Genomic DNA, 211664 nt, shown 5'->3' with positions numbered 1-211664 from the left:
ATAAATTCAAAATGTAGAGAAAACAAGGGAAAAATTATAGAACAATAAAAAAAGGGGGAAAAATAATAATAAAAATAGCAAAAAGAAAGACAAAAAATTTTAAAAAATCCGGAAATAAAATATATAATCTTTTCATCAGTTCACACGATTATATCCGCAAGAAAGAGTGCTTTCTAATATTGCATCAATGTAGCCAAATATAGCTCTTTTCACGAGAAAATTAAAAAATAATAATAATAAGTTCTATTTACTGTGCATAAGCAAGTACATTGAACTCATGAAACAAGTTAAAAATATAGAAACAGATACAGAGATTTTTCAAAGGAGTATAAAAAAATTAATGAAAAAAATATTCACAAATTTAAAAAATTTTTAAAATTAAAAAAAAAAATTTTTTTTGGTGCTCCTTATACTATTTGTATTGATACGTTTTGTTTTGGCTATATTAATACAATATTAGAAAGTACTATTTTTTCGAATATAATCGTGTGAGCTGATGACGTGATTAAATCTTTTCCTTATTTTATTTTACTTCTCAATTTTGTTTAAAATTTTTTAAACTTGAGAATATTTTTTAAAAACTTTTTTTGATTTAAATACATGTATAAATAACTGCAAATACAAAATTGTACTTTTTGTACATAAAACGCTTATAACTTCTAAGCTGTTAGTCTAATCGTTTTGGAATTGGTCTCATTTAGTAGGAACACTTCTAGAGCTACAAAGCGATGAGTTCCTGTGGATGATGAACAATATGAAACCGTAGATTGGCATCTTTGTGCAGACAGACCAGCTGGTCACCGAAGGCGGCCAGTTTTGCGTAAAGATTATCTAATGAGTATTAAAAAAAGTTCATCCTGATCATACAAATGCAGTTTGTATATTGCCATTTCCACATTTTCAGATAACAACACATTTAATCGAAGCATGATCCTCAAAATGAAAAACTTATAATAGAAATGAAAATATACTATCGGCACAAATAGTGAAACTAGTCAAAGTCGAAGAAAGCAAATTATGGCGCTTTTTTCTTTCTTTCCGCGTTCACTAATTTCTAATGCTGCTGCAACGAAAAATTATCTTTTCTTTATCTCTACCAAGCGTCTCCGTTCTTCATGATGAAAATATTGTCGTATTTTTAAGAATTTTACTACGTGGATAATATTTTGATGAAAAAAGTACGTGTTACAGAAATTTCAAAATTCCGTCTCTGCAACCGCATGAGTAGGACAATCGTTTATCTTCGTGGAGGACTATTTGACGTAACTAACCCACATTTGCGTTACATGGAGAAGAAAAACATGAAAACCTTAAACCGAGATTGACGGCAAGGAGACTCTAACCCATGATCCGTTTACCACTGAGGATATTTTAATTCAGCACTGTCGTCGGTACCAGCCGGGTGCGAAATTCGTATCGAGCAGCCATTGCTGGGATTCGAACCCACGTCACCTCAATGAGAGGTGAGCGCTTTATCCCTTGAGTCACCACAGCTCTGAGCGATTCGAACAAAGTCTAGAAAGGAAAATAACCGAAGCTCACTACTTCTTTGGACGAGGAAACACTTTCAATGCAACGCTGAATAACTCAGACTCACTAAAACTGTCACTTAGACCATTTATCCACTCACTAACCCTCACTTAAAGTTTATTTTTATTTATTTATTTTATTTTTTTTTTTGTTAACTTTCGCATTTTTACCCCTTTTCCTCACGTATTTTACACATTAGATATAATTTGAAAAATCTCAGTAAAAAAATTACTAATGAGAGAAACTTTCATTACTTACAAAGTTTGCAAATCTCATTAATTAATCAGTTCGTGATTTATCTGAATAATTGTCCAAATTGTTTTTATGGAAACTCTGACTCAATTGCATATACACTCTTCACACAACCCTACTTTCAGCTGTATCGATCTTATATACAGACAGCTGTAATCAGAGTTCTTCCCTCCAATAAATTTTACGCTTAATTAACCGCTAATTAGGTATAACTAAAGTATCTTAATAAAATAAAACTTAATTAAATCGCAGAAGTAGATTAAATTTACTTTTTTTAATAGAGTTTTCTGAAAACGTGAATGGTATAAATTAAATTAGATACTCAGAACTAAATAACACAATTCATATTTTGTTTTAGAGGATCATTTCTATATTGTGATGTATCAAGGATAAATAAATTGGATGTTTATAGGGCTTGTACAATAATAGTTAAAATATTTATCTGACTTTAGTAAAAGGTAAAAAAGATTAATAAAAATAACTACGTAATATGTTCTTTTTAACATTTAAACTACCATCCACGAGAATTCCCTTTTTTTCCACACAAAATATTTTAAGCCTAAATTCTGAGCTTACTTGCAATCAGAGGTATAGTTGGTTCTGAACTCAGCAGAACAACTTACAACTTTCCGGAGTGGTTGTTGTAATCCGTAGCTTGTTCACACTAATCTCATGACATGGGGCTAGTATATAACTGCATATACTAGCCCCGTGTTATAAAGCTAGTATAGACATCATTTTTTCCTTAAGAAAAAGAGAAGACAATGAAAAAAATATACATGAATGCATCAAAATTAGCTAATATATTATTCAAAATGAAAACAATCGTTCAACCAAAAAATAAATGCTCAAAAATAATCATGCTTAATTAATTAGTGAACTTTCTTTGGTTAATATGTAAAAATTATTCACACGAGCCACCTACTCCTGTACAAATTATTCAGTGTACTTTCTTTTCAAAGAATCGTTTTAACTTCTAGACTATTAGTATTAGTAACCTTGTCTCGAGATTGGTTTCATTCGATCGGCGTGAAACAAATACATCAGAAACAATACCTCATTTGTCTAGATAGCAATATTTAAGTTTATTTCTCAGTTGCCCCCTTTCTATCAAAATATAACAAGTGAGGTGGTGCAACTTTTTACAATTAAATGGAGAAAGTGAAACAGCTTGCTATAGGGTAAAACTTTTTTTTCCTTTTGGATACCAGAGTTTGGACTATTTTTTATCTATCTTTAACGTACTATTATCCTTTATTATTCTCCCTTTTAACCAAGTTAGCAACCTTTTGTAGATTAGGCCTTTGCTTTTCAACCCATATTATGATGAGGAAGTTGTTTGTTTTGACAAGTTATTCCATATTTTATCCGATGAATCTTTTTTTTTTTTTTTTTTTTGTGATCTAAATGCCGTTAATTAATTTAAGAAATTAGGAAACTTTATTTAAGCTAAGATTTTATTAAAGAATCATTATCATTTACCTAAATTCAGTAATATTGCAACTTTCCGTTGACTAATAATGATTAGAAATTACCATATAACACCACATAATAGCTGGCAGCAGAAAAGTGCGCTATTACGTATGTATGATGAAGCTGATTGCCATTACTAATACTATAGTGGTGGTTGAAATATCATCATTTGACTATTGGCCTTTACATGAACATCTTAATTTGGATGTAATAAAATGATAATTATCTCAAAGAAAATGAATATAATCGTTTAAGTAAAAGTTTGATTTATTAAGCAAACATTAGTATATTAAAAAAATGGCCATGCTTAAAAAACAAAATAATAAAGAAAACAAATCCCTTAAAGGGATCAAGATAACATTCGAGAAGTTAAGATTGCGAATAATATTCAACGGTTGGGACTGGGAGGCCCAAAAGGACACCCCCAGTTGCCGCAAATTGAAATTGAAAGTGAATGAATTTGTTCCCAACGGACACAGGAGCATGGAGAAGAGATCCAAGGTTAGCGAATTATCGAAAAGTAACACAGCCAAAATAAAGCCAACCCCCCATAATCAATACTATTAGCTTTGACTGTATTATAAAATGATAATTGTCTCAAAAGAAATAAATAAAATTGTTTAAGAAAAATTTATTTATTAAATATTGCAAATAGCCATAATTCAAAAAATAATAAAGAAAAGAAATCCCTTAAAAGGATCAAGATAAAACATTCTCTTACATCGAGATTTTAGTTAGCATAAATTTCAGTTGAGATTGATATTCAATGGTTGGGACTGGGAGACCCAAAAGTGAATGAATTTGATCCCAACGAACAACGAGGAGCATGGGGAAGAGATCCAAGGTTGGCGAATGATCGAAAGATAACATAGCTAAAATAAAGCCAACCCCCCATAATCAATACAAGCTTTGAAACTACTTTGGCGATCGTGAATAGCCAACAAGACTGTGATATGTAACATGTAACAAGATGTAACCATGTAACTCAAGCATATTTTGTGGTAAGAAATTTAAGAATAAAGAGTTATAAATGGATTTTTGTTTTCGATTAGGCGGAACAGTGAATTAATGAATCTGCATTATAATTTAAATAAAAGTTAGCCGTTACATTGATCAATAAGAAAAGAATAAAATATTTATATTCGCTTTAAATAGAAACTAATTAATTGATTTAATTTAAATATAATTAGATTAAGAATGATTAAAAAAATAACTTCAAGTAATTTAAAGAAATTTTAAAAGCTAGGAAATATGTAATGCCAATTGCGGCTTCACGGTATGAAATAATACAAATATGTACATATGTTTTATCAGCATCGCTTTAATTTATCATTCGAATAATGTGGAAACCCCTCAAGGGATAAAATAATTTATTACTCTAAGAAAAGTTTTGAGATTCTCCTATTCCGCCTTGATTTTCCAAGGAGATGCAGAATTAAAATAATGGATAGGTAAGATTAAATAATAGATAGACGGATTGCTTTAAAATAATGAATAGGTAAAATGTCTTATTATTTTATTTTATATTATTGCATATTTTATCCTACAATCCCTTATTTTTGTGGTCTAAATTACAGTCTTGAATTAAATTAAGAGAGTAGAAGACTTATGCTTACATTTTATGATTAAATCACTCAACTATCATTTACTTAAATTTAAAGTTGCGACTTTCAGTTGTCAAATACTAATTAAAAAATACCATAAAATCCAACAACAGAAAAGTGTGTTAGTGTGAACGAAACAATACAAATACATATGTTTCACGCCCAGATGATTCCGCTTCAATTTATCATTCGAATAACGCAGAAAACCCCTCAAGGGATGAAATAAGTGATTACTTAAAGAAAGGCTTAGCGATTCTCATATTCCATCTCGAGATTTTCTCAATAAAAATACAGAATTGAAACTAAGAACAATTTCTGAACCTCTTGGGGGATGGTTTCTTGAAATCTTGTTACTTAAAAATAATGAATGGTTGAAATTTCTAATTTTTTCTGAGTATATTTACCATTGGATAAAGCCTTTTAATTCTATCTGCTTAATCCACTGTGTTTATGTAAAATAGAACGAAATGGATAAGAATAAATGTTTTAAAAATCATTTATTTTGAAACTTAAATTAGCTGCGTTTATTTTGGAACTATCTATTTAGAAGAAACTAATTATCTATCATTTACTTTGAAACTTAAATTAGCTTTTATAAAAGTATGTGTATAAAAATCAATCTGGTTGATAACAGGATTATAATACCACGATACATCGTTAAAAAAAGTCGATATTTTAAGATAAATTGCAGTATTATTCTAGTATGTATAATTAACATTATTTCTTTATTTTTCAATATTTTCGCCTAACAGATGAAATTTATTAACACAATAACTATCGATATCAATAATACTCGTGAATTACTGAGGGAATTCACCACTAATCGATTGATTTAATTTATCTATTAGAAACTAATTATCTGTCATGTATTTTGAAACCTAAATTAGCTTTTAATAAAAGTATGTGTATAAAACTCGAGGAGCTGGCTGGTATCGGGATTATAATTTCACATCGTCGAAAAATGTCGATACATCGCAATATTTTTTCTAATATGTATAATTAACATTATTTTTATATTTGTCTATATTTTTGCCACTCAAATGAAATTTATTAACATTCAATAACTATAGATATCCATAATACTCGTGAATTACCATTATTACTGAGACTGAGGGAATTTATCATTGATCGATTGATTCAATTCCATCTATCTAATAGAAACTAATTATCTATCATTTATTAACTTAAATTAGCTTTTATAAAAATATGTGTAGAAAACTCGATGTACTGGTTGATATCGGGATTATAATATCACGATACATTATCGAAAAATGTCGATATTTTATGATAAATCTTAATGCCTCAGTAATCTCTCTATTCTCTTTCCCCCTCCGCTCAAGTCTCTATCCTACATTATCTCCGCATAAATAGCACACTTTACGTCCTAAATAATTCAGTGACAGCCAATTGTCGATATTTTATGATAAATCGCAATATTTTCCTAGTATGTATAATTAACATTATTACTATATTTTTCAATATTTTGCCCAAACAAATGAAATTTATTAACACACAATAACTATCGACAACGATAATACTCGTGAATTACCATTATTTCTTAGGGAATATACCATTGATTCAATCTATCTATCCAGTAGAAACTAATTATCTATCATTCATTTTTAAAAAAATTTCTTTTAATAAAAGTAGACGTATAAAACTCGATGAACTGGTTGATATCGGAATTATAATATCACGATACATCGTCGAAAAATTTCGATATTTTATGATACATCGCAATATTTTCCTATTATCTAGTTGGAGTCAATCCTATTATCTAGTCCTATTATCAATATTTTCCTATTATCTAGCACAAGGGGTGCGATTGTTCTTGTTTTCCAGTGGCGCCATCTGTGGCCAAGAATTCGGCTTCTGCCACACCGTACGTCACACCCGTTTATAGGGCGGACTCATTCATTCATCCACGGATCGTAATTTTTACCTGAATCACAGAAAGATCGATCTCCAAGCCAGTACCCCCAGAGGTATGGATTTGTTACGGGAATATGGAGGACTGTTGCGATACGACAGATTTAACGTGCATCAGTCACTTTACTACACGGGGAGTCTTCGGCCGGCTGGGCTCGAACCCACGAACTCTCGGACGTGGGCCCAGCGCCCTACCGACCAGGCTATTTTCATCAAAAGTTACCCAGGGTGATCACTTTATTTTACGCATTTGCCAACAATTGCAAGTAGTTTTCAAAGAATTTTTTTTTAAATACCCTGCAATGTATTATCGTAACTTTCGTAGATAGTTCTATTTTACAGCAGTTGCAACACACTATAAGAACTAATAAATGTCCTCTTCCAAGGAAGCTCCGTCGGTCAATTCAATGAGTAGCAAGAATCTCATATAATGGTTCTTTCATACTAGATTATGTGACTTTAAATACTCCATTCACAGAGCTGTTTCGGTACAAATTTAAGAGGCATGTTTTAAACACGAGATAAATTACAGATTGATTTTAACAAAAATGCTCATTTGTTTCAGAATCTTACAGTTTCTAAAAAGTGGCATCAGCATACCCATTGACAACTATAAAACTTCCGTAATGTTTAAGAAAAAAAAAATTTTTTTTAGTTGCAACAAAAATAGTGTAATATTTTGATAAATCAGGATTAAAAAAAATTCCCAAAGTGTGGTACGCGTACCCCCAGGGGTACGAGATTTAGTGGGGGTACCTGTTGTTATGCAAAATATCTTGCAACAAACGAAAATTTCAACAAAAAAAAATTTTGAAAACAAAGCTAGCTATAAAAATTTACGATTACATATTTTTCTATTGGCTATTTTTTGCGGTAACAGTTAATAATTAGTGGTGTAAACAGCCAGTTGTGATTTTTAACTTTAGTGCAATTTTTTTATAGTAAAAAATACATTCATTTTTTTATTAGTGGTACACAGCATTACGAAAAATTTAAAAAAGTTACAGAAAAGTCATAAGCTTGGGAAACGCTGCATTAGGCTAAATTACTTTTTCTTTATTATTTGTTTAAAAATACATTATTTGGTAACATTCATTTATTTCTTGAAATTCGATAATTACAAAATGGCACTTCCATTACCATCACAATGTTAGTTGCAGATAAGTGCACAGTTTGCTTTTAAGTGCTATTTATGCTAGAGAATGAACCAGGTAAGGGATATTTTCAGAGCGGCTATAATCAGGGAAAGAAGGAGAAAAAGTGGCTTCCAAACTACTTTACTACAGATTTATTAGAAGGCAGGGCTATAGACTTTGTCTAATTTTTATTTACCGCTACTTAATTTGAAATAAAAGTCGTAAAGTATATTAAAAACTAATATGGATTAGTTATGACAAAATTAAAATGGAAGGAAAATCTCTTCTGCTACAACAAACATACTCATGTTGATGCAACCACTTTACGTTACTTTCCCATATTAAGACCTAATTTAAATGGCACTCCTGAAAATGCCATTTGCTTGATTTATTCACTAGGCTGTACGTTTGCTTAGGTATTCTAAAAAAGTGCCAATAAGGTAAATAATATTTCTTATGTTTAAAATGTTCCAACAAGTAGTATTGAAAAATCATTTTTCCCCCATCATTGTAAAAGACGTGAAAGCGCAAACTTGCAAAAGATGAGTTGAAAACTGATACTTAAAAAGCTGATTCTTGGCATGGGTTTTGGCAAAATTGGCTCGATTTTTAGCTTAACTATATTTAATTTTGAAATACTAAAAATTCTATAAATTTAAAAAACCAGATCAGTTGAGAAGAAACCAGAAAAGTAAAAACCTTTTTCTTTAATTTTTTGGCAAAATTGATTTGAAAACAAAAAAATAAGCAAAGTATCATTACAAAATAATGAAACAATGAATAACAAATAATATATATTTATTTATTCCAACATTGCTCCACCCTCTACACCAGTAGCATCTTCAAGCGTTAGATCATCAAGCATGTCTTGAAGAGTTATTTTTGGACAATCATCATCAACTTCATCAGTATCGATTGCCAACTTCTCATGATCTGCAGACAATAAAACAAAATTAATAATTTTAACAAAATTATTCAAGAATTTATATTTTATATTACTGCACAAATTAAATCGACGTAAACTTTAGTGAAGAAATAAACTTTTTAAATACCATAATAATCAAAATTAAATAAAATTAAGACCTAGCTACACAAATCAAAATCTTGGCTTAACCTTTATTTGATTGATGTGTAATATTTTCCGTCAGCTACAGGTTGAAATGCTTAAATTTATCTTTTCTTTTTTTTCATATTCTAAGACTAGATTATAAGAAGTTAGATGGTAATTTGTTATGCCCTTAATGGAAACATATTTGAAAAAATTTTCTTTACGAAATTTTTACCCAGATTAATATAGCGGTTTTAAATTACACGTAAATTTTCTAAGAAAAAGCATATCAAAGTTTATATGCAAATGAAATAAAGCTTGGAAATACAAAATATTTTCAAATAAATAAATAAACTTTAAAACAAGTTACATTTTAATTAATATTTTTACCTTTATAGATATTAACATTTTGGCGATATTCAACATCTTCTTCAAGGTCTTCCAAAAAGTCATCATAATCCCTAAAATGATAAAAATGAAGTACAATCTATAAGGAGAGTTTCAATGCTATCAGATATATAATAATCACAAGATGAAAACTTTCAACAAAGACAACAATATTCATATGAGATAAGATTATTTTAATTAGGAAAATAATTAAGTAAGCAAAAAAAGCTTATTAACTGGCAACATTTTTGAGCTATACATGACAAAAATGCCAAAATTGTCTGATATACAATGTATATTGTCTGATATGTGTCCAACTATTTTCTCACAACATTATTTTCATTTACAATGTTTTTTTTTTTTTTTTTTTACTAGGAAAATGCAAGAAACATGTTAATTTTTATAACAAATGGAAAAAAAATCATAATAGAAAAAAATAACTTTAAAAAAAAGGTACACATTATTACAAAAAAAAAGTCTGATATACAACGTTTATTGTCTGATACACTTGTCTGACATGTGTCGAACTATTTTCTCACCACACTATTCTTTTCACTTGCAACGTTTGTTTGTTTTTTGTACTAGGAAGAGGAAGATGCAAGAAACATGTTAATTTTTATAAAAAATGAAAAAAAAATCATAACAGAAAAAAATAACTTCAAAAAAAGGTACACCTTATCACAAAAAAAAAAAAACAAAAAAAAACTTTTTAAAGTTATTCAAGTAAACTTTTAAGCTTATAAGTTAGGATAGAAAGAAATGACTGTGCCATGAATTTTGCCATTTCAATTAAATCAAATATAATTAAACAATAATAAAATTACGATTTCTAAATGCTTCATAATTATATTTAGCACGGTAATTCAGGGAGAGCCATTTTTACACTGCAATATTTTTACCTTAATAACTTCATAGTCTGATTTCGCATAATCGAGCTGTTGTTTTACCTCACTTTTTCCTAACCAATGAATGGCTTTGACAAAAAAAAAATATTAAAGTTTTTTTCATCCATTCTAGCAATATAAGCAGCCTAGTTAATTCTTTTAATTTTATTAATTTTAATGATAACAAGCTCTTTAAAAGAAATTTCTAAATTAAAACGTCTTTAAAAAAAGGTTAGTAAATGAAATTATTAACAGAGATAAAATATTAAAAACTCTGAAATGAGTATTGAAAACATATTATGAATTCTGAAGAGTCTATATATTTAAAAACAAAAAAAAAGACCAAAGTACAAAAGAAAACAAATAGTAATTTATAAAGTCTATATAAGAAAAGGCAATTAAAGAATAAATACAATTAAAAAAATATTTAAAGTGAATACATGTCAAGGCACTGAAAATATAAATTATATTATGGTAAAAAAGGTGTGCATTTTTTATATCAAACCACACTTTTCATCCATACAATTTTCGTTTTAAAAATATTATTGGTAAATATCATTGTGAGAAAAGGGTGTAAAAAGAAAGTGATATTCAAAGACTGGTTCAATAAAAAATTTTCAAAGATATTGTGAAGTTAAAATGTGTAACTTACAGGTCTCAAAGCTTAGAGATACATTAGATTTAAAAAAAAAAAAAAAATTCAATCATTAGCATAATGCAATTAAATTTTAAGTTTTGATAAAAATACTGCGCTTAATAATATTGACTTCAAGAAATATTGATATTTAAGCTAGCAATGATAAAAGTTAAACTGATATGCAAAATGAAAAGGATGGGTAAAACATTACCTTTGAATGCTGCTAGTATCAGTATCTGCTTCAATTTCTAAATGTTTCAATTTCCATTTTCTTCTACGATGGCGAGAAGCTTTGTCTTCATAAATTTTCTTCACTAAGACCTAAAAAATAAACAAAAACAGATAAATAAGAAATTTTTTCAAACAACAAAATTATAAAATGCAATTTGATTTTTTCTTTTAAATCTCAGTAAAAGTACAGTCAAACCCCATGGCATCTAAATCAATCCCATAATTTCATTATAAACTAAAAAATAAATAAAAAATAGATATAAAAGAAATTTTCTTAACAAATAAATTATAAATGCAATTCGAATTTTTTTTTAAAAAAAATCTCATCAGAAGTACAGTCAAACCCCAGTATCTCAAACTTGAAAGTGGAGAAAAAAATCTAAACAATGAAAACTTCAGTTAGTTGAATTTTATAAATAAATACAATTACATGAAAGAAACTTTTCCATTTCATACTTGACAGTAAAATGCATAAAAATTAACATGTTTCAGAAAGTTACTATCGTATTTTTTGGTCTATACAAGGACTTTTTAAAACCTTTCAATTGTAATGAAATTTAGTGATAACAAATTTGGACACAAAGATGTACTGAAGTGCATAGACTATAATAAAAGTTAAGGCTAAACAATTGCATAAATTATTGAAAAAAAATTTTTTTAATTTAATTTATACCTTTGGTGAGATATGTGTCTTAAAAAGTGAGAATTTAAGGTTTGACTTATGCACCATATGTGGACAAAATCCATTTATTTGCATTTAAAAATAAAGGGCCAACGTTGATGAGACACACAAATTCAAAATGGGCATAAAAATAAGGCAATTATTTAGTCCTTTCAGTTACAAGCCAATTACTTATTAAATTAATTAAATTTTATTCTAAACATGTTTAAGTTATGTTCCCTATAATAATCTATAAAGATTCAATAATTTTAAAACACTAATTACTAAAAAACCATTCAATAAATAAATTTAGAAAAGAATTCGACTTTTGAAAGAAAAGAAACTGATTCTTTTTTAAGAAAAAAAACTGATTTTGTTTCTTTTTGATACCCTAGTTGAGTTTATTTACATTCTTGGCTCATCCTACATTTTCAATTATTTTAAATATTTTATACAACAAGAAGTTTATTATAGACATAAATAAAATTAAGTGTTTAGGTAGAAAAAAAAGCCCTGTGATACTGATATGCCATGACCCCTACATTTTAAGGATTTAAGACTCTTGTAAAAGGAGAAACAAACATTCCTATATTACTTTTTTTACTCACAATTATTTTTATTAAATAATAGAGAGCATTCATAAAAATAAAAAACAGTTACCACATCTGGAATATTTTCTTTCTTTAGTTTATTAAAGTCAACATTGTTAACATTGATCGTAGATAAATCCAACCTACAAGTAAGAAAATACTGTTTAAAAAAATAAACGAAAATATATTACAATTTTTTAAAGACACAGTTTTTATATAAGTGATTGCAAGATAAATATTAAACAGAATAAACAATTTAATTTTACTTTTAATGATGAAAAAAATTATGACCATACTGATCATACTATTAGTCTACAAATAGTGGAGCCTTGGCTTCCATGACCCCTTCAATCCGTTAGGCATTATGGACTGTTTTACTTAGGGGGGGGGGGAAGCTGCGATAAAAAACTGTATGCACTAGGAAATTTTCCAAAGGCCACAAAAGAAGGCTTAATTATGAATCAGAATCACCACGGGTAGCAAATTTTTGTAAACAATTAAAAAACATGTAACCTGTTTTCAATGAAAAGCATTTTGTACTGAGAAAAAACCAAAAGAAAAAACTCACCTGTTTTAATAATGTTTTAATGCAGTCAATGCCATTTTTTGTATAAAATAAATGCAAATGAAAGAACTGACACTAATATATCAATGAAATATCAATTTTAAAACCTTAAAAGTAATAAATTAGTTTTGTTATGAACAGTAATTTTTTCAAACAGAAGTGTTTCTTACAAGACTGTAAAATATGTAACATACTTAGTTGAGTAACATTATTATTAAACTGCTGAACAGTAGTTAGGAGAATGGAATTGGCTGTTTAATTATATGTACGAGGGTTGCTATATTTCTGGCCTAATAATGAAAAAACAAATACAGGGTGCGTAGCCAAATCTTTGAATCAAAAGTAAGCACTTTTTAAAAACCTTTCAAGTACTTTACAAAAATTTTCAAGCACTCAAATGCATATTCAATCAATGATATTATTGAAAAATAACAACTTTTTATAAACAGTTTTAGCGTTAAAAAAAAAACCAAAAAGAAAAGGACGTAAATCGAAACAATCAGTACTTTCCCACATCACCGAGTGAATTCAACTTGACCCTGAACTCAGAACAAAAGTACCCTTTCCCCCCTACGTCAAAAAAGTGTTAGAAGTAAAATAAAATAAATAAGAATAAAATTAAAACGAAAAACATTTCACGAGGATCTGATATTCTCCATCCGAATTGGAGCACTCGGGCTTCGGTTTCAAATGTGCGCGCGTGCGCAAGTCATAACATAGGTACGACAGGAAGTCCGCGTGAATGATTGCGTAGCAAACACCCCATTTTTTTTGTGAAATGCATGGGATCCACCAGATATCACTGAAGGAAGAAAAAAAATTTCGTAAAAAAAGCACTTTTTAAAAACGCTAGATGAAAAAAGCACCTTCAAAAGCTTTTATATACGAAATCCCAAAAAAAGCACTTTTAAGTACTTTTTACAAACACTACGCACCCTGAAATATGTAGGATCGAAATTGGTTTTATTGTTTTTCAAAATATTCTCCATGATGATCAATACACTTTTGCATGCGTTTGAACCAATTTTCAAAGCACTTTTTCCAGTCCGATTGAGGTAACTCCAAAACATGCGTTTTGAATGCATCAACCACTTCTTCGGGGGTCAAAAATCGTTGTCCACGTAATTTATTTTTGATGTGTGGGAATAAGAAGAAGTCATTGGGTGCCAAATCAGGGCTGTACGGTGGATGGCCCATCAGTTCGATCTTTCGCTCCGTCAGAAATGCCTTTGTTTGAGTCTATGTGTGAGAGCTCGCATTGTCATGATGAAGAATGATTCGCCTGTTCTTCTGCTTTTTTCGAATTTCTTCGATGACTTCTGGCAAACAAATGGTCGCGTACCATTCAGAATTGACCGTCCTGCATTGCTCTAACGCCACTGTGGCCACATGACCGTTAATGCCGAAACAGGCAATCATTTGTTTCGATGTGCTTCCTCCTCAAACAACTTTTGTTGGTTTTGCCTCGTCTTGGAAGACCCATACAGTTGATTTCTGTTTTGTTTCCGGCTCATATGCATAGATCCATGATTTGTCACCTGTGTAGATGTTATAAACAGCCTTTGATGTACCTTGAACGTATTTTTCCAACATTTCCTTGCACCAATCGACATGAGCCTTTTTTTGAGCGTTTGTCAGATTATGCGGGATCCAACACGAACAACTTTTTTTTACGCTCAAATGTTCATGCAATATTTTATTGATGCTAGACATACTAATGTCCAAAGACGCCTCTATCTCACGGTATGTCACATGACGATCTTGCTTTATCAGTTCACGCACAGCATCGATCTTTTCTTGCACAACAACGGATTTTGGACGACCTGCACGGGATTCATCCTGGATCGAACATCGACCACGATCAGGGTTGCAAAAAACCCACCTGCCCAATAAAACCCGCCCAGCTTTTACTGGGTATAACCCACTCTGAAAAACCCGGTAAAACCCACCCTAAAGTGGGTTTTTCTAAGATTGATTTCTTTTTTCATCCCCGGTTATATTAAAGTGCTATTCTATTGAAATATATATGTAATCTGGTCTTAAAAAAAATTAACCTACAGTGAAGAAACAAATTGTGTTGGAGACTGGAGAGTCACTTTGCTGGCTAGATTTGACTGTATGGCCATTGATTCGCTTTCTATGCAAATAAAAAAATTTCCCCTAACATTTTTTAAGATTAAAATATAAATAAAAAGTAATCCTGTGTTAAAATAAGTTTCAAATGTGTGACGTATGTGAGTACATATAACATTTTGTATCATGATATATGAAGAAACTTTTTTCAGACTTTCACATCAATTTATTTGTATTAATTATCTATATGAAGCCAATTTATAAATTAAACTTAATTATTAATATTAAAATAAGTTTTTTTAAATTAAGGTACCTATCCCTGCCCTCTCTTTTGAAAACCCTCCCATAAAAACATGAAAAACCAAGGAAAGCCCAATAGAACCCAGAAAAGCCCAATAAAACCCAGAAAAACCCACCCGGGTTGGGTTTTTCTACAAAAACCCGGGTTTTTTGCAACCCTGACCACGATTAAATTCATTATACCAATTTTTTACAGTGCTGTAGGATGGCGCTTTATCGCTGAATAAAGAATTAAGTTCAACGAAGCACTCTTGTCTTGACAATCCACGTCGAAAGTTATGAAAAATAATGGCACGAAAATGTTCACGATTCAATTCCATTTTTTGAAAGAGAAGAACTTTTCAATTTACTGTCAACAACACAAATGAAGCTATAATGGCAAATCGTCTGCTGAATTTATGTTTAAAAATATCAAACTTTCGATTAAAATCGTCTGCGGTTGCCTAGCAACACTTACTGTTGCCAGGGCCAGAGATATAAATAGCAACCCTCGTATATAAAAAAAGCAAAGCACTCCAGCAACACCCAATTATAAGCAAAAGTGTCGTAGGTTAAGGTTTTGCAATTTTGTGGCAGCAGCATGATGGAGGCAGTGTGATTATCATTTTGAACTGACTGCTACACTTCCCAGATAATAAGATATTAGCTCTGAAACTGGGTAATGTCCATACCATTTCTGGGGACCGAACTCCAGTTCTTTACAATGACAATTAAGTGCCTTGACCACTGCATCATTACGACTCTCATTATATGTACATAGATTATCCTATCTTCAAATAGCTTCACATCATGTAAACTATTTGTTCTGAATTATATCATTGTTAATTAAAAACATACAAAAAAAATCTTATTTAGAATAATGCTACATTATCAAATTTCAGATTTTCTTATTTAAATTTCACCAATAAATACTCAACATAAAAATGTAGATAATCATTTGAAATTTTCTTTAATAGAATATTAACAAGAAATACATAAATGTTTCTAAAAAATGTATAGACTCTATGACAGAATTTGAAACATATTTCATAACAGAAAAGCTAAATTGTTTGATTTTTCAAGTCATGAAAGTTCTTTTTTAAAATTTGGAAAAGAAGTATTTTTTTCCCCAAAAAAATATCTCAAGTTTAACAACAAATTGCAATATAAAAGGAAGGAATAAAAGATTTAAAATACAATATTTTATTTAAAAAAATAAATACAATTTCATTATAATATAAATAAATTTTTTAAACATATAATCAGCAAATATTTATTTTATTTAAAACATTGAAAAATGTGAAATTTTGTAACTGCAACTATTAAGTAGACAATAGATTAGAAATACATACAGTACATTACTTTAGAGAAACAATCATTGTAATAAAAAAATATATACATATATTTTTAAATCAAAGTAATGTTAAAAGTTTTTTAATTTAATTCAATTCATAGAATAATTGAAATAAACTTTAATTATATATAGTTTATATTGACCATATTTAATTCTTCAACAATTGAAAATACTATGTATCTTTAATTCTTTGATAAAGTGATTTTTAAGACAAGTATCCAATATTTATTAAATGCTATTTCTTTCAATACATACCCAAGAACATAATCACCAGGTTTTAATATGTGCCCAAGATGAGTACGGGTGTGAATAAGAGTATCATTAACACCAAGTTCGCTAGAACGGACGACCCATGCATCTGATAGAACATGCTAAAAAAGTGAATATTATGCATATTTAACTTTAATAATTTAAAAAATTTATTTTTACATAAATAAAACTTATCAAATTAGCATTTCTTTCTTTCATTTTTTTCTTTTATTTAATACTTTCTTTTTTAAAAACAAGTTTTTAAAAGCAAACAAAATTTTAAAATACATACAAAGGAAGTTATTATTTTACCATTCTTCAATAATAAGATTCATTGAATTAAAAAAAATTTTTAAAAGGAAAATTTAATGAATTCAACTGTATTAACACAACTTATTCATTATAGATGTCACTTATTTGCAATTTTTGAATTAATAAATTAAAAAAGACATTGAAAATCTTGCACAGAACAGATTAAGTATTACTGGTTATGCATAATATTATTTTAGTAAAGAATTACTTTTAGTTGAAATCCCTTTTGATAGAGCAAGGTAGTACAAATAAATATAGAATCTTGGAAACTTGTACAGCTTAGAATCAGAATTTTCAATAATATATCATTTATCAATTTTATATCATTTCTTTTCTTACAATGCATTTTTTTTTTCTAAAATCGCATTGGAAATTTTTTTTAAATATAATTTGCCAGCTATTAGTTTATATTCTAAAAATGCTTAACTAATATACAAACAAACTCACACAATGTTTAATTACCTATCATTAATCCTTAATAATTATGTATTGCAATAAGCAGTAAGAAACTCAATAGCATTCTCCAATAAATATACAAAATTTTAGCTAAAAAGTGTAAAACAGAAAGTTGTATAACTTAAAGTAACATAACTTTGAACAAATAGAAAGACAACCAACAAAGAAACACAGCATTAAGAAACATTTAAACATTACAAAAACAAAGACTACCTTATGTGATATGGGTCCTTGTCCCGTAAATGTTCTTCTTTCTGAATCTAAAATCAAAGAAATATCCATAACAACATATTCTGTCAATTGTTTCATAGAACCTATGGGATGAAATGGAGAACGCCAGAACTGTTGATTTGTGATATCCGCAACTAAAAACAAAGCATTAACATTTAATTAAATTTTTATAAGTACTGTAAAATGCAATGTAATTTCTGCTTTTTACTAAATAAACAATAAGAAATATAGATTGACAATTTTTAAAACGAATACTACAGTTATATCAATACTATTCAGAATACAAGCTAGAAAATAATGAATATTGTTTATTATTAATTGGTTGATCATGAACTCGTGGCATTTAACCTTTTGCTTACGGCTGGTATAACCGTTGAACCAGAATGGCGGGCTTCATCACAAGCGCTGTAAACTAAGGGTTAAAGCTAAATTCCTAATTCTTGTAATTTTTTATAAGCCGGTAATATTTATAGATAAATAAAAGTTGTATTGTAAATAATAGTATAAATAAAAGTTCCGCTCTTTCTCTTATTTTTCTAAAAAATTTAAATAAATAAAATGTAGTGTTAATTTGACAAAAATATGATTTTAAATCAATGAAATTTATGAAAAGTAAAAAAAAAAATCAATATAAGCATCTATAATTTTAATACTGATGACCAATATTTATATAGTGGTAAAAACAAAATTATATTAATAAATGATAAATATAAATTATTCAGTAGAAATTAAAATTCAACACAAATTAATACACTAATACATGCATTTAAAGTAATTTACCATATACAGAACGTCAATTTACTTTTAACTTATAATGGTATTATAATTGTAAAAATGTTATAAAGAATAGACAATTTTAATATTTTATAATAGCTTTAATCAATCTAAAATTTAATATAATAAAAATATTTTTCATTAAACATTTTATTAAAATATGTAGTGTTGCTTAATAACATAATTCTATATACCTTACATAAGCCTTCAAGAGCAAAAAGTGATAAACAACATTTTTGTACTTCAAAGGTAAAGAGATTTTTATATCACAGATACTGCAGGAGTATGGCTTCTTATGAAAGTGAACCAGTATTGTGAACTCATCTCTCTTACTACTTGAGCAGCATGAAAGCACATGTTAGATATAATTATTTATAGCATGGAAGTGGAATTTTTACATGAAAAAGGTTATCACCTTTTATCCCTCATATAAATCGTTAATAATTATTATTTAAAGAAAAAATAAAATAAGAAGTAAGAAAGAATATTGAAATATATTACTACAATATAACAATTTTAAATTTACAATACATACTTTGCAATGTACAAAAGTCAATTTAAAAAAAAAAAACAGAATTTTTAACTCATTAATGAGCATAATTTGTAATTCTAAATTTTAAATAATAATTATTTAAAGAAATAAACAGGGTATCTGTTACATTTTATATTTTCAAATTCATGACTTTCCATGACTAATTCCTAGAATTTTTCATGACTTAACGAAGTTACTACTTTCTTCAACAAAAACACAACAAGAAATTTAAAAAACCATTCTAATAACAGAAATGGAAATAATAGGTATAACCTAAACTGTTATACTCTCAATCTTCATATTTAAAGATTTTAAATTTTAAAAAAAAGAAAACAGAATAAAGAAAGAGTTGAAGCAATAAAATAGCTACCAATACAAAAGCAAATAATTTTTTTCCTGCAGAATTATATTCTACAGATACTTTTCTTGTTCATCCGAAAGGAAAGAAATGCTCCTGATTTTTTTGTTATCATTTCGGAATAAAAAAATTCGCCAATTACTGGCTTGCATCAGGTAGAATTTTAAATTGAAAAAAAAATAAATAAATAAATAAATAATAACTAAAAATTCTAAAATCACAGAAGTTCAAAAGATAATTTGCTCTAGAAATGATGTTTTTTCTTTCAGAATACCAGAATTTTTAAAGAACATGATAAAAACTTTTTATATTTTTATAAAATATGACTGCGAGTGGAGATTTTATTACAAATTCAGATATTCGGAGCACCATGAAATAGGGGGAGTATTTTTAAATTCCATTTTAAAAATTAAATTTTTCAGCAACCTAAATCCATAACTTTCCACGATTTTCTTTAAAAAATAGATAAAATCATGACATTTCATGACAAATTTTGTTCAATATCGAAATTCATGACTTTCGAGGTGTGCGGATAACCTGATATTGAGATATAATACAACAATATTACAAATTTAAATTTACAGTACTTACTTTGCAATGTACAAGGGTCAATTAAATAAACAGAATTTGTAACTCGGTGGCAAATGCTAATTTGGCCAATATTTCCAAAAGAGCGAGCTAATGACAGTGGCAAACAAACAACATCATTCTGAAAAGTAAGAAATATATTAGAACTAATGTTTTCTCAATCCATTAAAATTTAAACTGTCACAAAAATAAAGGAAATACCTTACAAACAGGCACTATCTCTACCGAGAATGTATATTTATAATCAAATGTGTTACTATGAACATCATGAGATATCAACTGCTGAGATGTAGAATACCTTAAAAAAATAAGTAAAATAAGATTAATAAGATTGAGGGATAAAATAATTAACTAATAATAATTTTAAAAAAATGTTTTTAAAAAACAAGAAAATCCTCAATTTTACTCAACTTATTTTTAAAAGTTTTGGCAAACTCTTACACTCTATAGTTTGATTCTAAATTTTATAAGCGCTCTCATAAGAAATAAACTGACATAAAGCAATCATGAAATTACACACTTTTATGGAACCTTTTAACTTCTGATAGATCAGATCATTTAAAAAAAAATTTTCTTCCCAACATATCGCTCATGGGCTGCAATAGTGGCACAACTAAAAAAACACGCGTTTTGGACTAAGAACAGTTGTAAATACGAAAATATGCATTCTTTCAGCAGCAATACTAGCACAACTCATAATTCAATTTGAAGGTAATCTTCGTTTACACAAACTAAAGCATTTCTTATGCATTTTCTTAGCAATGAAAACTTTAAACCCACTTATCTCAAAACTTGATTTTTTTTTTAGTTATGCCGCTATTGCAGCACATGATTGATATATCTGTTATAGTGAAACGTTGTAAAAATAACAAATTGTTATTTTTTATTGAAATAATTTTATTACTGGGTTGCCACTAAATTTCAAGAATGAAAATATTTTTTAAAGGGAATGTAGGCGAACATTCCAGACCACACAGCAATATTACACCAGAATATATTTTTTTAATCAATCAGCAACGAAACTTATTTTTTAATGAAGAAAAGTCAAAAAGTACATTTCACAAGCAATTAAAATATAACTAGACAAAAGTTGAATATTTAGATTTTATAATACAAGAAGTGTAGAACTTCGATTTATCATTTTTCATGGGACCATTTATTGCAAACAATAGATCCAGGAAAACAATATAAAATATCAAATAATGAATAAAAATTTAAGAAAAGTATTAAAGAAGTGAAAGACCAAAAAAAATAATAAACTTACAATAAGTATAAAGAAAGTTTCGTTGAAAAAATTAGATATTTGCTGCAAAAATACTTACCTTACAAAAAAAAGAGAAATGGGTATTTTAATTTATTAGGAACTAAAATTTATACAGAAAACTTAAATATTAAAAACAACTATTACAAGCCTAGTGATTAAGATCTTTAAGCTGTAAATATGGTTGTAATAAAAAACAATTGTAGCAAAACAATTTAAAACAAATGTATTTTTTAAAAACTAGCATTAAAATTTTAAGAAATCTAGGAAGATGAATCCAGGAAGATAATAGAATCTAGGAATTGTCTTTCCTGAAAGACAACCTGGAGAAATGTTGTAGAGAAGGCCAAAGCCTACCTGGAATTAAGACCACTATGAAGCTCATTGATTTACCTTCTTACTGTTATTGTTAATTTAATTTGTCACTTCATAGATTTGGGGTAACCAAAAAAAAGTATTACATTCTGATTTGTTGTTCAAAAATTGATTAAAGGCTACCTTGAGCCCATGGGATACCCCTATAATTAAATGTAAATTTCCCATGCCACACAGCAATTCAAAAATCTTCTTAAAACGAAATTAATCATAGATTTACTTCTGAGTCACTTTTCTATACTAAAGCAAAAAAAAAAGCGAGTATAGCACAGTTAAAAGTACAGAAATGGAATACTATAGTTTTGGTTCAATAAACGAGAACTACAAATATCTACTTGGTGTTTACACACTGAGAAAGGTTCTTGTTTATAGTACTGAAACTCTAGTATGTCCATTTCTGTTTTTTTTTATGTTTGCTTAATTCACATTGCTTTTTCTTTAATCAACGTGGGCCGAAGTATCATCTATCCTCCTATGTTGGGCTTAACTAATACATCATAGGATAACAATTTTAAAATTTGCAAGCCTCTTATTTATTTACATATTTTTTAAAGATTTAATTTACTGGAATTTTGAAAGTACTACAGTCACATCATTATTCTAATGAATGAATCAGATTATTAATTTCACAAATGCAACTTTTTTTTTAAATTGTTAACTTTTCTTGGTTATGACAAAAAAAATCAAATAATTTAATTTTAATACATAATCAGAGAAGATATATGCAAAAAGAATTTGTTTCTTCAAAAATCTTAAATAGAAAATAATAACCATGAACTGTAAAAATAGACCATAGTCATGATTTTAACATACTTGCACGGCACAACAGCAGAAAAGAAATCTACCATTTTTCGAGCATCATCTTTCTTTCCAAAGAAAAAATCTAAACCATCTGAAAAGTCAAAGGTAAAAATAAAAATAGGTTATTAAAATAAGTATGCAAAATGGAAGAAAAAAAACTACTGAAAAACTAATCAGTACCATTGCAAGTTTTAATATTCAGACAATTCGAATGCATTTGATATTTCAAAATCAATTGTTCCAAGTAAAAGAATGTTCTCTTATGTTGTACCTGCAAAAAAAAAAAAAAAAAATGCAATCAGCTTTGAATAAAAATTAATAAAGGGGCATTCTAGTAAAATCTTAAGCTGAAGAAAATAAGTAATTAAATAAAACTACAATGCCTAGTCATTGTATAGGCTATCTAGGCCCAGCGGTTCCCAAACATTTCAGATGTGCAGATTACCAATTTTGTGGGGAAAAAAGGTAGGTACTTTATTTACGTCACATTAGAGCTGCACAATGGGCAATTTTTATCCTTTGCAGAGGGGATAAAAAAGAAGAAGAAAAAAAAAACTTTTAGACCCACTAAATACAAATAAAGGTCATTTTCAGGCCCACTAAATTTAAAAACAAAATATACAACCAAAAACATAATACCAAAGAAACACCTATTACATATGCATTACTACGCCAATTATATAAAATAGCCACATGTCAGTAGTTAGTAAAAGATACTGTACAAGGAAGTTAAAAAATATTTTTTCCAGAAACTTAATTGTATTCACAAAGCTGTTAAAACTGTAAGAAAATTCAAAGACAAATGATCAATTTAAAAAATTACGCACACTGTCTAGGCAAAGTATGAAATATTATATTCATATTATACTTTGCCAAATGTCTCTATGGAATGCCTGTAATGTTTTCATAAAACACTTTACAGAATACTTTGACAAAGTATGAAATATTAATCATTTTATACTTTGCCAATTTGTTCATTCAATAGTTCATGGTCTGTTTGTACTTCGTCAATCAATTTTGAGCATTCTATACAATGCCTTCTGATTCTTTAGAATGCTGGATTTTATATACGAGGGCGTTTCGAAAAGTAAAGATACAATGGATCGAAATCCTTAAAAAAAAAACATTTATTTAGAAAACGTCAGTTACATCTTATTAACTCGATTATTTATTATTTTTCGACATAATCACCCCCGTTATCCAAACATTTGTTAAGTCAGTGCACAAGCTTTTGTATCCCACAGTCATAGAAGGTTGCCGCCTGTTGTCGGAACCACATTTCAACTTCATCTTTGATCTCATCATCGTCGTGGATCGATTTTCCACCAAGATGTGACTTTAGGTAAAGGAATAAATGAAAGTCGCTTGGCGCAAGGTCCGGGCTGTATGGTGGATGGTCCAATACTTGCCATTTGAATTGTTTGAGTAGTACTTTGGTTACGAGCGCTGTGTGAGGCTGAGCGTTGTCATGAAGCAAGCAGACTCCATTTGTCAGCATTCCCCTGCGTTTGTTTTGAGTTGCCCTTCGAAGACGTTTCAAAGTCTGGCAATATGCAGCAGCATTAATTGTCGTTCCTGGAGGCATAAATTCCAACATAAGAATGCCTTGTCTGTCCCAAAAAACAGAAGCCATGATTTTTTCGCTGAAATCGAAGTTTTGAATTTCTTGGCTTTGGGTGAATTCGAATGGCGCCATTACATTGATTGTTGCTTGGATTCAGGTGTATGGTGATAAACCCACGTCTCGTCACCTGTCACAATGTGATCAAGGAACTCATCACCTGCTTCTGCATAGCGTGTGAGGAAGTCGAGTGCAAAGCCCATCCTTTTCTTTTTGTGTTCTACTGTTAACATTTTTGGAACCCAGCGCGCACACAATTTCCTGTACCGTAACTTGACAGTCACAACTTCATAAAGAGTTGTCATTGACACTTCCGGTATGATCTGACGCAATTCTTTCAATTTGAGACGTCTATTGGCACGAATTGCTTCCTCTGTTCTCTGAAGAAGGACATCACAGATGGCCGACCTGTTCTTTGTTCGTCATGAATATCGGTCCTACCTTCAGAGAAATGACGAGACCACTTCGTTACATTTTGTCTATTCATAACGTTCCCATAAACAGAAATAATTTCTTTGTGAATATCCGCTGGTCTCTGACCTTTAGCATGAAGAAAACGTATGACGGAGCGCACTTCGCATTTGGCGGGATTCTGAATCACCGCAGCCATTTTAAACATGACCTACTTCAACCAGAATCAACGTTGAAATGCCGAACCACCGTGAGGAGAAAGCTAACGGTTCAAGGTTAAAACCTGTGTTGCCAACTTGCTCGACAAAACTTTTCTTTTCCTCTATCGTACGGTATATCTTTACTTTTCGAAACACCCTCATATTTACAGCATATTGCCATATTATATATACTATATTGTTGAAAAGAACTGTCATGATTTTAAAATGGAGAATTTTTCACTTCATTTTAAAAATTATCAAACGTTTTATAAAACTGTTAACTTAGCAAAAGAAACTTTTCAGTGATTAAAATCAATTAAAAATTCTCAATTTCAAAGGTTTTTATGAGCCAAAACAATGTAGCATTGGAATAATTTTTTAAATATTAAACAAATTAGAACATAACTGTCTTTAATTTTCTCATAACTGTGGCTTTCCTTCATTATTTCCATTTTTTAATTAGCATATAGTTGATTCAAGATAGAAAAAAAAATCCACAAATAACTGCTAAACAATTTCAAAACAGCACATTATTCACTAAAAAGAATTGTTTCATGTCTCATAAAAACAGTCATAAGCAATGAAATTTAAAATAAATAGTTAAATTATCTTACCCTTTGCCTCAATTGCACGACTGCTCTCCAAACATTATGGGTTTCACTTTTATGACAGTCACTGCACATATTAGTACTCACAACGTATTCTACAACAAAAACTTGTTGCAAAATGGCTCCTCCAAACACTTCCTTTTGTATAGTTAGCTTTACTTTGATTCTTCTGGAATGTGGTTCCGTCCAAATAAACGTAGCATCTACTAAATGAACCTAAAGAAATAAAAGAATACTTATTTAAAAGTGGCTACTTCACAATAGTTTGACAATTATCCATATATTTAAGATTCATAATGTGTAACACAACTAGAGATTAATTGGTAATGTCTACAGTATACCCTTTAACCACTATAGAATTTCTGTAGTTTTAAAAAAATATCTTTTCTGGTGTCAGAAAAGGTAAAGTATTAATTTTTTGATAAATTAGAATTAAAAGAACTTTATTCATCAATGCATACAAATAATTAAACAGATATATAAAAAGTTAGATAAACAAGAGGTCATGTTTTTAAGTTCTGACAAAACTTCAATAAAAAATATATTTGTTTTAAAAATGTCTGCTTTAGTTCATGAACACTAGAAAAATCTATATCAAATAATTTCTCCAAAAATAACTTCTAGCATTAACTTTGCATACTTATAACTACAACATGAAAAAGTTTGAAATAAAATAATTTTCTAATCTTAAACTTAGCAAAATAAAATTCTAAACGAATTCACATCCCAATGGAGGGAACTACATCTGAATTTGTAACAATCAGATAAAAGCAAGAACAACCAACTTAAAGCTAATTAGAATCCTTTACAACTGATTAGCACTAGTTTTTTATTCTGTTTGCAAAATATTTGCTTTATTATTTCTTTAAAAAAAACAATAAAAACTGTAATTAGACAAAAAAAGAGTAAATTATATGTAGTTAATTAAATGATTTTTCTTTAATTTTCATCCATAATAATGCATAAGGTAGAAAAAAATGTCTTGGTCTAAATGAAGACAATACATTGACTTTACTAACACAAACTTTTCTGGCAAGACATTTTTCCCATTCTTTTTTTATACTTATAAATACATATTTCATAAATATAAATGCATGTAGATTTATAAACATATGTAAGTATATAAAAGAGTATTTCATACATACTTCAGTATTTTTATTTATTTAGTTGGCATTTATCTCAAAGTTATAGTCAAAATAAATTAATTCAAATGTATGGGATTTGTTTTTAAAAGCATATACTACTCCAAACAAAATTCAATTTCTAAAATTTACCTTAGGGAAATATTTTAAATTCAAGGTAATATAAAGAGTAGTTACATTTGAATTGAACAAAAAATATAATTAAATATATAAATATACTGCGAGGAATATAAAAAATATTTAATCAAAAGGACCATTTCAATTCCTAATCAAAGTTATGGTATAAAATTTAACATTGTTCTATGTTCCATAAAAATATTCCATGTACCAACCTGATTTAATCCTTTCAACTTCTTCAAACAAAAGGCAAGGAGTTCTCTTGATTCTAAAGCACAAGAAACCCATTGAGCAGGAGGTTGCAAATATCTAAAAGGAATTATATCAAATTATAAGTTAAAATAATTAATGATAATCCAATATTATGATAAAAGTTACTCCTATATATTAAAAGAATATTAAAATAAATTTATATCATGCATGTGAGACCTTCAGGTTCCCAAATGTATCTCCGAAATAAAATTAGCCCGGACAAATAACAAATTTGTAAGCTTTTTTTTAATAAATTATATTTATGATAAATAAATCACGCAATTAGATAAATTTATCATCTGCCATCAGACTCAAGTTTAAAATTTATGCCATAAAAAAACAATTTTAGTTTTATAGCAAATTTAAAATTTATAGCGTATGCTAATTTTATAGCATATTTTATGAATTAGCTTTACACACTTGTCAATAGATTATTATTTTTAACTGCATCCCTATTTTTTTTATTAAGCTATTTTTAAATGCAAAACTAATGTTGAATTCAGACCACTTTTAATAGTTCTGAAACTTTTCCACCATATTTGGATGGTTCAAACTTTTTTTATCCAGTGTATTGAATAAAATCAATCTTGATCAATCAAAATTATAACACTATATAGAGAAAATTAGGTTTAATCTTTTTGTACTGTGTCACTGTACAAAACTGTTCTGTGTCACATAATCAGCTCTGGTTAACAAAGCTATTTGTGTGAAAGTGAAATTCTAACCGTTGAAACTCTATAGTGGAAAGCAAAAAGTTGATAATCTAAATAGACAGCAGAGAAAATATTGAAGAAGCCAAACTTATGTAATAACATATTTAATAACTTGAACTAATGTATCTATAAACTGATATTGAAAAGACTTTATAAAAATCAGAACTTTATTAAACTTACAACTTTTTAAATATTAGGGTGTTTAATTGCATGAATGACTCTGGATAATTTCATACACATGGGTCGGTATGCAAATATCACCATTTAACCCCTTGCCGTTAAATAGAAATAAGGAGAACTGATAAAATAATATTTAACATTTAGGATCAAGGCCGAATTACCCATTAGGCCAGACTAGGCTATGGCCCGGGGCCCCCTTAAAAAAAATTTTTTTAAATAAATTTTACAAAATTAAGAAAAACAATATATATTAATAAAATACGATAATTTTTTCAGTTCCGATTTAAAAAAATAAAGTAAAATTTAATTTATCATTATTTATTTTTATTTTAAATTTGCTTTCTTAAATGAAAAGATATATAAATACTTTTATATTTGAATAAATAAAAAATACACGAGAAAAAAAATTTCATCTAAGTACCCCAAAAATTAGAATGGCCTAGGGCCCTGCGTGCATTTAATCCGGCCCTGCTTAGGATTTCATTTTTTCAAATGCATACGCAAGCTTGAATGTTCTAGTGCACAAAGAATGGCTTATGAAACCTTGTCATGTTGAAAATTAGATAATACAAAATAAAGAAGGATAGCACAAAAATATATATACATCCATAGTTACTCTAAATTCTATCAAACCTCAACATTTAGGAACAAACTTGTATATATGAATACAGAAATATTTTTTTATTGTAAACAAGAAAACAGACAATGCAATTATAGATGAATAGTCTACCTGCCGCAACCTTTGCAAAAGTAAATTATCACTTGTTTTGGGATGCCTTCAGATATATCAACTTGAGTTTTGATGCATGGTATGCACATGTTGGCTGGATTTGGATCAATAAGGGTACCACACTGGCAACATAATCTAAAATAGAATAATTGAAAGTATAGTAGAAAAAAATATTTCATTAGAAAACAGCTCTTTAGTGTGTTTAAAATTTTATATAACATCTAAAACATAGAATTCAATCTTACAGTATGTGTTCCTCAATGTTTTTTTTTTTTAAACCAACTAAACAAAATAGATTGATTAAAAAATTTATTTTCTGATGAATTTCCAGATGGATATTACATGCTTTCAATATCTGAACTAATTGGTTTCTTTAGAAAATTAATTGGTGTTTTAATTTTAGTTTCTTTTTCTACATTAAAGACCAAGTCATGGTTTTAAGGATGAAGTTTTGCCCAGAGACATTTACTTAATTTCTGACACCCAAAGAAAAGTTCAATTTTTACACTTACATTTTACCAAGTGTTTGCCCAACAGCTTCATCTGGTAATGGTTCCATTTTCTGAAAGATAACATTTTAAGTTGTATTTATAATAATGATAAAGATGGGGATATTTCCATATCAATATCTATTCATGCCAACTATAATTACCAAAGCAACAAAGAGATTTGAACTAGCGAAACTTGTATAAAAAAAATTTCAAGCTTTTCCCAAAGGCTGGCTACTTCAATTTGGAAACCTTCTGAGATGTATTTTTTAATTTCTGGTGGGCCACTGCCAAGAAGTCATCAAAATTTAGCAATTAGTTTGGTGTAGATACTGATGCGAAAATCTTCATAAGATTATTATTAGACAACCCTATTATTATAAGGATAAAAATCAAATGAATGTAAAATATTTAAAGCCTCAGAGATATTTAGCAAATTTGGACACATATGGTTCGCACAATGTTTAATGTAAATTTGTATACATTAAAGGAAGTATCAATTAAGCGTTTCAGAACTTTTAAGAGGGAACTTTTTTTTTCAAATTTCCCCCTCCCCTTAAAAGTTCTGAAATTGAGTACTATGCATAAGAGAGAGCGAGAATTCCAAGTCAAGTGAACTTATGCGAATAACAATTTTAATTCGCGATAGAATGATCAATACGTTTAATTGATGAACCAATTCCTTTAATTCAGTTCTAGAATGAATTTTAGACACGAATATAAACAAATTAATAAATTACAAAATGCATCAGTGTCCTATATTTAAAATTTTAAAGCGAATAGTTTCTGCTTAGTTTTAAAACAATCAAATTCATTATTCATCAAATTAATCAATTTTATTGAATTCAAGGAATGAATTGCAAGTAATAGTCTATACCAAAAAAATCTATACTTTTTAACCTTAAATGCAAATGATTTCAGATGAAAATTTTATTTCTATCACATGAGGAAACCCTTTCTGTGAGGAAAATAAACAAAACAACGTGCGTGTTTACATTTTTTCTTTCAGTTACAGTTACATAAAATTAGTTTATAATTAAAAAACACAGAGAATGCAAGCGAGCAGATCACAGCCACTTTCACTCCAACTTTAGAAAATAATATTGAAAATTGGCAACCAGTTTTTATTGTGTGTAAACAACACTGAAAATTTTATTTTGACGTTTGAAGAACTCTCCTTTAGAAAAAAAAATAATAAAATGGCAGAAGCCGGTGATGCAGATGATATTGATGATGGATTTGATCCTGATCCACCCATTCAAGACTTTTCTGATGAAGAACTGCAAATACCTGAAGTTAAATATGAATGTAGGTTTCAATCCACCATTATTTTCTTGAGTACCCAGAATTAAGATTCTTTCTTTTTTTCAGTAACTTTCATTAAATCTATTGAGTTACCTCAATTAGATTCATTGAAGATTGCTGATAATTAAGTTATATTGATTACTAGTTGTTTAGATGAAAAGAAAGGAACCAACGGCTTTCATTTTGATTTTCAATAAAGTTAATTAATACCGTGTAACCATGTGTCATAAAAGAAATGTAGTTTTAGAGACCAATAGAAATTTTAGGGCAGTTATGTATGCACACGTACTATTGCCAAAAAACTTTTTATTAAATTTTAAAAGTGCTCTTCTCCCAATATACATGGTTTCATTTTCATATTATACAGTATTTATTTTATTAAAAATCTATGTATGGTATATGACATATATCTTATGCATATATCCTCTGTATATCTTATATACATTTATATTTATTATATACTTATATGTAAATCAACACTGTATACAAGGGTTGAAATCAAGTAAATTTAGTTTTTGATCCCGAGGACCGATAATCAAAAGATTTCACTCTGTATATATTTTAACTATGGTTTTTTTAAAACGGGGATATTTCAGTATCATGATCTGACACGTCAACTACAATTACCAAGGTGCCAAATAGATTTTAAACTTGCAATTTTTAAAAAAAACATACATGTAGATATTTGCCAATGGGTGGCTACGAGTTGTACCTTTCGAGTTGGTCCCTTTCTGTGATGATTTTTTCTTTCATTTATCATGGGAAGTTTTCAAGACTTGGCGATTATTCTGCCACAGATCACAATACGGAAATCTCCCCTTAAAAACAAGTACTTAAAAATTTCTAAAACCAGGTAATTTAGCAAATTGAGTATTTAAATTTTTGTAATTGAAAAATTTAACCATTATATAAATTAAAATTTAATCATTGTCTATGAGTAAAGAGGTTTAAAATTAAATATTTACCATAAAAGGAGCAATATATTTTATTGAGAAAACTTTCAAAACTTAAATCCTAGATTCTGTGACAGAAACAATGAGGCCATAATTGCTTTTTCTTTTGATATTGTGGATTTTAAAGTTACTGATCTCCTTTGACCCAGTATTTTGTATATTTATTAATTGTGCTTTTAATCTAGACAAAAGCTTTAAATTATCACATCTAAGACCTCTGCTGTTTAATACTAACCTCTGTCAAAAATTATTCCATAAATTAAATTTTTATTATTTTTAAATTATTGATATCTTCAAACATTGAATAATTTGTCTTTCAATGTCTGTGTATAAATATATAAATTATTTGACTTGTGTTTAATTGCATCTTAACTAAATTAATTTTAATTTTAGATTTGGATCATCCTGCTGATGTTCAGTAAGTAGATTTTGTTAAGTTTATTAGTATTTTTTCTTGCATATTTAACATATGTAAAAGTCTGTTCTGAATTAAATGTTTTTTTTTTTTTACATGAATTTAAAAATAAAAGTAATAAATGTTTTATTTTGTTAATAATCATATATTGTTTTTATTTTCAGGTTACATTCCTGTATCCTTCATAATGTTATTTTATTTATTTGTTTTCTTATGCTGTGATACATTTTACTTTAATGAATATTGTTTGTCTTGTTGCTATTGTGAATTCTTTAACTTATTTTATCTAAGGGGGCTCAACTATTGAAGAAGCCTTTGAACAAGTATGAATATGATAGTTAAATTGTTTTGTTATTATAATCTGATAATATTGAACCTTGTGACTAAAAATATTTATATTCAGCTGTTTCTATAATGTCTAGCATTCATTCTTAGATTTTTATATTAAAAAATAGAAAAATAAGTAGCTTTAAAAAAAGTTCATTTTATTATAATGTTTGCAAAAATATTTTAATTTGCTGCTTTTCTTACTGGTTTATTCCGTAAAGTAAATAATCAATGCAGTGCTCCCTACTTATTAAAACCACTTTCTTTCTACAGTCATTTGATTTCAAAAAGTGGTAGATTTTATTAAACAGCATACCCTTACTTAGTAAAAAAAAAATGCAGAGTTAAACTTTATAAATAAACAAAAAACTAATTTATTATAGTTATATTTTAAATATTTTAATTACTTTTGGTGGCCATTTTGATTAAATATGAGCAGCATTTTAATTTAATAAAATGAAAGGAAAATAATAGATTCAAATACCTTTGGCAAAATATTGTCTTTTATGCATTTTGCTATTTAGAAAACTCAACTCAAAATGAATGTAAAAATATATTCATTCTCAACCTTTATTCATAGTTAATAGTTTAATCTTAATTGTGCAGGAATTAGGTTTAAAATTGTTCATTGATATTCTAGTTCCATTTCTTTTGGATAAAATAATTTATGGATGAATATTTGTAATTTAATATGGTTTACTTCATTGAATATGTAAGATATTCAATTTATTCTTTAGTTTATTTGCATTTTTTTAACCCTCCATTGGCTGATTTCGCCATGCTTATCTGTAAAAATGAATGATGAATAGTGCCATTGAATAACTTTTTATTGTTTAACCCAATCACAGTTCTGCTCATAAAAGGTTATAATTTAACCTGCAGTCTTTTCATCATAGCAAAATCAGTTTTCCCATGTTACGAGATAGGATATCACTGTATTGGAGAAAAATATTCTCCCAATTTTGACTATTTGCTAAATCACCAGTGGGTTAAAATAACTTTTTATTTATATTCTTTTACGCTCTCTCTTCTTATTTCATTATTTTTCAACTCTTGACTTTTTGATTTTCCTTCAACCAGTAGTTTTATTTTATTTGTTTGTGGGTGGCAGATTCTATTTCATTCAATTTTTTTAAAACTTAGAATATTAAGTAAGAGTTCATACAAGAAAAATGTTCTTTTTTTCCTTCTTTTGTTTCCTGTTCAAAACTTATGCCCGCCAAACGCTTGATTTTGATAAAATGGAAATCATGAGTTTAGCATGCCTTTATATTGTGACTCTATTTTTGCAGATTTGATTTTAAAAAGTGGTTCATTATTTAAGTAACACCAATGTGTATTGTTTCTAATTTAATGCAGTAAAGGTCTCTGTTTGCCCATTTTATTGAGTTAATGAAATTCTTGTTGCCTTTTTATTTTAAAGTTTCTTAGGTCATATCTAATTACTGTATTTTTGATTATTTCTCTGCAATAACTGCATTTTTTTTTTATTGTTTAGATTGCTGTTTCTATGTTTGGATACATGACTGAAATAGAAACAGTTGATATTACTATGAGTCAAGACATTGAAGCTGAAGGTAATTTTTCTTAAAAGTCTGTAAAAAACTTGCAAAAAAAAAGGACCTTTTAAAATGTAATTTTAATTTTTTAATTCAAATAAAATGAAACAAAATTTTATACAAATGCACAATAGCATTACTAACAAATATTTGTTTTTCAAATAATAATTATTACTTTAAATTGTCCCGATACGATTTAAAAAGAAGTTTTTACTCCATTAAACTTGCATATCTAAATTGTAACTAAAAAAATAATTAATAATGATAAACATTCGTAGCAAAAATACATAATCTGCAAATAAATTATAAAAATATTTTGTCTGTATAATTTTTATTGAAATTGTTTTCATATTGTATAATTTATAGCAAGAAATTTTATGCCAGATATATACATTCTGAATTTTGTAACAAATGTAGAAAATTGAAAAGTAATTTATGATTTTTAAAAACAAAATTCCTTTATTAATTTGTTTATGTTTATATGTTCACAAAAACTTTTTGTAGTTTTCTTGCATAACAGATAGTTTTTATTAATTTTATTAAAAGCTTATACTTTTGCATTTCAGGTCATGATATGCTGTCATTACTATTCCATTTTCTTGATGAATTCCTGTACATATTCAGTGCTGAACCTTACTTTATTGCTAGAGTATGACAGAGTTTTTTTTACCCACTTAATACTATCATGCATTGCATGCACTGTTGAAAACAATTTCGGGAATTACTTTTTAACATAAACAGCATAGAATTAAATGTTTTGGTGACTGATAAAAAGTGTACATATGTTGTAAAATATTACATTGTTAAAATTACTTCTAAGATTATAGTCTAATTGTAAATATAACAGTGCTATGACAACTAGGTTGTACAATTTCAGTCATAAGTGGGGTATAATTTATTAATTCTATATTTTTACATAATTAATCTATTTTCTTTGCTTACACAGAAAAAAAAGGAAGAAAAAAATTTTTTAACAGAATTTTATGGTTAATCAATGGTTACATTTATTTTATTTTATAAATCTGTTGAACATTTTTAAATATTTTTTTAAAATAATATATTTATTTTGATACATTTTCATTCACTTAAATGATCCCATTAAAATAGTTATTTGAAATTGTGAAGTTGAATTAATTATTTTAATTAAAAAATCATATCAAATACATTGCTAAAAGCACATATCTTAAGCATAAAAAATCTAAAAAAATTTTATTTTATGTAACCTAAACTTATATTTTTTTTTAATATTTTGCATAAATATAGTATTGTTAAAGATGTGTTGAGTACTTTTAAAATATTTCATAATATTTAAAAAAATATTCATAATATTTTGAAAATCTTTATTTCAAAGATTTCTTAAATTTTGACTCTTTCCTACACTTCTCTTGTAAATAACAATTCCCATGTAATTTATGACATCCATAACCCAAACCAAGTCTTTTTCTTCTTTTCTTTTTCTAAATTTAATAATCATGGAATAAAAAGGAGATTTTTCTATTTTTCAGAAAGTGAAAATTCTGAGTTTTGATCGTGCAAACTTTAAAGTGAGAGCTAGAGGGTAAGATTTTTTTTTATTTACGTAAAATTATTTTTTGTACTTTTATTAAAAACTTAACATAAAATTTTTTAAACATATGCTTGCTGTTTTTTTAATGAGTGTATTTTTTATTAATTAGTCATTTTACTAATTTCATTTAATATTGTGAAAAATTGTTGAAGGTCTGAGGGACTTGTTTTTGAAATATTAAGAATTTTTAATCAAAAAAGTTTATTTTACTATTGCAGTTATTTATTTCTTGATTATAAAAATGTTTGTTATAGAAATATTTGTTACTCATTAAAATATTCATCTAATTAATGATGTTACATTTGTAGTGTTATATTTATTCTATTAAAAATGTTAAACTGTGTATGGCTTGTTTATTGATAATGAGAGCTAATATTTATAGTAAATGTATAAAGATATCTTATTGCTGTGAGTAATTTATTTTATGTAAGATTTATGGGGAAAGTTTACATTAGTTTAACTTTTTGAAGCCTATTTTACTTTAGCATTCATTTTTTTTTTCTTAATTTTTCTAAGAAAGAGAGTAAACTGCATATTTTGTTTAATGAAATAAAATTTATCTTCTGAAAGATTGCTGTATTTCTCAGGAAAAAAAATATTTTTTAAACTGAAGTAGTTATTGAATTTTAGTAAAAACTTATTGATGAATCTTTTATTTATTTTTCCTCTTCCAGGTATGGAGAAATATTTGATTTAGATAAACATCCACAAGTAAGTTAGTTTCATTTTGAAATTTTTTTTATCATTAAATTGTAACTTTGTTCTGAATATGTGGATAATTCTCTGTAAACAGTTAAAATGATGTAAATAAAGGATATTTCAGTTTTTTTTTTTTTTTTTTTCTATAGAAAAATGAACAAGCTGTTTGTTCAATAGATATTTAGAAGACATCTTTATTACATTATCTTATGAGTTTGAAATATTATTTAAAATAAGTATTCTTTATTGATTTTTATACTTATGAAATCTCATTGCTTCACTTGCAACTCTTACCACCTACAAACACAAAAAACATTGTTCTATCTAAAATACCTTTAGTTTTCTTGTTCAGCCCCTAAAATCAATACTTGTAGTGTTGTTTCGATGTATTAGGTAAAATGCTCGGTCTTGTAATGGCTTTATTTGTTTTTTTATTTTATAAAAAGTTTGAAAATTATAATTCATATCATTCTCTTACTCATAGCGATTCAGATTGATAGCATTATTATTTGGGTAGAAACAGTGCACATGTTCTAAAAACATGTATTGATAAAACTGCAAAACAAATTTCAGCTAATTGGGCGATCCTCTTAAGCATTTAAAAGAAACAATGGAGTATTTAGGTGACACTCGTATTCCCTCATTTAAATTAATGAAGTTAATTTATTTCCTAAAAATATATTAATAAGTGTTTTAATTTCCTCTAATGGGATAGTTAAAGAATGTATAATGATATTTTTATTTTGTTCATGGGAATAAACTTTCGAAGCAAATAATTATTATTTTCTCATTCCCTCACTTCTCATTGTGAAAGAATGGCACTTTTGTAATTTATGAAGTTAATTTATTTTCTAAATATATATCAATAGATGCTCTAATTTCCCCTTATGAGATAGTTTATGGCCATATATTGTTACTTGGGTATAAACTTCCAAAGCAAATAACGTTATTTTCTCATTTCGTCACTTTTATTATTTTCTCACTGAAAAAATGACACTTTTGGGAAAGATAGATTCTGATTTTAAAGATTAGCTAAAAAAGATATTTTTATTTCACTTCGATATTTTTTAAAGCAGTAAAGGACCGATAAATACTTCATTAAAATTATTATTTTAAACATGTTTATAACTAATACTATTATTCCTGAGCCAAGTTATCATTCCCTCATTTTAATAAAAAGTACTTAAGTATTTTTTAAATATGATCTGTTACTGTTATGTTTTCTTGTCTAATACTTTCTCTTATATTTTCTAACAAAAAAATTCGAAATTTCTTACATAATTTTATTTTTTGTTGTCTCTACCTGAAAATAACTTTTGTATAATATAACCCATATACTTTTTTTTTGTAGGGTACTGAAGTGAAAGCTATTACTTACTCAAATATGCAGGTGCATGAAAATGAAGGGAAAACTGAATTATTTGTAATTATTGATATTTGAGCATTATATTTTTTGTCATTAAATATTTATTTCTGTTTGCCCTGTTTTATTTGTGTTTAAAAAATTTCTTTTATTACAAAAACAATATTTCTTTGTTTGAAACAATTTTAGAGTTGAGAGGCCATTTCAGGATGAAAGCTGACTCAGTCCTAACTTTAGATGTTTGAACCATTTACAAGAAAAAATTATTAAAACGTTTTTATTCTCACTTTTATTTTATAGCACATTACTGGAGAAATTTTTTATGTAATTATAATTTATTAAACATTCATATTATTTTTTACATGTTTTTCAAAATAGTTAAAACTGGTACAAACCTTATTCTCCTCCATAGAAGTTTGACTTACATTAAGGGCGATATGACCAACTGCCCACCTCTTAAAAATAAATGAAAATGTTCTTCGTAAGGGCAGGAAATGTCTTTCTTACCTGCGGGAAAAAAATAGTATACAATGTTTTACAAGCATAAGAAATTTTCAAGAAATATTACCATTACTAATTGCTATAATAATATAACTATACTAATTGCTCTCTCATTAAATCGATCAGAATTGTTTCCGTTAAAATATTACGGACTTAAATTTATTCAAAATATAATTAAATAATTACCAGTCATTTAACAAAATTATATTTTTACTTTTTCCAATTAGAGTTAAGTATAAATCAGACAAAAGGGGATAATTTAAATAAAACTAAGAAGTAAAAAAATACCTTAACTCTTATGTGTTTATCTTTTAATTGTGCAAAAAGGCCACATTTTTAACTTCATGTGTGTGAATCACTGAAAACTATATGACAAAAATTTATAATTTATCGTAATTTTCGCAGCAGTATGTTTACTGCTGTTTTCGCAACCACAGTAAATTTTTCGAAAATTTCTTATTCATTTAGGGCCTTATCAGGAAAAAAAATATTTTCTTACAAAAAACTTCTAGTCTTGCTTTAAATGAGATTTTTACCTTTTTTATTTTAAATAATTACATATTTCTTCAACTTTTATTTTAATAATAAACAGTTCCAATATTTTCCTGCAGTAATGTGATTTGTGTAATAATAACCATCCAAAGTATTTTAAATGGAAAACTTATAAAAATGGTAAATCCTGACAAAAGTGTTGCTACCCAGTTTTTTAATTCAACAAAGAAGAGCAAGCTTATATCGTTTTCAAGCAAAGAAGAGCAAAATGAAAATCTTTAAGAAATAAATATTCTCATTTGTATCACTTCTTTACGACATTGAATATTTGACATTCCTTATTTCAGAAAATGAACTAAAAGTATTCCAGAGATACTAACGCTTTTGAACATCGCCTTTTCTTCTTTATAGACTATGAATGGACAATTCGTAATTTTTTCGGTTTTCTTCTTCAACAGTGGTGCGACAGCTCTGGATGGGCCCTGGCTTTCTCTAGGAGTTTCTTTCAACTGTCCCTCTGTTTGGCGACTGTCCTCCAATTTTTGGTTACTTTCGTTCTTTGATTAGTTTACAGGTGAAGAGATTCCCTGTCGTGGCACTTTTGTGCAGAATTATGTATTAGTTAAAGTAAAAAATAAGAAAAATTAACTTTTGAATATATTTGAAATTAACTTATTGTTTATTTCAGAAACAAAACTGGCCATTTCATCACCTTAAGTTTCAACTCAATCAATAGCTTATTTTTCTGGACTGCGACTTTTTCTTATAAGTTTAATAGTAAATATTATTTATTTATTTTTTCACCGTATTATTACAATTTTCTATAGTCCTTCATAATTTAACGTTATTTCTAACCACGCAAAAAGTCTACAAGTTGAACACCAAAAACGTCACATGGAATATTTGTGTCGTCACAAAGGGTATTTTTAATACAGAAAGAAATATTGTGGGAAATGGCTTTTTTTTTCCTTGGCATTAAGTGTTCCCTGAGCCTTCATGCTACTGAATTTCCATTCAGAAGTTTGAGTTATCACATGACCTTCATATGCCTAAAGTTACAGAGTTTCTTAAGGAATTAGAAAAAATATCAACATTTGAGATTCTAGTGACTTTTGTCAGCATGGTGTATAGGTGTACAATAATCGTGGCCTGTAATATGATTTAATGAATCTGAATTGTCTGGAATAAACATACCTTAAAAAACACAAATCGTTTATTAAAATGAAGAATAATTGAAAATATCATCTTCACCTGGCTAATCACTATTGAGGATGGCAGATTGAATACATGCATTGGACAATCGCACATTTTTCTTTAAATAAGGAATAAAAAGCTACGAAATTTGACGAATTACTGCTGAGTAAGGCAGGATTAAAAACATGAATCGAATACAATTATTTAACATGTTTTTCCCCTTCTAATTTTCTCGAAAAATCGGACAAGTTTTATCTTTAATTTCATCCTCTATCTATAATTCTTCTAATCTATAATTCTTCAAATTATAATCACAATTTAATTTTTCGAGACAAAATATTCTTTTGATAATCCTAGTGGTATATATTTTAGTATGGATTATAATGATTGATAATAGTAGTCCTTAATGTAATTTAAATTAGCGAACATTAGTTGACATATTTTATATTGAATGCGAAATTTTATGTGACTGCTTAATTTGGGTTAGCGAAAAGTATTAGTATGATTTTCTTTTTCTTTAGCAGTTACAACGTCTGTTGATGAACAATACATAAGTTCATTAACGCTTCAGTTCACTGCTAGCAGTATAAAAGTTATAAGTGGGTAAGTGTAGATTTGTTTAACTAAAGTTTTCTTATTGATGTATTAAAAAATATTTTAGGATCAATTGCCTGGATAGCAAAGTCAGACATATATAATGTATAAGTCAAAATTTGCTCTCTCTCTCTCTCTATTTAAAGCTTAAATAACTTCCGGACTATTTGGCACATCGATTATGGCACGTACGGTTCAATCTAGAAGTCTGAAGTAATGAACATAAACTGCGCAGTGGGGAATAATAACAAAGATGTCACAACGTTACTGCGCAGTGGGGAATAATAAGAAAGATGTCACAACGTTACTGCGCAGTAGGAATATTTACGAATGTCATAACGTTCGGACTATCAAAGGATCGGATTTCTCGTTTATGGTGTGCGGAGGTCGAAAAGCCTATTTGTCATAAAGCTCCCATTTTCGAATATAAACTCATTTTATAAAAAAAGAAGAATTCAAATAATGTTACATGTTCCACATCCGGCTTGCACCGATCACAGTGTTGACGGGAAATATCCTCAGTGATAGACGAATCATGAATTTAGAGTCCCCTTGCCGTCAGGCTAACCGTGGGAGGTTCTCGTGGTCTTCCTCTCCGTGTAACGCAAATGCGGATTAGCTCCATCAAAAAGTTCTCCACGAAGACAAATTTCTCCCAATACTCGATCCAGGAGTTCCCTTGTCTTCTGGATTGGGTTCAAAATTACAAGCCTACGGAGTTGAACATTAGCAGTCGTAAACCCATAAGATTGGGTCGGCTGTTCATCGACGGTTATGAAATAAAATAATGTTACAGGGCCGAGATAGCATGGTCCCTTGTCCAAGAGGTCGTTGGTTCGATCCCCGTCGGCCGAAGACTCCGTGTAGTAAATGATGACTGATGCACGTTAAATCTGTCGAGTCCCAAAGTCCACCATGTTCTCATAATAAATCTGATCCAGTAATTTCCTTGTCTCCTGGATTGGTTCAAAATTAAAAGGCTACGGAGTTGAACATTAATCGTAAACCCAAATTTGGGTCGGCTGCTCAACGACGGTTATAAAATAAAATAATGTAACAGAGCCGCAATGGCTCAGGGAATATAGAGCCTTTGCCTTACAATGAGGTGAACCCGGTTCGCATCCCAGCAATGGCTGGTCGATACGAATCCGCATCCGGCTTGCACCGACCACAGTGCTGACGTGAAATATCCTCAGTGGTAAACGGATCATGAGTTGGAGTTCCTTTGCCGACAGGCTAACCGTGGGAGGTTCTCATAGTCTTCTTTTCTGTATAATGCAAATGCGGGTTAGTCTCATCAAGAAGCCCTCTATGAAGGCAAATTGCACCCCAATACTTGATACGGAAACGGAGTTCCCTTACCCTCTGTATTGGGTTCTAAATTTCAAGGCTACGGAGTTTAAAATAAGTAGTCGTAAACCCAAAATTTTGTCATCTGCTCAACAACGGTTACAAAATAGTTAGAATCACCTTTTCAAGGTGTAGAGGCCTGGTGGCTGAGGGGTAGCACTGCGCTCTCCTGTGCCACAGGTCCTGGGTTCGATCCTCGGGCCGGGCATTGACTCTGCCTTTCATCCCTTCAGTGGGAAGATAAATGAGTTAATGAGTATCAATCATGCTTGAGAACTAAACACTGAGGTTTCCGCGTTCGGCTGACCTCCTGACCGGTACATCTGCACCCAGCCCAAGGTCAAGAAAACTGAGATGACAGTAGGCCTTGGCCCTCTATAGGCTGTCGTCCCACTGAGTTTAGTTTTTCAAGGTGTAAAAAATTATCAAGGTATTAAAAAAAGTATTAAAATGTTTGGGAAAAAAAGAGCGAGTGAGGCAAAGCCCCGACTGCTGAAGCGATTTTGAAAGGAACTGCGTTATCTGATTTGAAAGTTAAAGAGCAGAGAGTGGAGTTCACTAATAATTACATTAGTGTACAAAAATTAAGGACGAAATTGAAAAACTAACATAACGACAAAAAAAGGCATTTGCAACGGAGGGAAAGGTCGTTGAGAAGACCAATCACGGTAAGGTAAAGTGTAAAATTTGCATACAGACGTACCGAGGGGCGTGGCGTAGGGAAATAAAAGGAGCTGGCGATGGAAGCTTAGTATTTATGTGAATGGTATTGCACGGTCGGTATATATTAATTTAAACAAAGTTAATTTGTTTTCACTGTGAGATATACCCAACCGACAACACAGAAGACGACATCTGGAAGGCGGAAAACTGTCGAAGTGTGGCGGTCGAGTTCGGGATCGCACACAGCATCGTTTCACGAGCTTGAAACGCATTTCAGAGGACAGGAACAGCTGTCTAGAGGTTTAGTAGAATTCGTCCTAGCACAAACCACGGCAGCGGACGACCGGTATATAGTCCTACAAACTAGACGGCTCACAGCAACAGCAAAGTACTGAACTCCCGAAATCGCGTTTTATCGTTGCCAGAAGACTGAACAAGGGTGGTCTATTTGCACGATTACCAGTATGTCGCATTCTATTAACGCCAGTTCACCGTAGACGTTGTTTAATGTGGTACTGGGAATACAGCAACTGGACAGATGCGCAATGGGTGACCAGATATTCTTGACGCAAACACATTTGGAGGAAGGGAAGAGCATACCATTACCCCTCTAACACAGAGCCGGATTATACCTTTCGTAGGCCCTAGGCATAGCCGTTTTTGGGCCCTTCCCTCCTTCCCCCACTACTCCCCTCTTTTCAAAATATCACGTCAACAATACAACAACAAACCAGCAAAGAAAACAGTGAAATTGATAGTGAGATTAATTACAAGAAATATTTATACAGTAGAGAACCAGTTATCTGGGATGCTCGGGACCATCGCTATCCCGGATGTCTGAATTTCCCAGTTTTCTGGATCGACCAAAAAGTGTCATTAATCGATGTTTTATCGAACCCGAATTACAAGGAAATTAAACAAAAAGTTGTCAGAATCTGAGATTAAACTAAAAGAGCAAAATTTGGTGAAAATTTACTCATCCGATTTAGAGAAAAACTTTTTAGATGAATTTTTACTATTTTCAAATTTATATGAACATAAATCTGCACAAGAAATGTTGAAGGCTCAAATTAAAGATAAACTTGTGAATACTTTTCCTAACGTTCACATTGCATTAAGAATATATTTGTCGATTCTTGGATCAAATGCAGAAGGAGAAAGATCTTTCTCCAGATTAAAATTGATAAAAAATTATTTGCGTTCAACAATGAATCAAGATCGTTTGTCATCGTTCGCACTTATGTCTATTGAATACGACATTTTGCGTAGTTTGGAATTCGACAGCATAATACAAGATTTCGTTGAATCCAAATATCGCAAAAAAGTAATATATTAGATCATAAGATTCTGCAAAATAATTTATTACTGAAAAATATTATATTTTTATTTGTATCTTCATAATTTTGTGCAAAATACACTTGTTGTTTTTAAAGCTAAATTATTTATGTCAAAAAAAATTTTTCTCCCAAGTTTTTCGTAGGCCCTAGGCACGTGCCTAGTGTGCCTATAGGTTAATCCGGCCCTGCTCTAACATCATCAAAAGTGGCCGATTTGGAGGAAGTGGAGTTCTTGTTTGGGGCGGTATCATTCTTGGTACCTGTACTGACCTAAACATCTTCCAAGGTGGTTCAGTCACTGCTGCCCGCGATTGTACAGAGATTCTCCTTTCTCATGTGTTTTTAAAAGGTGCTGAGGGTTCTGAGTCAATCTTCGTGTATGATAATGCCACGCCTCATCGTACAGTGGCTGTCATAGAACTCTTGAAGCGTGAAGGTATTGCACACATGGAATGGCTGATGAAATCTTCGGATTTTAATCCGATTGAATACTTGTGAGACATTCTAGTTAGACGCTTGACAGCACGTCTCCACGCACAATTCCGCAGCTGTTATTAGCACTACAACAGAAATGGGCAGCCATTCCTAAAAAACTTCTTATGAAAACCTGGTCCTCAGCTTGGGCAGATGATGTCTATTCCGCATAGCTGTCAGATGTGATCATATCCCATACTAAAGTTTGGATTTCCTTGCCAATCCCGTGTAATATCGATGTTTTAGTCATTTGTACAATTGTGTTTTAAGCCTATATTTCAATAAAATAATTCTCCTTTAATATAATAAAGAGAAATAATTCTCTTTTTATGTGTACAAAATATATTGAATATCTAAAATAAAATGAATAAAAAAAAAACATAACATTAACCATTGAAACAATTCTGTCATCTCTAAAGCATGATTCATAAGATATTTCATTTCCATTCGGCATTCGACGAATTTTATCGATTACCTAATTATTTGTTATTCGATTTAAGGGATAGTGAAAAATTGTACCTTCATTTTAGCCTCGAATCAATTTCTTTTTTATATTTAATTATCAAATGGTTCATCACTTATTGGCTAGAATAAAACTAAAAACATTCCCGCCACAGCCTGGTCTGTTCTGCACTAGGGGGTTCATGGAGGTTAAGGTTCCACAATTTCGTGACCAACGTTCTGGTTAGGGTAATGTGTTCAATGTTGCCCATACTTCCCAGATAAGCTGATACCCGTCCATAGGTATGTTTCAAGCAGTGACTGGAGATCGAACCCCAGTTCTTCATAATGACAGTGTTGTACCTTAACTGCACAGCCATCGCGGCTCACTGACTAATGTAATTAATTGATTGATTTGTTAATTTAAGTCGCAATAGAGCTGCACAATGGGCTATTGGAGACGGTCTGGGAAACATCCCTGAGGATTATCTGAAGACATGCCATCACAATTTTGATCCTCCGCAGAGGGGATGGCACCCCCGCTTCGGTAGCCCGACGACCTACACGCGAAGTCGAACACTTTACAGAAGAACAGTTTAACGAGGACCAATACGGCACACTCTCGATCCCTACGCAGACTGATCCAAGTGGTCACCCACCCGTACACTGACCGTAGCCAGTGATCTGCTGGGAAACGTGTCTTATCGATCAGTTCACTGCGGGATAATTAATAAAGTATTAAATCAGTAACAGGGTTCCCACTCTATGATGAGATTGAAATTCAAGGACTTTCCAAGGACCTCAACAAAATTTTCAAGGACCTCAATCTAAGACCAATTTTAAAAATTATTCTCTTCTATTTTACTAGAAGCAACAATGCTTGTTGTGGCAATAATTAATTTCAAATATAATACCTAAATGCTTTGCCTATATAGAGAGAAGAGAGTATATGTATTCTGGACTAAAATTTATATTTTTTTAAAAACAACCCTACTGGTTTTACATATTAATTCACAAAATCATTTTCAGCACAATCTATAACTAATGGTAATGAGGTGTTAATGGTGAAATCCTTTAATCCTGTGTATTTCCATGTGAAGGCTGCATGAAAGACAGAGCTAAATCTTAGGTATTCCATATTCCATAACTATTCCATAACCCCCTCCTCTCCTCTATTAAACATCGTTTCTGAAACTATACATCCATAATTTACACAACCTTCTCTAAATGTCATGCAGCAACAATTCTTTCTGAAAATAAAAATTAGAAGGAACATATCCCATTTTCCTCATGTTTAAAAGCATTATTCGTTATGTGTAATCCACAATTGCTAATGAATATGACCTGGTGGGAATATTTCTCTTTTAATTCACACTGAAGCTTCTAATATAATTTCCAATTGACATAGGGTCCATCCATGGATAATTGAAGTATTTTAGAGAGCTTTTAACCACCATCCATGCATTTGTAAAAAGAGGACAAAATATTTTCTGCAGTTCCATGACCCATAAATTGGGAGATAAGATACTTAGTACAAACTTTATTATCAATTCCTTACCATAATGTCCATCTGCTTAGATTTTAGAGACTGATTTAACGTCTCATCAAAGAGTACAGTGTAGCAATCAACATTCTTCAGCTCATTTATAAGAATCCCTTTGAAGTATAGTGCCAATCCAAAGGAGCCCAAATAGGCTCACTTTGTGGCATTACAAAAAAATTGTCTCGCTATTCAGCTATCAGCAAACATTTTGGAGAACAATTTACTAATCCCTTCACAGGAGTTACATGAATAATTACTAGTGATGCACTTCAGACTCCAGAGAATTTCAGCATCAAGCACATTCCTTTTGACCAGATAAGAAGACAATGTTACCTCGGCCACTAAAGTTTCTGTTTCACATGGGGCACACGATGTTGAAGGAGTATTTACACCTGATGAATTAGATGTTGATGTCTTTGGAAAAAGAGAACTCAGGGCATGAGACTGCTTTTTTGCTTTACGTTTCTTTCATGTGTGATTTCAGAGCAGATTCTTTCATTTTCGCGATATCGATCTCCTTCATGTATAATCGGCACTTGGCTCTGAACTTCTTTTCGGGCATCGATAAAATCCATTCTTTATAAGCTTGATTATCTATCCATTGGGGATTAAAATAGCACTTCCCAGGCATAACTAGTCTAAACTACTTAACACAAATACGAAATCGTGCCTTTGCGAATACGCTTTACAATAAAGTTTTAAAATGACGCAAACGTAAGGACAAGTGCGGATGGTAAAACGGCAAATTTATTGAAAACTACAAGGTACATAATGTTACGAAATTCGAGAGTATTCCAGTTTCGATAAGAAAAAAGAAGATCTAAGCATATGCGACAGAAGATGAAGTGGAGTCTCGCCCCGAACGCATTGATTGTCTGCTGTGCTCCGCGCGCTTGGCAGACAGACACCAAGACGCTAGGCCCGGTAAGAAACGGTGGCGTTAAAAACCACGTGAGAGAGCTCGGGAACAAAACAGAAAGGACGAGAAAGATCCGCGGTTGTTTTATAAAAAGGGCCGCCGGCAGTATTGGATAAATTCAAGGACCTATCAAGTTTTTCAAGGACCTAAGACGTTTTTCAAGCACTTTCAAGGACCTAAATTTAGCAAAAAAAAATTCAAGGACTTTCAAGGACCGTGGGAACCCTGAGTAATATATTGGAAGAAAAAAATTTACCTATTGTGAAAAATATTAGAAACAAAGAAATAAGTTTGCGGCACCCCTGTTTCTGCTCTAATTAAACCTTCATTTCCAGCAAATTTCTCCCCTCCGCAGAGGATCAAAATTGTGATGGCATTTCTTCGGATCATCCTCCGGGATGTTTCCCAGACCGTCGCCAATAGCCCATTGTGCAGCTCCAGTGCGACAATAATTAACAACAACTATTCAGCAAATTTCATACTTGCATTGTTTTGGCAAATCCTGTAAATTACCTTGAAAACTGTGCAAAATTTCAGTTTCTTGCTATTTTAAGGTCACTCCAGATAAATAGTGCGGAAAAAAAAATCTAATTTCCTTGAATAATTTTCGATCTAAAGATCGGATCCTCCTCGGAATATCAACAGCTCCAGTTCTTGAAACGACGTGCACGGCATTCTTTTCACTTATAAAAAATTGCACGAATTAAATTTCTGTCGTCAACTTTTAAAAGCTTTTATATTGCATAGCATAATTATACTTGTACAATTTGATAGCTGAAAAAAACTATATGCGTCATGGATAATTTCTTAAATTCTATACCGCAACCTTTATAAATTTATGAGTGAAGTTACTCTTTCCAATTTTTAAAATCTATGTACTATTTTTTCTTCACTGTTTATTTTCAACGTCTCTAGCTTATTTCCCATTTAATGCAATCTGTTGGCTTAGTTTCACCAAGTTTTAATTTCTTTTTTGATCAAGGTTTTTACGTAATGACTCTCTTTAGAGGCCCAAACCTTTATACATAAAAACAAACTCATAGTTGAAAAAAAAAAACTGAAAGGACTTATAAAATTTCGAAACTTTAAATATAAAAAAAAAACTTGTAGGTCATAAAAATCCTAGGTCTTTAAAAAATAAATTGCGTGAAATTTTCATTTGCCATGTTTTGATATTAATTTAATAATGATTAAACAAAAATATTCTAGAAATTTATAAAATACCTTTAATTTCATTGTTTGAAAAATATAATACATTCCATGAAGTTCATGAAAAATCATCAGCTTAAATTATAAATTTTTTTTTAGATAGAAACTAATCACCATACTTCATCATGTTTCGAACAATGCTTAGTTTTATTTGTATCTGCGGTGAAATGATGCTTTTCTTGATTACTGTTAGGTCAAATTCAGTCAATCTTAAGCCAGTGCCCTCTGCGATTATTCTAAAAATGGCACAAGCCACAAATTTCAAAAATGAAAAGTGCTTGTGGTCTAATTTCTTAATCTTTGAAAACTTACTCCAATGCTGCGTTAGCTGGACTAATAAAAATTTGCAAAAATTGAGAATAAAACATTGATTTTTGTTAATTTTATTCTAGATGGAAAAATATCGAAAAATTGGGCGATTTAAAAAGAAAGTTTAATAATTTTTAGAATATATAAGTTGCTTGTTCTAAAATCCAGATAATTCTTTATGGTAAGATGGTAGATATAATTTAAATTATAGCTTTGTTTCAAGAGTAAAGCACTGAAACTCTGGCATTTTATTTTCCTAGGCAAAAGCGTTTGGAAAAACCATGTTAGTGAAAGACAATTTCTATTTATAAAAAAGTTGTCTTATTGGCAAAAGAAGAATAGTTCATACTTTATAGCAATGAACTTCCATAACAACTAAATTAAGAATATCAACTAATAAGGAGAGATTTTAAGACTAATTTAAGGAATTGATATGGATTTTTTTAAAAATCTATTTCTTTTGATTGATTGAAATTTTTACAAAAAAGAATGACAAAATTTAATGCGATATTACCAAATAAGTGATAAAAATTTTCTCAATAAATTTAGTTTTAAGATATTTGAAGACCCCAATAATCAACAGCAATTATCTATTTCAATGGAGCAAGCAGTTTTCAATGTTTAAATACTGAATACATAAAACAAAAATCATTTATAACTACTTCTAAGCAAAATCAAAATTTGACTTCAAAAAAGTCTGCAAAATGGTTTAAATTTTAATTCGTAACATTTTTATTAGTCATCTGTATTTCAATAAATTTTTATTAGTTATTACTAGATATTTAATTTGTTAGTTATCTAAAATAAAATTCCAAGACACGTTTATTGGATAAGAACTGTTTAATAGCAAAATAATGTCAGTTAAAAAAAATTAAGAAGCAAAAAAAAAAAAAAAAAAATTTATGGAAACCACCTGAATTAAAAATGAACTTGAGATAAAATACACATTTTACAGCAATAACAGTGCTCTTTTTTCTTACCAGTAGCTACAGACATTTTTGGGATAAAAACTAGATTTTAAAACCTATAACTTTGTAACTATTTTAAAGCAGAAAAAAACTTACCAAGTTTATTGTAGCCTTAACATTTATATGTATACAAAAATTTTGCATGAGTATTGAGTGAAAAATTTAAATATGAAACAAATTTTTTAGAGTTCATAAATAATGTGAAAGGCAATATAGTGGTTATTTCCACTTTTCCCAAAGAAAAATTTTTTTTACATCAAATTGTTTCTTAGTTTTGTTACCAAACACGTACTAAAGTATCCTAAATTTCTACCATGTAGGGTTGATCGTGTAAAGCTACACAGAAATCGCGCTAGGAATTAAAATTCGTCGTAAGACTTCTAGGTTACTGCATCCGATCGATTTTTTTGCCTAAAAGAGCTTGGAAAAGCGTGCCACCCAATATTATTATACTTGTAGTGTTTTCAATACAACACATTCTTCCGATTTAACTTTCAACGAAACAAACAACAAATAAATATGGAAGACACACAAGCTTGCTATGTTACCCAAAAAATAACAAAAGGCACTATTTTAAACAGACCCAAAAAAGGGATAGCACTCAAAACATGGTAAACCTTACATTGTGATATAAATCTTCTTAAATTTGTTTTAAGCCTGAAACCTATTAGAATTTATAAATTACAGAAAACTGTTATGAATGGTAAAATTTCATTTAAATTAAATCACAATGAAACTTTCTAGAATACTAAGCCTGTTCACACAACACCTCATAAGCGGAGGGATACACCGGAAGTTTTCTGAATTTCTTCCAGTCACAGGAAGCTTGTTATTGTTTACATTCAGTGATCCACCCATACTTGTAGCAAATCTACTCTTTTTAAGTATTGTCTATACAATCTTCTGTTTCTACACAATAGTTTACATTTATATTGTTAATTATCTCATAAAAAAAGGAGACTACAAACAAACAAGTCCAGTGATAAAAATAGCAATTCTTCTTCCTCTTTGTCAGCGCAACAGCCCCATGCAGGCCTTGACTGAGTCAACAGCTGACAAACGCCAGCGCCTCCTATCCGTGGCAACTCCATTCTAATTTAATTATATAATAGCAATTAAGAAAAAATAAATCGAAAATATGAAAATAAAAAGAAAAACCAATTTGGCTCACACTTATAGGCATATGTTACATCTGGACATTTTTGTAGTAAACCTATGCAATTTCTCCTTCCCAATTCACAGTTCTAACTTTTTATTGATTAAAGGAAGACAAAAAGTTGTAAATATTTTAAAATTAGAGAAGATTTCTCATCTGTTAGACACCTTACTCATAAATATCCCATACTTATTTTCATGAATTTAATAATTTAACTTTTTTTCCCCTCTGCAAATGTCTAGCAGCAAATGCTGAACAAATAATGTTGCTCATTATTATGGCTTCGTGCATAGTTTATACTGTCGCAGAATTTAAGTGATTCTCAGTGTATGTTGAGTTGAGTGAAACGTTTCCTTCTTGTGATTTACAACTTTATCACAAACAATTTTAAGCTTTTTTCAGTCTTAGTACTTTTCTACTAAATCAAATTAATTGATACACTTTTTATTACAGATTGTGCTTGTCGCCAATGTTTTCGAACATAAATTTACTCATTTATCTGAAATACTTATAAAAAGTGCAGCTTTTAGTGCATTGGAATAAATGTTAGTTAATAATTTTGATTATCACATAATAAAAGTGCTATATTCTAATTAAGTATACTCAGCATAAATTTTTAATTTCAAAATGATGCCAAATTATAATTTTGATAGTGCTTAAAAACTTTAACGGTTAGTTTAGCAATGTGTTTAGATAATAAGAGCAAAATACACAGAAATATTTTATTAATTTACATGCAAATCATGATGTTTCTTACAAAAAATGTTTTAAAAGGACATTTTGGATAATTTGGAAATGTGGTTCATCAATATATTGCCCCAAACCAATCATATTTATAAAGTATTTGAAGAAAATAAGTATCTACTTATATTTCTACAACACCTTATTATACTGCAACTCTATAAATAAAAAAATGTTTTATTTTGTTCCAGTAGTTACAAATAACAACCACTCAAAATAAGTATTTAGTCCTACAGACATTGGACACTTGAAATATATACAATGAATAAACTTGATGAGGTGAAACAATTCCAAGTGCAAATGACTGTTTCGGAATGCCTGGAATAAAAATAAATTTATTGTTAAAGGAAATGTTCATACTGAAAAAGAACGCAAAAATACGATTTTTAAAAAACAGCAATATGAACTAATAAAAAATGTTATTTCAAAACATAAAGGTCTTGCGACAAATGATGACAAATCATAAAAAGTTACCGTCAATTTTGAATTGGCGTTCATTTATTATTCATGATTTTTTTATCCCTTGCAATTAATAAAATCATCATGATTATTATCAATACAAGTATAGCCAAAACAACAGTTGTTTTCATTTCTATACTCTTATAATGTGGAATAATAGCATTTTTAAGGTTAAATAAATAAATAAAAACGTCTTCCTTAAAGAAACTAGATTTAATAAAGTATATAATCTGAAATAAAATCTGTTAAATTAGTCATAGAAATTTACCAACTTTTAGACTAAAAAATAAAATATTTTATATTTTATAAACAGAAAATATATGTTCTTTATACATTTTAATCAAACACTTAATATTTGAAGACACATAGGCAATTTTTGTTTTTCTTGAGTAATTAGAAATTGAAATAAAGTGTTCCACCTTTATGTTAAGTATTTTGAAAATCACTAAATAAATACTTGAAAAATGCATAGAATAATATGTCTATTGTAAGAATATTTGTACAAAATATAAAAATCAATTACTTACAATTTACTTTGAACAAAATAACTTAATATAATTGTCAAATAAAAAAATAACTAATTTAGTACCTTTATTTTTCTGCTGCCAATTTACTTAGCAATTTATGACCAGACACAAAGGTAAAAAGCCCAATTCCTAATAAATATTTCAATGTACAGAACATATTTAGATGCATCCAGAAGCAAGCAAAAAGGCAAAATATAGCTGAAAACAAAAAATACAATAAAATTAAAATATGTTACATAATTGTTAAATAGTTTTAAATAATAATTAGCGTTATAAACCTAATTTTTACTAGCAAAATGCTATACTAGTCACTATATATTAGCAAGTTTCTCATAGAAGAATTTACTGATATTAATACTAAAATGGAAAAAGGAATAAAATCGTAATTTTTCTACTTCATTACTCAATAATGATACACACAGTCATTCTGCACACTTCCGTATCTATTATGTACTGGTTATTACTATTCTGTAGTTTTTATTTTATAGCTAGTGTTGAACAGCCGACTTGATTCCGAGTCTACAGCTATTAATGTTAAACTCATTTCTCTTGTAATTTAGAGGCCAATCCATAAGACAAGGGAACTCCTGGATTAAGCATTGGGACATACTAATTTCGAAGGATTGATGGAACTAACCTGCATTCACTTTACATGGAAAGGAAAACTGCGAAAATTATTCACAGCCAGTCAGATGGCAAGGGGATTCTACTTCATTATCCATCTACCATTGCATTTATTTTACTTCAGTACTGTGATCAACATGAGACGGGAGTAGAATCTCAGACACCACTCAGATTTGAACCTGGGTCACCTCACTGGGAGATGAATGTTCAATTACTTGAGCAGCAGCAGCAGCTCAGTACAATATAATTGCTAATATGCACAATGTCAGTTCAAAAACTTAAGTCTTAAGTTCATCACAGCAATAGCAACTTTAGTGATAGTAAAAACAGCCGTATCATAACAAGCTAATTAAAATAACACAAAAATATTTGTGAAAATGCTTTTGGGCAGTAATAATCACAGATGCAAACAAAAGCAATTTTATGTGAACTACAACCATTCTGGTCCATGTAAGGGAAAAACTACCTGACATGTCGCAGTTTATTTTGATTATATTTTTAAATTTATAGCACGAGTAAATCTTACAATCAGAAGATACACAAACAACCAGTACACATGATAAAATTAAACACTGTAATTGTAGTTAGTGGTATATCACTATAAATAGTACTACCAAAATTATTTTTGTCCTAAAAACTTATAATAAGCAACACTTTCACATCATAGGGGAGTACTGAACAAAACCAAGTAATGGATAAAACTGAGACCTAACTCAATTGACTGGATTGATGTTGCCATTTACATGACATAGCATACAACTAGTAGCAGACAGTTGCCATTTTATTTGGAAATAAATGAAAAATAGTGTTAGCTATTTATTTGATAACAAGGTTTTGAATAATTTAATTATAAATGTTATGATTTTTACACCACCAAATTTACTCTGAAGTTTTTGATTGCTTGAGGATATTTTATAACACACCTTAAGCAAATTTTTATTTTTTGTCAAATGGCATTGTTGAATAAAATCAAAACGTTGTCAGTCAGATATATTGGGTAATAGAAAAACCTGTTAACTACAGGCTAGGCAAAATCAAAAAGGTTGAATGTACTGTCTTAAATCTGAGGATGAGCACATGAAACCTGTAACAATGCACAGATAAAAGTTTTATTAGTGATTTCTATTCTTAAACCCAATCAAATTACTTAATTTATTAAAAGTTACTTATAATGTTCCTCGATTTTTAATACTCTGTATGTTTCTCAGAGTGCAACAATCATTGTTAATTTAATGCTATAAATAAATATTTCAGCAATTTTAACCAACTTGGTTAAATAAAACGTGCACCAGCATAGTCCCAAGAAACAATCTACATTCCAAAATAAATCGAGCAGACCCTGTAGTGGTCAGGGAGCTGACCTCACATCGGAAAGGTCCAGTGTTCAAATCCAGGACAAGGCATGTTTTTTTATTCTCTGTACTATTTGTCTTTACTGTGGGAGCAATGTTGGTCCACTTAATATGGTGCCCCTAAAAGAGTGGCCAACAAATCTGTTCTGTTATCTGAATAACGAATGTCAATAAGGTGGGCATTGGGGGAAAAAAAACTTCTAAAACAAGGATTTTTTCACATTAAATATTTTTTTAGAAGGGCTAATTTATTTTTTAACTAGGCAGTTTTATTTAGGTAGCTGCTAAAGAAAAAAGAAAAAGCTTGAGGACGCCATTTTGTCAAATTTTCTCTGCTCGCTATCTATCTGCTACTACTAAAATGATAAAAACGCCTATATGCTTTAAACAGTCTCAAAACAGTGAGAGAAAAAAATGATAGTTGAAAGGTTAATGATCCCTTTCTTTCTTAAATACTGCCTTTTCTGGCTACAACTTGAGTTTTAGAGGAGAAATCAGTGTGGCCACAAGTTAAAAAAAATTAAAAAAAACCTCATCTAATTAAAACATTTTAATCAAATGTAAAATTTGTTTAAAGAAATAAAACAAAATATCACTTATGGGAAACATGATAAATTTACTAAAATTTAAAAAATAAGTCTTACCCAATAATCCTGTGTGAAATCCTGCAGCATATATTGAACATGGAAAATTCGAAAGATTTGCGCCTAGTTTGATCCACTAAGAAGATAGAAACATTAACAAAATAAAATTAGATTATACAAAATAAACATATAATTCATAAATAAAAGTTCATAATTTAATTATTAAAATAATAAATTATAATATAAACATTAATTCGAATATAGACAGATAGTTGCAGAGTCAGGGTATAAAATTGTTTTTAACTTGCAATGAGCCTAGATGACATTGAGAGACAAAAAGTCCAATATTTCAGCATCTAAGTCTCTACTACACAATCTTTGAGGTTTATGAAAGGAAAAAGGTTTGCATACCATGTCATCCATAAACACAAGCTAATTAACATATATTAGATGTATGTTTGAGGTATGAAAACAAACTCTGTACATGACAGTTCAATTATAGGATAATGTAATTTTGTGTGTCTTTTTTTTACGAAAAAATATTGAAGTCTTCAAAAATAAGTATTCTCAACTACAATAAGTTAGTTCAAAGATAAGGGAACAAGAGGCAGTCATGATTTCATAGCATTTAATGCATAGAGTATGAATAATGAATACCAGATTGTTTGATATTTTGGGTTAAAAGCAAAAATAAATTACTTATCGTTTTCTGAAAAACAAAAATTCAGTATCTGTGCATAAAAAACAGGAGTTTGCTTAAACATTTTTACTGAATAATAAAAAAAATAATAATATTACTTTAAAAATAACTCAAATAAATAAACAATTTAGCCTAATATGGCAGTACTTTTATTTACAAAAAGAAAATTCTTTAAAGTTAATTTCCCTAAAGCAATTTCTTTCTTTCGTTTTTAACAAAAAAAAAAAAAAAATTATAAAGCAAGAAAAAAAATATTGCATACAAAGTCTTTTAAATAAACAAAACCAGCAACTTCACAAGGTAAGTGTGATCTTAAAATGAAATACTAAGCAAAAACAAAATGATTCAGCATACCAGTATAAGTAGCAGTAACAGAGGCGCTACACACAAAACAGAGAAGGTATTTGAAACTAATGAAGAAGGTATCTTTTCTTTTTCTCTAAACATATGCTGAAAAAATAAAAAAAATATTAGTCAATTAGATTATGCAGGAAATTTAATTGAAACATCAATTTGGATGTGGAGTTTTAATGAATTAAATTTCAAATTGTTATAAAAAACTTCACGAGTACTTTTTGATTTAAAAAAAATATTTATTCAGCCTTGTCTTTCATGGGACTGGGGAAATATTTATATCTACAGAAAAAAAAACCTAACAAGCACATTATCTTAAATAATTAGATATTTTATTTATAGACAAAACCTTTTTTTCATATAAAAATAACAATTAAATGAATATAAATAGAAAGACCGTACCATTCATTAAAAGTGATAAATGAAAATATTATAATCAAAATATTTTGCATTAAGAAAGGCAACGTTTAACTTATGGCTTTAACTAGTAAAGCTATACTTATGATATGTTTCATTCAACTTTGCAAAATTTAAAGCCTGAATATTATAATAAATGTTCAGAAAGATTTAGAAAATTATTCTGACTAGCAGCTCTACATTTTCTAAGAGTGATTAAATAATTATTCTTTTAGAAATGTCTATTAAAGACAATCAATACTAAAATATCCTTTTTAAGAATTTCATTGCAATAATTATTAACTTACTCTGATTTCTGGCTTTGGTTGATAAGGATTTTCAGGAGATTTCATGGGAGGTGTTCCTGGGAAACTAAATGTTACTTCTCCCTAAAGAAAAAGTTAATTTATTAATTTGATTTTAACACTTAAAAAATAACATTATGTTTCATCATAATAAACAATAAAAATTTGTTATAGCATTTTACTTTTTGTAGCTAAAATGGCAATTGTTTTACAATAATTTTGGTTGTAATGCAATTAATATCAATGACATTAACTAATTTTGCTTTGGAAAAAAAGGGATATTTTAAATATCGTAGAAGGTTCTTATTGTTTTTTAATACAGGAATACACAATAAAAAGTTAAATTACTTTAGATTTTATCTTCTACTTTCCAATGGGAGACAGTCTAGCTTCTTAAAGTGTTATATTAGGAACCAAATATAGAGAAAAAAAAAAGAAAAAAAACTGGCAAAAATTAGACACTTTTGTTGGATAGAATGACAAAATTAACTATCTATCCTTTACTCACCTAAGAGCAGAATCTGGTTGCTTTCCTGCACAATAAACTATTTCCTATATCATGTTCTTTTATAATCCTTGATAGGCAAATTTTTACACAAACTAGTCTGAACAGCTAAATATATTTCTGATGGATAAAATTCAAATTAGAGTTAAGTCTAAAGACGTAAAAAAAAAAGACTTTACACATTAACATTTAAGTGATCTGGTTTCATTATGAATTCTTATAATTTAAAATAAAACCATAATAAAAAAATTAATTTCCATGATTATATATTAGACAAACGTTTCTGATAAAAATATTATTCTAAGACTGGGTATAATGGAGGATAATAAGCCGTTATTTATAAGCAAAAATTAAAAATATATATAAATATTAATATATCACAAGGAAAAAAAATCAAAAGTACTAACATTTGCATGAATTAATATAAATTAATACTTGCCATTTTCCACACAAATGGATTCTTCAAAACAGCATCACCGACAATTAGATTGATGTCATAAACTCCAGATGAATACAAGAAATCTTTACCCTTTACAGAAACATCCTAGAAAGCAAAAGTGAAATTGCAAAATATACAATACGTTTGAATCAGAACTAAAGGTTAACAATTTGTACATATTAACTACACTCACTAAGTCAAATCTGTATATGCTTGAAGAATCTGGCTCGGTCACAAAAACCACTTCTTGACCAGTCTCTTGATTTGTGAATTGGACAAATGCTTGATGAGCGACCAATGCGGTTTTGGCATTCTTGTCTTTCAATGCAAATTTCATGAAAATCTTTTGGTGATTATCTACATCCAACTTAACACTTTTTTGAGGATAAGTGATACTACAAGTAATAAATTTCATAATTAATATCCAAGTTACCACTATTTCCAGCTTAAAAAAATTATGAATTAAACAGTACTTGTTTGCAAAGCATAGAGGCATTTCTATAATATAAAATGCTCAAGTTGCCAACAATTACATCAAAACATGATAAATATAATAAAGCAATAATAACATCATATATATAAAAAAAATGCTTAAAAAACAATTAAAATACATATTCAATGGTTAAGAGTTAAAAATGCATACTGCACACACAGGAAAGGCATGAAATTTTTATAACTACAGGAAAGAATTAACTACTCTAGATTCTAAGGGTCGAAACGATAGTATGATAGGGTACATTTGTCGCATTAAATTGATTCTAAATGTAAACATGTTGTAGCTATAGGTCTAGGCATTAAATTTCAGTCCAGGAGTACTAGCCAGACTCAAATATTTGCTTGTCACTATTTTTATAAAAAATGTGAAAATTTTTCGAACTGTTAACATAAGTAGTATAAAGAGCTTTTTGGTGATCAAAATCGTAAAAGAATATAGAAACTGAAAAATTTAATCATTATTTCAAAAAAATGACATTAACTTAAAATAAGGTTGCCATAAAGTTTTGATATTATCAACACATCATTAAGATAACAGAATAATAAAAGAATTAATAACAGAAATGCTTTCCATTTCATGTTTGTACACTTTTAGTTCTTTTCACACCAAAATACCAATTGTCAATTTAAGTCCTAGGGTCAAACTCTGTTTGGGGTATCCATTTATAAAAAAGTCTAAGACAAGTGCCTCAGTCTTCAAAGAGTTTCTACATGTTACCTGCAAACTATTCTGACGTACCAATCTGTAGCGTGTAAAATTAATCACTGAGATTGGGAAAAAATATGATAGATCAAAAACACAAAATTTCATAAGGCAAAACATACTGGCCAAACCTAACAGCTCGTCATCAATAACGAGCAGAAATTTCATGCTTTATTATGGGTGATAAAAAACTGGCAAAATAAATCAATTCAGTTAAACTACCCCTATTTAATTTAATTAATAAATATTTATTGATTATCATGTTACAATTTATATCTTTTCGAAAATGAATAGTTAAACTACTGAATACAAACATTTAAAGGTATTCAACTTGTTTTGATTCATAAAAAAATAATAATAAAAAAACATGTAATCAAAATTTTAATTTTATGTTTAGTAAGCAGGTGACCTAAAATTATAAATTTAAAGTAAAGTTTAAAAACTTAGAAAATATTTTTCAAAATAAGGGCAAATTTGAGCTTAAACAATAACAAGCGTCAAAAACAATAACAAGTGTCTACAAATTTTTCATGCCAAGCTAACAGGTCTACGACAAATTGTAAAGGATAAATTTTAAAATAATTTATTTTTCCTGTCAATAATGTAATCATCCGTGTTTTGAACTAAAATCTGCAAAAAAAAAAAAAAAAAAAAAAAAAAAAAAAAAAAAAAAAAAAAAACAATAATTTAGAACTAAATACATTACATATAATTTCAAATTTTTAAAGAAAAATTCTAATATTCTTAGTTAAAGCTTGATAAAAAAATAACAAATTCAAACTTAGACCTCAGCTTTTAGTTCAAAACATTGTTAATATTATACAAAATTTACATTCGAAATTTCAAAGGATTCTGCAAAAAACTTTTTTTTGCAATGTGTATTAGTGTAAAGAAACTTCTCAACACCATCGCTCTATGGAAAATGCATTTAAAATGTAAGAAAATTCTGACAACAAAAGAACTAACATTTCAAAAATTGATTACTGAAAATAAAGTTTGCTTTAAATATATAATTTATTCAAATTAATCAAGGTTCAAATAGTCAAAGCAAAACATTTCAGTTTCGTTTTTGTACGTTTACTTTCAGTTCCGTTGGTCAACATAAAGAAAAAACTAATGTGACTTCATTTCTATAAATTAGAAATAAAATTTTTAAAGGGTCTTGGGAAGCTAATGAGCTTAAGTTTGTTTAAATATAAATAATAATAATAAAAACATAATTTTCATCAAAATTACCAATTTTTATCTAGTTGGATACCTTAAAAGGTGCAGCCCTCCTCTAAATCATAGATGATATACAGCCATGAACTAATATTTAGATATATAGAATAAAAAGACTTATGCTATTTTTTAAACTACCTTGTAGTCTTAGTAGCTGATACTTGATCTCGATAAGCAGTTCCAATTTCTGCTCCTTCAACTGTAACTTCAGTCATGACTTTAACGCTAATCTAAAAAAGCAATTAATCAATATATATAATATAGTTGTAGATAATAGCAGAATGTAGGAAAAAGAGATACAGTAAAGGTTTAAATAAGTATTATTACTTGAGCTCCGGCATTTCCAATTAATTTAGGGTCAGCTTTACTTGGAACAGCACTGATAGTCACAGTGTAGAAACCTCGCAGAGGCTTGTTTTCCAGGAAATTCAAAGTATAAAGGATACTAAAAATGAAAAACACCCATAAATGATACTAAACATTCAATAAAAAATAAATTTATATGTAAGTACAAAATATTTTATGTATTATAATTTACGGTATAGTTGTTAGCATTAACTGAAAATGTAAACAAATAAATTTTTTAAAAAAAATCCCTTTTTTTAAAGCTATTGAATTCAAAAATGGTAGCATTTAAATAAATTCCATTCAAACTTTCTATGATCAGCGAAGATATTACCTTCAATCGAAAGTGATAATTTAAAATGAAAAAGCTTAAATTTTTGAAATTCATTTCAAGAAAATGCTTTAAACTGGCTTTCAAATTTTACTAAACTCTGAAATTATTGTAGCACAACTTTTTTCCTGAAAAAAAAAAAAATAAAGTTTCTTTTGTTTTGTATAAATAATCACTGATGACTACCACTAGGTTTTTATCAGTAATTATTATATTAAATCATAATAATGTTCTACAAATGGCCAAAAAGAGTTAAATTTTGATAAAGACATTTTAATATTATACCTTTATTTGAAAAAAAAAAATGATGAAAACTTTACACTGTAAAATATTATTAGTACTATGTGAAAGGTTTTGTTGTATGGTTAAATCACACAGTAATGGAAATTTATTAACCAAAAATTTGAAAACCAAAAATAATTTTAAATACAGATTTAAAATTTTACTAGATGTAGGACATAAACTACTAAAATAATCAAATAAAAATAAACTTACTAAATTTTATTTTTCAAAAATATAAATAAATTTCATTTAATTAACTTTAAATAATAGTTTTTTTTGTATGCTTTTAATTTTAATAAGTACTAATTAATAGTAAAAAAAAAATTAAGCTGATTTTTGTACAATTTTATCCTTGTCTTCTATACTCAGGATTGAAAAAACACAAAAAATATTTAATCCTATTGGAAGTGACAATGAAAATTTTCATAAATCAAGCATTATGCAACATTTGCACACAATAACAAAAAATATTAAATTTGCATGCAATAAGATAAACATTTTTGTTATTAATTTATAAAACTATTTTATCTACTTAAAGGCTCCATTAAGCAAATTTTTTAAGATAAAAAAAAATGTATAGTTCCTTGATGTTATCACATGAAAATTAAAACTTTGATGAGCATAAGCATTTAATAAATTTTAATGCCTAGAATTCAAAGGATAAAAGTAAATTAGAAATGGAATGGAAAAAAAAAAGGAATAATGATTGGATGAAAAGTTCCAAGGATGGTTAGTTCATTGCCAAAGAATTTTAATTAAATTTTTTTGGATTGATCAGATTGATTTTAATACAAACCATGTTTTTTTTCTTTCTCTTTTTCTAAATTTGACAGAAAAATTTTAAAATATCTGCTTCAATTAGTGATAAAGCTAAATTATTTAATTTAAAGAAATATATTTTATTTATATATATTATTTATATTTTATTTATAAATATATTTTATTTTTATTATAAAGAAATTATTTTATTCATAAAGCTCTTACTTGCTGCCCTTTACTGGTTGGAATGCTTTTTTACTCATAACTACTACATCATCTCCATTTCGTTTAGCATTATCTACAGTCACAGTTAAAGGTCCCAAGGATGAGCCTAATACATTTGTTATACGAACTTGAATATTAGGATTTTCATCAGATAAGGCACTGTTACTAGCAAGTGTAAGAGCAACAGGGATATGAAACTGAAACGGAAACAAAATTTTAACATTTTAGTATTAAAACACAGGTCAAGAGTATTAAATTTAATACTTTTATAGACCAACTATAAAAAAAAAAACATAAATTGAAAAATATATATATATAGCTTATCAAAAATATAAAAAAACTATTAAAATTTGTAATATAAATATTAAAATAATTCAACTTAATTGATTAAAAAAAGCATAACGATTTAGCAATATGAAATGTTACCATCATATTGAATAAAAGCGCTGACCTACTTTTTTTTTTTTTTCTTCTTGCTTTAAAATATTTTTTTCAATCTTAGCTTTTTCTCTACAACTCTTATAGTAAATAAAAATTAGCACAAACAGCATAAAAGTGGTTAACAATTAAAAATCTGTAATTATGGAATACATAAACTTTAAAATTAATATTTTCCAAATACATATCACAACTTTCTACAGTTCCATCAAATAACCATATGGAAATTATATTAAAGATAATATTTAATGGAAATTTTAAAGAAGAGTTTTACTAAGGTAAGTTAATTGATTCTATTTTGTACAATTAAAACTAGTAACTTAGAACCTCATTTTCTAATAAACAACATACTAAAAGAAGTAATTTGAAAATATTTATTTATACTAATATACAACGCAGTTCTTACAGAGTTTATAGTTTTAAAGTTCATGGTAGTTCCTTTAGATATAGTAAGAAAAAAAATTCAAAATTAAATTTATAATTTTAAGAAATACAGAAGAAAATATTTTAGCTGAAGATTCAAAGATTTTTAATAAAGTTTAACAGGTGAAACTAAATTACCCAGGCCATGTAAATTTCAGAAATTAATTTCAATGTTTAAAAAAGATTTTGTACGCAATAACTCACCTTATTTGTAGTGAAAATCTTGAGCACTTCTAAGAGCTGGGCAGCACCTTTAACACTCTGAACAAATTTCCTACTCAAGAAATAGTTTGTGAACTTGATAGCTTGTTCCTATAAAATAATGATTTTAATGAAATAATGGAGAGAGTTTACAATTAAAAAAGTAATGGCAGGAATAATTGAATTTCTTACAGGAGTAAGAGCAGGAGCTTTTTTAGAAACTGTGGCCAGTCTGTAGACACCACTTATTGTTGTAGCTGTAATTCCTAATCCACCCTCAAACTGTAAAACAAAAAATCAATACACTGAATCATAAGATGGCCAAAAAGAAAAAGAGGAAACACACACAAAGAATGCTCTTGAAAAAATTAAGATTTGTTTGCAACAAATTTGCCAACAATATGTTTCTTTCGAAAAGGGACTTAGTATCAAAATTAATGTTAAACATTACTTATAGTTTTTTTTAAACTCTTGATAAGAGAACTGATATAATACAAGCATATCAACAGCTCAGATAATAGAGCATTTAAAAATATAAATATTATCTTTGAATAACAGAATATTAGCAGCAAAGTTTTATTTATATTAAAATATTACATAAAAATAAAACCATTCAATAAAATATCAAGAACTCGAGAAGCAAAATATGCCAAAATGAACAAATTTTCTACTGTTGTTGCAGCCAAGTATGGAATTTGTTAATTAATTTTGGCTTATTTTGCTTCCTGAGCAACAGTAGGTTATAGCAACAACATGGAAAATAAATATGTGAATTAATTTGCAGTAAGCTGCATTGAAAAATCCAGTTCATCAGCATTTGATCCTCAAACTATAACTAATAAATTTACTGCTTTCAAAAAATAAAAATAAGCATGAATATTTATGTCAGCATTATTTTTAGTCAACTAATTTTACAAACAGGGAGAAAATAAGGTAAAACTATTCCTTAATTCAATTACTATTAATGACAGGAAAATTAATCTATAAATTATTGATTAGTTGATTTATTCTACTACAATTAGTTTGTAATAAATGCAATGATGCATAATATTTGAAGGGAAAAAAAATATTGCAATATTTGTGGACATTGTAACATTTTCCAAAAATAAATAAGAAAATGAAAAACCTTTAATATGTATATTTTATTCAAAATTAGGGATGTAACGAATAGTTAATTGGCCAAATATTCAGAAAAAAAAATCAGTCAAATACTAAATATTTGGCTTCAAAACAGCAAAAAATAAATTTTTTTTTCATATAGAAATAAGTTTAGTTATTGAGAAATAATTATAACTTAGCTGTATTATTGGTATGGGATAAAGGGAAAAAAATTTGAATTGAAATGTTGAAGATAATAAATATAATTAAATATTCAGAAAATTAGAAATATTTAAGATAAAAAAAACTGATTTAACAGCTGTTAAAAAAAAAGACTAAAGTTGCAACAAAAAAAAAAGAAATAGAAAAAAAAATCTTAATTCTTGAAACAAAACATTAAGCTAAAAATAATATTTTCCGGAAAAAATTTCTTTTAGTGCATCATAATACACTAAAAGAGATGTCTATCAGAAACCCTTTTAAAAATGCAGCACTATCATAATAATGCCTATAAAAAACAAAGATTATAAACAAAAGCAAAACAGAAAAAATAAAAATCGATCTTAATTTTGGAAAGAAAATTTCAAAGATAAACTTTTCAGTTTTCCAATTACCGTATTTTCAAAAAAAGTAAAGATTAAAGTCTAATAGAAAGTAGAAATCCTCTTATTTTCTGGGTCATAATAAAAACATAAGTTTTTTAAAAAAGAAAAAGCTAGATAGAAACCAAAACAAAAATTGTTCTTAATTTTTAAATGAAAGTTTTAACGCCAAAAATAATTTTACTTTTTTACCTTGCGTATTTTCAGAAAAAAGTAACCATAAAAGAATAAAGTTCATTAAAAACACTCTTTAAAAAATGATGTCATAATAAAAATGCTGATAGAAAGAAATGTTTATGTAAAAAAACAAAACAGAAATTTTTTTTTCTTTACTAAATTTATTAAAATCTCCCCCCCCTCAAAAAAAAAAAACCTAGTTGAAAAATAATTTTCCAAATAATACTTTGCCGAATGGTGGGCCAACAGAATATTCAGCAAAATGGCCGAATATTCATTACATATCTATTCAAAATAAGTATTTTTACAAAGATTTTTAAAATTCCTCCATTTAAGATTAGTTAAAATGTATGCTTTCATGATCGGAAATCAATTACAATCGAAAATTGGAAATTATGCAGAATTAATAACTTGCATTCCTAACTACTTGGAATTGTACTTCTGATGGAAATAGAACTTAATATACACAAAAACAAACTTGCATTAAAAAGATCCTGAAAATTTACTTTGTTTTGATCAAACAAATAAATCAAGCTTAGTTAAACAACTATTACACAAAATTTTAAAATGAAATTTCAAATTTCAAAAAGTTCATTGCCTACAAAGCAAATATCAATTTATCATTGACACTTTATTTCATCATTAACTTTCTTAGCAATATTTAATGAAAATAAATTCCCATAGATTACAATATTGTAAGTGAACAAGAAGTATTGTAAATGAACAAATATAGTAGAATTGGTCCAACTAACCTGTAAGTATTTACCATCAACTTCATCAGCCTGCACAATAACATCCTCAATTCTTTCAAAAAATTGAGTTACATCACCAGGCAGAACAGAAGCAACATGGAATGCATATGCAAGGCTAAAAAAATAGGCACATTTATAACCTTAAATACAAGTTAATACATAAATGTCAAAAAGAAAACATATAAAACAGAAGGAATATGATTTCTAAATAAGTTTTTGTGTCAGTAATTTCAATCTATCATCAAATGGTGCAATGTTTTTTATTTTAATAATTTTTTTAAAAAATTTATATATTAATTTAATATAGTTAAAATTTTAAACAATCTAGATTTAACAAATATTTTTTTGTTTCAAAATGAAAATTGTGGTAAATTTCCAGAACATACTGAGAATAGCAAAATAATAGATCCTGAATAACATCTGATCTAACAACTAAATTATTTAAAAATGAAATGCAATCTTAATTGTAAAGTGCAAACAATCCGATCAAAAAATGTACATTAAAAAAAATTAACTTTCAATTTGTGTCTAAGTTTAAGAAATCAGTCACAACGTAAGAAAGGTAAAAATATCATTAAGAGGTCACATTTTTTATACCTCTCTCCTATAGATATAAAATACGCAGATTTTTAAAACTTGAAATAAATATCCCGGGTAAAAAAATTTACAATTTTATTATTTAACACAACTACATTAATTAATTAGTGTATTTAGGATCTGCTCATTAAACTATCAAGATAGCACCTTAGTATATAAAAATATAAAGAGTAATACAAAAATATATTCAAGATACTAAATGTGTACATTAAATTGAACAATTCCACAGAAAGTAAGACATAGTGGATGCAGTACTTTCTTAAAATTATATTGACTTCAGAATTTTTTTTTGAATTCAAATGGAAAGTAAGACATAGGGGATGCATTATTTTCTTCAAACTAAAATTATTATTTAATAACCCTATTTTAAGCTAAAAATATAAAGAAAACTAAACTGCAAGAATTTTTAATGCTGCTCGGTAATTTTCTTTTTCTTTGTTAAAGCATTACTTTTTAAACTGTTAGTAAGTATGCCATGTTTTGTTAATAATAAAAAAAATGATAAAATAATATGTATTACTGAGGTAAAAAGGTTCTATTTAATTGTCCTTTGAAATGTAACAAGAGTGACTGAAAATTTATAAAGGCTTATTTTAAATTAAAACTTTTTTAAAACTAAAAATATCGATATGACCTGCAGTTATACAATGGCTTTTAAAACTGATGGATACAATTTATCTGCTGTTATTTTAAATTTGATTTTGGGTCAAGAGTAACGACTAACTTTTCTGTTTATTGAATTATTTTTGTCACTTTAACTGTAATAGCAATAAGATTGAAGTTTTAATAAAGTAGCTAAACTCAAACTTAGCATATCTTCAACACATTAACTTAACATAAGATATAGATCAGAACAACAAATGTTTGTTGCAAATAATAATTTTATAGAAATTCTATATGCTAATAACTAATTTAGAGAACAAATTTATAATTCTTTCATAAGCACATAATTTTGAAAACTGGTGCACCGATAGAAATGATCCCTAAAGTTTGAAAAAATGCTTGAGAGTATCAATTATTATTCCTTATGAAAATACAATACAAAAGAAATTTGATAATAAACCAACCTAGAAAACAAAACAGTGTGACTCAGTAAATTTTTTTTTTTTACTGACTAACAATAACACAAAAAAAAATTATTGTCTAATAATAACTTAATCATATTCATAGTTAAATGAAGATTAAAGGAAAACAACATAATCACTTAATATAAAAATTTATAGTAAATTACTTACTTTATGACACTATCATCCCGTTTCAAAGCGGCAGTTAAAACTTTAGACACCTTCGCAGAATCAGCTGTAAAATATGAGTTAAACATGAGAAAGAATAGTCAATTTGAATATTTTAGAATTTAACTATATTTATCAAGCGTTTTCTAATTTAAAACAAGAATCATTATTACAAGTGTCAGACTCGGGTTTTCTAACTTGCCTAATATTTTTAGGCTTATTACAATCAGATTATATGTCTTTAGACTAATTAGGAAATGTGCAAAGACTTACTAAGACTGAATTTACTCAAGCTTATAGCAATATACTTTGAATAAGACTATTTCATCATTATTCTATTCCTATTCCAATCATTATTCCAATTCCAATTATTCCAATCACTATTTCCAATCATTATTCTGGACATATTGGAAACAGTATTGGAACATATTGGAAACCTGGGCACATTGAATTGTTTATTTCCTTAACATATGAGGATTCACTGCAATAAGCCTAAAAAGTTTCAGGTAGATTAGTAAATAGTACACATTTTTTTTACAAGGCCAGTGTATTGCTAACTAATTCTGGCTCTTTGTAAAAGGCTGGAATTAATTAATTAGTCTAGCACAAATGTATGTGAGAAAAAAAATACTTTGAATAAAAGTAATTGAGAATTCAGTGGACAAAGTTAGAAGAATAAATAAGAATATAAAAAAAATAATCAATAAATCTTTCATAAAATAAACAAACACCTTTTGGTGTTTCTAATTTATATCTAATGTTATTAATATTATATCTAATTTAAAATTGATTTTAAATTAGATCCAAATTAAAAAAAAAAAAGACAGTATATTACCTTTTTCAAAAAAATTTTCGAACAATATGAACCATAACAATATTTATACAAGAAAAGAAACTTAAAAAAAATTACTTTTCAAATTCAAGTTTTTTAATGATAATACAGCATGATAAATATCTTGCATTGGTGAATCTTCAGCTATTGCAGAATCCAAAGCTTGTTGTAATCCAGTAGTTGTCAGCTAAAATAAATAAATAAAAATAAAGTATTATTAGAAAAATAATTTAAAATGAGGAAATAATGATAAAAGTTTAATTAAATTTACTTTGCAATTTGCAAGCTTTCCACCACTAGTTGCATGAAAAAGTGTTTCCAAACGTTTTTTGTCAATCTTGGAGTCAAAAAACCTGCATGGATCCTATGATTAAAAAAATTATGAAATTAATTAAAACAGGTTAGAAAATTATCAATTTTTGTACATTAAGCATTTTTTATTTAATTTAAAAAAAAAAAAATGGGGATACTTCTCTTAACCACAGAGCGATAATCAAATGGCCTGTTTGATTATTTGCCCTAGACGACATATTTTAAAGGTCATGTAATCTCAAGGTTTGAGCATGTATTTTACTTAACCAGCTTTAATTATTCATAACTACTGCATTTCGATCGAGTGTATAAGTCTACTCTCCGAAGTTTTTAGCAATTTAAAGAGATAATGAAAAACTCCCCCCCCCCACTTTTTACATAAAATATATTTAATAGATAAAATAGTATGACTTTTCAGAATGAGTCAACTTTTGCTCTTCCACACTTCAAATAATATTGTTTGGTTTTTGATTTTGATTAATTCTTGTTATTTGGTTAGTATTGTATTTCCAATTTGTTGGATGGTACCAAAAATGAAATGAAATTTTATAGAACTTGAAAGAGAAAGATTAAATCAAATCCCCTGTCGAATAGAACCTTTATAATAAGTAAAAGATTTTTTTATTGTAATAGCATTGTTCTTATTATGTTTGTATTTATTATCTTGAATATCACAATAATCCCTAAGGTTAATCAGATTTTGGAGAAAAAAACTTATTCTAAATATGTTAGTGGTCTATAAGTGGAACTCCAACTTCATGAACTTCATTGCAATTTAAGTTTTTAAAAGTCTACTTAAATATTGGTTTGTCAAACATATATATGAAGTACAAGATTTTTCAAACATAGTACATTTTTAAAATTTATTTAATAAAAAATTAAGCATCTTACATAAAAAATAGGCAAGGTTTATAAAATAAAACTTTAATATAAGCAAGCCAAAAAATTTCATTATTTTCACTTACTTCAGGCAACTTTTCATTAAGTAATGTATAACCTAGAACAGCATAGTGAGCAGTTGTAAGATCATTCAGAGGAAAAGCGGATGATAATATTTTCTTAAGTCTTTGCTGGTCAGCGTTAGTGAGAAACGTGGAAGGTGTAAGTGCATTACAAGCGAAAAGTAAGGAGATAAAAATGCAAAGTATGCCTAGGAATTGTTCTGAAAAGAAAACACATTTGTTACAAATATTTTTAAGATAAAAACCACAATACGCAAGGTGGCCCCTAACACACTGAAAAAACATTTTTTCACTTTTCTCTGATTTTAATTGATGCTTAAAAAGAATTTATTAATTAATTTTTCAAGATTACTATATTGGTACCAACCTCAAAATAATTCCTAAGTTTTGGCGAGATAAAAATAAGGAGCACATCAAAGAAAGGAACTCATAGTCACTCCAGAGCAAACATCTCCATGCTTTTTTAAATTTTTCCCCCCGCCAGTTAGCATAAATATCAATAATGCTAATATTTTATTAATATTGAAGCAAAAATTTTTGATATAGATAGTAGTAAAATATTTTTTAATAAATGTTAGATCAACTTCTACATAAATTTGATGTAAAAATTCATGGATCAATGGGCCGGGATAGCCTGGTCGATAGGGAGCTAGGCCCACCTCCGAGAGTTCGAACACCCTTGGCCGAAGACTCGTCGTGTAGTAAAGTGACTGATGCATGTTAAATCTGTCAAGTCGAAAAAGTCCTCCATGTTCCCATAACAAATCAATACCTCTGGGGGTACTGGATGGGAGAGCGATCATTCTCTGGTCAAAATTACGATCTGTGGATGAATAAATGGGTCCACCCTATAAACCGATGAGACGTTTGGCGTGGCAGAAGTCGAATTCTCGGCCATAGATGGCGCCACTGGAAAACAATAACACCCCCTCTGCTTAAGCAGGCATGCATCAACAAATGGATCAATAATATAGAACTTTTAGTAGATGTAGATTTATATAAAAATAAATCAAAATCTTAAGTAAATATCACTCAGAATCGTATCAGTGTTTTTAGAAAGAATATTGCACTTTAAGGTATCTCAAAGGCTAAATCAGGGCTAAGGATCAATCAAAGGCTGAACACAGGTTTTGGAAGCCCCCAGACTAAATTCATTACAGGCCACAGCTTAAAAGCATGTGTCACATTTTCATATTCTGTAAACTTGCGGATATTTTCTTACATCATGATCTGTCGTGACAACTATTATCAATAAGGTGCTGAATAGATTTTAAACTTAAAACTCTACTTTAATAAAAGAAAAAACATGTAGAGGTTTGCCAAGGGTGACAATGATTTATACTTTACGAGTTGCTACCTTTCTGTGTTGTTGTTATTCTTTAGTTTCCCGCAGGCCCCTGCTCAGAATTAGTCAAGACTTTGCGTTTATTCAGTCACAGACCATAATAATAAAATCTTTCTGTAAACAATCCGATTTTTCTTTTAATTTAAAAAAACAGTAGTTCATACACGTAGGATCTCAATATATCAATGTTATGTATGACTTTATGTCTTATCATAATGCAAGCTTTGTATCATTAAAATAGTAAAACAATACAAATAAAAAAATTTTGAAAGAAATTCCACATATTCTCTGAAAAAAATTAGATTTTTCTTGAGGAATTCCATCTGGGCCCTATTGTTCCTATTTCACCCCATTTGTACGGCCTTGCCTCTAACTTAATTTACTGTTTTCTTTTCTCTAAGTTAAATAAAAAAAATCACAATAGAGTTATGAAAATCTGTACTAGTCTTTATAAATTTAATTATTTGCATTGCTGTAGAGAGATGTTTACACTTACTTTAATATTGCGGTATAGTACTAGAGATAGTGATTCAGAGTAAGAAATACAACCTACTATTCTATAAACAGGAATACTTATGAGGATTATTTTAAGAACAGTAAAAATTCATAGATTTACATTCAGTATTTAATAAGAATTTGCTGTCAAAACCCACAAAAAATTTGCAAGACCAGAAAACTATTAAAATAACAAATACCCTTTGATAATTGTCTTACTGAGAAAAAATCCCATTGAAGTCTTAGTTACATAAAATTTCATTCAAGAAGATAACAATATGAAAATTAGATGCTTTATACAGAATATCAATTATCAAACGAGATAACGATAACAATTTAAGAAAACATGTACATTTTCAAAATTAAACGTCGATTTAAAAATTAGTGAAATGTGTCCTCGTAAATTTAAAAAAACATAGCAAATCATTATAATGTTAGTTTCAAATACTTACTGTAAAAAGTCATGTTTACATTCAACAAATTTACAGACCGACCGGTCTTCTCAAGAAACGCAAACCGACGTGTCGATTAACTGATGCCATTTTTTAAAAGCCATGAGAAAAGTAAAATAAATTTAAAATTATTTAAGAAGCAATACTGTCTATTTTATTTTTAAGCAAATCAGAAATAAACTAGAGATTTATAAAACTCTTTTTAGCGAACTGAGATTCAAAATTAATCGTCCTTCTAATTGTAATAAGCTATGAATTTCAGATGGCATCATCACATTTCTTTAAGCAGACCGATCTTCTAGATCGGTTGCTTGAATGAATTAGGTTATGAGGAAAACGAAACTAATTAAGATGAAAATAAAAGTTTCAGTTAGTAAAAATTTTTTCCAAAAACACACAAATACTTATTATATACCATAAATCTATTCTTCCTTAATCACATCCATCTAAAAAAGAGTTACTTATTTCTTAATCCGTCTTGATTGTCACCAAGTGTAAGTTTCCTTATTTATTTGATTCCTTACGTAGTAAACAATCTAATTATAGCTACTATTTGGCTACATTTACTATTTAATTTCTTTTCTGTCTCCCATTGAAATTGTATGTTTTTATAGAGTTCATTGTCAATGTCAATTAAGCCGAAAGAATTATCGACATGCTGTGTAAGTAATGTCTTTTTTTAAACATCACGCATCACGAGAAACAGTACTGAAAATTTTATTTTTGCGAAGATTGAGTAGTATTATTTGCGGTTTATGTAACTGGTATTTCAAACCTGTAGACCCTTTTTTCTTGGCTGTCATAATATCGTAAGTATAAATTAATAGGCAGCATTATTGCGGTGAATCATAACTAAATGGTCTCTGACTAAAAGATAGAAGTAAACAAATGTAAATTTGTACTAAGAGTAGTGAATAATAATGTGAGTTTCTGAGGAATTTTTTTTTATTGTGTTGCTCTTTTGAGAATAGTTTTTATTTACTTGATTGCTAAACAGTTTCTTATAGTTTTCAAATCGTATCTAGCGTTGAAATTTCTATTTCCTTACGAAATTTGTAATTTTTAATATGTTAGTTATTTGGTAATTTTATTTAATAAAAGAATTAAAACAATAGCAACACTTTCGATGTAATAAAAAATACAATAAAATGAAAATTATTAACATGTTTATTAACATTGTAACATTTACTAAAATTATTAACATTGTTTTTTAGATCAAAGAAAATTTTGTTGTCATAATTATTCTACACTTATTAAGTACTTATGTTGATTAAATTTCGACATTTGCTTAAAAAATTAAACCTTTTGAACAAAACTAAAGCGTACCTTTCTTAATTTACTACCTTTAATCAATTTGCAATTTTAAATACTATTTTGTAATCTAAATGGGTATTTTTTATTATTGCTCAATGAATTTAAATTGCATGGATTTTTTTTATTTTATATCTTTGTTAAAAATTATGAACTTGCAGTTTGTTTTCTTTTGAATGGTTTCTAGTTATTTGATGAAGACTTTCTAAAATTTGATTGCAGTTTGAAAACTTTGATTTCCATGGATCACATATTTTCCAATCTGGTTGATTTGAACATAATTCTGAGGAAGTAATAATTAAATTAAAAAATCATGATTGATTAACCCTTCATCATACACTTTACTGATCCAATTTATAATTATTAATTCTATTAGAAATTACTATTAATGTTTTTATTGCACTTTTTTTAATGTTTAATTTTCTTTTAAATTTTTATGTGTCATTTCAAAACGTTGTAAACACATAAAAATTTAGATATATTTAGTTCAAAATAATTTTAAAATTGTTGAACAAAAAGCATTTTTTGACCTTCTACTAGTGGATTTCCTTGGTTTCATATGAATCCTAAGATTAATTATTAGTTTCTTATTAAGTACCATATATAGTTATAGTTATCTCAGTTTAAATAAATTGATACTTTTCAGTAAGCTAATGTAAAAAGTACTGATATATTAAGTAAAGTTATAAAGTTAATTAAGTATTATTTTAAAGAGTTCACTTATTTTATGTTTCAAGTAGTAAAACTTTCCATCAAAATTATCATGTTTGTGAAATGTCATATGAAATGGATTTTGCTTCTTGAATTAAATCTAGAAATAACATTTTTAAACTAGAGGTCAACCCATAGTAGCAAAAACATATCATTTCAATAGCTTTAGTTTTATTTATTTTTTTACACTCTGGTGTATGTTTCTTACTAACTTTATTTTTCTACTATTTTCAAAGGTTCTGAAGACATCTATAAAAATTAGTAATTCAATTGGAGCAAACACCTGTTGAGAAATTTTGAAACTGCTCTTGTTTAACTTGAGACGGTTATTGATGAATTCGGCTCTTTGAAAATGTATAATTATTCCATTTGAGATTAATCATACATTTTTATTTTGGACTAAAGATGCAAGTTCTGTAAATTAAATAAAACAAATATTAAAACTGAATATAAACTAAATTTTGTCCATTGATTTAGTGAAATATTATTTTTCATGCACAATTTTTTTTTTGTGTCTTATAATTAATGTAATTTAAGCATATTTCAAGGAATATAATACTGAATTTTATAAATTTTCAATGTTTGACCTAAAATAAACTAACTTTTTAGTGTAAAAATTATTTTTATTATTTCTGACTAGTAACATTAATATAACATTAAGCACAGTGCATTGGTTTTTTCTACTATTTACTTAGCAGATAGTTAAGATTAGTAGATTAAAATTTTTGAATAAAAAATTCATTAAGTTTTAGATACCTAATATTTAACTAATTAATCTCTGTATTAGAAAACCTGAATAAAAGAAATTTTTGGAGAGTTTTTTTAATAGTGTTGAAATTTGGTGTTTTAATTGATGGTTTTTTGCATGAAATAATTTGATTTTCGTTTTGAATAGACCAAATGGACACAGTTTTTGTAAGCCAGTTTTTCAAAGAAACATTTATGCACATTTTTTAATTATATAATTTTATTTGCTTGTCTCTGATAATCTAAAATATCAATTATATATAATTATATCTTAAAATATATAACTATAATCAGTTATATATAAATATATCTTACAGTTTCTAGGAATAAGGTTTTAAAAATTTGAATTTATTTGTGTACTGACTCTAAAATTAGTTTATATACCAAGAGTGATATTTTGTTTTCTGACAAGAACTTATTGCACCCTCTTAAGGAACTTTAATTTGCAAATTGTTAATTTTTTATGAAATTATAATGCATTTTTTTCAAAAGTTTTCAAATTTCTTCTTATTCATCCTTTTTACATTCAAAATTCAATTTTTCAAGAATAATTTTAAAAAAAAATTGTGATCTTTCTAATTATTTTACTATAATTTTATATGTATTATCTCTAAATAATTATTTTATATCTAAATCCTTGTTTTATATAAGACTCTTTTGTTCAGGTGAATTTCACTCATATTTGCTTAAAGCTTATCTAGATTTTGTGTGTTATTTAATTTCTTTATAATTTACCTGCTTGTCATTCTGCCTATTATTATCTTTGTAGAGATAAGATATTTTGCTTTCGTTCTCTGAACTCAACTCTCTTGTTTGAATTCTTTCTTATCAGAGGGCAATCTTTGGAAAACATAAAATGTAAAATGCTCTGGCTCATTATTTTGAAATATGAATACTTGATAAAGTTATTCTTTTCATTATATATAAATAAAATTAATAGTTAGATGATTAAATTTAAGAAAATATTTATTTTAACTATTGAAGTTTCAAGTATTAATAGTGTAAATAAAATTTAAATTCATTTTCACATGAATTAAATGTGATAATTTTTATTTTCTAGCTGTGCTAAATTTCCTCATAATGAAGCAACCTAATTCAGAAAAGGAAGCAGCAAATGAAGAAAGTGATGAACAGGATAAAATATCTTCCAGTAATTTGGAAAGTCCAATGTATGAAAATTTTCATCATTCGGATGAACAAAGGCTTATCAATGATGATGAGAAATCTTTTGAAAATCAAGTGCATTCATCTCTTCCAAAGAACTTCAATGGTTACCACGAATCTCCAAGAAGTCAACTTGCTAAATATGTTCCGAAATCACCTCTCAAACTTGATGCGTTGTACGATGGCTTAGTTGACAGCAGGGTATTTATAGCACCTCAAAATGGGAACAGAAGCTTCCATGTCTCGCTTTCAGTTGATGATGATGATGATAGTGACGATGATGAGCAGATATATTCAAAAAGTGCTGATTATAGTGAAGAAACCATTAATTCCCTGCATCAAAACTGCTCAATGATACGCAGTGTCTCCGAAGATATATTACGTCGTCGGCCTGACATGGAGAGAAGGTTATCGATGGTATCATCCAGTAAAGGTAGACTTGCTGCAATACCAAGGCTCCACCCTAAGGAAAAACATTTAGCTCCTTCAACTGGAGCTTTAAACAAATCTAGTATTCCTCCAGCTCCAAGCACAGATGAAGAAGAACTTATAGAAAAAGCACCGTTCCCCAGAGACAAAATCCTTGTAGTTATGTGTTTATGTTTAGTGGATTTTACTGCTTATTTGAGTATGTCAATTATAGCTCCATTTTTTCCTCGTGAGGTAAGTACTTTTGTGATAGTTTTTCTCACACAAAGAATTTTTATAACTGATTTTTTAAAATCAATCTATGTTTAATTTTTTTAATGCTATTAAAAACTAATTAAATTCTATTACTAATAGTTTATAATTATTAGTGTGTATCAGGCATCATTATCTATAATTACCTTCAAGACTTAATTTGTATAGGAACACAGCTCCTTTGTATTTTTTTTTCAATTAATTTTTATGTTTTAGGATAGAATACGGGGGAGTTTATCAATATTGCGAAATAAAGATCAATATAAAGACCCACCAATATAAAGATCTGAAAAACTAAACTCAGTGGCGCGACAGCTCATAAAGGGCCAAGGCCTACTGTGCCCATCTCAGTTTTCTTGACCTTGGGCTCTGGGGTGCAGGAGCAGATGTTCCGGTCAAGTGGTCAGCCGAACGCAGAACCCCCAGTGTTTAGTTCCCAAGCATGCTTGGTACTCATTTATCGATCCACTGAAGGGATGAAAGGCTGAGTCAACCTTGCCCGGCCCGAGGATTGAACCAGAGACCTGTGGCACGATAGCGCGAAGCACTACCGCTCAGCCACTGGGCGTCATAATTTCTTATCATTATTATCTATAATTACCTTCAAGGCTTAATTTGTATAGGAACACAGCTCCTTTGTATATTTTTTTCAATGAATTTTTATGTATTGGGATAGAACACGGAGGAGCTTATCAATATTGCTAAATAAAGATCAATGTAAAGACCCACCAATATAAAAATCTGAAAGCAGTGCTTTTATTTCTTGTTTCTGGGGTTCCAATTGATGAACTAAATTTAGTTATTGCTTAACTATTTCTAAGTTATTGTTAATGTAAGGTTTAAATTTTTTAAAATTCAACTTCGACCTATAAAATAATTATAACTATAAAATGAAATGTTTAAACAAAAGCTAATCTTATTGTGTTTAGAAACATAAACAGAAAAAGATAACCATTCATTGTCATGGTTATGGCAAATCATATCAAACTGCTTCTTCGTTTGCCAAGGAAATAAGCATGCATGATAGTTAGCATTTCAGAAATAGAATTTTCTTGATTTTTGGTTTTATTTATAATAATTTCTTTGCCTAAAATGCTCCCACTTTTTAAAATTAAAATTTTTTTTTATTTATTATTATTTATAAATTGAGTTATTTAAAAAAAAAATACTGATATATTATAAGTCTGAAGCCTAAGACATTAATTATCTATCAGAATGAGCAAACTTGTTCAAAACTTTCCCCGATGATGTTATCTAGTGACTTGGTGATGTAGTTTTGTAAATTATTGGATTATTTTAAAAGTGGCAAGTTTTAAGAATAAATGGGTTGGCAAAATTTCATTTGCATTATTATAAAAATTTGTAAAAATGTCACTCAAAGCATTTCTGTAGCTGAATATGTAATAAGATATAATATTTATCAATAGCTTGCAATTTCATGTAATTTGAATATCCTTTTCATGATCAAAATGTGTCTCTTATTACTGTAAAATTTTTTATTTTTTCTTATATTTCTCAGGCATCAAACAAAGGAATGCGAGAGGCTGTATCTGGGTTCGTCTTTAGCATTTATGCCCTATTAATAATGTTAACGTCTCCATTTTTCGGTAAAATGGTAAGCATATATATTTATTTTATTTAATTTCATGAATGTATCGTAATATTAGTGTAATAATAATTAATTAACTGAGCAACTTTTAATAAAAATAGCATTAGTAATTTTATTTTTTTGCTCCCTGTATTATCATTAGCAGGGAAGGTATGGGGTTACCTTTAATATACAGTTGGACAGAAGAAAATTTATTATTAAAATATTTCCGCCAAGGTTACATGATTTTGTACTAGACTGACTTAAATAGATTAAACTTTTAAATGTTCTCTCTGTTACTGTGTTTTTTTTCCACCTTTTTTTTTCCATTTTTTGTTGGTAACTTTACATTTGAAATCGCTTTTGTTTCTTCTCATTTAGGTCTGGCAAATCATGAAAATAGATGTCAGTTTATGAGAGCTTGAAACATGCTGACTGTTATTTTCAATTTGTATATTTTTGAAGCGAATCAAGTTTTTAATCAAATAATAGATGAAACTCTGTTTTTTCAGTTGATTTTAGTATGAGGCATTTTTACAAAGAAAATCCTACCTTTCCTAATTAATGTCGTTACCTAATTATAGTTAGAAAAGATGACGAAATTTTGAGCTTTTAAAATCAATCGATATGGAGTTATGGTTTTATTATTTGTTTAATTATTACTGAATCAGTTACTAATTGTCTCCTTATTTTTTTTTAATAGTGAAACACATAATTTTTATATATCTTTAAAAAAAAAGATTTACATTAATCTTAATAATAAAACTCAGTGGCGCGCCAGCCCATGGAAAGCCAAGGCCTACTGTGTCCGCCTCAATTTTCTTGACCTTTTGGGCTCTGAGGTGCAAGAGCAGATGTTCCGATTGAGTGGTCAGCCCAACGCGGAACCCCCAGTGTTTAGCTTCCAAGCATGCTTAGTGCTCATTTTATCGATCCACTGAAGGGATGAAAAGCTGAGTCAACCTTGCCCGACCCAAGGATCGAACCAGGGACCTGTGGCACGACAGCGTGAAGCGCTACAGCCCAGCCACTGGGCATCAATCTTAATCATGGCCCACATAATTGAAAATTCTCCTGTTACCCCAGAAATTAAGAAGCTCTAAGTCCCAATGGCTTGTAACTTTCAAAAGTCTAGCGTTGATAATTACTGGTTCAGCTAGAAACACCTATAAAACCATTTTCCTCTGCTCAATTAAATACTCAGAAGGTGATTTTTTTATATTATCATCACATGCCTCTTTCTAGTTTTTTTAAAATTTTATTTATTTTATTTTTGCTGATGAGTGAAAAACCATTGTCTTCCAGGGAAGTGCCAGGCAATGGCTTTTATCTAATTAATTATCTAACAACTTAGCTTACTTGAAGGTCGCATGTGTTAAATTTCTTCCTATTTTCATTCCATTAATTTTAAACTATAATTGTGTATCATGACAGTTGATTATAATAATATATCATGTTTATCTTAAATCACATCAATTAATTCTATATTTTTAATAAAATTAGTTATATTGCATAACAAAATTATCCAATTTTATTGTGCCTTAATAATAATTAACATCCTACTGAAGCTTTTTCCCCTTTTTCCAAGATAGACGTTTATATAATGGCATACATTTTAAAGCAACACAAATTTAGATATTTTATATTGTAGTACATAATATAAAAAATTTGTTTTTTGTTAATAAACATGTTTATGTTAGTTTATCGACCTTTGGTATAAGATTTCCTCTCTCTATGTAATTATCTTTAGCCAGTTCATGAAGTACTGTAGTAAAGATGTTTTACTGTATATTTTGAATATTTAGGATAATTTATTGACGCTTTATTACACTTTCATACTTTTTCCAGCTTCCCTATGTTGGTGCAAAATTTATGCTCTTTTCCGGTGTTGCCTTTTGTGGTACAACTAACATATTATTTGGGTAAGTAATTCTTCGTACAATAGAAATTTAAATTTTTATATATATATATATATATATATATATATATATATATATATATATATATATATATATATATATATATATATATATATATATATATATATATATGTATATATATATATATATATATATATATATATATATATATATATATATATATAGTGGTAACAAGAGTACAAAGGATAAAAAGAAGAATTAAAGTGTCATTTCATCCTATGTTTATAGTTTTTGCATGAATGTATATTTCACTGTGTTATGTAGGACCCAATCATTTTTATGGGTTTTGTTAGAGCATCAAAATGATCCAGCATTAAATGATCGTTAAAATGGTCACGCTAACAAGGAATACGGTAAATGCCCCAGAAATTATTCTATTATACAACATTTAGCGTCAGTGAGACCTTGGCTACATTGGACAAACTAGATGTACACTATAAAATTTAGGCTAGACTTTAGAAAACTATGATATTTCACTTATCAAGAGTATGAGAAATTATCAATTACAGCACTTTGTTAGAATCTTGGGCATAAATTCAATTTTGACAATACTAAAATTAGTAATTTCAGCATAATTGATTTAGATATCGGTAGAGTATATTGATTTCAAAAATCCTTGTTTTATAAATATAGTTTTATTCTTATATGATCTTTTGCATAAATGAATGTTAACTACTAATGGATATCTGGCTAACTTAGCTGTTACCACCAAATAATAGGAATTGTTAACCAGATATTGAAATTTGTTACTAAATAATGAAAATATGAGCATGTTTTAGACGCATCCCTAGGCTAAACTTATCTAATTGTCATCAAAGTGGAACAATTTTAAATTTAATAAATATGTTTTGTACTTCTTATAAAAGTTACTTTTTAAATAATTTTTTTTAATTAAAACAATAATACAAACAATTTTTATACATTTTAAAAGTTTTTTGTATGAAGTTTCAAATTAAAACGATTCTTCTTAAAAAGATGTGTATATATAAGCATGTGTATAAGCTGTATATGTTTTTTTAAAGAATTTTTTTTTAAAAACCTGCTTTCTTTTTTTTTTAGTTTATTAGATCTGGTTGATGGAACTGTGGAATTCACAGCATTATGTTTTATTGTACGCGCATTTGAAGCGATTGGAGCTGCTGCATTTTGTACTGCCTCAATGACAATATTAATTGACCAATTTCCTGACCATATCAGCACTATTTTCGTAAATATTTATTAAATAAATTTTCAAAAAATAATTTTTTTCATTTTTCAATTACATCATTTTAAGTTTATTCATTGCTATGTAATGCTTAAACAATTATACCTAAACACAGTGATGTATGAGAGAAGTTTTTGTAAATTCTATCTTTTTTTATTATTATTTTCGTAGTTTTTTATAAAGATAATTTATTTGAATTTAAATTAATTTGCTTCATTTGTTAGAAACATGAAATGAATAGCATTAGTAAAAAATTTCTATTAAAAAAGGAATATAGAAATATATAAATTAATTGAATTTTCTGTAAAAATATTTTTCATAATTTATTGATGATGATAACTTGAAACCATTATTTATTCATTTTTTGTTTTTGTTTAATAAGAAAAATGACTTGTTTATTCTCAACTATAGTTCATTTTTCTTGTTTTGTGAGCTGCAAAGATTAAAAGAACTTTTTCTACACTCACATGTTTGTCTTACATCTCATTATAATTTTTCTCATGTGAATCTAATACAATATTCAAGTAAGAATGTTTTATTCTTACAACAATATTTGTTTTAAATTTTTTTTAAATTAAATAATTTATTAACTTCAATGTTTCATTTTATTTATTTTTACTTAGATTATTAGGTTTGGTAATTTCTGATTTATTGACAGCTAAGCAAAATCTTGGTGGATAGTGCAAATCTAAGTATAACAATTAACTAAGGGGGAAAAGAGAAAAGTTAGAGATTTTTCCAATTTATTTCCACCTAGTCAACATTATGTCTGTCTACCAGCAGCTTATTCACTTGTCTGTTTCTACTTTTAAACTAGATGTTTACCTTTCCATGTAAGCCTTAGGTTTATGCTCTTTAAGTAGCTGCAATTTCCACAATTAATAATGAAAATTAAGCTTCTTTTCCTTTTAGAAGTTGAATTTAGTTGAATAAACCAAAATTCAAATATTTAATTATGAAAAGAACTCATATAACTACTGTATTTACTTATGTGAGAAATGCATTGATTTGTGGTAATATTTATAATTTACTAATGTTATAAGAGAAAACTTTTATTATAATTTTATATTTAATAAAAGTTGTATAGCAGCTTAAAAGCTAGTAAATTATTATATTTTAAATTATTCTTGTATTTTATTCCAATAATAAAGATCATAATATCAGATTTCTGATCCTTAGATTAACCACCAGAAGGAAATAGATGTCTTATGCCAATCTTGACAAATTTACAATTTTACTTAGAGATGTTTAGCTTTAAAAGTAAAATTGACTTTTTAAGTTATTTAAACTTTGCTTTTTTTCTTTCCTTAGGGTCTTGTTGAAACAAGCATGGGAATTGGTATGAGTGTAGGACCTGCAATCGGAGGGGCACTTTATGCTGTAAGTTTATTTTCATAAACAGATTTTTATTTGCTTATATGTAACTCTCTTAGTAAATAGAAAAAAAAATATTTTTGAAAGTTTAGAAGGGTTAAAAGGGTTAACTGATTTCTGTAAAATTCTGAACTTTGGATTTCCTGAAATTTCCGTATTGCGGTTAGTGAAAAATTCAGATTTTTTTCTGGAGCACAATCATCTCTGCATACAGCCCCAAGATAATAAATTGCTTCAAGTAACTAATTCTATTTTATATTTATTAAAAAACAAATATAAAATAGAATTAGTTACTTGAAGCAATTTATTATCTTGGGGCTGTATACAGAGATGATTGTGGTCTGGAAAAAATCTGAATTTTTCTCTAACCGCAATCCGGAAATTTCAGGAAATTCAAAGCTCAGAATTTTACAGAAATCATCGATAACATTTATGTATAAAAATTCTTGTATATGTTATTTAAAAATATTAGAACTAGAATTTATGCTTGGCATCTCTTTCATTTGTAAATATTTTTTCTGGTAGAATAATAAATGTGATTAGAGATAAAAGTAAACTAAATACGTAATTATTAATTTAAATTACGCTGCATATAATTAATATAGAATTTCACGTTGTGAAAATATCAATGATTTAAATTTATAAAGATATTAATTTTTTTAAATGCGTCATTAATGATTTTACTGAGGAAATTTTCAGGATTTTTTAATTGGGCTCACAATCACCCATGTGTATGTTTTTGCCCCTGTATTTTGTGTGAACGATTACTTGTGGTTATTTATATATTGTTGCAGTAACCTTTTAAACTATTTATTATAATCACTTATGCTATAAGTTTAACTTCTTAAACAGATTTGCACTTGCTTATAAATAACTGTCATAGTAAAATGTATGCACCATTTAGAAAAGTTTGGTTTTTAAAATTTATAAGGGTTAAACATTTAAACAAAATTAAATTAATTACTAGAGGCAATTTATTGTCTTAGTAGAATAGGTTTTTTGGCCTGTATTCTGTGTGAGTGATTACTTGTACAGTGTTTTCACTACAGCGCGAGAATCTCGCATATTTTTTTCTTTTCTCGCATTAAAAAATTATTTCCGCGAGAAATTCGCGCATTCTATAAATCAATTTCAAAATTCGCGAATTTCTCACATTTTGGAAAAAGCTTCGAATTACGTCATTTAGAATAAAATCCGTTTCACTTTTCTTCCTGGATCTTCATTATTTTCAACACTTGCCCCGTTATCTAGCTTTCCTATTTACCAGTAGGTATTGTTCAGAACCTTTTCGAACAACAGAACACAACCCCTCCGAACCACGGAACCCCTTTTAGAATACATTTCTCTGCAGCCACGTGCTTACTGTAGGTATGGTTTTTCATGTAAGACGTTCAAATTTTTTTATGCACTTATGTAAGATGGACAAATACCTTGTAAAGGCAAAATCTTCTATGATGATGCAGCAAAAATATTCAATGCTTTAAAAAATAGAAGACGTTAAAAATGTATTATAATAAAAGAAATTTTTTTTCCAAGTCTATTTGTATTTTTTTCAGTTTTTAGAAATCTCACTTAACTTTCTGAAATCTCACCCTGTTTTTGAGAAAGGGTGAGAAATTCTCACCCATTTTTTTTCTATGATGAAAACACTGTTATTGATTAGAGTTACCCATTAAATTTAAGGCACTAAACTGTCGTCGTTAAGAACTGGGATTTGATCCCTAGTGGTTTCTTAAAGCCCACCCAGCTTCAGATCGATAGGTACCAGCTTTTCTAAGAGTAAACACAGGCTGTGTATAATGCTGACTATATTGCTACAATCCTACCACAAAATTGTGGAGCCTTAACATCCGTGACCCCTCTGCCTCACAACGGGCTGTTGCGGACATGCTTTACTTTACTTTTACCTTTTAAATTATTTATTATAATCATTTATGTTACTTATTAACTTAGATTTTTTTTTTGCAATTAATGCTCTTCAAAGTAAGGTCTTGCATGAAACCTTACATTTTGAGAAAAAATCAAAAATTTCATCAAGCACTTTGTTTTTTCCTTTTTCAAAATTATTGAATCATCTCTTCAAATTGATAGATAACAAGATGTCTTGCTTATGAAGTTAGAAATTTTTCACATTGAAGGTTATACAGCTTGTAAAAAATGTTGCGATAGAGATTTAATGTATGTTTGGCACATCATAGAAATGAAATCATTATCAAAAATGTCTGTGTGTGCACTTCTAAAATTGATTTGGCACCCAATCCATTGAGCTTTGATATTTTTTCTACGGAATCTCAAAGCTATTCAGTATCATTACCAGTGTATGTGGTGGTATCATTAGCTAGATTATGCAGTGTTATATGGTGGCAAGATTTGTCTGCTTTTCTGCTACTGCAAAAAAATAAAATAAAAAATTGTTGGTTTTGACTGTATTTTGTTATCAGCTATCGTACATCTGCTACTATTTTTTGGCTACTTTTCAGGTCATGGAATGCTATGTTATTCTCAGTTCTTTACATTAGAATTTTTTTTATCGCCTAAAAGTTTGTTTATCTGCACATATGACTCGTCTAAAAAAATTTTTAAATATTTTTGAAACATCTTGTATTTTAGCAAACAATGTTTGAAAATGTTAAAGAAAAATAGCTATGTTAAAAAAAATAGCTATAAAAATTTGGATCACTTAATAAACTAGACTGTATTTTGAAAATAGTTTTTTTTCTCTTTTGTGTCCTTGTTTTTTGTCAAAAAATCAATAAATTTTTTTAAAAAAAAAGACTAAATTGATGATAATTTCACAAATTGATTTATAATAAATAAATTTTTTTAATGCTCAAGCTAAAGCATTGTATGATAGCATTGCATAGTTAATTTATTTAATCCTAGATAACTAAACATTCGTCTAATAAACTACCTATTTTCATTAAATTTAGGATTTAAACTGTTATAACGCTGAACATCTTCAAAAATTGAAAGAAATGTTCAATTTTATCACTTAACTGTGTTTTAATAAAAATTTAAGAGTGCTTCCCTTGACATTAATAAAGGAAAAATATAAATCAGATTTTTAATTTGTAGTCTGTGAGTCAAATGATTATTGAAGAATGACACTGATTTAAATTAAGTAATTTAGGTTTAATCTTACTACATGTTTCCATAATTCAAAAAAAAAAAAATTTTTTTTAAGAACTCGATTAGTATTTTTTGTGTTTAGTTTATAATTGCAATAACTTTAAATCTTTTTAATGCTTTTTAACTTAACAATTTCTTTCATTAATTTGAGTTTTATTTTTGCAATGTAGGCTGGTGGATTTACCCTGCCATTTTATGCCCTTGGTGGTTTTGTCTTATTCACTGTACCAATCATGTATTTGTTATTGCTCAAAACACCAGGTATTGAAATAGAAAATGTGTACCTATATTGTATTGAAAAAATTATTAATATATTGTATTGTGTGTTTTATGATGCCTTCAAAAATTATGCATTTTGTGCTGCAACTAACGAAACATTTATCATAGACCAATGAAATTGAAAATTCAACTGATTTGTTTCGATCTTATTTATGGATTTAACTACTTCCTTCTATGGAGTGGTTTTTCTTTGCTGGTTCATACAGCTAACTGTAAACATCACAAAATAAATAAAAATAATTAAATAAGTAAAAATAAATAAATGTAAATAAATAAATATAAATAGTAAAAATAAGTAAATATAAATAAATAAATAAATAAAAATAAATAAATAAATAAATAAAAGTAAATAAAAATAATTAAATAAATTAAATTAAAAAATGAAATAAATCATAACTTTAAAATGGTAAAAAACAATTTTAACCAATTAGTAATGACTTTTAATCGTTAAAATTGATAATTTATAATCTGTTTGCAACCAATAATATTCATCTGGATGGTAAGCTATCTCAAACCCTAAATTTTAATTTTTATATCTTTTTTTTTAGAATATCTCTTTTGTGCAATAAAAAGTTTTGTTTACGCGCAACTACAGTATAATGTCTGGATATTTTAGTAAAATGCTCAATTATTTAGTAAAATTTAACCTGTTACTTTTTGAAAATGCAAAACTGAAATTTTTTTTTCTGATTAATGGTTCCTAGAAAATTCAAATTAATAGAATATTTTTTTAAAAAACAAATGTATCTATAATTGTGCATGAAGCACGAAGGGCAACTTTCAATATTTGTCATCAAGATTTCCTAAGATAAAAGATTTTTGCACAAATCCAATCTTGTGTTAAATTTACTGATAAATTACTAACTAATCTAATACAGCCTTTTCTTTTCTTTGATCAAACAGACTACTCATAATTTATAATTAATGAATCTATTTGTTCTTTCATGGGAGTTTATGAACAAGATATTTTTCTTTAGCAGATGCAATTAATTTTTCTTCAAATGTTGCACCCATCTTGTGTACAGTTTGATTATATAAATATTATCTTTCAAGTTCAGCTTATGCACTCAGCTAACTTTACAGCTACACTTATATTGTTTTCTTAACCATTTTGTGATATTTTTCATAAGGCTTTATTTTTGTCATTTTTTATATTAGGCCGCTCAAGAATGCTGTTTTTTCTGCCTGTTTAAAAATGTAATTAAAGCTGCATTTAACAATGCTGCTTTATATAAATATATATATATATATATATATATATATATATATATATATATATATATATATATATATATATATATATATATATATATATCCCAACTGTGCAAATATCACTTTTAACTAGTAAAAAAATAACTAATTATCTAAAAGAAAATGAATTCTGAAATGAAGATACAGTTAAAGCTTTAAAGCATTATTGGTATACTGACTTATACCATTTTTATGCTGTTTATTTTACTTTTTTATCGTGTTAATAAGCATTAATATATTTAAAACAGTACTTTGTTTTCTACCGGATGTAGATTTTTAGTGTTAATATCAATTCAAGTGCTATTTGAACTTTTTTTTTTGCTGACAATATGGTTTGTTGTATGATGATGTAAATTATTTTGATGACGATTATTATTATTAAATATCATTTTAGATCCAAAATCTGTTATTGCATCCACTAATGAAGTTTCTTACTTAAAAATATTGTCTATGCCACACATACTTGTTATTTGCGTTTTGCTTGCAATGACATCTCAAATATTAGGATTTATAGATCCTACTTTAGAGCCTCACATGCGACAGGTAATATTTTATTCTTGTAATGTTGACGACTTTTCAAAGTCAAAAAAATTTAATAATTTTCATTAATTTAATATAGTTTTGTTTTTTACTTACATACATTTCTTTAAATATCTAACTGCTTATGAATTTCTTTAATAGTTTACACTCTTTTTTATTGTTGATGAAATTAATAAATATATATTCATGAACATATATTCATGAACGTAAGTATATATATATTCATGATCAGAAAAAGATGAATTGAAAAATCACTTTTAAATCTAATAGTTGTGTATTTCTTTAAATATTCTCTCAATGAAAATTAATCAGGTTTAGGTTATCGAAAGATAATTTTAGATAGATTTATTATTTATTTCTTTAAAGGATTTTTTTATAATGATGTCATAAAACTAAGAAGTGTATCGGAAATCTTGCAATTTGCCATTACCCAAATTAATGAAACTTTATTGCCAATTTTACTTGGATTACTGGGAATGTTTAATATTATAAAAAATTTAAAATTAAAATAAATAATGAGAATTTTAATATTATTTGTTTAAGGAAACTAAGACAAAATATCTTTATTGTTGACAATTAAGGAAAGAAAAAAAGTTTAGATTGTAAATTTAATTTTTATCAAGTACTTAATATTAAAATTATTTAACATTGATTAATTTTCTTAAGTATGCCATTTTATAAGTAAGAGAATTGTCAACCTATTCTAGGATACTGAAGAATGCAACATTAATAAAATCAAACATAAAAAAGGGAACTTTTTTTAAAACTCAATTATGGTTGAAGATTATTATAAATATTAACTTTTTATTTCGTAAATTATTTGTAAATGATGTGATTTGTATGATGCTTGAACATTCTCATACACCTTTGATCTAATATTAAAGAAAAAAATAAAATGTTTCAAATCTTTCTAATTTATAATTTTTTCCCCTAGTATGGTCTTGATGCAGGCTTAGTTGGTCTTCTCTTTCTTTTATTATCTGCTACCTATGGTATAGCTGCTCCTATTGTTGGCTGGCTTAGCAATAAATTTGTAAGTATAAATAAACTAAAATAGTTGTAGTATATTTATTTGAAATGTTTCTGTAAGTTTACTTCTGGGTGCATTTAAACTTATTTCTGACATTTGATTAGTAGTTTACTCCTTAGCTAAAAATTGCTATAATAATCATAATTTATCTTCAAGATATCTTGAGTATAAATTACCACTATTATACATAATAAAATAACTTCCTGATCTATGCTAGATAGGATTTGTTGGCTATAATACATAAGTCTTGTTTTTTCAGTATGTTTCTGTTGAGGATTTATAATAACAGATGGCGCTGAGCGCAAACAATTTCTTATTATTTTTTTCTTCACTTCTTAAGTTTCAGTTTGGATTTAACCACTGAACCACAATGAAATAAAATCCTTTTTATTATTACAATTAGTGTAATTATTGTTGAATTCAAATCATGGTGCTACACCGGCCGAAAATAGGCCACCTGCATGAAATGTAAGTTAACATTTGTTTTGTTTGGTCTCCCTTAAGTCGGTAATTTATTTTGATATTTTATTGTATTAATTGTATTGTATTTGTTATAGTAACGTGCGAGCTGTTTATAATGGATGATTTTGAAAAATTAAAGTCCAAAAGAGCAGTAATCAGACAGCTGATTACAAAATTAATAAATAAAATTGATAAATCGTTATTAGAAACACTTCCTGATTATCCTGATTTGTATGATTCACTAAATCAGTTAATTGATAAAAACGAAACTTTAAAGGCTCTTGATTTGAAAATTGAAAATTATTTTGATAAGAGCGAGGAATTAGAGAGTGAAATCATACAAAGTCAAGAGTATCAAGATCGAGTAGTGGCTTATAAAGGCAAAATTGAAAGATATTTACTGAAATGCCAGACTACAAGACAGGAAGTAACGATTAATAGTGGTAACAATAATTTACAAGAAAATATAACTTATGGAAATATCTCGCACGTTGCTAACGTTAAATTACCTAAATTGGAGATAAACAAATTTTTTGGTGATGCTTGTGAGTGGCACAGTTTCTGGAATAGCTATAACATAGCTATACATAGTAATGAGAGTCTTAAAAAAATTGATAAATTTAATTATCTTAAGATGTATTTAGGGGGAGTTGCTTTGAGTGCAATTTCTGGATTCTCATTAACTGAAAGTAATTACGATTCTTCTATTAAGTTGCTAACAGAAAGATTTGGTAGGCAAGATTTAATTATTAGTAGTCATATGAATAAACTTTTATCAATTAATTCTGTAAGAAATTCATATGATATTAAAGCTCTACGTAAATTCTATGACGAATGTGAAATCCACATTCGCAGTTTGCAATCAATGAATGTAACAAAAGGTAGTTATGGTAATTTACTCTGTCCTGTTATTTTACAAAAGCTACCAGAGGATTTAAATTTAGATTATAATAAAAATAGAAAATCAAGTGTAGATTTTGACATTGATGAACTAATTTCATTTATTAGAAAAGAGGTAGAATGTAGAGAAGCCTCACATGTGTTGTCTAATAGTTCTAAAAAACAAAGTGTTCATTTTGAAACACAGCAACGGTCGGAGAGCCATAGTAAACATAATTATAATCGAAAGTTCTCATCTTCCTCAGCATTAGTTTCGGCATCTAACAACATATTTTGTTTGTTTTGTAATTCCAAAAATCACGAATCGAAAGATTGTTCTCTGACCATCGAAGAAAAAAAACAAACGCTGAAAGATCAATTTCGCTGTTTCCGGTGCTTAAAGAAATATCACACATCCAAAAAATGTTGGAATAAATGTATTTGCACATTATGTAAGAAACCGCATAGCGAATTAATTTGTGATAAATCAGCAATAAATAATGAGTCGAAAGAGAAAAACGATACTTTGGCATCCGTTACCGCTTCATGTGTTTCGAAACGAAAACAAAATGAAATGATCTATTTACAGACTTCTTTAGCGTATTTGATTTATGGTAATGTAAAGAAGTTGGTTAGAATTTTATTTGACTCTGGTAGCCATCGCAGTTTTTTGAAACGGGATATTTGTAATGAGTTGAACCTCAGGACCATTAAAACTGAACGGTTGCATGTTTTCGGTTTTGGAGAAAAAAATTCCAAGGGGTGTTCTTATGATTTAGTGAAAGTGAATCTTCAGAACAAAAACGATAAAAAATTAAATGTGTGCATTGAAGCATTTGTAGTAGAAAAAATAACGTGTGGGAAAATAGCCGCACCCCCTGAGAGAATTAAACAATTAGCAAGGAAAAATAATATTTTTCTTTCGGATACCGGAGAAATTGCTGATATAGACATTTTGATCAGCGCCGATTTCCTACATGACGTAATCTTTGATACGTCTTTGAGGCTCGGAAAAGGGCTCGTTGCAACCGATAGTTTATTTGGTTTTGTGGTTCAAGGGAGATTCATGAATAATTGCCAATTAAGTAGGATTGTAAACAATACTATAATATCTGATGTTGATTATTCTTTGTTTTGGAACCTTGAAGGATTAGGAATAAATACTATGAACGAAGAAAATGTTGATAATAAAAGTGAATTGTTAAAAGGTTTTAATTCTGATTTGCATTTTGAAAATAATAGGTATAGTGTACGACTTCTTTGGAGACCTAATACAAAACATTTGTTAAATGATAACTTTGAGCTGGCTTCAGAGAGGTTTGACAAATTAAAAAGGAGATTTAAAAATGATAAATCCTTGTTTGAAGAATATAAACAAGTTATAAAAACTTACGAAAATGAAGGGATAATTGAGAAAGTTAAAAACACTGATCCCCAAAATTATAAACAATGTTATTTACCTCATAGGGCGGTTATAAGAAACGATAAACTAACTAGCAAATTAAGGATTGTATTTGACGGTTCCGCGCATAAGAAAAATGAATTGTCTCTTAACGATTGTTTGTATATTGGGCCAAATTTATACCCAGATATATATGAACTTATGCTAGCGTTTCGGGAAAACAAGATTGCTTTTATAGGGGACGTTCAACAAGCTTTCTTACAAATAGGGATTAATGCAGAAGACCGAGATGTCACAAGATTTCTTTGGTCAGATGACCCCGATAATGATTCGTCTACAGTAATTTATAGATTTTGCCGCGTACTATTTGGTATCAACTGTAGCCCTTTTCTCTTAGTGGCTACTATTAAAGAGCATATTAAAAAGTTTGCAAAATCAAAGCCTCTTGCGTATGAATTACTAAATAATAGGGTATATGTCGATGACGTCATAGGGGGAAGTGACAGTACAGATACAGCATTTCAAATAAGTTCTGATTGTGTTGAAATATTTCGGGATGCGGGCATGGTATTGAGAAAGTTTCAAACAAATGATAAAAAATTACGTGAATTATGGAAGAATGCAGGTATAGATGTTCAGAATGAAAAGGAATCGTTAGGTCAATCAGGCTTTCCATTAAAAGTTTTGGGAGTTTGTTGGGATCCTAAAAAAGATGTATTTTACTTTGAGTCCAAATATCTGTTAAAATTAATAGACACAAGGCAAATAACAAAACGATTTATTTTGAAAATCATTGGGCGTATTTTTGACCCAGTAGGATTTTTGGGACCCTTTACAATGCTTCTAAAATCTCTAGTTCAAAGCATTTGGAAAAGCGGATTGGAGTGGGATCAAGAGCTACCCTTAGATATGGAAAATCAGTGGCGCGAAATATGTAAACAATTCGGTGAACTTAATGAATTGAAAATACCGCGTTATTATTTTCTCGAAGCAGGTAACAAAGAAATTATAAGTTCACAGTTACATATCTTCTCTGACGCCAGCTTAAAGGGTTATGGTACAGTTGCCTATATCAGATCAGAAACTAGTGATGGGCATATTTCTACATGTTTTGTTTCAGCTAAAAGTAGAATTGCGCCCCTCAAAATGATTACATTACCACGACTTGAGCTACTAGGTGCCCTCCTCTCTGCTAGATTATTTCGAACTATTACTAGAGCCATAAAAATTCCGTGTGACAGTTTCTTTTGGTGCGATTCCTCTATTGTGTGTTGTTGGATAAAAACTCCTGCCATTCGTTTTAAACAATTTGTGCGTAACCGATTGGAAGAAATTCAAGAAATTACTCAACCTAAGGACTGGTTCCACTGCCCCGGAATTGACAATCCTGCCGATCTTATTAGCAGAGGTGCTTCCATGAGTATATTGAAGAATTCCGACATTTGGTGGAAGGGGCCACCTTGGTTGTCGCTTCCGACCGAAATGTGGCCAAAATTGAAACTCTTCAAAGAAAATGATGAATAAATTGAGTATCGTAAAAATGAAATCACCGTTATGAAATGTGTAGATGGTGAAGAACTTGAGTTGATAGATATCGCTAACTTTAGCAACCTCGAAAAAGTTGTTAGAATCATAGCGTGGGGAGTGCGATATTTGAACTGTTTAAAGAAAGTTAAGCCGAATATGGACACTTTGACTGCAGAAGAGCTCCGAAATTCTGAAGATATACTAGTAAAGCTTACTCAAGCAAAATTCTTTGAAAGTGAAATACGAACTCTCCAATCTAGTTTGCCTATTCCAGCTTCTTCTACTATTTTCAATTTAGCTCCTTCTCTTGATGAAAAAGGTATCCTGAGAATCACAGGAAGATTGGACGAAGGAGATTATTCTTTCGAGGAGAAAAAGCCTATAATCATACCAAGACAGTCTAAATTTACAGAGTTGCTTGTCAAGCGAGAACACGAAAATGTATTTCATTCTGGAGTAGAGAGCACTTTAGTACAAATTCGAAGAAGATTTTGGGTGCCTAAAGGAAGACAATTAGTAAAAAAGGTTGTCTCGAAATGTTTGATTTGTCGCAGATACGCAGCCAAGCCTTCTACCCAAATGACTGGACAGCTTCCAAAAGATCGAATTAGTGAAACTCCTGCTTTTACCGTATGCGGAATTGATTTTGCCGGACCAATCTACATCAAGGGTGAAAATGGAATAAAGAAATCATATATAGCCTTGTTCACATGCGCAGTCACGAGAGCAATACATCTTGAATTAGTCTCAGACATGTCTACTTCAAATTTTCTGCTCGCATTCAGAAGATTTCTCTCTGGAAGAGGTGGTTGTCATACAATCTACTCCGACAACGCCAAGACTTTTAAATGTACTGATAAAGAGCTTCAGAGATTATTTGATATTTTGGAAAATTCCGAATTCAAAAACTTTCTTGCTGCTAAAAGAATATCCTGGAAATTCATCGTCCAACTTGCCCCTTGGTGGGGAGGATTTTATGAAAGATTGGTAAAAAGTGTCAAAGAGCCTCTAAAGAAAATACTTCGAAAAGCTCTCTTAAATTTTGAAGAGATGAACACTATATTGACTGAAATCGAAACCATCGTTAATCTTCGACCCTTGTTCTACGTCACTAACGAAATTGGTGAACCGGAAATTCTTACCCCATCACAATTTTTAACCCCTGGTAAAGAAAAGGCAGAGTATCCAGCCCATTTCATAGAAACCATCCATAGAGAATCCACCAGAAAGATTCTTATAAAAAGAAAAGAATACCAAGCTACATTATTGGCTAATTTATGGAAGCGCTGGAAGGAGCGAAATTTGTTTAATTTGAGATCTGCACACAACTTCACTTCTCCTAACCAAACAAAATGTTTGAAAGTGGGAGATGTGGTTATGATGGAGGGCACCACAAAATCAAAACTATTATGGGACATAGGTATCAAAACAAAAGTATTTCAAGGGCGTGATGGACTTGTAAGATCTTGCCTTATTCGCAAATCCAACGGCGAGTATAAACGTCCTGTACAACTTATTTATCCTTTAGAACTCAATGACTGAAATGAACAATGATAATGTTTTTATTTTAATTTTCTTATTAGATTATGTTTTTTTTTAATTTTCTTTCAAGTGAATATTTGCATCTCATTTCAAATTTATTTGCATTTAAATGTTATTTTTTTTAATATGTTTATGTTATTTTTGTCTAATTTTTATGTTTAAAATTTTAGTGAACTCGGAGGAGTTCAAGTGGGGAGTGTTGAGGATTTATAATAACAGATGGCGCTGAGCGCAAACAATTTCTTATTATTTTTTTTCTTCACTTCTTAAGTTTCAGTTTGGATTTAACCATTGAACCACAATGAAATAAAATCCTTTTTATTATTACAATTAGTGTAATTATTGTTGAATTTGAATCAGTTTCTGAAGTGAAATAACATGCACAATTAATAATAAATTTAAAAAATTCACAATTATTATCACATAACTGACTAAGTAAGACTTGTAAGACTGATTATTATATATTTATTATTATATATTTATTATTATATTTTTATTATTTTATTTATTTGGTTTGTTTATCTACTTTATGAATTCTAAATATTTTAAAATTATTTGTTTTTCTAAGTTTTCAAAGGTTTTATTTAAAAAATCGTTTTTAAAAAAAACTTATTTCTTAGGCATATTAGAAAAAGTGAATGGTATTTTTGAGGAATTTGGTCATACCGTGATGTTGCCAGAATTTAAACATAAGTACATACCAACGTTATATTCATATGAGAACAATATTTCCTACTTTTATAATTTATTAGAATTTTATGTTTCAAAATTGTAAACCTATTTTTGAAAAAATCAATTTTTTTAGAAATGCTGCTTTTTGTATGAAGAATAATAAAATACTTGTTTCCTTTTTGAATAACCAATTTTGAATAACCAATTTTTTGTTTACTAATAAGCATGTATTTGATACTGCAAGAATTTTGCTTACTCTTTTGTATAAATACAATTATATTTAAGTACATTATAATTTGCACAAATAAATGTTTTTAAAATTACTGTTATTCAAAAGGTACTTTTACTTCTACCAACAAAAAACTGCACAAATTTTGCATTGCAAATAAAGTAATTTCTGAGAACTTTAATCATGAAAAAATAAAATGACTTTTAATTAAAAAAGTAAAATATCCTAACGATATTTAAAATGTTTTAATAGTTTTGAAATGCCTACTGTTCTCTTAGGCAGGAAATGCAAATTAAACTTCAATTTTGTGATTGATTGTACATATATTTTTTTTCTAGGAAAATAAATATCCTCTCATGCTTTCTGGTCTCCTTTTTATTACTGTGTCAATGCTCTTGTTGGGTCCCTCAGAAATCTTACCTATTCAAGGGTCTGTATTGATATTGTAGTTCAATATTGTTTATAATATAATATATTAAATATATATAATAATTTATCTTAACTTTCGAATCCTGTTCATATTTAATTCAGGTTATATAGTGGTTTTTAATATTTGCTTGTTAAAAAAGTTCTGCAAGCCTTGCAAAAATTTCAACTTTAATGAATTTTCATTTTGTGTTGTTGTTTTTTGATGTTCTTAGTTTAAACTTTCATCAGTTAAACTTTAGTTTGAATTCAAGTTTACATAATTATCTCATGAAATGCTAAAGAAAGAAAATCAAGATTCCGAACTTTGAAATGCTAAAATATTAAATTTGCTTTTTGTTTCCTAATTTAATAAAAAAAAAACCAAAACCTTCTTATCAAGATTTTAAGCATAATTAATTACAAATTTTTTGATCTTTGATTTTAATTATTCATTCACACATTTGTGGTGAAAATTTCTACATGAAAATTTCTACAGATAAGACTAGAAAATATCAAAACTGTGGCAACTGTCTTAATGTGGAACTGACACCATATCATGTTTTTAACTGCCCTGCAGTCGCTGCAGGCCTTCACCTTTTGAACTACCCCACAGAAGAGGATTTGTATTCTTTTAATGCCATAGAAATAACAAAAACTATTCAAGCACACCATGAAATATGATTCTATAGAGGATACGACACCAACCAACCAACCAACACATTTGTGGTGATAATTTGGGTGATGTGGAGTGGAATATTAAATTGTGAAATGTGTTGTGAATTTTTCAAAGGTAGGGTTGCGAGTTTAAATTGGCTACAAATATGTTTTCAAATAGTTAACATACAGCAGAAATATAAACATAAAGTTTGTCTAGAAATAAGAATCATAAGAAGTTCATTAATTTTACATAATTTTAATGTTGATTATTTTGTTGACTATTAAGCACTATTTTTTGCATGAATTTGACCACGTGGCAGAACATTAATAACAAATTAAGCAAGGAAATACAAATATTAATTTAGATAATTTAGAGTGATCACTATAACTGGACTGCTGTATGCTCACTATAACTGGATAACTGAACTGGTGTAGGGATACTAAAAAAAACGGAAAACTCTTAGAACTTATATTTTATTAAACTTATATTACTGAAAAAAGGGAAAAATCTTAAAACTTATATTTTATTATGGGCTCACTTCAATTTCCAAAAAAAAAAAGAATCCTTCCTACTCAGAAAGCAGAAGAGTGCAGTCAGGACAAATAAATATAAAATTCGTAGTAAAATTTGAATAAAAGAACGGGTTGTAGTGAGTGAGTTGTAGCAACACTTCACATTTGTAAGCTCTTAAATCGCAGACAGTGGTCTGATATACAGTCAGTGGTCTAATGTACAGACAGTAGTCTAATGTAATACACTTAAAAACATAAGAATTAAATTTTGATTAATTGGAATGAACCAGTTGAATAATTTTTAGGCTATACACAGGTCAAAGATACATTAGTAAAATATTCAAACATATTTACTTGAGAAAATAAAATATTTTTTATGATATGAAAAAAATAATTTTTTTTTGTTCTTAAAAACATCTTACTTGTCTCATGTTAGTTTTTTTTATAATTTTGCAATTAATATGTATGAAAAAATTAAATAATTTTTTGATTTGAATTATGCATAAAACTAAACATGTTAGTTACTAAGAAATATTATAGTTAAAAATAAAGTTATAAAAAAATAAAGTTATGAAAAATAACTGAATTTTTGAATAATGTTTTCTATGTTCTGCTATTTGTCATTTAGGAGTCTTTGGTTGAGTATAGCTTCTTTAGGATTTTTAGGAATCTTCATTGCTGTTGCCCTGATTCCCACTTTTGAGAGCATGTTTATTGTATGCATGTAAGTTCAAATTTATACGCTTAGAAAATGAATTTTAGCATTTTTCTAAGCATTTTTAAATGTATTATTTTTTTTAACCAGGAATAATGGTTTCGAAGATGATATCAATACATACAGTGTTGTATCCGGTCTCTGGAATTCTGTGTATTCTTTAGGGTAAGCATAATGTATATTAAAACTGAGCAATGTCAATGTATCATAAAGTATCAATATTTTTCTGTGTCATAACTATATTTTATATATTACAATTTGTTTCCATAATATATTCCAGATACAGGGTCTTTTTATAAATAACGAGCATACAATAATATTGCAATCCATAGCGAATATGATAATGTAGCAATCATTATATAAACGTAATATGATAACATAGCAATAATAATCTGATACAATAATGTTGTGATACTTATTGGGTACTTTTTTTATTGTAATATTTATTAAATCTAATAATATTGTGGTGTTTATTGAATACTGTTATGTTGCAATAATTATCTAATACAACAATATCATAAGTGTGTTAATTTGACAGTTTACTATGAAAATTATTTGAGGCACTTATTAAGAAAATAATTAAAATTATCCAGTTTTAATTATCCAGTACTATTTTTGAATTATCCATGGTCAAATTAAGAGGAGCCCACTCTTTAATTTTCATATGCTTTTTCTTTAGTTTTTCAAATTTTATTTCCTTATTACCCTTATTTTCTTATTACCTCGAATTTTATTTTCTTTAAACCCCTAAAATTTCATACTATTCAATAGATTTTATTTTATAACAATAATGGTTGAAATCAAATGCAATTCTAGTTTATCATTATGACTCTCTGTTTAGAAGCAATATAATGATAACTTTTAATTAAAATAAGATACATTTGCTAAATATATATAAATTTTTAATTATTGTAAGCTTACAAAAAATTAGGATAACATAAAAAAATTTATATTGGTTTATGTATTCACATTAAGTCTAAAGATTTCAATTTGCTTGACAAACACTTAATATATCTAGCTAGGCAATGATTTCTTAGTATTTTAATATTTTTAAGTACAGAACCCGTTATCCGGAAATCAGAAAACCGGAAAACCAAAAAACCGGAACGAAATTCAATAAATTTTCCCGCCATTTAAAAAAAAAAATTTTTTTTTTCCTCATAAGATTTTAGGATTTTTCGTTCTTTTTTGAAAGATGTTTACCTTACCATCATTTTGGAAATAATTATTAGTGTATTACTTCATCGTTTTTTCTTCCTTTTAAGATTATTTCCAAATATTTATTTTTTTAAGTTGGGTTTAACAATAAAAAAACGGCTTTTTGTAGCGATTCAGAAAACCGGAAAAATTAGTTATCCGGAATAGCGAAGGTCCCGATCATTCCGGATAATCGGTTCCCTACTACTGTTATTCATGTTTAAATTTAGATCCTCTAAAAATTCTCTTTTAACTACTCTGATAGATTGGAAATTAATGCATCTACTAATTCTGATGATAACTAACTATTTTAATGATTGTTTTTAAACTTTCAATAAATGTAGAAGTTTTCTGAAACTGAAAGCTTTTATAATAAATGGTTGTGACTCTTGTATAGCACTTAAATTGGTTCACATACAAAGATGCATGTTTTTGAATACTACATCGTTGTTAATATATATTTTTTATGCATATGTGGGCAGTAAGTAACATCTTTGAAACACTTTCTATTTTAAACATGTATACTGTTTTTAAAATAAAAAGCCTATATTTTAAAAAGAGTCAATGCTATTGATCGTTATTATGTTTTAATTGTCATTATTATGTTTTTTTTTTGTTATTTGAATGTTAATGTTTTTTTTTTAGTAATATGTTTAAGATATTTTCTTCTCTTGCAGGGAGGTCACAGGACCTTCTCTTGGAGGTGTGTTATGTGACTTTTACTCTTTTCCACAAGCAGCTTCACTCATGGCTCTTTGCACATTACTCGCTGTAAGTATAAATGTTTATTTAGTTATTAGATTTTCTGTCTTTAAGTTTTCTTATTTTCAAATTATTGCTTTTTTTTACTCAAAGTGTTTGGATGTAACATGGAATCTAGAACATTTTGAAACTTTAATAGTTGTGCAAGTTTAAGACATAAAAAATCATGTTTTAAATTAAACTTATTTTTATATATCACATCTTAGTATAAAGTAATATTTATTAAAGTGTGTTTTACTTATATCTTTACTTCTCTTAGAAAATTGTTATCTCTTTTAGTAATATCTTCAATAATTTTGCAAGGAAAATTATTTATGTTCTTATTAACAGTGTCCAATTGTCGGCATTTTTACACCTTAAATACTCTCTTTTTACTCTAAAAAAATGTGTTTAATATATATATTTTTTAATTCATGAAATATTAGAATTGATTTTAAAACGTTTTAAATTTAAAATTAATAAATAGAAACTGTCTACTTATTGTTTCATAATTTAATTTCTAATTTGAATATTTTGTTTTGAAGCGAGAAACTCTATTTTCAAAACATGAATCAGATAATGCAATATATGCATTATATAGTGTTTTCATATAAATTAGCTGAAAAATATATATATGGAATGCAGATATTCAGTTTTTAAAAATATTCAAACATACAAAAAATTCTTTATGTATATTTGTATTATTTTGTTAAAAAATGAGCATATTAGAAATTAGCCTTAGAAATTAGTGTATTGATAAGTTAGTAATGTGAATATATTTGGATTTCCATATGATTGAGCAATAAACAGTTTTGTTTATCAATGTATAGTAATCCATATTCCATAATTTTTTTGACTTAAGCACATCTAGGACAAGAATCTAGGGTCCTTTCCTCTTCTATCATTCAAAGGAATATTATAATGTAAGGAAATTTTAAGGAGTTGGCTACTAGGTTGGTCATTTAAGGAGTTGGTCACATCAAAAGAAATAATAGTTTAAATAATTTCTGTAAGACTTATACTAAATCAATGACTAATTGTCAATTAAAGCTTCCAATTTTAAAAGAGCAAAATCATTTGATACTTGTTTTTGAGGTAATTTTTATTGAAAAAAATGAAACTATATGTATTTTGCTATACTGGAATGAACGTTTTAGTGTAGGCATAGTACTTAATATTAAAATTAATACTGTATGTATGGAATAGTAAACAAAATTTATTAGGGTTATTATAATAGAGAGTCCTACTAATGAGTGTAGACTGTACTTAACTTTTAATCACATTTTTTTATTAATATTTAATTTCTATTAAAATTTGATGTGATATGTGTGTTTAATATTTTAAAAACTGTTATTATTTGCTGTGATTTCAATATTATCATTAAATATTTTTAAATTCTGTAGTAAGCACTTCGCAATTATTATCTGCTATTGAATATTGTATATTTTTTTATTGTTTTCCTTTGCTATTTTTTTAACAGTTTACAGTTCTGAGTAGTTATTTAAAAATTTCACTACTTTTAGTTTGCTCTTGGTTTAGTGGCCTGGTTAAATCCAAGGCATATATTTGGCTTATACAATGTTGTTGAAGATGCACCAAGAAAAATGAACTTAGCCCTCGCCTCTCATGCTCAAGAAGTTTCACGAGTACCTTCTCGTGAAGCATCACCTTTGCAAAATGCATATGTTCACACTTACGGCAGCCTTTCTGAAGATAAGAAAGATCCAATTGCTTAGGTAAGGAAATATTTTCCAAATAACATTTGATATTTTTTTTAATGAAAATCTATTTATGTTTTACTTTTTGTAAAGATGAAAATATACTAGCAGATTTTGAAAATAAACTTCCATCCACTGTATATGATGTAACGCGATTTTTTTAATGAATTTAAACTAATAAACTTAAATTATTAAATTACTAATAAACTTAAACTGAGCTAATGTTAAAAAAAAATTTGAAACATGCAAAGAAATTTGGGTGCCCATGTGGCTCCATCTAAAAAATTTTTATATACATTCTATTTACTCTAAAACTAATTGGACTTTAAATTAATTTTTTATGTAGCCATGATATTTTTATATTTAACTTCACGTTAATTATTCTTGAGTGCTTGATTTTTACACTCCTTTTAACTCTAAGTTTACGGCGTTTCTTATATACCTATCTCTATGAACAGGGATCAATTTGACGCATGAACGAATACATATAACAGCACTCAGAAAGCAATGTAATTATATATTATAAGAAAAAAATTAAAATATGAGATATATATTTATGGAAAGTTTTTATTATTCAATAATTTTATCATACAAATCTCTCTGATGAATTGACTTCACTTTGACATCATTGACATTCTGCGTTTGTTCTTTCTATTATTCCTTATCAGCAACAGTTGTTTATTCCTTGTTTCATTTCAGATAGCGATATCGGATAACGGATCGAAGTATTGTCGGTACACTTCCTATTTATTATTGATGTGACGTTTGCATGTTTACTCAAAATTTTGTCTAAATTACGATCGCGTCAAATTGGCGCATATCCATAGAGATAGGTATACCACAAAGAGAATTTCAATATTTCAACGGTTTTGAAGAAAATAGATTTCAATATATATTTACCTCGATCAATGAATAAAAGTTATTACAAGATATAAACTAAAAATACAAACTGGTTTTGTAATTTTCCTTATAAAATTCGCAATGCGTCAAAATGACACGTCCCGTAAACCTAGTGTTAAAATAATTTTTTTTAAAAAGTGAAAAAGGTGACCTAATCTGTTATAGTTGTAAATAAACAATTAACCATGGTCAAAAAGGTAACTATTTTTTGCTCTTCCGCTCTATGCACAATAGACTTAACCAGTTAGAAAAAATCGAATCAGATTGAAAGAAAAAATACCTGTCTGAAATGAGTATGCATTCAAATTTATCTCTTTCATTTCAAACCTTGTAAAGGTCTGGCTGAAGTTTGTGTTCATAATTTGATTTTAGAAATTGTAAAAATGAAAATTGAAAATTCTCCTACTTTGAAGATAGAATTAATCCTATTAATGACATATTTTACTTGCCAACTTTAGAATTAATCCTATTAATAATATATTTTACTTTGCCAACTTTAGAATTAATCCTATTGATAACATATTTTACTTGCCAACTTTTACGGATTATCCGCGAAATTTTCAGATGATCTAATTTTACTGACCTACTGATGGACCTAAAATTTATACAGATTGTGAAACTTTCCTTCTCGATTTATATCTTTTTTATTTATGTTGTGCGGATTAGATTTACTTATTAGCTTTCTTGAAAATTCCTTCAGAGCGTAAGTCCAAGATTGTCTGCGCTGCTACTATGAAAAAGAGTGAACCTATTTCTATTAGTCAGATATGTATAATATACACAGACGCTGTTCGCGGAATTTTTTTTAATATTACTAGAAAAGGAAAAAAATAATAAATAAAAAGAAAACGGTCAAAATTTCCTAAGCCTAACCTTAGGTCAATCTTTTAGAAAATTATATGAGAATTTCTTTCCTTGCTTCACACAGCTGCAGTTTTTCCGTGATTACGTAATAGCATTTGACTTTCAAACTTGCTGGTGCCGGGGATGAGAATTTGTATTCACGTGATTTTAAAATCTAACATTGAACTTCGCATTCACGCGATTTTAAGTTCAAAGATCGAGATTCGATTTTGCACTATTTTAAAATCAAGCTTCGAGATTTGTATTTATGCGATTTTAAAATCGAACATCGAGATTTGTATTATCCAACATAGAGATTCGTTCAAACGCGATTTAAAAACCAAACATTCGTATTCAAGCGATTTTAAAATTAAATATCGAGATAACATATTCGCGTGATTTAAAAATCACATATTGAGATTGAGATTCACACAATTTAAATAAAATCTCGCATCGATATTTTTTATTAAAACGTCGCGATGACATTCTGTGAATGAATACGCTTCACTCATACACTTTTTTCCTGCTCAAACTTCAAATATTTTTTCAATTACGCGATTTTTTCATGTACTTTTTTGTTTTTTTTTTACCAAACTCACCCTATATTTAAAAATCCAACCATAAAAGAAAGGAATATATCTTTGAAATATGGAACGTTATTGATACTCTTTTGACGACATCAAGGGAAAGAGAAAATATTTTAAAACTATTTGAATCTATGAATACTCTGTTAAGGACACAATTTATATTAATTTAAATTCTATATTTCTTTCTTTGTATTTTTTTATTATTTTAAGTTACTCTGATACATTTTTTATAAAGTAAAATAATCTATAAATTAAATGAAATTATTTTAGTTGATTGAGCTTATAATGTTCAATTATTTTAATGCCTTATTACTTCCTTCTTGTAATCCTGATTTCATTTTTCAGGAACTGTGATATAATTCTTGCATTATTCATGTCCTCTATTTGGAGATATGCAAGAAATCAGGATGTTTTTATTTTATCATCATATTTTTTTCTGAAAGATAAATAGCTCATTAAAACAAATTATATTAGTTTACTTTACTTAAGAGGTCTCTTCCCTTGTGGCCAAACTCAATGTCAATGGAGGTTGTCAGATGCTGGATGAAAATTTTAAAAAAGTTTTAATCATCTTTATTTAATTTTGAAGTTAAAATGATTATGTATATTCACTCTTCAAGATTCAACCCGGTCGCAAATGTGAACTATATTATTCTGTTATCAAAAGTTTAAGAACAAAGCAAATAAATGAATGCTAAGTAATCCAAAATGGTAAGGGAAGATGGCTCTTAAGTTCTATAATTCCTAAAAAATGGTATGTTGAACATGCTAATTCTTTCATTTGTATATTGAATAGTTTCATTTAAGTATTTTAAAGATACGTGTATGTAGCGGATATTGACGAACCACTACATAAACCAACCAAAGACTCTATGTTATTTAATTTTTAAATGTTATATATATTTAATGTTTTTATGTTTATTATATATTGTTTGTTTCATATTGTTGTATTGGTATGTTAATCATTAATTTCTTTTTAAAATCTTATCTTAAGTTACTAAGCAATATATAAATCTCTTTTTTCCTTTTATTTTAAATTGGTTTCTAAAGTTTTGATGTAACTAATAATTCACTGTTAATATAATTTTTTTATGTGTAATGATACTTAACTTCTTTATTATTGTATGTATGAAAAAAAAGTTGCAATGTTTATGATGTATAAAATATTCAAAATATGCATTATCACTGTATTTTGAGAAATAAAAGAAAAGGATGAAAAAAGTAATTGCTCATTAACTTCATCACGGTGCTTAAAAGAACCTGAAAAAGCTCATTTTGTTATAGTGACTAACGGAAGTAAGAGGATAATTTTTTATTGCTTTCAAATACAATTTTAGCAATTTAAAAATTTGGTACTGGGAAAAAAGCTTATAAAAATTACAGAATTACAATATGTTTCTTTTAATATCATTTATTTATCATATATAACTTAATAATTGTTTTGAAAAAGTCTTTTGAATTTAAATAAAAAAAGTTTCAGCAATTTCAGTACTGTATTCTAAATTATCAAGTATTCAAGAGCTTTGTGGATTAAGTGACATTTTCATAAATTTAGAAGCTCCAGCATTAGAAAATGTACCTATAGTAGAAAGGTGTTCACAAAACACATTTTCTTAATAAAAACTGTCTTATTTTTTGACCTTGCATAAAAAAAAAAAAAATTCTATAGATACAGCTGGTCATAACTTACTTTTATACCGACCATAACTTACTTTTTCACATTTCTTCGAAATGTCACTTTGGACCTTCTTCCGCTTAAGTCTTCAATTGTGGTCAGATCAATGATTTGCCAGTATTTTAAAGATTTTTTTTTCTAAATTGTTTGAACTGATTATGCATAGTTTTGAATAAATCACAATGCAACTATTTTTTTTGTTTACCTAATATTTATACGTTTTTCATTGTAATAGTTGTTACTACTTAAGATCAATAAAACCATCCATATGTTTTACTATGCGTATATATTTACAATACAACTTTATATTTCATTTGTTTTATCAATGTATATATCTTTTCAGTCTTATCACATTCTAATGATTTATGCATAGTTATAATTAGAACAATGAATCAGAGGCTTGCAAAAAAAAAACATTTCTTTGATATTATTTTTAAAAAAAATCTCTAACAATTTTTTCTTAAAATTTTCCTATATTCATAAAATACAGTTTTTCTTTTTGAATTTTATTTAGCAGAACTTTTTGTCTCAATGCGCTGAATAATGACTGCCGTAACTGTTAATAGGATGTTTCATATTTCCATATAATGCTATGCATGATTCAAATTCTAGTTTGGCATGTTTCAATTTTAAAATACAATCTGCTAGTGTGTGATAAGTATGAAATAATGAATATTTTAACTATATTTGATTACTCAAATCAAATTTAAAAGAAAACAATCTGTAGTTTTTTCTTTACATATTTAGATACATTTCATCGCAGGTTTAAATTTTTCATGTAATGAAAGAGATGCATGCTGGACTCCGAAAAGGAGGCTATATTAAATCACTTGACTTTAAAATTTTAATACTTCTTTGTAGTACATTTTTAAAAAAAGTGTACACACGAGACTGAGTATCAGACTTCAAAGATTAATAAGTAATTTTTTAGAATTTTGCTGTAATATTTACTTGCAAGATTAGTAAAATTTGCTAGCAAGATTAATTTAAATAAATTATAGTTTGATTTTATTCAAGTTGCAGCAATTTTACAATATTAGAAATTTCTAAACTTATCCTTTTTCTATGCTCAATATTTATTTTTATTTTAATAGTTTTTAAAATTACAATAAATTTTGTATTAATGCTGTCAAAATTTAAATAACAAGTTTTATAATTACTAAACTTGTCTAGAATTGTTACAATTTAAACCAAAACGAGTGTAGAATTAAAAAAAAAAATCTTTAAAATATTCTCGCCTCTTAAAATTTTGTAAATAATTAAACAGCTGTAATTTAATTATAAATTCCGAAAAATTCAATAATGTCTTCTTTGTTTAAGGACTTTTGGTGGGTTCATTTAAAACTTAAATATAGATATATATTTTTGAAACATTCAAAAGCACATGTAGATGTTTTGAAACATTTTATAATTAGTTAAAAAAGAGACAAAGTATTTAGTTCTAAAAATATAATTCCTGTACCAAATCCTTCATTTTCTACAGAGCGATTAAAAATGTAACTTTAATTTTTTGAACTCTTGTAGTTTTATTCAAAAATAAATATATATTTTTGAAGCATTCAATAGTATAAGTAGAATAACATTTTTGAAGCATTCAATAATTAGTTTTAAAAACTCTGTTATTAATTGTCAAAATTTAATTCCTATATAAATCTACTTTTTATATGCATATGTCCTGTACATTTTGTGTCTTTGGATTTTAACATAGCTTTAGTGCCTGCTTTATAACACGCTAATTAGTAAACAAATTTTTTTCTAATTTTAATTATTGACTCAACCAAAAAATTTTATGCTATTATGTAAATAAGACTGTAATTTATTATTTATTTTTCAAACTTTTTCCAAGGATCTCAACTCTTGTTTATTTGTAATTTATTTATAATAATTTATTATTCTCTTTCCTCCCTCATACTGTTGTTAATTCGAAAAAGGTGTTTCTATTTATTTTCATTGTTTTTCCAGTAAAGGTATTAAATTTCTCTATTTATGAGGTAATCAATAGGAGCAGTATTAATTTATTTATAAAATTATTGTCTCATTTTAACTATTTTTTTGCACTATTTTCTGCATTACATTTCTCCAAAATAAAAAATAACTGTAATTGTTTAGCGTGCTTACATATACTAAAGCTTTAATTGTAAAAAAATGTTTCAGTGTAAAGTGTAAAATATCAGCTTTAGGGGTCATTTCAATTACTTTTAAATCCATTAAAAATGTGTTAAAGTTAAGAAAGTGCTGCAACATATTTTAGAGATTTTCAAGAATATAATTTCAGATGTAAATAATTTTTTTATCTTATGTAAATTTTGTTGTATATGTGCCTTATTTTGTTGCCTGAACTGCCTCATTTCATTATTGATTCATAGCAAAGATTACATTTTCTGAATGTGTGTCAGTACTTTAAAACCTGGTGCCAGTTGAGCATAATTCAATTTGTTTCGACATTCAAGTTAAATGCATTAATCTAATTCCAACTATCAAAACAACCCAGTTCATGGTTGTAACACGTCTTGATAATTCTTTGTTTGATAGCATTTTTTTCAATATTTAAAAAAGAAAAATCTGCCAGAACAAAACAATTATAACTGTAGCGAGTAAAAACTTTAAAGAGAGTGAAAATTCTCTATTCATCATTTCCAGAACTGAAAAATTATTCCCACCTGCATGCTATTTAACCAGTTTAATTACATATCACAAAGCAGATCTAGTCTTTAATTTTTTTTATGAGTTTTCATTTTATGAATTTATATTTATATCAATTTCCCTTTCAATGGAAAAGATATAAAGAAAGGAAAAGTATGTACATTGTTCTGTAATATTTTTCATTACAAATCAATGTATATTTATAAAAAAATTTAATAAATTCCTTATAATTGGTAAAATGATAAATTGAAATTTGTAACTAATAGTTTGCTATGTAAATGACTACTTGAAAAAATAAAGGCTTTTCAATCGCTGGTGTTTAAACCAATCAAACTTTTTAGACTCTGCAAAAAGGCAAGCCAATTTTAACAATTTGCACCATGCTCCTCTGACTTCAGTATTCTGAGAGCTCCCATAAACATACAATAAATAAATTAAAAATAAATAAACTTTCATTGCTATCGATAAATTTTTGAGCATGCGATTTAAACACGAATGTTTTAACAGTCTATTTTCATTACATATGATAAATTAAAATGATAAATTGAAATTTGTAACTAATAGTTTGCTATGTAAATGACTACTTGAAAAAATAAAGGCTTTTCGATCGCTGGTGTTTAAACCAATCAAACTTTTTAGACTCTGCAAAAAGGCAAGCCAATTTTAACAATTTGCATCATGCTCCTCTGACTTCAGTATTCTGAGAGCTCCCATAAACATACAATAAATAAATTAAAAATAAATAAACTTTCATTGCTATCGATAAATTTTTGAGCATGTGATTTAAACACGAATGTTTTAACAGTCTATTTTCATTGTTCTGCTTTTGAATTATGTTACTCTCTGATTTTTGACTAACATCTTTTTAAGTCTATTTTTTAATATTCATATTGTTCCTCTTAGCTTGTAAATTGTGGTATTAGTATCTCATATTGCTGACCATATTGATCTGTACAAAAAATCTTTAAAAAAAATTCTTTTTTTTAAGAAACATCAATTTATTTTATATGTATAGTATTTTTGAATTTTTATTAAATGCCTAGTTTGGAAGCATTATCCATAAAATATCATAATGCAACAAAAAACTAATTTGCTTGTTTTACTAAGCCTAATAAATATATTTTTAGACATGAGTAAAGCGAAATATGTACTATTCTTTTTTAAGTAGCACTCCTTTTAAATACTGTTATTAATATGTAAATATTGCTTCATTCTAGTCTTATAGAATAGTAAATAGTTTTACTTTTAAACCAAAGAAGATACTTACAGAATCATACAATGTGACAAGCATGGTAAAGTGCCTTTAGAACTGCCGTTTTTAGTTTTATTTTGGTGTACAATTTTTAACTAAATTCCTATGTGAAATTAAAGATATTATTTATTGCTTTTTAATTTTTTTTTCTAAGAGAAAGATGTATATTTATGTATATAATGACTACAGATATAGGTTTTTCCCAGTTTTTTTTTAATTTTTTGTTGTTGATAAAACATATTGTAGTTAGGTATTTTATTATATATTATGCCATGTCAAATGTATCTACAAGAATTATTTATCTATATTTTGGTGTGAATTCCTAATTTTATTTTTAAAATATAATTTTTGTACAAAAACAATTAATTGCAACTATTTAATACTTATTTATGTATTTATTTCAGTATTATATAAACATGATATAGCTAGTACTCCATGTATATTTCTTTCTGTGCTTTTTTTTCTAAGTATGAAAGAAATTAAGTATGCCTAATATTCCTTCTTAAATATTTCTGAAAATTAAATTCTGTATTAATACAGCTTATATCTCCTAATATTCAACATTTCTGTAATATTTTTATTAACAAAATGAACTTTTTTAAATCATTCATTGAGTGGTTAAAATTTTCTTTATAACTGCTGTATTATTCATGAAATATCTTAGAGTTCAAAAGAGATTATGATATTCTTTGTTATAGTTTTAGAAAGTTTCAGATTTATGAATGGCTTCATTGAAAATTAAATATTTTACAAAAAGAATCAATTATAAAGTAACATTTTAAATTCTTATACTGCAAAAGAACCACTTTAAATCTAATAATTAATTAATTTTCAACTTAAATGTAAAGAATTATAATTTTTCTGCTATAGTCTGACATTAAATCTTTTTCCGGAGTTTCTCTCTTCCAAAATTGTTCAATTCCAGATAAAGATTTCGTTATTTAGAAAATTTTGTTGTACTAAGGTTAAAGATTATTATACTTATTTTACAAATGCTGCTAAAGTTTAGTTGTTGTGATAAGTTCAAGAGTGCAGAATTAGGAACCTGAATTAAAAATGAAGTTAATATATATTATAAATTTATTCATTTTTTAGTATTTAATAGCAGATTAATTTTTTAATATTTTTAGTTAATATAAGTAGATGTTAAAGATATTTTATGATATTTTAACTACTGAAAGATCTTAATTAACACCTATTAAATTATAAAACAATTTTCTCACACCTTTCTTCAACTTTTACCATTTTTAATACACCTTCAGTCTGAATCAAGTTGGAAATGTGATTATTGTATATTATCCTATTTTTTGCAATATTTTCAGAACTTTGCTAATAGTTTATTGTACTGAGATATTGATATACTGGTTTAAATCTTTTTAGAGCATTAAAAGATTTTGATTGGCTATGAATACAGTTTTGCATACCTCACAAATATATTCCATAACTTTGGTTTTTAAAACAACATGCTGATAAATCTTTTTTCTATCTGTTTTTGTACCTATAGCTTGACTTATATTATTTACTATCTAGTTTATGAATGTAAATAAGCCATTATTTTGTTATCACGGGTGTAAAATGATTTGTTTGAATAATTAATTTTAAAAAGAATATATTTCATTTTCTATATTTTAACATGACTATCTTTATTTTACTGCATTTTTGTGTTCTCACTTATTTTTGTACGAGAAATGAAATTTACAAATAATTTAAAACATTCAGAACTTTTAGCTTTGTATAATAGGTACTTTTAAATACTTCAGCACTATTTAATTTAAACTTTCTTGCTTTTTTAATAGATTTGAAATATGATAAAAGTAAAGCTACCCCCTACATTTAAAGTAAATACCATAGTGTGGATGATTCAAATTATAATTTTAATCACTTCATTTTCACAGATCGTCGATTTGAACTACTGAAGTAAAAAAATATTAATTGGGTATAATATAAAAAAAAAACACAACTACTTCCACTTAGTAGGAATAACATTTACCATGACGCAATGCTAAATTCTATGCCACTATCCACATAAATCAATTAATCAAAAATCGAATATCAATTACTTTTCTTTATAATGCAATAAAATCTGGCGAGCAGCTATTTAAACGATCAAACACTTCGTTTGTTTATTTGTAGCTTGAAGTTAGGCTCGCAGAAAATGCTGTTCATGGGTTAAATTTAGTAGGAATAACACAACCTGTGACGTAGGCTATAGTATACCCAATTGTTTAATTTTCTTAAAGATAATTTGAATATTGGCAACGGAAAAATAAATTTTTTTATAAGTTCTAAAAGAAGTTAAAGTTCTTTATGTTAGCTTATATAATGTATACTACCAAGAACAAACAAATAACTTAATTATTGGAGTAGTAGTACTGATGTTTTCCATAATCATACATTTTATTTATCATTCATTTGTAGTTATAATTTTGATACTTGTTGTAATTTATGATTGATTGGTTTAAAATAAAAATTTGCTTGTAAAATTCTGCTAATTTAAATTGAACTTATTATTTTTTCGTTTATCAAAATTTATTGGTAAATATAATTTCAGTTTGAATTTACAGTACATTACTAGCAAAATTTCATTATAAAACAGTTATAGAAAATTGCCCAGCATTAGACTCTATGTTATACACTCTAATGCAGGGAAGAAAGAAGCATCTTTGTTTCCTTTAGTAACTTCATTAGTAAATTAAAAAAAGAAATCAATCATCAATTTCAATGATATGATAAAAAAGTTCATGATTATACTGGTTATACAGAATATTTGTACTTAATTTGCATATTTACTACCAAAAATAGTAAGACACAGTTAAGAATTTTCAAAACTTAAAAAAAGTTATGAAAATGATTTTTTTTCTTCAGAGTTAATAAATATCTCCTCCTAATTTTTGATATTATTCTTCAAAGTAAACTAGTGTTTGAAATGGATTTAAGTTACTGAATGATTGACTGTATTTTTTTCTGATTGCAATGTTTTGAATGTACTGTCTTTCTCTGACAACTTTGTCCATGATGTATCGTTTTCCAAACCATCCATATATATCTGTTGTTCTACCATAGCTTATGCCAAATAGACATCGCATAACATTTTGTTTTGAATATATTACTTTTTTGTGTATTATCTTTTGCCTAACATTATTGTTTTACTTTTAAAATTTTGTATAGAAAGAATAAAAATTTTGCAAAGTTATTTCGAGTTTAGGCTTAAAAAATTATGGTGTCGAATAGCATAAAAATTAGTAGTTGATGACATGATAAAATAATAGAAGTTTTATATAACAAAAATAAATTAGTAAATAAAAATTATAGAAGATATATTAATAAATGGAGAATTGGCGGTCGAAATGGGCTACAGGTAGCGTAGAGCAGAACTCTTTTCCTATGGCAACACTTTACACGCTTTTACCATTAACGTGGGGAAAGTCATAAGAAAAGGAAGGCGAAAGGGTCAAGACATGGAACCGGTTCTCTCCCCAGATGGCGAATTCGAGCGTTACGATCGCGAATAAGTGATTAAATGTCTTTATAGAGAACATGTACGAATAACAATTTGCAAAATGTCACAGGCTTCTATTTGTAAATATGTATATGATGTCCAACATTGCCTGCAACCATCTAGAAGCATAGAATTGCCTGTCCAATTATTGAAAGTAGTTTATGAACGAGGAATATTATGCATTTTGTGAGCTATGATATCTTTTAAGTTCGGAAATCGCATGAGAAGATCACCATTGATCAAGTTTTTAACATGTCCATAGAATCGAAAATCGTGAAGATTCAGAGATAGGGTTTTGGCAGACCAAGCTAATGAAAATGATGGCTGATGATCGCCATCTAGTAGTAATTTTAAAAACAGTTTTTTTTTGTGGTAAATAAAACTCTTATTTCATTTTGTCTCTGCCTAATTTCATGAATTTCTGTTGCAATAGTTTTCGATCCAGACTGTTTACAAGACGTCATCTTTAATTAAAAATACCTTGCATTTTAGATTGACACTGGAACTAGTTTCTGAAGCAGCATATTTCAGTTCTAGTAAATTGTAAGATTTTGTTAAAGGTTTTATGAAAGAAAGTGAATCTAAAAGAACATAAATCGCAAAGAATTTTCACAATAAGTAGCAATTACATTTGAGAACTATTTTTCATCCTTTTCAATACTGAGAATTAGTTTTGTAACATTCTGCTGGGAACTTGACTTTCTACCAAAAAATAATGGGAAACGAGGGCAATGATCAAATCAAATTAAAAAAAAATTTATGATCAAATCAAATTAAACAATGTGCAACCATTTATACAGAATAATTAAAGATATTATTTTTTAGCTTCTTACTTTTTTTAAAATTATCACCGTCGTTGAACAGCCGATTCATATTAAATGTGATGTTGATTTCGTATAGCCTTGTGACTTTGAACCCAATGCAGAAGACAACAAAAAACATTGGTCAACTGGAGAACATTTTGATGGAATCAACACGCATTTTTGTTAAATGAAGAGGAAAACCATGAAAATCTTTCATGATTAGCCCGATAACAAGAAAACTCTAACCCATATGATCTTCCCTTGTCTGGATATATTTTAAATCATCATGGTTGGGGGTGAGATGGGAGCAGTTGTCAACCAGCTACTACCAGAATTCGAACTTTGTTCACCTCAATAAGATTTAAGCGCTTTATCTCCTTTAAACATCCCGCCTCTAAACTTCTTGTTTGTAGTAAAAACAAGTATTTAAAAAAATTGATTAAGTTATAGAACATAGCTGTTTTATCGTTGTCTTTTTTTATGATGATATAGGGCATAAGACGTTATTCTATAAAATGTCACATAAACAATAATGATGTATAAAGAGGAAGAATATTTTGTAGGAAAAGTTATAAAGATTGCTCATCGGTACGAAATGTTTGTATTAAAATATTATAACTTGAAAATTTATAAGGAAATTTTTGTATTGAAAATTTTCTCTGAAAACCCAGTAAGAAACTTAAACCAAAAAATAATAGATACGGAAAGCATGAAGAATTAAAACTCATTTTAACATGTGTTTTATTATTGAAAGTTTTTATCATTAAAAAATGTTTGAAAATCATTATTCTTCTGAAAACCTTTTACATAAATTATTCAAATAAAAAAATGAAGGATCATAGTAGTTCTTGTAAATTTTTAAAATTTTTCCATAATCACAAGTAAAGTCATTTAAATTATTTAAATCACTGACGATTTTTACGAGGTTTTACGCATGAAATAGTTAAATAGCAATTATTATATTCTCTGTCCGCTTAAAAAATCTAAAGCTCTTAGGGTAAACTAACCAGTGATGGAACACTTAAGCTTCGCTTGCCTTTTAAAATATATTAATTTCAAAATTCGTAATTTTAGTTAAATGACAGTGTCAACTTATTTGTTACTAATTGCAAATGATGTAAAAAAAATTGTAGAGATCTTACATAATATTGTTTTAAAGTTTTGGAGGTGCAAATAACAAGTAGTAAGAAGACCAAGTGAAGGAACAGCTCTTACCAGTGAATGAACACCCAGTAAAGGAACACTTAATTTTGGTTATTTTTAATGCTCTTTATGAATTTATAAGCCATACAAATATTTAAAAACAAGCCTATTATTGAAATTATACCATGTAAATACTTGGAAAATTTAAACTTTTTTTTGAAATCATGAATTGAAAATTAAAGTGTCAATATATTATCACATACTGTTCATTCACTGGGAAATCTATGCCCAGTAAAGGAACATGCCTGTTCCCTCACTGCTTAGAAGTTGTTTTTCGTATTTTTAACGTACTTTTGATCCGGAACATCACTAAAGGTACAAGAAAATTAAAGTTTGTCTTATATTTTCATTAACTTAGAAAAAAACCAGTAAAGGAACACTTGTTCCTTCACTGGTTTTTCATCGTTTGGTGATCCAGTGAATAAACACCCCCTTATCTCAGTATTTTATTATGCCATGATGCTTTAAAAAAAATAAAACGTAACTTCAATAACTATATTTTGAATTCTCTTTTTCACAGTGAGAAAAATAAAACTATTACATGCAATTAATTCCATTTCGAACATATAAATACAAACACTCAGCTTATAATTTTTTCAAAGAAACAAGGTGTTGCAGAGATAGTAACAAATTCAAAATTTTTTCCAGAGAAGTCTATTTGACAAGGTAATCCAAAACATTGCTAGATAACTTCCTATTGTTTGGCAGTAAGCTATTGTTACCAATCAATCTAAAGAAAAACTTTCAAATTCTTATTTTTAATCAATATCTATGAAATGTTCCTTCACTGGGTAGTGTTCCTTCTCTGGTTGGTTTACCCTATTTGTTTTTTTTTTTTAAATGCTAGTCTCTGCATACATTAATTGCTGTTCTTTATAGATGTTATGTAAACGGTTCAGAAGGGTTTAGTTATTGAAAAACATAGCCTAATAATTCATTCGCGTTACAAAACTATAAATGGACAACTAGTCTAATTTTTATTTTGTGACGTAGCTAAGTTATCTGTTAACCATGCTTAAATCAGAAACGTAAATATAATATAATAAAAAGGACTTCTGAATACAAACCAAAACCGATTCCATAACGTGCAAAGAGGCTTTCTCGTTCTCAAACATACCCAAAGTAGAGCTTGTTAAGTAAAAGAACTTTCCCTGCTGGGTGAGCTTTCTTCCTTGTTTCGGAGATCACCTTACTTTTGAGGCAAACATATACATTCAAACCGAAACAGTTAAACCATTGTTGCTAGACGACAGACTTGTCTGTTGTTGATGAGGGAGGAACAATAAATTAAAGACCTTATTTGTAGATAGCTCTAATTGCATTTTTAGATTCAAAATCTTGAAGTCTAATTAATGTATTATTTTCCCTATATTTTCTGATTTGTGATGTCCATTGTTTATCAAAAATAAGTCAAAGGTGTACTAGTATTAAAATACGATGGAAATGGCTTGTACAACTCCAAGTTTATTTAACTCCAATTTTTTAATTAGTAAAGCTGTACCACTGTTCAGATAGAGCCTTCAAATATTGTTGTGTGTCTTTTATATTTCTTTTTTTATCAAGGATATGATACTGCTTAAAACTATATTGCAATTAATGACGCCTAAGTAAGTTAAATCTGAATCGCTAATGCTCATTGCTATATTTATACTACATCATGAATCAACACAGTGCTTGCACGTATTTTTCGGTATTATCAAGTCACAAATATAAGATAACAGTGGTCGAAAGTTACGCAATTTGTTGCTACTTATCAGTGTGTCTTTCTTATTTAATAGGATCGCTGCTCAAACTATAAATACTTTTCAGTTGGTCTGATACAGACTAATATTTGACTTTTTCCATTTGCCCGAGATAACTTAGGATAGTAAACTGATGGTAAATTAAATGTTTCTTACTCATAAAAAAAAATTAAAATTTCAACTTACAACTTGTATTATATGTTTTGTTTTAGTTTCTTGCCGTTATAAATAAAAATAAGAAATATGTTGATTTTTGAATTTTTTTTCTTCAATAAAACTGGTGAGAGAAGAGATTAAATCATATTTACGAAACAAAGCATACATTCGAATATTAACTTGGCTTAAACAAATTTTCCCATAAAGCATATAAAGTCGGCAGCATTAGTTGCATTGTTCTATCCAATAGAAAGAGATCTGGAAAGGTTTGCTGGTATTTAACAATTTTCAGATCTTAATCTGTTTCTAATTGGCATAAGCTACGTTCTTACTGCATCCTTCCAAAATCCACTTATTAACGCTGTTTACACCTGCAATATTGTACTTGTATCTCCTGTTTGTCTTATTATCTAAGATATGTGTTGCACATATAGTTTAGTTGTGTGATTATATTCTAGTCCTAAAAAGTTTATTTTCTTAATACATTTATGAATGATATTATGATATTAAGAATGTTTGAGAATTGTAAAGTGACGAATGGTAGTTTTGATTGTTGATATTATTGAAGAGTGAATTGAATAAAGTTATATTTAAGGTGACATTTTTCATTTTTTTTGAAGGGGAAGGGGTATTTTACTTAAATTTATTTTGAGTTAAGCTTGTAAATGAGCCTGCCTTGGTTTTGGCATTAACAGAGATGCCAACTTGCTCCGGACAGCGGATAAATATTTTCGAGTGGTAGTCTTTTAATGTATGATTCTTGATTTAATAAATTCGATTTATAGGGTTTTTACATACCACTACTTCTGAATAATTCAAAGGATTAAGTTATACGCACTTTTGCCGCTCTTAAACCGTGTTGAGCCTTTTAAAAAATCAGCAAAAATAACCAAAAATCTGTTGTTGTAGTTCATTTACGTCGCACTAGAGCTGCACTATGGGCTATTGGCGACGGTCTGGGAATCACCCCTGAGGATGATACGAAGAAATGCCATCACAATTTTGATCCTCTGCAGAGGGGATGGCTCCCCCGCTTCGGTAGCCCAACGACCTGCGCGAAGTCGAGCACTTTACGGTAGCACAGTTTAACGAGGACCAATACCACACACCCTCGGTCCCTACGCAGACTGATCCAAGTGGGTCACCCACCCACACACTGACCGCAGCCAGTGATGCTTGACTTCGGTGATTTGCTGAGAACCGTGTCTTAATGACCCAAATTCTGCAAATTTTTGTTTTTAGTTCTCTACCGCTTTTTTAAATACTGTGCCTTGTCCGGAGTAGTTGGTATCTCTGCATTAACTCCGTTTTTTGCTCTGAAAGAATAAAATCAAATGAATTTCTGCTCTAAAAAATATCAAATACCGATTACAGCTTTTCCAACTACCGATTGCAGAATAAAGTGGTTGTTAAATATTAACATGTAAAAATTTTAAAATCCGGACTGTTATGTTTCTTCAGAGACTCCAACAGAGTTCCGAGAGTTAAATTTAACTCATAATTCCTGGTTATTATTAAATAGGATACTTAAGTTTGGCACGTATTACCTTTGTCAGAGTATTTAGGTGAAAGTTGACTCTTTAATAACATTTCCTACGTGGAAAAAATTTGAAGAATTTTGAGGAAGGCATATCTTAATTTCTAACATTAGGGCAGATTAGATCTCCCCCCCCCCAATATATAGTTTAAAAGTTTTTTTAAACTATTCTGTGTAAAAACAATTTCTCCAATAAAATTAGTTATATATATACCAAATTGTACGGCCGTTAGGAAGATGTTTTCTCAATGATAACAATTTTAATGTTTAAACGTGTAAATCCTAATTTTATTAGTTAAATTTTAAATTGTTTTTCCTGCCATTAAAAATTAATAATTCAAACATATCTATGTAAAATAAATTAACTGGGCAATTATTGAGAAATCATTATTAAAGCACTGGCACTGTGGGCAAAGTAACTTGACTTTAAGAAAAGTTTTAGCAATTTTGTGTATTATTAATACTACCACTTCGTAAAATCTTTCAGAATGACTAACACTACTACAACGTATAAGTTGGCGAATGTAATGAATTTGTTTTTGCTTGTAATTTAATTCCAATATATTGCACATTATTTTATTTAATAACCAGCGTTTGGCAGCCGATCCAATTCTGAGTTAACGACTATAAAAATGTTAAATTCCGTAGCCTTGTAATTTTGAACACAATCCAGAGGACAAGAAAACTCCTGGATCAAGTATTGAGACAAACTAGCCTTCGCGGAGGACTTTTTGATGGAACTAACCTTCATTTGTGTTACATGGAGAGGAAAATCACGAAAACTTCTACGGTTAATGCGACGCCTAAGGGATTCTAACTCTTTGATCGGTCTACCACTGAGGGTATTTTATGTCAGCACTGTGGTCGGTGTGAGACGGAAGCAGAATTCGTTTCGGCCAGCCAAACGCTGGGATTCGAACCTGGGTACCCTCATTGGGAGAGATGAGCGCTCTATCTTTTAAACCACCGCAGCTCAATGGACAATATAACTTAAATTAGTTCTAAGTATACTTTTAAGCAAACACTGAACGAATAAAATAAAGTATTATGTTACTCCCCCCAAAGGAGTAAGTTGATAACAAAATAGTTCGATTGCTATTTTTTTTTTTTTTTTACATTCGATCACGACTACCACAAACCCGCATATAATTTATTTCACTTAATTATTGTTTTATATATTTATTTGGTTGCTCTATAAATAATTTTGGTTAGTTAACATTTTAAAAAATATATTCTAGTTTAATTTTTTTTAGTCCATGTAATAAAGAGTTCAAATAATAAAACAAAAAAAAACTCTTTCCGTTTGTTTTGCTTATTGACAAGGCTGCTGAGCGTTTAATGGCGTCGTGCGTATTATAATAATAGTGAATAAACAAACCACATGTATTGGAATAAAATTTATTTAATTTTATAAGATTATAGATAAGATATCACGAATCAGTGGTCTAATAAATCATTGTGCAAACACTTTGCTGGATGAAGGTTCGTTTAGTGATATATATTATTTTTTTATCTGTGGGTCAGTCCAAAGTAATACCTCATTTTAAATTTCTTCTGCGACGTTCTCTCTTTCCAAATTATGAACTAAAGCCAACTGCATGGATGAACACCAAGAAAGATCTGAGTAGAAAATGAATGAGCCCTAACAAAGAGTCCATGTAGCGAGGCATGATGATAGAGACTAAATTGAGCTGCTTTATGCTGCAGCTTTTTCCATCTTGATCATTTCCAAGATACCATCTTGCATTTCCTTGACAGCCTGGTACTCAGTCAAACCCATACGCCTCTTGTTGGAGATATCATAGACTCCACCTTCACTCTCAGTGTGCTCACCTCGAGTTCCTGAAATTCATAAATTAGATTTAACACTTTGACTACGAATTTTAAAAAATGATTTTTTTCTTGTCCCGTTTATTATTCAAAAGGACAAAATAGGTCACAAATAAGGCAACTATAGTATTTGGGATTTTTCTGACAAGTGGTTAGAGACTGGGACATATATGTCCCGGCCGTACTTAATGGTGGGATACATATGTCCCACTTGTAGTGATCGGCTTACTACAAGCAAATCTATCATTCCGGAAAAATTTATTATATGGACTTTTTTTTACATGGTATAATACAGGGTGAAGCAATCTTTGCATAACCCGACATTACACATTGGACAACTCATATTTGTTCTTTTTTCTGTGTTCATTTGAGAAAATATGAATGGACATAACAATCCCAATGAAGAATACGAGTGGCATATATCTGTCCCAATGAAGAATACTAGTGGGATATATCTGTCTCAGCGCAAAATCACAATACTATTTCATGCAAGAAACTCTTTAGCGCAATCTAGGGGATATTTGACGCATGAAACAAGTATACTTGGTTCGACTCTACGACTGGGACATATTACAATGAGTTTCTAAGTGCTTTTCACCTCATTAGTAATTTTTAAACATTTGTTGGGACAAATGAGTCCCGTAAGTAGCCAAAGGGTTAATTCAGGAATGGAAATTAAGAAAATTTAGTTCTAAACCATGTTATTAGTCCGAACGCATTTGAAGGGCTGAGAGGATGAAATGTGTAAGGGACATTTTTTCAGAATGACTGCAATTAGGAATATGAAGAAAAAAGTAGTAACCAAATTATTTTGTTACAGATTTATAAAAAGGCTGGTTAACAAACCGAAGCCTCCTATAAAAAATTAAGCAATGGTAGCAAATTTACTTCAAACTATCAAACAAAAGTTTTAATTTATCTCAATGTTAATAAACACTTAATTTTTACCTTTCACTTTAAATTAAAAGTAACACGGCAATCATTTTTAGAACTAATACTAATCTTGTTAACATACTGTCGTAGTTTAAATATCTCATTTTATCCAGAAAATAAACGTAAACATATACCCATATAGATGCAACCACTATTATTTTCCTGATTAAGAAATACTCCTGAAAATGTCACTTACCTGCTTCGTCAATTCAGGTCTTCATTTTCACAGGACCGTTTTTATATTTAAAAAATATTTTTTAAAGCAAATTTATTGAGGCGAATTTAAATTATAAAATAGAGTACATTTAATATTCACAACTGTGATGAAAAACGCTATTTTATAACAAAAATACGGTACCAAAAGTTAAAAAACCGAAACTGCATACCATCCTTTTACATTAATTGCTGGATCGACTGGGAGAACCCTGATAATTTATTTTATGGTGGTCCGAGTCAAATTATAATGGTCAGGGACCAACAGACCACCATTGAATTCGAGCTTTATTAACTTCACTTCAGTGCATTATTGTCTATCGTCCTCATTTAGAGATACACATTTTCTTTTTTTTATTTTTAATATTTAAACTTGTAGCTCGAATATTTCCTTGTTAGGCTATCGTATGCAACGTATTAGGGATGTAATGTATATTCGGTCACTATTCGGTAATCAGCCTTTTCGCCGAATGTTCTGTTGGTCGATTAATTGTACAGAATGTTCGGCCGAACATTCGCCAAAGTATTATTTGGAAAAGTATTTTACGACAAAGTTTTTTTTTCGGGGGGGGGGGGGATTTGAATATATTTAATAAAGAATAATCTAAAATAGTACTTCTTACTCTGTGTTATTAGAAATTATATTTACTATGTTTGTTAAGTTCCGAAACTTGTTAATTTATGTTCTGAAAGACACGTGGAAAAGCGAAATTTGATTGATTGATTTATTGATTTATTGAAATTACATACATTTGCTGACTTGTGTGCTCAATATAGGCTTATAAGTCATTGTCAAGTAGAAAATACAGATAGAACAATTCAGAGAAAGACATCACAAAGAATACATCCAGGGTTACGGCGGGATTCGAACCCGCTACCTCGAAATTTGAAGAAAGGAAACTAGATTACCTTATACTGAACCATGAGTTTCGTAATGCTGATTTTTTAAAACTATTTTTTTTAAGGCAAGTCAGTTTTTATTAATATTTTTTCCCTTTACCATATACAAATAATACAGGTAAGTTTTGATTATTTTTCAATAATAACTGAACTTATTTATTTATAAAGAAAAATATTTATAAATGAATTATTCTAAGAAAAATATTGCTATTTGGCCGAATATTCAGCTATTTGTCCAAATCACTATTCGTTAATTCCTTGCAACGTATAATATCAATACATATAATAAAATAGTAATTTAAAAACGTAATTAGGAAAGAAAGTAATTTATTGGTGTTTCTTTAAACTAAAATGATGGCTAATGGAATGCTTGTGTATTATTATGTGCAAGCGCTAATTTTTCATGAAGGCACTTAACTAAACATTGCATTGGGAGGAGATAGTCTGGTTGGCAGGGCATTGGAATCACATTCGTGAGAATGGGAGTTCGAATCCAGTCGGCTGAAGACTCTCCGTGTAGTAAATGGTGACTGGTTTACGTTAAACTTGTCGGATCACAAAGTCCTCCATGTTCCCATAAATTATACCTCTAAGGGTACTGAAATGGAGATTGATGGTTCTCTGGTTCAGGCTAAAATTACGATCTGCGGAATGGATGTGTGAATGGGTCCGCACTATAAAACGGATGAGGCAGAAGACGAATTCTTGGCCATAGATGGCGCCACTGGAAAACAAGAACTTCGTACCCCTTCTGTCTTAATGCCGACGAAAACAACTAAACATAGCTAGTCAAGAATGAATGCGTTATCCGTACTGCCCGACCTACAATAATAGGGGTTGTGGTTCGATGCAAAAGAAAGATTTTTAGATTCTATAGTAACTGGTAATTTCTGTGAATTAAATAACTCCAAGAAACTGAAGCGAAAAGAAATATTTGATGAGGAAAAACTGTACCGATGTATTTATTTAATTATTCTTTGACAAAGATAAATATTTTATGAAACTTAAGTTAAATGTAGCAGCAAGGAATTATATATAAGGCGCTTTGTAAGGGTCGTCCTTCATCCATATCTTTAAAATTCTTGCAACAAAGTATGCACATTAGAGATCAAAAACTAATATTTAAGAAAACAAAAACAGTATTAAAACTAATGAAACACAACTAAGAAAGCGAGACTGAAAACATCATAAACTGTTCGATTGTACATAAACTGTTCGAAAAAAGAGAGTAGTTGGTAGGTAATTATTGGAATAACCTCCAGTTTTCATCAGGAAGTCAAACTGGTTTTGACGTTTGTCATTTCGCTTTCTTCACTAATAATTCGTTAGATTTTCATAGTGTGCTTTCCTCTTGCGTGTGTTTCCTTCTTGCTTACTTTAATATTAATTTACCGCTCCTACAGTCTATGCTTTTTTTACTTTATTTTTGACATGGTTTTGAATGGGAAACGTTAAAGGTTGTTGTATGTCAAAGGTTGGGTACATGGACAACATGTTTTTTTTATGGAATCTAAGATCTACTTTTAACATGTTTTAAGTTACTTTAAAAGTTTTAGCTTAAACTTAGATAACGTGTATGAAGGACATGCACTCTGGTGGCACAATTGGTGAAGGCGTGGCTCGCACGGCTGGTGGAGAGTCGGGGGTCGTGAGTTCGATCCTTACAACCGACCAAACAACTGGCGTGTATATGCATGCTAAATCTAGTGGTGTGGAAGATTGGATACTGAGGTGAACCAAATCATGCGCGGTCCATGTCGTCTGACCGGGTTCAAAATTACGTAACATTCCTTAGAGGAATGTTAAAAGATGGAATTTCTGAAGTAGATTAGGTGCTTGACAATGGTTAGGGTGATGCGTCATTGAGGGATAATTAAGAAAATTAAGAGTCTTAAAAATTTTGTTTGATTGATTTCATTACCTCTGACTTGGAGGTTGAATTTGGCGGCAATGTCTTCTAGAACCTTCTTGTCCTTGGCAAGTTTTGGCAGAGCAATGTGCACTGATGCTCGGATGGTTGTTCCCAAATTGGTTGGGCAGAAAGTAAGGTAACCCAAGCGGTCATCTCGGGAGAATGGCAGTTTGGATTCAATGATGTTGACGGCCTAAAACAAAAAAACTTTTTAACTTTGTGTGTTTTAAAATTATTTAAAAAAAAATCATTTTGTACACAAGTATGTATTCTACCTTGAATGAAACAACAGTGTACTCTAAATTGAAATGGAATCATTAGAATAAAATAAATATTCCTCTAATTGGAAATTATAAGAGGAAAACAGTTAAGGGTACAAACACAATTTTTACTACCAATTAATATGACAAAAGAAATAAATTTCCTCTCCCATAGTTTCTGCTTTTAATTCAAATTTTTTTCAAGAAATAGCGTTTTAGTTCTACTATACTTTTTCGGTTGCACTTAGATGGATAAAAAATTTCGTTTTCTTTTTTCATCACGCAATTGTGGCTGATGGTAGAAATTTTGAAAATATCTTACTACAAATAAATTCCTTGAAACATTTCGAAAACTTTTATTATTATTTTTATTTGTTTCTGTTTGATGTACTGTTTGCGGGCAGTGCTATCTGGTGAAATATTTTTGAACTAAAACAAGCATTCTGGGTAAAATCGTTATACCCTGCCACATACATTTCTTGCAAAAAATTTTAACCTAAGACGTTATAAATAAATAAAAACCCTGAGCCTAATTTAGGATACCCTTTATATACTACCTACGATAGCATGAATGAAATGCTTCATATGACTAAAATTTTCATCCGAAAACAATCGTGTCGGAAAATGTTTCAGCATTTTTGTGAATTATGAACTTGCCTGCTGCTCCAGTTTTTACAATAAAATTTTAAAAAAGCGGTAAAAAACCATAAATTAAAATTTGCAAAATTTTGATTCCTTTTTCTAATTTTTTAAAAGTTAACCATGGAATAACAGTTATAAAGTGGCGTTTTATATAAGCATTTAAATTCTTAAGAAGTAGTGATGCTAGGGAAAACCCTTTAAATGGAATAAACCTAGACTCATACATTAAAACATAAATTTTGCTACCATTAGAAAATATAAGCGCACATGGCGGAATAGATTGACATATCTGGATCTATTACTCTGGGGAACAAAATTTTGTTCTATATATAGGTCATTCTCACAAAAACAGTCATTTTCATGTCCCCAGTATATTTTATGTTTGTTTTACAGCTTACGAAAAAAAAAAAAAATTCAGGGAAAGTGTCCTTCGGAATGCAAGCTAACAAAAGAATGAAAATAAAATTATCAATTTTTATTTTTTATTTATTTTAGGTAATTAAAATATACCAATATGTCATTCCCTCACTTGTCCCCACTGCTGATTTAAAAAAAGAAAAAAATTGTTTCTGAAAAATTTTTTTTTTTTACAAATTCGTGTTTTTTATTTCAGAATACTGAAATATAGAATTCAGAAAATCAATTTTATATTTAATTTCTGATAAAAATATTAACACAGCACTATTTTAAACTTTGTCCCCAGTGTTTCGCGTCATTCCCTCACAACAATGTTCTTATCACCTGCAATCTTCTTAGAATAAAAATATTTTAATAAAAACTTCAGAAGTTAACAACTGGCATCATAGAACAAAATTGCAGTATGTTTTCATCTTCAACTTAAAGAAGCTTTGCTGTGGAATAAATTTGAATGAATCAAACCAGGTAAAATTTTTTACATTTGTCATTCCCTCATGTCATTTTTTAGAGTAAAATAAAATACAACTTCATCGAGAAAGTGGATAATTATGTGTTGCTTTCTTGTATGAATATAATTGTATGAGATTGACTTCAGAAATTAATTAGGCCTAACTGTTATTTTTAAATTTCATTGAATTTAGTGTATAAAGTGAGGGAATGACGCTGAAGTGAGGGAATGATTCAAGAAGAGTATATTATCAATTTTTTTTTTTTGTTCAATCGTGCCAGCCAATTTTATTTCCCAAACCTGTAAAAACTATTAAATATGTAAGACTAAATTATAATAAATATTAGACATACTTAGTATGTTATCATTTTCAAACTTTAGGTAGATGTAACTTAGATAAAAACATGTATTAAAATAAAATATCATTCCCTCACTATTAAGGTCATTCCCTCACTTTTTAAGTAGTGAAAATAATTAATTTACTTATTAATTAATTTGAAAAATAAATTAAAAAATTAATTTATTAAATTAATTAATTTATTTATTAAATTAATTAATTTATTTATTAAATTAATTAATTAATTATAAATTATTATAAATTAATTATTTAAAAAATTAATTAATTTAAATATTAAGTATAATTTATAGGATATATACTTTCTTTATAATGCCATTACATATTTCTATTAATAAAAAAGTTTCAGAGCTTTTTATTCACTTTACTTTTTTGGGATTTTAGGAACTGAAAAATGACAGTTTTCGTGAGAATGACCCATATACAAGAGTTTGACTTTGGTTAATTTGGGAGTGGGGATATCAAATCCGAAATTAGTTTTGGTTGGAAAGGTACAGATTTTTTTTCCAAAATGATGTATATATATATATATATATATATATATATATATATATATATATATATATATATATATATATATATATTATATTTGCGACAGTACAAGTTAATAAAGTGCGATTAGTTTGTAAAGAACATATGTAACTATGTAACGTTTAGTTTTCCCATTTTATCTCATCACCAACTCCAGTTGTCGGCAAACTTAACTGTAAAATCTCCTTTCCTGCACTTAATTTAGATTCAAGACACTTTCGAATTGCAAAAATATCCTTTGTGGTTCGCTAGTCACTGTTTGCTTGCAACTTCATACGCAAAACTGCTGACCCCAAAGTCCGAGTTTCTCAGAATATTTAAAACGGTAACCAAAGAACAATATATGATCAATATAATTTGTTTAATTCTGTCCGGATTCAGAAAATTTCTCTGCGCAATTATTAGGTTTACATATATCTTAAGTTTTTTTGTAGAAGAAATCGATCGAAGAAACAAGGAAGCAAGGCACTAATGGATTAATCATACTTTTTCAAAATTGGCTAACAGTTTTCAATGCAAAATTTTCCAGAACATTTGTAGAAAAATAAGACTGTTTCGGAGAATAGCATTGTTCGCAGTATAGTACTCTATTTTGTGCAACCCCTGCAAGCAAGAATATTGAATATATGTAATTCGTATAAGAGAATAAATAATCACTAATGGTGATAAGTTATAGGAAGAAATCAAACACTTAGGTAATCGGAGAGTAGCACATTATTTTGTACAACTCCCACTGAATGTTGTGGGCTGGATATTCTCAATCAATAAAAAATATCTATTTTCAATTAGGTTTTGTTTTGCTTAGAACTTTAAAACGGCTTCCAGGGAAAAAAGATATTAAAAGAAGCAAATTTGTATCTTTCTAACCCACAAAAAGAACGCATAAAACTTAAATAACCTACAACAATTCTAAATAGTTCTAGTTCTGCGCATAAAACAAGGCTATCGAACCATTGCCAGTATAGAAAAAAAAAATTCACTTGCTCAGCAAGAAGCTGAAAGTTACCAATGTATGTCATGCCAAGCCCCCATCAACACTGATGGAGAGTTAACACAAATAAATTCTAAAGAAAGGAATCCGAGTCAAGGCATTGGGCCAAGACAAGACTTTTTTTTTCCTAACGAGAATCACCTTTCAATGTCAAGAGAATCACACACCTGTAAAAGGTTCTAGCCATGAATGAAGTATTTGGCGTTAATTCAAATTGATCCTAGCCTACTGATCTTGTAACTTACTTCGTAATTCTGTTAACAATTATAATGTGTGAAATCTTTATTGAGATAAGATGAAAGGTAATCACTTGTAAGACAGCATTAAATTAACGATTGTTTTGTGTAATAGCTGAATACAAAGGAACCATTTATTTATTTTTTAGCAAAAAGTGACAGCACGCAATGGAGATTAAATAGAATTGCAAACACTCAATGTTAAAATGAGACAATTTTAAGAAATAAATTGTAAAACTGTAACTGTTTTGAGACTAAGTTTAATGAGGTGTTTTCGTAGAAATGAGTTGCTGCCTTCACTATTGTAACTGAGTCGCTATAATCAATTAGAAACTGATAGTATCACTGACTTGATACTTTTCAATCATTGATGAATCTCTGATTTATATAAAAACAAGCGATTATGAAACTGGCCAGATGGCATCACTATTGTAATTTGTAACTGAATCACTACTTTTATTTAAAAATGAAAGTATTATAGATTTGATGCTGTCTACTACGAATTAATTACTGATTTGCAGAAAAGCAAGCGATTTTGTAACGTGTCAGGTGTCGGGTTTTAAACTCTTGTAAATTTTAGTGAAATAAACAGTATTTTTTGTTAGTCATTTCAGAACTTACTCTATACAATTTTTTTCTAACTCTTTCTGTTATTAATAATAACAAAAATAAAGCTTTAATTGGAAGAAAATTTCCTCGATTAATTTTTGTTTTCTGGGTGATGGACGCACTTGCGTCCAAGCGAATTGTATCTGCCATTCAATGTCGGAATTGAAGGGCCTGAGTGAATGGACCCGGTAAGTTACATTTTAAGAGTGTCTATAATCAGGGTAAGAAAAGAAAAAATATTCGAGCTATTTCATTACAGATTTATTAGATGGCGAGGCTACCAATTATCTGCCTTATTTTATTTACCACTACCACTATTAGTTGATTATTTATGCCAAAATTAAAGTGGAGGGCCGGGATAGCCTGGTTGGTAGTTCACTGGGCCCATGTCGAAGAGTTCGTGGGTTCGATCCCCGCCGGCCGAAGACTTCCCGAAGGTGACTGATGCACCTTAAATCTTTCGAGTCATAAAGTCTTCGATGTTCCCATAACAAATCATGCCTCTGCGGGTACTTATCCAGGAGTTTCGTTGCCTTCCGGATTGGTTCAAAATTACAAGGCTTCGGAGTTGAACATTAGGATTCGTAAACCCAAAATTGGGTCGGCTGTTTAACGACGGATATATAATACAAATTAACGTGGAAGCAAGAACAATTCTGTAGCATTTAAACATACCCATATCCATGCGACAGTCTTATGCTATTTCCCCTGATTACTAAATTACGCTGAAAATGTCAGTTACTTGCTTTCCACTAAGCTAAACTACTTTTGATTTTATCGAACCAATAACTTACATTGACCAATCGCTGGAAGATGGTCTTTAAGTCACCACCCTTCTGCATTGAAATGATGCGGAGATGATCTTCTTCATTGCACCAGACCAAGAAAGTTTTGGCATCATTATGGTAGATGCCACGACCAGTTGGCCAGTATCTGCAAGCATTGGCATGTTGCAAGAACCTAAAATAGAAATAATGTTAATTTCTAGCTGCCAACCGTGCAATATTAATGACGAAATGATGCTAGCTTAATTTTTTGTGCATGTAACATAAGAAGAAAAAAAATGAAGATGGAATTTTTTAAACATACCTGTCACCCTCCTTGAAAAGGAAGTGATCATCGATTAATTGCTGTTGAGTTGCTTTGTCCATACCAGTAAGAGGGTGATATTTGCCTTTCAGTTCTCCTTCAAATGAGCCGAAAATGGCGCTAACTTTGTCTTCCATTTCTTTGTAGTTCTACAAAAAAAAAAAAAAAAAAAAAAAAAATTAAATAAATAAACAAATAAAATTAAGTGAATACTGTGGAACCCAGATTTTAAGTTGTCCGTTTCGTACTTTATCCCGCTACCTACGTCATTTTCTTTTGGTCAGTGAAAATTGCCTACATTGATAACGTTAAATTATCTCGGATTTTACGAAACCCTTTTGTTTATGGTTGGCACAACATGATATACCGAAAGCAAAGGGTTAAGAATGTCTCGCTTAATACGTTTTCTTACAAATCAAAGTCATTTTTTTTTTCCTTTTCAAAGCTTGCACAAACATTTTTCGAGTTCTTTCTCTCTCTCTCTCTCTTTTTAAGAACTTGTTTACAAATGTTTGAAGCTATTCTGACATTCATTATTGTTCTTTCGTCTGTGAAAATATATTTTCTCCTTGAATCAATATCGAGGATTGATGGGATGGGCAAAGCCTCCACACGGTATTTTATAAGTAGTCTGCGCAGACTATTTAGAAGGTGTACCAATTGCGCGTATGAAGACAAATTCTTTTTCTAAAATTCGTTCGTTCGCTTGTTGTAGTGGAACTGGGCGTCTGAGATTTTACGGCCCTTATTATTTCTTGCTGGATGCTGGATATTGGGGTTATCTCGGCGTTTGGCGCGAAGCGCCACTAACCGATTCATCGATTCTGTTTTGTTGTATTCTGGAAGATCCTATATATCTTTGAAGTTGTAGTATGTTGTAACAACAAGTCAAGTCCTTAAAGAAGCAAATCTTTAGTTTTGAAGGGAAAATCATCTTTGGAATGGGGAGACAGAGATGCCAACTTGCTCCGGACAGCAAATATATATTTTAAAGTGGTAGTTTATCAATTGTGATTCTTGGTTTAATAAATTCAACTTAGTAAATTTTTATCCACCACTATTTCGAAATGATTCGTGGGCTTATATAATTCACCACTTTATAGTACTTGTGACGTGCGATACCTTTCAAAAAGCAAGCAAAAATAGTCAAATATTTGTAGTTATCTACCGTTTTACTAATTATTTTGGCTTGTCCGAAGCAGTTGGCATCTCTGGCGGAGATTCCCTTGAGTAGAGTTGTACTTATTATTTCTTTTCTTAAATTTAAAAATATATATATTTTAAAATTGAACTTATAGTGGTAGACAAGTGAATAAGACAAACCAATCAAATTCATAAATTAAAAAAATTTTTAGACATATATTTGCTACCACTTTCTTATTTTCACTGGATTTTCTATTAAGTGGTCAGATCGGACTACCTGTAAGATACCGTATGAAGGCTTTCGGTTGTAGGAGGAGTCGGAAAAGCTCAGCAAAGGCTGTTAAAAGCTAGGAAGTTTAAAATTTTCGAGTATAATTTTTCCCATACAACATCAACCCTTGAATTTAGGAATAATCCAGTAATTAAAAAATTTTACACTAAATAACTGATTAGGTAATAATTTTTTTTCTTGATTCCGGTGACCTACAAGATACTTCTAGAGCAAATATAAATGTTCTGTAAGCTTTGAATTTTAATTTCTAAAGCGTAGGACAGTGTCGATTAAAATATATTATAAATAGGTTAAAAAAAGCTGGCTTCTCGATATGGCGAAGTTGATGCGTATATCGACTGTAACACTTCGCATCGTGCATTTTCTAACGCTAGTCCGACGGAAAAGGTAAAATCGGGGATCCACTGAATTTATTTAGATTTTTAAGACACCAAAAGTAGAATAATACAATCGAGTGTTTTGGAAAGAATGAGTTTCTTTCCTAAAGAAGTTATTTAAAATTTAATAAACTTCCTTAATTTTAGCTTCTCATTACAAGTTTTCATTGCAACTAAATATGTTTTAAGTTTATTAGTCTTCAGATTTAGGTTTATATAAGTTCCCAAAATCAGTGGTAAGATACATGAGGTACCCTCTCAAGGAATCAAAAATATTTTGCAATAATTAATTTATAAGTGCATGAAAGAGTCTCCTGAGTTCTGTGAATATAGTTTTGTTATACTTGTGTTCATCATAAGCCGATTTTTGATTATTAACTTTCATTAGAGTTTTAGAAATGCATGGTGATTCAAAATTGTCTAATGTCTAATAACATTGCAGTTTAGTTTGTTTTGTTTCCTTAGCGTCTCTTTAGTCATCCATTGCTAAAATTGTAAACAGCAATATTGCTTTATATGTGTCTTGCGTTTTATTTTACTAAGCTCAAAAATCGAATTGCTTTCATACAATTTAGAACCCGATAAATTGATGTGGTTATTGTCTGCTTGTGGTATAGCCAATATGTACAATGTAGAAGGTTATTAGACTGAATATAGGATCAAACTCACACCATCTACTCTCAACTGGAAAAGCGAATCATCATCATTACTCAAAATAATAGCGAACCAGGAGCGATTTAGATGCTTTTTCTTGTTGGTTTAATTGTAGCTTTTTGGTTAAAGTTGTAAATGACACGTGAGAGTTAGGTTTGCAAAGACGTTCGTGAGTACAATTCAGGCAGCCAACTAAACAATCGCCGTGTATATGCAGTCATAGCTGCCAACTTGTATGGTCTTAGATCTTTTTCAAAGTAAGAGTTTAACCTTTTCGTGACGGCCGAGTCATAAATGTATTCGCGGGGAATCAGAATGGTAAAATATGAAAAGTGGTAGCTTAAGTCTGCCCACAAATAAACTGTAATAAAAATAGTTAGGCTACCAGTTTTATCCATTTTACCCTGATTGTCGCCACATTGAGAATGCATATTTGACTCGCCCGTCTCGAAGAGGTTAAAAATACTTAAGGTGTTACGAATTTTCCTGAACTTAAGCTACTTAGCAAATACTTAAAAGCATAGTTATCTTTACCATATATTTTTATCATAATATAGTCATCATATATTACCAAAGTCATCATATATTATCAAAGTCACCATATATTTTTATCATGCTACAGTTAGCAAGGTGTATGTTAATCTGCTGAGATTGAAAGACCTATCATTGTTTGTGGTGTAGAAGTTTGAAGAAAAAAGTCCCAGCTATGGAGCTGTCCCTGTAGTCTGATCAGGATCATAATTACGTGGTATTCCTACCATAGCCTACCATGGCCGTTAGTGATGATTCGAGGAAAATACTGACCATGCATGCATTACCAATGACAGTCTACTATCATTATCTGATAATGATCTAACTTGTAAACTACCACAATTTAGATCACAATTTAGATGAGATAATGGTAGTAAACTGACGATCTCCACACCACACTCCCCATACACTTAAGAAAGTGGAAGCTATTTCATTTGTTGCTGAAATAAAATCATGAGATAACTTACAGCTTCAGTCAAGCAGGGGTTGAAAGCGTATCCCTTCAAGCTGCGTCCACATCGGACTCGGGTGGAAACGACGTATTCACCAGTGGGGTCAACATTGACTAGGGTGTTAATGTCTCCAAAATCAGTTGGTGGATGTTTGTCGGTTGGCTTGAAACCTTCATGGTAGTCCTCGATGATTGGGTTAAAAATAGGGGCGAAAAGGGTATAGGCCTCGGCATCGGGGGCATAGATACCGACTCCACTGTCCAAGTTCTCAACACCTGAAAGCGAGAACATTTAAAATTATAGGGAAGTAATCTTAATGACTCTCTTAATTTAAAACAGATAAAACACGAGAGTGTGATTTTTATACAGTTTTTCTCACAAAATAATCTACTCTTCTATTTTATTTTGAAGTCTTAAAACTTTCAAAAGTATAAATTTTTTTATAAAGTTGCATATGCAGGAGCAAGGATTACACAGGAGATTAACACTAGGTTTACGGACGTTTCTTAAATACCTATCTCTACGAAAACGCGTCAATTTGACGCATGAACGAATACATCATTAGGTTTACGGACGTTTCTTATATACCTATCTCTACGAACACGCGTCAACTTGACGCATGAACGAATACATATAACAGCACTTACAGAGATGCCAACTTGCTACAGACAGCAAATATATTTTTTAAAATGGTTGTTTATCAATTGTGATTCTTGGTTTAATAAATTCAATTTAATAGATTTTTATCCACCACTATTTCTAAATAATTCGTAGGCTTATATAATTCACCACTTTACATTTGCAAAATTAACTTAGTAGTTATTTATTTTTTTTAAAAATTATTTTGGTGTGCCTTGAGCAGTTGCCATCTCTACACTTAGAAAGCATTGTAATTATATACCACAAGAAAAAAATGGAAATATGAGATATATATTTATGAAATATTTTAGTTTTTTATTTTTCAATACTCGAACTAAGTAACTGAAGCCTTCAAAATCTGACATTCTGCGTTTGTTCTTTCTATTATTGCTCATCGGAAACAGTTTTGTTTATCGCTTGTTTCATTTGAGATAACCATTTCGGATAATGAATCGAAGTATTGTCGGTACATTCCTATTTATTATTGATGTGATGTTTACTCAAAATTTTGTCTAAATTACGATAGCGTCAAATTGACGCATATCCGTAGAGATAGGTATACCACAAAGAGAATTTCAATATTTCAACGCTTTTGAAGAAAATAGACTTCAATATATATTTACCTCGATCAATGGATAAAAATCATTACAAGAGATAAAATAAAAATTCAAACGGGTTTTGTAATTTTCTTTACAAAACTCGAAATGCGTCAAAATGACCGTAAACCTAGTGTTAAAAATGTGAAAAGTGGTGATTGATAAATAGCAAAACCCTATCAAAATACATTTAAATTTGCATATGTTACCAGCATTGTTTTTTTTTTACAGAATGTAAGGATTCGATTTACGAACATTGTATGAGCTCGGTGCATGTGTCCGAAGGCGGCAATTAACCGATTCGGCGGAATTTAGGAGACGATGGATAATTGGCGAAACTAAAAATGCTTAGTAGAAAGAAGATTGAGATTTAGTGAAGTAAAAAAAAATAATTTTTTTTTGTTTTTTTTTTTGTTTATCACTATACAAAGTTTATGATCAACCGAGTTTTTACTCTCTATTATTTGAAAACAATTTTTTCACATTTTAGTAATCGTTTTAATACTACTTTAATGAATTATCACTATAAAATAATTACTATCTGAATTTATTCTGTATTTATACAGGGTCTTTTTATATTTCGCTGAAATCGATATTGCTATAGAATAATACTCATACTTTCAGATTTCTAAAATACTTGAATAAAATAAGAGTAAAATAGCATTTCAGAAAGTGCTATAACCCGCAATTTTTTCAGTTATTTCATTTTTTTTATTCCATTCAAAAATACGTGTTTTCTCTCTGAAAGCGAGTGAATCGTGCCAAAAATAAATCTTTTTTTCTCTCTCCAGAGATTCCACCTCTAGCTAGACATTTCAAAGAACAATCTTATTCTAAATATATATTCTTTAAAAATAAATAACTGCTGTTTTTTTATTGCTTCTAGAATTTGTTAAATAAATATTCCCTACTCAAGAAATATAAATAAGATAAGAAGAGATATCGGAGTCTATTTTGGTGGAGAATCGTTTCCTTGTTTCAGATATTTTTTAAAAATTATTTATAAGCTAAAATTATCGGGAGTAGTTCGACACTATTTAAATTTCAGTTATTTTTTTTCCGATGGATAATGCAATCGAGCATTGAATTGGAAAGAAGAATTGGAAATGTCCAATTTCTTCTTGAAATATCGTACTTTAGTTAAATTTAATGCTTTTTTACTATAATTAATTCTTATTGATTTATTGATATGTAATTATATGATTTCGGCTTTTCTTGCCCATGGCTGCTAAATTTTTGCCGTTTTGGGGTAAATTTCTTCTAGTGGAAGTTCCGTTAGTGACTTTCCATTTCTGCGGTTTTTAACGATCAGCTCTTTTGTTTTACATTTTCTAAATTAAAAAAATTGATTCTTGACTTTTTTTTAGTTTAGGTAACAAATTTTGAAAGAAATAAAAGCTTGCATTTTAATTGGGACCAACTACAGCAGAGAGAAAATCTCTAATAAAGAGAGCGAGTCGTTAAAATACCCTGGATTGTAAATTAGCATTCTGGTAGCAGAATTTATGAAGTGAATCTGCAGCGCTGTCTTCCAAAATTTGGTTTCGGCCTCAACGTAATCAGACATTAGCTTATTATTGTAAAAATTCAGTTTAATCTAATACTTGTAAGAAAATTAGGAAGTATAAGATTCTTGAAAATTATACATAAAAACTTTATGTTGTTTAAATTGAAATTTATTCAGTGATACTAAAAAATGGAATAAATCCCTAAACAGTTCAGCCAATAACTGCTAAAAAAAATTTTTAACGTTTATTTTTTGTTGTGTTCTTTTAATTCAGCTCTTTCCTTCGAAACAAGTTCAGAAATATTTTAGAAAAGAGTCTCAGTGATTTCCTTCCATTTGCTTTCTTTTTTAAATATAAAAAGAACACTTAGATTAAAAATAACTTGATATGTTGCAATTATGTTCAGCAGATGGGGCAACACAACATAAAAATGATTCAAAAGTTCATATAAAACACCACTTTAGTCCATCTGTTACGGAGGCCTCCCTGTCCGAGCGGTATCACCCGTCAAACGCACTGTTAAGCATGTAGGTGGCGGGTTCGAATCCCGCCATAACCCTGGATGTATTTTTTGTGACGTCCTTCTACTTGAAAAGGTTTATAAGCATTAATTGAGCACACAAGCCCGCAAATGTATGCAGTACCAATAAGTAAATAAATACTATCTGTTACGCGTTATGGCTTCTAAAATATTGGCCAAATTACCGAAATTCTTCAAGTTCATAAACATTCATACTACTGTATAAAATGTTTTGGAAAACGCGCAGTAGTTTGTAGCCCTGCTTTCTCCCCAGTATTTGAAGTTTTGGCGAAATATTTATTTTCAACGATAGTAAGGGCCGGGATAACCTGGTCGATAGGGCGCTGGGTCCATGTCCGAGAGTTCATTGGTTCGATCCGAGCCGGCCGAAGACTCCCCGTATAGTAAATGGTGACTGATGCACGTTAAATCTGTCGAGTCGCAAAGTCCTCCACATTCCCATAACAAATCAATACCTATGGGAGTACTGGATTGGAGACCGATCGTTCTCTGATCCAGGTCAAAATTACGATCTGTGGATGAATGAATGGATATATGAATGGGTCCGCTCTATAAACGGGTGTGACGTATGGGTGTGGCGGAAGTCGAACTCTTGGCCATAAATGGCGCCACTGGAAAACAAGAACAATCGTACCTCTTTGCCTAAACAGGCATAAGTCAACTACAACAAAACGAGTAATCTCAATTGTTCCACTTTCAGCAAAAGATTTAATACATTGGTGAATAATTAAAGACTACATTACTTAAAAATTGTTTCGTTAATTTTGCTTCATAGTTTAAGAAGCTCACTACGAATTGCAAAATCAGAAAAGGCAGTGATACGACATGCGTCTAAAATATAAAGAGGAAGAAGAAATTTAATAAATTTTTATTTACTTGATCATTCAGTCATACTACCATGATTTATATCGCAAATTTTTTATGTTTAAAGCGAAAATATTCGCATTTCATATGCGAGAAAAATTGCTAATTTTAACTTCTGCTGATAAAGTTTAAGTAGTGAATTTTAATCTGTGCTTTTATTTATTAAATCCAACTTTTTTGCAGGTTTAGGCGCACGTGGTATCCTATAATATGGCATTTAATCCAAATTTCTTAATTTATTCGTCTATTATCAGGACTTATTCATCATCATCATCAAAATATATCTGGGCGCCTGGGGCCGTTAGCGCCTTTTCCCCATTCATCTTGAATTGTGATCTTTAAGGTGGGTCTTTCTGGTAATTGGAATGCAATTGGAGCAAAAGAAAATTAAATATTTTGTATTTTAGTTAAAATTACGTCACTACAAAAATGAGCTGCCATCGGCCTGTGGTTTATGTCTTCTCTTAAGTTTTCAAAAGTAAAAAATTCATTGAATCCTGCTGTGTCACAATTTATGGTCTTTTCAGAAAATCTGAAATTTAGCTTTGCAATATGATGATCTAAAAAATCTATGTTGAGGTCGCGATGCATGTTTTTATTTCGGATAAACCATCTTGCTTCTGTTATTTTAGGACTCATTATTAATCCAAATTTAAATAATTATACGATATTTTTAAGATATTTTATGGTAGAAAGAATTATTTTGTTAATTAGATTATTTTGTAAATTAGATCCACTTAACCCGTTTTGCCCCGAATTTATATATTGAAATGACACAAAAAGTGGTTTTATGGAAAAAGTGGTACAATATATTATCGAAATTAATTGGTTTTTCTACTGTTAGAGCATTCAAAAAGTCTTTGATAGATCAAAAAGTACTTGCTCCTTATAATTCTAGATCTAATCAGAAATAACTAAATCATCGTATCTGAGAATGTTTTAATTCACCCAGAAAAATGAAAATACTGAAAAAAGATTTCCCATCACAATGAATGTCTTTGAAAAAAGGAACTGTCCTAAATATATGACGCTAAGGGTTACCCGGTTAATTTGCGCAATTCTTTACCATCTAGGTTTATATTAAATTTTGAAACATTCTGTAACTACCAATGTTTAATAGCAGTTACAATATAATGCAAACATTGCCCATTTAAACAATTTATAGTTCATGAATTAAATTTACATTCATATATATATATTAATTATAAATAAATAGCGGTAGTCAAAGCTTCCAAGTCAAAGTTTTCCACTCCCACATGTCAAAAATACAAAGCCTTATATGATACCTTTGTTGTTATCCTCTAGTGGTGAAATTTGTTAAGAATTTGCAAAAATGTCCCTTAATCCTCAAGTTTTACTTTTGCTACCACTTTATAAAAACTTTTTCAGAAAGCGGAGCATTTGGTATCCATACCTGACTGATTTTATGCATTTGCGATGAAATTTTATTTCTATGTTTAAAGTGGTAGTAAAATATAGGCTTTCTATATATTCCTTGCATTTATAAACTTAATTTATAACCGTTACACCGTTTAAAAAGTAAGTACAATTAGTCAAATATTTGCAACTTTTAGTTTGTAGTTGTTTACCGCTTTTTGAATTATTATGGCCCGTCCGGAGCAGTTGGCATCTCTGAAATTACAGCGTATGTTTCTGTCTAAAATTGTAATTTAAATTATATTTTAATACTACTGGGGAAAATCATCCTTGAAGGGATTAAAAGCTGGCAGGTATGGGTATACCAGAGATGCCAACTGCTCCGGACACGCCAAAATAATTAAAAAAAACGGTAAATAACTGCAAACTAAATTTTTCAAATAATTGACTATTTTTGCTCGCTTTTTAAAAGACATAGCATGACATAACTACTATAAAGTGGTGAATTATATAAAACTATGAATTATTTAGAAATAGTGGTGGATAAAAATCTACTAATTTAAATTTATTAAACCAAAAATCACAATTGATAAACTACCACTTTAATATATTTATTTGCTGTCCGGAGCAAGTTGGCATCTCTGGTATACCACAAACAATCCCTCGCTTATATATTTTATTGCGATTAATAATCGTGGTAGACATGAGTATTTTAATCTTTCGTAATACATGCTAGCAAAGAAATTACTTTAAAGGCAAATTTATTTCATTCTTGGTAAGGCTGCATGTAGAGAATTTTTTTCGCCTCGTCCAATCAAAAGAAATTTTTTTTAATTTTTGAAATTTTTTTCTCAAGTTTTAAAAAGGTTTTAACAAAGTTAGCATTTACCAATCTTTAAATTTGACTAAAAAACTCAATATATTGTAATCATCCATTATCTTTTATATGGTTGAAATATCTGCTGTTTCAAAAACAAAAAAATGAATTATTGAATCAGAATACCGATGAACGTACATAAATCTTACATTTTACAACTTGAATTCCAGGGAAGGGAAAAGATAAAAGTCAGGTCAATTAATATAATTCTTTTTGACTAAACTGTTAAGTTCTAGACTAATCTCATTTACCGCTGATAATTGAATTGGAAGAAACACGCTGTCATTTTGAAACAATGGGATAAATATATCTAATTAGATGAGTCGAAAGATTAATAATTAAGAGTTGTGTAATAGTTGACATCTCCGCAGTAGTAAGTAAAAATGATTAAGACATATGAATCGAACCAATTGGATTGAAGGTTGCAGTAGCCTCTACGTTATTTTTACTTTGTAAATCACAAACTATTTCAATATACATATTTCCGAACTATATTGCCCTTTTTTTAATATAAATTTGTGAAAAAAAGTATGATTTCAAAGAATTTTTTGCACATTTTCCAATATTGCATTCAAAAAATAGATTTTCTAGTGTTTAAAAGTACTTTTTAAAAGCATTTTTTAAAATTTTAAAGAGTTTTTTTCACCACTTCCCATAAATAATTAAGACTAATATACATAAGATACGCAATGTTCGATTTACGCTCTAAAAAATATTTCTAAACTTTCTTTTTCTAATTCCACTGTCCAAAATGATTTTCGCAATTTTAGTGAATTTAACCCTTTCGGAGGCCGTGGGAAGTATACTTCCCACCACTTTTAATATAGGTTTCCATTTGTTAATAACTTCAGCTTTCTTGAAGTGCGTTTGAATAAACTTGGTAACCATTTGTTAGTTTAAAAAAAAACGTATAAAAGTTATAAAATACATTATTATTTTTGAAGTTTATAGCATTTATAAAATTTATTTTATAAATAATGAAAAATAAAAGTCAATAAGTAATATATGGTCGTGTTAAATATATTTACCACCAAAAAAATTGCCTTTTTATAAACTAAATGGGGTTTTTTCTTTCTAATATCAACTATAATTCTTAAAACAATTTTAATTCAAAAAATACTTTAATTTAGCATTACTAGAAATAAATGGCCCGTTAAAGGGTTAAGCAAACAATTTTCTAAACAAGTAGAATTTTTTAAAAACCCTTTAATATAACTTAACTAATACAGTGTAACCTCGATTTTAAGTTGCTCGCTACCTGTGTCATTTTCCGTTAGTCCGTGAAAATTGCCTATATTAATAGATAATTATTATAGTTAATTAGAAATGCATAACTGCCAACTTTTAATCCCTTCCATTTTGATTTTTCCCAGTGGTATTAAAATGTAACTATAATTTCAATTTTAAACAAAAAAATATGTTGTAATTGAAAAAGCTTAAGCAGACAAATCGTTTTGATTGATTGATATGAGTGGAAGCGCGAAGCGCTTCTAACCGATTCATCTATACTGTTTTGGCATTTAGACTAGAGGTCATATACAGTTCAAAGTTCTAAGTTAGGGCAGACAAATCTCTCATACTCATATGTGTTGGTTATCTTAGCATCAGCCCCGCTAGGGGCTCCAACTAATTCATCTGAGTGGAAATAAATAATAAATCGCCGAAGCGCAACTGAATGGTGAAAGTTGGGGTTCAGTATCTTTTACTGAGAGAAAATTAAAATGAAGTAGTGAGATTGAACAAACAAGTTTGAGAGAGAGAGAAGAGGTTTTGTGGCAGATTGCCTCGCCTCCCTTCGAGGTATTACCCCGAGCTTCTCAGGTGCACAGTAGCCACATAGCCTCAGAGAAAAGGAGAAATACATAATAAATGCGCAAAATTATTTACAAGTATTTACAGATATTTACAAAATTAACGGGACAAAACTCCGTCGGATAGGAAAAAGGCGGTTGTCGGGCTATATTTTATGTTGTGGCAGACAGATGGTAGTAACACAAACTCATAGATATGTTTAATTTTTTTAAAAATAGTGGTGATCAAAATCATTTAAAAATTAAGTTTATAAAAGAAAAAAATAGTAAATATTTACTACCACCTTAAATATAAAAATAAAATTTTACGCCAAATGCGTAATAGTTGGCAGGTATGAAAATGTTAAATTATCTCGGATATTAAATAACTCTTTTGTTAATGAATCAGGTGTCTTTTTTAAACATGTTAAAGTATATTTTTATGTATTGGTAGAAAAATTCTTTTAATTCTAATTTATCATAATATTAATGCATAACTTTTGATAATACATTGACGCATAACCTTTTTTTAAACTGCGGAAATTCCGTAGTTGTTAAATGGTATGTATGCATTTACCACAGAGTGCCACCCAAAAGTCCTAAAGAATTGTAAAAGGGATTTAGTCGGTTCCAGAATCACAGTTAAAGTTACAAGATTTTCATGTTTTTAATTCTGAATTATGTTGAAATTCCATTTATTCAAATCCATTTATCAAAATTTCCACTTCAGTTCTCTACAAATGGAAAAGTCATTTCGCTCAAATTATGGGCTCGTTTGAATAGTTCACACCGAATTTTGAATAGTTCACACCGAATTCACGAGCTCAAAAAGGTCCATTTAAAATATTTAAGCAGTCGCAAACTACTCATCATAATTTTTCTAATTTCACTACCACTTCAAATTAGATAATATTCAACAAGAATCGATTAAATTTTTATTTATGAAATAAGTTTCCAAATCTTTTTGTGACCAAGAAAAATAATCCGTTTTTAAAAACAAGAAATATGCAGAGATGCCAACTTCCGATTTAAACATAGGGTAGGGAGTACCTAGCCTGAAAGGCCATCTGCTCCTTCACAAACTTCACTTTATTTACAAAAAGTGGGTACCTGGTCCGCGCAAAAGGCAGAAAAAAAAACAGTTTGAGTTTAGCAGTTTATGTCACAAACTTTATAAGTGAACTGCAAACTTCATAGGTCATAGAATTTTTTTTTTCTCAGTGGTAGTAATATTTTAATTTTAAACATTAATATTAAATTGTTTTACCTACCACTTCAAATTAATAATTTGAACTTATTATAAAAGATAAATTAGCAATGTTCGATCGGTAATCTTCGAATGCATAATTCCTAGTTTAATAAATTCGATTAGTAAGCATGGCTGAAAGCCTTTATATAGCAAGACGGAAAAGATGAAAAACCGGTGCGAAAGACATTTTATTATAGCATTTTTTCCGAGAAAAGTAAAATATCTGTAATTATCAAGATTTCAACATAGATATAAATCTGCATCTTTTCCAAGATAAAATAGATGTTGTTGAACAGTTTAAAAAAAGAATAAGTTAACTCCTCCCAAAAATTAGCAATAACTGAAATGGTTTTACTACCAGCCTTTTCACTTTTCCGTCTCGCTTTCACCCCTGTTTGTAAGTTTCTTTCTTACCCCTACTTCTGAATAATACAAAGACTTATATGATACCCGACTGTATTACAGTTAAGCCATGTTCAACCCTTCAAAAAATTAGCAAAATTACCCAAAAATCTGCAAATTTTGGTTTGTAGATCTCTATCTTTTTTTTAATAAAAAAAAATTGTGAAATCCAGAACAGTTGGCATCTCTGAATATATTTTAAAGAATAAATTTTGAAACTACATGAACATTTTTGACGGACCTTTGGGAGTTCCGCCAATTATCGAAAATCGGTACTAGCTTTCTGGACGATCCAAAACAAGTATTGAGATATCAAATTTAAAACACTAAAAATCATACATTAAAACATCATTTCCTTTACTACTAGAAATATCTTTCCCACAATGCCCAGCAAGTTAGCAGGAGTTTTTCGTGAACTGAAACAATTTAAAATTTTATATCAATGACAATGTTTCGCTACCACTTTATGCATTGTGGAGAGATGAGTTGGACGTCGATTACAGTAATCGATTACAATTGTAATTGATTGCAGATAATTACTGCAATGTAATCAATTACTTGTTAACGATTACAGGTAACTGCATTTACAAGCAATCATAATTTTTGATTACATTAGAGAAGGGAAAATGTAATCGACTACATTTCTCAATTACTTTTTATCATGATTACAAATTTTGATTATAACTGTAATCATTATTACAATACTCAGTTACAGTAATCAAAATTATAAAAAGTTGCAATCACGATTACAAGTAAATGATTACTGTAATTGATTGTTGTAACCACGATTACAGCTTTAATCAAAATTATGTTATCTTGTAATCATTGATTACAGTAAATGATTACTGTAATCGATTACATTTTTGCCCAACTCTGGTGGAGAGTTAAGACTTATGAGTTAACATTTATGATCGGGAATTTTTTTTAAAGTGAAGGAAAAAAATTCGATAGTATCATGTTGTACCTTAAACCAGTTATCCTCAATTGAAATTTTTGTCTAAAGGGTGCGACAGAGTTTATCCACAAAATATATAATATTGGCCATCAAAAATCAACACTTCGAAATTTAAAATTTGTGTTTTAATAACTCGCTATTACATTAACTTGTGATAAATAGTTGCTATATAGTAATATCACAACATATATATTTTAAATAAAGTAGTGCTTGTTTTAATTTGAATAACATTTTTAAGTACTTAGACTGCTAAAGATCAATAGAAAAAAATACAATGCATTTCTCTCAAAATTTATAAGTTATTTTATCAATTACATTTTGCATAAAATAAGAAAAACAAGGCCCTAATTATTTCAAAAATACTCAAAAAGCTATAAGATAATCATGAAACTTTTTATCAAAAACCTTATTAAACGAAATTTATATGAGTAATCCTTTAATATAGTCTTTCAAAAGATATCACCATGAATTAAATTATGATGAACATTTTGATTTATTTTATTAATTTAGCTTTCTGAAACGCTATTTTTTACTTAGAATAAGATATATGCTTCATTGTTCTTAGCTGATCCTATTGTAATAATTCGTAGTCGGTTACATCTTTCGAAGAATATATTCTTTAGTGGAAATAATGGTTGAAATTGAAGGCCACCAATTGTTCCTTTTATTAGGAAATACTTCAACAGTCAGTTGCTTAAATCTAGAGCCGGCTATTGTTTAGTTTACACAATACTCTATAAGGCAGCAATTTTATTTTAACACAGTTTTCTTCAATAATCTACATTTCAATTTAACTTAAAAAATCATTATCATTATTTTTACACAACTTACCATTAGCTAATTTCTATTTGTTTTGGAAATTTATAATCATTATTTTGATATAGATTTCTAAAATACACGTATCTATTAATTTGCACAATTCTTTACCATCTAGGTTTAAATTAAATTTTGAAACATTCTGTAACTAGTAATGTTTAATAGCAGTTACAATATACAATATAATGTAAATAAAGCATACAATTATAATATATAAATATAATTAAATTTATATTTATATATATATATTAATTATAAATAAATAGTGGTAGTCAAAACTTATTCACTTTTAGTATTCTTTCAGTACTACTATTAGACAACAGTTTTTTGTTGCAAGAATCACCGGGGAAATTTTTTTCCCCTTTTCATGAAAGATCTGAGATAGTTCTGTTTCTCTGATTTCAAATCTGCAATTTATTTTCTTCGACAAGCTACAGTTCTCATACAATTTAGAAGTATATTCAAAACCTGAATTGTTTAAAATTGTTACTTTACTGTTCTGCTACTTAGGAAGTGGTTGGAATAAGACGATAATCTAGAGAGAGGTAAAGTATATGAAGAGAGAGTCAAGCATAGAAGTAAAACGTCCCTACTTCTCTGCTACTTAGGGAGTAGTAGGAATAAGGCGATAATTCACTTCTGCTTATAATGTGATGCGTTAAAGTTATATGTTTTTTTTTGATCTTAAGTGTTATTTTTAAAGAAGTAGAAAAGTATATATGAATATATATATATATATAAGTTCAAAATGAAGTTAAAACAAAGGGAAATTACAGACGTATGAAAAAAGAGGAAAAAAGAAAAATAATAACAAAAATAACAAAAAACTGGAGAAAGAAACATTAATAAAAAAAAATCCGAAAAAAAAAAGGAAATTTTTTTTTAAAAAATATGGAAAATAAGAGATATAATCTTTTCATCAGCCCACACGATTATATCCGCAAAAAAGAGTGCTTTCTAATATTGTATCAATATAGCCAAAGCAAAATATATCAATATATTGTTATATAACTTATTGTTTTTCTTAATTTTATTTATTTTGCTATATATATATATATATATATATATATATATATATATATATATATATATATATATATATATATATATATATATATATATATATATATATATATATATATATATATATACGGTACAAAGCTAATTTCAGATTTGAAATCCCCTCTCCCGAATGAGGTAAGACGAGTACTTGTATAAATGCAACAAGAAATTTGTTCCCCAGTTTAATCTATTAAAGTTATTTTATCAATTCAAACTCATATGAGAACGTACATTTGTTCAGAATTTACGAACAAATAAATGAGATTAATCTTTAAATCCATCCTTTTCTAAAAGAGTTTATGAATTATGTTAAAAATAAATTTCAATAAATGATTAATAAATTATTCTACCAAATATTCATTTATTAATTATTTAAAATTAACTCATTTAAAAACTGTTATATACTGTTGTGTTGCTTCCTATAGAAATTCTGTTTTTTATGTATCAAATTATGAACTTATTCATGCAAATAATATTGAAAGTTATATTAATTTCATTAGTATAATTACCTAATTAATGAGAGAAATCAGACGATTTTCCTAAAAAATGTGTTTTCCAACAAATATAACAGTTTATACAATTTAATTATGAATCAAATACTTGCTCAATAAATTAATATTTATAACTGCTATGCAGGAAATTAACATTGAAAGTAATATTTCGTTATTTTAATTACTCAATTAATGAGAGAAATTCAACGATTCTCTTAAAAAATGCGTTTTCCAGCAAATGTACCAGTTTAAACAATTTAATTATGAATCAAATACTTGCTCAATAAATTAATATTTATAACTGCTATGCAGGAAATTAACATTGAAAGTAATATTTCGTGATTATAATTACTTAATTAATGAGAGAAGTGCAACGAGTTTCTTAAAAAGTGTGTTTTAAAACAAATGTAACAGCTTATACAATTTAATTATGAATCAAAATACTTGCTCAATAAATTAATATTTATAACTGCTATGCAGGAAATTAACATTGGAAGTAATATTTCGTCATTATAATTACTTAATTAATGAGAGAAATGCAACGATTTTCTTAAAATATACGTTTTCCAACAAATGTAACAGTTTATACAATTTAATTATTAATCAAATACTTGCTCAATAAATTAATATTTATAACTGCTATGCAGGAAATTAACATTGAAAGTAATATTTCGTGATTATAATTGGTGAGAGAAATGCAACGATTTTCTTAAAAAATGTTATTTTCAACAAATGCAAAAGTTTACGCAATTCATTTATAAAGCAAATAACTATAAAATTAATGCATATAACTAATATGCATGAACTAGTTTAAATAGCTTAATTTGTACATATTACTCCATTAAAATGATTTAAATACTAATTTTTTCAAACTTTCAAATTTTTGTAATTATTCCTTTTAGGAATTAATATTTAAAATTTTATCAAATATAGGTATTTTAGTAAGTTGGGTTGAAGAAAAATAAGTATAGAATAAATTTAAAATCTAATCACGGAAATAATAACCAATACCAATTATTAATTTCTATTTTGAGTCCTGTAAAGCGTTTTGTTACAAGAAAAGCTAATATTTACTGCTAGCTTCTTTATATTAAAAATTAGTATATGTAAATGAAAAATTTCAATTTTTCAAAATAATTATTAAAATTTAGTTAATATTCAAAAAACTTTTATATTTTTGGAAAGTCGCAATTTGTTATCAGCTAAGTATTATATTTATCTAATTATTATATTTAGTTAAGATTAAAAAAAAAAACTTTTATATTTTCAAGAAGTCGAAACTATGTAAAAGTATCAGCCAAGTTTTGTATAAAATATAATTATGTATAAAATATATTTTGTATATCAAATATAATTAAATCAACCTTGAAAGATTGATTTAATTATATTTGAATTAAAACAGCGAATAAAAATAGTTGCTCTTAAATTAATTTCATTACTCATCACATCAGTAAGTGAATTTTATTACTCATATCAATATACGTCGAATTTAAATAAATTAACTTAATGCACCAAATTTTAATAAATTAACTAGATTTTCCTTATCCGCCAATCTTTTGAAATCTTACTTATCAGAGACAAAATATCTTATCAGTGCAAGAAATATTTTAAAAATTATAAATAAATTTTATAAAAAACAATTTCCAAATAAATAAAAATTTTATAATAGAATAATATTATAAAGCAGTTCTACTATATATTTCTATAAATTTTATAACAGGCCCCTAAAACATAACTTAACTCATTTTTTATCAATAATTTCTCGAATTAAAAACTCTGTTCATTTATTTAAAAGTATACGCGTAGCCAATTTATAAATACGCATAAAAAATCTAATGATAATGTTTCTTTTTTTTTTTTATACATATTATCATTTTTTAATTAAAAATTTCATCAAGCAATGGTAAAATCCATTTTTTACCTAACGAAAAAAAGATTTAAAAATTTTTTTTATCAATTACTTTTCCGAATTAAAAAATCCGTTTTATAAGTAAAATTTTGATTTTTTTATACGCAAATTTGATTAATAAGCATGTTCAGTAATAATAATAATTAATAGAATAATTCCACTCCTGATTCAAATAATTCTAATAAAGCCAACATTTTTACCTCAAGGACGAAGAGGTTACTGAAGAAAAAATGAACTACTGCACAAATATGGTGAAATTAACTACATGTAAATAAAGTGTGTATTTTGAGAGTTAATTACAACTCTAAACTCATTATCAATTCAACATAAAGAAAAAGTAAAATTCGCTTACCGGATTGGATGCAATCTAAAAGTGTGGCACCAAGTGCTGTTTTCTTATCTTTGCAGGCATCAAAAACTTCTTTAGTAAGGTATTTCTTCAGCAAAGACTTGCAGTCGGTAGCGGCCTGAAGCTTCTGAAAGCCGGCTTCCAATTTATCTTTAGTGGCTTGATCAACCATGGCTCCTGACTTAGAAATAAAATACACGAATGAGAAAAGTAACCGAGCTTGCAAGAGCTTCTTCACCAAAGGCAAAGTAGGAATCATTTGGGTTTTATTTATAGAATTTATGGCGAGGGCTTATGGGTAAATTTTCCCAATCAAGTTCGTCACCTGATGTCTTGGAACAATGTGAGAGTATTTTTTTGTTGTTTACTTTATGGTTTAGGCGTCTTTGTCTTAACAACTTAAGTTTTAATTCAAATATGCATGGCAGCTTAATGTGCTTATACTATAGATATAATTTTATCATCAATAATTATAGAATGTTTCAGAATTTGATTTGAAAATTATAAGACATCGTATAATAGAATATTTAAGTAATATTTTGTTTATTTACAAATATAAGAAAAGGAGTTCGAAAAATTTATTTTCCTACATAGTTTTTTAAATTCTTTTTTTAATGTTTTTTTCTGATTTACTTCACGGCGAGAAATTAACAGCAAACTTACTTAAAAGAACGATAATTTTAGTAATTTTTGATCTATTTTGTTAAAAATTTTAAAAATTCCTTGCAACCTTAATATGGTGCCACGTTTAACCTAACCAAATTACACCTTCTTAAACTTAATAATATAATTCATACTCGAAATTCGATTCAATTTTACACCTTATTGAGGTTGATATAAATTTGCTCTGTATTATGGTTCAAGTTACCATTATTATGGTTCAACGTTGGACTGATTTTTCTGAGTGTGTCAATTTTATAATAATTTTAATATTATTTTAAAATAATTAAAACTTTTAACGATGGGGAAACTTTTTTAACGTAAAAGAAAGATAAAAACCAATGAAGTTGACATGAAATCTATGAATAAAGCAATTTCGCATTCTCATTCGTGTTTAATGTTACGCTATAACGCAAAAATTGCTTAAAATATTAATTATAATAACTCTTGAATTAATTAATAAATAATAGCTTAGATTCAAGTAATGCTGAGGATCTTAAGGTATTTGTAGTTGATTTCTTTATGTCGTTTTTTTAAAAATAAGATTAAACATTTCACAAAAGAGCTTTCATTTTTTATTTACAAGTAATCAGAAGGATTTGGGGTACAATAATAAAAATGTATTGCGAGGATAATATAGTTATTAGCTACAGATTTTTTAAAAATCAATTACGACTTTTTTTACATCAGACTGCTCCTTATCATTTTCAGATAAGAATTTTACTAGTTTCCATGATTTTCATTTGATTACAACACAATACACAGATACATCTTATTGCTTACAAGTAAATTGTAGTTTTATTCGTCAAAAAGTCCCGCTTGAACAATTTTAAAATATGTCTTATTATACTGTCACAAAGCCTTCAACTAAAGTATCTTATGACTTTTTTTGACAGCTTATTAATAGCTGTTTTAAATTGAGTTATTGAGATTAAGAAAAGTATTATGATAATTTGTAAACATAAAATATAAACTTCGAAATAAAATACTTTTTTTTAATAAAAAAAACATACTTTGTTAAAAGTTTTCGGTCATTTTTCTGAAGATTACTTTTTTCATGTAATGGCATTAGATGACATTTTGTATAGACATGTGTGCTTTTCCAATCATGATTTGTAAAGATATCTATAATATCTTCAATCTGATATAGAACTTCATATTAGATTTAGAGTCTGTTTGTTAAACAATGGACGCAATAAAAATGCAATTCAAAAACCAGAAAGAAGTGTGGGCATTTCTTTCTTTTTCAATGCTTATTGTGTTATTCAGAAAAAAAATTACGGTAGAAAAAAAATCTTTTGTACTTTCAAAATGAAAGACAGTTTTTATTTTTTAAAAAAAGCGAGATAAATTGAAATGGGCTTCTGGTTGTGCAGATATAAATCACGGTTCAATTCTTTACGCCTCAATGTTTTGTTTGAAATTAAAATTGATTTTAATAGACTATAAAATGTTCTGAATTGCACAGGCAAAAATTTATATTATGGGAAGATCTATTTTTCTTTTTCTTCATTCAAATTTTAGTACTAAATTATCTTCTATATGCATGAATAGTTTTCGATTTGCATAAATATAGTATTAGGGTAGTTTTTATTTTCAGGAAAGAAAGAATGGTCACGTAAGCGCGTCATTTTCTATTTATTAAACCAGGATAATTCTATCTATCTATCTATCTATCTATCTATCTATCTATCTATATATATATATATATATATATATATATATATATATATATATATATATATATATATATATATATATATATATATATATATATATATATATATATTAGTGCATTCTCAAAGCTGAAGTAGATCATCATTGAATAATTTAAGATGAGGAACATTTGTTAGAATAACTAAAATTGCAAAAAGTGCTGACTATTAAAATTGAAAATTTTATTAAAAAAAATCAAATATATCAACTTTTAAAACCACTTTTTTTCAGTTTATTTCAAGAATTTAAAGCAAAAAAATGTTTTTATATGAATAATATGAAATGTAAGTCGTAATGGTAGATACGATTGAATAATTAAAGAGATAAAAGAGGTTCTTTTCTGTGCTCTTTAACAATAGTCCCAATTTTTTTTGGCTTTGGAATAATCGATCAACCTATTTATAACTAACGGAATTTATAAATAAACATATTAACCAAAGGAAGCATATTAATTATTTTGTAAATATTTCATGTGAATGAAATTTTCATTGTCTTATCAATAATACTTTTTAATTGAGTTTTTAATTTTCAGTTAAAATCGCAGGGCTAGAGCGTTGTTTTGCGCTGATCACAAATTCTGAATTATAATTTTTTGTTAAAATGGAAAAAAAGCTTTTTTAAGCGTTGAAAATGTTTGTTAAATTTAAATTTTTGAATTGAAGAGGACCATATGAAATACTAATACATCTTGTTTAAAAAAAAATATAATTTTTAAATTTTGTTATTTTTTCACTAGCATTTTTCTTTACCAATTTCTTAAAAACATACGAAATATTAAACAAACAATGGATTATTGATTGGATATAAATATAATTACAGGTTTCAAAACTCAATAAATGTAATATATTCAATAAATATAATTACTTGTTCAATATCATTATTAGTTTTTTTAAAAAAAAAAGCCCTAATTCCCTGAACCCTGCTGTTCCACTGAAATAACGTCGGGAACAGCTGCTCTCTATGTGACGACGAATTCGTCGTAATCAAATAACGTAGTTATTTTTAAAATATGATAAAACTCCCCTTTTGTCATGTTTATGAAGTGTTTATTTTTTTACCTTTTTCTAAGTGTAGCAACAACTATTGTATTTCTTTACTTCTTTAATAACTAAAAAAACGTAATTTAGAAATTTACCCATATAATAATGTAATAATGATCTCAATCCATTGATTTATTTTCTGTTTCCAAATAAAAAGTAGCAAATAAAAGAATATTACAGAGCTTTTCCATGTTTAGAAGCAAATTTATATAAGGCTTTAATTTTTTTCTTCTTTGCCTAGCAATTCAGCAAATGGTTGTAATGGTTGTTGTAATGGCTTTGTTGAGCAATACAGCAAATGGTTGTAATGGTTGTTGTAATGGCTTTGCTAAGCAGTACAGCAAATGGTCTATTAACCTGTTTTATCCCGACTTTATACATAGTGATACCAAAAGTGGCTTTGAGAAAAAAGAGGTGTAATATGTTATATAAATTAGTTGGCTATTTCTTACTGTTAGCCACCTTTTCACTCAAAATGTCCCCCAATAGTTTAAAAAGTTAATTTCAAAACGTCCATGCTTTTCATAATTTGAGATCTAGTACGCATAGCTAAATCTTTCATAAATTACTGACTTCTAATTCATTCTGACTAATGATAGTAGTCGAAAAAAATGTCCTACCACAGAGAATGCTTTTGAAAAACGAAACTTTAATAAAAATAGGACGATGGCCGCAAACCGGTTAAGTTAGTTGACACTAGTTACACATCTTGTTTAATCCATTACCAAGATAGTTCAATGCTTAAACCTCGAATTAAGATATCTATTAGTTAACAATATAAAAAGAAAAATCTTATGCAATGGTAAAAAAAAATTATGTTCCTAACGCTTGCTTTAAAATTGAGAAGATAGAAAACTTTAAGAAAGAATAAAATAAATTGCTAGATTTTTTTAAAATTTAAAATAACAAAAATTTTTACATTACAGCACAATTTTTATTTAATTTGCTTTCAAAATTTGTATAAAGTTACGAATTAAAGTTTAGCAAGCGTTGACGAAACAACGCAAATATTTTTTTTCTCCAATGCCCACCTTTTAGAATGACCCACCTGGGCATCATACAGGCATCTGAAGGGCAGATTTGTTGGCCACTCTTTCAGGGGCACCTTATTAGGTGGGCCAACGTTGCTCCCACAGTAAGGACAGATAGTACTGAGAAGGAAAGAACATCCATGCCTTGCCCGGGATTCGAGTCCTTAACCTTTCTGATACAAGGGCAGTTCCCTAACCCCTACTCAGGCAGCACCTTCTACATCAAGAAGCCTCCGCACGGTCTTTTATAAGTAGTCCGCGCAGACTGTTTTAAAAGTGAACCAGTTGTGCGCATGAACCCAAAACCTTTTATAAAAGTAATTGAGAGAAATTTATCTTATATATTTGATAATTGAATCTGTAGTGATTGACAAGTGAATAAGGCAGACCAATAATATTCATAAATAAAAAAAATTTTTAGTCATATATTTGGTACCACTTTCTTATTTTAACTATATTCTGTATTAAATGACTCGTTCGATAAGTGGATATCCTTCATAGTGGTCTGATCGGACTACCTATAAAAAACCGTGTGGAGGCTTTCAGTTATAGGAGGCGTTGACGCAAATATTTACAAACGAATTTTTTCTTAGTGTTGTTAAAATAATTACTTCTTCAAACAGTTGCAGTTAACAGCTATGTATTAGTAGAAACAGATATTTTTTTTAAACAAATTATAATTATGAAAGGAATATATATATATATATATATTTTTTAATTTGGAATTTTTCCCTTTTCACAGGCTAACGCCAAGTCTTCAGGATACTGCCACAATGTAATTTTCAAGTTTTGTTATTTTCTTTCCAGCAACTTCAATCAAACGTGGTTGGCTATAAAAACTACTTTCGTGAATAGGCCTATTATTTTTCTTGGCACAAAACAACACTTTCTTGTCTGAATTTTTTTTCTTAACAACTTTCTTTTTGGAAGAATTTCTTTAAGAAGGATAACGTTGCTTGACTAAATTTAATGCTGTGAGATTAGTTACTTCAAACTATTTTTATTCATATTTAAAACTAATCGCATACGTATAGTATTTACAAACTAATTTCATATTCATGCTAAAACTTATCCCATACATACAAATTTGCAAATTAACCCTTTGCACTCTGATGTTCCACGTAGGCACCATCAACAATCACCACTTTAAAATTAAGAAATTTTATATCTTAATAATTAGTAATCGCATTACAATAAGAATTTTAAAATTGTATAATAATACTATATTGAGTATTTTAATTGTGCTGATATTAGATCAAACAGCTTTTATAAGTACTCGGAGTACAAAGGGTTAATTTCATAATCATGTTGAAAACGTTGAATGCCGCGCTAACATTACATGGCTTGCCCATCTGGCCAAACGGTAAATAACTACAAACTAAATTTGCGAATATTAGACAGATCTTGCTCGTTTTTGTTTTTGAAAGGGTTAGCAAGACTTACCTAAAGAAAGTGGTAAATTATGTAAATCTACGAATTGTTTAGAAATAGCGGTGGATAAAAAATCTACTAAATTGAATTTATTAAACCAAGAATCACAATTAATAAACTACCACTTGAAAATATTTATTCGCTGTCCAGAGCAAGTTGGCATCTCTGTGTATATAAATAAAACTATTTTTGTGTGTTCTATATTGCATTCATTTCTTCAAATCATTTTAGTCACGATAATGTTATAAACAATTAAAAATTTACTCGAATTATGTGTTTCTAATAATCTAGGCTTCGAAGGTCACCAATGACCCCCATGGCATTCACATACCTGCCAACTTTTAATCCTTTCGAGGATGATTTTCCCCAGTGGTAGTGAAATGGAATTTAAATTACCATTTTAGGCAGAAATATAAACTGTAGTTTGGAAAAGTTTATACAAACTTCAAAGACAGTATTACATATTTATATATATGCTTAATTATATTAAAAATAGTGGTGGTCAAAAAGATTAAAAATTAAGTTTATAAATGTAATAAAAACATACAATTTACTACCACTTTAAAGATAGAAATAAAATTTTACGCCAAATGCGTTAAAGTTGGCATGTATGCATTCAACGTGTTAAACTTATTGCATACATACAGTTTCGCTAACTAATTTCTTATTCATGTTAAAACTTATTGATTACATATACATAGCTGCCAACTCTTCCGGTTTTCCCGGAAGATTTTATTTTCATATTTAAAGTGCTAGCGAAATTCATGTTATTTCACTAAACTTTTTGAATTATAATAATAATTTAAATCAATTTGACCACCACTACATATAAATAATTACAACAAATATATAAAAGCATATTAGTCTTTACAATAGCGAATTTCATCCTGATTAAAATATAATATTTTTGAGTAAGATAGTTTTTCGGTAATTGTTTATCTATCACTTGGAAAATCCATTCTCGAAAAGAGTAAATGTTAGCAGGTATGCACATAGTATTGCGAACTAATTTCATATTCACTTTTCGCTGACATATAGTTTTACGAACTAAATTTATTTTCAAATTTCACTCAAATATTACAATTATTTAAAACTCATTTCTTATACGAAGAACTGAATAGATGAATGACATTTTTAGAGTGGCTGCAATCAAGGTAAGAAAAAAAAGTGGTTTCTAAATTATTTTATTATGGAATTATTAGAAGGTGGGACTAATAATTCTTTCCCTTATTTAATTCACCGCTGCTTAATTAGAAATAAATATCTTGCAAGCAGGGCTGTCAACAACTATGAGCTTTCTGCAAAATATTTTGTATACAATCAAAAACTAACGCTTTCAAATATTAGTTAGCTTGGTCAAGATTTTAAAAGGTGAACCACAAGTGGAACAAAGAGGTTAGAGCAGTGATGCCACGGGCGATTAAAAATATAAAACGTGGTAGAAACTCAATTCATTTTTGTTATTTAATACCTCTTTAGTTATTCAATAGTAACTAAAACTAGGACTTACACTACAAATTATTCATATTTAAATTTATAGCATTTATTTCGTTTGGTAAATTGAAAAAGATTGTAAATTTTAATATTTTTTAAATCTAAGGTTAAAATTCATTTGTCTCTTGATTTTGCATATTTAGACGGCCGTGGCAACCCTGGGTTGGAACAACGCCTCCTATAATTGAAAGCCTCCACACGGTTTCTTAAAGGTAGTCCGATCAAACCACTGTGAAGGATATCCATTATATGAACGAGTCATTTAATAAAGAATATAGTTAAAATAAGAAAGTGGTAGCAAATATATGACTAAAAATTTATTTTATTCGCTAATATTATTGGTTTGCCTTATTCACTTGTCAACCGCTACAGATTCAATTCTCAAATATATAAGATAAATTTCTCTCAATGACTTTTACAAAAGGTTTTGGGTTCATGCGCACAACTGGTTCACTTTTTAAACAGTCTGAGCGGACTACTTATAAAAGACCGAGTGGAGGCTTCTTGATGTAGGAGGTGATGGTTGGAATATCTGTTTAATTACAAATAGGGTTGCCACAAGTGACTAAAAATGCAGAAAGTAATGACCAAAAAATTCAAAATTTCATTAAAAAAAAGATTAAAATTAGAAACTTTTTACTGCATATTTTTGCAGCATTTCGTTCGTTCGTTGTAGTGGGACTGGGAGTCTGTGGCCTCACGGCCCTTTTCCCATTCATCATGAAATTAAACTAAGAAACATACATGACAAAATAAAAGTTTGGGGAGCAAAATGGAGTTCTTGAGAGGAGAAAAATGGCACTTTGCCATTATTAGGCAATAACAAAATTACAAGTAATAAAAAAGTACATGAAAAAAGGTAAAATTAAAGTACAATGGGAAAATAAGCACGAATTAATATTTACAGTATTTACAGTTTGGAAATACATACAAAAGAGGGGCGAGTTAAAGTAATGTGAGGATGTGTGTATATGTGTAAGTAAGTGTGGCTCTGTTAAAGTAGAGCAGAGATGCCAACTTGCTCCGGACAGCGAATAAATATTTTAAAGTGGTAGTTTATTAATTAAGATTCTTGAGTTAATAAATTCAATTTAGTAGATTTTTATCCACCACTATTTCGAAATAATTCGTAGTCTTATATAATTCACCACTTCTTAGTTCTAATGTCTTGCTAGACCTTTTAAAAAGCAAGTAAAATTAGTCAAATGTTTGCAAAATTTACTAGTAGTTATTTACCGTTTTTTTTAATTATTTTGGCGTGTCCGGAGCAGTTGGCATCTCTGGTAGAGACCCGGCCGTCCTGTTAATTACCACTCGTGCCGGGTAGTGTTTTGCAGCATAGTTGTAGTTTACAAATATGATTAATTCGAAATGTCAGTCCCAGTGGTAGTTACGATTGAATAATTAAGGATTATTATAAATAAAAATGAATTGAATTTCTACCCCTTTTTACATTTTTAGTCGCCTGTGGCATCCCTGTACAAATATACCAGATATATGATCACATACCATCCAACTCTTCCGGATTTTCCGGGAAGATTTTATTTTTATATTTAAAGTGGTAGTAATTATATAAAATTTTTTCTTTTATAAACTTAATTTTTAAATGATTTTGATCACCACTATTCTTACAAAAATTAAGTATATATATTAATATGCGTTACAATCATGGTTGTCAACTTAAGTTTTCTCAAATACAACGTATTTGTTTGCGTAAAATTGAAGTTTTAATTCCATTTTAATACCACTGGGAAAAATGATAATGGAAGGGATTGAAAGTTAGCAGGTATGTGATCACATGAATTCATATCGGACTAGAGAAAATCGCTCCTCAGTGTTAGCCTCTCTTCTTCACTTCAGTTATCTTTTCGGTTCCTTACAATTATGAAAATAACCGAAGAATAAACAGTTGATTAAATCTTAATAGGTGCAAGAGAACATTCTACATGATTAGGAATAATTACAAAAGTTTTGACTGCGGATTTTATTTTACTTAGCGCTTTAACTTGTAATAAACCTTGAAAATTAACCCATAATGATTTTATTCCATTTTGTAGTTTCTGAAGTTATGGGCATATTATATCATAGGTGGGAAAATATCTTCCAATCAACATTATTTTTACAACACACCATCCAACTCTATTTTATTAGTATTATATATTCAGTTGGTTTTGTTGGAATATTAAGCGGGAATGTTTTTCGTCAATTATTATTTTATCAACCATCGAGTTACTTATCGATATTAATGTTTATCACTAAAAGTCATTTATTATTCGACATTTTAATGTAGAATTATTGTATATTAATTATATGGTATATTTCATTTACTTTTATATGCTTATCAGTTTTTATTTTCAGCCAAGATGTGTATGTATAAAAAAAAATTATTAAAATCATGCTAGTGAAGTGCAGAAGCACCAGATCATTAAATTAAAAATGACAGAATAAAAATATATCAAACACAATCAAATTTTACTTAAGGATTTGGCACATTTTCAAAAGCTTTAAACCTCTCTAATTTATAAAAAAAATCAATCAAATTGGGGAACAATAAAAAATTTAGATGATGATAATGTTAACAAATGTAGAAACTCAAGTTCCAAAAAATATTTAGTCGTAATTTAAAGCTTGTCAAATATCTTTTAACTTTCGCTTTAACAGCATTTGAATTTTACTTAAGGATTTGGCACATTTTCAAAAGCTTTAACCCCTTGGGGACGGGTGATTCAGAAAAGCATTCGTGCAAAATCAGAATCAGGATGTAATTAAGTAAAAAACGGTAACTTAAATGAAGTCGTTGCTAATTTGACAGACTTACTTTGCTTTTACTTTAATTATTGTTAGTTTAATCACATACAATCAATGTTAGTTTAAAGTATAACTAAATAGTTTTATTTTGAACAAAGTAATGGTGAATTAAATAAATCAAACAATTATAACTCCGCCCACAAATAAACTGCTAAAGAATTACTTTGATTACCAGTTTTATCTTTTTACCCTGGTTGATACGGCTTTATGCTGACCCGTATTTGTGACAGTCGGCGCGAAAGGGTTAATCTATAAAAAAAAATCAACCACATTACAGAACAATAAAAAATTTTGATCATAATAATGCTAACAAATGTAGAAACTCTAGCTTCAAAAAATATTTAGTCGTAATTTAAAGCTGGTCGGTTTTCGGTTTTAACAACGTTTAAATTTTACTTGAGGATTTGGCACATTTTCAAAAGTTTTAAACCTCTCTAATCTATTGAAAATCAACCACATTATTGAACAACAAAAAATTTTGATAATGATGATGCCAACAAATTTAGAACTTATAGCTCCAGAAAATTATTTAGTCGTAATTTACAACTTGTCAAACATCTTTTAACTTTCGCCTTTTACAGCATTGGTGTTTAGAATTAAATATAGATGAAGATAACGAAAAACTATTCATAAATTCCGTAACTTTCAAAATATTTCAATTACAATTTAATATTGAATTTTTTAAAAGCAAGGATGCCAACTGCACTGCTTTTTGCAAAAATATATATTAGAAGGAAATTTAAAAGAAAAACTTCCCGAATAAGGGACATATTCGCCAACTCTCTAAAAGTTTCACCTCGAGATGATCCCTGTAAAAGGGTATTTTATATCATGCTTTCGTATGTATGATAAGGTTGAGGTGGAAAAAAAATTTAAAATCAAATTTGCTAAACTTAACTTTACAAATAAAATTTTTTACAACTTAAACTTCACCTGCCACTAAGAAACATTTTTAAGTTTGGCATCTTTATAAAAAGTATAGTCAATATGAAACTTAAATATATTCAAATAAAAAGCGAACGATTTTTACAAAGCTTGTCAAATATCTTTAAAGGTCAAGTGTATACAAAAAGATTTAGAATGGTGTTTCTAAACAAAATATAGATGTTGATAATGAAAATCAATTGTTGATAATGAAAACAAGTCCCAAAACTATTCTGTCACTATTTAATGTTGAATTTTCTACTTAGTTTATCCATATTTTAAAATCTTATCAGTGCATTTGATAACAAGCAAACGATTTTCACCAATCTCACCAAATATTTTTACAAGTTCGTTTTTAACTGCAAACGAGTAAATTTGGTGTTTCTAAACAAAATTTAGATGTTGATGAAGTCTATAAAGAAATTCTATATCGCTTAAAATTATTCGGATGCAATTTAACAGGAATTCTTCAAAACATTTAATCGTTTTTTTAAAACATTGTAAATGTAATTAGATACAAATGTTATTTGAAGCAATTGTATGAATAGTAATTAGAAGCAAACGATTTTCGTCAAGCTTGTCAAATATCGTTTAACTTTCGTTTTTAACTGCAGACGAATAGGTTCGAAATGGTGTTTAGAATGCTCAAGAGCTACCTTTCCACAGCTATAATCTCTCTTTTTCTGGGGTCTTCCCATGGATGTCTGCCAGAGGTCATCGTAGTAACAGAAGAAGGAAAGAGCCGTGCAAGAGGATGAAGAGCTAAATTTATCATTTATCTTTGTTCCCTTCCAACAAGAACATCCGTCTGTACGTGCTTACTTTGCTGTATTCTGAGCATTTTTCTTTTTAAATATCTTCCATAACGAAAAAAACTCGGAGCTAGGTTACACGTGCAAGAAAATTCGAATTATGCTAACTCAGTCGCTATTATGTTTGTTTAATACGTTATTAATATTAGCTGTTGTAGTTTGATTCATTAACAAGTGAAATTTAAGAAGTATTATATAATAAATAAGTCAGAGCTATGTGAAAGGAGACTCGAATTATGCTATCCCAGTTGCTATTATTAGGTTTGGTTTATGTGATTTTAGTCTTAACTGTTGCAGTTTGATTCATAAACAAGTGAAATTTAAAAAGTCTTCCTTAACAAAAAAAAAAAAAAAAAAAAAAAAAAATTCAGAGCTGCGTTATACGTGCAACGAAAACTCGAATTACGCTAATCCAGATGTTAGTATGCTTGTTTAATGTATTTTTAATACTAGTAATATGGATGTATTGTAGTTTGATTCATAAAAAAGTGAAATCTAAGAAGTCTTTAAAATTAAAAAAAAAATTAGAGATAAATTTCACGCTGACAGAAATTTGTTGTACTAGTTTGATTTCCAAAAAGGAATCTGTCTCTTCACTTAAATTTAAATTTCAAAAAAACTAATTTAAATTAATAAAATCATTAATTTCTTTTTAAAACCGTTTCTTAAAAATTTAATATGGAACTAGATATTTATTTATTTATTCATTCGCAGATTTAAAACATAGATTTAACATTTAATTAGTTTAAATTTAAAAGAATTAAATTAAATTAGTTTAAATTTCAAAACAACTAATTCAAATTAATAAAATCATTAATTTCTTTTTAAAACCGTTTTTTAAAAATTTAATATGGAACTAGATATTTATTTATTTATTCATTTGCAGATTTGAAACATAGATTAAACATTTAATTAGTTTAAATTTAAAAGAATTAAATTAAAGTAGTTTAAATTTCAAAAGAACTAATTTAAATTAATTAAATCATTAATTTCTTTTTAAAACCGTTTTTTAAAAATTTAATATGGAACTAGATATTTATTTGTTTATTCATTTGCAGATTTAAAACATAGATTCAACATTTAGTTAGTTTAAATTTAAAAGAATTAAATTAAATTAGTTTAAATTTCAAAAAAACTAATTTAAATTAATAAAATCATTAATTTTTTTAAAACCATTTTTTAAAAATTTAATATGGAACTAGATATTTATTTATTTATTCATTTGCAGATTTAAAACATAGATTCAACATTTAAACGTGCAATATTCAAATATAAACATAATATCAGTGACATTAATCAATATTTTCTCTTTACAGATACAAACTATGAAAATTTATCTTTTGTTTATACTCGCATTTTATTTTTCATTGTTTCTATTATAACCTTTCCTGATTTTTTTTCACGGAGACAAAAAAAAAATCGAAGTCCCCAAACTGTAGATATGCCAACTTGTTTCACTTTGTTAAAAAAATTTTTTTCAAGCGGTTACGAAATTTAAGTAATTTTTATTTAGTATTTTTTAAAGTAATTTTTCCACCTCTACGTATCAAAATTTTGAAGTATCATATGAAATGCAACTTTATTGCTGTTATCCACTTCTCATTGATACCTCTATTCGCAATTTTATTATTATACTCACTCAGATGTATGAGCTAAAGCAACGCCTCCTATAACTGAAAGCCTCCACACGGTTTTTTATAGGTAGTACGATCAGACCCACTGTGAAGAAATAATCTTTCCGAACGAGTCATTTAATACAGTATCTAGTTAAAATAAGAAAGTGGTATCAAATATATGACTAAAAATTTATTTTATTTATGAATATTATTGGTTTGCCTTATTCACTTGTCAACCACTACAGATTAAATTTTCAAATATATAAGATAAATTTCTCTCAAGTACTTTTATAACTTCAAAAGTCCAGATAGAACGTTTTAGAGGAGGACGATATGACATCCAGTGCTATCGTTGCCAAAAATTTGGCCACACACAAAAGAACTGCCAATCTGATCCAGCCTGCATGAAATGTGCGGGTGATCATTTCACATACAAGTGCACTAAACCAAGAAGCCTGCCTGCCACCTGCGTTAACTGCAGAGGAGAACATCCTGCCTGTTTTACAGGCTGTGAAGCGAGACCACGTCGAAAGCCACAACAAAAGAACAGAGAGCTCAGGAGTGCTACCCATACTGCCACCAGATTTCTTCATATCTTCCGAGAGATGCAAGAACTTCTTAAAAACGAGGAGCTGGTTCAGCTTCTTCGTTCCTTATTACCAGAAAACAAGCCTTAATGACACCACTACAATCCACCAGGCCCACTACTCCCTCCAAACGACTTCAACATCTTTTTTCTAAAGACATTATTTTAGGCGCCCACGGGCACTACCTTAGATGAAGCAGTGAAGTGTCCGCTTCGCGGACAGGTACTGCGTAAACAACTTTAGTTCAAGTTCAAGTTCAAACTTTTATAAAAGGTTTTGGGTTCATGCGCACAACTGGTTCACTTTTTAAACAGTCTGCGCGGACTACTTATAAAAGACCGTGATGGCTAAAGCCGTTAATTCTGCTAATACTCAGATAACCATTTTATATAGGTATAGGTGTTATCCACTTTAAAAAAGTGGGGGTAACTATACTTATTCTTCAAGTTTTACCATTTAATTGGCTGCCAATTTATAAAAACTTGCAGAAAGTGAAGCAGTAGACATCCCTGAAATTGTCATTGTGCCTATTGACACGTTTGAATAATGGTTGGAAAATATCCAGGGCCTATCCATCACAATTCCGCCCTTCTGCTCAGATTTTTCTCAGATAACCAGGAGCAGATTTGTCTTTCACGCGATCGAGTTTCTGTTATGGTTATGCAATATGTTTCAGTGTAGGGGACAAAATGAAGCCTTCTTAATCACCTTCGTTGAAGCAAATACACTAATGAATATTTTTTAAGCTAAGCTGTTGAACAGAATTGTGTTGACTCAAGGAAAAGTGTGTTAGCAACAGATGCGTTAGGAATGCAATGTGAGTATGTTAATCCTGAGGTAACAAATTTAAAAAGGAAAGCCACTAATCGAGCTTATACAGGGTACCCGCGATCCTTGAATTGTGTTGACTCAAGGAAAAGTGTCTTAGCAACAGATGCGTTAGGAATGCAATGTGAGTATGTTAATCCTGAGGTAACAAATTTAAAAAGGAAAGTCACTAATCGAGCTTATACAGGGTACCCGTGGTCCTTGAAAAGTTTTAGTAGTAAATTACCTGCCGTTTGTAAACTTTCTGGTTAAGATTTTTTATGATAGTAGCATTGTAAACATCGATTTTGTAGTTATAAGCAGTAATTATAATAACTATGTTAAAACTTAACCTATTGGAATCCGATTTACTTAGATATGACATCAGCCAAATTAAAAACTGGTAGTAAGATTATTGATATCTTTTATTTAGTCGATTAGTTGTCAATTCAAATTTGATACCTAACCTACATTACCATTTTCATTACCGCTTTCTGAAATAAACTGAAAATATCATGAATCTAATTCTTAATTTTCGCTAAATTAATCTCAAACTCACTCACCAAATAATGCTTAATGAACGTTATGGAAAATATTCTTTGTTTTAAAATTAAATATGAATGATTGGAAATGTTGGTCATAGAGGTAGCTGCAAGTAAAAATTAAAAGATAATAAATAAACAAAATTGCTCTGAGTACCACTTTTTTACATTTTTAGTCTCCTGTAGCATCATTGCATCACTAGTTATAGTATAAATATTTAAATTACTCCTATGTAGTGGCGAATGAAATAAATAAAAATAAACTTTTAGTTTAGAAAAGATAGAAATTTTAATGTATTACTTTGTTACCACTTTGAAAATAAGAAGAAATTCAAAAGTCAAAATTATAATTTTTTATTACAAAAATTTGTAGTTATTGAGTTAGTCTGTTCGTTAACGTCTTCATCAATTTTAGCTCTTTGCTGTGAGGTGTTTTCGATAAATATATTCCAGTGGTAGTGAACTAATGCAGAAAGTTTTAAAATAAAAATACTTTTGTTATAGTTTTTTTTAAAATCAGAATCTAATAACACAGTTACAAATTTGATTGTTTATATAGATGAGATGTTTAGACTAACTGTGAGAATAAAATTCTTTTATTTCTTACTTATAAAAACATTAATTCGCTATGTTTGTTATCACAAATCACCCCCCCCCCCCTGAAACTACGGAAATTCTGTGGTTGTCAGGGCTGAAAGTGAGACGCAAAAATAAACTGGTAGTAAACACATTATTTCGCTTTTAACTATTTTTCGTGATGAGCAAAATAGGTTTTTTAATTATGAACTCTTCATCGCTATTTAACTCCACTTGGCTAAACATGCAGCCCTATATCAGGGATGCCAACTGCTCCGGACAAGTCAAAATAATTAAAAAAACGGTATAAAAAACAAACTAAATTTTGCAATTATTTGACTATTTTTGCTTGCTTTTTAAAAGGTATAGGACGCATAAAGAACGATAAAGTTGTGAATTATGTAAACCTGCGGTTTATTTAGAAATAATGGTGGATAAAAAACACCTAAATTTAATTTATTAAATCAAGACTCACAATTAATAAACTACCACTCTAAAATATCAATTTGCTGTCCGGAGCAAGTTGGCATCTCTGCTTTATGTATGTTATAACTGCTAAATAGATCTTGGTAGTCAAGTATATTTTAGTCTTCCCAAAAACAAGTTATAGTAAAATGATTATTAACCAGTTTTTACTCTTTTTTCGTCTCGATAAAAATTAAATTTTTGTCCTGGTTGTCGTAGGATAGTATGCCAATTTATGTTAAAATTTGATTCTGTAAGTAAACAATTAATATTGTGCACATATGCAGAATTACTTACTAATTAGTCAATGCTATTCTCACGTGCTAATTTGGAAACCTTCTTTAAGTTGCTTTTCTTTACACCTTTTGCGAATACTGTTGCGAAAATGCAACTCTTTGTTTTGACGTAAAAAGCAATTTCTGAAAAAAGAAGTGGGGGAACATTTATGTTTAAACTAATGTGGTATTTTCTAGTGCTGGCGAGCACCTTATTCCACATCTGCCAACTTGTCCGGTCGTTGAAAAAGATCTTACAAAGTGGTAGTAGAACAACAATTAAGTTTGGAAGAATTTTTCTTAAAACGGAACTATTAAAACAACTATAAGCACAAATATCCAACAAATAGATATGATCTACATATTTTTTCATTCGTCGTAGTAGTCTAAAAAATATTTTTGAAATTTTAAAATTCCAAGACTTAATATGCCGAAACTCCGTCAGAAAAATTATTTCTCAACTGCTATACAAATTGGCTGTTATGCATATTAAACACAAATTCTTTCTTGCTTCTCCAAGACAAATTACTAGAATTAAATAATTGAGTTAACAGTTCTGAGGTACCTTTCTGAAAAAAAGTTTATAAGAACGTTCATGTTTAATGGTTCACCCTTTTCGATGCAGTGTAGCCAGTCTGGCAAAACTAATTCAACATGTTACAAAACACTAGAAATATAGAATTAATTGCTTTTATTCTATATTTCTAGTTGAGGTAGCGGGTTCGAATCCCGCTGTTACCCCGGATGTATCTTCGTGCTGTCCTTCTCTGTGCTGTGCTATCTGTTCTTCTATTTGACAAAGGTTTATAAGCCTAAATTGAGCACACAAGCCTGCAGTTGTTGTTGTAGTTCATTTACGTCGCTCTAGAACTGCACAATGGGATATTGGCGACGGTCTGGGAAACATCCCTGAGGATGATCCGAAGACATGCCATCACAATTTTAATCCTTTGCAGAGGGGATGGCACCTCAGCTTCGGTAGTTCGACGACCTGCACTCGAAGTCGAGCACTTTACGGTAGAACATTTTAACGAGGACCGATACCGCACACCCTCGGTCCCTACTCAGGCTGATTCAAGTGGTCACCCACCCGCACACTGATCTCAGCCAGTGATGCTTGACTTCGGTGATCTGCTGGGAACCGTGTCTTAACGATCACACAAGCCTGCAAATGTATGTAATTCCAATAAACCAATTTTTTAGGAGCATAGAGGTTAAAAACAAAGCAAAGATCGTCTTTTTCAACCAATCCACGAATTCTTTAAGCCACCAAAAGTTAAAATATGTCACTTCACTTAGAATAAAATGTCTACAGAGATGCCAATTCCTCCAGATTTAACAAAATATTTAAATAAAACGATAGAGAACTACAAACTAAAATTTGCAGATTTTTGGTAAATATTCCAACTTTTTAAAAGTCTGAAAGCGGTTTGATTGCATTAAAGTGACTTATCACACAATCACAAGCCTTTGAACTATTTAGAAAAAGTAGAGAGTGAAAAAACCCTATAAATCGAATTAGATAATCCAAGAATCATACATTAAAAGACCATCACTCGAAAATATATATGCGGAGATGCCAACTGTCTAAATAATAAAAAAAAAAACGGTAACTAACTTCAAAGTAAATTTTGTAAATATTTGATTATTTTTGTTTGCTTTATAAAAGGTATAGTATGGCATAAGTACAACAGTGGTGAATTATATTACGAATACGAATTATTTAGAAATAGTGGTGGTTAAAAATCTACTAAATTGAATTTATTAAACCAAGAATCACAACTGATAAACTACCACTTTAAAATATGTATTTGCTACCCGGAGCAAGTTGGCATCTATGTGTCTAAGGGCGCATTTGCTAACGTCCTGCCTGACTAAAATTTTCAATCGATAATTGCTGTTCCGCAAAGGGATAATACAATAGGAAGTTCAGGAAAATTACTGGAATTACAGAAATCAGAAATTTTGACAAAACGGCGCTATGATTAACATTTTTATTTAATATAACAGGAAACTATATTACAACAAATGAGTATTAACTATTTAATATAATATAATAGTTTATTAATAGCTAATTAAAGTATTTAATATAATAGTTTACTGAAATAATTTTAGATTGTATTACAACTAATGAGAATATTTTTAAAAAAAATTAAAATTAAAAATACGAAATATTTTTTTTAAATAAATTAGATCCTGAAAATATATGCATAAATTTTCTATAACTAAAGTAATAAATGTAATTAATGTACAATAATTTAACAATTTTTTACCTTTAGACGACAAATATCTTGCACTTTATTCCTGTAGCTGACTCTAAACGGCACGAGTAATCCTAATTATGATTTCAAACAGCGTATGTCTTATTGAACATTTACTGGAATCATTATTTTTTAAAGATAAAAAAAGGCCTCTTTTACTTTCAAGGAGTGATTTTTCTTTTTCGCCGCTAGACTTTTGGGCAGCCAGATATCAAGTTACGGTTTCAACCACCGAATTTGAGCTTAGTCTTATTAAGATTGACTAATGCCGAAAGGAAACAGTTTTAAATGTTGATTGATTCGAAGGTTATCAACTGCGTAACTCGTCAACTTAATTCCTTTCCTTCATGCTGTCGTGACATATGGCATAAAATTTGCATTGTTTTTTTTTTTTTTTATTTCTGTCCATTCGTCTGTTGGCGTAAACAATTGCTTTTTTATTATTTATATTTCAATATTATGAAAGTTACAAAATAAATAATATTTTGACCATTGTCTGACTAAGTCTAGTGTTTTTTTTTTTTTATGCTGCATATTCTACTTTTTTATGCCATGTCTAGAAGTATAATTTTCAATTGTAAGATTATCATGTTTATTTGTATCTGCATATTTGCTTTATATCTACATTTGGGATTTCAGTTCGTTTTTATGTGAGCGTCATGACTAATAAAAAAAAGGACATGACTGATTTTGACTAGGGAAGCTGAAATTTTCTCTTAAAATTCATATCTACTCTACACCGTAGAGTGACATATGCGCACCGAGTTTCATTTCTAATTCATTTTCTGATGTATATAAAAAGCTATTTTCAATTTCAAATGATATTGTTTGTATGTAGTAAAACTGTTTCCTACATTTATTTCTTTTTGGTATCAAAAATTCGTTTTCGAAAAGAGTCTCTTTAAAATTTACAAATGAAGAAGACACTGTAAAATGAAAGTATTTAAATACTTATTTAAAACTAGGAGGCTTAACCCCCTGCTCGATGCGAGCAAAGCGAGCATTAGATTGCGAAGCAATCCGAAATGAACTGTGAAAGCAGTTCCGGGGGTTGGTGAGCGCCAGCGAGCAGGGGGCGAAGCCTCCTAGTTATATATAATAGATGAAACATTTGTCTTGCCAGTTTTATTTTTTCAGAAGAGGCACCGTCTCTTTAGTAGAACACTAGGCTTAAAGGTTTAAGCGTGCATTTAAAGCTGAGTTCATTTTCATTTCTATTATTGTCCAGCCACGAAAAATGGTCTAACTACAAAAATAGCTATGTAAAAAAAGTGGTCGAACGAATTTGTTTACACTAAGTTATTGTCACGAACAATTGAGGTTAGTACGAAATATTTTTTTACTGCGAAAACTACGATACTAGAAATTTTTAAATGAGTTTTTATAAAAAAAAAAAAAATTTTATCGAGTTTTTATAAAAATTTTTTTATATGAGTTTGTCCATTTGTCTATCTGATCTTTTATATAATTGTTTAAAATAACCATTAGTATGGATGCGGACAAAATTCCTTTAATCTCAATTTATTAAAATATTATCTTTGATACTACTAGAAAAAATATTTTATGAAACTACGGAAATTTTATAATATTTTAAAAAAGCATGCTTTTTTAAAAAGGATTTTCTGGATGTTTGCACTTAGAGTATTTATAAAACTTTTACTCCTTTATTTCATACTTAGATTTATAGTTAACTACCACTACAGTTGAATAAATTAAACATGTATATTAATGCATGATAAATATCAGTTATTGATTTCACCTCTCAGTTGCGCTTCGGCGATTTATTATTTATTTCCACTCAGATGAATTAGTTAGAGCCCCTAGCGGGGCTGATGCTAAGATAACCAACACATATGAGTATGAGTATCAGTTATTGAGATCAAACCCTAAAAAATTATAAAGTACTAGGAGGCTTCGCCCCCTGCTCGCTAACGCTCACCAACCCCCGGAACTGATTTCGCAGTTCATTTCAGATTGCTTCGCAATCCAATGCTCGCTTTGCTCGCTCATTGGATACGTTCTTAACGTCTAGCTTTTGTATACTTTTTTGAATACTGAAGTTCCGAAAACTTTTCACTGCAGAAAACTCTAAACCTGTACATTTCAATATTAATTTGAAATTGCAAACAGTTCACATATTTTTCTTAATCACACTATCCTAAATTTAGTTGTTGAGAAAAGTAACTGTTGTAAGTTTTGTTTCAAAGTCTTTCCCACCAGAGGGCTAAAGCCATGTGTTGTAAAACAATATGAAATAGTAGTCTGCCACTGAACGCCGGATGTAAAGGATCGGTTTCGATGAAGATAATTTTGCATTTTTAATTCTCTGAAGTGCGCCACCCTAATAATATAGAATTTGTAAAATAAATGTATATATTTTTGATTGTTGATGAAGCCCATCATTTTGTGTTTTCATCAGTGTTCAGAAGCAGAACAACTGTAAGTTTTTTACTTTATCACAAAAATATAAAATGTATAAAAAACAAAGAAAAGAGTAAGAAAATGAGTATAGTCATAAAAAAAAGTTAAAATTATAATATAGTATTTGTCAGTTAAAATAAAACTTTTTGTTTATTTCATTTCTAACAATTCAAATTTCTCCGAGGCAATTCTAAAGTATAAATTAAGGTAGTATTGTTAAGTTGAAGCACAATATTTTTAGTTCTGATGTCAACAATACAATTCAATTTTTCACAAAAACGATTGTTTCCATTGTTTAATTCAATGTCAGCAATTCAAATTTTTCTGAGGCAAACTCTTAACCTCTAAATATTACTTTTTTATGTACAAATTTCTAAATGTCAGTATTCAACCACAAAATTGTAAAATGTAATGAAAGAGGGTCATAGCAATAATGAAAGAAGTAAAGTTAGTACTGTAAAATTAAAACAATATTTTTAATCAATGAGCCAAGTTCTTCAAGAAGCAGTTGTAGAAGTAGGTTGTTTATTTAAAACGTTTTATAGAATTTCATTAAAAACACAATTGTTAATTTGGGCATTTGGCGATACAACACTTATAGAATTGAAGGATTTGTTACGTCAAGCGCTCAGGTATCATAATTTTGATCTAGTTGCGCTTCTATGTCATTTTGATTTATTAAGTTAACTTTCAAAAAATTTTATGGCTGGCAACAGCAGTTTTATTTTTTAAGTTGTTTATTTTTATTTCTTTTAGAATTCGTTATTTTTTTAGCGAAATGTTTTTTAACCTAACAGAATTCTTTGCCGACTGATATATGAAGAAAATAAAGTAAATATTTAAGTGTTGTGAAAAGAATCTTATTTAGTTGTACAAAGTATTTCAGCCAAAATTTGGGAGCCACGTAAGAGAATTATATATATTAGATCAGAAACACATCATTAAAAGGCAGAATGCTTTGATGTTTTCAAAACGTAAACAAAACAAAGCAAACGTTGCCACCGGCGGAAAAGAAATACAGCCAAAATTTGGGAGCCACGTAAGAGAATTATATACATACCCTCCAACTTATGAGGATTTTGAAAATAATTCTTTCTAGTGGTAGCGAACCAAAGTAGAAATTTTTAAAGCAAATGGATCTCTCATAAAACTTTTATCAGAACTTAAGAATCTAGCCCTATGACCTGCACTTTTATAAGTAATAGTGGACAAGTTACACTAAAATTATTTTTTTTTAAATATTAAGACATTAATTTTGCTACCGTCTGAAAAGAAGATTTCTGAAACTACGCAAATTCCGTAGCAGTTGGAGGGTATGTATATATAATAGATTTTTGGCCATACTCAATTTACATTCTGCTACCACTTTAAACCGTTGTTTCTGGAAACAGTTGAAGTTGGAAGGTATATCGATCGCAAGGATGCCATAGGTGACGAAAAATGAAAAAAGTATTGATTATTAAAAATGAAAAATCTGTTTAACACGTTGAATGCCACGCTAATTTTACATTGCTTTCCCGCCTGGCCATACGGTAAGTAACTTCTAACTAAAATTGCAAATATTAGATAGATTACACTAGTTTTTTAAAAGGTTTCGCATGACATGCAGTGATGCCAACTGCTCCGGACACGCCAAGATAGTTAAAAAAACAGTACTTAACTGCAAACTAAATTTTGCATATTTTTTTACTAAATTTTGCATATACATTGCATATTTGACTATTTTTGCTTGTTTTTTAAATGGTATAGCATGACATAAGTACAAAAAAGTGGTAAATTTTATTAGCCTACAAATTATTTAGAAAAAGTGGTGGATAAAAATCTACTAAATTGAATTTATTAAACCAAGAATCGCAATTAATTAACTACCACTTTAAAATATATATTTGCTGTCCGGAGCAAGTTGGCATCTCTGTTATATAAATAAAACCATTTTTGTGTGTTCTGTATTGCATTAATTTCTTCAAACCATTTTAGTAACGATAATAATATAAAAATAATAAAAATATACTCGACTTATGTGTTTCTAATAATCTTGGCTTCGCCGGTCACCGGTGACCCACATGGCATTCAACGCGTTAAAGAACCAACTTCTTCTATCATATTTCTTTCAGTTTAATATTCAAGGTTGTTGCAAAGAACTTGATCTTGAACTAAAGAAAACTACGTAGTCCTTGTCCGCGAGGAGGAAACCCCACTCCTTTATCTGAGATAACGCTCGTAGCCGTATGTCAATCGAATGTCGATAGAAGGGTGGATAATGTCGATAGAAGATCTTGGCTTGAAATACGTAACAGACTCAGTGGAGGATAATGCAAGTTGCTTGCTTAATCTGCAATTGGTGAAGTACCTGCACGCGGTAGCGGACACCAGACTTCTAAATCTGTATTTTGCCCTAGGGCAACTGAGACTAAGTAGAAAGATAATGCAAATAACATTTCGCCTTAAATATAAATAATTTGGAATGTTTGTCTTAGTCGTAATTACGATTAAATCATTAAATAAATAAAAAGAATTGAATTTTACCACTAATTACATTTTTAGTCGAATTGCGGTATCCCTGTAAGTCGGTAGTTTCTTCCAGTACTTATGGCTTCAGTTTTGAAAACGCACGATACTTTGTCTTACTTTCTAAGTATGAATATTAATTTAATTATGAAGATTATAATAATTAAACACTTTTGCTACCGTTTATTACTTTTTAGAGGAAACGGCGCTTAGCAAAAATGGGTTAAATACACAATTTGAGTTACATTCAAGATAATATACTCAAAAACAGTATATTTAGCCTCATAGAACCCGAGGTACACATTTGTCCATCACCATAAGACACAATGCTTCCAAAATCTAGTAAAATAAATTTATCAACCAGTTTTTTTTATTAGTTTACTGAAAACTTCATTATGTTACAGACGTCTTAAATTTAACCCTTTTGAAGGCCGTGGTAAGTATACTTACCACCACGTTTTACCACTTTTAATTTCGGTTTCCATTTTTCAATAACTTCAGCTTTCTTGAAGTGAGTTTGAATAAAATTGGTAACCATTTGTCACTTTTAAAAAACGTATAAAATTTATAAAATACATAATTCCTTTTGAAGTTTGTAGCATTTAAGGAATTTATTTTATAAATAAGGAAAAATGAAAGTCAGTAAGTTCTTAATAGGTCATGTTAAATATATTTACCACCAAAAAAATGGCATTTTTATAAACTAAATGGGGTTTTTTCTTTCTTATATCAATTACTATTCTTAAAACAATTTCAATTCAAAAAATACTTCAATTTACCTTTACTAGAAATAAATGGCACATTAAAGGGCTAAGCAAACAATTTTCTAAACAAGGAGAATTTTTTAAAAACCTTTTAATATAAATTAACTAATACAGTGGAATCGATTTTAAGTTGTTCGTTACCTACGTCATTTTCTGCCAGTTTCAATTCCAAAAATATTTTAATTTACCTTTACTAGAAATAAAGGGCCCGTTAAAGGGTTAAAGTCTACAATAAAGTTGCATTTCAAATGATACTTTGAACTTCTGATTTGTACTGGTGGAAAAAAAACTTAAACTTACTAAAGCTCACTTAAAAACCTTACTTAAAATGAAAATAACTGAACTAAAAATATATTAAATTTCTTCATCACTAGCAAATATTGTTTTACAAAGCGAAGCAAGCTGGCATCTCTGCTATATATATATAATTTTATCACTTACTCTACAACTTAAAAAGATTTTCCACACCGTGGGAACTCTGAAATGTATCTATTTTGTAGAGTATAACGTGACCCTCTATCTTATCTTATATTATAGATAACCGATAAAACTAGAGTAGCAATTAAATGGTTTATTGCTAGATGATGATTTTTTTCGATGTTTTCATGTATTTCCAGAAATCTTGTAAACAACGATAAAAGTAATATCAAATGATTATCTTTATTGATCAGTTCTGACTAGAAAAATATTTACAGTGAATTTATTTATAAAATTTGATATTTTCTAGAAATTAATTTTCTAATTCTGAAACATTACATTAACTAAAAAATTTGATAGCTTTTTTATAATTATATAATTTTTAGGATGCAATTACAATTTCGCGTTACAATTGTAAACTACACTAGAGAAACTTTTTTACGGAAGTGAGATTTTATTTATATTTAAAGTGGTTGGTAAAATTTTACTATAATATTTCCCTTTTTGGTTACAAAAATTTAATTATAAACTATTTTGATCACTATTACTTACGTATCGTTATTGACCCAAAAGTTTGCATCGCTCTTTAACTTTTAAAGTGGAACTTAAAAGATAGTATGCTAATTTTTTTGCATTAATATCAACAACTCGCGAACTTTTACACTATTTTAAATTTTTTTTTCTATGGTAGTTAACTTTATTTTTAAATATATGATTCTCAATGATTATTTTTTTAAGGAATCTTTGTTTTGTAAATTTTACTTAAAGTTATTTTCCACATCACTACACTTAAACCTTTCGCGCCGACTGCCACAAATACGTGCCAGCATAAAACCGTATCAACCTGGGTAAGAAGATAAAACTGGTAATCAAAGTAATTCTTTAGCAGTTTATTTGTGGGCGGAGTTATAATTGTTTGATTTATTTAATTCACCATTACTTTGTTCAAAATAAAACTATTTAGCTATACTTTGAACTAACATTGATTGTATATGATTAAACTAACAATAATTAAAGTAAAAGCAAAGTAAGTCTGTCAAATTAGCAACGACTACATTTAAGTTACCGTTTTTTATTTAATTACATCCTGATTCTGATTTTGTACGAATGCTTTTCTGAATCACCCGTCCTCAAGGGGTTAAGGCAGTGCTTTCCAAACTTTTTGTACCTGCGTCCCCCTCTTTGGAAAAAAAATGTTTTGTGCCCCCCTTAATTTTTCTAACAATCCAATTTCATAAACACTCATCTGATATTGTAATTTATTTAATGGGCTACAAAATAATATACAATATTATGTATAAAAATACATGAAAAATTATTATCTATTTTAAGAAATAATAATATAATGTAATAAAAACAAATCTTACAAAAGTACAAAAAATAGAATTCAACATTAATACAACATTATAAAAATTTAATGTGAAGGGTGAGCTTGTTTTTCAGCACAAATTTTGTCAAACCGTGGTATCATTGAAGATATCGCGGTTCTCAGTTCCTTTTCAATCTTTAAGCAAGATCGATACTTTGTCTTTAAGACAGCTACTGCAGAAAACCCAGTTTCACATAAGTAAGATGTTACAAAGGGCAATAAAATTTCTAAAGCTTTATTTGTTAAAGTAGGAAACTCGTCCTTTACTCGTAACCAAAACATGACAATATTATTTTTTTGACACCTATTCGACTTTTTTGGTTTGTATTCGAAAATGATATTTTGGAATCAGCTGCGTGCCCCCCCCCCTGCAGCAGTCTCGCGCCCCCCTAGGGGGGCGCGCCCCACAGTTTGGAACACACTGGGTTAAGGGATTCAAAAATTCATATGAGACGCTAGACATTTGAAATGCTATCAAAATTATTAAAAATTCTGTAAACAATTCATATGAGACGCTAGACATTTGAAATGCTATCAAAATTATTAAAAATTCTGTAAACCTTAGTTTTTAATTTCCTACAATTTTATAAAATAATTTGCAAACAATGGTAGAATGGTAGAAATCACATACATCTCGGTGCGCTGCCGCGGAGCGTCATTAACCGATTCATCTGTAGTAATAAATCGATGATGAGGAGGAAGGGAGAGGGCGAAATGGGCTGCAGGTGGCGTCGAGCAGAACGCTCTACCTATGGCAACACTTCACATGCTTTCCCCATTAGCGTGTGGAAAGTCATAGAGGAAGGAAGTACGTTAGTTTCTCTCTTGATTTTCACATAGATTAAAATCTTTTAAGTTGGAAAACTATATGGAAATGAAAACTGCATTAAACATAGTTCAAAAGAAAAGTATCACGGAAATTTTAAAAAATATTTTTATTGAATAAAATGGAAAAATATTAAGAAAAGGGAAAATATCGTAGTACATTCCTATACAACTGAAAAGAGCAGGAGAGGGAAGGGAGAAGGGCTAAAGGCATGAAACCGGTCTCTCCCCAGATGGCGTATTCGAGTGTTGCGATCGCGAATGGGTGACTAAAAATATAAAACGTGGTCATAAATAAAATTCAAAATTTTTTTTAAATGAAATTAACATTAGCAACTTTTCGAGCATAATAACTGAAGACCACGAGATAACGGCTTTTTACAAGATTTCATAGTGTTGATCAATCACGTTTTATTGATTAATTACTTTTCCCCTCGTACAAAAAATAGGTTTTCAACTAGTACATTAATAATTCAAATTTTTTTAAATTTTGATCCAGTATCATGCGACCGTAATTTTTGAAAAAAAGTGAAGTGGAAAGGATAAAAAAAAGTATTCCCTTAGTTAAAAATTAAATGATTGTATAAAAGCACTTTTTACTTCATTTTAACAATGACACAATTTCGTTAAAATATCTTAAGGTTTTCGGTAATCAAACGGGTTTCTTACCTGCCCAATACTATTCGTCAGACTATAAATATTGTAGTAATAAATAAGCCCATATTCTTTATCTTTTTGAAAAGGGACATGATCCCATTATGAAAACCTCGGTGATTAATAGGCTAGTGTTATTTAATTTTCCACAATATATGTTTATTTACTTTTCTCAAGTATGATTCATTTTAGAATATTAAATATTTTTAAGCTCTGAAGGAGGAAAGACCATGTTATAACTGGCTCTTATTGTAGCCTTTTTTTTAAATTACGAATATGTGAATCAAAAGTCATAAACTAAGTTCTTGCAATCTAACTTAGAAAATTATTACTTAATTTTCTAAGTTCTAATTTTCTAAGTTACTAACTTAGAATGTAAATGATATGGACATTTAACCGGAAAGTACTTACAAGTGATATATCTTGTGCACTATCTGTGATTGGTTGACTCTGGTGATCTGGAAAAGCGCAATTCTGGCCCATTATTATCACATAACCGCTAGCCAGCAACTGTGAAAAAAGTGACGAAATATTATTGAAATTTAAAAAATAAATGGCATCCAAAAACACTCTCACTTTTTAGAGAGTCAAAGGTTACCATCTTCTTACAGGGGCTGGATAAAAATATGGAAAGACCGTGCCTGCCTACTACTACGCTTTTGGTAAAATATTTTGGTATCGACATATTCTGCATGATTAAAGAAGACTCCACTTTTAAACGCTTCAAGCATGTTCTATCAAATTGTGCTAAAAGTTTTGACTTCGAAAATATTTCCAGCTTCCATGCAGTTAGTATCGAAGTGTTTCATTTTTTCCCCATCCCCTATGTCTAAATAAGCATGTTTGTTATATATTTTATTATTTCCAGCTTGAAATTCCACTTTTTTGTTACTGCGCATGACTTTTTTAAAAAAATGTTCAGTGTTTTTTCAAGATGGTGGCCGAAGCGTGTATTTTGCATAGTCACATTTCCATAGACTTTTAATGTGTGGGGCGTAATCTAGAAAAGTTGAGACCCTAGGGCCCTAGGCACAGAACTGTCAGGGGTCCTCTGTTTGTTACATTTAACCAAATTCACAAGTTGTTTAATTATGAAGAGATTTTAAATATTTATGACATATGTAAATTGGGATATATTAGTAAATTTAGGCTTTTACTTATTTCTATTTATATTAACTCTTTTTTCTAGCATACAGAATTCTTAAGGAACATACGTTTGAAACAATACATTTGTAACACTTAGGGGCCTTCAGGAATTTAGGGACCATAGGCCTGAAAAAGGTAATCTTTTTTTCTGGTCTATTGTGTTAGAGTGAAGAAAAGCTGTAGTGCGGCTTTGAGGAGAACCCCTCCAGACTAAAAGTCTGGGACTGTTTGCTACTATGGTAACAAGCAAGAGCACATTTCTAATGGGGGTGAAATGGAGGAGAGAAAGTGTCGACTGGTTTACTCACGGCGACCTATGCCAAGATTAAGATAAAACTATTCACCCACACCCCTAATCGAAGCGTCTTTTCCTCGTAACCGGCCACGACGCGAGACGGTTGTCTGGAGGAGTTCTCGTAAAAGACGCACTATACCCTCTCAGAAATGAGCTATTCTTGTTTCCATAGCAGCTGACGGTCTCAGACTTTGTGGCGGATGGAGTTCTAACCGTAGACAAACTATAGACCCGTGGCGGTGACAATGGTAACGAGGTATAACTGTTTAAAATAGGAGTCTGGGGTCATTGTTTAGGACAAGTTTTGGCTCTGGTCAGCGAGGGAAAGGGAATCGTTTTCTTCGGTCTACTGTGTTAGCCGTAGAGTGAAGAGAAGCTACCCTCCCTGAAATGCGTTATTCTTGTTTCCACAGCAGCTGACGGTCTCAGACTTTTGGCAGGGGGATATCTTACCGTAAACAAACTATACGTCGATATATACAGTGGTGGCCGAAAGTGTGGACACTTTTTCAACTTTGTGTGCTTGTAGAATATATTAGTTTTCCCTTAAATACAAAAGTTTATATATCAAATTGAAGGTAATTTATTGTTAAATTTAATAACAAAAACAGAATTAAAATATCTGTATTAAGTTATGCCTATTTTAGTAGAACAAACAAACATAAATCGTTTTGAATAAAGACGTGTTTTGTAATAAAAGCGTACTAACCAATCACAAACACTGTTCTTAGGACCAATCAAATGTCTGTAACTATAGTTATGGTTATTTGGATGGCAAAAGAGGTATTGTTGTGGAAATATTTTGCGGAATGATACATACTAGTACAATTAAATAGAGTATTGCTGTTTTTTAATTTTAAAAGCCCTTTCTTTTAATTAAACTAATTTTAAACAATGTCATCAGCAAGAAGAACTAATTGGACATCCACAAAAAGAAGCCGAATTGTCATATTGAGAGAAAATGGCCTCTCTTATGCTGAAATTGCAAGACAAGTTAGTGGTTCAGTGAGTTGTTCTGGTGTACGAAAGTTCTGTTTACGTTATGAAAAAACGAAATCAGTGGAAAATGAAGCCAAATCAGGCCGAAAAAAATGCACAAGTGCTACCGCCGATAGAAAAATTAAACGGCTATGCCTTCAAGATAGAAAAACTTCATCAGATGCCATTAGATGTGAAAGGAATGCAGCGGGTATTGCAGTAAGTTCAAGAACAATAAGAAGAGGGTTATCAGGATTTGGACTACAAGCTAGAATTCCAAGGAAAAAACCATATTTAAATCAAAAGCAAAGCGAAAAACGAGTTGAGTGGGCAAAAGAACACATTAAATGGTCAGAAAATCAATGGAAGCAAGTAATCTGGAGCGATGAGAGTAAAATATCGCTCTTTGGTAGTGATGATAGAAAATACGTGAGTCGTAGAGTAGGTGAAGCACTTCATCCTGATTGCATTGAAGCAACTACAAAAAACCCAACATGTTAAGATGATATGATTTGGGCATGTATGTTTGCAGATGGTGTAGGCCGAATTCAAGTGATTCTTGGCATCCTGAATGCCAAAAAATACATCGAAACTGTCCTGAAACCAAAATTGATACCTTCCATCCGGGATCTCTTCCCCAACAACGCACCATTTATTTTTCAGCAGGATTCAGCTCCATGCCACACAGCAAAAGTATGCAAAGCATGGTTTCAAAATAAAGGTATAGATATATTACCATGGCCAAGAAACAGTCCTGATCTCAATCCAATTGAAAATTTGTGGCGACGTTTGAAAATTCCTGCACGAAAAAAACGTCCATTAAATAAAAGACAACTTATTGAAGCTATAATTGATTCTTGGCATCATGTGATTACGAAAGATGAACTTCAAACAGTCGTTCACTCAATGAAAAGAAGCTGGGAAGCTGTTTTAAAAAATAAGGGTTATCCTACTACAGAGGCGTATCTAGAGAAAATGGCGCCTATGGCAATCCTCCTATCGGCGCCCTTTTTAAGATATTTTTATTCTCTATTGTTTCACACACACATGTATATATATATATATATATATATATATATATATATATATATATATATATATATATATATATATATATATATATATATATATATATATATATATATATATATATATATATATATATATATATATATATATATATATATATATATATATATATATATATATTGTGTTTGTATCAATAAAATGCTAAAAATTCATTTATATAAGCAAAAAAATATTATAAAGTGTTACAAATATAATTTTGAACAAAAATACGCGCACACAAATGTTGCTCTGAGTTAAAGAAAACCGTAACATAACTGGATGCTGAAAATTAAAACTGAAAGAAGTTGATTTTTTAAGAGTAATTATGTTTTATTATCATCAAAGCAGTAAAATTATCGTGATATTATAAATTTATTAAAGATCACAGAGTAAATAATTACGTTTTGTTATGGCAATTATAAATTAAATAATTGTTATTAAATTATTCATTTTGATATATTTATTATTTACAAGTCATTAGAAACAATACGCTTTCAATGTAGGTCAGATAAGTTTGACAACCATATTATACTAAGTTATAATAATAAAAATGTCTGCTCATAATTACATACTCTAGATTATATAATGACAATAATACATTATTTGATACGATAAATAAGTCCCGCAGTGGACTGATCGATAAGACACGGTTCCCAGCAGATCACCGAAGTCAAGCATCACTGGCGGCGGTCAGTGTGCGGGTGGGTGACCACTTGGATCAGTCTGCGTAGGGACCGAGGGTGTGCGGTATTGGATCCTCGTTAAACTGTGCTACAGTAAAGTGCTCGACTTCGCGCGCAGGTCGTCGGGCTACCAAAGCGGGGGTGCCATTCCCTCCGCAGAGGATCAAAATTGTGATGGCATGTCTTCGTATCATCCTCCGGGATGTTTCCCAGACCGTCGCCAATAGCCCATTGTGCAGCTCTGGTGCGACGTAAATTAACAACAACAACAACGATACGATAAATATTGCAAGAAGTTTCTAAAAATAATTGATCCAAGTAATCAATTTAGTTAATTTATTTACAATTCATTAAAGAAAACGATGCTCTTAATATAACTAAATTTGGCAAACATTACATACTAGCAGATAATAAATTAAAAACATTATCTACTCATAATTATATACGAAACTCTTGATTAAATATTGACAATAATACATTCTTTCATGCAAAGAATATTGCAGGATGTTTCTAAAAATAAATGAACCAAATAATCAATTTAGTTAATTTATTTACAATTCATTGGGAAAAAAAACGACGCTCTTAATGTAATTAAATTTTGCAAACATTACATACTTATAAATAATAACAAAAAAGCATCTACACATAATTACATACGAAACTCTTGATTAAATAGTGACAATAATACATTATTTGATACAAAAAATATTGCAGGATCAATACAATAGTGCGAGGAACACTCAAAAAAATTTTTTGAAACAAAATAGAACACATTAAGTAATAAATATCACGCAAAAAGCAGAAAATGAAATGTAAAGAAAAAACTGAACAAAACACACAACAAAATCTATAAAGCGAGTAGCTAATTCAAATGAACTTACATGTACGGGAAAATTTTGAAAGAATGATTTAAAATATTTCCGTAATAAAATTGTCAGATTGTAAAATATAAAAACAGAAACGCAAATTGAGGTAAAAGCGTAAATAGAGGGATTTGTTTTAAAGCGCGTTCTTACTGAAGCGCGTTTAATTTGTTAGTTACCAAAGATTGGCTTGAAAATGGATGTGCGCAAGGTGATATTATACTGGATAATTAAAGAAGTTTATGATAATTAAGGTTGATATTTAGTCATACAATTTTAATGATTTTAGAAAAATAACATTTATATAACAGGGAAAGGAACATGATTTGCCGCTTTGCACATATTTTTAGCTATGAAATTGCCCGAAATGGATTTGCACATTATATAAATTATAAAATTATATAAATTAACCAAGAAGTTTTGAATAAACTTATTTATAATGACATACAATTAACTCAATAATTTCACATAGAATATTATTACTTAAGTTGGGTATCCATTGTTTTTTATCAAATTTTTAAAGAGTTTGCCACTTTAAAAAAAAAAAAAAAAAAAAAAAAAAAAAAAAAAAAAAAAAAAAACTTTTTTTTTAATAAATAAACATTACTACATGTTCTTTTAATTCTATTAATTTGATTAAAAATGGTATTTAAATAGATATTTTTAGAAATATTAGAATTCTAAGAAATTTGTTTATTTATATTAAAATTGAAATCATTTCTGTTATCGTTCAAATCAACAAAGCAGATATTTTCTTCTTCTATAATACCCAAATCTAAAAAATTAAAATTAATATTATCATCATGATTACGAATCAAGATGAATTCTTCGGGGTAAATATTATTTAATAAAATTGTATAACCTTGAAAATTAAAGATAATTACATCATCAATAAATCTAAAACTAAATTTAATATTAAGAGTATATATTTTTTCCTTTCATAATAGTGCAAAAATAAGTTAGCTAAGAGAGATAAAAAATTAAATCCTTGTGATATTCCATCGATATTCTAAACTCGGGTGATTATAAGTGACAATTCAGGAAAAACCTTCTTTAATAATATTGTTAATAATTAATATTAAAGTAGTTAGAGAAAATGGAAACCACTATGTACATATTTTTCCGGCATTGTGCTTGACATTTTTAAAAGGAAAATAAAGGCAGTTAAAGTCTAGACATTTCAGTTTCGTTTCGCATTTTTTCTTCTTTTTTAGGATAATAAAACTTTTTTTAAAAATCGTATTGTAGACTTGGAACTATTCAAAAGAATTATATGTTTAATAAAAAGTTTGTATATTTAAATTAAAAATTCTTATCTTTAATTCTTGTTTGTTCATTTTATACACTTAAGTCTGAAGGTGGTAGGAACCCATCAAGCAAATTAGAAAAAGAATTAATTTTGATAATCCTAATTATTAGTATCAGATAATCATGCATTATTACAATTTTAATGGTTCGATAGGAAAACGTTAAATCTTTTATTTTAAATTACAAAATATTACGATAAAATTGTAAGTTACTTTATTTTTCTTTAAACCCATAGAAATAAGCTGAAAAATTAGTACATACAGTAACGTGAGCAATAAAATCAAATATGAAAACGTAAACATACTTCCCCTTAATAAACACATTTTTTATCGAATTTAGGTTTTTGATCTTCAAAATATTCCCCAGAAGGTTAGATTAGAAAACAGGTCGAAATTCTGTGCATCGTAATGATGATACTCCTCCCCCCTAATATATTTCCCTTAAATTTGAACTAAATAGAATATTATTTTTATGTAAATAAACAAAAAACAAACAAAAGTACAATAATAACTGAAAACACATTTAGAAAATCTGCACTAATATTAAAATGTTAAAAACACACATTAATTTCTCTTGCTCATATTTGTCACACAATTTTCGCATATTTCACAAAATAAATAAATAAATAAAATGAAGGATAAAAACTTAAATTCTAAGCAGAAATATTCTGAATTAATATAATAAATAAAAACTGTTTTACAATAATCTTATTTTTCCAAATATAGCCATGGCTACTGTACCAAGGGTATTGTTAAAAAAATCCATAAAAGATATGATAAAAAAATTACTAAAAGAATTACCTAAAAAAATATATATTATTTTTCGTGGGGACAAAATTTTTTTTTAAAGGAAGGTAATGTAATATTATTATTAAATATTTTGAATAGTTCAAAGAAATTTCTATAATTACTGTTTATTAAAACCAAAGTAGGCTGTTATGTGACCAAATTACTACGTTAAACCTTAGTTAAAAAAAATGTCGTTTCTTAAATTTTGCACTCAAGCGGCAATTAGGTGAAAATATATTAAAAAAAAAAAAAAAAAAAAGATAGAGACGAAATGCACGTTTACAGAAATAACTATTTAAAATTCATATGATCAAATTTAATCCAAACACATAGATGGTCAAATACATAATTATTAATAACGTACATTTTTGTCTTAGCGGTTATTCGTTTAAACAATTAATGATGCACACACATTTTTCTAAAATTTAAATATTGTCTGGGGTGATAAGTAAGTTTAAAATTTTAAGCGGTTAAAAATTTACCCAATCGAAAACCTTTACATTAAAATACAACTTCAGTTTACAAGCAACAAATAATTAATATATAAAATAAAGGATTTAACCATCGATATTTTTTTTCACAAAGCCATTATCCGAATAAACTTGAGCCTAAGTTATTAATTTAAAATTAAAATTATGTGTGAATAATATTTCTGTGACTTGAAAGCAAAAAAGAAAATCAGTTTGAGCAATTAACAGATACGTTCCTTAATCCATTCATTCAATAAATAAATACATTAAAAAATAAATTAATTAGTTAAAAATAAATAAATTGAACTTTTATGAGTGTTTAAACCTAAAATCTTTTAATGAATGAAAAGAAATTTATTTTTTTGTAGTTGGCACTCTTAACAGAGCCAATGCTACTTAATTTACGCAAAAATGTTTACTTATTGCAATAATTTTTCAGGAAACTTGAAAAATTATGTTTCCAACATTTATAACATGTATAACATTCGTTTTTTTTTTCCATTACGACTTTGTTTTTAATAATAATAATACAATAACGAGCATTTAATTACACAAAGTTCACTTTTTGCTACCAAAATATCATTGGACATATTAAATGATTTTTTTAATAAAATAATCATATACAAAAACAAAATATTATAATGTAGTAAACGCCCCTCTCAATCTACATATACAGAGATGCAAACTTGCTCTGCTCCGTGTAGTTATATTTATTGTATGATTCTTTGTTTATTTAATGTAAAACCATTTTCCCTTTCTACGTATAATTAATAAATAATTAAAAAAAATCATGTGAAACATAATTTTTTTCCAGGTTAAAATTATAAATTTTTCCAGAATTATCTTAAATTGTGCATGGTTTCGTTTTTAATTACCACTCAATAAAATATTTTAAAGAAAGTTGAGCATTGCTAGAAAATATATCGATCGCTACAAAATATAACGTGAAATAATAAAGTGAGCATTATTCATAATAAGAAATTCATATTCATAAATAAGAAATGATTACTTACAATTTAATCCTTGATTATAAGAAAATCCTAACACTTCGTTTAAAATACACTTATGACTGTCTTTTTTTTTTCATAAAAAAAGAATAGATGGGGTGTATTCATTGTTAAGTATTACCATTGGTTTAAGCAACAGAGGCACCTCCTATTTTTAGTATTTAAATGTTTTGTGACAGTCATTCCCACCGTGTGTGGCAAAACCTCCCTTTTTGGAAGGATTTACGCCAATTTACAGCAAGGGTTCTATAAACTGGACAGGGACACCCCATGGTTTTCACATTTCTTTGCCCTCTGTCACCACCAAAGGGCTATTCTCTGCCTGCAGGTGTTCTATTCATACCCGGATAATTGCCCTTTTACATCCTGGTAATGTGATATGAAGAGATGTTTATCTTGTCTTTTTGCTTGTGGTACTGGAAAAATAAAGATTTATCTGAGGATCGGATCATTGGAAGTTTTTATTCTGCATTCTGGAGAGTTTTCTAAATGATTTTTTTCAATGTTTTATTTATTTTTTTAAAATTTGTATTATTGTTTTTAAAATTTTTATTTGTATGTATGTAAAATTTTTTTTTTTTTTAAACAAACAAAATATCAAAATATTTCGAAAAATTGAAAAAAAAAAAAAAAAAAAAAAAGAAACGTTGGTGTTGGTTGATTTTGCGCCCTTTTCAAATATTGCGCCCATGGCTCCCGCCATACCTGCCATACCCTAGATACGCCACTGCCTACTAAGTATTGATTGTGTAAGTATCACTTTAAAAAAATGCAAATCTAAGATGGATCTTACTATTAGTTGCATAACTTCTTTTGTAATACAGATATTGTAATATTGTATTCATTATTAAATTACCTTCAATTTGATATATTAATTTTTGTATTTAAGAGAAAATTAATATATTCTACAAGCACACAAAGTTGAAAAACATGAAACTTTCAAAAAGTGTCCACACTTTTGGCCACCACTGTAAGTTCCGTGTTGCTCTTTTGCTACAAGAGACAAGAAAATTATCATCTTTCCATTGCTTTTAATTTCCGTTGCAATAAAAAATGCGGATCAGAAAAAAATAATTTAAACATATATAACATCTAAACTAATACTGGAATTAACAACCTATTCATATCTGAATGATTTATAAACATTTTTATTTAAAATGAGCAAATTTTAATTTTTCTTTCGTTTAATATATCGTCTCTTGCGTCTATCGTCTTTAGAGCGTTTTTGGAAAAGTGTTCGCGAAAATGTTTGAAAGATTCGAGTCTTCAGTACCTTTTTCTTTTGTTATTTAAAATACTTATGGAAGGAAAGATCTAAAACATTAAAGATTTATACGAAAAGGAGTGGGTTGAATTAAGAGGTTGCTAATTAAAAAATATTTGAATTCAGCTTGCACTTGAGAATTACAAATTAATCCGAAGACTTTTGTTAGATTTTCAATTGATTTGAAAATATAATTTTTTAAGAAATTAAAGCAATATGGTTTTTTCAGTTTTGCTACAACTTAAAAAGATTTTCCTGATCATGGTAATCTTGATGTATTATGGCGAAGCAATAATTTTCTATTAAAAAAAGAATAGTATTTTATAACCTACCAGTTTAAAAAATAAATTTTTAGTGTTATGTTTTTTATTTTAAAGTATATATGCTAATCTTATTTAGAACTGTTATGCTTCATTAAAAAAATTCCATGCAAATGGGAGTGTGGCAAGTAGAGAGAAAAGATTAATTAAGAGTCTGACGTGCTTAGTTCCTCGAGTAACAAATATCATGAAGTTTGGTTACAAAATAATTTTTTTCTACCACCTTACGGAATAGCTACATTTAGTAAGATATTAACACGTTCACGCCAGGGTGCCCCACCTGTGGGTCACGCTAGATTGTCTCATCTTGGCAGCGCACCGGAGTAAAAACTGGTAACAATAAATTTCATTTTTTAGTTGTTTTCCGGGAATAATAAAAATCCATAACTACCAATTTTTTTTAACGGATGCAATTTTTATATTGACTTGCTTCTTGGCCGTGATTAATTTTCTTGCAGTGAATTGCTATTGTTGAGAATAGATTAACTCCTCCTGAATATTATCTAATATTGAAATAGCTCTTCTACCAGTATTTACTCTTTTTCCGTACCAGTATTTTCATTTTTCCCGGCGTGAACGTGTTTAAAAATCGCTGTAGCAAATGGCAAAATTCATGATATTTCCGGAATTATTTAAAAGCTGGTAGAAAAAGATCGAGGAAACTAAATTTTTTAACTAATTACTAACAACGAAATGATAATTAATATTTATGGTACAACTGAATTCTTAAAATTGACGAGGAATTAAAGCCTTTAGAATTAACGGTAACTATATAAAATAGCTATCACTAGTTTTTGAATTTTTCCAGACTGCGGTCACACTGTAATTGAACTAAAGCAAAATTTTAAAATAAACAGATTTTTTTTTTTTTTTTTTTTTTTTAAATCTTAAGCATTTGTTTATATGATCTCATATGTATCTGTTAAAATTACTTGAGTTTTGAGGTAGACGAAATTATCTGAATTCTAATTTATTGAAAAATACAATATCTTTGTTACCACAAGGAATTATATTTACTAAAATTAGTGAGAATCCGTAGTAGTTGGAATCTCGTTGGATTTAAGCCAAAAATATATCTCTGCTGCGCACAAAATTTTACTAAGAAAGGTCTTTAACACTAGGTTTACGGACGTTTCTTATATACCTATCTCTACGCAGGGCTAAAGAGAATAGAAGGGCTGGTTCACTCCTTTGAAGTAACTCTCGCCGCGCCAATCCTCCGATTTTCTCTAGTGACGTCACTTTGGCGCAAAGCTCACACTTTTACTTCAAGAACGGAGCGTTCGGCCTTACTAGCTCTAACTAATATTAGATCATTTCTTTTTGCGAGATATTCTAAGACATTTGTTATTTTCTATAATGACTTTCCTCAGTTTTTGCAGTGAATTTACAAGAATTTAAAACTATCATCGAAATGGCAGTTTGCGCGATTGCAACTTGCAAAAATTCTGATACAAAAACAAAATGAAAAAATATAATTTTCCGCGTCTTCCCTAATAAAGCAAATGAACAACTATGTAAAGAATGGATTTCGAAATGACACAGTTAATATTAAACAGTAATACGTTTATTCTGTCGTTAAGAACTTTTATAAAAATTCATTATCTAAATAGAAACCGCCTCGTTACTTCAAAAAGAAAGGCAAGTGAAAAGAATTTAAAAATGGATAAAGTCAAAGAAAATTAAAATGTAAATAAAAAGTATAAATAAAATATATAGTATATAGTTGAAATTCTCCTAATTTCATAACATATTTTTTAATATAGTTATTCTAAATATTTATGATTTTTTTTAAAAATTATATTCTCTTCATTTTAAATATCTATAAATTATATCATCGTAAATTTAAATATCTATAAACAATTGTAAAATTTTTAATGTCATTATGAACCTAAATTATTATTTTGTTTCAGTAATTAGCGTTTAAGGTTGATGTTTCCTAATGATTAAGTATGAACAAATTGCTATTAACGACATATTTTAAAATCAGGGATTCTAAATTTAACTCAACTTATCGTTATAAAAGAATGTGTAGATAAAAAAAGTGTCGATATATGCTTTCATTTTTCTTAATAATTAAAGTTAAAACTGAACTTTTTAAAATAAGGTATTTATAGTGTCATTTTCGCCAACTAGTAAAACATTTTTATAAGATTAAAATGTTTTTTTTTTTAATATAATAACCAAGAAAGTTTTTTTGAACTATGTTTATGAACGGAAATAATGTGTTAATTACGTAAAGTTTGAAAGCTAATAACCAGAAAAAGTCTAACTTATTTTTATAAAGAGAAAGATGCAAAGTTATCATAATATCTTTGCTTGCGATCTCCGAGATCTGTGGACACAGTGACGTCATGAGGAGGGAAATCGTAGCTTCAGCTCTAAGAGCGGAATGAACTAGCCCTTCTATTCTCTTTAGCCCTGATCTCTACGAACAAGCGTCAATTTGACGCATGAACGAATACATATAACAGCACTAACAGAGGTGCTAACTTGCGACAGCAAATATATATTTTAAAGTGGTAGTTTATCAATTGTAATACTTGGTTTAATAAATTCAATTTAATATATTTTTATCCACCACTATTTCTAAATAATTCGTAGGCTTATATAATTCACCACTTCATATTTGTAATATTTACTTAGTAGTTATTTACAGTTTTTTTTTAATTACCTTGGCGTGCCTTGAGCAGTTGGTATTATATACCATAAGAAAAAAAAAAAAGGAAATATTCTAGTATTTTATTTTTCAATACTCGAACTAAGTAACTGAAGCCTTCAAAATTTGACACTCTGACATCAATTCAATTGATATTCGGCGTTCATTCTTTCTATTATTGCTTATCGGCAACAGTTGTTTATCGCTTGTTTCATTTGAGATAACGATATCGGATAACGGATCGAAGTATTTTTGGTACATTCCTATTTATTATTGATGTGATGCTTGTATGTTTACTGAAAATTTTGTCTAAATTACGATCGCGTCAATTTGACTCATATCTGTAGAGATAGGTATACAACAGAGAGAATTTCAAAGTTTCAACGCTTTTGAAGAAAATTGACTTCAATATATATTTACCTCGATCAACGGTTAAAAGTCATTACAAGAGATAAAATAAAACTTCAAACGGGTTTTCTAATTTTCCTTGCAAAACTCGAAATGCGTCAAAATGACGCGCCCCGTAAACCTAGTATTAATTATCTATAGTATGAAGAGCTGAGTGTATCAAGTGGATAAGTGACATTTTCAAATCGCTGTAATCAGGGTTAGAAGAAAAAAGTGCTATCCAGATCATTTTATTGTAATTTTAGTATAATATAATTTGAAATTAAAAAAAATTCAAGCACATTCAAAACTAATGCTGACTAGTTATGTTAAAATTAAAGTGGAAGTAAATTGAAGCTTCCCTTAGTAATAAATATCGTGAAAATGTCACTTTCCTGCTTCATTCACTATGCTCTTAGTCTAAGAAAAATTTTTACTAATGAGGCCCAACAAAAGATAATTAGCAGAAAAATGGATAATGAAGTATCAAAGTTGCTTCAAACATAAATAAACTTTATCCCGCCACTATGTTTTAAACAAAACGATTGTTCATACTCAAAAAACACAAAAAATTGCTTAAAAAAGTATACTTACTAGAAAGCTTAAAAATGACAACTAGGATATAAAAATAAGAAGAATGTGTTTCAAACTGGCATTAAGATAACTAAACTGTTAGGTTTCTAATATTAGCCAGTCATAGATATTTGTGCGTTGCCTCGGGAACATGCTTATTGATATTCCCATGACGATATAAATTCCCATGTTCGTCAGTTTGTAGATCAATAGAATTCGGGCTCTTCATTTGTTTTGATTGCTGATATTTGTAGATTATTTTATGTTCGATTTTGATATTAACTGCATGCAAAAAATGCGCTAATCTAAAAAAAAAAAGTTAAAACTAAATTAGAATTTTTACTTTAATGTCTTGAGACCAATCTTTCGTTTTTTTAAACAACGCTTGGACTAATTTTATCATTTATTTTTATTGTTACGTCCACCTTTTAATTTTTCATTCATTTTTGTTTCATTCGAAAAGCAATTGTCTTTGTTATAATGTAATTATTTTTACTCTCTTTGGCCGAAATTTTTAATTATGATGAAAAATTATGGGTAATGTATATAGAGAGAGGCTGCAAATATCTGCACAGTAATAATAGCACCTATGTCTTGTCGCTTTTGTATCAAGATTTATAGATAAACAGCAAGAAATATTCTAAAATATGTTCATATTAATTACTGAAAATTAAAATGCATAATTTATTTCTTATTAATTGAAAATTAATTATAGTTTTAAAATGGTTCATTTAAATGGAATTCATAAAATAATTTTTTTTCACTCTGATGAGTTTTTTCATCCAAAAAGAAAAAATATTTTAAGACTAAATCAAAGGAAATTGCGGACATTGCATAAGACATTGCGTCACATTGCGGACATTGCGTCAATTTGAATACTTTCATTTGTGCTTTATTCATGTTATTTTTTGATTTAGTACACTTTAAATTGGTTTGAATAGAGATACTTATTATAACTCAATTCAAAACTTTCTTACTCGTAACCTTCCTGTGTGTAAATGAACCAAATTTCTATTTTTCAAATAATTATTTTTAACATATTCTACTATTTGTATATACTCCGAAGAGCCATTACATTATGACCACACTGCTAATAACATGTAGGACCACCTTTAACCCTCAAAACTGCTAGCACCCTCCGTGGCATTGATTCCAGAAGGTGCTGATAGGTAGTCTGAGGTATCTGGTACCAAGCGCTCACTAACTGGTCCTGCAATTCCCTCATATTGTGAGGAAGTAGCGTGGCAGCACGAATTTGGCTTTCCAAGTAGGACCACAAATGCTCTATTGGATTAAGGTCAGGTGAATTTAGGGGCCAAGACATGACTTGAAAGTCACTGGAATGTTCCTCGACGATTCGACCCTTATGACATGGTGCATTATACTGTAGGTAAACACCATCCCCCGCAGGAAAAACTGTTGCCATGAATGGGTGAACCTGGTCTGCAACTATGTTCAAGTAGCTTACAGACGTCAGGGATTGTTCTATGAGGATTATGGGTCCTAATGTGCCCCATGAAAACATTGTTCCTGGGCGAGAAACCATGAAAATCTGGGCGAGCCCATTGTTATAGATGGAGGGTGGTCATAATGTAATGGCTCTTCGGTGTATGTTCTTTGTGCTCGAATTTTAAAGGGATTTTACTCCGTTAGTTTAAAATAAGTTTTAATGTTGCAAATAAAATATATACATACATTATGATGAAATTCAAAGATATATACAAGTGAGCATCAATGATACAAAATACGAAGGATTTTGCTTTTCTATTTAGTCCAGTTTCAAATCAGGTGTTCAGTTTCAAACATGTATTGTACACTTTCTTCTAAAAATAAGTCAAATGTGAATCGTATGCATATTCTATCAAAAACAATCCTTTCGCAATTTTATATAATTTGTTCCTGCTAAATTTAAAAAGAAATATTTTCAGAAGAAAAGAAACAAATAATTAAGTTGTTTAGGTATTATATTATGTATATATATACAATTGTATACGAAAACAACAGCTAATACACTGATTTTACATATCTTATCAAAGCACAATAAATTTTAATTTTTTTAATGTTTACAATTAATTCTATACTATTCCTCTGAAATTGTAAGATAAAACTGATATTTTTTTATGCTGAAATATTAAAGCGAAAACAATCTGGTTCTACTCAGAAGCAAATTAGTTTTAATATTTTATGTAGTTTTGATCAAAATAAAGAGTTTTTATATTGGAAACAATCATGCACCTTGGTTCTTTTCTAAAAAGCTAAAAGAAAAAATTCTCTCAAATTCCAGTGTTTGTGCAATATTTTTTTCTTTCCAAATTTTAAAATTTTTAAAAATGAGCTAAACTTAAAAACAAAAGTGTGACATACTACGCTCAAACTGGAAAAACATTGTCTAGTTGATAAATTAAAATGTTTGGCGCTTTTGCCTTTTCATGAATGAAACAATAGAAGGATCATGAATCTGTTTCAAGTACTTGCTTGACATAGAAAATGGCTAAATTAGCTAAGACAACAACTTAATCTCGATTTACGGTATACCATTATTTTTATGAATAATTTGAAAGAAGTATTTTTTTGTGCGTGTCTATGAAATAGATAGTTGCCATTTACGAATTTTATGAAAAAATTTCCTTGTGGCTACTTTAATAGTTCAATAATGAAATTTAATTATTTTTGCAGATTTCTTTTGTAATTTCGTAAAGTCCTCAATTAAAAAAATACACAAAAAGAAAAAAAAAATATTGCATTTCTACAAATACTTGATCTTACCGGATTCGGATGTGAGAATTTCAAATCTGTATATCTGGAATTGCAATTTTAGTTAGTTTATTATTTTTTTTTATCTAAATGTACAAGTTTAGAAAGAACATATAGGTTTATAAACATAAACACTTGCATACCTGCCAACTTTTACGCATTTGGTGTAAAATTTTATTTCTAGATTTAAAGTGGTAGTAAAATGTATGTTTTCTATATATTCCTTGCATTTATAAACTTAATTTATAATTTTTTTGACCACCACTATTTTTAAAAAATTTAAACATATATATTGATATAAAATACACCCATTTTACATCGCATTTATAAAATCAGTAATCAAATAGTGAAACCAATATTGTTTTGTTAATAATATTATTAGAAACAAAATGTGTACGAATTTTAAAAGTTTGAAGGAAGTGAAATCACTTTTTCTTCTTATAAATAATGTTGAGCATAGTTGTCACTATTGTATGTAGGTGGCGCATAAAGTGCTGTCGCTAAAGTAGATGATGCGTTGTCTGTTGAATGAAAAGTATCCATTGTTTTCAGGATTCGTGACATAGGAGTCGTGGATTCTCGAGATGGTGATATTTGATCGTAAATTTCTCTAGTACTTGTAGATGTCACTTCCTTAGTTTTGAATGATGGAACGGATTCTGAAAATATAAATAAAAAGTTACTAAGAATCACTTTAGTATGTTCTTTTCTGTACATTCAATAACATTTATTAATTAAGATTTATACAGCGTGAACATACATGGCATGTGCAAAATTATGGAAACACTTCTATTCCAACTCTATGTAAAGAATCTTTCTTTAACGAGCAACTGTCTTGAGACAAAATATATGACAAAACAGTTTGCACAGTTCGAAAGATCATGCTTGAATTTTTTTAGAAATTGTGCCATTTTCACTCTTACAAAATTTGGATCTGACAAAATGAGCGTTGGAAGTCAGTTTACTTCTTCTTTAGTTTTAATATCAGCAATTTCGAACTGTTATGGTATTATTTTCACCCATACAAATTTGGATCTGCCAAAATGAGCGTTGGAAGTCAACTACTTCTTTTTTAGTTTTAATATCACCAAACTGTTATGGCATAATTTTCACTCATGCAAAGTTTGGAGCTACCGAAATAAGCGTTGGAAGTCAATTACATCCTTTTTAGTTTTAATATGAGCAATTTTGAACTGTTATGGTATCATTTTCATTCATGCAAAAAATTAGGAGCTATCAAAATTAGCATTGGAAGTCAACTACATCTTTTTTAGTTTTAATATCAGTAATTTTGAAGTATTATGGTGTCATTTTCACCCATACAAAATTTGGATCTGCCAAAATGAGCATTGGAAGTCAATTACATCTTTTTTAGTTTTAATATCAGCAATTTTGAAGTATTATGGTGTCATTTTCACCCATGCAAAATTTGGAGCAGCCAAACTAAGCGCTGGAAGTCTATTACTTCTTTTTTAATATCAGCAATTTTCTACTGCAATAGAATATATACAGAAATATTTATATAAGAATGCTTTTTAATTATAGTGATATTGAATCAGGAAATAAGCTTTTAACTTTACACGCTCATTGCGGTCGGTGAAAACTTTGGATGGTTAAAAAGAAGACAATTTCTAAAAGCTTCAAGCATGATTTTTCAAATCGTTCTAACAGTTTTACTGTGCAAAACCTTCCGAAACATTTGTTTATAAAAGAAATATTGTTTACATAGAGTTAGTATCGAAGTGTTTCTGTAATTTTGTCCAACCCCTATAGCTTTGAAAAAAGTTAATGTTTGCCAAATTTTAACACCTGCTATAACTAGGCTGCACATACAGTTAGTCCAAATGCCCAGATGTTTTATACAGTTTAGTTCATTCGCCGTAAGATTTTAATTTTAAAAAAAAAATCTCCAGCTCAAAATCTCAATTGAAATGGCATTTTCTTCTGCCGAGAAAAGTTTTTTGAAAAGAGTTAAAGTTGGAAGGTTTGTAATCGGGAATGTTCTTCAAACTTGACAAAAGCTTTATCGAAGCTTTTGTGTTAAAAATGTCGGTTTCAACTTAATATCACAGGAAAAAATTTACAGCCTCTGACATCGCAGGGTAACGAACTTTCGTTCTGATACATATTATACTGGTATTCAATGTATTTTTTTAAATGTTGGTTGAGAACTTTAATTCCTTTATGCTGTAATTCCATTTTAAAATGATTGCCAATAAAAAAGGCTTTAAGCTTCAGCAGTTTTCCAACGAATTCGAGAATATTAATCAATGTCGGATTTCTGTGTTTGTTTAAAAGAAATCAACCCAACTTATTGCTTTAATACTTCTGTTCTTATTTTCACACTCATAAATCAATAGACCATGAAGGTTTGTTTCTGCTGCATTTGTTATCACCTTCGGTAAAATCCTCAAAGTGATTGTAGTTTGTAAGCGATTATTGCTTTTGGTTTGCATGACTAGTTTTCGGAATATCTCAGAAGGTTGCTTTTCCTTAATGTTAATTATAGGGAAAGTTTTATGTTTAACATTTCTTTCGAGAAAAACGTTAAAATTAGCCTTTGCGCAAGTTACGGACTAGTACTGGATACTTACTTATATCACTTTAACCTTTCAAGCTTTATTTTTAATTAAAAGTAAGAGATTAATATTGAGAAAATGTTTATAAAAATATTCAAATCATAAAATACTTCGAAATAATAATTTTTTCCCCAAGCAGATTTGACTTTACATTTCAATCTAAATCTAAATCAAAGAAATGGAAATATTTATATCACAAAAGCATAAATCTAGTTGATTAACTTTTCATTTTTGATGTTTCTGAAAATGCGCGTTTAAGAACATAGACATACTTACCTTGAAATGCGTGTTTTAAAAAACAGATTATATATTAAAACGCGTGTTTAAATTAATCGGAATTACTTAAAATGCATGTCTGAAAAATGTGTGTTTGAAAAATGCACAGTTGAAAATGCATGCTTGCCTACTTTTCCGAATTTTCCAGAAGAATTTATCGTTTGATATATGTGTGGGTCAAATTTATTTATTCACACTTTATTCTTGCTTGAATAAATATAATTTAAAATGATTTTGACTACTAGTAGATTTCGATAATTTAAACATATATTAAGCCAGCTTGTTTACCAAAACTGCTTTTAAATTGTCTAAAGCTCAACAACTATATTGAGCCTCCACACGGTCTTTCATAAGAAGTCCGTGCAGACTGTTTAAAAAGTGTACCAGTTGTGCGCATGAACCCAAAACCTTTTATAAAAGTAATTCAGAGAAATTTATTTTATATATTTGAGAATTGAATCTGTAGTGGTTGACAAGTGAATAAGGCAAACCAGTAATATTCATAAATAAAATAAATTTTTAGTCATATATTTTCTACCACTTTCTTATTTTAACTATATTCTGTATTAAAGGACTCGTTCAGTAAGTGAATATACTTTACAGTGGTCTGATCGGACTACCTATGAAAAACCGTGTGGAGGCTTTCAGTTACAGGAGGCGTTGATTGAGCTCACAATAATCTGAATTGCATTATCGTTACCCGACCGCTAGAATAAAACTTTTCAGTAAAGTTAACAGGTATGAAAATTATATATTTCATTCCATGAATTCACTACCATCTTTTCGCCAAATAGCATTTATCGCCAACCAATGTTTCGAACTTTTCATGGCATAAGCAAACAAACTGATACTAAAATGAAAATTATCTAAACAATTTGGTAAACCTTTGGGAAACCTGAAAATTAATTTTAAGTTTCAAAGTTAGTGTTACGAAAATTTAGTACCAATGAAATTTATATCCAAAAATTTGAAATAACAGCTTCTTTAGAATCATAGAAATATTCTACTTCATTTTAAAATCAGTTTTTCTTCCAAAACAATTAAGGGTTTAATCATAGAATACATTGCATAAGGATTTTGATGATTTTTTTTGCAATTTAATTAACTACATTCATTCTGATTGTATTTCTTTGTTTAATGTATTATTAGCACAGATTTTTTTAAAATTGAATTTCTGTTTTTTTGCAGCGAAATAAATAAAAACAATTCAAATTCATTAATTTCATTTTGCTGATAAACTAAAACAACTAGCAACGACAGTAATCCCAGCCATCATGTTTCTTTTTATATTTGTGGTAGAACTTTAAGGTTAGCGGTCTATGTGGAGGCTTTTCCAAAAGGCGCATTACCTACCATGGCTGCCAACTGTCAACGCCGTTTGGAAAAGTTTCTTTTAGTGGTAGCCATGTTTACACTTTAATGTATATTCTTCTTTTTGTAAATTTGATTTAAAATTATTTTCGACACAACATGTAAGTCATTGCAAAGGGATAGGGAACTGCCCTTGCATCAGAAAGGTTCTGGGTTCGAATCCCGGGCAAGGCATGGATGTTCCTTACTTCTCAGTACTATTCGTCCTTACTGTGGGAGCAACGTTGGCCCACCTAATGTGGTCCCCCTGAAAGAGTGGCCAACAAATCTGCCCTTCAGATGCCTGTATGATCTAGGTCATTCCTCAGGTGGGCATTGGAAAAAAATATAAAAGGCCACTTTGTTCCATCGCTCGCGCGGAGAGTGCTTTGAAAATATTGACAAAATTACCAAAAAAATCTGTCAGATCTTGCTTTTAATTTTCTACAACGCTATACAACATTTTGCAAAACGCGTAGTATTTTGCTAAACGGTCAAGAAAAACTGTTGCAACTAGCAACAGACATGAAAATTGCATGCTATTTACTAAAGAGTGCCAGTTTGAGTGAAGAAGAAACCTTTGATAACCATAAGATTTTATAAAAATGGTAAGTAAAGTTTCAAAAACTAAAACTAATAGAAATTTATTTACTTTTGCTAGTGTTTACAATGGCTCGCCAAAGAGTCGCGATTGCTCAGGGGATAGAACGTTCGCCTTCCTTTGAGGTGAACCGTGGTTCTATCCCTGTGATGGCTGGTCGATACGAATTCCGCATCCGGCTTGCACAGACCACAGTGCTGATGTGAGATATCCTCAGTGGTAGACGGATCATGGGTTAGAGTCCATGGTTAACCTGACGGCATCCTTGCCGTCAGGTTAACCATGGAAGGTTCTTGTGGTCTCCCTCTCCATGTAACGCAAATGCGGGTTAGTTCCATCAAAAAGTCCTCCACGAAGGCAAATTTCTCCCAATATTTGATGCAGGAGTTCCCTTGTCTTCTGGATTAGGTTCAAAATTACAAGGCTACGGAGTTGAACATTAGTGGTCGTAAACCCAAAAATTGGGTCGGCAGTTCAACGACGGTTATAAAATAAAATAAAATATAAAATGGCTCGCCACGAGAGAGAAAGATTAAAGTGGCGTCTTATTTAAACTTTTGAATTATTGTACTTTACTCGGGCAAAATAATTTTTGATCAATGTTTCTAAGCACTGGGATATGAATTTCTTGTGGCATTTATAAAATTACTTATACTTAATTTGGGTGTTGGGATTTCAAATCTGAAATTAGTTATGCTCCGAAAGCTACAGATGTTTATCAAAGTCAGTCTATTTCAGACTATTTTTTTTTGCCTGAATCTGCAAGTTTATAAAGAAGGAATAGGTTTGCACAGATACAAAAAAACTTGTCAGCTCCTTTGTAAATAACACTTAAGACAAAGAACATGTGACCTTAACGTATCGCATCACAAACTGAAATATTGTATCGCCTTCTTCATTCCACTCCCTAGGTAGCAGAGAAGTGGGGACATTTAGGAAACTTAAAAAATTCTGGTGAGGAATATATTATTAAATTGCATAAAAACTGTAACTTAGAGAACGAGAGAAACCGATTGCCGATTTGATTGAAGATCCGTTCAAAAATCTCATTAGACTGAAAAATCATACATTAAAATATAAATTTTGCTGCCACAAGAGAAATCTTTTCCAAGTAGCGGAGTGAGTTGACATCTCTGTTATAGTTTAAATATGTTCATCTGGCAAGAAAATGTTATCTATGCACTTTAACTTTTTGTTACTTTAAATTAGCATTATACTAAAATTTTAATTACCTGATGGTGTCTCTGGTGCTAGCAGTGAAAAATCATTTAGTATTTCAAAACCTACAACATAAAAATTCAAATTGTTAAAATTCTAAAAGAGAAAAAAAAGATGCTAAGATATCGAAACAAACAAATATATATATATATATATATATATATATATATATATATATATATATATATATATATATATATATATATATATATATATATATATATATATATATATATATATATATATATATATATATATATATATATATATATATATATATATATATAGATAGATAGATAGATAGATACAGTTCAAAATGTACAGAAAACAAGGGAAAAATACAGAACAATGAAAAAAAAAACCGCAAAAAAAAATCCGAAAAAAAGACAAAAAATTTTAAAATTTCTTAGAAAAATCCGGAAAATAAGAGATATAATCTCTTCATCATCTCACACGATTATATCCGCAAAAAAGAGTGCTTTCTAATATTGTATCAATATAGCCGAAGCAAAATATATTTATACAATAGTGTGAGGAGCACTCAAAAAATTTACAAAAAAATAACACCAAATAAAATAGAACACAATAAGTAAAAATATAATGTAAAAACATAAAATAAAATATAAAGAAAAAACAGAATAAAACATGAAAAGAAATATATAAAGCGAGTAGCGAATTCAAATGAACTTACATGAACGGGAAATTGTTCAAGAATGATTTAAAATATATTCGTAACAAGATTGCCAGATTTCAAAAAATGAAAATAAAAGCTCAAATTGAGCTAAAAGCGCAACTAGAGGAGTTTTGTACTAAAGTGCGTTCTTACTGCATTACTGAAGTGCGTTTGATTTGTTAGTCACCAAGGATGGGCCCGAAAATGGATGTGCGCAAGGTAATATTATACTGGATAATTTAAAGAAGTTGACAGTAAATAGTTTTAGAAAATAAATATTTATTTAAGAAGAAAAAATAGAAAATAGAAAGGAGAAATAAACATGAATTGCCTATTTTGCACATAATTTTAGCCACGGATTTGACCGAAATGGATTTGCACGGGGAAAAATTATACAAATTAACAAAGAAATTTTTTAGTAAATAATTTTATTCATGGATTTGCCCGAATCTTTGTTAATTTATATAATTTAAAAGATAGAGCCAATGATGTTTGCTTGCTTATAGCTCTCAGTATTAAAAAAAAATGATTTTGTTGTCCGTTCATAGATTTTTAATTATTTTTCATTCATAGATATTTGATTATTGTCAGATAAACTCAATGATTAATATGAACGTGGTAACTAGGCGGACTATGTCACCAAATTAGTATTCCTTAAGTAATATAAAACGACGTGTTTATTATATATATAAATATCGATATTATAATTATTTAAGCGTATTTCTATAAAAATAAATAGTTTAAAATGAATGGTATTCAGGAAGCAAAATTACTAAAAAGAAAAAATAGTTCTAAATTGTTTAGTAGAACAGAAAAAAATCGTCAAACTATTATTAAGGCCAATAATGCTTGATTAATTTTAGTAAAGTGGACTAATTTTAATTAAAAAAAAAGCTATGAACTGAAGAGAACAATTAATAGAGAAATTATACTGAATCATTAAGAGAAGTGTAGTAAATCGTCATACTATTATTGATGTATAGGATGCTTAATTAATATTGGTAACAAGTACTAACTGAAATAAAATAATAAACTATGCTCTAAAAAGCATAATTAATGAAGAAACAGGCAATAATTAATTTATGAGAAAAGTAAAAATTTATGAGTGACGCTTAATTAATTTCGGTAGTAGGCACTATAATTGAAATAAAAAAAAAAACTATCTACTCAATATCGAAATTAATGAAGAAATGGAGCTAATTCGTTTAGGAGAAAAGTTAAAAAAAGTCTCCATACATGACACCAATCATGCTTAGTTAATTTTAGTAAGTGGTACTGAAGCTATGTACTAAAAAGTAAAATTAATGAAGAAATGGCACTAATTCATTCAAGAGGAACATAAAAATCGCCATGCTATTATTGACGTCAATGGTGCTTTATTAATTTCTGTAACAGGCACTTTGGTATCATGGTACCAAACATACTAATGCAGGTAGAATTAGTACTTGGTTTATTTGGTACCTATTGAAACTGTGTAAATACTTTGCAGTATTAATTTAGATAATTAGGAAGAGATAAAAGGGGTTTTACGGGCTTTTGAAAGGAGTAAGTTCCAGAAAAAATCACTTAATTGTGGTAAATTTCGACAATCATGAGTACAATATTCCAAAAGATATTCAATACAGTTAATCGTTAAATAGATTCGCCGTCAGGAACAAACAAAAAGTGAAATTATTTTAGCTTTATTAATTGTGTTAGAGTATAGGTCTCAAATTTGTGCAGAATTTCAAAATGTTATTCAGTTCTGATTTAGTGGTAGTTTAATCTAAGATTAATCTCTCTCACACAGTACGGAGAATGCTTATTCAGTTAGTATTTATATTAAGGCAACCGTTTGAACCAAATATCTACCAAATTTTGCTTATCTGTTTAAAACGGTGATTTCTTTTGCAGGAAAAAACTAGTGGTAAGTCAAGTTTTTTATTATTAGGATTTATTTTGTAAAAATAAGAGAGTTCTGCATACCATACTTTATTATTTATATAAGTTTGCTTGTTTTTATCTAAAGACAAAATATTGTGCTTTTAATTAAAGGTGAAGTAATTGGTTGAACTTGCTATAAATATATGAAATGAAACTTTTTTTTATTTAGATGTTTTTTATGCATAGAACACTTTTTGTGGCTAAGTATTATATGGGCTTACTTATTTGAATGCAACATAATAATTAACAACTAAAATAGTCGAATTAAGAAACGTTAAAATTACATAATAATAAAAAAATTCACTTAGGACTATTTAGTTATCTTAATTCAAATAGACGTAGATTTATCATATTATTTGGATCAATCATTAAAAATGTCAGAGCTCTTAGCTATTAATTGAAAATGCAATATTGCAATGCAATATTGCACAATTGCGGAACTGCCAAATTTCTTGTTTCTCTGAATAAAATTTTCTTTTTCTTTTTGAAGCGACAAACTGATTTTTTCATTTTTAAAGTTGACTTTTTATTTTGAAGGGAGTTTTGAATAAAATGCATGGGTTGATATTTATGTCTTTGTTTAATAAAATTGATTACTAACGATTTTGAATCCCCACTATACATAAATAACTTGAATAAATAGATAAAATCTTAACAATTTTCGTTAAAATATTTAGTGTTTGCGTAATCAAAACAATTGCTGTCTAAACTTGAATGGTTGTTATCGCATGCTATTAAAGCAATGCGGGTGCTCTTCCGTAGGCGCCATCAATGGCCAAGATATAAACTTACCACACACATAAGTCTCATCCCGTTTATATGGCGGAAGCATTTATACATCCATTAATTCATCCACAGAGCGTAATTTTGACCTAAACCAGAGAATGATCAATCTCCAACTCAGTACCCCCATAAGTATGATTTCTTATGGGAGCATAGAGGACTTTATGACCCGACAACTTTAACGTACATCAGTCACCATTTAATACAAAGATAGTTTTCGGGAACTCACAATCTCTTGGACATCGGCCCTACGCCCTACCAACCAGGCTATCCCGGCCGAAATGAATTGTTATAAGCAGTAAAAAAAATGCAGCAGTATTAAATGTTGGGTAGATTAAGAGTATTAAACGTAAGAATTTTCAACTTACAATTGTTTTTACTAAGTTTATAGCTAATAGATTTATTCTATTATCAACTAAAAAAAAAGGAAGTTTATTATCAACGTTGCTAAAAACATAATGCATTGAGTGTTTTGCATAAATTAAGCCGCGTTCTTTGTTACATCCGTTTGCTCAGAACTTTACGTAACTTCTTTAAAATTAAAGATATTGCTCTAAATATTTGTACTTATATTCAGAATTTTTTAAGCTTTCAAAAAAAAAAAGTTATTGGGTAGAAAATGACGCATTATATGTGGTGAGATTGCGTAAAGGAGCTGAAACTTTAAATAGCTCTCTGCCTGAATTATTGCTATCGTCCTCTATCATTTCAGATTTACGCGTAAAATTTTTTCCAGTGATAGTTAATTAAAGCTGCAATTTTTATAGCAAATAAAATTTTTAATGAAATTTTTATTAGAAATGCAAAGCCTAATTGTTTATAATTCTAACATTTAGCCCTTCGTTGACGAGGTCCTTTTAAAGGTTAAATAAACGGAAGCAACCACAAAAGTTTACTAACTCATTATTTACACATCTACTATATAATATCTAGAGTCCACTAAATAAAACTGTGTCTCTTAGCATTAAAACGTAAAAGTTTTAACGTTTAGAGTTGCGGGTAGTTTATGGGTGACAGGGGTGCCTAGGAGGCACCTTTCGATTGCAAAGGGCTAATATATAGGTTTAAATTAATATATGTTGTGTTTCTCTTTTCGTATTCATAAACCGATAATCTGCTTATTTTTTTAAAAATTATTGTAACATTTTTAAGTTTTTTTTTTATAACCGTCGTTGAATAGCTCTCCCAATTTTAGGTTTACAACTAATTTTCAGCACCGTAGCTTTGTAATTTTGAACTAATCCAGAAGACAAGGAAACTCCCAGATGTATGATTTGACTTTGGGACTCGACAGATTTAACGTGCATCAGTAACCATTTGCTTCACGGGGAGTCTTCAGATTGCGGGTATCGAACCTACGACCTCTTCGACATGGGCCCAGTGCCCTTTCAACCAGCTATCCCGGCCCATTTTGAAGGTTTAATTTTTTTTTTACATAATCACCAATTAATGTATTTTGTAGACCCCCAATCATTTTTTGTGAAACTATAGCCCAATAGCTCCCCGCCGTATTATTGCTTTGAACCTCATATTTAATTTCGTCACTTCTTAGACCGTCGCTCTCCTGCAACAGTTTCACTGGTACAATACCACACACCCCCTAAAATCCGAGCATAACACCCAATGACTACCATCTAGTCTGTGACTACCATAAGTTAAAAAAATACCAGGTTGAATAGCGATTCAGCTTCGACAACGAGGTCGGAGATGAGGTTCAACGCAAAGACACGGCGCGAGTTTGCAAAAAGTGTCACAGCGTCTACAAAAGTCTTTTAATTGAATTTACTACCATGTGAAAAAACAGACAGATGTTCAACCTTTATAATGTATTATTGTCAAAAAAATTTTATCTCTTGAACTTCTCACTATCGATCCTGATCCTGAAACTGCGAGCTTGGGGCCGCTTGCAGCTCTCAATATCGAAATAATTCAATAGAGATCGTACAGTTCTTGAGAAAAAATAAGAAAGTGGTTTATAAGTTCAGTTTGCTTTTTAACAATTTTTGGGATAACGTATAAGTATCCAATTAATTCATTATTACTAACACATATAATAAATCGATAATAAATTAATTCACTTTACTAGATGATTTAAAATTGAAACAATTGTTAATCCTTTTTCAAAACATTAATTGATCTATTTCTTGTCAAAGGAATAAAAGTGCATGTTTATGTACAAATGTGAAAAGCGCCTTTACATGAATAGTGTTTGGGAACTTTCGTTTAATGAAATTGAAAAGCAGGAATGCAAACTGCAGCTCACAGGGCGAAATATTTCAAAAAGTAGAAAAATGGGTAATTCTACTAATTTTGAGAATGTTTTAAACGTCTCATCAAAAAATATGTAATTGTCGTTATCTATCTTTGTTTCCCGGGTTACGAAGCAGCGTTTTATATATGAGTTTTAATTATTTATAGGCAAAATCATTCTAAATTGAATCTTTTAAATCACAATTTCAAATATAAACTCTCACGCTAAGAAAACTTTTCGCACAAGACACAGCAAATTAACATCTTTGTGGACAGAAATGCATACCGGTTAACTTGTACGGTTGTTGAAAAGGATTTTATAAGGCGGTAGTAAGCCAACAATTAAGTTTGGGAGAATTTTCTAAAAACAAAACTATTAAGGCATCTATAAGAATAATAAGCCCACAATTAGATCTTATCTGCATATTTTTTCCTTCAAATTATTAATTTGTCGTAGTTATTTAATTTTTTTTTTTTAACTTTAAACTTCAAGAGGCTGAAACGCCGACATTGCTATCACTAAGAAAATTATTTTTCAATGGACGTACAAGTTGAGAGCTATGCAAATATGTTGTCCCTACAAAATAAGCTCTATAAGAACTAGATAAATGAGTTACCACTCTTTATATTTTAGTACATTTCCATAATACGCGTGCTAAGTAAAGTGTGACTTGATATCGAAGATGCGACATTTCTATTAAGAGGATTGTACCCGCAAAGTTGTAAGCTGTACAAAAATTTAAAGTTGAATTTAGCAAATTTATTAAATAAAGTAAGAATCTTAAAATATACTTTAAATTTATCACCGAGAGCCAGATTCGGACGACAGAATAAGCACAAAAAATTAAAATTATCTTACTTTGTTCTGCAAATGCCACCAAGATGAAATGAAACGTAATAACCGCTAAGCCAGGTAAGGCACACTTTGGTAACATTGTTATTCTCAGAGATCCATATCTTTCAGCTAAAACTCTCTCCCAAACTTTCGCTTATCGAATGTTTTAGAGAAGCGATCCAGGTATCAGTTGACCTAATGAATAAAGGATTTGGGTTTCTTCAAGTCAAACGTAGACATTGACATCCTTCGTCTTTTTATTTTTGCACTACTTAAAGAATCGTCTGCTCGAAAAATGGTCACGTTGAGGAAATTACATCGAAAAAGATGGCTGCACGATGGGCGATTCCGTTCTCATTCTTAAGTGAATATCGTCACAATTGGTTGAATCTAACAAATGACTTTTTTACTGTAAGAAAATCTTCTTAAAAGCGCTTCATGCGCGCTAATAAAGTAAACGAACCTTAACCCTAACTGCACTCGAGCGTTTAAAATTTCCGTGAGTTCGTTTGCCAACCGATGTTTGAACATAACGCTGCTTAATTGTCTTATTACTTTTTTTCCCTAAGCGCAGACGATTTTGAGATGAAAAGCTATTCATTTTGGCATCAATTTTAAATTCTTTCTAGAATAAACATTGAGAACATTATTTATTCAACAATGAAAACTCTAGTATTATGAAAGTTGAATGAGCAGTTTTTGGCATTCTTTATTACAATCAAAAAATTAAAAAGGATTGAAAACTGTCTTCTATTTAAAACTTAAAGGTTGCATGATATTAAAGAATGAAAAAACTTGATGATATGGCCTAATTCTTATCGAAACAATAAATAAAAAAAAAACGCTAAATGCGGTAATCTAGTATATTCGCTACACTAATTTTAAAATTCAGAGGTCTTTTTCAAATTCCTAACAGACTCTATCTTCACATTTTTCAATTAGAAATAAGATGAAATTGGCTTTCAGATTTAACAAAGCATACCAAAAATTTCCAGTTAAAAATTTGCGATTAAAAAATTATTAAAAAATTCAATTCTTAAAGAAGAACAATAATTTTAAAAAAATTAATAAGCTAACATTGCTTATATGCGTGTGTATGTAAAACAAATAAAGAATTTTAATTAGTATATATCGTTTTCGTAATGGTTTGAAGGTATGCATGCCACAAAAAATAATAAATTAGTAAGGTATGAAGTATAAATATCTGTAAACATGTCGCTGTGGTTTTTCCGAACGAAAGTGGTATCTAAAGTTAATTTTAGTTCAGTTTAAGGTCTTTGGGTAATATAATAATAATCCACATTTTCAAATTGTTCAGAGCTTGTTTGGAAGAAAAACTAAGATTTTTACCTAACAAAGAGAAGTTTATACTGTTGTTTAGTAAAAATTCTGGATGCTTGAAAAGTACTCATCGTGAAACAAAACAAGGGAAAAAATTGGTACAAAAATATCACCTTTGGAAAAAGTGTGGCTTATCACTGTATTACCCCAGGCAATTTAATGATAATGCAAATACTACGAAGATTTACGCAATTGGGTATAATATGAAAAAAAATACAACTACTTCGATTTAGTAGGAGCAACATATGACGCAATGCTAAACGAATGGAATTTAGTTGTTTTTTATTTAGTTATTGTTATTAGTAGTTGTTGTTATTTGTTTTAGTTGTTGTTGTTTATTTAGTTGTATTTAGTTTCAATAACTTTTCTTTATAATGCAATAAAATCTGGCGAGCAGCTATTTAAACGATCGAACACTTCGTTTGTTTATTTGTGGCTTGAAGTTAGGCTCGCAGAAAATGCTGTTCATGGGTTAAATTTAGTAGGAACAACACAACCTGTGACGTAGGCTATATTTTACCCAATTATTCAATATACTTCAGATTTGATTGACACAGTTATGATTGAGTGGTATTTAAAGAGAAAAATTTCTTTTCACACAAATATCTTTATTTATTTTCAGATACACTATATAAAAATATTTGGTAATTATAAAATAATTAGAATAAGTAAAGAAAATGCGAAAATTTCTGACAACTCCGATTGGGGTTGCTAGAAATTTTCTCAGTTTGGGGTTGCTCTACAGTTGAAGAAACTCTAGACTTGATCAACTTCAACACCATAATCCCAAATAAAGATTTGTAAAAGTCATAAAAATTAAGCTGACATAAGCATTAATAAAAAGGCATCAGAACAAGATCAAATAAAGATAAAAGCAGACGATAATTTTGGAATTTCTTGGAGTTGATTGTTTTGCAGACTGAGCTTTTTCTTCTTCTTTTTTTCACCAGCCTGCATTTTTAATGTTTTTACATAATATTAATTTTAAGTATTTTTATGATTAACTTATTTATAATTACTGCCTTGTGTTTTTAATATAAATATGAATATTGAATAAAGAAAAGAATTTTGGGAAATCTTAAGAAACGCACGTCCGCTGGAATTGAAAACTAATCCAGCCCATTGGATGACTACAATAAGAGAACAAACATATATTGATGCAGTTTTTGCAATTCATGGCTAGAAATACTGTGGTAACGTTTGTCAAAAGACCGATATGTCTAAAGATAGCCAGTGATTGCTGATCGCAATAATGAGATAAAAATTTTCTCTCCTTTGTAATAATTCGTTTTTTTTCTTCTTTTTGTTTCAGATGATTTTTCGAACATGATTCTTAGGACTGCCTTTTGTGCCTTTTAAGTAAAATGTTACTGCGTATAGCAAAAAAAAAAAAAAAAAAAAAAAAAAAAAAAAAAAAGAAGGAAAAGAGCCAAAAAAAAAAAAAAAAAAAAAAAATTCAACATAGTAAAACAAACAGTGGTACGCACAAAATATTCTCCGTAATAACATGATTATTTTTTTTCTCAAAAATTTTCAAAACAGCTCAGAATCCATAAAAAAGCTGCAAGAAAAAAAAATTTAATTTACAGTTCATTAATAAATTGTTTATCTAATTCATTCAAGCAAATTTGACTCTAACACTCACGCATCAGTAAGTATTCTAATACTTACGCATCACCAAACTTTCCAATGTGTAATCATTAATAACTAGAAGAAACAATGTGCTTCATCAAACATTAGTATTTGCAGGTAAGTGAATATATTAGATAGTATTAGATCAAATTGATTTAAAATCGCGATGCTATCGAAATGCATCAATTGTTTTAAAGCATAACAAGAAAAATTCTATTGTTTTTTCCTTACCTTAAATATAGACCTCAGTTTTAACCCATTTGAGAGAAACGCTCTTTAAAATAGAGTTTTTTTTTTTATATCCTTCAAAAAAGAAAATTGTGATAGAAAAAGTGTTTATTTGTATTTATTTTGCTGAGAGAAGATATAGATTGTTTTGTCTACCAAAATATATTATTATTAAAAGTATTGATATTTCGATATTAATTCAGAACATTTTTTTATCATTTCATTTAAGCGCGACTGTTCTCTTTTATTTTTACAACGTATCTCTTTTCAAATTATTAATGACTGGTAACTCATATCTTTCTTTCTTTGCATTTATATATATATATATATATATATATATATATATATATATATATATATATATATATATATATATATATATATATATATATATATGAAAAAATGTAATGTAAAATTAAAAAATGTAAAGGTAGGTGTAGAGGGGACATAAATAAGCATATTTCGGATAGGAATGTGAGTGCGGTAATGGCACATTAGAGCACTAGCTTGTAAAGCAGTATGAATCAGAGGAAACTGAAAAGACAAGTAAAGACGAAAGAAAATAAAAATTTATCAACAGTTTACAAGAGGTGCTCGAAAGAGCAGCCACCAACATCGATACAAGATTCACAGCGACGGCGCATGGATCGGCGTACATTAGAAAAGACGTTAGGCATGTCGAGCACATGTAAGGCAGCAACAGAAAAGCGGGCCACAAGATCTTCCTGATGGGACTCTCGTACACCAGGCTTTTAATATGACTCCAAAAGAAAAAATCCAAGCAGGTTAAATCAGGAGAACGCGGTGGCAGGGGAACTGGACCACCCCGTCCTATCCAATGCTGGTCGTAGACAGCGTCCAGGTGATTTCTGACTTTCCTTATGCAGCCCCATACATGAAATGCACGTCGGCAAGCTCCACATTGGTGAAACGATGCATGCTGTTTGAGATCCGTGAGGGAATCCAGCTAGCAAGCGCTTTTATACGCTGCAGTCATCAGCGCTTCCCACCGGCTCAAGGCGGCATTACCGCTCACACAATCCTATACGAAATATGATTATTCAAGTCCCCTCTACCTACCTTCACATTTTTGACATATATTTTAGGACCACCCTATATATATATATATATATATATATATATATATATATATATATATATATATATATATATATATATATATATATATATATATATATATATATATATATATATATATATATATATATATATATATATATATATATATATATATATATATATATACATACCAAATACGCCGCCATATGACATAATCACGACTTGACTTCAAATTTATATCTGTATTAAATTCTTCCAATATTATTACAAATAGCGTTAAAGACCAAGCAAAAGCAGAGATGCCACAGTCGACTACAATTGTAAAAAGTGGTAGAAACTCAATTCATTTCTGTTTATTTATTTTATCTTTAATTATTCAACTGTAACTACCACTGTAACTTACATTTCAAAGTATTCATATTTAAAATTAGATGTATTCTTTTAAAATACAAAACTGAAAAATATATGCAGTTAAAAGTAGCGAATTTTCCTTTCTTTTAGTAAAATTTTGAATTTTTAGTCACGTGTGGCAACCATGCATAAGGAACAACGATATCCGCTCCTCTACTATATGAAACTTCTTTTCCGTTTCCATATAATTTATCTACCTCTCTGACAATTATGACCATGATGAATGGACTAAAGCCATGCTTAGCTCAGATACCCAGCTCCATTTGATAAGTGAACTGTTCTAAACACAAGTAATTGTTAGGTTTTTTTTTTGTTGAACCAAATTGGTTAATTGAATAAACTATCCGTAAAACTTAAATGCAGTCCTGCGACCACATTTTTCATTAACCCTCTCGCGCCGACTGTCACAAATGCGTGCCAGCATAAAACCGTATCAATCAGGGTAAAAAGATAAAACTGGTAACCAAAGTAGTTGTTTAGCAGTTTATTTGTGGGCAGTTAATTTGTATAATTGTTTGATTTATTTAATCCACCATTACTTTAGTTCAAAATAAAATTATTTAGTTATACTTTGAATTAACATTGATTATATAAATGATTAAACTAATAATAATTAAAGTAAAAGCAAAGTAAGTCTGTCAAATAAGCAACGCCTACATTTAAGCTACCATTCTTTATTTATTTACATCCCGATTCAGATTTTGTACGAATGCTTTTATGAATCAGTCGTCTCCAAGGGGTTAAGACACTCTTTGCATTAGTGCAAAATAAGAATCTGGCAGGTAAACGGTTTAAGCTAAATTAGTAGACAACGAAAAAAATGTGCTCTATATACAAGCATAGCAATCTGTAATAACATTAAAAATATGTACCTAGTTGGAAAAAAAAAGCGAATTCATGCTTAGACAAATTTTACGTAATTTTATCACTGGTTATCACTTGAACAATTATATTAAACAATTTAAACAAATATGCAAGACTTGCTAATCGTCCTTTGATGTTTTTAATTGTTTTAATTTTAGAAAATTAATCAAATTAAGCTTACCTTTATCATTATTTTTTTCTATAATGTTAAACGTTGTCGAGAGTTAACTTTATGGGTCAACATTATTGAAAAGGTAATAGTTTTGGAGAGGAATTAATTTGTTTTTCTTTCTTACCCAATTAAACGCTATTCCAGAAATTAATATTTTAAAGAATAATCTTGCGAAAAAGCAACTTTTTATTATGACGTGAAAATTGCTTTCATGAAAAAAAGGTAGGTTATTTGCTGTTAATCTAAATTGACATTTTTTTGCGTTAGTTACATTTTATAGCTTTTAAAATAATGCCAAAACAACATAATATCATATAAAAATATATAATTTTTTTTGTTCATATTATTTTATTAGTGAACACAAATTTCTTGTTTCGATAAAATAAGTTCTTAGGAATTTATTGTTTAATATCTTTTTGAGAAAAGCTTCGTTTCTTTTTCCCGAAATGGAACTCTCTATTTCAGGAGATGTTTATGTAGATTGAACGACTCAAATTTGAACGACTTTATAGTTCTACTTTTTAGTTTCTACGGTAGCAGAGAAAAATTTCTTAGT

General features: G+C 28.9%; 6 protein-coding genes across 20 annotated transcripts; 2 read left to right on the top strand and 4 right to left on the bottom strand.

Moving 5' to 3' along the window:
* Positions 1-8705: 8705 nt before the first annotated feature.
* Nmd3 (60S ribosomal export protein NMD3) lies at positions 8706-30071 on the bottom strand. 6 transcript variants are annotated; one of them, XM_043041121.2, is made up of 16 exons: positions 29933-30048; positions 29197-29403; positions 29057-29106; positions 28545-28679; positions 26885-26978; positions 25417-25626; positions 22751-22841; positions 22583-22661; positions 20335-20431; positions 20137-20254; positions 17864-18015; positions 16889-17004; positions 12433-12505; positions 11092-11201; positions 9363-9433; positions 8706-8857 (listed from the first exon to the last, which is right to left on the bottom strand). In XM_043041121.2, exons 3-16 carry the CDS (start codon positions 29101-29103, stop codon positions 8727-8729), a joined length of 1524 nt encoding a protein of 507 aa, XP_042897055.2. In that variant the 5' UTR covers positions 29104-29106; positions 29197-29403; positions 29933-30048; the 3' UTR covers positions 8706-8726. The 6 variants fall into 6 exon arrangements, with proteins under 6 accessions (XP_042897055.2, XP_042897054.2, XP_042897053.2 ...); XM_043041120.3 differs by having other exon boundaries at positions 29197-29319; XM_043041119.2 differs by lacking the exon at positions 29197-29403 and having other exon boundaries at positions 29933-30071.
* Positions 30072-30118: 47 nt separating this feature from the next.
* Positions 30119-37336, top strand: Archease (protein archease). The gene is made up of 9 exons (XM_016072902.4): positions 30119-30340; positions 31684-31708; positions 31870-31880; positions 31997-32028; positions 33531-33609; positions 34158-34240; positions 35097-35149; positions 35833-35869; positions 37209-37336. The coding sequence occupies exons 1-9, from the start codon at positions 30232-30234 to the stop codon at positions 37296-37298; spliced, it is 519 nt and encodes a 172-aa protein (XP_015928388.1). The 5' UTR covers positions 30119-30231; the 3' UTR covers positions 37299-37336.
* Positions 37337-51272: 13936 nt separating this feature from the next.
* OstDelta (oligosaccharide transferase delta subunit) lies at positions 51273-71785 on the bottom strand. Of its 2 annotated transcripts, none has more exons than XM_071184915.2 (18): positions 71636-71785; positions 69347-69543; positions 68341-68433; positions 68148-68256; positions 67241-67304; positions 65409-65523; positions 62972-63061; positions 62783-62890; positions 61718-61914; positions 60103-60220; positions 59914-60005; positions 57550-57751; positions 57353-57461; positions 56416-56492; positions 55712-55807; positions 54718-54793; positions 52160-52295; positions 51273-51429 (listed from the first exon to the last, which is right to left on the bottom strand). In XM_071184915.2, the coding sequence occupies exons 1-17, from the start codon at positions 71646-71648 to the stop codon at positions 52162-52164; spliced, it is 1890 nt and encodes a 629-aa protein (XP_071041016.2). In that variant the 5' UTR covers positions 71649-71785; the 3' UTR covers positions 51273-51429; positions 52160-52161. The 2 variants fall into 2 exon arrangements, with proteins under 2 accessions (XP_071041016.2, XP_015928382.3); XM_016072896.5 differs by having other exon boundaries at positions 56416-56496; positions 57357-57461.
* Positions 71786-71988: 203 nt separating this feature from the next.
* On the top strand, positions 71989-104786 carry LOC107455362 (MFS-type transporter SLC18B1). 4 transcript variants are annotated; one of them, XM_016072893.5, is made up of 15 exons: positions 71989-72129; positions 75465-76231; positions 77769-77864; positions 79686-79759; positions 80837-80984; positions 82293-82361; positions 85655-85745; positions 87409-87557; positions 88489-88587; positions 95636-95727; positions 97504-97599; positions 97681-97755; positions 99465-99558; positions 101052-101264; positions 103922-104786. In XM_016072893.5, the coding sequence occupies exons 2-14, from the start codon at positions 75485-75487 to the stop codon at positions 101262-101264; spliced, it is 2043 nt and encodes a 680-aa protein (XP_015928379.1). In that variant the 5' UTR covers positions 71989-72129; positions 75465-75484; the 3' UTR covers positions 103922-104786. The 4 variants fall into 4 exon arrangements, with proteins under 4 accessions (XP_015928379.1, XP_015928378.1, XP_042897059.1 ...); XM_016072892.4 differs by lacking the exon at positions 71989-72129 and adding an exon at positions 72178-72297; XM_043041125.3 differs by lacking the exon at positions 71989-72129 and adding an exon at positions 72344-72444.
* A 14684-nt stretch (positions 104787-119470) lies between these two features.
* LOC107455361 (arginine kinase) lies at positions 119471-190307 on the bottom strand. Of its 5 annotated transcripts, XM_087163800.1 has the most exons (8): positions 190160-190307; positions 176741-176839; positions 148330-148507; positions 132917-133176; positions 129453-129601; positions 129158-129323; positions 123884-124067; positions 119471-119928 (listed from the first exon to the last, which is right to left on the bottom strand). In XM_087163800.1, the coding sequence occupies exons 2-8, from the start codon at positions 176810-176812 to the stop codon at positions 119783-119785; spliced, it is 1155 nt and encodes a 384-aa protein (XP_087019926.1). In that variant the 5' UTR covers positions 176813-176839; positions 190160-190307; the 3' UTR covers positions 119471-119782. The 5 variants fall into 5 exon arrangements, with proteins under 5 accessions (XP_087019926.1, XP_087019928.1, XP_087019929.1 ...); XM_087163802.1 differs by lacking the exons at positions 176741-176839; positions 190160-190307 and adding an exon at positions 173388-173551; XM_087163803.1 differs by lacking the exons at positions 176741-176839; positions 190160-190307 and adding an exon at positions 173506-173550.
* A 2897-nt stretch (positions 190308-193204) lies between these two features.
* Positions 193205-205627, bottom strand: LOC107449065 (uncharacterized). Of its 2 annotated transcripts, XM_087163804.1 has the most exons (3): positions 205405-205627; positions 198931-198981; positions 193205-193551 (listed from the first exon to the last, which is right to left on the bottom strand). In XM_087163804.1, the coding sequence occupies exons 1-3, from the start codon at positions 205478-205480 to the stop codon at positions 193331-193333; spliced, it is 348 nt and encodes a 115-aa protein (XP_087019930.1). In that variant the 5' UTR covers positions 205481-205627; the 3' UTR covers positions 193205-193330. The 2 variants fall into 2 exon arrangements, with proteins under 2 accessions (XP_087019930.1, XP_087019931.1); XM_087163805.1 differs by lacking the exon at positions 198931-198981.
* Between the last annotated feature and the right edge of the window lie 6037 nt (positions 205628-211664).

Source organism: Parasteatoda tepidariorum, chromosome 5 (assembly GCF_982258835.1).
Source record: "Parasteatoda tepidariorum strain Cologne lab strain chromosome 5, Ptep-v5.0, whole genome shotgun sequence".
Taxonomy (NCBI): Eukaryota; Metazoa; Arthropoda; class Arachnida; order Araneae; family Theridiidae; genus Parasteatoda; species Parasteatoda tepidariorum.
This window is presented reverse-complemented; position numbering and strand designations above follow the sequence as displayed.

Coding starts and splice junctions, on each gene's coding strand:
- Nmd3 (XM_043041119.2), bottom strand. CDS start 29,103: ATGGAACCATTACCAGATGAAGCTGTTGGGCAAACACTTGGTAAAAT. Junction 20,255..20,334: donor AGATAGTGCCTGTTTGTAAG/GTATTTCCTTTA, acceptor CTTACTTTTCAG/AATGATGTTGTTTGTTTGCC. Junction 8,858..9,362: donor AAATGTTAATATCTATAAAG/GTAAAAATATTA, acceptor TATTGTCTGCAG/ATCATGAGAAGTTGGCAATC.
- Archease (XM_016072902.4), top strand. CDS start 30,232: ATGGCAGAAGCCGGTGATGCAGATGATATTGATGATGGATTTGATCCT. Junction 32,029..33,530: donor TTGAAGAAGCCTTTGAACAA/GTATGAATATGA, acceptor TTTATTGTTTAG/ATTGCTGTTTCTATGTTTGG. Junction 34,241..35,096: donor AACCTTACTTTATTGCTAGA/GTATGACAGAGT, acceptor TCTATTTTTCAG/AAAGTGAAAATTCTGAGTTT.
- OstDelta (XM_071184915.2), bottom strand. Junction 65,524..67,240: donor CGGGATGATAGTGTCATAAA/GTAAGTAATTTA, acceptor CTATTTTTTTAG/CCTTGCATATGCATTCCATG. Junction 52,296..54,717: donor ATTTCACACAGGATTATTGG/GTAAGACTTATT, acceptor TTTTGTTTTCAG/CTATATTTTGCCTTTTTGCT.
- LOC107455362 (XM_016072892.4), top strand. Junction 87,558..88,488: donor TAGAGCCTCACATGCGACAG/GTAATATTTTAT, acceptor TTTTTCCCCTAG/TATGGTCTTGATGCAGGCTT. Junction 97,600..97,680: donor AGCATGTTTATTGTATGCAT/GTAAGTTCAAAT, acceptor TTTTTTAACCAG/GAATAATGGTTTCGAAGATG.
- LOC107455361 (XM_087163799.1), bottom strand. CDS start 148,585: ATGATTCCTACTTTGCCTTTGGTGAAGAAGCTCTTGCAAGCTCGGTTA. Junction 133,177..148,329: donor TTTAGATTGCATCCAATCCG/GTAAGCGAATTT, acceptor TCTCGCTTTCAG/GTGTTGAGAACTTGGACAGT. Junction 129,324..129,452: donor CTTTTCAAGGAGGGTGACAG/GTATGTTTAAAA, acceptor TTTCTATTTTAG/GTTCTTGCAACATGCCAATG.
- LOC107449065 (XM_087163804.1), bottom strand. CDS start 205,480: ATGTTACCAAAGTGTGCCTTACCTGGCTTAGCGGTTATTACGTTTCAT. Junction 198,982..205,404: donor GGTGGCATTTGCAGAACAAA/GTAAGATAATTT, acceptor TTTATGTTGTAG/GTTTTGAAATACTAAATGAT. Junction 193,552..198,930: donor AGCACCAGAGACACCATCAG/GTAATTAAAATT, acceptor TTATATTTTCAG/AATCCGTTCCATCATTCAAA.